Source organism: Cynocephalus volans, chromosome 1 (genome assembly GCF_027409185.1).
Source record: "Cynocephalus volans isolate mCynVol1 chromosome 1, mCynVol1.pri, whole genome shotgun sequence".
Classification (NCBI taxonomy): domain Eukaryota; kingdom Metazoa; phylum Chordata; class Mammalia; order Dermoptera; family Cynocephalidae; genus Cynocephalus; species Cynocephalus volans.
The window spans coordinates 188528836-188817193 of record NC_084460.1 but is presented as its reverse complement, the minus strand read 5'-3'; the positions used below and the strand labels follow the sequence as shown (position 1 = coordinate 188817193).

The window sequence follows — 288358 nt, the reverse complement described above, 5'->3', positions numbered from 1 at the left end:
TGCAGTTCTAGCAGGATGTTGTATTGTCTGACATCTTTTGAAAATCTGCGTCATAAGTGACACCCTTTAAGAACCATTCTGAACATTTTTTTCATTTAACTTTGTTTTCAACATTTTTCATTATTCATTCATTTTCAGCATCTGCAAGGCACTCAGCACACACACACACACACGTAAAGTATATGTGATAAAAGTATATGTAACAGTGTAATATGTACTGTACCTTAAGTTCTTCTTCCCTTTCTCTTGTTAATGAACGTTATGAACGTTCATATTGCTCTGTTTTTTCCCTTCCTTCCTTCCTTCTTTTCTTTCTTTTTTGCTGTTACAATGATGCTGATCATACCTTTTCCCATGTTTCCTTCTGCCCAAATGTAAACATTTATCTGGGGTAGATACCAGACCTGGAGCCAGCACAATTCCTGGATCATAAGTCTGTGTAGCTTCAACCTCACCCAACTCTGCTCACCTTTTCTCCAAATTCTTGCACAGTTGCGTTCCCATTTCTAAGAGCTCCTGTTCGATCTGAGAAATTAGAGTGGTGGGAAGCCACCCTCATCACAAGCATCGCCCCAGGCCCAGCATGCCCACCTGTTTCTCATAAACAACCCACCCACAGAGGACTCTGTCTGGGCCCCTCCCTGGGTCCCACCCATTAGAGCCTTCCTGGAGACCCCCGCTCAGCTCAGGATTGGCAGCCCCAAAGGGAGGGGGCTGGGCCTGGTGAAGAGGGAGGAGGAATGGGTGGCCCTGTTCTGCCCTGGCTCCTCTCCAAGACTGGCTTCTGGGACTGCTGTGCTAGGTCTCCTAAGAAAAGAAAGTGCCTGTCCTGGGCCAGCATGCATTTCTCCAGATGTAGAGGATTCATAAAGCCAATGTACTTCACAGGGCCTGGTTTTCCAAAGCCTCGCAGTTTCAAATATTGACCTTGCAAAGGACAGGAAAATTTCCTCAGGCCATAAAGTCTCTGGTGTAAGATAAAGAATTCTAACACAGCAAGGTTGCTAGCTCAAAGACAGACTAGTTACTGATTGTTATGTAAAGATACTGGGAGATGCTGCAAGAAAGAATACTTGCTAAGATCAAACTGTTGGTGGTGGATCACTTAATTGCCTTAATGGAATGTCATCTGATTTGCCTTTACTGAATGTCACCAGCTTCTATTGTTAAACTTGTAAAAACTTTAACCCCACCTATGTCTCTTACTGTAATTTCCTGGGCTAAAGAATAAATGCAGGAAGAGAACCCCAATTTGGGGTTAATTTCCCAAGGAAGGGGTGCCTTGCTCTTGAGGTTTCTGGGGGAGATTAACCACTTTGGGGTCTCTCGCTGCTCAGAAGAGATGGGCTTTGAGTAATCCTTCATGGCTCCGTCACCCAGGGGAAGAGGGGTGACAAATCCATGGGGGGCAAAGCAACATCCAGAGCCTAATCTCTTGCTGAAGAAAAAACATTTCTCCCACCATTCATTCATTCATTCATTCATTCATTCAATTACTCCACAGCTACTTATCGATGCCTACTGAAGGTGCTGTTGTAGGGGGCTGTGCTGCCTCAGTGCACGAAGTACACAAAGACCCTGACCCTGACCTTCCAGTCTGCCGGAGATGTAAGGAGACTAGTTCAGACATCAGCAGGTAATGAGAGCCCTGAAAAAGGAGAACCTAGAGCAGGGGGAGGGGGGGGAGGGAGGAATGCTGGTGCTGGAGGTCATCCTTTCAAATACAACAGTCAAGGAGACCTCACTGGGAAAGCATGCAGAGGAGCTGGCGGGGAGGGAGTGAGCCCCGCAGACACGGGGCAGAGTGACCACGCTCGCTCCGTCAGTTGTCAGTGTCTGCTCTTGAGTATGATTTCATTCTTAAAAGGACTCCGCTGTAAAGAAAAAAGAAAAGAAAAGAAAAAAGATAAGCAAATATGCCCGTGCAGTTCCTTCGATTAGGGTGTTGAGCACTTGCCAAGTTTTCAATGTCAATGCCGACTGTGAGGGGAGCACCCTCTGGACAGGGCCAGGTTTCCTTGGTGAAGAGCCTCAGGGTGCTTTGCTCACATACGAATTGCCATGGAGATGTCTAACAAGACAGAACTCATGGAGAGAAGATGCAGTTTAAGGGTTCAAGTCACTAGGGGGAGAGGGCAGGAAGGGAGCAGGCCTGGTATTTCCCGACTCATCTTGGCCAGCCACAGCTGCTCCACCAACCCCTGCCCGAGACTTGGGTTCTCAAAGTGCTTGACAATCACTGACATGCCCATTTTGGAAGGACAAGGCCAGGTGGATGGGCCTCACTGACGCCTTCTCCTTCCCCCTGAATCACCGTGATGGGTACCCTGTGAGCGTCCCTTGCTATGAATCACTCCTGCAGTAGTGTAGTGTTTACACTGGCAGGAGGACCTCATGTCAGAGGACACTCCCATGGGATAAGAGAAGGACATTCTGAAACTCAAATCCCTCAAGCAAGTTGACTACACAACTCAGCCTCTTTCTCTATCAGCAGACTTGTCAATTTAGCTTAACCATGTTTAGGACCTTCTAATCAGTGGGGATTACTTGGAGCGGAGGACTGAGGGACCCTCCTTAGGCAAACATTACCTAACACTCTTTAAGCAAATAGAACCTGTGGTATAAAACCAAGGGCTCAGACAGACTCTCATCCCTGGCTTGTGGTCTCCTTTGGAGCAGAGAGGAGGTAACGACCACCATGGAACACCAGGTGATCTGCACTTTGCTCACGGTCTTCATGCTGGTGCTCAGCACGCTGGCCGAAGACCAGACAGGTAAGGCAGCCTTCTTCCTGCTTCCTGTTAGGGTGCAGCCAGGTAGAGGTTACCCTCTACTTGGAGCCTTTGGTATACAATATAGTCATCCCTCAGTATGCACGGAGACTGGTTCCAGGATCTCCTGAGGGTACCAAAACCTGCAGATGCTCAAGTCCCTGATATAAAACGGTGTGTCATTTGCATATAACCTATGCACATCCTCCTGTAGACATTAAACCATCTCTAGATCACTTATAATACCTAATATAATGCAAATGCTGTGTAAGCAGTTGTATACCATACTGTTTAGGGAATAATGTCAAGAAGAAAAGTCTATGCATGTTCAGTACAGATGCAACTTTTTTTCTGAATATTTTTGATTGGTGCTTGGTTGGATCCATGGATGTGGAAGCTTCTGATACAGAGGGCCAACTGCACTTTAGAGCACCTATTTTGTGCCAGGGACTGTCTGGGCCCTTAAAAATGTATCCCATTTTACACAAAAGGCAAAAGCAGATGGATCAGGGTGGCAGAGCCCTTGAAGACCTTGAGAACTGCCATGAGAAAGCAGCGGTCGGTCACTGTCTTACGGTATCGACACTAGAATGTTATGTTGCTCTTAAGTGTCATAGTTCAAAGAGGAATTTTTGATGTGGGGTGTAAGAATAGCATTTCCAAATGTCCAAGCCCCTGAGCCCCATGGACTCCCCTGGGCTGCCCTGGGAACTCCTAGGTTCTCCTGGGCCCCTCTTTGGCTCTCCTGGGTCCTCCTAGACCCTCTTGCCCCCCACCCCGGCTCCCCTGGGCTACGTGCTCCAGTTGAGACAAAACCTACTCTCCCACTGGTGCGCGTCCATCAACACCTATCCCCAGTGTCACCCAAACGGCTTGGCAGGCCCAGGTCCTTCTAAAGACTCGAGGAGGGAGGGCAGTGTTGCCTCCTTTGAACCTGTGTCCATCTCCACTTCTCTGTCTGCCAAATGGGAACAGAAACCTGCCTGAGAGGGCTGTCAAGAAAACGAAGTGTGACAGTGTTTGTGAAATGTACTTTGCCAGCTATAAAGTGCTGCATAAATGTTATTATTGTTGGACAGTCTCAAGGTGGGGGGATAGAATAATTAGAATAATGGCTTTCCTAAGGTTTTCAAATCAAGCATTTGCAGAGGTTTGAGAAGGGAGCTAAGAGGTGGTTTCCATACACCTGTGGGCACCTTCCACCTGCCTCGTGGTGAGCGCGGGGTGTGGGGATGGATGGGGGAAGCAGGTTTGGACAGCAGGAAGGCAGAAGGCCTCTGGGAATAGCTTATCCACACCTGTGGCAGGGGGCAGAGGGCTTTGAAACCTGAGAGGGGAAATGGCTTTGGTGTGGAGGATGAAAGGCGTGGTCCCCCCCACAACCCCTCCCCAGGCCCGGCTGCTTCTCCCTTTCCCCACTCCAGTCCTTGGCCCTGTCCACTGTGCTGTCGAGCTCAAGGCGGTCGTGGCAGCCTGCCCCCACCTCTCCCTCTCTCCCTCCCCCCACGTTCCAGGACCCTGGCCCTCTAGTTCAAAGCTCAGTGCTTCTTTTGGGGTTTCACAGGGTCAATGATCCTGTTAAGACAGAAAGTTGGAGAACTGTGGTTACACATGTATCCCATGAATGGGACCATTTCCATTTACTTCCATTATGTGACAGTCAGTGAGTGGGCAGGACGGGCCCACAGTGCACAGAAATCCTACTTATGAACACCAGCCAGGAGGGAGAAAGTTACCCAGCAACCTGCCCCTCACCATGGGGTGCTGACTCTCCCTGTTGTGGGGAGGGAGAGGAGAGAAGAGCTCTGGCACCCAGCTTTTACACATGCCAGCCCTTAGGACCCCCATGACAGTCCTGTGGGTGGGCAACGACAACCTCCTCTTCATGTTGGGAGCCAGACCCTGGGAAGCTGATCCCCCAGAGGCCTCCCAGCCAGTGGAGATGGATCCAGACTTTTCTTGCAAAGCCAGCAAATCTTTCTTCAAAGAAAGCTGGAAGCAATCTCCAGAAATAAGAGTCCTCCTGGACTCCCCGTGGGGACGTCCTCATGAGTACTTTGGAGTCACTATGGCCCAACTGTGTCCTCCTCTCCTATGCCCAAGACAGAGACAGGGACAGGGAAGGCATTCTAGTCTCTTCTATTATCTGCCGCATCCTGTCTGCCACCAGATCCTAATGGGTGTGCCTCTTAGACCTCGAGTTCAGACCCTGAAGAGCTGTCATCTGGATCACGTGATTCTGCAGGCTGGACCCTGTCTCCTCCATGTGTCTCCCCATTGGACAGATTTCATCACTGCCCTGTTTCAAGCTGCTTAGTGGCTCCCTTTGCTTTCAGGCTGAGTCCATCCACCCTGGCCCTCAGTCTGCCTCTTCCCAGACCACCCCAGCCCACCCTCCCCGCCTCACCTGCAAATGGGCTTACACCTCTCTGAGCACACCTTGGTCTCTCTTCACAGCCTGAGTGTGCTGCTCCATCTGCTTGGAACACCCACTGCCTTTCCCTCACCTGGCGAGCCTCCTCCAGTGATCCCTCCTGCTTTGTTCAGCCTGTCATTGGCCCCTCCTGGGGTTGTCCTCAGCACACAGGGGTGACCGCACTGTGTTGCCTTGTATGTTTTCCTGGCTTTCTCCTCCATTAGACTGTTAGCCTCTTAACAACAGCTTCTCTGTTCTTAATTTCTGGGTTCTCCCACCTGGCACGTGCCTGGCTTTTGCTGTGCCAGCTCCTGTTTCCAGCACACACAAAGGATGCTCAATACATATTTACTTACCAAGTGAATACAGTTTAATCACCATTTGTTGAAATTAATGAGTGAATGAGGAAGTTACCTGGGTAGGTGCCCCTTGCACGTTCCACGAGTGTAACTGCTTCCGCGTGAGGACATGTGGCCGTGTCCCTGTGGGCACCTCTGCAGCTGCCTCACCTGGAGGCAGTTCTGATTTCGTGGGAGAAGGAAGCCGGACGTGATGCTGTCAGTGACACTGAGGGTGCGGCCCCAACCTACCTCTGCTTCTTGACCCTTTGCTTTTAGAGTTGTGTGACGTATCCCCTGGGGAAAGAGTCAACTGCGGCTACCCTGGTGTCACAGCCTCGGACTGTGAAAAGAAAGGCTGCTGTTTTGACGACACTGTCTCTGGGTACCCGTGGTGCTTCTATAACACCAAAAGCACTTCAGAAGGTACGTCTGGTTCACATCCCTGCAGGGTCTGAAGATTTAGAATTAGTGAGAAACCCCAGCAGGGTTGCAGGGGCCCTGGCAGGCATCTCCAGCTGTGCTTTTACCCAGAATAATGGCCACAGGTGACCGCGGAGTGGTGCAGCCAAAGTCAGGCCGAGTTCACGTCCAGAGGGCAGAAAGACAGGGCTGAAAGTCCGGTTGGCGAGAGACCTGCCGTGTTCCTGGCTTCTTGTCACACCTCTGACCGAGCCTGCGAGGAGCGTCCCCCGCAGCGCTCTCTGAATCGCTTGGGGCAGAAGTGCAGGGAATGATGGTTAAGCTGGGAAGATGGTTTGTGTTTTCTAAAGGATTTTGCTGTTGGTGATTTTAAGTAAAAATTTTGTGGAATTGTTTAAAAGTGAAAGAAAGTAATCGTTCTAATGCCTCTCTTCTCGTCCCCCCGTCCCCCACTTTAGAGGAGTGCCTGCTTTAGAAGATCTCCCCTTGGGGATCTGCTGGCGTCGTGACTTGGCGTTGTCCCCGCACAGTGGCCCTGGAACCCAGCCACCTCGACACCCTCCTGTGTCTGTGCCCCGGCTCACAGCATAGGTGGACTGCCCTGACTTTTAGTTCTCACAATTGGCCTAAAATTAAAAGAGATGAATGGCACAGTGCGCTTCTCATTCTTCTAAAAGTGTAAACTATTTTCCTTTCTTCGGAAGCAAAGTGCCGTATTTCCACGTCTGGTTTCTCTCCGTGGATGACACATTAGCTAGTACCGTGCGAGGTGCACGCGAGCAGGTGGGCAAGAGAGTGGGGCAGCGTGCTGCGCAGGCGCGGTGGGTGTCTGCGCACCAGGACGCCGGACTTCGGGCTCAGTCTGGAGACGGCAAAGTCCTCAAGAAGCAAGTGTAAGCCACACCCTGTCAAGTCACAAAAGCAGGCACCAACCTAGCATTCTTTAAATATTCATTGTGGATGTCTCAGCTACCAAGAAATAAAAATTACCTTCAATTCCTCTACTTCCCCAAATGGAAACTGGCTTAGGGGATGACACCCACAGCAACATGTCTGAAAGTGTTAATAATAAAAAGGGCAGAGGAGCACGAGCTGACATCCTGAGGACCCCCGCCCCCCCACACACATGCCACCTGAGATCTGAATGAATTGGAAAACAGAACCAAAGGGATGGGATACAGAAGCCAAATCAACCTCATTACCACTGGCCCCCACAGCGCCTTAGCAAGGATCGCCCGCTCCAGGCAGCTCAGCTGAGCAAGCCAGCTGCGCCGCCCCCCCCCCTCCCCGTTCCCTCCCGTTAGACCCTCCAGGCACCCTTGTGCTGGGCACAACCTGCACAATTGTACAAGGGCCCTAGGAGCACTGGGGAACTCCCGCTTTCTGTGGCCAGTGGATTCCCAACAGGTGCTGAGCTGTGTGGGACCAGTTCTTTCCAAATTAACTAGTCAGGTAAATCCTTCCCCAAACCCTTGGCCACCAGGATGAGAGAATAGAGAGGCAGGAGTTGCTCCACCCATAAAGAGAAATATCAGGAGTGGGAAGCCCATGCCTCGCTCCTTGGTAGCACATATGTCGCGTCTTACATGCGTAATAACTCCTCTTATCTCTCCAATGTGCAGAGAAACTTCAGCTTCACTTTTTGTTTATAGCGTATCTGATCTTACAATCTCTGTCTGCTACTTAGAGATGAAAATAGATTAGCTTTAGTTAGTCTGACTCTTTTAATTTTTTTTTTTTTTTTTTTTTTTTAAAGATGACCGGTAAGGGGATCTCAACCCTTGGCTTGGTGTTCTCAGTACCACGCTCAGCCAGTGAGCTAACCGGCCATCCCTATGTGGGATCCGAACCCGTGGCCTTGGTGTTATCAGCACCGCACTCTCCCGAGTGAGCCACAGGCCGGCCCTAGTCTGACTCTTTTAAAATTCGCAATAATTCACACAGCTTCTGTAGGTCATAGTTCTCGGGGGATAAATCACTCAGCCTCTCTTACCTCACGCCCCACACCACTCCCTGCTCCTCCCTGGATCAGGTGCCATGAGGAGTCCTGGGGTCTGCACCATGCCCCATGGACTTTTGCCAGCCACCCGTGGAGTGGCAGCTCAGGGTTCCCTGGAGTCCTGCTGGGTACCCAGTGCCTTCCTCTCCCCACAGTTCTCTGGTGTCAGAAAGGTAGGCTTTCTTCCATGACATTTCATGGCAGGCCTGTTTCCTGGGTACCACCGTCCATTCCATCCCTAACTTCTGCTACACAGAACAGGGAAAAAAGAACTCACTTTCCAAGTTCTCTTTCAGCTAGAGGTGGCCCATGAGACATAAGGGAGCATCTACTTGAAGGCTTTGGGGAGACTTTTCTTCCTTGATAAAAGAAGAGTGCCTCTGGCTGCTGTGGCCAGCCTGCAGCCTGCCTTTGGATGCTGTGCTACGAGGGTGCAACATGCTGCTTCAGGCAGCCATTCTGTAATAATGAGGCAAAGCCCGAGAGCTGGAGCCTTGACATCCCTGAGCTGCTGATTTGAACCCACCACCACCCACCTCCAGACTTCGTGTAGGTAAACCCAAGTGTCCTATGGGTTAAACCACAACTTGTTGGGTTTCTGTTACTGAGCAATACATCACCAAGGCCCATGTCTTCCCTCTACCACAGAGCAGTGAGCCTGTGGCCCAGCACCATGGGAGGGGCCTCTTCTCTCACCTGAGGTAAAGTTCCTTAGGGTGAGTCCTCCAGGCTAGGCCCTGGACCTGTTAAAAGAATTTAGGCAGTCTGTTCTCTCTATCACATCTCATGGTTAGCACTAATTTCTCACTGAAGTCAGCAAGTCCCATCACTCCCAGGTTCTCAGCAGTAAACCTCAGGCTTGGCATCAGGAGTGAATTTCTGCAGAGGAGGTGACCTGGGGAGAAGTCGAAGGTGTCACTTTACGCCTGCTGAACCACCTCCATGACAATGGGTGTCTCATCTGCAGCCTATGCGCACTTCGCAGGGGAAGAAGATAGCACTGAGAAATGTTTAACCTGCCCTAGTGAGCAGACACAGGGCGGATCGTCACAGCACACTCATGAATCAGAGTTGCTCCCAGAATCGAGGTTCTCTAATAATTTCAAGGACTTGGACAATTAAGAGGCTCAAGCAAAGCAGAGAGCACTGTCTGGACATCAAGGGCAACCCCCACGCTTTCCTTCCTGTGTCACATTTTCCTTCCTATGTAAGCCCCCAAAATGCACCTGAGGTCTCTGATGAGGTTCACACAGCAGAGGTTTAATTGTGAAACATCTCCCTTTCATCAGCCTGAGAGATGTGTGTTTTAAGTGACATTTTCCAGGGAACCGTGACACATGGATTCAGGCTCCTTTGGCCAGGAGCATCCTGTGGGGTGCCCACCAGAGGATGTGCCTTTGTGCTGGCAGATGCCATCAGACTGTGGCCCCAGGCCAGGTGACAAGGGGATCAATTAGGTAGGTTGCTCACCTTCCTTTGGTTTCCCAGAGTTCCTTCCCAGTGAGGGGAGGAATGGGGGAAGTTCAGCGGCTCCAACTCCTCTCTCCCAGCATCACCTCCTCTGGGTACCCGACTGCAAGACACAGGATCTGTGGCTCCCCACCCGCACGTGAGGTCTCCTCGCACTCACCAGATCAAAGGAGAGGGCTGGGGACTGCAGCAGGTGCATCCCTGTCCCTGCCACAGCCCAGAAGAGACCACAGCCTTCGCCCATCATGGCCAGAGGAGGGTTACAAAGGACGACTTTGTGAAGGTGTGGCCTTTCGATGTCTGCCACACTGTCCTTCTGGAAAGTCACAAAATCCATAATGATTCCAACAGTGGGACACAACAGATGAGAGCACGCAGAGAACTGTGCCAGTGGCAGCGTGGCCGAGGCTCTGAGGAGGATGCTGGGATGATGGCTGCCCTGGCCTCCTCCTTGAACTGTCCTGGAACGTCCCCAGTGCCATCTGCAGCTGCCTGAGTCTTTGGCAAGTATGTGGGGAGCTGCTGAGTTCTGCATGCGATAAAAATGGAGGCAGCATAGGGGCAGGTGCCACCTCCTTCTTGTCTGCAGGCCAAGGGGGTGAGATGAGAGGTGGGGGTGGAGGACAGTGAAAGGCCCCCAAAAAGTAGAATGGTATCTTCCCCCAGCCCAGGGACACGAAGAAGTCATCGTCACCAGTGCCAGCATTTCAGGGCAGAGGTGGAAGCTCAAGCTCTGGGACTTCTAGAATTCTCTGCGGGGTGAGAGCTGTTACTGAGAAAGAGGTAGGTGTGTGCCCTCTGTCTTGAGAACAGGCTGGTGGAAGTCAGGGTGTGATGCGTGTCTGCACGTGAAAGAAAGCATGCATGGGTGTGTGGGGTGAGGGGGACAGAAGAGAAGCAGACAGGTGAGAAGCAGCCGTGCACACCTGACCTGTTCAACCTCCACTGAGCGCAAACCTTCCCCACCTGCGGCCCCCAGATGCCCCTTGGCAGTGACTGCCTGCTGCTGGGGAGGGCTGCAGGTCCCTGGGGCACACCTCTGTGGGTTTGGGCTTTGCAGGACACCATAATGAGGGGCTGTGTCCCTGTACCTCTCCCACACCGCTCTGCAGTACTGAATCCTGGGGCCAAGGAGCCAGGGCGAGGAGCCGCGCTGTGGTGTCCGGGCACTGGGGCTCCCCCTCTGGGCCTCCAAGGCTGGCAGTGCCTGGGCTGCGCAGTGGGAAAGGCTGGCGGTGGAGACAAAGTGCCTTGATGAGAGCAGCCCTGCCAATGAGGCACCCGCAAGCAGCCCAGAGTTCGGGCCATATGTCGCACGCCAGCAGACGGAGCTCTCGTGGGCCTGTCTCCCCGCCCCGGACCCTGTGGCACAGCTATGGCCATCCCAGTCCACACAGCAGCGGCTGCCTGTCCAGGGAGGCAAAACCATGCTCCAACCTGCATGCTTGTGGACACTGCTTGGTAGTGAGGGCTTCCTATATTCCATTTTTATCTTTAGAAGCAGCTCTACTTCAGAACAGCTCAGTGGAGTTGTGTGTCAGTTTACACTTTTCTTGATTTTACCAGACATGAAGCTAAAATGCGAATCTGACCAGTTCCCAACCACTGACAAAGCTGTCCCTAACATCCTACACCCTATCCTGTTCCCAACGGCCGGAAACCATTGACCCATGGAACTTTCTATGTCCTTGAAGCTCTTCAGACAAAAGTTCAGGTCTCTCATGGGGAGAGATTCGCCTTTTGCGGGGAATTTGGAGATATTCTAGGTACATGACAGGGTGTGGGAGAGGTCGTGTCTGCTGAGCCCTGACGTGACTCGGAGTGTGGAATAGAGGAGCCACGAAGGAGCAGTTTGCCATGAGGCCTGAGCAGCCACAAGGAGAGTGGGGCAGAGGAGCAGAGAGGTGGCGAGGAGGTCCAGACCCCCCAGGTGAGGCTGAGGCCACCCTGGGTTCCAGTGACACTCCAATGCCATGTGATGCCTCCTCCCCTTCCTCATCTTGATTGGCCTATTGGTCTGCCAGGGCTGCCATCACGAAATACCACAGATGGGCAGCTTAAACAGCAGACATTTATTTCCATGCAGTCCTGGAGGCTGGAAGTACAAGGTCAATGTGGGGCAGGGCTGGCTCCTCCCGATGCCTCTCTCCTTGGCTGCAGATGGCGTCTTCTCTGTGTCCTCACTGGGTCGTCTGTGTGTGTGTGTCTGTGTCCTAATCTCCTCTTCTTATAAGGACACTGTCAGAGTGGATTAGGACCCCACCCTACATCCCCACTTTACCTTCATCACCTCTGTAAAGACCCTATCTTCACATGATACGGTCACATACTGAGGCAGTGGGGTTAGGACTTCCACATAGGAATCCGAGAGGGACACCATTCAGCCCACGACAGCTGGTATCTGTCACTTGCAACCAAGGAGCCCTGATCTATGCAGATCATCAAAGGATGGTGTCATGACTGTTTGCTGTTATTTGAAACCAGTCAATTCTGCTATAGATGGTAAGAAAAAAAGTGGATTTTGTGAAACTACAGATGTGTTAAATAGAGAGCTGGCAACCAGGTAGCTTGTGAGATGTAAGTGACCCTTGTAAGGCACGTTAAATGTGCTGGACACAAAGTGAGTTGGTAATGTGTAAGATCTATTATATAATAAAACAGACAGAACCCACGAAAACGTTATTAGACAGAAAAGGAGGGAAAGGCCCAGTCACAAGAAACAATTGTGCACCTCTATGCTGACAGCTCTGTCATCGCTAAATCATCCCGACATCGCTGACCCCCATCATAGTTCAGCTTGGGCCCCATGTGTGCTTAGCCCCAGAAAAGAAGAGTGAAAGCAGGGCTGCTCTGTGGGCTGTGCTGGCTGCCACTGCGGTCAGGAGGACCTTCCCGAGTCTCCCCGATAAAGCCAGGGCGTGTGTGGCCCCAAGTACCTCCTGTCTACTGCCCTTGGCTTGAACCCCAGTTCTGGTCCTTGTCTACAGCAGCACTGGTGGGGAAGGCAGAGAGACGGGCAGGACATGTGAACAGTCACAGCCCAGGACTCAGGCGTGTGGTCCTTCAGCCCACTGGTGCCCTCTCTGGAGTATTAACCGACTGCTCCTCTTTCACTCATTTCCACCATCTGCTGTGGGGTGATTTAATAAACTGCATGGTTCGAACACCTTAGTTGGGTCTGTGAGCCTTTCTGTTCTGCAGCTGGTCACGTACTTCGAAGCTACCATTGCTTCTAGATAATTCCTTACACAACAGCATCCTGTTCAAAGAATGTTGAACTAAGGACCAGACCTAGAACTAATTCTTAAAGCCAAGTTGTGGCTTAAGATCATGTTTGTAGGGCCACTGGGAAAGAGGGTGTTAGTTTAAGAACACTCCCTTGCCTTTGTGAGTATGGAGAGGGGCAGTTTGCTGGAATATTTAATACTTGTGAGACTGATAGGAAACACCAGCTAATAAGAAAGACATACACCTGACAAATTCTAGTACATGTAACTTACTGGAAGGTATCAGTGGCTATTAGGAAGGCAGAGCTGGGTGACTTAAAGATCCAAGCAGAGAGAAGTCTGGTTAGAAACACAAGAATAAATAGTACTATTTTAAAGGTATTTCTTAATTGTTCTTCTCAATTCTTAACATTGCCCTGAGCTGGACATTCCTAGCAAACATTAAACTGGGTAAAACCATACCCACCTACATATGTATGTGCCATGATGGGGCAGAGTGAACCTAATAGGTGGAGAACATCTGCTCTAAAGGCAAACATTGGAAGGATTTTCTGTATTTACTCTGATCTAGTTCATCAGTGTTAAGAACTGGGAAGGGCTGACTGACGAGTTAGCATGTCACAGTTTCACACGTGATGGCTGGGGACAGGGGACTCCTGGTTCAGAGATAAAGGGCTTTATTACTCATGGCACAGCCAGCAGCATGAACAGCAAAATGCACGTGGAGGATCCCTCTGTCCTAGGTCCTCCTAGTGTGACAGGGATGGGCTCAGATGGATGCTTGAGCAAACATGGGTTGTGTTATAGAAAAGAAATCCTGACCTTAGGGGCCCAAGTCTTTCATAAGAGGTGGTAAGCTTACCTGTCCTTTGCTCCAGAGGGAGACATCTCTATCTGCCAAGGTTGTTAGTTGTACAAACATCCTTGAAAAGATAGTCTGGAAGAAAGACCTGTTCTGATTGCCTCCTAAACATCTCCTTGGTGAGGGAGGGATTTCCACCTAGGGTTATGGGATGGCTGAGCACACCACACCCGACACTGGACTAATGAGAACACCACTTTACGAGTCTCGTATTCTCACAGTGCAGGAAAGGAGGGCACACACACTGCGTGGGGCCTTGTGGGGCCGCACTCAGGAGCAGTGAACAAGTGAACGCTGTGGGACACAGGCTGGGTAGGTCACAAGGAGAGGCGCCAGTAGTTCCTGCAGGGGTGGCACTGACTTAAGTAATCCTGCAGGTTGGCAGGGAACTGAAATCCAGTTCTCATGGATAAGCATGCACTGAGCCAGGTCCCTTGATAAGGAGGGGCATTTGGCTGGGGAACCTCATCCACAGGAGTGGAAGGGGGTGGGGAACTCGGGGTTAGGCCATTCGAGGCCCTCTCAATTCCACCAGCTGTCCAGGCAGCACTTACTATTGAGCCTTAATTTTAGGTCTTACACCACAAGGACAATTAGTTCTTCGTTCACAAGATATGCAGAAATGCGAGAAACTCACGGAGCACTGTCTCCCAACAACCGGCATGTTAAATATATCATTTTCAAAACCAGATTACAGTGGGGGGAAATGCACTGACTTATTTCTATAACATTTCATTTATAAATGAAATGAAAAACAAAAAGATTTCCCACTATCTTTATTTTTTAAATTAATTTATGACAGTTTAAGACTATAATACAGGAGCAGGCAGATTTTCCAAAGGGCTAGGTAGTAAATATTTTAGATTTTGTGGGCCATACAATCTTTGTCACAATTGAAGAACTCTGCCATTGTTGCCTGAAAGTAGACATAGACAATAAATAAATGAATGAGCATAGCTGTTTCAATAAAGCTTTATTTAAAAACAGGCATTTGGCTCATGAGTCATAGTTTCCCACTCCTACTGTAATACATTATTTTACCTTTGTTGCCAAACTCAGGTCCAGCTGTCCACCCCCTTGAGAAGGAAAGAAAAAGACTCAGAAGTCAATGGTTGGTGCTTAGAAAAGTGGATGTATTCAGCTGAAGGAGAGGGTAGGCGATCTCATCTCTCTCGTAAACCTGAGGGAGAATGGCCAGGCTGAAGCCATCTCAAACACCGGGGTTTACTGAGGGGTTTTTAAAGAAGGGGATGAGGGAATGGAACATGGGAAATGAAAAGCAGGAGGGAGGGGAACATGAGCTACAAGGGCTCTGTGTCTATGAGTCAGGTACAAGGTCTCGCCAAAGCCTCTTCTGGTTTCTGCTCCTGTCCTTATCTGAGGGTCTGGGTAGTATGTGCAAGTCTGCAGCTTCAGGCTGGCTGGAAAACAACTTTATATTCATGTAAATAATGTTATCTTGCTCCATAACCAAGGTTCAAAATATTAGATAACCACGGGAAAAGCGGGAACTCAGAGAAATGCATGCCAAGAAAAAAAGTGTCTTTAAAAATTCTTTTAGAGCCCATATGGTTTTAGGTCCCAACATGGCTTCAGTCCTCCTCACTCCAGCACCTTCACATGTGGTAACCTAAATGGTTTAAATATAATTAAGTTTTAACATTGGCTAAAACATGGCTTGTCTCAGCATGGCATCCATCAAACAAACAAAATCCATTCAGACACCAAAGAGACATTTAAAAGTAATTGAAATCTTGACTAAAGTTTCTCGAAGTGCAACGAGGAATTACATTGCACATGTTAAAAATGGGTTGAAATTTATGTCCATCCAATTACATCCCCCAAATACAACTCACTCATCAGGACATCTCTAATTTTATTCCCTCCCAAACTCTGTATCAAAATTCTCACTGGCACTGGTTCATCTGTTTCTTCTGATAGCTTTGGTCAAGTTCTTTATCACATACATAAATTTAGTCCTAGGTTTTAAAAAATTTTTAATGTTTGTGTAGATTTCTAAATTGATCAGCACAACAAAATTCCAGGAGCCTGGAATGCTGGGAAGGAGAAGTGAATTTGCATGTTGTTCAGCCTCTTCCCTTCTACATTTAGGGACACTGACCATGTAAATTTTGGTAATGATACTTTCCCCCTGATAATTGTTTAAAAATGGGATGTAACTACATTAGCTTGTAGGAGGTGAATGAAGTGGTGGAGAGCATCTGCTCAGTTCTCACTCCACCTCTCCTTCTGCAAACGAGTTTTCACTGAGGGCAGAGGAGGCTCGCCTTACTTATTTACATACCTCCACATCATCCATGTCTAGATTTTCTTTTATGAATTTCAACAGGTGATTTGGGTAATGGGCAACACTTGGGGGCAAATTCCTATTCCCCAAACTCCTGGAGTATCAGCTATCCATTCTCCACTCAGCTCCCCCTTGTTAAGTAAGCCTACTATGGGTTCTGGGGAATCACGACGATGGAGGCATAAATTTGGCTCTGGGTCTCCCCTACATTTGCTTGGCATGTCATATGGGCAACTACTTCACCTATCGAGATCATAAAACAGGGCTGATAGTTTTAGTTCCTTCTTTGGATTATAGTAAGGATTAAATGAGATTTAGCATTAAAATCCTTAAACTATTGCCCAGTACAAGCAAGCCTGTAGTAAGTGTTAGCTGTTATATTTAGTACAATTAATGAAGGAACCAGAAAAGTAAAAATTCACTAACAGTGTGGGTGTGGCTAAGTATTATGATTCAGGTGGACAAATGGTGCTGTGTGGAAAAGGGGAAAGGAAACATCTGGAGAATTCTTGCCCTGTGTTAAAGGGTGGCTGTAACTTCAACCTGAAAAACTTCCTTTTAAGTTCCTTGGAGAACTTTCATCCAGTTTGCAAGTGACTGCTACTCTAAGCTTTTGTTTAAGAAAGTATTTTGCCTTCATTCTGAAGGATATTTTTACAGAGTGTACAATTCTGACTTTCACCCAGCACTTTAAGTAAGTTTTTCCATTGCCTTTTGGTTTGCATTGTTTCAGATAAGTCAGCTATTATTCTCATCATGTTACCCTTTATGTAGTATGCTTTTCTCCAGCTGCTTTAAAATATTTTTAATCAGTGATTTTCAGCAACTGATCACACTGTACCTTGATGATTTTCTGTGCACTTACCTTTCTTGAAGTTCTTTGAACTTCTAAGATTTGTGGGTTTATACTCTTCATCAAGTTTCCAAAAAAAAAAAAAAAAAATCTGATCATTATTTCTTCAAATACTTTTTCTCTCCTGTCCTACCAGTACACCAATTACCTGTATGTTAGACTACTTGACACTGTCTCACAGTTCACTGAAATTGTTTGCCTGCTCCCCACCCTGCCAGCCCTTTTTCTCTCTATGCTTTAGTTTGGATAGCTTATACTGCACTGGCATCACAGAAACTGGCCATTTCTTCTGCAATATTTAATATTCAGTATCTAAAGCCATACAGTGAATTTTTCATCTCACATAGTGCATTTTTTATTTCTAGAATTTCCTCTTGGTTCATTTTCAGTTTCCATTTTCCAATTGAGATTCCTCTTTTTTTGTTCCTTCCTTATATTATGTTTTTCTTTAAATCTTCTAACATTCTTTGCTATTTCTGAGTAGTCTCTATTCACTGTATTTTTCTAATGGCCATTGGTCATGTTTTCCTGCTTCTTCTCATGTCTGGTGACTTTTGATTTTGTGTTAGACTTTATGAATGCTATGTTGTGTATCTGGATTTTGTTGTCTACCTTAGTAAAGTGTTGAGCTTTGTTCTGTCAGGCAGTGTTATTTGGTGAATTCTGTCCCCCAAATTCATATGTTGAAGCTCTAACCTCCAATACACCCAAATGTGACTGTATTTGGAGTCATGGTCTTAAAGGGAAAATTAAGTTAAAATGAGGCTGTTAGGATGAGCCCTAATACAATCTGAGTGTTGTCCTTATAAAAAGAGAGCACAGAGGAAAGACATGAGAAGACACAGTGAGAAGGTGGCCATCTGCAAGGAAAGAGAAATAAAACCTGCCAGCACCTTGATCTTGAACTTCCAACTTTCAGAACTGTGAGAAAATACATTCTGTTGTTTAAGCCACCCAGTTTGTGGCATTTTGTTATGTCAGCCCTAGCAAACTAATGCGGATAGTTAATTTACTTACAGGTTGACTCTTTCTAGAATTGCTCAACGCCTTTGCTAGAAGGGGTCTAGAGTGCTTTTGCTCTAGAACAGATCAGGCCTACTCTTGTGGCACGCCTTCTGCGTGTCTACTGAGTGCTGGAGGTGGTCAACAAGTTCTCCCCCTCTGACTGCTCACAACTCCAATGACTCAGGCAACTAGCTGTGCTAGCTGTTCAGCTGAATCTCTCCAGTAGTTGTTCTCTCTTCAATAGCCTTTTTACCTGGAGCTCCCTTTTCTTTCCCTGAAAATCCAACTGTCTCAGGAGCTTCCGATTCCCATCCCAGTCTCCTCAGCTCTGGGAGACTGCTGTACTGTTTGGTCTTGCCCTCTCTGTGCTGCAGTGTGGAGAGAGTCTCCAGGCAGAAAACAAGGGTGATCGTGGCACTTACCTCCCTGTTTTTCTTCCTGTTGTTCAACATCTGTAAAGTTATTTCAGATCGTTTTGGAGTTCCTTGTGGTAGGAGGGCTAGCCTGGTATCTGCTAGTCCATAGTCAGAAGCAGAAGTCCACATGGGTGATATTTGAGGGAGCTCCCATTTGTCCACTCCCTCTTCTGTGTGAACTGATAGACAGTATCACCCCCAAAGCGTGCAGAACAGAAGGGAGACTGGGTGGAGAGAACTGATACAAAGAACTGCATCACCACTGAGTGCCCAGATAGGCCTGTGGTCATACATTTATGGTGGCAACTGCTGATGGCATGCAGCAGGCAAGTTTGGCAGACATGTGGGCACAGGGACGGTAAACTGGTGAAGTGCCCCTGGTGCACTAGGACAGTTGGGAGGAGCATGGGCCAAGTGGGCATCACAGAAATCCAGGGTGGAGAAGCAGAAGGGAGAAAAGAGAAACAGGACAGTGCTCACAGAGGGAAAGCAGAGGGATTAAGGGATAAGAGGGCTTTAGGATTTAGAGAACAGGTATGGTGGGAATAACAGAGATAATGTTAGGAGCTTGGGACATCCGGAACAAAAAGGATATTTGCATCTTGTCTTTCAGAGATGGAGCTCAATCAAGCTCGCTGGGTCTACTAAAGACCCTGAGTATGGTCACAAGCAGGGACAGCAGAAGCAGAGTGGTGATGAAAGTTCCTAGAGATGAGGAAGGAAATACAAATCTGAGCAACTGTGAATTTCATGAGATGGCCACTGGAATGCTGAAGCCACCCAGGATGTCGCCAAGTCTTGGCGTGACAAGGAACACAGTGAACTCAGTGCTAAAATCCAAAAGAAAGGAGACAGGTCAAAAGTCAGTAGATGACAGTAGGCGGGGCACTGGAAGTGGTGCAGTTCAAACCCTGCATTTACAAGAAGCATGGTTTTGCATGAGGGGGCAGACTTGGGGCTCAAGGCCAATGTTTAGCTCCTCAGCCTGAGCCCATATAATGCAAGCATGGCTACGAAGGACAGTTGTAGAGGTTGTGTGGTGTGCACAGCTCACATTCAAGAAGGGCACCCCTCATACTGCAGACATGGCATCTATTACGATTTCCCAACAGGTGGCAGTAACTTGTCTTGAAGAAAAAGTGTCCTCTTCTGACTTGCACAAAAGCACTATGTGGGTGGTGAGTGCCCTGGGTGGGGCCTGAGCACATCCACCAGAGACGGATGTGGGAGAAGCATCTCTGGGGAGACCCAGGCTTTTGCTAGGGCCAGGAGAGAGGATGGGGCTGAGGTGGATTCTTTGGCATGGAGCAGGTGGATTCGTGGTAATCCTGGAAGGGCTGGGATGGGATGGCAGGAAGTTGGGTCAAGAGGGAGGATGCAGGGAGGAGAGTGGGGTTGAGGGTATGGGAGAGAATGGAGGACTCAGGACACTTGTGTCTTGGTGGTGACTTAGGGGATAGGGTTATGGGATGGGAAAGTGATCTTGTGCTGCTGAGTGGGTGAACAGTGAAGGTTGGGTCTGGAAGGGCTTGAGCTGGATCCAGCAGAGCCCTGGAGGATGGAGGCTGTTCTCTAGACCCAGAGGATGTGCTCGCTCCTGGACCAGGGTTTCTGGGTTCTGTGCATCTCTGGGTTGCTGACTGCCTGATCCCTCAATTTCTCCAGTGGTGAGAAACGTCAGATTTCCCTCTGTCCTTCTCCACCACATACACCCTCCTGCAGTGGCTTCCATCCTCCTGCAGTTGGGGTGCCAGGGAGCTGGGCAAAGAGGAGCTTCCATCCTGAGCAGAGGAGGCTCAGGAGAGGAGCTAGAAGGGCTGCTGGAGCCATGGATCTGCTTCAGGAATAAGCAGTGTCTCAGGGCATGAAACCCAGAGTGGGAGGCAGCCTCAGAGGCTGGTCAAACCAAGTCCGACTGAACTGAATCACAAGGGACTGAGAGTGTCTACAGAGTTTGCATCTCAAGATAGCCACAACTGTCATCAAGTAGTAACAGTGTACTGATCTCCTGTAAGGGCTGCAACAACATCTGCTCCAGCAGGTAGACTGTTCTTCACCCTTTAGGTTGTACTGCCCGTGGTTGCTTGAGCCTCATGCCTGCCTCAGGAAGCGGGCAAGGAAGGCATGACTGTTCTCCATCAGGAAACTGTGGCCAGACACCCACAAGAACTTGAGTCCATCCCCTGTCCATCTTCCCATACTTCAGCAAAGATGAAAGTGGAGGGGATCAAAATTGCCACCCCAGAATATGTCACTTTGGTTTTGAGCTGAAGGCAGTTAAAAAAGCATCAAATGCAGAAAGAGCTGTTTGCCCCGAACCCGTCCCATCTGCCTCAAAGCAGGACATAAATTTTCCTTTGTGAAGATGTTCCCCATCCCTTCTCCTCTGTACCACGAGCAGAACAACCCTTACTACTGGAGACAGAATGTCAGCACCAAGATGGGTGTGTGCAAATGAACTTTATTAAGATAACCCCATCTCCTATTAGTTTCCTCATACACTTACTTCCCATAATTCATCACCTAGAAGTAGAAACTCCTTTTCCTTTGTCTTATCACTTCTCAGTGATCTATTGCCTTTTGTTAAAATGATACTTACGCCCCCAGGTCTAACCACTTCTTTGGGTCTTTATTTCTTTTCTATGATGGCTTCTGTGCACATAAAAACTAAAATATTAACATCAATCTGTATTCCTTTTCTCCTGTAAAGCTGCCTTTTATCAGTTTAATTTGCAGACCCCAGTAGCAGAACATAAGAGCATAGAGGAAAACTGTTTTTCCTCCCCTACAAAGGTGAAGGGTCTAGGTCATGACCACTGTGCCTTGGGTCTTTGAGCAGCTGCCATCCAGAAGACAAGCACTGGGGACTCTTCTACACAGAGACTGTCTAGGCTGTCTTCCACCACACATGCTCTGAGTTTCCAGACTGTCTGGCCCTGCCCTGATGCCCTGGAGAAAGGCATGTTCTTGTTCCCTCTCTATTCATCTTCCTCTTTGTATAGAGCATATAAAATGGAAGCGCTTAAGCTAAGAAACAAAATAGAGTTGGTCATGTTAAGGAAACTGAAATTAGTAGTAAACAGCTTGCTTCGAACCAAGCTGATAAGCAGGCACTCTAAGACGTCAGCCAACAGACACGTGGCATGGATAAACCAGACAGATGGTATGGATAGAAGGTGTTAAAAGGGCACAAAAACCCAAGGCTTTGCTCAGTTGAATGTGGATTGTCTGGCCAAGAGCTACTCTTGTTCTCGAGTGTCTCACATTGGCACCTGCCACTAAAGGCTCTGCCCAAACTACCCTCAAACTGAGACTTCCTTGCATTGGACATCTGCCTGGACCGACTGACCTCTCTATGCATCAACTGGTTGGTTAACCCAGACTCTCGCTGTCTATCTCCCTCTATAACCCTCACTTAATTGTACTGCTATCAGTATCCTGAATAATAAGCAATGCAGGGGTGTACAGCTTGAGCCTGGGTGTTTGTGGCTCTGACTACCAAGTGAACTGGTTAGTGCCTAGGGAACTGCAGCTTATGGGAATGCCATAGTAGCCTGTGGCTGATATTAATGATCCTTGCATTAATAACAGCCTGACACTGTGGAAAGACAAACACATCCGGCCTTGGTTCCTTGCGACCTCCATCCGCTCATGACAACCAGTGTATCAGAATGCAGGGTTTCAGCCAAACTTTCTCAAAATTCTAAATTGATTGGCAAGACTTCAGCCACAACCCTCTCGAAATCCCAAAGGGGATAAACTTGCTTCGCCTTAAAAACCTGGCTCCCCGAAGGGAACTCTGACCAACGGGGTGGATGTACCTGTGTAGTGCAGATCAAAGGCTGCTAAGGTTCTGGGTGAAACCAGACTTGGAAGCTGACAGGTTTCAAAAACTACTCTGGGTAGGACCACGAGAAATGAGAGTGGTTATCAAAACAAATGTGTAATTTGGTGCAGAGAAAAGAGCACAAACCACAGCATTCACTTACCTCAGATGGTCATTTAGGTGGGAAGTAAAAATTTACGTTGTAAAACAATTATACAGGATAGCTACCATAATAACACAATGTGAGATCTAGGACAAAAAAATTAAACAGGCATGCCAAAGGGCAAGACAACAGGATACAGTGCTTAGTGTAGGGGACCCCTGGTATCCCGCAGAATTGGAGGTCAGGAGAAGACTCGCTGTACAATCTCCTGAAGATGTACAGTCAGATCTGAGGGATCCAAAAAATGTACCACCTCTAATACACAGGGCTGCAAAGAAGGAGATTCCTGCACTCCTAATACAGAGCCTCTCGCAAATAGACAAGGACCAACAAAAAGGCAAGATGCCAGCATCGGAAATCATTAGGAAAGCAAAGTCCAACCCAGAAGTAAGATTTGCAAAAATGATGATGAAGATGTGCCCCTGGAGCCAAGGGATCCCCATCTCAAGGATCCAGATTGCAATAATCCCAGTGGGGGGGGGGTTATTCGACAAGACCCGTAATAACCAGGGAAAGGGTTATCTACTATAACCATGGACAAGGTAGACCACAAGAAATTAATGAAGACAGGGATTACATGAGGGCAGAATTACAAAAATTAAGAACAGATTTTTGCCAAAGACAGCTAAGACAGATAACAGACGCAGAATAGCTCCTACAGTTATGGGATAATGGAGCAAATACTACAGCACTATCAAGAGATGAAATGTGCCAGCTATCATCACTGGCAGAAAACCATCATTAAACCACAAAATACCAGAAGTGACACAAATTCACCCCAATAGGATACTATCCCTATGGTACTGGATTGCCATTGCCTGGAGGGCAGTACACCCGTATTTAGACCCCACTAAATTTGGAGATGGGCTAAAATGGAATGACTTAGCCTAGGCACAAAAACATGTTAGAAAACTGGCCATTTTAAGTCAAGTTTATGTTGGAATTAACCAATACACCAAGCCTTTTGAAATCCCAGCTACTAATGAGATAAAAAGAGCTTCAATGCTTGGAGCACCATCACACTTAGAAATGCCACGCATGAACACCCTGGCAGGACAGAGAAACATGCAGGAGTGGCAAAAGTACTCAAATTATCAGCTGAATTAACAGACACACATCAATTAACATACACGAGGAGACCTAGAACACAAACACAAAGATGGAAACCTATTAGGAGACTTTTTCAAAACATGAGACCAGAAGGACAAAAGGGATATACTTAAAACACAACATTCAGACACCAACAAGGGCAAAGGTCACAGAACTTTCAAGGCCAAAGTCCCTCTGGGAGACTCAACCCAAATAGGAAACCTAATCAGCAAAATCAAGACAATCAAAATTGGAGAACAAACCAAAGGAACCCTAACTGGAGACCAAATCAGAACAAAAAACCCTATAGAAATAATTATAGAAACAACTGAAAGAAGCAGGAAAATTTACGTGGGATTTTTTCTCAAAAAACTAGAAACTCCCTGGGCAAGAAGAAGAATCATTCAATCCAGGGATAACAGACCATACATACAATTGACAATAGAAATAAATAGATTAATGTGCACACACACATTCCTACTGGTCACAGGATCACAAGTAAGCCTATTGAAACACATCACACCACCATATAAAAATGCACCTATACATATAGAAGGATTAGGAGGGAAACGTATAGAAGCACATCCTGTTAAGGCTTCAATACTCTGCTGTAACAATGAACCTATTACATGCTCTCTCTACTGTGCCCCAGAATTGGAAAACATAGGAATGTTTTATAATCTGATACCTAAATTATTAAATATCTGGTGGTCATACAAAAATTAAAAACATGCATCACACTAACTTAGCACAGGTGAAAATGAAACCCATCGCACCTTGCCTTCCCCAATGCAAACAACTTATGCCAGGCAACACCCCTTAAAAGGGAGACATAAGGAAATAACACCGAATTTTGGAGCTTTAAAGGTAGCTATAATCACAATAGGTACCTCAAGTAATTTTAACAGTCTGGTTTGGCCAGTTTTAAAACCTAATGGGAGTACAGATTAACTGCGAACTACTGAAACTTAAATAAGGTCTCTCCCAAAATGCCTGGAGCATTGCCAGATGCTGAGGAAGTAATTAACAAAATTACTAATATCACGGGAAATATCATGTAACCACAGATATGTCAGACATGTCTGTTGCAGTTCCCATCAATAAGCAAAGTCAAGAATTTACAACACTTACATGGGAAGGAAACAATATCAATCTAAAAGATTGCCACAGTGTTATCTAAATAGCCCAGTAATAGCACACTCAGTAGTTTCCTCACATACAGATCAATCAAAATATACATTGCTAATTATATCTTACATAGACAGCATAATAATGATAAATAATAATGAACATAAACTACGAGAGGAAAAGACAAAATTACTAGAACATCTAAGATCGTTAGGATGGACCACTAATATAAATAAAACCACAAGACCAGATACTCATTATAAATTTCTGGGAGTTCAATGGTCATCAGAAGGAAGAAAGATGCCACAGACAGTAGTAGATAAAAATGAAAGCCTTAAAGGAACCCACAAATAAACAAGAAGCACAGAGATACGTAGGACTTTTTGGATATTGGAGACAACATATACTGTACCTAAATATTATGCTCAAACCAATATATAAAATCACAAGACTTCACATGGGGGGACAAACAAAAAACAGGCATTTGAAACACTAAAAGACTAAAGACAACTTTCCAAACATTACATTACCCCTCCTCCATAGCCTAATTAGGGTTGGATATACTAATGTCTGAGGATTATGGCACCTGGCCATTATGGACCAAAGAACAAGACACCAAAAATTTTCTTTCTGTAGCATTTTGGACAACCAAATTTCCACACACAGAAAACAAATACAGTCCTTTAGAAAAGTATATCTGGCTAATATATGAAGCATTAAAAAATACTGAATCTCTGGCAACAATAAAATCATAATTCGATGTCACATGCCTATCCTTCATTGGATCAAACTGAGTCCTGACGAACTGAGAGGTCTCCAAATTGATCCAAAACTAATAACCTGGAAATGGTATATCCAGGGAAGAGAGACAGCTTTTAAGGGTCAACCAGGTCTCCTCACAGAGGAAATACGTAAGACAGAAATAGACTTGCCGGAATTTATTCTGAGGGCAGGGACAATCCATGCCAATATAGGGAAGAGGGGCCCAGCCTGGTGTAATGTCTGGCCCAATACCTGGTTTACAGATGAATCAGCCTCCGTGACCCAAGAGCTAACACAATGGACAGCAGCAGCAGCTTTGAGACCCCAGGACAAACAGATCTTGAAGGAAACAAGTAAATCAAAATCAACACAACATGCTGAATTAACTGCAGTATTACTGACAGTCAGACAGTCAGTTAAAGAAGGACATAAAAAGATATATATACGTACAGGTTTATGGGTAGTAGCCAATGGAATAGCCATATGGTCCCATAAATGGAAACAGAATGATTTCAAAATTAATGGAAAAGACATTTGGTCCAAGGAATATTGGATGGAACTATCTTCTGAAATGATCTATCTTCTGAAATCAAAATATATGTAACACACATATCAGCACACCAAAAAGATAATTCTGAAACAACTAAATACAATTATCAGGTAGATGCACTTACTAGAAACATTACAATTAATACCAAGGGAATCCTAACATTAAAACTGAAAAGACAACCAAATAACTAATGGAGACATGAGGAAATCTAAAAAAGAATGGGAAATACCACAAGCACCCCTAATAACATTAATTAAGGACAAAGACACATATAAGATAAAACAAACACAAGCTGTATATATATCAAATCGCATACTACAAATACATAAACAAAAAGGACATGTAGGTACACATGCACTATACAAACGGCTTACAGATAGAAAAAAAAAAACAGCATCAAATCAAACAGGCTCTTAGAGGATGTGAACAATGCAAGGTAAATTTAGATAAAATGCAGATTTACCAAACCAATAGACACATATAAACCATCAACATTTAACTTTATAATACAAATCGATTTCACAAGATCATTGAACCATGCATATGCACAGATATATGCAGTCACAAGGGTAGATATTGACACAGCATAGGAAATGCATTAGCAGCAACACATCCCTCTGCAAAATTTACCATAACAGCATTAGAAAATTGGAACGCACACTATGGACCTCTGAAAATAATAAAAAATGATCAAGGCACTCATTTTATATCTGGGACAGTACAAAACCTAGCCAATCACTGGGACATTCAATGGAATTTTAATTTACCTTATAATCCCACAGCTGCAGGACATATAGAAAGATTTAATGGCCTACTTAGAATGAAGGACTGTGGAAAGAATGAGCACATAGCAACAAGCTCTAAACTTGGCATGCTTTAATTTAAATCCACGAGAAAGACTACACAATGCGAGTCCACATTCACACCTAAACAATCCTACTACAGATACAGAACATGAAATACAGCCTGATAAAAATTTCATATAAAGTGGATGCCTGGCTTAACACCACCACCATCTCCCAACAAGAAATTGTTGCCAGCAGACACAGAAATACATATGGGACTACTGGAAACAGGGGACAACTCCAACTACACAAAATCAAAAACTTCTCCCCTGCTTAACAACAGAGACAGCTCCACTAATGTACTATCAATTCTAATCTACTTAGTACTATTTACATACTCTCTAATTTACTCTACAGCAATTTTTGACACACGATCTCAAAAATTTTACTTTCACCCATCATTCTACGTGCAAATTTACTGTTTTTCTCCACGCTCACTCCCTGCATGTTACATCTACTCATCGCACAGAGGAGCAGATGTGGCTGTGCACCACTACAGATTGTGACAGGGTCATCACCCTTCTCGTGCACCTTGTGACTGGTTACTCACTGCTTTGTTGTGTGGCTACTATCTTTTTTGCAACACTAGACACTGCGTTTCTAACAGCAATAACACATCACACAAGTGTAGATTAACAAACTACACTGTTTGCTTACCACATACCTTTTTTGGTTAATTAGCCCCGCAGACACAATTCACACAGCACTGATGGACTACCCTGTCTCCTTCCTCACCCACTTCATTATCACTGAGAACACCTTCCACAACCGCATAGGAAGAAACACCAGCGTGGGACTGCCAACCCTCACCATCAAGTCCAATTTCACTCGATGAAGCATTTTCGGACAATGACTATATACAACAGGTAGGACCAGACTGGTACTACCAACCAGACCTGGTGGTGACACCCCATAAACTCCAGACCACTCCTGTACCACACTCTGAAATAACTGCAGCATTAGGTACTTTACAAGGATTATTTGAAAATATACCATCTGATGCTTGCATTCCATTAGCTTGGATGTTTATTTACTATTTGCAATGCTTAGTTATCCTTTTGCAAACTAGGGAACATCACTCATACTACATTTTATCCCTGAAAAACTTACCAACTCCACACAGATGGGCAACCCCACTCTCTGAAGCCTTGCTACTTTACAGCCGATGAGATTAATAGTGATAATGACCAAATCAACATACTCCATTGTTCTAATTTTTCTTTCAACTTTCACATAATTTTATACTCTCATATGATTACCTCAAGTAATTATTTCCTAACTCTCCCAGATGATAATTTCACACCTCTTCCATCTAATCCATCAACTATTATCAAAATACCAGAACCTGTAACACCAACGCAACCAATGTGGACAGGAAAAACAGCGCCAACAATTCATTGTTTAGCATTACATATTCCAACATACCAAATATGGAATAATATATCATTATTCGACCAATTACTGGAAAACTTAAGACAATTCAAGAGTACTTACGGCATTCATAAGACCTTTCTGCTCATACACCGTAGATCCTAAACAATGCCTAAAATCCTTTGATCTCCACATACAAACTATGCATTTTTGGAGACAATTTACACATAAACCTAAACATACATTACAAGATTGCATATATAACATGAGCAAATGTGACAAACCCAAACTCTGAACATTTAACCAAGCTCTTAATAAGATATCTAATCAATGGACAGTTCATACTATCAACTATAGACCACTCAGAGAACCAGTAACTCAAAGAAATGACCTCTAATGATTCTCCATTGTATAACCTATCCTTAACCATCATTCCTAGTATAGAACCATACATAGGAGACACAAATCCAACATGCTTAATTACCAACACATACAAATCCTTTGTTGATCACTGGTATGAATTCTGGTATCAACCAGGAATGTGAAAAGATAATGAATACGGAGAATATAAAAATGATAAATATAAAGATGATGAATATGAACAGGATATTATGATCGCGAAATGCCACTAACCTCATTCATATACCCATATTTTAATCCACATATGAAAAAGGTACCAACGCCATTAGGATAACCTAAAGAATATGACATAATAACACAAGAAAGGGGAAAAACATACTATAATTACTACCTAATTAGCTTTCCAAATTTTCCTTTCTTTGGCAATTTTTGCATGAACCCATCTTGCATCTTGACTGATTATCATGCAAAAGATTATAGGTACTTCACAGGACCTAATTTCTATAGAGAAACAGACAAAGCACTTTCAGTAGCAGAACTTGATTAGAAATACAGACTACATCCTGCGCATTCTTTTTACCAGACCCAGATTATCATTTTTTCCATCAACCACTTACAGAACACCTTGCTAATATCCAGGACACAATCAAAAAAGCATGTCCCGAATATAGTCTAACTTATTTCCAAGGACATCAACTAAATGCCACTGATAACAAAGTTATAAATTACTTACACTACATTAAAACTACACTTTTTTTTCAGCCAAACTAGTACTAATCTGCTTCAACCTCAATTTAACAACAACACTTCAAAATTATTTTTACACCATCCCATACAATAATCAGCCATACCCACACTGATTCTTTACAAAATCATCAACAAACACAGGGCTCAAACAACAACCATCAGGTTATAAAAACAAAACTGCCCTAAACTATACTGCTGTATGGAAAGCACCATTTTTAGCTAGTAAAACTGACAATGGAAAAATAATCCTATCACCAACATCGTGGGGAGTGGGGGGTAAAGGTGGTACAATAGGATACACAGTGACCTTACTTATGGATTCTTCCTGCATGGAAAACTTAAGCAGATGCATCATTATAAATGATAATTCCACCTCTTGGCAGAATGTATCTTCCTTTGGCACTTGGTTCCCTATAATTACTACTAATGCAACAACTTACAAAATCCCAGCTAAATTTACAAATTGCTGGAAATGTGAAACTATTAACACCATATGGTGGCAAGGTACATCCCTTTTAAAAAAACTACTTAGGACAAACTCAACAGGCCAAACAGGGAAGACTAACTTTTATGCAAACACAGTACTGACACGTATAACCTTTGCTTTCCAGCTCATCCTTAGCACTTAAACCATATACACCTACACTGAAAACAGTACTAATGAACCACACTCTATTTACCAATAACACATTTAAAAAATGCATCAATTTTTAACTGCTACACAGACAAAAACATCAGATACACACATAACAAAGTCATTTTTCCAATGTGTCCACTAGAAATACAAGATGATGTATCATTTTATTACAATACAATTTAAATCATTACTATGGTGGCAACACCTAAGAACACAAATTAACAAGGATGAGGTGCACCAAATTGATCCTGGCATGGAAAACTACTTCTCTACCATGCTACCACCCCTCCAAGCAGCATGGGCACTAGTAACCCTGTCTGCATAAACAACATCCAATCTATAAAAATATAACTAGATTAGACTTGTCTTTGCCAATATGTGTGGCCAAGGACATCTCATTTAAAGATTGTTCCATTAAACCATGGAACCCAGGACCACGTATAATAGACAGAGGCTGCTGGAATGAAACATATTGTGTGAGGACACACCACTGGAAACCACAATAGACACATGGAATTATTAAACCACCACCTCAAATCTTACAAACTAACCTCTTTGAACCAATACTTACTAACCCCTTAAGACTTATCTATAAACCTACAAGAAGAGTTAAAAGTGCTCTTCAATAAAAATCAATTTAAAGTCACATACATACAACCAGATTGCAAAATATTGACCCATGGTGGATATGACACTCTGCAACCTTTACCCCAAGTACCCCCACTTGACAAATATCATCTTAGGAAACCATTACACTTACTAGCAGCACTAAGAATAATATCAAATCTTGTTATATCAGGAGTCCAAGAAGCTGAAATATGAAGGTCAAAACAGATCTTTTTGACTTTAAACATAAACTTAACACATACATATCTACTATTACATCATCACTGTCACAAATTTCAGGAGCACTTAAACAGTCTCTGATGACACAGGTGAATGATTTCCACAAATACCAATAAGAATTTGATTACAACATAAATAATAAGGTTGATATCCTAAAATCTAATTTATTCACTCTTAGAAATTATGTTATTTAAACACAACTACAGTCACAATGTGACAGATTACAAACCCTCTTAACCAAAACATGAAATGACATCAGGAACTCAATCACGATGGGAAAACTGTACAAAACACAATGGGACAAACAAGCATTATCACAAACTGACAAGACACTCTGGATGCTCAGCTGCCAGAGAATGTGAACTAAACCTAATCAAAGTTCATGAAGGAAGCTCTCTGTCAGTATATGATACTATTTCCATACCTCAAACTAACCCACAACACACCATGGCAGTCACAGCCATGGACAAACCATTGTTTATCGATGGATATTACCTACCAAAGCACCTAGTCTTTCAATGGTCTCCCACTATTTACACTTTCCAGGATGTGCCACCAAAATTAGAATACATTCCTATTTCCATTGCAAACATTACAAATTTTATCACTGATTTAGGCCACTTTAACTGGATAATATATTCTACTAGTCAAACACTAATTACATATTATAATCATACTGAAGGTTATAATAACAACTTCACTATATATAAAGAATGTGTCAAATTAACACCATCAATATTACTGTTGGACAAACACACAAACTCTCTACATGCATAGAAGAAATCACCTACAGAGATTTTCCATTATTATGGCATTCCAACATTAAAAACATTCCTTGGGTAGACACACACAAACTTGAAAAGCACATACAAGTAAACCTTAAAAAACTGGACAATGCACGTGATAAGTTCCCTAAGGAATTAACACACTTATGACACACAATTGAGGCAATTAAAAATGCAGTAGCAATATTAAACACAACAAAATAGTACCTGAACAGGACCTAAATGGGTTATACCAAAGATGTTCACTTACCCAACTAAAAAAAGACTTCTAGCCACACAACTTGTGAAGGCTCATGGTCAGATTGATAAGTGAAAAGTGAGAAGAAATCACAACAATGATGTGAGTTCCAGAAGTAAAACCTGTGATATCTGTGTGTACAGATGTACAGTGGGAGGCCAGAAAGAAGGGAATTCACATTTGCTGATTCTACTATGAGCAAACAAGATGTTTTTTCCCCCACCCCTACGAAACAGGATACAAGGCGACTAAGGTTGGTAGAACTCTAACTTCAAGATGAGTGTACATATGGTTATACATAGGTAAGTCATAAGTAACAATAAAAGCATGGACAGCTAGCTAGTTAAGGAGATAATTACACAGATAAGGAGCTAGCTAAACAATGCGTCAAGACTACATGGCTGCTGATGTGCAACATATTTCTACAAATTCACATATAAAATGTGTCTAAAGTATTGAGTTACTTTTAGTGTGTGTAAACTTTGGCACTTGGTATCAACTAAGAATATTACCTAAGATTTTAGCACAGACATTTAAAATACCCAATCTTCAGTCTTCACCTCTAATAATACACTTTCTTTTTAGCCTACAGTTTTCTCTCAACACCACAGTGACAAAAATTTCTCCTTAGAATAACAGTTGATATGTCCATGTGCTATGGGCTTGACCACAGTCAACTCTCAGGTGAGAGGGAAAGGAGGGACCCTGAGATTTCCTTGGCAGCTTCCTGGTCTACCTTTGTGCAGACACCTCTGGAGACAGACTTCAACTAGTGAAGGGAGGCAACTGGGAAGCAGGAAGCCCAGAGGCATTCTCCAGAGAAGTCCAAGGGAAAGGGAGAAGAGATGAATTACGGCAGGCAGTCTGCATGCCTTCCCATGACTCACCACTGTCCTCTCCTGGACTACACACTCTGCTGTGTGACAGCAATAGAGGTGTCTGGAAAAGCCGATGCTGCGTGTGAGGCGACTGCTCCCTCTGAGCTTCCTCTTCCTCACCATCTGACTTTCTTAGGAGGCGGATAATGAGTGCTTACGAGGCTCACACTCATTGCTCGCCACAAATTAATATGAATGTTCTTTCACTGCACAAATACTTTTTTGGCTTCTGCCAAATAAAAGGTCCTGCCATAGGGTATACAAACATGAACCGTGCGTGGTTCCAGCCCTTAGAGCTTACAGGGTAGTAAACCTGGGTGTGTGGCATTGTCACAAATCACTGCAATACCAGGCAGACACGTTACTGTATTCAGAAACACTGCAGAAAATCAGAGGAGGAAAGGGGGAAGAATCTATGAAGACTCTGTAGAGCAGATGGCATCTGATCTGCACCTGCAAGGTGGAAGAGAGCATTCCAGGTAGAAGGAAGAACATGAGCACAACTTAGGTGTAACAAATTACAACAATGTGTCACAAAAATGAGAAGTCCAACTGGGTAGGAGCAGAAAGGGCAGTACAAAATAAAGCTGCAAGGGCTAGTAAATAGTTTGTATATATCTAATCCTTTGTATATATCTAATCCAGTGCAGTAGAAAGGGCACTGGGCCAGAAGTCAGAAGACCTTGGGTCTCCTCCTGGTTTTCCCACTATCTAGCTGTAACCATCAATAAGTCACTTTCTATAACCTGTCACTGTCCTCATCTGACAAGTTTCCAGCTCTTACTGATTTGAACTCTATCTAGAAGAGTTTACAGAGCCAATCTTTTCCACAGATGCCAGTGACAAGCAAAAAGAGCAGGTTTTATTATTCTCACTTCCCCAACGGTCCAAAGCTTTTCAGCCATATTACCTGAAATCTGTCCCATCACTGAGGGCTTCATCCTTTATAACCATGAGGTTTTCGGACTTAACAATCACCTTTGCCACTTTCTTTTTTGTTGGACCATCTGCTGGGCCCCTATGATCACTGCAGCCTCTCTTCCTCTTTCCTTGTGAGACTTGTGAGAAACAGCTTTTCTTTGTGGGTTTCTCATCTTCCAAGACATCTAGGTAACCACATGGAACAAGAAGTGAGAGCTAAGAAAGGTGAAGGCAGTATAGCTTATGGGCAGGGTCATGAAAAGGCTCTGTACCATCTCTCCAAATCACATCTCCATCACCTGTCCACCATCACGTGTCTGGTCACCAACCAGCTCTCAGCCTCTCCTCACCTGCAGCCTAGCCTCTGTTCACAGTAAAAACCATCCTCTTTTATCAGCATTTTATTCTCCTTCTACAGAGACCACTATACAACTCAAACAAAATCTAACTTCTGGATCTTAAATTTCAGCTACTAATCTCTAGCAAGGAAAATATCTGAATCCATCCATTCATTACTACCTACCAAGACTAATGATTTGTTTTAGGGATAATCCACTCCTCTTAAGTGAAATGTGTTGAGGTTGTAAACATGTCCTATTTTTACTACAACCTTATCTCTACTAATAGATGTTACTGCCATCTCGCGAGACCAAACTTGGCTTGAAACAAATAGTGCAATTAAAACCTTTCCAATCTAACCCAAATGGCACTTGTATGCCAACCCACCTTAGCAAACTTTAATGCTGGAATAAGAACGAGTTGAGTGTCTTTTATCCAAAATGCTTGGGACCAGAAGTATTTCAAATTTGGGATTTTTTGCAGACTTTGGAATATCGGCAAATACATACCAGTTTAGCATCCATAATCCAAAAATTGGAAATGTTCCAATGAGCACTTCCTGTAAGCATCATGTCAGTTTCAGATTTTGAAGCATTTTTTATTTTTGGACTAGGGATGCTCAACCTGTAGTAATTCAAAATATCTTTATTTTCTTAAAATTGTTGTTTTCTGTTAAAGGGAAATTCAAAAAATGGATATGCTGTTGGCTTTAGCTAAATTAGGGCATGTGAAAGTATGGTCTGTTTGTTTACATATAAATATTAATAAATTAACTTTAATAGTTTATAAATAATATAGAAATGAAAAATATTTTCCTGTTTTACAAATATATGCACACAAATAATCTTGAAACTGAAATAAATCTTCCTTTGCCTTTCCATGATTCTGCTTCAATTAATTTTGGAAAATAAATATACTCTAGTTTTTAATGAGGTTCCAAGGGGCTGCAGTATTAACCTAAAATATCAAATTAATTAATTCCTTTCATTTATGGTTTGTGCTTCTGACCCTTGGGACAGGTATTTATAATAAATCCCCAATAATGTATTTTTGCATGGGAGAACAAAGACTCCCTTCTGACTTAAATGAAATAATAACTTAATTCAAATAAAGTTCACATCACAGGGGCCTTTGTTTTAATGCTAGACAAATCACTGATTTAGTCCTGTGTCTTGAAAATGTTTTATAAAAGAAGGAATGTAAGCATTCCCATGTTCTAAACATTTTAATGAAAACATAAACAAAAAATAAAGAAACATTTTGGAAAACAGAATCTCAAAATTAGTTATTTCAAATCTGGAAACAGATTTCTTATTCCAAGGCCAGAGACCGCTTAAAGGCTGATGACTAGATAGTTTGAGTAGGGTGCCCTTAAAATCAGCATTTTTGGAACTTACTTACAATGGTCTTTCGTCCTCTATTCATGAGCAAAGACCCTAAATGCTTCATTTTAACTAATCTAATAACTCAGGTGAGAGGATGCTTCAGAGGCACCACCAAACTTACTTGGTTGGTCAGAGGCACAACTGTTGTCTGTGTTTTGAAGAGAGAAGTATAGGAGTTAAAAGAAAAAAAAGGAAAACAAAAAACTGAATCAAAAAGATGTTCATAGTATCCAAAATTTTTTTTTAATCTCAATGTCTAACCATGAGATTATCATTATGTAAATTATGGCACAGTCAAACAATGAAATATAATTCAGTAATCCTTTAAGACAAAGAAAAAGGATACATGATATGATATGTTAGGCATGCAAAGTTGTTTTTATAGTATGCTTTCTGCTATGCAAGAAAGACACAGACCAGAAGGAAACAGACTACTAGTTAGTGGTGGTTATTTCTGGATGGTAGAAACATGGTTGACTTTTTTCTTTATTCTTCTCTCTCTCTTTTTTTTTTTTTTTTTTTTTTTTTTTGGTCTCTAATCATTTAGAGACTATTTTCCAGGATTCTCCAAGATCTAGAGCTACCTAACATGCCTAACCAGTCTCCTTGAGTTCAGCGTTATTACTTCAGTAGGGCAGGAATGACCATTGTGGCTGCTTGGCCATCTATTAAGATTTAAATAAGAACACCTGCATAAACCTTCCAGCGACCTTTCACAGCACTTGGGAGAAAATTCAAACTCCTTAGCTTGGTCTCCAAGTTAAGTGTCCTGCCCACTTCTCTCACCTTAATTCCTCTCACTCGCCCCCTCACTCATTGTTTCCAGACAACTGGCCAACTTCATTCCCTCCTAAGGGTCTTTTTTTTCCTTTCTGGCATCTGGCCAGTACAAAGATCCAAGCCCCCTCAGAGTCTTTAAACCTACTGTTCCCTCTGCCTAGAACTCTTTCCCCCCAGGACTTCCTATGAATGGCTCAAAATTACATTCGGTAATTGTCTCAAAATGTCACCTCCTTACCTCCCCTGTTCAGCCACCTTCCCTGACCACTCTGGTTCTGACTGAACTGCCTCTTCCCCACTCCCACAGCAGTTTTACTGCAGCAATCTGTTTTACTTTCTTCATAGCTCTTATCACCACCTGATTTTTTTTTAAAGTAGTTATTGTCTATCCTACCTACCCTCTCCAAAGATTATAAGCATCATGAGAGCAGTGACCTCACCTGTCTTGTTCATTACTATAATCCCCATACCTAGAATAGTGCCTGGAAATAGTAGGTTCTCAATAAATAGCTGCCGAAAGAATCAATGAATTACACCTACTGAAGGCACTAACACAGAGAAGAAATGTGAAGAAGCCAGAGGTGCCCTAATAGCAACAAGGAAATAATATGGAAGACTATTTTCGTGTTCCTGACTATTGAAAGCAGCCAAGTATCAAACTTCATTTATATGCACAGGGGTGCTATTAAAACCTACACTATTACACTGTTAGAAACCACACTCATAGTCACTAAATAAGTGTCACCTGCAGCCCAATCCGCAATTGCTAAGTCTATGCTCCTCCACCGAACCACAAACGACTCTTCAGATCCCAGGAGCTGCCTTGGGCACTCACTGCTAGCTCCTCTGGCTGGCAGAGTGTGAGTAAAGTATGCGTGCATTCTTACCTATGTTTAAGCTGAATGATGTGAGCTAAGCACACCGATTACCTAGCATGGGACCATGCCAAGGTTTATATGCCATCTCACTGAAAACTCACAACCCCCTGCAAGGTAGTATGTAATTTCGTAGACAAGGGTCAGAGGGGCTAAATGATTTATCCAAAATAATTTACCCAAGAGGTATAACTACTAAGTAGTTACATAAGTGTTAATATAATTAACAGTTGGTGCTATACCAAGCTAGCACCCAGGTGAAATGTTGACCTAATGCTACTCAGGCAGGCAGCATTTCCATCAGATTAACACCTTTAATTTTGAATTGCCACATATCCAGAATACAGTCTGACTAGAATATTAACGCCCTTTCATAACCCCTTGCTGAAACAGTACCTATCCTTAAAGTCAAACATCAAACAACGCCTTCAAAGAGCATTTTCCAATCTCTCCAGGCAAACCAGATTATTCCTTTGGAAGCCACAACACACTCTGCCTTGGATATATTCCATGTGCAAATGTCATGTCAACACTACTCTAAGATCCCCCAAGATATTTCTATCTCCCATGTCACCTAGCTCATTGTGTACAGCACACAGCAAACACTCAAAAAATGTGCGATGAATACACAACTAAATGAATAAAATGTAACTCATAATATTAAGCGTGATGTAAATCGCCTCCTAGGTTTAGGAATTATTACCATTTGGTTATTTTCTAATAGCGATGAACTTATAATTGTACAGAATCACAGACTCTAACACCATAGGAGGCCTTGCTGGTTACCTACTCTAATCTTCCACCCAGTTATTTTAGGAGACCCAGAAATCCCTTCTACAGCATGCATTTGGCAATTACTTAAAATATTTATTGAGCACTTAGTATATGCAGGGTAAGGCAAGTGGGAAGATAGGACAGAGCAAAAAACAAGACATGCTTTAATGAAGCTTAAATTCTAGATAGCCGATCAAAAACTAACAAAATTATTACAAATTGTGAAAAAGGCTGGGAGGGCAATAACAGGAATACTACGACAGAGCATCTGGGAAGCCTGCCTTAGATAGGATGCTCAAGGAGTATCTGACTGGAGACCTGAAGTAAAGAAGAAATCCGTCTCGGCAAGAGCCACGGAAGAACATTCTAAGCAAAAGGATCATCAAAAGCAAAGGCTCAAGATGAGCAATAACCTGCCATATCTGAGGAACAGAAAGGAGGACAATAAGGAGGGGTATACGGCCATGAAAAGAGTGGGAGAAGACAATGGGAGAGGGGGCAGCTGCATGCAGCCAAATCACGTAGGGGCATGTTGGCCGTGGTAAGGAAGTTGGATTTTACGCTAAGATCAATGGGAAGCCACGGAGGTTCTGAAGTAGGAGGCTGGCATGATTTTTTTAAAGATCATCTGGGCTGCTGGATGGAAAACTATTTCAGAGGAATGAGGGGAAGTGAGTAAGGAAGAGACTGCAGTCATTCAACTGGAAGGTGGCTGGGATTGGGGCGGTGGCCACGGAACTAAAGAGAAGTGGACAGATTTGAGATACAGTTCTGCGGGCTGAACTGACTAGACTTGCGGATGGACTGGATGTGTGCGTGCGAGAAAAAAGTGGGGTTCTGAAAGGGTCATGTATTGAGATGGCAAAAAACGGGGAAAGGACAGGTTTAAAGAGAAAATCAAGAACTTCGCTCGGCCCATGACAAATACAAGTAGCCTGTGAGATACCCACGTGGGGAAGTCACACTGGATCCCAGTCTGAAGTTACTACTCAGGCAGTCAGCACACCGCAGCTCTCTACGCCCTGGTCCGTCTTCTGGAGATACACAGTAACCGCAAAGCCTTTTCCCCGTCCAGCCTCAGCATCTCCCAGGAGGCTGAGCTTTATTCTCCGGGCGACAGGGAAGAGGACAGACGCCACGCAGGGGACCTGGAGGTCGGGCTGGACTCCCGGGGAACCGCTCAGGGCGCCTCGCTCCCGGCCTGGAGGACAAGGGCGCAGGCACGTCGGAGAGGACCGAGGCAGCGACCCACCGGCCTGCCGCCCTCGGGCCCCGCAACGCCGCCTCCTCCACCCCTCATCCACGTCCAGCCTCCAGGCCCTAACCCCGGCTCCTCCGCCCTCCCGCAACGAATCCCCGCCCCGCCCCGCTCCGCTCCGCCCCGCTCTCGCCCACCTCCTTCTGCTCACGCCGGGCCGTGCTCTTGCACCCCGCCTTCCGGCCGCGCGGTTCGCGTCCCCGCCGCGCGATAGGCCAGCGAGAGTCTCTTCGCGAATGACGCAGCCGGCCGGCTGCCGGAAATTGCCCAAGCGCGGGCCCCACACCCACACACGCGCCGCGGCCACGCCCCGTCGTCGTGGCTAAGCCCCGCCCCCAGACGAAGCTCCGCCCAGCCCCAAATGGCGTCGTTAACTACAAGAAGCAAAAAGCAAAACAGATTTCTTTCCACTTCCGGCGCGTTGCATCCTCACGTTTCCGGCACTCGGAGGCGCTCGCGTGTTCTCGCGAGAGGCGGGAAAAGGCGCGGAGTTTGAACCATGGCGGACGACGTGGATCTGGTGAGTCCTCTGAAGGTTTCCCTCCGGAGCGGCTGCCCCCTCCCAGCCCTGGCCCCGCTCTGCTTCACGTGCAAGGGCTACTTTCTCCGAGCTACCTGCTTCCTCGTTCCGGGTCTCCGAAGTCGAATCTGCCCCTTCCTTCGATAACTGCGTCCCTCCGAGTTTTGCCGCAGGCCCTGAGACCTTTTCCTGTTCCAAGCCCGCCAACTAGTTATCAAGCTCGTCGCTTTTATTTTCTTGTGTCTGAGGAATGAGAATAATTGTCTCTGCCTGCCTTACGGGGCTGTCGGGATTCCAGTAGAAAACGTGGTGATAAAGTTAAGGCGTCATCTTTATTGCTGAGCGCAACAATTACTCATTCAGCAAATACGTAGTGCTTTGTGGGGTTAGACACCGTCCTAAGCACCCGGGACACTGGCGTTGGACACAACCAATCCTGTCCTCACTCGGAGCTTATATTCTGGTGGAGGACAGATAGAGGGAGATACAATAATGTGAGATATATAGGAACTGTGATGGAAACAAGCAAGGAACTGGTGTACAGACTAACGAATGGTCCTACAAGCTTTTCCCCAGCTCTTTCCACTTCCTCAGATGTCTTTGTGGATCAAGCCACAACTTCAGCTTTCTGCTGAGATCTCACCTCATCAAAGGGGACTTCTCTGGCCACCTGCATAAAAATAGCACTTCCCCCACTCTGCTTACCCTGTTTTATTTTTCTTCATAGCATGTTATTTTTTTCATATTAAATGTACACTGCTTTGTTTAGTGGGACAGGATAAAAAGGGTGGATACAGGCATCCCACATTGAGGCTTAAGGAGCGATAGGCCGTCATGTGTGTATTCAATTATGTGTTTATATACCTCAACACTAGAGAGTGGGGACTGTGACTTCTGTATCGTTGTAATCTGGTGGTTGGTGATCTGGTCCTTAACAAACACCTGTTGAACTGTGTTCAGTGGGGAGGCAGCAGTTGAGGGAGGTCAGGGTTTTTTTTTTTTTTTTCTTCTCGTCTATCCTTTTGAGCCTATGACAGTCACCTTTCTCCACTGGCCTCATGTGCTCACTTTGAACAATCTCACAGACTCTATCGCCACTACCCTTCCTTCCAGGTGGATGACCCCAAGTCATCTTAGTCCTGACCTCTGAAGCCTATGTTTCCAACAATTCTTTAATGGTAATAATGGGAAGTATTTATTTCCTGTTTACCAGGTACTATGTTAAATACATGAGCTCATTTAGTCCTCACAAAAACCCTGAAGGAAGGCTGTGGCTTTCCCATTTTACAAATGAGGAATTGAGAATTAGAGATGCTGTGATTTTTAATTTCAGTTCATGAGTGTCATTTGAGAACCGAGAGTTGAACCCAGACTGCCTGACTCCAAAGCTGGTGCTTTCAACCAGTATTCTCTATGCCTTACTAAATATATTCATCTTATTGTCCATTTGGTACCCTATATTCAACCTACTCTGTGCCGAACTTATACTCTTGCCTTAAGCCTTTACCGCTGCTTAGCATTCTGACTAGTGTGTGGTAGGCATCAAGTGAATGATTTTCAAATGATGAAATGATATTTGAGGTAAGGCTAAATTCTGAGACTGACTCTCTGTACCCTGAAATTGGGTCTGGTAGTTTGAATTTTGAGGGAAGGAAGTACAGTCATGATTTTTTTGTTGTATAACTCTTTCCTATGTATATATGTTTTAGTCCTCATTTGTATAGCACTTACTACATGAGAGACACTATTCTAAGGCTTCATGTATGTCATTTAAGCTCACGATAACAAAATTAGGTAAACACTATTGTTATCTCCATTTTACAAATTACCCAGGCATAGACAGGGTAAGTAACCTGTCCATGGTCACACAACATAGCAGTGATTTGAAGACTGCACTATTTCTAGTACTGCAGTACTAAGCCTATTTTATCAACAACAAACTAACAACACCGTAGAGGAGCCCCTGGATCTCATAAGGTTCAGCCTGGATGAGCGAATTTATGTGAAAATGAGAAATGACTGAGAGCTTCAAGGCAGATTACATGTAAGTAAATTTATCAAAGTACCTTGAAATTGGATTGTTGCCTTGCCATGCCTTACTAACCCCACTCCCCTTGAAATGTAAAAACTGTCCAGTGTGAAAGAGTATTTTGCAATGTGGAAGAGAGGGAGGTGGAAAGTCACTCATATTTCTACAAGTCAAATACAGCTGTTCTATTCATATGTATGACGTTTTTTCTTGTAACAGAAATGGTGTGTTTATTATAGAACATTTTCATTCCCTTAATTTTTCCCTTCTATTTATAAATAACATTTGTTTGTCCTTCTTACTTAAATGATTTTTATTACTGACATTTATGTAAATATGTGTTTTGTTATGAAAAAAATTAAGCAGCACAGAAAAAAATGGTGAAATCCCTTGTCCTCTATTGGCAATAACTTAAAAATTGGGTTTATCATCTTGCATGTCTTTTCTGTATATTTACACATATATACTTGTATGTGTCCATATGCATACTTTTTGCATTACGTACATCACTTCTACATAAAATAAGTGGGATCTTGCTGTACACGTTTTTCAGCACCTTTCTTTTTCACTTAATCTTTCTTGGAAATCATTGATCATGAGTGCATATAATTCTTTATTATTTTTAATGACTACACAGGATTCTGTATATGATAGTAGTGATATTTAGATTGTTTTTCATTTCTTGCTGTTATAAACAATGTGCATTAAGCATTTTTATATGTATATAAAATATACATATTAAAAACATATTTTCTTTGTGTATATCTGCAAATATTTCTGTTGAATTGTTCCCTTGAAGTGGTCGTATTTGTTCATAATTAGTATACTGAAAGTTTTTCCTCTCCTTGATGACTTGTTACTTTCCTAAGTGTGTTGTTTTTATTACTGTCACTCTACCCTAAAGTGGTTTAAAATAGCTGACATTTGTTGAACATTAGTTATATGCCAGGCACTATTATTCTACTTGTTTTGTATATAGCATCTCATTTGATCTTTGTAACAACCCTGTGAGGGGAAGTACTAATTGTCTCCACTGGCAGTTGAGGAAGCTCAGGCTCAGAAAGGTGAAGTTACCTGCTCAAGGTATAACCAGTATAGCAAGAGCCAGAATATGAATCTAGGTAGTCTAGCTTCAGCCCCGCTCTTTGTACTATGGTTCCACCTTCCCTAAAACCTAAAGATAAAGAACCTCTGGGCTTGGGGAAGGAATTAGGGACCTAGGGAGATAGTAGTCTTAATCTACAGCTAGCCTTAAGGGAAGAGGAACTCCAGGAAATGGAAAAGTGGCAACTTTGAGAAGAAAAATAGAATTGAGCTTAATTACGTGGGTCTGTGGCGCATGGAGAGACACCCCAGGACAGACGTGTTATCCTTAACACTTGGAGGCTTCTTCGGTTCCTTGTTAGACTCGATTGCCTCTGTACTTAACGGCCCCAACTTTCTGTTTGTTTCTTTTCTGCCCCTCAGCCATATGTTTTTGCTCTTGTTAGTGTGCTCTGCTAGCAGTTCCCCGCATGGCCAGTAGGCTACTTTTATTTGACATGAACAGACAAATCATTTAACACTGTTATAAGTAAACGTAAGTGGGTTCTGAACAAGACCCCAGAATGTTCACCTTTTGGTAAAATGCATGAACTTTGGAGTTTGGATTGAATATCTTAGTTGTAAAGTTCATTGATTGAGCTCACAGGTCCCAAACATGTTGAAATTCTGGATGGGTGGGTTGTTGCTCTACTTACTTTACCTTTGTGGTGTTTAGTCTACAGTGTGCCTTTGAAAGACCACAGTTCCGTCATCTTAGCAGTTCAGCAAAGGATTTTATCTGTTTACTGTATCTTTCTTGTCACACTGTTACAGGTGGAATTGAAAAAAGTTTACTAAGTGACTTCTAATTTTGCTATTTTCATAATTAAATATCATAAATGATGTGACTGCCTTAGATAACAAGTGTGGATACTTAAAAAAATAATTTGAAGTTATTTAAAATAAATTCGTTTTTGGCCAGATAAACATTTTATATTTTTATCGAGACAATTAAGTCATCATTGGAAATGATTTGTGAAGAAACAGTATATTAGTTCAACAGGATTACTTTTTATTTGCATGTAAAAGCTTGTGTTATAAGTATCCAGTGTGTTATTTGTGATGGAGCCATTTGGTCAGTCTTGTTCATTGTTTCTTAATTTGATTATTCTATTTCTCAGTCCATCGACCTCCCACTTCAGGCTTATGATCAGCATTTAAATGTGATATTGGGAGATGTGGAAGAAACAGTAACCACTGTGGAAATGGATGAAGAGATGTGTGAGGAGACACACGCAGCTCTATTCCTCACTCTGAAAACTCCAGTTGTTCTCAGCATGCAGCACCTTAACATGTGTAGAAAGCCTGTCATGTTCTGACACCAACTTGTGGACTCAGTAGAATATAGCAGTTAAAAGCAAAGGCTCTGGTCTCAGACAGACATGGGTTCCAGTACTGGCCTGGCCACTTCCTACCTAGGCTACCTTGGGAAAGGACATTGACTTTGCAGACTTGATTACCTCATCGGTCAGCAAGAATACTATCACTTACCTGTCAGGATTGCCAGATTCAATGAGATATGACAATGGAAGATGCCTGTGTAAGCTTGTGTATAGCAGTAGTACTGGACAATGTTCTTTCACTTTATGTAGATTTGGTATATTAGAAACTAAGAAATGTTTAAAATATTTTTGAATCCATTAAAAAAAACCTATCACTTGTTAACATAAGTAACATTTTTATGAACAATAACTGCATTTTCTAAAACAAAATTTTAGTGAGAAGTGTCTTTTGTCCTACATTTTTGTAAATCTCTTTAATGCCGGACTTAATTGAGGACAGCTAGATTCTCACATCTTTTTTTCTGCATTTAGTACGTTGTGATATGTTGTTGTAGTTGAAGAAAATCTGACCACACAGGTAGGTGGTTGAAAAAGGGAATAGTATGTTTTGTGAATATTCCCCTTTGTTACTTCATCTAAACTTGACAAGTGGTAGTTTCTTAAAGGTTAGTTGAACTGTAGAATCTGAAACTGTATCAGTGATCTTTTCACATTCTTGTTATGTGAAAATATGTTGATCTGCCTTGTACTTCAAATGGATCTTTTACTTGTGTATGATTTGGTAACATCAAGCACTGGTCATGTGGAAAATATTAGTTCACTTAATTATGCAGATCTTCCAGATACTGACACATTTCATTGTTCAATATTTTGAAAATCCATTTGTTAATATCACCAATGATCTCATCAAAAAAATCTTTTAAGTATTGGGAAGCCGGTTTCTGACCCTGCTGTGGGTTCATATTTCAGGGCTGCCTGGGTTCAAATCTTAACTCCCTTGCTTATCAGCACTATAGTTGGACCAAATTACCTAGCCTGTCTGCAACTAAGTTTCCTCGTCTGTAAAAGGGATAATAATAGGACCCACTTCATGGGCTGTCGAGGATTCGTTTGGAGATTACATGAAAAGCCTTCAGATTAGTGACAGGCACATAGTAACAGTGCAATTGTTAGCCTTTGTTGGTTTTTGTAGTTCTGCTTTATCCTGGCTTTCCTCCTCTGTCTGGCCCTCCTGTCAGACCTTCATTAGTGTTCTTTCTTTATCCCTTTAAGTTCCCTCCTCTATGTGCATTTTTCCCTTCAGAGATATCATTGAGTAACTATCGTTTTTTTTTTTTTCAACATGGACACAATCATAATATACCAGTTCTGAGATGCATCTTTTTTTGTTACGTTTTAGCATCTTAAAAATCTGGTTGCATTTTACAGATGATATGATAAAGAATTGTTTTGTGGTGTAATTGGCAGCATTTTCCATTTTTTAGTACAACCGAATCTGCTTTTCTCATGTGTCTTATTACACCACGGAGATAGACTTTTCATAAACAATTGAGTTCTGCTTGTGACAAAGGACTCTTCACCTGTGGTGTCCATTCTCATGGATGGGTGGGGGCGGGCACTGCTGCTCATTGCAGCTGTGCAGTGAGCTGACAGTGTGATTCGCCTCTCATCCCTATTTGTCTGCACAGGGCAGGGTTCCTCCTGAAGCTGCTGAAAGTGCTGTGTGTCTGTGCACATGCATTCTCTGGGTGGAGTGCCTGTAACAAAGTCTCAGAGTGATCCCCAACCTCTGTAAGGAGAAACTGCTTCCTACAAAGGCTGGCTGCCGCTGTGGGGACTATTTAGCTACTTTATACTGTGTGTTCAGTATACGTGGTCTTTCTTCCAGAGTTGTAGCTTCAGAAGAGTATGCAAAATTGGTTTAGTGAATGAGATGTTTTTTATATTGACATGATTTATTGGGTAAAATATTAAAAATGAAATCTTTGGATGATTGAAAATACTTTCCTCATGTCAACTATAAAGAAAAAACATGTCTTCTCTGGAAAGTGTAGTATGCCATTTCCATATAGAAGGTCTGTTTTCTTAAAGAAGCAACCTTATCCTGTAGGATTTTAGACTTATATGGTAGTTTCTCATTTTAGTGTGAAAATGTATATTAACTATAGACTTAGAAAGGAAAGATAGTAATATTATGGGGAGTATATATAATCAACTTAATTCAGCATCATAGAAAACAAACGACTTCAGTCTCCTGTATGCTCTTGTTATTTCTGTCCAATATAGGGAAACGAGACTGAATGGTTCCTCACCTTGGCCCATGTATTTTTTGTTGTCTCTTCCCTCTATTAAAATAACTAAGGAACTATCAGCATTATCAGAACTGTCGGGGACCCACAGACCATAAGTTTTTTGTGGGGGGTTTCCCCATAGCTTACATAATTGACTTCTGAATAATTAACTTGACTACTGATTTGTTATTGGGAAGGTGGAAAGCAGTCAGTCTTACTCTTCTGGCTCTTGGTCTACCATAATTGGAGTGTCTGTTTTGTAGGCTGCTAAAGATCTGTATTGTTTGGCCCAAGCCTGCTTTTTCAACCATTTATCATGTTTACCATCTTCCTCCACCTCACGTTTGGCTCAAGGCAGTTTCTCTTGGGGATGTTGTGCCCTTTTGTAACTGAGCCATCCTGTTCCCTCTGCTCGCAGCACCCTCCCTCACCTGCAGACCTTTGCCTGTAGGACTTGTGGAGAGTATCAGATGTCTGTCTCTCTTTAGACCAGCACTGTCCAGTGGAACTGTGTGCAGTAATAAAAATGTTCTGTATATGAACTGTCAAATACAGTAGCCATGAGCCACATGTGGCTATTTAGCACTTGAATGTGTGCTAGTGTGAACTGAATATTTAATTTTATTTAATTTTAATTTAACTGGAAACCTGTGACTAGTAACTGTCATATTGAACAGAGCAGCTGTAGACTAATTTCCCTTACACAGAACTAATTCTGTCTTTTTGATCCTGTACTATTTATCACTGTATAATACTTAACATATATCTATTTCTTTCTTTTTTTTTTTTTTACTTATTTTTTATTTTTTTAAAAGATGACCGGTAAGGGGATCTTAACCCTTGACTTGGTGTTGTCAGCACCACACTCAGCCAGTGAGCGAACCGGCCATCCGTATATGGTATCCGAACCCGGGGCCTTGGTGTTATCAGCACCGCACTCTCCCGAGTGAGCCACGGGCCAGCCCTATCTATTTCTTTCTTACCCACTTTAAATTACTTCCATTTTAATTTGGCTTTTTGAGTAGATAATAGATTCACACAGTTTTGTTTTGTTTTCTTTTGTTTTTGGCTGCTGGCCGGTAAGGGGATCTAAACCCTCAACAACAGTGTTCAAACCAACTGAGCTAACTGGCCAGCCCAGATTTACAGTTTTAGAAATCACGAAGTAGAAAAAGGAATATAGTAAAAAGTCTGCCACCCCCACCCTCAGAGGAAATCACTTTTGGATTTCCTTCTGCTTGAATTTCCAGCAAAGCTTCTGCAGATGTGAGTGTTAGGATGTTTTCCAGATTTTCAGGTCTATTAAAGCATGGTCTGTTGTAGAAACGACCTCAGTGTCCATCAGAAGGGGAATAACTGCGTGGATTCTGGATCATTCCAATGGTGGAGTCCTACCCAGCTGTTCAAGCAAGAATGGGGCACTGCAGCTTCTGGTCTGGAGCACTGGCTGCAATTCAGGGCGAGGGAAGGAATGTGAGGGCAAGGGGAAGGGGATGGGTGGACAGACTGCTCTCTGGTTGTCAACTCGGGGTGTGCTTGGTGTGCTGTGGGTTGAATATTTGTCCCCTCCAAACTCATGTGGAAGCTGGATCCCCAGAATGGCATTGTTGAGAGGAGGTGGCCTTTAAGAGGTGATTGGATCATGAGGACTGTGCCCTTGTGCATGGATTAATTCATTTATGGAGTAATGGGTTAATAATGGTTTAGTGGGTTGTCATGAGTATGGACTGTGGCTTTATAAGGAGAGCAAGTGAGCATGTGAAAACGCTCTTTCCCCTGCTTGCCATGTGACACCCTGTGTCACCACGTGACTCTATAGAGTCCCTGCCTAGAAGGCCCTCACCAGATGTGCCCCCAGACTTTGGACTTTCTAGCCTCCAAAACTGTAAGAAATCAATTTTCATTTTTTAAAATAAATTGCCCAGTTTCAGGTATTCCATTTTTGGCAACAGAAAACAGATTAATACAGGGTGAGTTGGGGCAAGGTTATTGACATTTACGTCATTTATTATACCTGGTGTGTAGAATATTTGTAATTTTAAAATTCTAATGAAGATGATTTTGGAGTGAGTGGAGACGGGTGGGGGTTGGGGGAGGGTGGTGGATAGGCTGGGGCACAGGATAGCATCTAGGGATGGCGAGACCTGGGCGGGGACAAGGGGTGGGCAGTGTGGGGCAGGCAGTGAGCGCAGAGTCTGCTGCTCACCTGCAGCAGTTATGATGCAGGTTTGCTGGGCCAGGTCTCCACTCAGTGGTGTTTCTGGCTGTCTTGTTCCTACCAGCATGCCTTCCTGCACATCTACAAAGATAACCTAGTCCTCTCTAACAGGGCTGCACCCCAGGAGATGTTCTCCAAGTGACACCTGCACTTAGGCCTCAGCAAGGACACAATAGGGCCCCCAAAGCTGACTCCTGGAGATGTTTGCGCATCCTCTTACCACTTAGCAAAGTGTCAAGGAGGAGAAGTTTTCACTGGTCATGAGGGACCAACTCCCCCTGCCCCCAGGCCAGTTCCTGTGACCAAATGGAATCCCCTCTTTGCTCTCAGTCCCTGAGTCTTCCCAAGGAGGGAAGTGTGATGGAGTGGTCGACAGTCCCCACTCCCCAGCTGGACTGTCAAGCTCTGAATTCTGCCTCCACCTCCCACCAGCTCTGTGGCCTTAGGCACGTTGTCTCATCTCTCTGCACCTTGGTTTCCTCATCTGTGAAATGGGACTGGTGGTGGTGGCTCTCCAGCTCTGAGGGTGATGGTTAAGTTAGCTGACATGTCAAGGCTTTTGACAGTGTGCTGCTATGTTCATGCTCAATAAATGCTGCAGCTGGAGGCATCGTTGATATGCTCTTATTTTTCTCCCCAACTCATCTACACCGTTGTAACACCTAACCAGGGAAATGCTCCACTAAGAGCGAGGTGTGTAAGAAGGAGAAGAGACCCGGATGCTCTGCCAGACCTGGCAAAAAGGAGAGAGAAATGGAAATCTGAAAATAATGAGGCTTTATTTGATTTATGTCACATTTTCATAAATGGCATCTAATTTCAGAAAACAAAGTTCAAGTCTGCATGTATGTACAAATCTAAGGAGATAACTCTACAGGAATACACAACACAGGTCCATGTTCTGTAAGGTGGAGTTAGAAAGCTCACATCCTAGGGTCTGTTTGGTTTCAATGCTCCCATGAAGTGAAACAGCCAAGGAAACACCTACCCAAAAGAGCCGATGTTATTTTTGAATACATATGTATATGTACATGTATATATGTTGCATTTATCTATAAAAGTGCAAACTTGTCACAGCGTGAACAGTATTTCTTAAAGTAACATGGCTAAATCAATGTAAAGTTATCCATACAGCATTATAAAAAACAGGCTATGTAATTACATAGTAGATATACAGATATATGCAACATTTGCACGCTGATTAAAAAGTTACTTGCATTGACTTTTGCTTTGGAAGGAATAAGAAAAGGAAAAGTTAAATAGTTCCTCATCAAAGAAAAGGTGACAATTCACAACAGATCTGGCTGTGATCAGGTACTGCAGCAGTATGTCTACAAAGGAACACAATAAATAAAAACTAGGGTAAGGGGGTCAGCTACTCATACTAACTTTTTAAAGATACATGTTTAATTGAAAAACTGATCCCCATTCACTTTTTCCAGGAGAGAGCATAAAACTATAAAATGGAGACCCAGTGTGTGTGTGGTGGTCTATTTTATTAGCATAAAATAGTATGAGAGGACATTTTGCTATACTTTTTAATTAGCTAAAAACTTAACAAGGAGATATTTATGATTACACTTGGGAGGCCTGTGTTCCAAAGGTCAAGGAAAAAAGGCCCCCAAGGTGCACAATGACAGAAATGTAAAAACTGTAAAGGTATAAAAAGAATTAGCTACCATGGTCACTAAATATTTTCAGGAAAACCAAACTGTGCTACCATTCAGCTTAGGTGGCATCTTGGGGTCTCCAGGAGCTCATGAGTATAGGGCTCTCAACCTTAAACCGAGGTGCTTCATGATTCCCCAACCTTTCTCTTCAAGGCCTGAAACATTCCAACCAGTAGGAGAGGGTACACTCAGCATCCCCCTCCGAGGTGAGATAGCTTTGGTAACTTCCCAGAAATGGGTGAGCCTGCTATTCCCAGCACACTTCCATCTGGCAAACGGTGTTTTCTAGGAGCTCCCCGGGCCCACTGTGCACACACAGGGCTCTGCTAGGAGGAAGGAGCTGGTGCCAGGCCAGCGCCTCAGGGTGGGCATGCCATCTGGGCAGGTGCTGGTGTAGGGGCTTCATGAAGTCTCCTTCAAGGAAGACTCGTCTGGGCTGCGTGAGAACTGGCTGCCAAGCAGGGCATCGGGAGGGTCCCACTGCACGCTCAGACACTGGCCAGTGAGCCTTGGCATCTCTGCACAGCCTACCTGCCATCCTGGTGACAGCCACACTGGCTGCAGGGGATGACAGGTGCTTACGTGTTTCCAGAGATCAGCTCTCGTGAGAACTGGCTGCCAGGCAGGGCATCGGGAGGGTCCCACTGCACGCTCAGACACTGGCCAGTGAGCCTTGGCATCTCTGCACAGCCTACCTGCCATCCTGGTGACAGCCACACTGGCTGCAGGGGATGACAGGTGCTTACGTGTTTCCAGAGATCAGCTCTCATAATAACACAAGTGAACATAAAGTAAGTACCATTTCTAGCTGCATACAGTATCAGGGCTGCGTTTAAATTCATATGCAAGGTATAGGCCAGAGACACCCCATGTGATCAGCCGGATTCAGTGCAGGTGCATGACAGGGTGGTACCGTTCTAGTAAGAGGAAACCTTGGCTGAATGTAATAATTGTGAGTTTTGTTATTTTTTATGTGGCTTGGTGGCTCATGCCTTTCCCAAGATATCAGGGGCTGAAAGACTGTCCCCTAAACCACAAACCCCAGTGAAAGAAACCCACATGTGCCTGTGGCCATTCCCAGACTTGGATTTGAAGAGCAGGTGGCAGTCAGGGTGGCCCCCGGGAAAGGGGAGCTCAACCTCACAGCTATGGAAGAAGCCCCCAAGCTGGCTGTGCCCTCATGAGTGGGCCCACACCCAGCTGGCAGTGCTTGTAACAAAACAAGAGTGTATTTGTGCTTCCGGTCTGTCCTCTCCAGCCTTGCAGTGATCACTCTTCATGGAAAAGCTCCAGCACTGGGCCCTGTCAGTGGCCATCCTTTTCCCAGTTGGAATGCAGCAGCCAGTGTGCATGGATTGTTTTCTCTTTTTTGATGCTAGGAGCTATTTCTGAGGGCGGGGGGCATCGAGGTCGCTAACCCTGGCCCGTGCTCCAATGCATCAGGCATGTAAACCTCATGCACAGGAGGTGTCTCTGGCTTGGGTGCACTGGGGCTGGCCACACAATGTCTGTTTGGGTATGATTCCTAGCGGGCATGTTCACAGATAACAAAAAAAAAAAAAAAAAAAGAGCTAAGGCTAAACCCTTCTGTTTCCTCAAAGACAGGAGAAAGAAATGGGAAAGGATATAGAACAGTTACCAGAAAACTCAGGCTAACACGGCAGTGGGATGAGGATGTGTGGGCCATCTTTACATTTTCTTCCTGCCCAGGAGACATGGATTTTAAGTACAGCCTGAACTGAGCTTGCAAGAGTGAAAACTAGACTGTGCAGTAGCGGTGCTGGGTCCCTGCTTCTGGTCCCAGGGAGGTTCCCAAAGAAGGGCAGCCCCAAATGTGGCCATCAGCAGCTCCTGTCTTTGCAGCGGGCGAGAAGAATCTCCCTGATGGAAGACACCAGGCACAGTGGCCCAGGAGCAACACAACCTCACTGTAAGTTGGTCCTGGGGGGTGGCAGTCTAGAGAGGCAGGGGACACAGAGCACCCCTGTGGGCCAGGTGAGCAAAGTGAGCTCATGTGCACACCTGGGCACCCTCCTCTCCCTGTCATGGGGACTGCAGGGGCCATCTGTGTGTCCACCCTGTGACCTTGCCCAGCCGGTTCTCTGCTCTGTATCCCAGAGGTGGGAGGGGAGCCAGTTTGAAAGCGCAGCCATTAGCACTGCTGCTCCCTTGGGAGTCTTTGCTCCGAGGGTGGTTACCAGGCTAAGCTTGAGGAGCCGGCAAGCTAATGCAGCATGTACACCAAGCTCCCTCTAGGTTCTCCTCACGTCAGCTTTGAGAGCCAAACCTCGTGAGGGGCTGCATTCCTCACTAGCAGCTGCCTCTACAGAGTCTGTGCCTGAGAAGTGGATTTCCTGCAAAACTAGAGCAAAGAGCAGAGACTTCCCTCTGCTAGGGCCACCGCCCAAGAGCCTGTGTGGATGGAGACATCACAGGTGTGGAGAGGACTGAGTGGAAGGTTCGACTTTGCCTGCTGCATGTGGGGCCGCAGTGACCTTCACATAAGAATTGCTACGAGCCTCACCTGGGCACTTTATGAGGTCGTGGCCAACATTAACAAGGCAAGAGGATACGGGGTTAAGAGTCTGGGATAATGCAGGAAAATCACAAAACTTTAAGACAATTCAATGTAAAACACGAATGTCATGGAGAGAAAGGTGACTATTTATAGCCGAGTGTCAGAACAGAACACTAAGTAATAAATCAGAACTCTTATAAGATGTACAATAAATGTATTCCAAATACAATCTAAAAATCAATTTGACTTAGTAAAATTCAGGCAAATCACTTGAAGCATTTGACACTCAGCACAAATAAAGTTTTATATAAAATATTTTATTAGCAGTCTTGATTTCTTAAAAGTATCTAACTTTATATTCATACACTCTGCACCTCCCCCCTACCCCATTCGGCTGTTTTGTTTTATTGTTTGCTGCCATCTAATTTAGCTGGCATTTGACCAAAGCCTAATGGGTTTTGAATGCACATTTACCATCCACATGTGGGCATGGGGCGGGAGCATTTTTCCTTTCCTTCTTGGAGTAAAGGACGATTGAGGATTTAGAGGCTGGTATTCTGGTGAGATAAAGGACATACCACAGAATAATACTATTTGACACACACCTGGAGCAAGTCCACACATATGCGTGTGTGTGTCTCTATACGCACATACACACGCACATCTACACACGCCAGCCCCTCTGGAGCTCGGGCCAGTCCACAGCTGTGCTGCACCAGGAAGCCAGGACCAGGCGAGGGCAGAGGACAGCTCTCTCAGCTGAGACGAGGGTGAGATCCCCTGGCTGACAGTGAGCACCGCCCCTCATGGGCACTCAGGCATTCAGGATGTAACTCAACAAGCAGCCACTCAGCTGGTATCACACTTCACATCTCCCAATGTTTGTACATGACAAGCAGGAGGCAGCACAGCAAAGCAAAAAAAAGTAAATTTGGAGTTGCAACTGGGCTTGAATGCCACTCTGCTCCCTCCTGGCCCTGGGACCCTGGACATTGCCAAGCCTCTCCTGGCCTCAGCATGCCACTGCTACGTCTGCAAGGTGAACAGAGTGAAGCAAAGCGGCCTTGGGACCCTCCCGCCCTGGAGGGCAGGCCCATGCCTGGGTCCCCACTCCACCCCGAGCCCAGTGCTGGGGACAGCACCAGGCATGCGCAATGGTCAGTAAGGGTTTGGTGGGTGAGTGAACAGGAATTGGTAAGGCATCCGCACAGTGCCTGGAACAACGCTCAGCCCACAGAATGTCTTTCCCTTGTCATGGAAGCAACCAAAGGTGATGTCCGCCACGTGGATATAGGCAGTCCCTGACCTCAGGTTGGGGAAAGTGACCTTTTTGTGCATCTCTAAGTTGAGTTTTTACCCAAAAGCTTTATGTCCCATTTCCTGGTCCTGAATTTGCCTCCCCCAAGGTGATGTATTCAGATTCTAGCATCTACTGTGAAAAATGTTCACATGGTCGCTCCCCTTCCTGGGGACAGCCTCCACTTCACCCATGCAGGAACTTTTGGAGAATTTAATTCAGTAGTTGATATTCAGCGAGAGTAGAAGAAAAGGAGGCACAGAATGTTTTGCATGTGGACAGAGGTGAGGGGCTCCCTAGAAGGGTTGCTTATTAGCAAGGCCAGAAGTCAGCAGGGCTCCCCTTTCTCTCCTGACAATTTTCACTAAAAAGTGATATTCTTTGGGCTTCTATTTCACCTCTACTAATAACTAGGGAGACTGGGTATCTTTTATCAAGGTTCAATCCTTCCTTCTAAGAGGAAGAATCTCAATTAGAGATGAAAGGAATATTTAGGTCATTACATTCAGAAATAAATTAGATTTGGGGAGTTGCTCTGATGTAAATCTCAGTGTACAAAAGAGCACATCATCCTGTACCTTTTAATCACGTCTATTTAGAAAAATAAATCAGTTGCTTGGATGTTATCTTAAGTCATTAGAATAAAGTATTTTACCAAACTACCCTAACACAAAAAGCAGGAGGAAAAGATCTAGAAATCCAGACAACAGCATTGGGATCCATGCTGCTAAAGATTAGGGCAAGAATGCCCAGCACAGGGGCAGGAGCTGTTCCGCCAGGAGGCAGGCAGGGACAGCCTAGGGCTGGTGCACCCACCTAGCACGGCTGAGGCTCTTCCTCAAGCCTGCAGGAGTGGGTGAGCAGAGCTCTCCTGTGGTGGTGGCTTTCACAACACTCACTTAACTCTAGTTAGCATCCTTTAAGAAAATAACCCTGTCTTATCTTGCCCATACATTCCCTTCTAAGAGCCTGGCAGCCCTATGTCCCCCAAGATCTGCCCCTTGGAAGGATCCCAATCAGTCCCTCATCTAGTAAGAGTTAAATTCAATCTGTTAACTGGAAAATGGAAATACAGGAGTATAAACTCCTAGAGAAATAATTCCTTAAGAGGGCTTAGGTGCCTGGAAACCAGATTTTAAATCTAGAGGAATGTCACTGTTTCCTTCTGAAACTGTGAGACACAATATTGTGGTCTCAGCGAATGACATGAAGCTGCCTATGGAGGAGGGATGGTTGGCCCTACATAGCTCAGTTCCTGTCATGCACGTCCTTACTGGGGTCACGGACCCACGGCACATCCACAATGGGTTCTTTCAATATTGACCTCACCTAAATGTAATTCTGAGGCACCATCAAGGACTTTTTCCTCTTTCCAATTCTGTATTCACCAGGCTATTCCTACGTAGGTCTTCCCTATGTGGGATGTCTTACAGGCAGATCTGTCTTGAAGTTAAATGAAGACTTTTTATGAAGGTTAAATTCGACCCTGGTTAAAAACTTAATCTGTAAGGCAATGCTGTATTTCTATAGAACAAGCAAAACAAAATTACATCTTAATGTATACCTCAATTGTATTTACTAAAACAGATCAAGGAGTGAAAAAGGAATCTTTAAGTATTTGCAAACTAAATCCATGTATAAGTAAAATTTAGACCCTTTTATTCTCTTAAAGTAGGAAATAAGAGTTTTGAGGACACAATGGAGGAATCGCAGAACCATTTACCGCTAAAAATGGCCCTGAGCATGGTCTAGTGCAAATATTTACAGATGGGGAAACTGTGCCTCAGAGAGGCTGCCCACAAAAATGCAGTCTTTCATTAGGAGACCCTGACTCTAGGACAACAGTACTCTAGAAGAAAGCAACTGTATTTTTGTAAGGATGGCCTTTGGCCAGAATCACCTTCCACTCTTGTAGTCAAGCTGCTTCTGAGAGCTAACAGGCACTCAGGCAGCCCCATGATGAATTCAGAGGCCGTTTAACCTATGGATATGCCCACTGTTTTGGCCCTAGAGGGATTTTACTTATGCGATTACATCACAGGAAAAAAGTGTTTCTAATATGCAAAGTCTACACAGGCCCAACATCAAGATGTCATAAAAACCCAGCTTGGGAGGTGAAATCACCCAAACTCTAAATGCATCGTTTGATCAAGTCACACATGCCTCTGCCGCACTAAAAGTCTCTGCCCATTTCAGGCACAGTTCCTGGGTTCTAAGGACATCTCGTGGGCATCTTCCCCTCCTGCATAAGCAGCTCATCATCGGCTGCTCCTGCAGACCCAGCCCTCGAGGGTCACACCTGCAGTTTCCCTAAGCCCAGATTCTCAGGGTCGGTGGAGGTAGTTGGCGTGATACATGAGGAAGGAGAAGCTGTTTTCAAATATCAACAGGGTTGATGTAGAAATTTTTTAGACAAACTTAAGGTAGTCAGAAAGGAAGAAACAAACAATATATTTTGTTTAAAATAATAGGCATGTGGGAAAGAAAAGACTTTGAAAGTTGGCCACATTTGTCTTACAACTTTTTTGTATAACTTTAAAAATTTTCTGCATGGCTTAGTGAAGACAGGGTCAAAGTCCTCTCTCAACCTGGAACCTGCCCTTGAATCTCAAACGATCTGTTTGTAAATGAGACCAGCTCGGTGATTAGGTTCATAAACCCATTATGTTTCTAAACAAAGTATATTATTTATCCTGGATAATTCTTCAACAAGTACTAAAAACATACAATTTCTTAAAATGAATGAAATTATCGATTTTTGGCTTGGAAAATAACTTCTCATTGGAAAAGACACAAACCTTAGAAAGATGAAACTATGAAAAACAACAGTCGTAAAATGGAACCACTGCATGCCTGGACTTTCTCCCCCAAGACATCTAACTGCACAGTGATCAACTGAGAAGTTGCACGTGATTCCCGTCCAGGACTAGAGTGTTATCAAGTCACAAGAAGGAATTTTACCGAGTAAGCCTCTTGTTGCCAGCTATGTTGCAGTTTTAAATTCTGCTCCAGCTGTGGTATTTTAAATTCTGCATGTAAAAAACACTTTCTACATCTTCCTAGTTAAAGCTAGAAAGGGTAATGAAGAGAAGACCCAACCCAGCTGGGCAGAGAAGTTGATGCTAGACACCCACGAACCACACGTGGTTCTCGGGGTTGGGTCAGAATAGTCTCTGTGTCATCAGGCACAGGCTCGCACCTGCCATTCTGGAAGTGCCCTTGGCCATGATGTGTAAGTTTCCTCTCTCTTAGAATTCGGGTATTTTACCTCTCTGCCCGGATTTTGTACCTCAGGACAAAATAGGCAACGAGGCGCAGGGAGATGAAGAAAATCCCAAGAACGATAAAGTCCAAGTAGAGCTTGGCATTTTCCACATCCAGCTCTCGCAGGATGGCCTCCGACTTCTGAAAGTGGCACGTCTCATCGATGTCGCAGTGCAGGTCTTCTCGATCTAAGCCGTAGATGGAGAGGATGACCCCTTCGAACCCATACCTGGGGGGAAAGCACCTGGAGTGAGTGAGGGAGAACCCTTGCCCGACCATGCCACATGCTGGGGGGCAGTATTGTTCCTCTCCCTCCCTGTGGGCTGTGTTCACCAAAATACTTCCCAACCTCTACCATCTTCCTAAGATGAGCATATTCAGCACCTCGGCTGAGAGTTTTTCCCCATCTTCTTTCTTCCAGAACCCCAGCAGAAAACCAAATTGCAAAAATGCTAGGTATTCATTGAGTGGTGAAATGAACTGAAAACCGATTACTTCCAATGCTCCCTGCTTCTTAACAGTTAGCTACAATAGTGGGTTTGATAGCCTTGCAAGGACTTTGGAGCACTTATATAAAACATTCTTGTACCCTTGATCATTCTGTTCCAGCCCTACATTGTCAGAAAAAAAAAAACAAAAACAAAACACTAATTTGGGGAAGAAAGACATGGGTTTCTGATTTCTTGGGGTTGGAGAGCACACAACTGTTGAAACTCTGTACAAGTGCTTTGTTTCGATGTTGTTTTCCTGAACAGTATACCTGGGTCTGAATTAACATTCTAGAAAATAAGAGCTTGTTCCCAACTTCAGATCTTTGTGTCACATGGGACCACTGCAGCTGGGGCAAAGGGTGGGTGACACACTAAAGAGAGGCACTGCCTACTGACGGGCCAGTGTGCCCCAAGACCACTCAGCAGAGAGGCAACAGCTGATCGCCCGCAGGTCTGAGGCACTAGAATATTCTTCTTCAAAGATACTGGGATGTTTAAAAGATGACTTGTTTTCCACTGGATTTCTTACTAAGGTTTCACAGACAATCGGTATCTTATAGCAAGAACTGTTCATTTCAGAGAGGAATGAAGTTCCGAAAAGATGGAAATGCTCCCAGCTAAGGCAGCTTTTGTCAGAAACACCCAGAATGTGAGGGTACCAAAGGCGTCCTCAGGGTACAAATTGCTAATATTTATTTTGTCCTTGGTGTGTGTGTGTGTGTGTGTGTGTGTGCGTGTGTGTGTGTGTGTTGGCGAGGGGTGAGGGGCACACCAAACCAGTAAAAAATAAAAGGCATCAGTTCCCTGAAATTGATGATCCACACTTAGCCGACATCCTAGAGGTGGCTTTTGTGAGCAGTTAGCAACAGCGCTTTCCCTCCGTCACCATGAAGTTCCTGAGCGACAAAAGCTCTGCTGGTTCCCCTCACGCTACCTGACATAGGAGATGTAGGACATCCACTGCAGGTACGTCGGGATTGTGTCAAAGCTGACAAAGAATCCTGAGAAGAGGAGGACGGGGATGGCGGTCACGGGGCCCACGAACGTCGCCACCTAGGGGTGGGCAGGGCACAGAGAGAACTTAATGGTGGGGCAGGTGGGAAGTCCGGCTTGCCTTTCTGCGCGGGTGGCTTCCAGAGGCCATTTTCTGTGTTTCTGGACAATCACCATCAGCTAGAAAAGTGAGGCCTCCAAAGGGTTGACAAAGGCTCAGGGTGGTAGCTGGGAACATTCCGTTTGCAGAGCCAGCAGCCTGGTCTGCTGCAGGGGGAGGGCGAAAGAGAGTAGAGCTTCCCCCAGGCACAGTGGCAGGGTGTCTTCAGGATGGGGATGCTCAACGAGGCAGAGGGGACAGCTTTCCCTGGGAACTGACCATGTAGTGGCATCCCCACACCTGATGCCCCCAGAGCCAGACTGACAGGACCCCTGCGGGTACCCGCTAGCACACACCCTTCTCAACAGCTGTGCCCTGAGTGGCTATGGAGAGAGCCCCACACATGGGCACGTGGAGGGCAGGTGTGGGGTGGGCAGTGAGTGAGGAATCAATGCCCTCTCCACATGCACAGGGGGAGTGTCTCCTGTGTCACCTGCACTAGGGGGTGTGTGGGCCCAAGATCAACTAAAAACAAAACAGCACTGAGACTCTTGATTCAAAGTACAAAAATCCAGTGAGGGCATTGTGTGTGCGGGTGTGTGTGTGTGTGTGTGTGTGTGTGTGTGTTTGTGTGTGTAGTGTCTGCGTGGTGTGTGTAGTGTCTTCATGTGTCTGTGTATATGCGTGTGTGACTGGTGTGTGTAGTGTGTTGTGTCTGTGTGCTTGTGTGATGGTGTGTGTTGTCTGTGTAGTGTCTGTGTATGTGTGTAGTGTGTTGATGTGTCTGTGTGGTGTGGCATGTGTTGATGTGTCTGTGCTGTGCGTGTGTGTATGGGTACATGTGGCGTGTGTTGATGTGTGTGCGTGTGTGAGGTGCAGGCTTGTAAGCAGGGGTACTGCAGCCTGTGCTCTGGTCAGATAACCCAGTGGGAGGCTGACAACTTGGGGTGTGGGGGCAAGTGTCTGAGCGGGTGAGGTGGGGGTTGACCTTGGGGGATGTGGGTCACTGTGAAAACGAGGAAGTTCAGCGGGAGCCATGCACTCATGTGTCTAGGGTAGGGGCAGGGGCAGAGGGCCGGGTGGGGGCAGGCTAGGCTACAGGTGGGGCTGTGTCCTGGGTGGAGGTGAGAGGTTGGACCCTGGCAAGAAATGCCTGTGCCAGTTCGGCAGCAGACATCTGTGCTAGGACGCAGAGGGATGGACAGAAAGCCAGTGGACATCAGTGTGAGGGGTGTGCTGGGCCGGGTGTGTCAGGGCTGCAGGACAGCTATGACTGGGACTTGTTAGGCTGGGAAGGGAATGCCACACCTACGCCAGCACGTGTGCTCAAAGGAAGCCTCCTTAGGTAGTGCCCAGGGCACTGCAGCACCCTTTGGTGGTGATAGCGGCATCTGACCACTTAGAAGGGCTGCTGAGCCTGCTCTGCTGGAGTTGCATTCTGGACCCCACCAGGGGCCAGCAGATGGGTGGGTGCTGGGGGGTGGGGGGCAGTGGCCGTTCTTCCCCGGACCCTTTGTGGGCTGGCCCGGCCCCGCACCTTCCCTGCAGAGTCATGGGTCATCCTGAAAATGGGTGCCATGGCTACTCCTGTCCCCAGGTGGGGGAGCTGAGTCCCTGGGGCTGATCAGCTGGTGGGAGGTGGACCCTGGAGAAGGAAATGGGTGAGGCAGCAGCCGGTGTGGGACCCCCAGGAAAACGTAAGCCACCTGAGAGTTTTGCTTTTTAAGGATGGAGTTGGCCTGAGCCCCTGAAGCCACTGAGGTGGAGAAGCTGCAGATGCATGTGGTGTTGTGGGTGGGGGCAGGGGTGGGCCCAGGCGACTGGCCTGAGAAGTGATGAGGAAGAAGAAGATGGAGAGGCTCGGGGGCGGGTGGGGGACAGGTGAGTGAAGTAGAGGAGGGTGTCTAAGGATGGCCGAGTGAATCCATAGAGACAATAATAGGTAGGTGTTGAGAGCTTGACCTCTGAGCAAGCTGTGTGACCATGACAAGTCACTGTGCCTCTCTGGGCCTCAGTCTCCCCACCTGTAACGGGGCTAGCACAGCACCTAACTAGATGAGCTAGTACTTGGAAAGCACTGAGAGAGTGCCTGGCACGCGTAAGCACAGGATGGGGATGCCGGTCTTGGTCACAACTCCTTGTAAGATGGCCAATCCTGACTACCCAGGAAAATGTGATCCTTCCCATGGGAATGACCTTGTGATGCCCATCTAGGAAGCTCAGGGCAGAATTAGGAGGAGGGGTCTTAAGGAGGAGGGGTAGCACTGAGTCCTACCAGAAACAGCCTGGGCCTCGTGAGACCAAGGTGTTGAAGGGAAGCCCAGCCCGCAGGGTTGCCGTGGCTGATACCTGCAGGGATGTGGAGGCGGCTCCGATCAGCAGGCCCAGAGACTGGGCCACCAGAGAGGTCATGGTGCCCAGTGCGGCAAACAGGACAAACCGCACGGCGTCAGATGGCTGCGATGTCATCCAGTACACAATGCTGCAGTAGGCCACCGGGAACATGATCTGGAGATACAGAGTCCATCACCATGGAGCCTGGCCAGGTCACAGAAGCCATCGGGCAAGCCTCAGATTCTGGCAGCCTGCCCTTCACCCACAGCACCAGCTGGAACTCATTAAGTCAGGGAATGTCACCCTGCCTCATTCCCCACAAGCCTCCTCACCCTGTTTTGTAGGGTGCAAAGGAGAATTCTTGTCCCCTCTTCAAATTATGCCCCCTTTGCTCCCCACCTGAAACGGCACGTCAGCCATGGTCTTTGCTAGGTAGTAGGCCTTCAGGCTGTACCAGTAATTCAGGTGTTCCCGAAGAAATACTCCCATCTCCAGGGGAACTAGGAGACAGAAGAATGGGAAAAAGGGTCAAGAGGACATAGCTGGCCAGCCAAGTATTCGAGTAGGTGACCTTGTGCTGAGCTGTTCAGCACAAGATGTGGCCTGTACCACACTGGCCTTTAGATTCTTAGAGTGCTGAGGGTTTGAACAAAAAGATGAGTTGCTTTACTAGCCTGGAGAAGCTGCCACCATTTTTATAACCTGAAGAATCATGGAGCGAGGCTGGTGGAGAGCATCTACTTTAGTGATTAAGGATTCACTGCCAGCCTTATTCTTGTTTGCCTCTTCTGAAACCCTATAACACTGTGATCTCTTCCCATAGGCAGACAACTCAGGGAGGAGGTACTGCAGGTAGGTGATGTTTTCTGGTGCTCTGGTGAAGCAACAGCTTTGTACACTGTCAACCCAAAGTGACTGGGGCAGCCTATTTGTGAACAAACTAGAATTGCATGGAAATCTGTCTAGAAGAGCTTATCTACTCCTAGAGTTGGCCGTACCAGGGCCATCTTAACTGAACTATGTAACACTAAAGTAGTAGACTTTGAGGGTTCCTGAGGATAAACCTTTGAGGAATGTCCCACCCGTCAGCCTTGCACCATGCTTAAAAGTCTTCCAGCAGTGAATCACTCTTTTGGTTTAAATGTTGTACTTTCTTATCTAACAGCAAATAGAATAAAACCTGCATCCTTCAACACAGAAGATGGTATTTATAAAAACAAGACATCACAGATAATGGGGACAGAGGGGTGTGGTCAGTCACTCACATGTAAGGACGGTGGGCATGAGGGCCGCGAACATGAGGAACAGCATGGAGAAGAAAAGGAAGCCGGAGTTGCTCAAGACCTTCTTGGCTTCGTTCCCAATCCCCAGGTAGAGCAGGCCAATGAGGAGACCGATCCCAATGTGCGAGGTGATCCGCAGGTGTGTCAGGACCTGGGGGCAGACACGGTTCTCACCCTGTGCACTGGAAGTTCTGGGGTGGGGTCGCCAAAGAACAATGAGGCTAAGGCCTTCAGCAGCATCAGCCCCTTAATTCTGTAGTAGCAGATATTAGGCTTCATCCTTCCTTCTCCACCAGAAGATCAAGCCCAAACCTAAACCAACTCAGATACACACACATATGCGTGCATGCACATACGTGTGCATGCATGCAGCAGGCTTTTGTTTCTGTTAAAACAGAAGTAGTTACTACCCTTTGTTAAATCCTCTTCAATGGCAAACAAAGGAAGTCTGCCTTCAGAAGAGAGAAAAGTACAAATGGTGGTGGGAGGGGGACAAAGGGTGGATCTGTCACGGGCCCACACTCAAAAAGCTCTGGCACGGGTTGTTCAAGCCCCTCTGTCTTTCAAATTAGTCTCAGAAGCTGTGCTGAGCACTCGTCCCTGCCTGGGCAGGGGGCCAGATTGTCCACTTAAGTGGCAGGCGCCTTATGGTTCCCATGTACTTACCACCTCCTTCCCTGGAAGGGATTGCTCAATGCACCCACTCATGACCTACAGCCTTCCTGCGGGGGGAGCAAACTTGCCCATGTCCCTGATGTTAGACTTGGCCTCATTACTTGCTTGGCCAATGTAATGTGGGAACAAGTGACAGTCTGCCAGCTCTAAGCAGAACTTTTAAGGCTGCCATTTGGTTTCCCTCTTGCACTTTCTGTTGGTGGTGTCCCAGAAAGCCACATCCAGCAGCGGCTGTCCTCAGTCTGGGCCCAGGATGAGGTGGCACATGGGGTGGAGCCACAACCCAGCCCACAGCTTCAAACACATAACATGAAAAAGGCACCAACGGTGGTCGGTGTGCACACTAGCATTGGGGACTGTTTGTTACTGCAGCATAACAGGGAAAGCTGACTAATGCACGGGGAGGAAAAACAATCTGGAAGTTCTGTTAGGAGGTGTGAATGGGGAAAATGACCCGATGGTGTCCTGGGCTGTGAGAGAATGCTTGAGACACCCTTACCGAATCCCTCATGATGCTGAGAAAGGTCCTTTTGAAGAGGATGCAGAACTGAGTGAGGCAGCTGGCAGAGAAGCTGTGACAGCCTTCCATGGATGCCGAGTCCTGAGGACACACCGACAAGGGAGCCATGAGCCCCGCCAGCTGGCTCCTTCCTGCTCAGAAGGTGCTCACGTGGCAGGAGTGGCAGACATGTGCTCCCAGGCCCGGGCTGTGCATTCCCTTTCCCAGACCCTTTAATCATCCTGCCTGCTTTACCTCTTCTGAGGGCCGGTGCCAAAGAAAGGGGTTCACTTCAGCATCACCTCCCAGCTCTCTCTTGTAGTCAGAGTCGCACATGCCCTCCCGAACCGCTCTCACCAGGCGCCCGTTCTGGTCACCATACTCACCAGATGCGACCTCCATAACTGCAAGGGACACAGAAGGAGGGGTCAGTCCAGGCTCTAGAAGAGATGCACCAAGTGCTCAGGTGGACCATAGGTCTCCTTTATTTGCAACGGCAAAGTCGTTATTCAAGTAGGAAAGTTTCTAAATGATTACATAGATGCTGCCTGGTGATGATAATGGTATGGTGTCAGAATCATTTGTCAATCTACAAATGGGGATTCGGCTCTCAAACCCCCAACAAGGCCATGTACCATGTCAGGAGACTGGAAATGCAAGTGCCTATGTAGTGTCAGACAGGCTGAGCAGCATTTACTCACACGCCCCCAGCGGCTCAGCCTTCTGGTGCTTACGGAGCTCACGGCGGGCCAGCATGCGAGCAGAGTGGGGGAGATGAGTGGAACGATGTAGGTCCCTCACAGGACAGCCTGCAGCTTGGGGGGTGTGATGAGAGCTGTGTCAGCTCAAAAGACCACAGAGAAGGGGTGCCTGGCCACCTGGGGACTCTGAGGTCCCAGGACCATCAGCCGCACTTCTCATCCTGTGAGCGTCTCCTCCACTGGCCTTCGTCACTTGCTCCCCTGTCCCTCCTGGACGCAAGCGGTCCCTCCTCCCCTCCACCTCCAGACCTGTTCATTCGGGGCCGCCTCTGCTGCTGGCTGGCTGGCTCCACACTCACACAGTGACTGTTGCTCCTTCCTGTCCACCAACCTTCTGCTTCTCCCATCTGCCCTCGCCTTCCCTGGGCTACACCCCGCCCCCCACCTCAATAACTTTCTTGCTGATGTCCAAAGATCCCTGGTCCTTGAGTCTTTTCTGCTCTTCCCTCTAGCAAAATCAGCCATCTGCTTTCCCCAAGCTGGTACCAGGGCAGCCAAACACTCCTGGATAAAGCCATAAACCAGGACTGGACCCACCAGAATGTCACTGTCAATAGCTGCACATGCCCCCCGGGCACTGCAGACGAGGTCCCGAGCTGCCCCGTCCAGATGACAGCAAGGGAATAGAGCCTCCAGGAGGGGTACCTCGTCCCTGCAGGACTTCTGTACACTCCCAGGTGTTCGGCTCTTCACCTTCCTGCCTGTCCTTCCTTCTATGTTCTCACCTCACTCCCTGCTTAGCAGCACCTGCCACTGGCCTCCTCTCTCCTGAATGAATATGCCATCACAAACTGGGTCCTCCCCATGTCTTCTCTCAAACCAAGCCCCCCTCACCCCTCGCCATCTTCCCATCCCTGCATTCTCTCTTCTCACAGCCTACTGCGTGTGAGTGCAGAGCATTTCCCAGGAGCCATGTCCTGTAGAGCACAATTTGGGAACTGATGTTGTAGAAAATATGCAGTCCTTGGAAGTGCGTGATCAGATGTTTTAAAGAAAAGCAATCGAGTGAGAAAACTGATGGCTGGAAGACCAGGAGGAGGGATGTCCACCTGGAAACCCTGGACAGGGCCTCAGGTAGAAAAGGGTCTTTGCAGATGGAATTAGTTATGGATCTTGGGATGAATTTATCCTGAATGAGGATGTCCTTATCAGAAGAGAGGATATGGAGACACAGAGGAGACGGCCATGTGAAGACAGGGGCAGAAACTGGCTAGCCAGATATTTTTATCTGGAGGAAAGGAAAACTCTTTTTCTGTCCTTTAAAAGTCCCAACACAGGATGGCACTTGAGCCCTTCAGGGAATATTCATGAGATTGTCCTCCTGGCTGGGCAAGCCTCCACTTACCAAAATCCGCTGGGTTGTGGTAGGTTGGGCAGTTCAGACCTAAGCCCCTTAAATATGGCACAAGATTGGAGACTTTTCCCCGGTACACACATTGTCCTTGACTGAGGACATAGAGCTGGAAAAAAGTAAGGAAAGGAAAAGCATCACCCCTGTCTTCCTCCGTAAAGCACTGGCAGTCTAGTCAGTCAGTCGTCAATCAACCATCTAACCCGTCTCCTCTCATGAGAGCTTTATATTACTCCCTGAGGACCCTGTTAAAGTTCAAGGGGAAAGCTATGGTAAGTTCAGGAAGACAGAATATCATATGGCTGGGGTCATCGTATTATATTACTTGCTTTTTTTCCATGCTAACCACTTGCTCAGAAAAAATTTTGGAGCTATTTACATTTCATCCCTTTAGGGCTTATAAAACAGATGATATTGCACAAATACCATAACCTACCACTTAATTCTATAAACAGGTGTTTTCCCATTTTAGCAGGGGAGGTAACGGAGTCTCACGGTGTTAGTACCTTGACGGGGTCCCATGACCAGCCACAGCAGCAGAGACAGGAGGCCCCTCAGCGGCACATGGTACCCAAAGTCTCATAAACACAGCACTCAAAATCTCTTGGAAATGAGGACAACCCACGAATGCACTAACCAAAGGTGGGGAGTACCCGGGGTTTGACCGGGCAGTCCTGGGTGGGAGGGGCATGGGGCCTGCGTACCTGGTCGAACAGCTCGAAGAGCTTGGCGCTGGGCTGGTGGATGGTGCAGATGATGGACCTGCCTCCTTGGGCCAGCCCTTTCATCAGGGAGACCACCTGGAAGCAGGAGGCGCTGTCCAGGCCACTGCAAGTCAAGGGGCACCGTAAGACGCCTGTGAGCTGCAGGGACAAGCTCACTGCCCGAGGTCCTGGGGCACCAGGATGTCAGTGCCCCACCATGGTGTTGCAACAGAGCCCCGCAGCTGAAGCTGCCCCTGCCTCAAGGCCAGGCTCTGTGCTACCTCTTTGTTTTAACTGCTCAGTGCTGGAGCACACAGTGGGGACCGTGTCTGTCACCTTTTATTTCTGACTATAACGGAGGAACCCCAGACAGTCCTGATGAAAAGACCTTGGACGGAGAGTGTGGGGGGTCCTGCCCGTCTTGGCAGGAGACTACTTCAGAATTGTCTAGGCAGTTCTGTTCCTTCTATGTGAGCAGCATGGCCTGGTGGTCAGCAGTCACATTCCCTACCCTTTGTCCCATCTGGGGGTGTCAGCAGCCCAGGCCGGGGCTTTACTCCATCAGGCGTTTTGCTGAACACGTCTTGGTGCCTCTCGCGGGATGCAGAGTCCTGAGGCTCACTGCAGGCTCTTGACCATGTCCAGCAGCGTCCTGGGGCGACCTCGCCTCTCTGCTCTCCTTCTCTAACACCCCAGCCCTGCTCCTGCTTCCATCCCCTTGACTCTGCTGTGCTAGGGCAAGGGAGGAGCATATGCCAGGCAGAGCCCTGGAACTCACTCCCATGGCAGTCAGCCTGCAAGATGTGGTTTTAAGGGTCCATGGTGGTCACTTTCTAAAATATCTTTATAGAGGCTCCTTGAGGACCACCCGCTGTGGACTGGGTGCTATGCTGGACTGTAGTGAATGAACTGCCACAGACTGCTGCCTTGTTTAGCTGGACTCTGGAGGGGTGAGCAAGCAGTAGGCGTGAGGCAACATCACATCGGTCAGAAGTTGTTTCAGAAGCAGCCCCACAGGTTGCAGCTTGCTCATCTTGTGTGGGTGACTGAGCTGGTGAGCTTGACACACTGCTGTGGGTGCCAGAGCCCGGGTTCCACAGCAGCGCTTCCCAGTGGGGTGCTGAACATGATGGGCACCCCCAGGAAAGGGTCTGAGTCTCCTATGGGCTTCTCTGCACCTTTAATGTGCTAATGCGTGCGGGTTTTCTGAACACGTCTGACCACAGGCTCTTTCTCAAAGGTGTCTAACACAAGGGCCTTCAGAGCGGCTGTGCCACGGGCATGTTTTGCACGGGAGAGACATGCACCATGAAGGGACATTTCCCCCAAACCATATCCCCATGTTACCCCAAGCCCCATAGGCCTGAGCATGTGGGCATCTCTGAGTGAGTAAAGGAGGGAGGAGGGAGGTCAGCCCCTCTGCCCGTGATCCCAAAAAGAGGGAGGAAAAGTTGCATGAGCAGAGCCCACACTGGCACCCCCCAAGAATGTTGGGGCCACCTGTGAGAACTGCCTAGTGGGGGTGGGGGGTAGGGTCAGCTCTTCCCTGCCTCCCCCACCTCCAGCCCAGTTGCTTTGCAGCTCCTGATTTACCTGGTGGGTTCATCGAAGAACATGACCGGAGGGTTGTTCACCAGCTCCAGCGCGATGGCCAGGCGCTTCCGCTGGCCGCCCGACAGGCTTCCCGTCCGCGTATTGGCACAGGACAGCAAGCCCAGTGCCATCAGGATCTCCTTGACCTGGGAGACAGCAGAACCAGAGCTCCTGTTAGGAACTGCCTGCCAAACCTCACCACCTAGACCAGGGCCCACGTGAGAAGACCTGCCAGCTTCCCCCACCTCCATCCTGCTGGACACACAGAGGGGCTGCAAATCGGGGCCCACCCCAGATGCCCAATGCCAAACAGGAAAGGCGCCGCTTCCAAGGCAGCCGTCTTGATTTGGGCCAGGGAGGCAGTGCTGCCCAGGGGCAGAGGACTGAGGGGTTGAGTCCCCTTTCTGCCTCTGGCTGGTGACCTGTGCATGTTCCCTCCCTTCTAAGCCTAGCCCAATGTGTGATACAGGGGAGTGTCAATAAATATTTGCTGAATGGGTGGGTTAATGGACACCTAGGTGGACAGACGATCAGGTCTCTGACCGGCACAAAGGTGAGGGTCCCTGGGCCATGAAGTGCAGTAGGGAATGCACAGTGCTTGGCGTGACACTGGGCATGCAGCAGGCATTTAATCCGGGGCAGCTATCACCAACACGGGCCTTACCGTGGATACAAGGCACATAGCCCTGCAAGCCCGGCCACTCAGAAAGGGGATGCAGCACTTCCGCACTTGCACAGAGGTTGGACTTGAAAACAAGTCTCTGAGTGGCAATAAGGTAACAAAGCAGAACTGCAGTGTCTGATTAGAGCAGTTGCCACTCCCACAGCGGCCACACCAGTGCCTCAAGGAAGCGGGCTGTACCCCAAATATAAACAGTTCCTGTGCATGGAGCCTTCCTGTCTGCCCTGGATTGTCAATCCAGCGCAGACGCAGGGAACAGAAAGGTCAGCGGACTCTGGCGCCGGCTCCGTATCGGCTCCAGCCCCAGCGATTGGTCCACCCCAGAGTCTTCTCAGAAGCAGGCCCACAGGAAGACGGAGGCCGGCCAGCTGCTGCCCTCCCTGCCTCCCAGCCAGGGTGGCCTCTGGGGGCAGCCCGCCGCAGATCTCCCTCCGGAATTGGCCCAGCCATTGTCCCAGCCCTGGCAGGGCAGCCTTGTGGCAGCTGGCTCCTGTTGGCCGTAGTGAGTTGACCCTGGTCCAGCATCTTCTCTGGGGAGATGAGGTCATCCCAAAGGAGGAGGAACGCACAAGGAGGAAAATTTCCGCTCTGAGCTTTTGAGTTACTTATGCACAGTCAGTACAAAGTACAGCTTCAGTGACAGGAAGAACCAGGGAGCTGCTGCTGGATAGGCCAGAGCAGGTGGCTGCATGGGTTGAACAGGCCTGGGTCCAGTCCTGCTCTACCTATCCTTGCAAACAATGCCCTCAGCCCAGCTCCACCACCTCCTCCAGAAGGTCTGGCCTCTGAGGGGTACCAGCCCCGGAAGACCTGCATGAGGTTTGTCTGGAAAAGGCCGGCAAGGCAGGGTGGAGCTGGGGAGGGCTCTCTTCCCAGTGGGCTTTCCCTCCCGTGCAGACAGTGTCAGCTGGCTCTCCCAGGATGAGGCTCCCAGGTCTCCTAGCACCACTGGCCAATGCTGGTTGTTCCAGGCTCACTTTGGGGGTGCTCCACAAGCACGGTGTATCTCCTCTTCCCCAACGACCTTCACAGAGGGGGTGCTGGAAGTGGAGGCCAAATGTGGTGCCCCCTTGGCCTGCCCACCCCTGCCTCCACCACCACGAGGCCAGCTCATGTTCTCCAGCCTTCTCTTGGAAGCGACATATGCAGGTTGGTTTTGTTTTAAAAACTAGTCCACAAGAACAAACAATGGGCTCACTTATTCATGTATTTTCCTAAACAAAGCTCCCAAGACCATGTGTACCTGCAGTCCTCCTTGGCCTCGCACGCTCACTGGCCATGGGCAGGGCTCTCCTGAAGAGGAGGCCTCGCTGGAGGGCTCTCCAGGGCTGAGGCTGCTTTTCTGGGAAACGAGGAAGGCCGAGAACACATTCCACTCCATGCTAGAACATTCCATCCCATTGTTTGTTTCCAGGAGCTATAAACAACTTTGACCGGTACATGTGGAGGGTTGATGGAAATGAGCCAGGACATGACATGGCTGCTGTTTTGTGCTCGAAACGATCTTGCTGGCAGGTCCCTGGGGGGCTGCGGAACACAAGGGTGGGTCCGTGCTGGGGCCCCAGTGAGAAACACGTGCAGGACTGCCCACCACCTCTGCTCCCGTGGGGGTGGCTCCTCTCATTGTTCACCCAGCAGCATGAGGAGAGCTCTCGCTCCCCAGGGATGATGTAGCCCGGAGCAGCAGGGACCCTCAGTGCGACGATGTCTTTGCTTTCATAAGCACAGCCGAGAACAGCATGAGGCTGCCTTCTGGTCAGTGTCTCAGGCCAGGCCCCTGTAGGACATGGGCCTGTGAGTACTGTCTGCCAAGGGCCCCCAGAAGTGCCTCCATTTGCCACCAAGATGCTGTCTCACTCCGGACCCTTCCACTCCAGCAGGTACAGCAGGTTCCCGAGGCCCTCCCTTGAGACCCTGACACAGCCATCGGGATGAGGGGCTAGAAGCCAAACTCTGAAGATGCAACACTTACTGTTGCAGACAGCTGGCACGGGAGGAGAAGGGCCAGCCCCAGCTGCTGTGCTCCTCAGTGCAGCAAGTCTGCTGAAGCACCTGCTTGCTGCCCAGCCCTCTGCAAAAGCTGCTGTCCTAGCTCCAGGGAAAGGTGGGCCGAGGCAGCCCGTGCTTCAGAGAATGATCCACACCCCCTTTGTGGGTCACGCAGGCTCTGTGAAACTCAAAGACCTCAAAGATGTCATCCATTCCATCTGAGACTGCTGTAAAAGGCAGATGGAACCTGGCTCAAGGTCACCCAGCAGGTCCTAGGAGCCCGAGGTTGAAGGGGCTCCTCTGGGTGCTCAGTCCTCCTTCTCTATAGGACCCTCTCTGTGTTAGAAAAACCCTCCAACCTCCCTGTCTGCTGTCCCCATGATGTGCGACTCCTGAGAAGATTTTTCTCCACTGTCAGCCCTGTCCAAAGGCCTTGGGTTGGGGTCTGACAGACAGAATCCCCTCTCTGCAGCTGCTCCTCCATGCCAGGGACCAGCTGACATTTCTCCCATCCCCTTGGAGTCCTGCAGCCTGTTCCTTGGCTCGGGAGCAAATGTCGGAAGGGGTCTGCGGACCCTGATGGGGGCTGAATCAGAGATTGCACTGTGCTTCCAACACCCTGTGCAATGTGGAAGCTGGAGGATGGGAGTGTCGAGGCATCAGAAGTGGTCCCGGGCGTCATGGAGGGGCAGCTCCTTGATTCTTTGCTTCGTGGAGAGCCCTCTCAGCTCTTGCCAGGACCACCCCCCTGCCACTGGTCCTGTGGCTGAGGGCTTTCCTCCTCACCAGTGACCAGGGCGGAGAGACACTTCATTTTTCTCCCTGTTCTACCATGTGCCTATAACCAAGTTATCTAACCTGTTGTGTTAGTCAGTTCAGTCTACCATAACAAAGTACCCAAACTGGGGTCTTGAGCAACAGAAATCACTGTCTCGGAATTCTGGAGGCTGGAAGTCTGAGATCTAGGTGTCAGCAGGCTGGTTCCTCCTGAGGCTTCTCTCCTTGGCTTGCAAGTGGCGTCTTCTCCCTGTGTCCTCACGTGGTCATCCCTCTGTGTGTCTATGTCCTAATCTCTTTTTTTATAAGGACACCAGTCAGATTGGATTAAGGACCACCTTAGTGACCTCATTTTAATTTAATTACTTCTTTAAAGACCCCCATCTCCAAATGTAGTCAATTCTGAGGTCCTGAGGGGATCAGCCCAAGATACTGGTCTTCCATAACTTGGTGTAATCGACACGGTCAGGTGCGGATGCAGAAGGCAGGGGAGATGCTGTACGGGGGATGAGGGGGGGAGGAATGTCTGTTTGTCTAAGGGACTCTGTTCAGAAAAGCTCAGTGACCAGACAGCTCTGCTTCCAACCTGTACAAGAGTCACAAGCCCGGTCAGTCCTTTTGCCTCCATAAAGGGACAGAAACACACGTGGTTTTCACATTTTCCACATCTTCTCTATCTTGGGTTCCTTTAATCCATTTTACTCCTTTCGATGTAAAGAGTTCCACATGAAACATTTTCTGTAGCAACAAGGAATTGTTGTATTTCTCCTAGAAATCAGGTTCTGTCCACCTGCACTATGCGTGTTAACACCCTCTCCTCACCATTCCAGGTGGCAGGGGCTGAATCCCAAGAGTTCTGGAGCATGCAGTGCAGAGAGGAAGGAGCCTAAGTTTATCCAACACTTTTTTCCATGCCAAAGTGGTTTAAATTTACTCAATGTTAACTACTATGTGTGGCAGGAGGGGGAAGTGATGTAAGCAGCTTGCTGTTAATGCTGCCTCTGTATGTTCAGCTGTGTGCTGTTAATTATTCCATTTCACACCAAAGCATGAAGGGCTGCATCGTGCCGCTGGCACTAACCCTGCAAATCCCACGCTACCGGCTGCTGGACTGAGGTCCTGCCAGGCGTTAGAGGACAAAGGTAATGTCATACAAGTAGGATTTCACCAAGTTCTGTGTTACACTGAAGATCCCACCAGCCCTTGCTGTAGTGTGAAGAGGAGTCGAGAGTCCCTTGGACAATGTGTGGACATAGACCAGTCCCTCTCCCTATTGCGGCTTTCTGGTGCTCCAGCTGGCTCTACTCACCTGCTCCCTGGGGGCTTAGGGAACCAAAAAAAGGGGTAAAAGGGATTGGAAAGCATTAGTTCTCCTGGAAACGTGTTTATTTTCTTTTTTTTTAAAGACTGGTTAATAACAGGAAAGGACCAAACTTCTTGCAAGTGTGTGGGTGAAGAGTGGTTATTTTTAAACGAGTGACTGTCTTCATTGTTACTCTTCTATAAAAACAATTGAATTAATATGAAGTGCATTAAACACTAAAGGGGTGGAGCACATGGTCTAGCCACATGGTCCACGTTCTCTGGCCACCTGAGCACTAAGGCCACTGTCTTGCTGCATCCCTGCCACTTTAGTGCAGCCACTCCTGGGTCAGACTCAGCCGTGCCTCTTGCCCCAGAGCCGTCTGTCTTGGACCTGAGCTGCTGCAGGCCATGGTATACCCTGAGATGTCACCTTGCCTCCCAGGAGACCAGGTGAAACAGACCAGCAAATAGAAGCCAGCACCAAAGAGCCCCCCATACACATTTCCCACATGAACGTCCTGCACACTCTGGACCACTGAGCCCAGAGCAACATACTTACCATCTCCCGCCTGCCTTCATCCTTCTCCTGGAGCTTCAGATGTGCAGACACCTGCAGGGACAGGGATGACAGTGTGGAGGCAGAACGGGCGGCTGTTGGCTGGGGCAGCCTCGCACAGCCACACTGCGAGCCCAGAGCTACCCAACCACTGCGGAAAACCCAAGGAGGTTTTGGGTTCCCACTTCCCGTGGTTTAATCAAGGTAGGGTCATAGGAGAGCACACTGTCTGGGATGCACCCTGTTGTCTCAGTCCAGTTCTCTGATACACCCGTGAGAGAAGTTAGATGTGGGCAATTTAGAGAAGAAGAAACCCCAGGCATCAGAGGCTTGAAGACCTGGGCTGCAACCAGCAGTGGATATTTAGAAATTCCACAAGTCACTTGTCAAACCACTGATAGCTGGAAATTGTCCACAGTGGGAATATTTACACCACTTAAATTGGCAAGTGCTATTTGTTGGGATACTGTTCTTTGTTGTGATTTTGTTTCATTTTTTGAGGTCCCATTTACCAGCACACCACTGGTCCCCTGACCCTGCTTAGTAAAACCCTGTGTAGAAATCACCATACTCCATGTCAGCCTTGGCTCTGCTCTACGAACTGCTGTGGCCTTGGGCAAACAAGGAGCCTCAGTTTCCTCATGGGCATGAGAGTGAGGTTAAAACCCACCACCTCATCGCCAGTGAAGTTACTGTGAGGATCAGATGGGAGATGGAGGAACAGGGAAAGTGGCAAGAGTCCTGGGCCCCAGAGCCAGATAGGGCCAGGCCCATGTCCCCCTGGCAGAGCCTGCTGCTTTCTATGTGACACTGAGGGTCACTTCTTGGTCTGCCTGGTGGTCGTGAGGGCCAGAAGCAGCATATAACAAAGCACAGCTATGTCTAATATGTGACCGGGACTCAGCAGCCTGTGTCACTCCTATGTGTGAGACAGGACCTTGAGTGGTAAAAGGTGTGACAGCCTTGAGCTGGAAGTATTTCTCAGAGGTTTTGTGAACTCTCAAAATCAATATCTAAAATTGAATTGAATTCTGAAAATGGATGTATGTCAGAGCAGAGTCTGATGACAAGGTTGGGAGAGAGCAGAGACAACCCCAGGAGTCACCCATCGTGTCTGCAAGAGAAGGCAGTGAAAAGGCTAGGAAGTCAAAGCGAAAGCTCTCAAATGAGTCACCACATGTTCACTCAGTGACTCTCTGAGAAGGTGAGCTCAGGTCACCCCAGCTGCACTAGCCATCCAAGAATCAGTAGGTTGTGTGTAGAGCTTGCGCTTACTGAACACATGGGACGTGGGCATGAGTGTAATGAAAAGCATCATGGGGCTGCCTTGTTTGTTTGCAGACTCCCTGCAAGTCCTCTGTGCCCATCAGAACATTCATGTGGAGTCCAATAAACATCAGGGCTCCCCAGTGCACAGCTGCTGGGGTAGGCTGAGCCTGTGGAGAGGTGTCCCCTCACCTGCAGGACACTCAGTGCCAGGGAAGATGAAAGAGAACAACCTCACAGGGCCCTCTCTTTCTGTTCCCACGAGGCAGGTTAGGGGGCAGGACACGTCTGATTCTTCACCTGCTTCTCTCTGCTGAGCTAAGAAGGCCAGGGAACGGCCCTCCACATAACACGCGTGGCTGCCTCTCTCTGACGCCGTGGAGGAAGCTCTGCCTGATCCAAGCCAGGCGTGCAGGGCAAGACCTCTCCAGGTGGGAAACCACGGCAAATGCCCCATCTGCTAACCAAAGCGCAGAGCAGACAGGCTGAGAATGGCCCCAAAGGTGCCAGGAGAGGCACAGGGGCCAGGAATTCTTTTATGCAGAGGATGAAGAGAAAGCAGAAAAACAGCCCCGACACAAGCAAGCCATGAGGGCAACCAGAGCTGCGGGCTGACTTTCAAACCTCCTCATGGAGGCATTCTAGTGGCTTCCACTGCCCATAACTAGGTCAGTGTGGTCTCAGTCCCTGTGGGTTGGGCTTCCTTAAAAATGGCCCTGGAAGCCCAGAGTCAGGCACTTGGCTGGGTCGTGGTGTGTTCAAAGAGCGCAGCCAGGCTGTTCCGGAAACCCACTGTATAGGACACCACCTGGATGCTTCTGTGACCACAAGAGGAGGAGGTATTTTTAAACTCCAAAGTACTGGACTTATCCACAGAGGACTTCAGTGAAGACACTGTGGGAGGACTTATTAGGAGTGAAAAGAAACTGACCGAGTTGTAATAACTGCAGGAATTGACTGAGCACCGACTCTATGCCGGGATTCTTCCCTGCCTTCCCGGCATCATCCCATCCATTATTCAGACCAACCCTGCACGGTCTTGCAGATGAGGAAACTGAGGCTGTGGAGGTCAAGCAACTGCATAGCAAGGATATCGAGCTTGGCAATTAACGGTGACCCTCTGCAGTCAGAGAGGTCAGCCTCCGAGTCCCCACGTGGCAGTCAGCAGCCGTGAGACCCTGGGCTCCCTGTTCAACCCTCCGAGGCCAAGCCTCACATCTGCTTCCCTGAGATTATGTATCTGGTGACTGTGCAGAGCTGCATGCACGCAGGGCCCAGGACTCAGCAGGTGCTTGTTTCATTCCCCCACCTGGCAGGCAGGTGAATCGGAGATGAGACCCTTGGGGCCCTAACCAAGACACCCAGTGAGCTGGGACTTGGCCAAAGACACAGGAAGACTCGAGGGTGGCCGATGGAAGGAAAGTCTCAGCCCACGGGAAATAGGATTGTGGTTGCCCTGAAATGATCACCCACGTTGGTTGAGTAATAACCTTCTCAGACCACGACATTGACAGACAAGGTCCATTAGAACTCGTGGTCTTGGGGGGTTGTGTTATGAAGCTGTCCTGACAGCAAGCCTGGCGTTGGCACTGGAACCCCACTGGGGGGCGGGGGGGCTCACCATCATGGCCTCGTGCACGGTGAGGTGTGGCAGCAGCATGTCATCCTGCATGATGTAGCAGGACACCTTCCGGAAGCAGCGCAGGTCCCGGGGTAGGCCGTTGATGAGGACTGCCCCTTTCATTCCGGTCTCCCTGCAAGACCAAGGAGAGAGGAAGCCTTCACCCCCTCTTCTGCTCCTCACCTCCGAAGCCTGGGGAGGGGGTGCCCCAGACGAGGGCCTCCCTCCCTGCATCTTCCCAGCTTTCTGTATCCTCTCACCTGTATCCGGCCAAAATGTTCATGAGCGTGGACTTCCCAGCCCCAGAAGGACCCATGATGGCCACCAGCTCTCCACTGTTGAACTTCCCAGAAATTCCTTTCAGAAGGGTCTTGTATCCTGCAAAAAGCAGATCATATTCATTTTCCAGCTGTCACAGGGTTCATTTTGTTTTACCCCTGATGTATGTGGTGTATGCAAACACACAGGTACACTTGGCTACATTTGTCATGCCGTAGTATAAAATGCCGCATTCTAGCAAGAAAGTGGACCTTGTGTCTTTTTTATGCCCTTGCCTACTTCCTCAATCACATTTCACAGGCGATAATCCTGATCATGGTTACCAGTACAAATGTAACACTTTTTAGAGCGTACCACGCGCTTTCCCGTACATTATCTAGTCTGCCAGGAATCTACCACTCCCACTTCAGGAGGAGGAAGCCATGTCCGGTGGGCCTGGAGACCTGCCCAGGCCCTGCAGCCGGTGTGAGCAGAGCCTGGCAGGGTTGTCCCACCAGCCCCGTGCTCCTCCACATGCTGCCACATGCATGCCTGTGTTAATTAAATAATCCACTTAGCATTTCATTTACACATGATTTATTTATACTTAATGTATTTATGTAAATGTAAATTATTTATAAACAATTTATTTATAAGTAATTACTTTATAATTAAACAATCAATACATTATTAATTGCTTAATTAATAATTAAAGGAGGTTACCATTTTGCAGTTACATCAAATTGCTTTGGAATCTCTGCCAAGTCTCTCCATCTGAGAGCTTTGTTTTGGGAAAAAGCTATACATCCCAAGCAAAGCCACATTAATTTTTTTTTCCAAGAAGACTGTTTAAATGTGCTATAAAGAATAAAATAAAAGTGTCCTATAAAAGAATAAAATAAAATGTGCGATAAAAGAATAAAACTGGATTCATAGATGAAGACTCCCAGTTCAGAGACATGTCTCAATGTAGTATCAGATCAGAATGCACTCTAACATTGTCAAGAATCATGTGAACACAATTTAAGCTCCCACACATAACAATGAAAGGGACCTAGGAAGACAGGGGCATGTGGGGTACTTGGCCCAGCCCCGTGTTTTAGGTTTTCTCCGCAGTCACTGGCTGGACACCCAGAACTGCATGTTTGCGAAAGCCCCAGTCCTGGGGGGATTTCTCCCTGCCGTCTTCCTGCGTCTCACAGAGGGGGTGCCTGAACATTCCGGCCTGTCACCAGGAACCACCTTAATTTGGATGGGGAGTCCCTGAGGCCTTGTTTAAGGGAGGTGGAGAGAAGCGGAGACAGGTCAGGAAGCTTGTGGCCTGTGGTTCTGCTCATTACAGACAGCAGAGTGGCTGTCACCCTAGGGGGGCCAAGAAAGCCATCCAGTGGGAAAAAGGGGGCAAAGGAACAGAGGGATGGGGTTGGAAGAGCAGTACAGAGTTTCAGATGAACCCAGCTGCTGGCACTGGGGTGAGGACAGGCTAGCAAACTTGCAGCACACAGAACAGCCTACATGCTCAGCCGCGGCTGCTCCTCACGGGACCACAGACAGAGGAGCTGGGGACAGCAGAGGCCCTCCCTCTGCCGGGCCATGCTCCCAGTGAGGTGGGCTCCTCATATGGAGCTCTGTGGCTTGGGGTCAGGCCCTCTGGGGGGCCAGGCTCTCTGGGGAGCCACGCCCCCAGGGACCTGCATGACATCGCCAAGGGAGTGCTAAGTACTGGCACTAGCTCATTACCGCCTCTTGTCTATTCTGGTAGGCATGCGGGTTACTCCTGACCAAACCCTCCCTTAAGCTGTTTTCTCTCAGGGTTCTGAGCTGGTCCCCAACTGGTCCCCCATAAGCTAGAAGCTGCCAGAGGATGCAGATGGGTCACCAAGATGATCACTGGCAATTTGGAACCCAAGCTACCCTGACTGGGGTTCTGAAAAGGGCCTTTTCCCTCAGTCCCGGGCAGCTCCATTGTCTTGCTTGGGCACAGCCTCAGGGCTCCCTGCTTTGACAGTGCCTTGGGCTGGCCCTTGGAGTTGTGGTCCACACTGGGGCACCAGAAGACAGTGCTGGACAGAGGACACTCACACAAGCTATGATGCCCACCGCCAGGATCCCAGGCACAGGCAGGGAGTGCAGGCTGGGAGCCCACAGCTCTTCTATGGAGTATGCAGGGAAGGGGGTGTGGCCCTGCGTTTAGAACCAGCAAACTGGCATTGTGGATCTGACCCCTGTGCTAAACTGACGACCCTCACCTTGCCAGGCTGACAGCTGGCTTCTAGGGGGACAGCAAGTGCCTGTGTCTGTGGCTGCAAAGGGTCCTCTCTGTGTGGGCCCTGGTGGGCTCCAGCAGCAGAGAATACAAGAAACCAGCTTGGGGCTGCACTGCTCTAATGTTAGAAACATGTTTTTCTTTGGAAAACAAAAACAAGCATGCACTTGGGAATGAAATAGCAATGGGAACCAAAGTCCAGTAAAGCTCCATCTGTCCTACTCTGGTAAGGGGACAGCCAGGGCCCGCACCAGCGAAGACCTACACATTGAAATGCAGCATGAGGTGGAGGAACCCAGGAACCACCAGGTGGAGGTGTCCCACTGTAGATGGGTTTGTGAGTATCCAGCACACATCTCATGTTGATGTGATGAAATCAGCCTTCGCCGCAGAGCTCTGCATTTGGTTCCCCTTACAGAAATGTAAAACGAGGATGTTTCAGTGAACAAGACTAAAGCATGTTGGAACTTAAAACCACATGGGCTTTAGGAAAAATTTAAAAGACACAGGTTTTTTTCTTAGCATGCATTTCTCTGACTTCCCTTTTTTTCCATGGTTATTTGATATTTGAGCCTTGGTTATTGGTCGAGGTGACATTATTTACATAAATGTAAAGTTGTTTTCTAGTTAGCCTGGAGTTGCAAACTTGTCATAAGACGCACACTACCCAGACCCTGGGAAACCAAGGAAGACATCAATAAAGCTATGCTGATTCCACCCCAAAGCAAATCAGAATCCTGCGGGACCCTAAGATAATGTCAAGGACAGAACAGAAGCCAGACGGATCCTTGAGGAGAATTTGCACATGGCCCCTTACACACCCCCCTCCCTCCTGCTTTTTATTTCCCATGTTCCAATCCCTCTTCCCCTTCTTTAAAAAAACCCTGGGTAAATCTGAGTCTCTGAGATGGCTTTGTCTGGCAATTCTCCTTCAGGTTTACTGGGAGGATGGGTCAGGCCAACACCGCTCCTCAGGTTATTCCTAAATGGAGCTGACTTCATGTTCCACCAACCATTTGGCTTTAGGGTTTGTTTTTTGTTTGGGGACAGGCAGCTGGATTTGGATTTGGTAACAGATTTTGGGAGCCTCAGCCAGGAGCTGAATGCCCTACTGTAACAGAGATAGGACCATCTCAATCCCAACACCCCACCCTGCTTTCCTGCCTGGAAGTCCTGCTCAGCCCAGTTCCTGGCGTAATGTGCATGCTGCCTGCCTCCCTGACCTGGCCCACTCTTGTCACACGGGCAGGCAGGTGCACATCCCATGCTGCTCTTCTGGTTGGAATGGTGAGTGTCCAGAAGACAAGTACAAAAGTCACCCTAGAGACAGGGCCACAGAGTACCACCAGCCCCAGGAGGGTGCCAAGTTCAGCCTTTAAAGCAGCCAGAGCAGAACCTGGACCAGAACACAGACAGAACCCAAAGACAGAACCCAGACTAGAACCCAGAGACAGAACCAGACCTGAACCCAGACAGAACCCAGGCCAGAACACAGACAGAACCCAGACTAGAACCCATAGACAGAACCCAGACTAGAACCCAGACAGAGCTGACAGAACCCAAGCCAGAACCCAGATCAGAACTGAGACAGAACCCAGACCAGAACCCGGACAGAACCCAGATCAGAACCCAGATCAGAACTGAGATGAGAAGTCAGATAGAACCCAGACAGAACCTAGACCAGAACTCAGAACAGAATCCAGACCAGAATACAGATGAAAACCCAGACAGAACCCAGAGAGAACCTAGACAGAACTCAGACCAGAACCCAAACAGAACCCAGTGGAGCCCAGACCAGCACCCAGACAGAACCAAGACCAGAACTGAGACCAGAACATAGACAAGACCCAGGCCAGAATCCAGGGAAGAACAGATAGAACCCAGACCAGAACTCAGAACCTAGACCAGAACCCAGACAGAACCTGGAGCAGAACCCAGAGGGGAACCCAGAGCCCAGGCCAGAACCCAGACAGAAACTGGAGCAGAACCCAGACCATAACTCAGACCAGAATCCAGATCAGAGCCCAGACAGAAAACGTGGATGAACACCCCAGACCAGAATCTATGAGAGAGCCAAGCCGGGACGGGTGAGGAGGTGAGATCTGCTCTTCATTTATGTTTAATCACTGCCTGTTCCCCATCCCTGCACTAACCCAAAGTCTTTATCAATTGCGATGTTTTCTCTGAGCATTGCCTGCTAAGAAGACATGACGTAGCTTAATACCTTCTTAGGCGACATAAACCCATGGTCAATTAGTCAAGAGCAAAAAAGCCCTAAGTCAAGTTAGGCCCCTCTGAGAAATGGAGGAAAGCAGGAGGAGGGGGCATCCAGAACCAGAGGAGAGAGTGGGGTCTCAGAGGAGTCTGGGTGCCAGACCCCAGCTCAGGAATGAACTCCCTGAGCTGCACGGCAGGTTACATTTCTTCATGGGGTCCTAACACCAATATCTACAATAAGAGGGAACTGTGCAAGATGATTTCTAGCATCCTCTTTATTTCCCTAGGAAGTAAACAAGCACCCAACGAGGCTATGAAAATCCTTATTTCTTTATACAACATATGGGGGATTTGGCAGTGGGTGCACTGTAGTGCCCAGGGGTGTCAACATCACACAGTGGGGAGGGGCAGACAAAGATGAGAGAATGATACAAGTAGCCCGGGAGGGGCAGCGATAGGTCTGTCCTGGCCACAGACATCAGTGACCAGAGAAGAGTCAGGGCTCCTGGAGCCTCCGTGGCAGCCTCAGGGTCCACAGCCGCCCTTTCATGGCAGTTCCCTGTGGTCACCCATACTCGGGAGGACTGGGAGTCAGAGCATGCTGGTCCTTTGGAGCTTACTCACTATAAAAGTACCAGGGGCAGAATTTTTTTAAATTTTATTTTTAAAATTTATTTTAATCTCATAGATGCCTTCTAGGCTGTTGAACAGAACAGAATGAAATATTGACCTACCTCTCCAAGGCATTTAACAGGGCATACTTTTTAAGACAAACTACTGGCCTATTAGAATTACATTGTACAGATAAAATACTGTCTTTTCTAACTTTCTTTCTCTGCAGCCAATAATAGCCGGTCATGGTCAATTGCAGAATTCAGTGTAGCAGCACACATCAGGGAGGGTTAAAAGTCTGTGTGCAGGCAGTGTGCAGTTCTCTGAGCTAAAGGACAGCTGAAAGCCCACCCACTACAGATCACAGGAAACACACCTTCCCACCCCGCCTGACCCCCTTTTCTCTTTTCCTGGCTAGCATCATCTGAAAAGCAGGAACCTCACATCTCCATGTCTGAACATTCAGTCTGGCCCAGTGTAGACACTCAGTAAGTGTTGCTGGGTGTTTAAAAACCACGCAGATAAAGACATTTGGTGACACTTAGCATTAGGTGAAAACTAAAGGCTTCCCTTAGTTATGCCTTCAGTATGAGCTACTTTTAGAACGTTAGCGATTCAGAGAGAGCCTGTCTAGACTTCCTGAATTTCAGTGACCATGAGAAAAAAAGGAGACAGCGTTAGAGCAGGACTGCTTCTCCTAAAGGCCACGCAGCCAGCCCAAAGCTGAGTGCCTGACACAAGCCCAGGCACGTGACAACTGCCCCAACACGCATCCTATCTTGCTTCCCAGCTCTATCATTGCTCCTGGAGGTCCCGAGAACATTAGCTCCCTGAAAAGGTGACCAGGACTGACTTCTCAGTCCCCATGTCTGTGTGCCTGAACAGTGCCTGCACATGAGGCTACTGAGAAGAAGTGTTCATGGAGCTACTGAGCATAAGTGGGCTCTTCGCACAGTGAATCCAGAGTGACAGCCACCATCCTGGACCTCACCATTTGCCTTGGCGCCACTTCATAAACCATTCCTCCTAACAGGACAGACCTCTGGGGCGTGAGCCAGCAGGTAACGCCTAGGAACCCCTGCAGGCCCAGCCGCCTGGACGTCCCTGAGCTCTGACTGCAGGATCCACTTTCTTTGGTGTGTCACGTTTTTAGAGGGGCTGCTGGTGTCTCTCTGTTTTGTGTTATGGGAGCATGAGCCCATCCCCAAGTGCATGGCACAGTCACCAGTAAACCCTTAGTTAATGGCAATCAAAACCTGCATGTCATAGCTATTTCAGAGTAATTACTTTTGGGGGCAAATTTTACTGAAGTATATAGCACATATGTAGAAAAGGGCACAGATCATAAATGTACAGCTTGATACATCTCTACAGACAGCACACTTGGCTTGCAGCCTCCAGATCAACACACGGGACATGACTAGCTCTGAGAAGTCCTTCATGCCCCCTGCCTGTCACTTCAGGGTAATTGCTTTCATTTCCTATTGTTGTTATGTTTATTTTCTTCTATAATTTAGATTATTTATTTTCTCTAGTGTTTTTAAAAACATTTTTATTTTTGAAATTTATAATCATATAATTATGGGGCTCACAGTGATGTTATGATATACGCACACAGTGTGGAATTGCCTTTGAATCTTAAGGAGAACCCCAGGGGTGCTGATCTTTAGACAGAGCAATTCATTTTATCCCAAAGAAAAAAAGATAGTTTGCTCCCTTGGAAGCAAGACAAAACTCTTATGCTCATGGGAAAATCACAGAACCCTCGTGAGGTGGGAAATTGCTCCCCAATAATCCCATGAGCCCCTGTTTGCCGCTGTTGACCCCAACTGGGTCAGGCCACACCCCTCACCATACAGCAGTTCCTGGGATGAGCTGATTCCTGACCAGCGTGTATTTCAGGAAACCAGCTGTTTACATTTCCTGTGGTAGCTCACAGTGCTTCACAAAGAGAAAACCCACAGGTGTAACCTCTGGCTGGGGGGGGGGGGGGGGGGTAGTTTTTCTCATTTTGCAGACATATGCCCTCGAAGGAGAAGGCCTGGTGAGTCCGCCCAGCCCTTGGGGCAGCAGCCCAATGTTCTGGGAATCTTCAGTACAGGGCTCATGATCACTCCGGCTGCGCATGGCACCAGCTTTGCTTGTAACATTCCATTCATGCCTCACAACAAGCAGAATACTGTGTTCTTCATATTTTGCAGATATATAAGGGCTCAGAGAGGGTTAATAGCCTGCCCAAGGCCACACAGCAGGTCAGCAGCCAAGCTAAGTTTCCAACCACTTTGGCCAAACCTGGAGGCAGCTCTTGCATCTGGGACCACGAGTGACTTTGCCCAGCAGAACAGGTCTTGGGTTGGGGCAGCCAGCTTCCCCTCGTCCCTCCCTCCTCCTATGAGTGGGCATGTTCCCCCTGAATTAATATGGTCATCTCAATCCAGGAATGTGCATTTCGTCTGCTGTTGCATGAAATACTTAGTAGAGGATGGGAAGAAATTACACACCCTTCTCCCCATGAACAAGGAATACCCTAGGTCACCACAGGCCAAGGTCGCTGCCTGGGCATGGGCAGGGCAGTTCCCAGGCTGATGCAGTGGGACTTTCTGAAATCTAAGGCTGTAAAAATCTCTGTGTCCATCTGAAGAGCTCTTCACTCATCCAGCTGACCCTTATCTTTGATTTCTTTTTCATTCCACAAAACACCCTAGATTAAAAAAAAAAAATCTTGCCAGGGAGTGGGAAGTCTTCTGTCCTGTAGGGAGGACCCAAGCCGTGTTTACATTAAGGTCCCCTTTCTGCATCTGCTGGGAAATTTGCATCCCCAACCCAACAGATGCTCCCTATAGCTACTTGGGATAGAAACTTCTGCCACCTGCCTCCACAGGCTGCCCAATAACAAAGCAACCTGAGTGGATGGGTTTCCAAGCAGCCCACAGTCAGCGTCCATGGGATTGGGGGTCTGCTCACTGAGCCCTGGGAACCATTAGCCCCGCAGCCCAGTTACCTGCTGAAAATAACAAGCAAGTGACTCACTCAGGATTAATTTAACAAGCTGCAGTTTTGGGAGGGGCACCTGTTTCTGGAGAGACCCTGGTGGCTCGATCACTGGGCTTCCTGTCCCCACCACACTGACAGAGGCATGCTGTGTAACCGCGCTGAGCTGGGCCAGCTGCAGTGGGCGCCCTCAGAGAAGCAGGGACTTGTTCCCTGTTTGTCCAAATGTCACATGCCACACCAATAGCTCAGGGTCCGACCTCTCCAGGAATTAAGTGTGCCGTGAAAATACCTGCAGTGGACAGCAGGGACAACACGGCGCCTGTGTTCACAAAGCCCAGCAGGCGGCAGCTGCAGGTGACTTCACCACCCCATGTTGTTTACTTCCCGACGGCATGCCGAGGCTTCTGGCCACACGGAGTGTTCCTCCAAGCCCCACGGTGAGGAGGTGTCTCGGCACAAATGGAGGTCCCCGAGGCACAGAAGCCCAGGTCTCCAGCGGTGAGAGCGTGAGGGGGCGGCCGGGTCTCCTCACAGGCACCTGCGGACCCTGCGCCCACGGGCAGCAAATGCGAGGTGAGGCTTCAAACCCTGCCCTTTCCTTTTCTCACCGGGACACATTCTGTCCCAGAGGAGACGATCAGACACACTGCACCGTCCCCGCCTGCTCTGTCCGGTCACTCCACAGCCAGCAGGTCCATTTTCCAACCACAAAAATCAACACTGTCATCACCCTGAGCACCAGGACGTGTGAAGTCCCCTTTCGGATGCCTCCCTGCTTAGAGAACATGCAGCCACGGTGACTCCAGTGAGCCGCCTGGGGTGGGCCACGGTGGGCTCTGCCCGCGAGAGCTCCCCTCCTCTTGTTGGGGATGAGAGAGGGCGGAAGACACCGGGACAGAGAGCACAGCCGAGGGAAGAGCCCGCAGCACACGTGGGACACAGCGAGGGGAGACTTTCCGGAGCTTTTCCAGTTTCTGGGCTGTCTCTAGCTTTTTTCTTCCTGCTGCTGGATGTCTTCCTCTCCTCGGCTCCTTGGCAGAAGCTGGGGTGGGGCTGAGTGCGGGAACTGAGAGGGGATGAGGCTCTGTCCTGCTTCCTGCCTCATCTCCAGCGCTGCCAGCGGGTGTGCGTGTGTGTGTGTGTATGTGGAGGGGGTAGGACCCTCCCGGGCACCCCAGGTGTTTGACTGCCTAAGGATGCCACTCACGCTTGCAAAGGCCACGCTGTCCTCCTTGCAGAGAACACAGTTTTAGATTATTTTGGTGAGCTCTTTTGAAAATATTTTCAAATGCCAAAGAATCAAAACAAAACCGCTCAGAGGTGCTCTGGAAAGCAGGCGCAGTTCTCCCGGTGCAGCCACACAGTCCACATCTCACAGGGACCAGCCCCGGCAGGTGCAGGGATGCGACGCTCCCAGCACCTCAGGCCCTGGGAGAGGGGCCGGGCCCCAGCTCCTCCACCGTTAAGCCAGGTCCCAGAAATGCTCCGCACCCGTCTCTCTATCCTGCCTGCAGGGGCGGGGTAAGCTTCTGCTCTAAATGTCTTTAAGCCCCTGTCACCAGCTTTACCCATAAGGAAACACAGAGCATCCTCTCCTTCCTCCATGGATCATCAGGGAAATCTTCAACCTTTTGCCCTTCCTGCCCTGTGGGCTGCTCCATCAAGGGGAGGAGGCACCTGCGAATGAGAAGACACCCCAACTCCTCCTCTTCCAGGCCCGTGACCTCTGGTGAGCACATGTCCGTGGGCCCTGCTCTCGGTACCGCTGCTCACCCACACTGCTCATCAGGTGCACGTGTGTCAAGACGACCACCAGCTCCACAAAAGCTTTGCACATGATTCACCTCGAGGTCCCAGGGCCAGCACAGTGCCAGGGAGCCCCCAGTATACGCCCCTTGAAAGGACAGCTGGACGTGGTGACAGTGACAAGGCTCGAGTCCTCTAGGACGGTGTCGACACACTTTTTGTAAAGGCCTGGATCATAAATGACAGTCGTGCTTCACTTAATGATGGGGATACATTCTGAGAAATGCACCATCGTTGGGATATTTTGTCATTGTGCAAACACCGTAGAGGGCACTTGCACACACCTAGATGGCACAGCCCACTGCATACCCAGGCTGTATGGTACAGCCTTATAATCTCACAGGACCTACGTCATATGTGTGGTCTGAAAGTGACTGAAACATCATTATCCAGTGTAGGACTGTATTTCAGGCTTTGCGGACATACTGTCAACAATCACTCAACTCTGCTGTTTTGTACCAAAACAGCCATATATAAATACATGGGTGTGGTTATGTTGCAATAAAACTTTATTTACAAAACCAGGCAGAAGGCAGATTTGGTCCCCAGCTGTAGATTGCTGACCACTGCTCCAAATCTGTGGAGCTGGGTTTGGTCCAACAGCAGCAACACCAGAGAACACAAATGCTGCCACGTAATAGCTCTCAGGTAGGGCATTTGCACGGTTGAAGAAAAGCCAGACATGGATGGGGACGTGCCACTTCTGTGGGGAACGGGATTTGAGAAGAGGAGGTCTGAGCAGGTCTAAGAGAAAGGTAAACTGGAATCTTCACCCAGAAGCAAGGAGGAACATGACACAGCCTCAAGGAGCTCTGAACTTGAATGGTTCAGAATTCTCCAGAATTCTGGAATGACCTATGCAACCTCCCTTGCATGACAAGCAACAACCAGCTGCTGTATCAGCTGATAGGAAAGCTGTACAATCGCTGTTCTTCCTGTCATGCCTGGACTTGCCACTGTGCCAAGCCACCACCCCCAGAGCCAGCTGCAGGGGCAACCCTCATCTGAAGTCCCCAGGGCAGCTGCCAGCAGGTGCCCTGCTCTCCTGGGAGCCAGAGGAAAGGCAGACCTCGGGACCGTTCCCTAGTAGTTCTCTAGTAGAATGTTCTAGCCCATGTCTCCAAAACTCAACCAGGTACACCAGGAACATGTTCAAGGCACGCCCCCCCACCCCAACTGCAAATCTCAGGGTGGGTTTCAGGCTTTGAATGTTGGCGACTCAGGGTGAGGAAAACTCTGGGTGGAAGAAGGAATGGATTGAGGGATGGAGAAAAGGATAGAGGGAGAGATGGATGGAGAGAGAGATGCAGAGATGGGTGGGGGGATGGATGGAGAGATGGGTGGAAGGATGGACAGAGGATTGGATGGAGGGATGGCTGGAGAAACTCCTCATATGTTGGCAGAATAATGCTCCCCTGCCCCCAGTCCCTGGAAACTGTAAGTATATTACCTTACATGGCAAAAGGGACCTTGCAGATGGAATTAAATTAAGGATCTTGAGATGGGGAGATTGTCTTCTATCACCCAGGTGGGCCCAATGTCATCACAAAGGTCTCTATAAGGGAGAGAGGGAGGCAGGAGGGTCAACAGCAGAAGGACATATGACGGTGAAGCAGAGGTCAGAGACAGAGAGACTGGAAGATGCTGCACTGCTGGTTTTGAAGGTGGAGGAAGTGGCCACCAGCCAGGGAAAGCAGGGGCTTCTAGAAGCTGGAAAAGGCAAGGAAACTGATTCTTTCCTGAAGCCTCTAGAAGGAACACAGCCCTGCTAACACCTTAATTTTAGACTTCTGACCTCCAGAACTGTAAGATAACAAATGTGTGTTGTTTTAAGTCACCAAGTTTGTAGTGATTTGTTATGGCAGCAACAATAAACTCATACACTCACCCTCACCTGCGCACACCTGTTCATGCCCTGCCCGGCCTCCCGGCTATTCTATGAGGGACAATGCTGCCCTTCTTCCTATGGCAACGTTAGGTAAAGCTGTCCTCTTAACCAGCAACCTTACACGAGGGGCAAGTCTGATGAGACAGTCCACGGGTCTGAGAAGGAAGCCCCATGTTGTTCTAGAAGAGATGAAAGCTGCCGTCCTGCAGCCCTGCCAGGAGTCCTTCTTCAACTCAGTGTCACTCTCAGACTTTTTCGTGTAGTCCAGTGGGCAAAAAGCCTGATAGAACATGTCCCCAGTATAGACTTTTCATAATGAGGTTAAGGTCTGCACTCTTAAACATGAAAAGAAAAATGACTGGCCTTGGAGTTTCCATGGGGGACCTATGGAGTAGAAAGAGCAAGACAGAGAGGCTCTAAGGCAGTGTGGGACCTCTTCCAGACATGCTCCTGACTAGGGAGCAGCCATGAACAGGCTATCTAGTTTCCTGGGCCTCAGTTTCCCCATCATTAAAGAAGCCACCTCTCCAAAGTCCTTTCCAGCACTAGAATTCACTAGGCGTGAGTCACATGTGGCTTGAATTTCTTTCGACAACCCAGTGGTAGCTGAGGTTAATGCTTGGGTTCCTACTGAAATGTCCAAGGCGGTCCTAACATGAGGGCTGGAGATGGGATTCTGTGGGCATATTCAATGCTCATGGCAATTGTTAACTTTATTGCAACCAGACTCAAGTTTATCACTGCACAGAGCTTGGCACAGACTTCCTCTCAATCTGAGCAGATCTTTCATTTCCCATTTCACATAGATGTTTTCCAGTTGGTTCTAGACAATGACCACTGAAGAGAAACGTGTTCCAAGCACATCATATGAAACAGCAGGTGATAAACACAGAGCACAGGCAATGTTTAAGTGGACATGCATCAGTTTTTGTTAAGTGATAAATTTTGCACAGCGTGTTCACAGAATTCTAAAGCTAGGCATATTCTAGCTCTGCCAGGCAAGGCTCTACCAAACCCCACAGCATCGTGCCCAGGCCCACATACATCAGGGACCCTCCATCTCCCTTTGTTTTCTTTGCTGCAAGGTGGAATTATAGCCAGATGTTCTGACGCTACTGGTGAAAATTAATGCCGATGTCATGGGATGGGAAAATTACAGCAATGGAAAGATTGATCTGGATAGCATAGAGATATATTCCAGATCATTCTCAAAAAAAGGAACGGCTAATCAGTTGAGTGATGGAAAAGAGAAGGAAGGTGGGGGCGGGGTGGGGAGGAGGCAGCTGCATCTGGAGGGGATGCTTTGGTGGCTCCAGTAAGGCCAAGTTGTGTTTGGTCATTCACGTCACCACCCAGCATGTGAATGTCTCCTGTGCATGCCGGTGCTGTCCGTTTGCAACCAGCTCTTTCATGAGACCGCCTGCCACATGCAGCACTCCAGGTTTCTGAAGCTCCGCACTCTTCTGAGAACACCTTCGCGAGCACAGTGGCTGGTGCTTCACTTTCGTGGTGCTGGGCAACGTCTCTGAACTGTGTATATGGCTCAGAGGCCAGTTTACTCACATCCAAAAGCATGGGACTTTTTTTTCTACTAATTTAAACACATTCTTATTTCTGGAATACTGTATCCACTGTGGGAGGCTGTGAGCCCTCACGGGAACGTTGCCAGAGTGAGGGGGTTGGCCAAAGCCTGGACGTCTCAACACTGTCCACTCTCAGGGTCACTACCATGCCCTTCCCAGCCACTTCAGCAACGTGCTTAAGATGCAGTGTTTGGGAGGCGGGTGGACAGCCCTCCACATATCCATGCCCCGCAATGAGCAAGCTCCAAGCACACCCCCTTCTAATGCTGTGCTCATAGTACCCAGGGCCCCACCTCTGTAATGACAGCACCAGCCCACATCAGGTCGATGCTGTATGTGAAATAACTCTATGCAGGCTCCAGCCCGGTTGGGCTCACACCATTCCCTGCACACTGGAACCTCCTGGGGGCTTTAAGAAGCCATTCTGCTGGAATCTGTCTGGGGCCTGGCCCCGGTGACTCCAAATCCCGGCTCTGGGATGCAGCCTCTAGTCAGCAGTGCGACCTTGGGTGAAGTTCTTCAGATTTCTAAACTCATTTTCCCCACGTGGTAATGGGCATGAAAAAGGTACTTAACCTTAAGGGTTTTGCCTTGAAGGCAAAACAAGATCATGTGTTTGAAGTGCTTCTTGTGGAGCCCAGAACGTGGAAGTGTTTAATAAATGGCGGTTGCTGGAGCTGCAATTAGAGACAAAACATTACCCTAAAGGGCATGCTGGAAAGTGCAAGCCATGGGACAGTGATGGCAAAGGTCTCTCTTCATTCCAGGAGTGACAGCTGGATGGATGCAGCAGTGTAAATCAGGAACCCTGTCTGCGTCCTGGTGTACCTGGAAGGCTGGAGCTCCCACCAAGGAGCATTGATGTGAGGTTTAACATCTCGGATCTAGTTATTAAGCTTGTGATCATTTTCAAAGAGCCGAGCCCATTCCTGGAACGCTCCCAAATTCCTCCAAATACTGCTTGTGCAAAGAAGCTGTCGGTCTCTGAGGGATGAATAGGGCTGCCTGGGAACCCTGTCCCAAGCACTCCTGAGGGCTGACCCGCGCCTGTTGTAACCATGAGAACTGCTGTCCCTCCATGGGTCAGTGTCCCAGAGAACGTGACAGGATATTAACTGTGACACTATTTCATGCAGGTCCCCTGGAACCACAGCTACCTGTAGCCAGTGCTCCTGGGCCAGGGCACTCAGAGCCACTCTGATGCTGACACAGAAACCCTTGGGGTCTCTGGATGCTCTGGTGGGAAAGTGTGAGTGGGGCCAGGTGCAGACACCACAGTCCAGCCAAGAGGACGTGGTACAGGCAAACCAGCCTCTCCAGACCACCACTCTCACAGCCCCAGCAGACAGCGCCCACCCTCTGTGGACTCATGGGCAGCAGCTGGAAAACCCACCCCCCGGCAGGAGGGAAGCAGGTAAACCACCCGTTACTACATTAGCATCTTTCTGTGTGGGAAGCCTTTTGGGACTAAGCCCTCTGCATAGGTAATTTAATCTGCTTTAATGATCACAGTAGCCCTAACAGGGAGCTAACATCACGTCCAGGTTTCAGAGGATGGGGAGAGGCTTGGGAAGACCAAGGGGCTCGCCCAGGGTCCCACAGAATATCCACATTTGGATCTAAGCCAGGGCCACCTGACTCCCAATGGCTCCTCCCCAGTGGATAGCACTCCTCCAGGAGGCCGACAGCTAACGGACGGGGCCACCAGGCTCCAGCCAGCTCACCTTGGGGGAGGCAGAAAGATGGGCTAAAAAACAAAGTGGGCACCTGCCAAATAACAGAAGTTCCCAAACACTGAACTGTAAATCTTACCCCCAAATTCTCTGTGGAATCAGTCAGGGCATAAACTCATCAGTTGAGAAGGAAAGGATTCAGAATGCCGTTTCTGTCACCCTGAGGGGCAGGAGTCGTGAGAACCAGGATGGATGTTAGATGAAAGTAGGGCCACTTCCTCCCTAAACAGGTGAGGGGTGGCAGCCTGGAGTAAAGAGAAAAACAGCCCAAATAAAACAAATGGAGACAATGGGTACAGTCTCTGGGCATCGTGCTATGATTTCTACAAAAACACTCCAGCCCCAAGTGGGTAAGAGAAGAGCTCATGGATTACATTCTATCTGGCATTCCAGCTTCCTGTGCCCTTTTGTTGTCATTTACAACTGAAAGAGCCCTCAGGCCCTTCAGGCAGTGAGTCTGCCGTGTGCACACATGCATGCCACGTGCACAGAACCACACATGCACACACATACCATGTGCACAGAATCACAAGTGTGCACACACACACCATGTGCACAGAATCACAAGCATGCACAAGCACGCCATGTACACACACCACGTACACACACATACACCATGTACACATGCACACACCATGTGCTCACATGCACGCACACACACCATGTGCACACAATCACATGCACGCACACACATCATGTAAAATCACATGTACGCACAAGCACACCATGTACACACACCCCATGCACACACAGCCGCACCCACACACCATGGCTCCAGGCTGGCTAGCTCATCAGAACACTGGCAGTGGAGGCCCTGCCCTGGTGCAGGTACTGAAATATAGCTGGAAGTCATTTACATCTGCCTGTCAGGCAGGAAGCCTTTTCTATCCCTGCGCTATTTTTATACTTCTAAAAGCAGAACTGGTCTTTTTCACAAGCTTCTAAACCTGGCTAGAACAGTTAAGAAAAAAATTCTTCCAATTATTTAAATTATGCCAACAGTACCAAGAAGGTTGCCAAATAATCTCCACATATCACATCAACCTCAGTCTGAAGACTACACAGCATTACCCGTTTCTTCACCCAAAACCATGATTTTGCTCAGGATACTGGCATTTATACTGCACTCGTCCCCTGCCCCTGTCTCCATCTGTCAGCCCAGAGCTGAGGGGGCTCCTGGTTGGAACAAACTGTCTTGTGTCCCTTCTTCCTCCCTGCCCAAGAGTAACCTCAAGGCAAAAAGGACAAAGTCCATGTTCCTGTGACATCCAGTGGCATCTTTCTTCCAGCCTACCTGCTTCCTCCCCCTAATGCCCAAGGGCCTTCTAATCAGCTGCCATCCCCTGACCAAGCCACTGTCTTCCGGTTTTTTGCACCTGCTGAAATAGGAAGGGAGCCTTTAGGCTGACAACAGTAACAGGAGTGAGGTCCAGGAAGTTGGGCTTGATAACCTCAAAGTTGACCTGGGACTACACAGGAGGGCTTCTGGGTCACAGTGAGCAGGCACTGCTTGTGAAATGAAGACTTCACCCTGTCTGCCCCTTCATGGAGTGCTGGGGGCAGGAGGTCCATCCGGCTCCAGGAGAACAGCTGAATTCATTTCTCAGCCCGTGAAAATCTCTTCCTGGGTTTCTAATGGGTGCTCTGTTCCAGTAGCCAGTGGGATTACAGACAGAAGGGCCAGCTTTCTAGTGGGTCCTCCAGGCTCTGCTCTAATGCACCTAAAATGGTCACCTGACCACAGCTCAGGAGGGCCCACATTCTTTCTCCTTAGAGCTTCTTTCTGACTCTCCACCCTGGTCCAGTAGTTCCTCAGGTCAGCATGTCCTGCCTGTCCATCCATCCGTCCACCTCCCCCACCCCCGCCCCAGTCCCTTTCCTGCCGGCCTCCTCTTCAGTCTACTGCATTTGCTTCTGCGCCTAACTCTGAGCAGAAGCAGCTCTCGCAGCCATAAATATTGTGCATTTCTCCCTAATACAAACCAAAGGGGCTCCTTTAATGGAGAGTTTCAGGGAGAACAAGAAACTGTGCAGCAGAACATGCATTATTCCTGCCTTGCTGAGTTGAGCCCGAGTGGTCCCCGCTTACTCCCCACCCCTCCACGGTGGCTGGGAGGATGCTCTCCCCATGGAACTGGCTCCACCCTGGTCTTTGGTCTGTCCTTGGCACCTGCCTCTCCTGCTGGGGGGACTCTCCCCTGCATCAGGGCTGGACAGATGCAACCCCAGCCTCACCAACTGCTGCAAGGCTGGCATCTGGATTTTACACCTCACCTGCTGCCTCCTGAAGCTCCACTATGTCCATCCCTGAATGCTAATGTGGTACCGGGTGAGCCATGATTTGGAAGGTGGGCGGCTCCTGCCAGGTACTCTGCAGAACATGGGGCAGAAGCTGCTGGTGCAAATCTTCTTCTTGTTTGCACTGCCACCCCAAGCAGTGGCTCCCCAGGCACTGGAGCCTCACTGACCCCAACACCACCTGGCCTGGGCGACATTGGGGAGGAGGGATCCCCTCTGATGGCTTCTCTAAACCCGTGGCCAAATGTAAAAATCCAGTGGCAGGCCCTCAAAATGCCAAATCCAAGTGGTGGCTGCCCAGGAGGCAGGGGGAAGGGTGAGAGAGGGAGGGTGACCTCCAACCTGCAGTTGCCAGACCAGGAAGGTGCTCTTGTTCTTCCAGGCACCTTTTCTGTGAGTAAAGGTTTGTCCTGGGACATGTTTCAAAGTTGAATGACATTGGAGCCACCCTCCACTAAAGAAAAATCACAGTGAAACACCAACCAGAAGCTACAGACCCTTAAGAAAAGGCACAGGGGAGACTTTCACACAGGACAATGAAAAACGTTTAGCTGAACTGCCCCCTGTGCCCGACCAGGCTCACATCATGTGCCGAACAGCTCAGCTTCTCACTCCCTTGTGCTCTCAGGCTTTGCACCTGGGTTCTGCTGGCTCGTGCTTAGTGTGTCCATACACGGACAAGGAGGAACCTCATTCAAGTGGATGAAAGCCGTGGTCACTGCTCTAATGCACTAGATTATTATGTTCCCAACCCCAAACTCAAACTGTGAAGGATGAAGGAAAACCAAGCAGAAATCCAGCACACACACAACTGCAGGTGCAGCGAGCCCTGGAGAGCTTCCAGAAGCAGGGCTCGGCTGACAACCACTGGGCCATACTGCTCTCCCTGAACATTTACATTAATGAAATTTCTCAAACAGAAAATGGCAGCCAACAGCCTGTTCTCACCTAGGGCATGGCACAGAGCTAGAAATGTCTCATCAAACACTTGCCACCATGAGTGGCCACATCCAAGAGGCATTTTGGGGATCACTTCAGAGGAAGCCACTCAGAAGACTGTCTTACCTCCACAGTTGGGACTTCCCCCAACCCAGAGTCCTGGCCAAGGTGGCTGCCAAGTTAAAGGATGCCACTGACCACCGCCCCACCTGCTTTGTGCACTTCCCTCGGTGTTCTAGATTAAAATAAAACAGTCACCTGGAGCCCAAGCATGACTCGGGAGGCCACTCATCCCCAGAATGATTCTGGCCTGGCTCCTCCAGAACCACCGAGGGCTCCAGGTGGGAGTCTGAGCATCTCTCATGCTCTCTGGAAGGGGCTCCTCATCTCCCTCCAGGACCAACTCTACATGCCTAGGCTTGGGGTTCAAGGTCTCCCTTCCACAATTGGGGACTTCCAGACCCGTTTCCCATTACTCCCTGCCTCAACTTCCCTCTCACACCAGGCCTGTCTGGTCAGGGTCTGCTCATCCTGTTCTCTTCCCATCCTTATCCTGCCCATGGTAAGGGCCTTATTCTGGGTGGTGACTCTTCACAGCAATGCAGGGTGTCACACCACGAGAGAAATGGCTGAACAAGAGACCTAACCTCCTCATTCGCCTCCTTATAAAGCCATCAGAGCCATGCCCTGACTCCATGACTGGATCAATCCATTCACCAGGACACAGTTCCCAGGATCCAATCAACTCTTAAAAGCCCCACCTTTCGAATAGTGTAATCGGATTTCCCTCCCCCTTAGCACTGTTACAATGGGGGTCAAGCTTCAGTGAGTTTGGGGGGAAAATTCAATCCACAGCACGTCTCTTCTTTTTTCTTTTTTAATTTCAAACTGCTTTATTTACAAGATGATGATGACAATGATGATGATGATGACAATGATAACAGCTAGTGCTTATATAGAGCTACATGCCTCAGGCACTCTTTGAAGCTTTCACACATGTTAACTCATGTAATCCTCACCACTTAACTCATGTAATTCTCAGCACAACCCTATGAGGTGCATACTTTCATTTTACAGATGAGAAAACTGAGGCACGAAGAGCTAAAGTAACTTTCCCAAGGTACCACAACTAGGAAGTGGGAAAACCAGAACTTAAATGGAGCAGTCTGGCTCCACAGTCCATACACAGCATGATCACAAGTTGTGAGACATACGGGAGAAAAACAGAGGAGAATGCAGGAGCTCACGCCCAGCCTAGGCAGCACAACCTCAGCAAAAGTCCTGTGGCTTTCTCTCTTGATTTTATCATTTCCTTGTTTTTCTTTCTATTGTACCACATTTGTATTTATCCTTAAACAATTTTGGTAAGTTTTACAGCTTTGGGAATTCATACAGTGTCATATTGCATGTATTCCAGGAATTGTTTTTTCTCACTCAACATTTTGTGTATGAGATTCACTCTTGCTGATGTCTATAGCTGTGCTTCATTACTCCTCACGGTTTTATAACGTTCCACTGGGAGACCAGCCGGCTTGTGTACTCATTCTTTTTTCAATGAGTATGTGGGGTGTATCTGGTCTTTTTGTTATTATAAGCAGAATCACACCCATTTGTGTAGGAGCAAAAGTGCTGGATCATAGAGAGAGTGCACCTTCAGCATGGCTCAGGAAAGCCAGAGCGCTGGGAATGGCTGAGCCCTCTGCACTCCCGTTGGCGGTGTGTACGAGTTTCTCTCACTCCGTATCCTCACCAACAGTCCATATTGCCTTTCTTTTTTGAAATGTTGGTCTCTCATGCTCATCCTTTCTTTTCTTTTGTATTTGTGTCCCAAGGTTGCCACAACAAAATACCATGACGTTTGTTACTTAAAACAGTTTATTCTCCATAGTTCTGGGACCAGAGGTCCTCAATCAAGATGTCAGCAGGGCCATGCTTGCTGTGAAGGCTCCAGGGGAGGATCCCTCCTGCCTCTTCCCGCTCCTGGTGGCTCTAGGAGTTCAGTGGCCTGTGGCTACATTACTCCCCTCTCTGCCTTCATCCTCACAGTGGCCCTTCTCTGTGTCTGTGTCTGTCTCCTCCTCTTTTCTCCTGTAAGAACTTGTTCTTGTATTTCAAGTCCACCCTAATCCAGGATGATCCCATCTCAAGATCCTTAACTTAATCACACCTATCTGCAAAGACCCTGTTGCCCAATAACATCACATTGACAGGTTCTGGGGGTTGGGATATGAACATACGATTCTGGGGGGTCACCATTCAATTTTCTACAACATTGTCACATTCTAGTCCAAGATCTTCACCCAAACTGTTGCAGAACACTTTTTAATGGCCTGCAGTCTCCCTCCTCCATGGCGCCCCGCAGACACTGGTTAAGCAGCTCCCCTGGAAGTCTGTCTCCACCACTGCCATCACGCACTCTCCCAGGCCCTAAGTTCTAAACACACGCCCCTGCCCCTCCACTGCTGCAATCACGCCCGTCCTTCTCAGCTGCCCCAAGTCCTGAGCCATCCTGTGGCCTTTCCCAAAGCCCGTGACTTCTCCACAGAAATTCTTCTCCCCTCCAGTTCCTAGACCTGTCCTAGAGAACCCCCGTCCCACAGTCAGGGCTCCTGTGTCCCTGTGGGAATTATAAACTCACCCTGGGTCATGTTTTGTTCCCTTTTTCCTTCCCAAGACGTGGCAAAAACACTTTGCTTGTAACAGATAATAAAAGTTGTTAAATGAGGAAAAGGTTTCCCACAGTACAAGGATTTTGTCCCCACAATAAAAATAGAAAAAAATGTCAGATATTTTTACTGTGGAAATTTCTCAGATAGACAAAGAAGCAAACTCACCAAGAAGGAGAAAGACTTGGCTGGAAATTGCTTCTTGGAAGCTCCCAGTAGCGCCTGTTTCTTACCTGAGGTGCGCATGTCCAATCTGCAGCAGAGCAAGGTGTCCCTAGTATAGTTTAAACATCATGGTCAAATTTTGCAGTCTTTTGGCTTTATTTTAATTGAAAGGTTTTTTGCCTTTTGTTGACTTAAAATCTGGTTACATGAGACTTTTGTACTGATGGTAGAATCAAAGATATATCACCTTTTCGCTCAGAATAAAATAAATATATGCATATAATATGCACGTTTAGATGTGTTAGTGACAGGATTTAATCTCAAAAACTAGTTAACCTTAAACCAAAAATCTCAACCTGGGCCATGGACTATATGAATCTTTAAGGTCTCATAATGCTCTCATAATAAATATAATGCATATATCTATGCACTTATATACATAAGCATAAGTACATGCACCATACACCATTATATCTTGAAATTATACTTCTTACTTTCTGCAAGGCAAAATCATGAAGAAATTAAAAAGCTCATAGAATTATGTTTTATTCCTTTACATCAGCAAGGAAGAGCTGAGACTGAGAATCCCTTTCTCTTAGCCATTGAAGCAAAGTAGCTCTGTTTATTGTTTTTGCACATGGACTAAGATTACTTTATGAAAATATTTATTAACAGGTAAATTATTAGGACAGTTTTATTGTTTTGTTAGTACCTCAAAGAGGTTAAAAAAAAAAGTCTCAACATAATTCCTTTTCAAAGCTATTTTATATCCACTGACTATTTTTCCCCTTAGGAGACTGCTTCATACACACATACATCCTCACATTTATTTCTTTGAAGTGTGTGGATGGGAAATTCGGTCACTGCCATTCCACGAGTCCACAAGCTGGCATCAGCAACTTAAACGTGTGTCATGGACATTGGAGTGATTGGTGAAGTGCCCTCCCTCTCCTTTCCTCAGCTCACCACCTCCCCCTGCCCCGAGCTGCTCCATCCCCCAGCAGTGTCCCCTGCCTGTCTCAGCCCACATTCTGAAGGAGAAGAGGAGCAGGCGGCATGGCCTTGTGCTGCCCAGTCCAGTCGGCACTTTCCCTGCCTGTGCCCCGTCCACTTCTTCATCAGAGCACCTCAAAGGCACTTAGTTGAGGAGATGATTTCCAAAAAGGGTGGGCCTCAGGAATTGATAAGGGACACGCTTGCATTGCTCAGCTCCCCATCAAGGGTTTGGCCAGTGGACCTGGTCTCACCCCAGCCTCCAGCAGCTCTCTCCCCTCTGCTCAGATGCATGCCCCAAGTGCGTGTCCAGCCTCCCCGCCTCTCCATGCCCCCCTCATACTAATGGGAGTCTGGCTCCAGTCTTGTTTCTGCTTTGCCATCTGTTCTGTCTTCCTGTCCCCATGGTTGGCCAACGTGGCCACCTTTTCTGCACTGGATTGCAGGATATGTGGCAAGACCCATCTCACAAATGAAAGGACCCCATTCCCCAGGAAAGCTTCACCCAGGCAGCGTCATGAAGCAGCATGGGGTTTAGATATTCTGTTTCCTAATTTTGAAATTCTTTTATCTGGACTGAAGGCCAAAAGTCAACTGGAGAAGAATGCAGTTTTCTGGTTCCTTAGTAATTTTTATAATTAAAAAACCCCAACCCAACAAGCCTCCTTATAAATCAGACTTATATTCAAGTCAATGGAAAGGCTCCATTTTCTGGGTAATCCCCGTTTTCTTTGGTTCTTTTCAAAAGTCCTCTGATCCAGAAGTTTCCTTCATCCTACTCATTCCCTGGCACAAAGTGAGGCATCACATTCACGAGAGGAAGTCCAGAGGTAGCTCCAGGAGACAGCAGGTCTAGCAGATACAGCTCTTTACTCCAGATGCTTAGCTCCTATGACTGGGCCTGAGTTCCATGGGACACCTGGGGGCAAAGTTGGGCCAATCATTGGGGGTGCTGGATGCTGCCAGACACAGAGTCGTTTTACTCAGAGATCACACTCAGCAAGTGTGGAGCTCACAGATGGCATTTACACTTCTAGTTTGACTCGCCTCCTCCGCATGTGGCTCCAGCCAAGTCAACAACCCTCTCTAAACCTCAAGTTCCACCAGCAAGCTTGGGATTTTATCTGACTACAGTTGCTCTGTACATGGATGTGTGCCCCCTGGTAAAGGTCACTTTACAGCTCTGAGTGGGTGTTTTCCAAGCTTTTTGTGGCAGGGAAATGGATATCATGTAAACAGCCCCTAACCTCCAGCAGCTGCGGCAAGAAGCCCTCACATCACGTTATACTTGGCCACATCCATGGTCCAAGTATAACTTTTAAAATTTATGAATTATGATCCTTGCAACTTAGAATCTGCCACTATTTAGATGAAAAGCTCAAATTCTTTACCAAAAAAAGAGTGGGGATTGCAAAGTAAGACAACACCGTAAATTAGACAAGGAAATGCAGTGTGTGAGAAAACACACTTTTGAAGTCTTTTATTCACACTAAGTTATTGGCAAAGCAATGGCTGTGTTAACTGCCCATGTTTCTCATCTAGTCCCTGGAAGTGGTGCAGAGGATTGCCTGACCTTATTCTGTTATGATCAAGTTTTAATTAATACTGAGAGAAAGGCTCAGTTAGGTTCTTGTCAGAACCTGGCGCTGGGAGGTGACAAGAGAAGCTCAGGGTCTGGAAGCCCGTCCTGAACACCGCGAGCCCCTGGGTTCGCTCCCTGGATGCTCTCTCCACCCCTCGCCAACCTCCGGCTCCAGCTTCTGCAAATAATTCTATTGCTTGCAGTGACGTCTTAGCAGAAGAGAGCACTTTTTCTTTTAGCAAAGATAAGGGGGGAAAGAAAATCACCAGGTTAGAACTCTACTTCTCCTGTCTTCTCTCCCGCCCAGTGTCTGGACAGTGGCCCAGGAATCCTGTAACAGAGATATCTCCATTCACACATAATCCTCTATCACAGCCCCTCAGCAACTAGCTCTCTCCAGATTTTACAAAGGAATTGGCCAGTGGACGAATCAGATGGCAATGGAGATCACGACAGCCTCATGTGCAGGCTTGAACAGGTTTTACACATAAGCAGTAAGAAACTTTATCTCCTTTATCCCACCCAGGCAATATTGCAAACCAGCACACACGTACACACACGCACACAGGGGTATTAAATACGGCTCTGTGGATCAGATAAAAATAAAAGCTGCACCCTCTTAAATAATATCAATATCAGTTGCTGAATCCAGGCATTTCTGCCCCATGATCCAGCATCCAGAAGCCTTCTGTCTCCATGTAGATGCCCTGGGAGACAGTGAGCTTTCACTCAGTTCCCCACAGAGGAAGGGGTCCACAGTCTCCCCAACTTCACAGTGGGGTTTGGGAGACTGCTGAGCCCTCCTGTCCACACACAGCATCTGTCCGCACTTTTGTCCGATCATCCAAGTCCATAGAAAGGGCTGATTCTGGAGCCCTGGATGCTGCTGAGCTGCTGAGACCACTTGCACCTTTAGAGAGTGGGCCCTGCCCCCTGCCCCTCACTCCTCCTGCCTCCAGTGGAGTGTGGACAAGGCCACTTCCTTCTCCAGCTTTTAAAGGGTCAAGTGCAGCTCCCAAGTGGCTGTCCACTCCTTTTTGCTCTGATTCAGCGATTCTCAAAGTGGGGTCCCTGGACCAGCAGCACCAGCATCACCTGCCCCAGACCTCAGAGCCTCTGGGATAGGGCCCAGCCACCTGTGTGTTCACAAGCCCTCAGGGTCACTCTGGGGCTAGCTAGGGGTTGGGACGACTGTGACACTTGTCTCATTTCACCTCAGCTTCTGGAGGCATGAAAAACAAAATAGCACACCAACGCAAAGGGTCACTGCCCACTCCACTGCCAGCTCAAAGGGCTGTGGGCACGGCATGGGGCAACAACAGCAGAACTGGAGCAGGACAAATGAGTCCTTGAAGGGCACATCCTCCCTCAGCTGAGTCCCTCCACTCCTCTCCCCGCGTCCCCTCTCTCCTTAGCTCCACTGTGTGGCTCTGTATGCACACACCTGTGCTCTTAGCGCCGCTCCCACACACCCTCTGCCCCTCTTATTGTGCAGTTTTGTGTTGTTTTTTTAAACTGATGTCTCCTAATGGAAACTCAGAAAGTCAAAATTTAGTAGTAAGAACTGCACATGCTTTGATAATTTGCTTTGAATAAAATGCACTAGAGTCCACCTGGACACTGGCCCCACATGACTCACAAACAATCTCATTCTTCTGTGCTTTCAATGGCAGGTGTATTTGTAAAACAAGTAACCAAAAACACCATGGGGCATTCTTAATACAATGGAATTTCTTAGGAAACTGTATAAAATTATAAATACCTGGCAGATTCTTAAACTCCCCACACAAACACACTCTGATGCGTTTATGATGAGCGCACTCCCTGGAGATTGACCTACTCCTATGCCATGACTGCAGACCACCGGGCCACAGTGGCCATTCCAGACCTTGGTGCCTCCTGAATTCCCTCCTAACTGCCCACCTGTACCCTCAGCTGTGGGTGACACTGGTGGGCACACCTGCTGCCCATGAGCATGAGTGGCCTGCGCTGCTCTCACCGTTCACTCTCCCTGCAGATGGGCTGCGGGCTGAACTGGGGCCAGGCTGCGAGACCCAGCTGGCGGCCTGCACCACTGGACACCTTCCAAGCTCATTGCTTTTTCTGCAACAACAATGCTTCGTTCTCATTGAAAATAACTTTTTAAGACACAAGTGTGAAGGCATAAACATTGTAGTGTTTTGAGTTCACTGAAAATGGCCGTGGCCCTAGGCAGTCACTGGCTGTGTCACATGACCGTGAAGGGCAAACAAGGAAACTGGGAGTCTATTGGGCTGAGCTTGGTCCTGAGGTCTGCCTGTTGCTGGCAGGAACTCTGAACTCATTGCCTACATTTCTCCACACCATGTTTTCCTCATTGGTTATGTGGAAATGGTGCCTCCCACAGCTGCTGGGGGCGAGGCTGCACCACCTTCAGTCTGCCACCCACTCTCCTCCCCTACCGATCCCAGGATGCCACACAGCCCAAGAGGAGTACACACAGGCTCCTTGGGTCCCAGCACAGGGGGTGGAATGATGTCGCACTCCCTTTTGTGGCTCAGATTTGAGGGGTGAGACACTGGAAGCCTGGCAATTACCAGACACCCTACAATGACCAAAGAGGAGCCTTCCAGAACTCAGGCCCTATGCCCAGCTCCCTAGTCTGAAAATGCCACATACCAGAGGCTCATGAACTTCTGCCCATGGCGGCTACACCATGGGGTGAACAGCAGGTTGGCCGGGCATCAGGCCTGGAGGATCTTCTGCTCCAACTCTGGAAGCCGTCTGTAGGACCACGTGTTACCCAAAGACATGCAAAGGTGAGACACAGCCTGGTGGGGCATTAGTCCAGGGGTGTAGAGGTAGATGCCTGAGTCACCTCCCAGCTCTGGGTTCTGACACTTTCAGCCCTGTGACCTTGTGCAAGTCCCATACAACTCCCATGCCCTCCCATCCCCTCTCTCACAGGGCAGGTGAGGCTCACAGGAGCATGCATATGTGAGGCACTGAAAACAGTGCCCGAAGCCTAGGAATGATCAGGAAGTCAACATTGACTATAGATTGTGAACTAGAGCTTCCTCTTTCATTTCCAAAGCCCAAGATTTTGTGCCAAACTTAATTTTAGAATAATAACTAAAAGGCTTTAATACACCTTATTGATTCTAGGCTATTATTATTTTATTATATCACATATTATATTCATAAGAATCGTAGCTACTGTTTATTAAACACTACAGGTCAGGCACAATGTCAAAGATATGAAGTTACTTGATCCAATAACATGGGGATTGTTATTATTAATACTCCCCTTTTACAGGGAGGTTAAGTAACTCAGCACTTGCCTAGCCTGTAAGTGGCAGAGCTGGTTTTGAACCCAGACTCTCACCCTGGAGTCCACATTCCCAATCGCTACACTATACTGCCCTCTCCTCTACAGAGTACATCTTGCTAAAAGGTGCTAGACCTCAAATCACTTTATTAAAAGAAATAGAAAGAAATAAAATGTTAACTAAGCCGCAAGTATAGTTCGATTCATTTTAACCTCCTTCTTGTTACATATTAACTTATAGTTATTGAAAACAATAGTAAATGCATTTTTTACAAAACTACAACATTACGGGGTCTACATTAAATATTTGCAAATCCAAGAACAATGTTCACACACTGTTGATGCAGCTGCCTCCTCTTCTCGGGTGGCGGAGATCACACACCACCAACACCTGCGCTGCCACCGGTTCCGCCACAGGTGCCAGTCAGAGAGGGCCACAACACCCTTCACTTTGTCATGAAAATCAGCCACAAGACCAAAACACACAGGACCAGATAAAATCTCACAGCCTCCTAAGATAACCTACATTAACCTCTCTCGTGAGCCAAATTCTGAAGTGTAATGTTGCTTGTGGAGCTTCGTTTCAATGGTGGAAATTTCCATCCAGTAACTCACAAATGGAGATGCATAAATACCAATAGTCTCAAAGACGCAAACCTCATTCTCCAGTGATCTAAAAGTTCTGGAAAGTCCTCCCAGAAATAATAAGACTGTTATCTGTCTTGTACATGTAAGTGCGCACCTCTTAAATAAGAGGCATTTATTTACATTTCTGAAAGGTTAGGGTTACCTAGTCCTAATATTAGCCATGAGTAAGAAACCAGGGGAAGTCTTAGAAAAGGAACAATATAAAAATTCTCTCAGAGAACAACTCCAGGAAGCACGTAAACTGTCTTACTCTGGGAGAGCAGAGAGCTCAGGGCGGGGAGACTAGAAAGCCTGCGCTCTGCGTGAGCGAGGGCACCGTGTCACAAGATCAGTTACGTCTCTGCTCCCAGCCACAGCCTCCTCACCCCTCACAAGAGTATGGTAAGAAAACCTTCCCACATGGTTGCTGGGAAGACAGAGTAAGTTACTGCACATGAGCTAATAAATACCAAGCTAATAAAATAACAACAACAATTATTATTATTATTATGACAAGGAGGAGTAAAATCCTTAATGAAGTCAAGAACACAAAACCTAATCCTTCAGCAAAATTTGACCTCCACCACTGAAATGCATCGAGCTCTACTGTGTGCAATTCTCCAGCATAAGTGATGATCTCAGCCATCCCCCACTTCAACCCTCTTAGATTGGCACTCTATCAGCCCCATTCTGCAGATGCAGAAACCGAGACCCAAGGTCACATGGTTAATAAGGGGTGGAGCCAAGATTCAAGAACTGCCTGACCCAGAATCCAGGCTCTTCCCATCACCCAGTACCCATCCACTTGTCCATGATGCTGTACGTGTGGCCAGTGGCTGGGCTGACCCAAGGAAATGGCATCCAAGAAACCACCTCCATGATGGTTAGTCAGAGATGGCTTGCAGGTTTGTCACAGCAAGGGAAGACCGAAACATCCCGTCTCCTCGAGACCCTTGTTTTTCCCCCTCTACTTCTGCTGAGCTCTCTCTGGGGGTAAAGGTATACACTCTTCTACTGTGATTTAGGCTTTTGCTATTTCATTCACTCATTTGCATGCTGACTATGAGCCAGGAGCTGGGCTGGGCAGGGGGGATGCAGGGATAACTGACACAGTCCATCATCAGAGCTCAGAAGAAAAGCAAACATCACATGCTGAGCACTGAGCACTGTCATCGTAGGGGCAGGGGTGCACAAAGGTACCCAGGAAGGGCCGTCCTGGCCATGGAGGTAAGGGTGAAGGAAGGAAGGCTTCCAGTTTGGGGAGGTAAGGTGGGTTCTTGGCAGAGGACAAAGAGAACACAAATGCTTGAATGAGAAGACCCCTTTTGAACAGGGAGTTCAGCCTGGCTGGGCCCTGGGAAGTGGCTGCAGAGAAACCAGGGTGGAAGACAGAATAGAAGGGCAAAGGAGAGCCCTTCTGGCCAGACTCAGCACTTTGAAATTTATGTTACAGGGACTTATCCAATTCAGAAATGAAGGTATGGTTCTCAAGAAGCAAAGAACACTCCTAGGAAGAAAGTGACAGATGATAATAATCATCTCCATGTCTAAGCCAGATGAAAATTAGAGAGAGGTTGCAGGGTTTGGCCCAGGGCACATGGCACACTTATGACAACTTAAGGGAAGAGGACTGTAAGCACATGGCCAGACAGCTCCCTGCTCCTACCCTTTAGGACCCAGCATTTCTGGACAAACTCATATGCAGGTCTTTAGAAACAGGAAACCCGCAAGCTTCCATTGCAGTTTTTAATGGGATCTCTGATAAAATATGAATCTAAATGTAAGATCCCTTTCCACCAGACTTTTGTGTAGAATGTTTTCATGTTAGCAATATGCATTGTTATTGTTTTTAGTAACGTGACATCATAGTTGTCATAAAAGTATACTTTCTCCTTGTTGCCAAGGTTTTCATCTGCCTCACTGACAAACCCTCAGGAAAAGATAAGAGGGGACTTACTGCATAATAGCTGCCCAGCACCATCTCTGGTTACCTGTATTCCACCATCAGCTTAGTGAGTTTAGACTTGAGGACTATAACCTCTATGTAGCCTTACAAAATGCCAACTCTACAATCAGAAAATAAAATAAGCAAGCCAGCAAGGAAAACTCAAGACCATGAGAAAAACTGTTCGCCCAGCTTGGTTCTTCTTGTCTTGTTCAGGAACTCAAACGGTTGAGCAAAGCATATGATGATGGTGTTTAATATTTCACAACACACTCAAATTAAGCCCAAAGGAACCAGTCCAGCCGGGTGTCTAGAGAAGGCCCTGGTCCCCAGGGATGACAAAGCGTGGCACCAACGATTCCACCAAGGCGGTGCCGGGACTTCCAGATGTCCACATGGAGCACACTGGCAGAAACCAGGTTCGTTATCACATCTATAGGTTCACACAAAAACGTGCAATAGATGCTATGGGAAACACACCTTAGATTTCAGCTGTTATTTTTCCTCCCCTCATCCAACATGCCCAAGATGGAAGTGACTCAGCAGGGAGCAGGAAGCTGAGACCTCGCAGCCTGACCCTCCAGATTCCTGCTGGCTTAACGCATACACTGCTTCAGATTCCTAAGGGGAATTCCAAGGTCCCCCAAAAAACGCGCTGGCATTTTTCAGTGCTGACAACAGAGAAGGCCCCATGGCTGGTTGCTTCCCGCCCAACCTGCTCCCCCAAACCCCAGGAGGCCCTGCCTCTGATGGCTTCATCACGTACTGTCAACTTAAGACAAGAACGTGTTATAATGAATCAGAAATCAACAGCCCCCTAGAAAAACTGTGCGACCTGAAGTGATGACGCTCTCATCGACCTTAAGTAGTCTGGAAAATTCCCGAAGTCTCCCCGCTGTGATGGAAGTTACAAAGATACGGACACTACACAGAACTAAGCCACCTTCCTGAGCACGGTCACTCTAAATACGTGTGCAATTTACGTTTTGGCGAACCCCCCGTTAAGCTTACACAGAAAGCAAGCCCGGACATCAAAACCACCATCAGGTAACACACATCTCCCTGCACCAGATCCATGTGTGTGGCGTCTTCCCACAGGGAGGCCTGGGTGTTCACTGGACGTGGGGTGGAGAACGGGGCACGCACGGAGCAGTGGGATGTGCACGCCCCGGTGATACCACACACAGGGGCGGCCCCCCGTCCGGGACTGAAGAGGCCGCAGCACACCGACGAGGGCCTCTGCCTCCCCGCTCAGCAACAGGCGCAGCCAATCGCGCCGCGCCCTGCCCGCCGCCGCGCAGCCGCCGCCGAGGTTACTCGCGAGCGTTGACCAGGAGTAACCCCGGCGCGGGCGGCGGCGGCGGCGGACGGGCGGGCACTGCGCATGCGCGGCGGCGCGTACCTGCGCGTGTGAGGGAACCCAGGCCGTGCTGTGTTTTCTTCCAGCCGTTCAGAATTTAGAATTCCCAAGGGCGACGAAAATCCTCCAGGCAGCCTCCACCAAGCCTGCCGCCAGGTCTACATCTGAGCAAAAGGAAATTACGCCGGAGCAGGTGTGTCCTGGCTGCCTGGTGGGGGATGGCGCAAACGTCACCCTGGGCCCCTAAGCCTGCAGGGTCGGCACCTGCACCAGCCAGAGAAAGGATCTGTTTCACTCAACATCAGCTGGCCAGAGCCTCACCTTCCAAGGGCGTGCAGGTGACAATCGGCCAGAATGAATTAATCCCTTGGAACGAAGGCCAGCGTAGAGGACCGGTGGCCTGATAACCCTGTCCTGGGGGACGAGGGCAAACAGAGGTGCCCAGCGCAGCCCCCAGCCAGGTGGGGGGAGTTCTGGACTCAAGGCAGAGGCCAAAGCTTCCCCTCTGCCTGTGAAAAAATTCCCAGGAACCCCCTCCTGCAGGTGGAGGTGGACAAGCCTTTTGTGGCACCTCACCTGTCACCAGGGCCTGGGGTTTGTTTATCATGGGCAAGGGAAACTTAACAACTCATTTTATGTGGATCTGAGAAATTACAAACATAGATGAATTGTCAGTGGAGTGTTTGAGAGGCAGGGAGTTAAGACTTAAGGTTTAAGTCTGAATCCTAGATAGCCCCTTACCTGCCAGTGGTCCTGGGCATGTCCATCTTCCTCCCTGTAAACCTCCTTTCCTCCCAGATAAGATAGCCATACTGATATACCTTCTGATGGGTCTTAATGAGACAATATGCTAAATAAAGGTCTTAATGAGACAACATGCTAAATAAAGCAAACAGCATTTGCTAATAAACATCAGTTATTTTTAATTAAAAACTATACAAAAAAAAAAAAAAAACAGTGGGAGGGGAGAAATAACAACTGAGAAATCCCATAAAACTCCGGCCAAAAGGTTCATTCTCAACATAGGCAGTTGGGGTATCGGGGTGAGGGACTTTTTTGGTCGGAGTGCACCAGGTTGCCTTATGACAGTAAAAGAAACAGAAAAAAAGTGACTCATTCTGCTCTGCCATTAAGCTCTACCCTTATCAGCTTACAGAGAGCAAGAACCTTCCAGCTGGGGTGCCTGCTCACTGCCTTGCCTGCCCCCAGATGCCACTGTGATGCCCACCTCCCAAAGCCAGACTGACCTCACTTCCTCCAGCGGCCACATACTTCTTATTTCCTCTTTTCAAGGGTGGCTCTGGATTTTGATGCTCTTGGGTATTCTTTTGTACTTGGTTAGGCTTTTGCCCCCAATTTGTGAGCTCATCTCAAGACCAAGGTTACTTGTTCTGCAGAGTTCCCAAAAGCAGAACTTGGACCAACTAATGAACATGACTCGAATCCAGATTTCAGCCCAACAGACAGAAGCATTTTCTAAGAATGACGATTGAGCAAACATGGCCTTGCTGCCTGGGAGGTGTGTCAGTTCCTGGTTGCTGGAGGTGCTCAGACAGAGGCTGAATGTCTGTGTCGGGGATGGAGCAAGAGGCTTGCTCCATGGGGTGAGAGGTCAGACTGGGGCAGCTCCAAGGCCCTTTTGGCTGTAAGATTCAGACTCTAAATGTAGGTCTCAGTTGGACATAATCACAGCCCTGAAATCACTCTGGCATGTCTTACTTTTGACACTGAGTGCCATCTACCCCACAGAGCACAAAGGTGACTAACAACACACAGCTGACTAAGTGGGAAAGGAAACTCTGGCTGCTGGTCACCCTGGACCCTTGCAGCGCCGTCCTTGACTCTTCCTGTTGCCTTTTCTCATGACACAAGCAAAAGCTCTCGGCACTAAATGTCTTTTATTTGAGGGTGCGCTTTCCTACACAGGTTTTGGAATGTCATCAGCTTGAGTTTGATAGAGGATGCACCTCCACTACAAACTCCTAGTTTGTACAGCTTGGTCTTTCTAAATATATTTAATCTGACCCATGTGGTTACCTTTGTTCCTTAAATAAGCTAATCTGTTGATTCTAGAACTGCACTCAAAAAGAGCAGGTATATGGTTACTAAACATTTTTTTCCCTGCCAATTTATAAACAAAAGAAATGGTTTCATGTTCAGCAAAATGTCACCTTTGGTTATTTCTTGGACTTGGTGGATTAGGTTCTGGTTTACAGGGAAGACTTCAGTTTGAGAATGTGAAGTTTTCAAGATACCAGCCTACTTGAGGTATTAACAGAAGGCAGGAGGGCACCCACCATGCAGGTGACAGTCAGCATGGCAAGAATGTCTTCAAAAAGGTAAACAGTAACACAAACTCCCCCACTGAGCAGAGCACAGTCCTGCAAAGTCACAATGAAGAGACCAGATGGCTCCAGAACAGGGGCACACTGGGAAAGTATTGGCATGTCCAAATAAAGAAACTGCCAATCAGATGGTGGCAAAGGAGAAGAGAAGACCCCAAGGCCAATGTGGGCAGGGCCACCTAAGCTGTGTCTAGGGCAGCTATGGAGCCTGAGGATGCCATGCCTTGTAAGCATGAACCTCAGGTTCCCCATTCCAGCTGATGATGGCTTGGCTTCCCAGGCAGCATGCTCGAAGGGAGAGGAGGTGCGGGCTGTGCTGGCTAGAGAAGAGAAGCATCTAGACCCTTTGGATGTTAAGGTTCTCCTTTTGAAATGGCAAACCCCTCTGGTTTACACAGTCACTGTATGTTCAGCTCACACAAGTCTGCTGTGAGAGTCAGCCATTCTCAACATTTTTTCAAAACCTCTTTTGGAGCCTGTGAAGCAGAGGTCCAGAACTATGCAGACCTCATCACCAAAGGGTGCTGCCCTTCAGGGGCCTGAGTGTGTGGCCTGACCTTCTGCCACTGGGAGCCACCAGGTACTGAGAACCTAAGAACTGGCCCCTGTGGGGAAGAGATGAGCTCTACAGTCCTCTGAGTTCACCAGGGCGACCTAGGGCCACCTGCCTCCTCATGTGAATGCCCCAGCTTCAAGCAAGGAGTCCTTGCAAGCAGACTGGGGCCACCACACTACACTAAAAGATTAGCTACTGCCTCAAATAAAGACAAAGGCAGGGTATTAAAAGCAATTTCCTTCTGGACAAGAAGAAAGCCTGCCCTAACATATGGTACCCAAAAAGCACAGAGTCATTCATTCATGTAAGAGGACTGTGAATCCCCCTTCAAACCTGAGCAGCTGCCATGCTGAAAACCCTCAGCTGGTCTCAGAATCTCTGCAATCTTCCTTTGACTGGGCTTCCCTCGCCATCTCTATTCTAGTGTTGGATCAAGTCACCCACAACTTGGTTGGAATCCAGTCTTCCCTTAATGGAATTCCTGAAAGGGATTTATTAATGACACATTCCACTCATTTTAGCCAGCCTGTCATTACAGGCCTTGTAAATAGCTTTGGAAATTAAGAGAAAGCAAACTTTAATTTGAGAAGGGTGTTCAAACACATTTTTATAGCTTAGAAGCAAACCAATACAGATAATCTGACTTGGAGCTGCCCGGAATGTTTAACTCCTTCCTGGTGTTGGCAAGGATGAGGCTGGAGGATTGGGTTTCAAAGTAGGAGATGACTCTCCAGTTCATCAGAGTGCTACCATGTCAAGACAGCGGCCTGACTGAAGAACAGTAAAGAAGACTTGCTAAAGCCCCAGGTATGATTGCTCTTTTTCTCAGCCTGAACTTCATCACGAGGTAATCATGGGAAGTATATTTAATTTCTAAGAATCGTCTCGCCTGTTCGAGAGAAACACACGATGCACGTCAGCCCCCTCACTGATGACAAGACAGATGAGTGAGAGCCTCTCCAAAGGAATGCAGACTTCCTTTCTTCACCCTTGTGAGCGGCCAAAGGTAACTGACATCCAAGCAGGCCAAGTGAAAGGAAAATAAGCCTGATTAACAGTCAAGGCAATCCCTAACTGTTTCACAAATGCAGAGGCACTTCCACGCCGCAGTGGTCCAGTGGTGTGCCCATCTCAGAGCTAAGGGCTTACGAGGTTCTTGTTGGTCTGAAAATCCCACAGACCTGATTTCAAGTCCCATCTTCTCTACTATGATGACCTTGGGTTTGTCTCTAAACCTCATATCACAGTTTTCCACAGGGATAGTGGGCAGAATCCCTCCTGAATCAGCAGTGTGAGCTGAGTGGACTGAGGAACTGCTCTAATTTAGTCATTTACACATGGAAACTGCTCAGATCTCCTGGGGGTTGGGGGACAGGCTGCAGAGTACTCCAAACACTCCATTTGTTAATTGTGGCTAATCATATCCTAATAAAAATGAGAGCCCTGTGTGAATGGGCTCTGGAGCTATTTACCTCCTCATCATCATCTTCACTAAGAAGAATTTCATTATGTGGATTCTCTTCTCAACAGGGGTCCTAAATGTCATCAATATAGTGTCTACCTTGCAGGAAGCACAGGCTGCTTTCAAAAGAGTCACATTTAGGGGTGAGGGAGACCAGCTAAACCAGGTTGTTCTGATACATCCCCTGACACCACAGTTTGTGTGACAGCACCAAAGTCAATTTTGTTCCAAATCATTTGTCCCATCGACTCATGCTACAGCAGTGAATTCCTCAAGGGAGAGTAATTACCGTATCAGAAGCTGGTGAAGTTATCCTTGGGGTGTGCTTTTTTCTCCTGAGAATAGCTCCTTTCACATTATGTTCTCTACTAGGAATCTATTATATGATCTCGTTTTTTCTCCAAAGACATCATTAGTCATATGGTGAAAGTGTAACTACAATTGAAAGTACAAGATTCTTTGTTAAGTGCCACATTAGATGCTTGGTGATCATCAAACTCAAACATTTTGAAGAATCAGTGCTTGGCATCTTCTTCTTAAAAATTTTGCTGTTCATTCCCTGATCACCTTTCTTCTAAAGATGAAGTCCTCTTTTCTCTGTCTTCTTTCTTTAAAATAATTATGCAGGAGTTTATAATGTTATTCTGGTCACAATGCCCAGCTTTGCTACAGCATTCTGGGTCAAGTTTGTGTTGCAGCACTGTGTTCTGGGAGAAATTGAGCGAGAAAAAGTCTTTCCTGGAATCTACTGGAGTGGCCCAGTGTCTGCAATGGAAAGAAACTGGTACTGGGAATCAGAACAGCTGGATCCCAGCTCTGGCTCTGACCTTGAGCAAATCTCTTCTGTTCCAGCCTCTTGTTCCCCTCACAATCCTATGAAGCAGTTGGACTGGGTGCTCCCAAAAGCCCTTCACCTCTTACATTCAGTGATGCCTCCCCCCAAGTAATGCCATGACATCCAACCCCTGAGTGATTGTCACAAGTAGCTCAACACTTCAAGTTGAATTTTAAATAGTTGAAAACAATCAACTTGATACAGACTGCAAAACTAATACTGTGAAATCAAAGAGAAATAGCTCCTGCCTGAAGGTCACATTTGGTGTCACACAGAGATGATGTCAAACACAAAATTGCCACAGTAAGAAAGAGAAATTCAGACAGTAGCTGGGATGTGACTTCTCATCCTAACCTAATCATTGCTGGGGACTGAGATCATCACCAGCATTGCAGGGACAAAAACCAGAAAGGGAAGAACCCATGTGGAAGGGCAGAGGAGACAGACGTCAAGGACAGGAAGGAGCAGAAGCAGACAGAGGGGTGAACCTCATGGGAGAGGTACAGTGGACTGCTCGTGTACCAGGCCCTGGAGTGCCTCCTGGGTGGCCCTGATGCCTGAGTCCAGGTTTAATGTATTTTATTGTACATCCCAGGGAGTGACTCTGAGTTGGGGAAATACAGTTTCCAAGTTCAGAGTCAGTGGACACAACACTCAGGAGTGTGCTGGTGAGGAGACAGCAGTGAGAAGGACTTCTACCATGATCTCCCTTCAGTGGGGAAAGCTCCGGGTTTCCCTGGCTGTGGCCTCCAGCCTAATGGGGCAATCACACCACCTATAGCGGGGCACCCTGTGGGCCCCTGAGCCTCCAGAAGAGCCCTGCTTCCCTGCTGGCTACATGGACGCTGGCACCCCAGAAGACCCCACACTAGGCAAGGCACGGCCACCATGTTGGACTGTGTGGAGTTAGAAATTTCCACCCTGGTCCTGGGCCTGGCCCTCACTAGCTCAGGAGCACGGGCAGGTCCCCTAACCACTGTTAACCTCAGCTTCCCCTCTATTCAATGAGAAGATGGACAAGTGTTTTCCTCTCTAAGTTTATGGTGGACTGATAAACCCATCTGGATTCTGAATTGCAGGAACCAGAAACAAAAGGAGGGATGAGGCACCCAGGGGAGGAAGGAAAGGGGGAGTGGGGAGAGACACAGGTGCTGAATGCCAGGTGGAGGAGGAAGCCAGGTGGAGGAGGAAGCCAGGTGGCAGAATCACACCTCACCAGCTGAGAAACCAGCAACTCAGATGCACCAGACCGATCATGTCTGTCCTCCGCATCTCTGACTCATGGGCAGTCCCTCAGGGCCCATTTCCGACTCCTCCCTGCCTGAGTCCACACAGGTTACTGCAGGTCAAGTGTCTGTCTAGAGGCTGGCTGGGCTGAGCTTCCCAGGGGGCCACGGAGAATGGACAGTTGTGGTTCCTCCCTCACCAAGAGGCCATCACCTGCTGGCTAACTTTGACGAGTTAAAGTTTTCCCACTTAGAGAAAAGTTTTCCCGTTTTCACACTTAGAGAATAGAGGGTTGACCAGCCCCACTCCTGGCTAGGGATGGTATTATTACCTTGCCAATGCTGGCCAAGTGACTGCACATGCCAGGCTCTCTATGTTGTATTTCAAACCAAGATGCTGCCTCAGTTTTCAAATGTCTTCATTCTGCAACCCATCTTCATGGTACAGGATACCCATCCCCGCATCTCCAACTACTGTGACTACATTTCTAAGGCCACACGTTACAGATGAACAGAAATCACCCTACATTGCTCTCAGGTTTGTCACAATTTGTCTCTACAGACAGTGAGGCCAAAGCATGGCAAGGCCCTCCTGGGTTCCTGGTGCATTTTTCTGTAAAATCTCTCTTCAAGTTGAGAAGGAAAAAAGTATAACCCTGTGCTGAAATTATAGCAGGCTCCAAAGAATGGGTCCAAACTTGAGCCTGCCACAGAATTTCTTTCTTAACAAAACAGGCTGGCATACTCTGAAAATGTAAGTATCAGATAACAGTGCTATACAATCCGCCATCAAGAAGGTGCAGGATCTGTTCCTGGTGGTGCAAATACAGACAGAATCATCCAACAACTATTGAGCTCAGAGGTCCTAAGGACCAGTCTATCGAGGTTCTAAGATCGTGATTACAACAAAATCCACACTTCCCGCACCAACTGTCTCAAAGGCTTATCTTCAACAGGGTAGAAACACAGAATGAAGATGATAGGGAAAAGAAGAAATAAAAATAAAAAATAAAGTGAGTGAATCTTCATTGGTCTTCTTCAAAAGGAAAGAAGGGTTGCATATAGATTTTAGCTGAGAGTTCTAAAAAAATTATAATATTCCTGTGGTACCTGAGTTAATTTCATTGTACCAAATTCCTTGCAGATTTTCAAGTTGCTTTCAATGATTCAGTAGAAATGAAGGACTGTTGTTTCTTGGTAATGTCTGAGATGCCCCCTCCCCATTAGCTCCCCCCACCCACTTGAAAGACAGACCCACTTAAGAATGGGGGATGGAGCCTAGAGCAGAGGGACGTGAAGAATAAGCTCCATAAGAAGAAACAGATCAGGCTGGACAAAGAAACACCAACCCTGGGGGAATGAGCTCTGCACACTTTGAAAACCTAGAGCTAGGAAAGGTTGCTGAGAAAACTCAAAATATCAGTCATCAGCTTCATTCAACATGCAAGAATCCGGTTGCAAACTCTTGCACTGTGTGGCTCTCCTGAGTTCCATTCTTTCTGTTTCTTCTATTTTTATTTATATGGCTCATTTAACAATAGTTTATTTTTCTTTACATCCCACGAACATCACCCACCAAAGAGTCCTTTCAAGAACCTTAAATGAAAATGATTGATTTCCAGAGAGATCACTCTGGGTCACTAGCTACTTTTTAACACTTCAAACTTGGGAGGTGGTGCCTGTCTTCCATTATTCTCTGAATGGTTGAAAAATAGCTCCATCTGGAAAGAGTACCATAAACAGCACCTGCAAAAGAGGACCCTCCAAACAAACGACAGAAGCAAGCACACAGTGACACCGGCCACTCTTTGTGATGTTCTTTGTAATGAGAACACAGAATTTTAGAGCCACCATAAACTTTGAGTCACCCGTTCATTTTTACAGGTGAGGAAAAAGTCAGGCACAGCTCAATTAAATTACCTGGCCATGGCAGCGACAGTGCTGGGAAGAGACTCTCAGCCTCCCGACTTCCAAACCCAGATTTCCCCAAACAACTTGTTGGCTCCTCCTGGCTTACTGAACAAAGCGGAGTCCCTACCTTTCTTCCTCCACCAGGGTCCTTCGGGAACAGAGTAGGAAAGGTCCTTGAATTCGATGTTCACGGCTGCCCTCCGAGGCAGGGAGGAAAAGCGCTGGGCCTCGGTGAGGCCGTTTTCCACCTTTTTCAGGTGTCCATTCAGCAGGTCTGTCTCCGTGGCATCTGTGGTGCCGGAGACCACCTCGTCCACCGAGACGCACACCGACTTGGGCTCCATCATCGCTGCTGAGTAACTGCTGGCGTTCTAGAAGAACGGGAGGAAGCAATGAGCCATGTGATAAGCTGCATCAAGAGGACAGGCATCATGAGTTTCGGTGTCAGGCTCAGGTCATTGATGATGACAGCAATGCTGCTTCAACTGCAGGGACACCTTTGGCACTACAGGAAAGGGGCTCACCTGCAGGAATCTGTCATCTCTCACCATCACTTTTTCTTCTATTCAAAAATGTTTAAGATAAAATGTTAAACTGATCTACATGTCCTACTTTGGACATAAAACTTAGTCACAAAACTAAAATCAGTGAATCACTTGCCTTCAAAAAGAAAACACCTGCCACCATAAAAAATTATCTATTTACAGACCACTCATAAAAAATAAAACCTCAGAAAGGACACATGAGGCTCCTAAGAAATGTATTACTGAAAAAATTTTACTTAAAATGAGCTATTATAGTGCCTTCCTAGTGTAATCTCGTAACATTTTCCAAGAGCAATAACACCACTTAAGCTGCTGCGTTTTGGATGGGTTGGCATTTGCATTTTACTTTTAAAGTTTCCAAAGAACTTACAATTCTACTCTCTCACTGTATCTTCATAATAGCACCGAAAAGTTGGAAGGGTTAAAATTTTTCTCTATTATACAGATGAGGAAACTGAGCCACAGACAATTTGGGGAGCTGGCTCCAAGCCCCACAGTTGAGTGAGGAGCAGAAGTGCTCCCAGATTTGAGTCATCAGAAGAGCAGCCAGGCGTCCTTTCCCTGCAGCACAAGAGACCCTGATGTTCTGCAGCTGCACTGGCTTTTAAAGCTCCCACTGGGAGTCAGATAAATGTAATAGATGCGCCAAGAACCCAAAGTATTTATGCAAAGAAAGGAATATCCTTTTCTAAGGGCTTGGCAACCCTGTGCCAATCAATAAGCTTCAGGTACCTCCAAAACACAGAAGAACCCTGGTGTGAACAGATATCGTGCTGTGCTTTTTCTAGCTGTTTCCTGAATCTAAAGGGACCGTCCCACGGTGCCAAAAGCATGGGCAATGCCCCGCTGTACTGCTGACAGTAGACTGCCCTGATGGGACAGCCCATCGCTCACTCTCTGGGGTAGTTTGGGCCCTTGCAACTGCCATGGGATGGGGAGACACCACCATGCTGTTACCGTTCTAAAGCAGAAACATGTCGTGTTGTCCTTTCTCCATGGGTCTGTTAACTCTTTCTCTAGAGTTGCTTGCTACTTATTATTTTTATTTCTTATCAAAAAAACAGAACAAAACCAGAGAGTGGATTGTCCATAAAAATTTCCACAAACCGCAGCACCTCAAGTAGTCAACCCCAAGAATCCCCCTCTCCCCCCAGAATTTCACCCAGTATTAAGCATGGTGGTTTCGAAAATTTAAAACACAAATAGGATGAAGAGAGGGTGGGCATGGGGATTCTGGTTCTCTTGCTGATTCAAAATGTAGCTTTGCTGTTTAAGAAAAAGACCTGAAACACACACACACACACACACCCCACACCTCACACACACGTACCACACACACACCTCACACACAGCACACCTCACACACAGACACTCCCCTCCCAGCCATCTCCCACCTCCGAAAGCCTTAGGCAGGTCAGAACTTAGCTCACTGACTGTCACATCGTGTGGACAGAAATCAAGCTGCAGAGTAAAACCCTGACAAAAGTGAGGTTGGTTTGCTGCTGCATCAAGCACGTGAAATGTTTCAAATGCCAACTTCAGTAGGTTTACACATTCCAGAACAGTTAGAGAAGGTTTGTTTGTTTGACAGAAGACTCCTTGGAGCCCCGGAGCAATCAGGAAACGGGGACCCCAGGCGCAGCCACAGCATGCAGCATCTGCATTCCGCCTGGTCCGCACAGGCTGGGCCTGTTGAGGGATAACATCCTCTTGGCAAGAACGTGAAGTTCAGCCCCAGCACCAGGGCAACAGGGAAGGCACTGGAGCCCCACCTTGCCTGCTTACCCTGCCCCTTGGGGACACATGCTGCCGTGACAGGTTATAACCCACGCTGATTCCAAGGAGCCCTGGAAACACAGAATGCTGGCTCTGCGGAATGTCAAGGGAGCAATGGGGCAAGACAACCTGCTCTGGGCCTGGTCCCCAAAGTCCACCTCACCTCCATGTGGCCACAAACATGGTAATGTGCTGGTTCCACCCACACCCTGCTGGCCAACATGGGCTCTGACCCCAGGGTCCCTAAGGCTAAGTATTCAGTTGAGGGTGAAGGGTGGGGAATGATTTGGCAACTCCTCTCCAGTGTGGGCCTCCTGGACCTCCACCCCTAGGACTCCAGCTCCCCAGGCACCCACCACCCTGGTATCCGCCCCGTGAGGGGCACAGGGAGCAGTACTTCTTTCCTTGTTGGTGAAACCCACACTAACAGTGATGAACCCTCATTACTCCAGCCATCGATTGACTGTGGCAGATCTCAGACCTCAAAGCCATGTCGTGATGAGGGTCTGCCTTCCCCACTTAACTCTAAGACCACCTAGTCACTCACTCACTTGACCAATTGAACACCAGATAAAGCCCTGGGGTCAGCAGTCAGCCAGACAGACATGACCTCTGTTCTCAGCAAGCTCAGGTTCAAGATCAGCCCCCAGGCAATAAAATGGCAAGGCAGAGGCATGCAAATACTCAGAGATTGCAGAAACTTCAAGTGCAATGCAGACCCTGAGGCAGGGGCACTCAGGACAGTCTTTCTGTGGAAATAAAATCTTAGCTGAGATTAGCAAGGAGCCATGGGGGCAGTCGGGAGGGGGGTGATGCTGGTGTATGGTGTTCCCTGTGAGGGAACAGTGTGTGCAAAGCCTCAGCAGCAAGAGATAGGGGAACATTCTGAGACCTGCAAGAAATTTAGGGGCTGGAGCATGGACCTGGGCTAGTGGAGGGCAGGAGGGCTAGGGGCTCTGAAAGAGACAAAGAGGGTCCAGCAAGTGCTGTCAAGGGTCCTGCACTTTATCTAGAGGTCTCTGGAGAGCCATGTAGGGACCTAAAGCTGGAGTAACAGGATCAGAACTGCAGAATTGCAGGCTGTCTCCTGCAGCGTGGGACAGGTGGGGTGAGGGTGGCCTTAATCAGTTGGTGGTAGAGGGGATGGAGATAGGTGACAGGCGCATAGGACAAAGCTGTGTGACTACACTGATTTAGGAGAAAGAGAGAAAGAAACCAGAGTCAAGGACTTAGAATTTAAAGTATTAAATAATAATGCCTCATGCACGCTTGGAAGTGATTACAAACTACAGTGACTATTGATTCAGTAATCACACTGTACTCATTAAACTCCAGTCTGCATAGATTATGCCTGTTATTATCTCCACAACTCTAACAGTGGGAGGGGCACCATCTCCATTTTGGGGGAGGGATCAAAAGCACTGACTTTTGACTGACCTGCCCAAGACCCCACGGTTAGCCAGTGGCCAGATCAGGGTCCAGCTCTGTGGGGCTTCCACATCTGAGCTCAGTTCTCCCACCAGTGCTCTTCACACACTGGAAGGTTGGTTGGCTTTCTACGGGCAGGTTGGGAGTGCTTCTGGATCCTCCCAACCCTTGTCCATTATAGGAAAATCCACAACCAACCGAGGAAATCATGCAACCCCATCCCCAAATGAACCAACATCAAAGCAGAGCATATGATTACCGCCTTTTCTCCATGGGGCTCCAATGCCTCACCCAATTAATAAAATCACGGAAACTGTATGATGCGAGGCAGTAGCCTGTCACTTCAAAATAGACCAGCTCTCTAGAAACACATCCTCAGATGAGAGCTGCGACAATGTAGGTTACAGCTAGCTTTCCCTTAGCCTCCTGAGCTCATTAGAAATAAAACAAATACATCTTCCCTCCTCATTTTTTCCTTTCACCGTTCTGTTTCCATTTCTTACTGAAGCATTGTCTTTGACCTCCCCACTTCACACACAATTTGTGCCGCATAATACATTGTAAATGATAGTAAGTTCATTCATGGATGCTGAATGCTGAGGAGACCCTATTTGGATCGTTCCTGGCTGCCGTTCATGAGAATATTTTCCTGGGCGCTGAGCAGAGCGGCCGTGATTTCAGTTTGGATGCTGGGTGGATAGAGATGCCTGTTTAGCTGGGGATGGTCTCCGACAGTCAGTAAGCCACCCCCAGGCCACTGCGAGACTGGTTCACTCCATGTACACCAGGGACACAGTCAGCGATAGAAACTTTTCCTCCCAGCATTATGGGGAAGGGAGGAAGAGAGGAGCCACTGGCACTCGGCATGTGACAGGCAGCTCTCTCATTTCTTTTTGGTCCATTGCTGCCAGCCTTGGTGCCCACCTGGACAGTGGCCTCCCTGGTATCCTGGGCATATCGGAGGAGAATGTATTGACCCATAATCCTCAAGGCAACTGCCCACAGGAAAATAAACCAAAATCCGTAACTAGATCATCACTCCCTTAACTAAGTGAGAAGGGCAGATGGCACTTGAGTGGTCCCTCAGAATGCCCAAAGAGCTCCACACACCCCCAGCCCACTGGAAACACATGACTGCCCCTGCCTGTGCCCACCCCTGCCTGTGCCTGCCGAGCTCAGGGACCCCAGTGCCACCCCATGGGTGTTTTGCTCTTCCTCCAAGGAACCTTCTCCAGCCTCACAGTTCACGTGGCCAGGCTGGGCTGGACCCAGAGTAGGGAGGTGGTGGGAAAGCAGAGCTCAGGACCCTGGGTATCTCTCAAGGGCTTTTTGTTTATGACTTAGAGTTCTGTTTTGCTTTATTTGAAATTTTTGTTTGTTTCTTTTAAACGTATAGCTCCAGTATTTCCAGGTCATCCAAGTACAAACCAGGCCTGACCCTGCTTAGCTTCCAAGATCAGATAAGATAGGGCTCATTACAGTGGTACGGCCATAGACAGAATTTTTAAAATAAAAAGAGCACAGGGTTTTCAGCAAGGAAAATGATTTTCAAACAAAACGATGTTACCTAAAAGAAATGAGCCCAGCCATTAGCGTCTTCATGTGAAAACAAAACACTTGACCTCTTGGGCTGTATCAAACCATAACGTAACATAAAAAAAAAATAAAAAACCTTGGCATGAAAACATCTCTATCTTAAAACATTCTGATTCATTATTTTTCCACATGTACAAGCTCTAAAAGGACTTCAAGAGTTACCCAGGGGAGGTTTTGGTGATGGGGAGCATTAATCAGCTACAATGTATATCAAAAAAATAAATAAATAAAATAAAATAAAATAAAATAAAAAAAAAAAAAAGAGTTACCCAGCATCTAAAAGATCTGAAACTTTCTCTACATGCAACTAACATCAATAATCTTAATTTTCCATTGTCAACATAATTTAGGAATTCCAAGTAGACGAACTAGTGCAAAAGAATTTTCAAGTGTCACCCAAACATTTAACCAGATAAAAGCAAATGTCACTAGGAGGCAAGTGGCTTTTCTGCTTTTGTTTCTTGTTTTTTCTTTTTCCCGTGGCTTCTTATATGTGAGAAGGGGATAGTGAAGGCACCCAGAGACGGACCTGGGCTGTGGGTCTCCCAGCACTGGCTGCGGCCCCATTCTATCGGTTTGCACAAAATCATTATATAACGAGCTGGCGAGGCTCGGTATGTGCTACAGTAACCTGTTTGGAATCACAGGATGCAGTTGTCAGAGCAGAGCATGCGCAGAAAACGGGCTACATTTTTTTTTTTCTTGAGCTACAGGCAAGAGGTAACTGTCGGTCAAATCCTGCTGAGCCCTGCTGACTTCAAATACAGGATGCTAAAAATGAAATAAAGGGGAGGGGCGGGTGAAAACCCTGTGCGAGCTGTACACCGTGGGCTCCCAGCCTATGGGAAGTAATAGCAAGACAGCAACCACACAGACAGACGATAGCAGGAGGATGACACGGGCTGGAATACGGAATACTTTCTATTTGTACTTTAGATGGCCTGAAATCCGGTCCTAAGTACCTAACTGCAATGTTGGTGTGCCAGGCATAGAAACGAAAGGCTCTGCGGGGGGAGTGGCAGGGCTGGTGGTCAGTTTGTTGTTGTTTGTTTCCTGATGTGAGTAAAACAGCAAGGGGGGATTCTCGACCACCCCCGGGAATAGCACTTGCGGTGACTGTCTAGCGATGGATTCGCGGCACCCGCGCATCCCGCTCCGGAGCTGGTACCCTCTGGAGAAGTGAGATGCGCGCGTCGGTCCCACCCGGGTCAGGGCGGCCGGCAGGTAACCAGCCACGCGCCTCGTCTGTCTCCCCGGGGACTCCGCCGCCCCCTTCTGAGTAGGTTGGGGAGAGGCTGTCCCCGGGGAACACAGGGCGGCGCAGGCTCTCGGGGAGTAGCTCCCTCTTTTGTTCCGCCAGACAGCGCCCGGTGCTCGGGGATGGGGGTTGGGGAAGGGGTCTCCATAAGTCCCTGCTCCCCAAACCCTGGCCGCGCGCGCCCGCAGAGGGATGCACCCTGCCTTCCCTCAGGCCCAAGATGCGGCCCTTCTCCAGCGCTCCCCTCACCCGGAGGTGGACGAGGTCAAGGCCATCTGTCCATCCGTGAGGCTGCTCGCTGCCTCCCTCTCCATCCCGGCCCCTCCGCCTTCCCCGCGTCCTCGGCCGGTCCAAGGAGCATCCCGAGGCTCCAGGTGGCCAGGGCAGGGGGCGATGGGAACCGCCCGGGCACCTCTCCGGGGGCGCTCTGGGTCAGCGCCCAGAGGACGCGCCCCCCGCGAACGTTGTCAGGGCGAGCGTGCGGGTCTTTGTGTGTTTCCTGCTCGTCTTGAAAATAAAACCAAAACCGGCGGGCGAAGGATGCGCTCACTCACCATGGCGGTGCCGACCGAGAAAGCGGCCATCAGACAGGCCATGCCCCGGGGGGCGGCGGCGGCGGGGACCGGGCTGCGGGGACCGGGATGCGCTCGCTCCTGGCTCTGCCACTGCGCTCCGCGCCGGCTCGGGCTCAGGCTCGGGCCCGGGCTCCGGCTCCTGCTCCGGCTCCGGCGCGCCCCGCCCCGTCCCGCGCGCGCGATTGGCCGGCGCCGAGAGGGCGGGCCGGCCGGCAGGTGCAGGCGCTCTTGCTTTGCTCCTGCGGGACACGCTGGCCCTGCTCCCCGACCTGGGGGTTCCGCCAATCGCGGCCCGCCCCGGCTGCCTGGGCCCTGCAGGTGCCATGGAGGCTCCCCAGCCCGCAGCCCCCGGCTGCGGAACCGGCGGGGGCTGGGCCAGCGCGGCCCTGGGAGAGACCGCAGGGGCGCCCGACAGACAGCAGTGTCCTCCGGTTCAGAGAACTGCTACTGCCAAACCTGAGAGAGGCTGGACGGAAGGGGACAGAAGGGCGTCCAGGGAGGCAGGGTGAGGGGCAGGGGGCTTTTTCTTTTTGTGGGGTGGGGGAGGGGCAGTTCGTCGGTACTGGGAACTGAGCTCTTTGACCTTGGTATTCCAAGGCTGCACTCTAACCACCTGAGCTAACCAGCCTTGACCCAACCTCCCTTTATTTTTTTCGTTATTGGGCACTTCTTGAGGACTAAAGAAGAATTGAGCGCTCCGAGGCCCCGAGGCCCCCCACTGCAGCTCGGGATGTGGGTGACCCCTCCACACACACGTATTGAGGCGGCACATGTGCGCCCGCTGCAGTGCTGAGTGCTGGGTGATAAAGGAGTTGCAGGGTGAAGGTGCCCGGGCTTTGGTCCTCTCCACCTCCACTTACCCCAACAGGAAGAGCAAAGGCTCATTTCTGCAGGGGGCGGGGGGGTGTCTCCAGTGCCTGGCCCATGGTTGTGTTCATGTAGCTGCATAAGGAGTGACAGTTGGGGCACCCTCTTGTTTGGCCCCAGACTGGAATATCAGGTGGCCTGGCGTCTGTTAAAGCCCTTATTCTATATAAGTGGGGCCATTTCCTGGTAGGCATGGTGACAAGGCATTCTTTAGTCCCAATCTCAGAGGCCAGTGCTTTTGTTCAGATGTTTACATGTTGGGACCAAAATCAGGAATGCCTTTCTTCTCACCTCCACCACACCCGGGTCACCCTCCCAACCACGCCTTGGATGAGCCCCGCCTCTGTCTTCTCCTCACCTGGAAAGGCGGCATGGCTTTCCATGCCAGGCAGGGGGGTGTCACGACCACAGGTGTGATGACCGTAACCAAATTCTTCCCCTCAAATCAAAGGTGGAAAAAGAGGGATGGTTGTGAGTTTAAAGGGAAGAGGGCCCTGGGCTTTTGTGTGAATAGTTTCGCTGCAAGAGTCGGTACAATAGCTCTGCTTCATGCTTGCCGGAGATGAAGGATATCTGCTGTGTTTCCAGATGCTGCTATCCAGATGCCAGAGCCAGGAAGCTGTGCAGTCCATAAGCATACTGAACAGAGAGGCTGACAAAGCTCGAGTGCTCTGGAAAGAGGATTCAAATCCACAAACCTCCCAGGAGAGTTTAAGCCTAAAGGCAGAGAGAAAGGCATCCCTGGTGACCTGGGCTGGTGTGCAGCTGGGAGCCCACCGCTTGGTCCGGGCCATAAACAGGAGAGAAGACACAGAACGCAGATGAGGAGGGAGGTCCGTGTGGACAGGGCGAGTGCCTGCAGTGGTAGGCGTCTATTTTCTGTCCAATATCCATTCTCCTCATTCCCAGGAATGTGTTCAGGGTTTCCTTCCGGAAATTCCTCCTCCCCCTGCCTCCCTCCAAGTTTTCTGTGCTGAGATTTGTGCAGGATTGACCAGCCTTTATCTCAACGGTAGGCCAATTGACTTCAGGTAACAAGTGGCTCCATCCAGCCTGGAAACAGTGGTTGGTCAGGAACCAGAGGACAGTGTGTGGAGCATGAGGAGGACGCCAGGTAGGGGAGACAGCAAGGTGCTGGGTCCTTGCTGGTATGGCTTGACCTGCTGGCTGTTCTGCTGCAGGACACTGAAAGAGCGCTCACTTACCCATCTGTGCCCTAGGTAATAATGATCTTGACCGCGTGGAAAATAATGCATGCCATGCACTTTCCACCTCTCATGGCACAGAGCAAGCGTCCAACGCTGTCCTCACTGATGTTATCCCTCTCCAGTGGTAGAGTAGACACATCTGTGACATTAGTGTCAGGACTCTTGGTCATAAGTGACAGAAACCCACCTCTGACCGGCTTAAGCAAGAGGGACGCATTGTCTTAGCTGAAAGAAAGGTTCGGGGTGCACTGGTTTCAGGCCTTGCTGGGTCTTTGGCCCCTGGTCTCCCGCTCCCTCCAGCTCTGCCTTCTGCATGCCACTCCCCCTCAGGCGGACACCTCCACACAGCCCCCAGCAGTTCCAGGCTTGCCCCAGTCAACTGGTGGCTGGTCCCTATGCCTGGAGGGAGCATTAGCTTCCAGGATATGAATTTTGGGGGGACACCAACATTCAGACAATAGCAGAGAGAGAAAGAAAGGAAGAAAGGAAAGAAGGAGGGGAGAAAGACCTTACAATGTGGGAATAGGTGCAGAGGAAAGCTGTGCTGTGGCCTTCAGGAGAAAAGGTGGAAAGTGGGGCAGACACACAGTCCAGAAAGGGCAGCAGCATCAGGCGGGCACAGCAAATGGGAACTCTCTGGAAGTTGGTTCATTTTAGAGAAACAGATGTTTAATCTCCAGGGATTGTGTCCTATTTTGCTGGTGCTCTTGACTTCAGTGGTCCTCTGTCTCCAACTGTCCAGATGTGCCCACACCCCCACTGCATCCTCTAGGGGACCAGCCCAGCTCCAGAGAGGAGCCCCCTTTCCCCAGCACAGACTGCGAGGAGGTCGGCACAAGGCAGGGTCTGTGAGATGGGGAAGACCATCTGCACAGGGTGGAGGGAGGAACAGGGGAAATGCCAGAAGGCTGGGACGGAAAGATAAGAGTGAGGGATGTTTTCAGGGAAAGAAAATGCAAGTAAATATTTCATCAGCTAGGTTAGAAGAGGCAAGTTGGGAATCATAAACAAATTGCTTGTTTTCTTCCTCTAGCATGGAACACAGAGTGGCTGGGAAAGACCTAGGAGACAATTCCTTCAAAGGAAGAAAGAGGAATAACATCTGGCTACGAGATGACCTTCACAGGTGAAGATTAGGACAGAAGTCACAGTACAGATACCGGAAAATTACTGGAGGCCTCGTCCCCACATGTAGCTAAAGCCTCCCATCACCTCATCAAATGTCCCCGCCAGGAAATCACTGGCCTGTGGGCCACTGTGCACTCCACGTTTCCTCCGAAGAATGTCTCCCTCCTTCCACATAGCCAACCCTAGAACACAGCCCACCCAGAGCTGTCAGAACACGCCATCACTCTGGCCACTGCTGATGTCGGAAAAGACAAGCCAACCCAGTGAAGCTTGTTGGGGTGGGCCTGGGCCCCAAGAGGGCGGTTTCTCTCCCTTTTGGAGCTGACAAGCCATGTGCAGTGGCCGTCTTTCTTGCTATGAGGAGAGTGTCTACCTAAGAATGAATTGAATACTCCCAGGGAAGCAGAGCAGTAACAAAGCCCTTTCTTCTCCTGAGCTTCAAGACCCCACATTCCTGAGTTCAAATCTGTTGTTGGCCCTTCCCAAGAGGCTGGGCTGCACTGCAGTGGTCAGCACTGGGCTCTGGAGCAAGAGGGCCACTCCTTGAACAAGCACGTACCTCTCCATGCCCCTGTGGCCTCAGCTGTAAAGTGGGCTGGTGGTTGTGTCAACCTCGGGAGATTGTTTTGAGGATGAGAGTCAGTATTTGGAAAGCCTGTCTGGCATGTAGAGTGCATCTTATAAATGTTGGTCATCATCAGTATTTTTATTCCCTGTATGGGCTCCAGTACTCTCCCTTCTGACCTTGAACTAGCATGAAATAGGTTACAGTCCTGTGCAGCCTAAAAAGTCCTGATTAGGACCATCACAGTCTAACAAAGGAGTTAAAAGTCAGAAGCCCAAAGGCAGGTTATGAGGAAATCCTTGGAAGGAGTTTCCAGATCATTCTGGAACCCTGATTGCCACAGCCCCTGCCTCTCCCAGCACGTGTTCATCTCCCCAGAGCAGTGATAAATCCTATATCTCTCTAACATTTCGTTGTCACCGACAACATTCTCCATGTGGCACCCAGCCAGAGGAGGTGTTTAATAAAACCATGACTTCTGTTGGAACAACCTATAACGCTCTGGAAAGTGCTGAAATGTGCATTATTGCATTTTACCCTCAGAACACCCCTGCGGGGTAGGAGGGCAGGTGCCATCACTGGAACACGCTTGAATTTTACTCCTCAGCACCAGGTGCAGGGCAGGCCACATTCTGTTATTTCTATCAGTCTATCTGCTGGCAGCTCCTCCATGCCATGCCTAGCTCTGGCTCAGATCAACTCTCCGTGGCACCAAAGACTGCAGCTCAAGTCTGCAGTGTACTCAGCACCCTGATCAGCTGAGCAGAAGTCCTCTTTCCTCCCTGGGTCACCTGAGCTTTCCTGGAATCTGCAAACCCCACACCTCCCCTCCCCCAGCTTTGGGAAATTATTCTGGAACCTCCTGCTTCCCTCCTCCTGAATCCCAGCTCTCCATCCCCTCCCCTCCAGGAAGACCTGGGGCGATCACCTTCTTGAGCAGAAGCTTTTGAAAACAAAAGTCTGGAGATTATCTTCTGCACGCCTGGAGACTTCTGCCTAGGGCCCTGCAACTCAAAAGTCCCCAAGGCAAGAGAAAAACAACTTCAAAACGAAACGAAACAACCAAAAAAAAACCCTACTTGGTTGCCTTTTAAAGGGAAGTCAAGACAGCTAAAGCAGGGAAAATTAGTATTATAAATTATCTCAATAAATTATTCTGCCACATGGGAATGAGGAAATGGAGGCCCCATGAGGTTTGTGACATGCCTAGGGCTGCAGTGCCCAGGCGGGACCCAGGTCTCCTGACTCCTAGCTGAGCAGCTTCTTCACTTTCCCATAGGTGTCACATATTTGTTAAGTGAGTAGGCCAAACCTATTTCGAATGAGGGGAGAGATCTACAAGAAGCCCAAGTTCAATCTGTTAAAAGTCACAGGACAGGCTTGCAGGAAGATGAGGAAACATGCTTTTCCCTATTCCTCCCTCCAACTACAACTAAAAACCCTGGACATTGTACAAGACAAATGTAAGGAAGCTCTGAAATATGGGGAGGAGAAGGCAAACTGGCTAGGGACCTTGGAACCCAAGGAACCACACTGTGGTGAGGTCCCTGGCTTTTCTTTTTGCATCATATATCCCAGGCTGCAAGTTGAAGAAGAACCTGGAGTTGCCAGTGAGCACAGACACAACAGGAACAGCAGCCTATTCTCTCCAGCTAAAAAGATAGGAAAGGAACAACCTAGACAGTTAGGAAATGTTTAGACAATAACCTCTCTGCTCCAGCCAAACACCATAGAATAAACTGGGGCCCAACCCCCACCCTTGCCAGCAAAGAAGGAGTAGAAAGCCTGAACTGCATCCTTCTCAAGCTGTAATGAGGCACAGAAACCACTGCCCCCCACCCAGTCCCCTAGCCATAATAGTGTCAGAGGAGTCCAAAGAGAGTCTAGACTTCTACCCCACTGTGCAGTAATGAGATGCCCCTGCCCCACTTCAGTGAGGTGGCAACAAAAGAAACCCCACAGAGTCAGGACTTTCACCACCCCCCAGTGGTGACAAGGACACTCCCCAACCCTGTGGTGTCATGGACACCATGTGGGGCACAGTAATGAGGTTTCCTACCTCTCCCAGCTGTGGAGGTATCACTGGGGAGTCAAAACTCCAACCCCCACCCAGCAGTAACAAGGAGCCACTCCTTTGGGTGTCAACAATGGCTGAGTGGGGAACCTGGACTTTTACCTTCACCTGGCAGTAAAGAGGCAGTCAGAGGAAGTCAGAGGAAGCCAGTAGAACAGAAAGTTCAAATACAATCTAGATTCTCATAACACAATGCCCTAGACATCTAGGAATCAATTGAAAATCAATCCTTATACCAAGAACCAAAAAAACTCAGTCCAAACAAAAAAGTAAAAGAAAAAAATGTATGCCAATCAATGAATGTCAACACTGAGATGATAGGGATGTTAGGATTATCTGACAAAGATTTGAAAGCATCCATCATAAAAATGCTTTATGAACACACTTGAAAAAAATGAAAAAGTAGAAAGTCTCAGCAAAGAAATAGAAGACAGAAGAACAAAATGGAAATTTTAGAACTGAAAAATAAAATAACCAAAATAAAAAACCCAGCAGATGGGCTCAACACCAGATAGAAGAGACACAGGAAAGAATCAGTAAACGAGAAGATAGAACAATAGAAATTACCCAGTGATGGCGTTTAGATGTGTTGTCCCCTCCAAAACTCATGTGGAAATTTGATCTCCAATGTGGCAGTGTTGGAAACTGATTGAGTCATGGGGGTGGATCCCTCATGAATGGATTAATGCTCTCCCTGGGGGAGGGGGAATTAATGAGTGAGTTCTGGCTGGATTAGTTCCTGTGAGAGCTTGTTGTTTATAGGACCCTGGCACCTCCTCTCTGTCTCTCTTGCTTCTTCTCACCATGTGATCTGCTTGTACCCACCGGCTGCCTGCCACTTTCCACCATGAGTTGAAGCAGCCTGAGGCCCATGCCAGATACAACCATCCCAGAATCGTAAGCCAAATAAACCCCTTTTCTTTATAAATTACTCAGTCTCAGGTATTCTGTTATAGCAACACAAAACGGACTAAAACAGAAAATTGGTACCAGAGAAGTGGGGTGTTGCTTATAACAGACACTTGAAAATGTGGATATGGCTTTGGAACTGGGTACTGAGAAAGGTTGGAGGAGTTTGGAGGACTTAGAAGAAGGGAAAAAGACGAGGGAAGTTTGGAATGTCTTAGAGACTTATGTGGTGGTGAGCAGAATGCTGATAGAAGTGTGGACAGTAAAGGCCATGCGGATGATGAGGTCTCAGTTAGAAATGAGGAACTTATTGGGAATTGGACAAAAGATAACCCTTGCTACACCACAGCAAGGAACCTGGCTGCACTGTTTCCATGCCCTTGGACTTTGTTGGAAGTTGGAACTTAAGAGTTGTGAACCAGAGCATTTGGCCAAAGAAATTTTTAAGCAGCAAAGCATTAAGTAAGCCGCACGGTTGCTTTTAAGAGCCTGCTCTGAGTTATGGCAGCAAAATCATGATGTAAAGCCAGAATTTAAAAGGGAAGCAGAGTGTAAAGATTTGAAAAATTTGCAGCCTGGCCATGTGGTATAGAAGCAGAGAGACAGTGAACAATGCAAGGGTGAAGCAGATAAACTGGTTGCTAAAGACATTATCTTGGCATTGAGGCAGCCAGATGCTAATAGTGGAGAAAATGAGAGGAAAGCCCTGCAGGCATTTCAGAAGTCTGGAATGGTGCCCCACCCATTACAGACCCTGAGGCCTAGAAAGACTGAGTTATTCTGAAGGACAGACCTAGCACACAGCTGCCATCAGGATCCTGCTCCCTGTATCCCAGCTGCTCTGGTGGGAGTGGCCCCAAGTGTGGTTCATGCAGCAGCCCTGGAGAGTAGAGGCCTGAAACCTTGGTGGCATCCACGTTGTGTTAAGTATGCAGGCCGGCAGGATGTGAGAGCAGTGGAGGCAAGGCAGCCTCCACCCAGATTCCAAAGGATGTATGGAAAAGCCTAGGGGCCCAGGCAGAGACCTGCTGCAGGGGCAGAGCCACTGCAGAGGACGTCTACTAGAGCAATGCCAAGCAGGAAAGTGGGGTCAGAGCCCCCACAGAGAGCCCCCACCAGAGAAATGTCTAGTACAGCCAATGTAGCAGGTCTGCCACCAGGACCCCAGAACTCCAGGACCACTGGTAACATGCAACACAGGCCTGGAAAAGCCACAGGCACCAGTGTGGCCCACTGGGCTGTGCCTGGCAGAGCTGTGGGAGCAAGGCTGCCTGATGCTTTGGGAGCCCAGATGCCCAATAGTGCCCAGGATGAAGGACTTGGAGTCAAAGAACATTATTTTGGAGCTTTAAGATGTAATGTCTGCCCTGCTGGGGTTTGGTCTTGTTTGGGGCTTGTTTTTCCTTTCTTCTGGCCTATTCCTCCCTTTTCAAAGGGGTATGTATACCCAATGTCTGTTCCACCATTGTATCTTGGCAGTAGATAAATTTGGTTTTGACTTTTACAGGTTCATAGCTGGAAGAACTTTTGCTTTTGGTCTCAGAGGAGACTTTGAACTTTGGGCTTTTAAGTTGGTGCTAGAACAAGCTAAGACTTTTGGGACTGCTGAGATGGAATGATTGTATTTTGTATGTGAGGGGGACATGAGTTTTGGGGGACCAGTGGCAGAATGATGGAGTTTGGATGTGTTGTCCCCTCCAAAATTCATGTGGAAATTTGATCTCCAATGCAGCAGTGTTGGAAACTGATTGAGTCATGGGGGTGGATCCCTCATGAATGGATTAATGCTCTCCCTTGGGGAGGAGGGGTAGTGAGTGAGTTCTTGCTCTATTAGTTCCCGCAAGAGCTTGTTGTTTATAGGACCCTGGCACCTCCTCTCTGTCTCTCTTGCTTCCTCTCACCATGTGATCTGCTCATACCCACCAGCAGCCTGCCACTTTCTGCCATGAGTAGAAGCAGCCTGAGGCCCATGCTAGATACAACCATCCCAGAATCGTAAGCTAAATAAACCTCTTTTCTTTATAAATTACCCAATTTCAGGTATTCTGTTATAGCAACACAAAATGGACTAAAACACCCAGTCTGAAAAACAGAGAGAAAATAGACTGAACAAAAAATGAACAGAGCCTGAGGGACATGTGAGACTGTAACAAAAAATCTAAAGGACACTCTAACAATCCCAGATGTGCTGCTGGGTGGTTGAAAAAATAATAGAAGAAATAATGGCTGAAAACTTCTCAAATTTGGCAAAAGACATAATCCTATGGATTCAAGAAGCTGAGTAAACTCCCAACAGGATAAACCCAAATAAATCTACACCAAGACACATCATAGTCAAACTTCTGAAAACTGAAGACGCAGAACAAATCTTGAAGGTGGTAAGAGAGAAACAACACCTTAAGTATAGGGAAAAACAATTCAAATGACAGCGCATTTCTCATCAGAATCAATAGAAGCCAGAAGGAAATTGGCACACCATTTTTTATTTCCTGAAAGGGAAAAAACAAAACAAAACAAAAACCATGTCAACCCAGAGTCCTATATCAAGCAAAAATATCCAGGAATAAAAGGAAAATAAAGACATTATGAGACAAAAAAATAAATAATAAAAATAAAAATAAAAATAAGGAAAATTGTCACCAGTCAATATAACCTAAAATAATAGCAAAAGGAATTTCTTCAATCATAAAAAAGATAAAAGAATGAAACTTTGAAAATTAAGGAAGATAGAACAAAAAAAGCAAAAATATGAGTAAATAAAATAGACTTTCCTACTGCTCTTGAGTTCTCTAACTTGTGTTTGATGATTAAGGCAAAAATTACAACACTGTCTGGTGTGGTTCTAAATGTATGTAAATATTTAACACAATTATATTATAAACAAAGGAAGGTAAGGGGACATAAAAGGAGAAAAGTTTTGTACACTTCCCTCAAACTGGTAAAATGATGATGCCATTAGACTGTGACAAGTTATGCACATATAATTTAACACCTAGAGAAATTATTTTAAAAACTATATGGAGGGAAACATTCAAAAACAATATAGATAAGTTTAAATAAAATTATAAAAAATGTTCAATTAATTCCCAAGAAAGCATGGGGAAAAAAAGAGAGAAGTGATAAACATAGAACATACAGAAAACAAAACAAAACAAAATGCATACGTAAGCCCCAATATGTCAATACTTAATATTGAATGTAAGTGATCTAACCACAGCATTTAAAAAATAGAGATTGGAAAAGTGGTTTAAACAACCTAACTGAACTATATGCTATCTATAAGAAATTCATTTCAAATATAATGATATAGGCAGCTTGAAAGTAAAAGGATGGAAATACTATATCATGAAAATATTAATCAAAAGCATGAGTAGCTATATTAATACCAGATAAAGGAGACTTTATCACAAAGAAAATTACCAGAAACAGAGAGGACTATTACATAATGATAAAAGGCTTAATCCACCAAGAAGACATAGCAATACTAAATATGTATGAACCAAAAAATACAGCTGCAAAATAAGTGAAGCAAAAACTGATAGAACTGAAAGAAGAAATAAACTCATAGTTGTATACTTCAACACCTCTTTCTCAAGAATTGCTAGAACAACTAAATCAAAAATCAGCAAGGATATAGGAGAATTCAGTAACAATATTAACCAACAGGATCTAATCCATATTTATAACACACTCCAGCCAACAATAGCAGAATACATGTTCCATGTAACATATACCAAGATAGAATGTAGAACATATTCTGTGCCTTAAGCAAACCTCAACATATTTAAAATAATTGAAATCATACAGACTGTGTTCTCTGATTGCGGTGGCATCAAACTATAAATCAATAACAGAAAGATATAAGAAAAACTTCCAAGCATTTGAAATTTAAACAACACAGTTTTAAATAATCCATAAGCCAAAGAAAGAATCTCAAGGGTAATAAAACTACACTAAACTGAATGAAAATGAAAATACAACATATTGAAATTTGCAGGACACAGATAAAATAGTGAAGAGAGGGAAATTTATAGCACTAAATTCATACACATTGGAAATGAGGAAAAGTCTCAAGTCAATAATCTAAACTATTGTAGAAAAAGAAGAGCAAAGTAAAACAAAAGAAAGCAAATAATAAACATAAGAGCAGAAATCAAAGAAACACAAAGCTGTTTCTTAGAAACAATCAGTACAATTGACAAACCTCTAGTAAGACTGGCAAAGGAAAAAGAGAGAAGACGTAAATTACTAATATTAGGAATGGAGCATGGGATATCACTACAGATCCCACAAACAACCAAAGGACACTAAAGAAAGACTACAAACAGTTCTACACACATAAATTTGACAACTTAGATAAATGAATCAATTTCCCAAATAACACGAACTACAACTCACTGAATATAAATAGGCTATTTGCATAGCCCACCCTATAACTATTAGTGATATTAAAGTCATGCTTTTATAATTAAAAAAAAAAAAACTCCCCAGGTCAAGATGGTTTCACTGGAGAATTTTACCAAATGTTTAAAGAAGTGACACCAATTTTATACAATCTCCTCCAGAAAACAGAAGAGAAAGTAACACTTACCAATTCATTTTACTTAGCTAGTATTTCTCTGATACCAAAATCAAAGTATAAAAAAGAATACTACAGACTGCTATCCCTCATAAATATAAATGCAGAAGACCTTAACAAAATACTAGTAAATTATACTTGAAAAATTATACACCATATCCAAGCTGGGTTTATTCCAAGATGCAAGGCTTGTTCAGTATTTGAAAGTCAATCAATGCAGTATGTCATATTAACAGACTAAGAAAGAAAAACTACATGATCATGCTAATTGATACAGAAAAATCATGACAAAATTCTACACCTATTCATGATAAAAACACTCAGAAAATAGGAATAGAAAAGAAATTCCTCAATTTGATAAAGAGCATCTATAATAAATCTATAGCTAACAGAACAATTAATGATGAACAGCTGAGTGTTTTCCCTTAAGATCAAGAATAATTGAAGAATGTTTTCTTTCATCACTATTATTCAACAAAGTGCTGGAAATTCTAATCAGTGTAGTAAAACAAAAAAAGGAAATAAGTGGCATACAGGTTGGGAAGGAAAAAATAAAACTGTCCCTATTTTCAAACGACATGCTTGTCTACCTAGGAAATACCAAAGAATCTACAAAATTACTCCTGGAAAATAAGTGAGTTCAGCAAGGTTGCAAGATACAAGATAAACATACAAAAATAAAATTTATTTCTATGTTCTAGCAATGAACACATGGACAGTGAAATTAAAAGCACTATACCATTTACAATTGTTCAAACAAAAAGAAACAGCGTGAACCTTGTATATTAAAAACTACAAAACAATGATAGAAGAAACTAAAGATCTAAATAGATAAATAAAGACATACCATGTTCATGGATTGGAAAACTTAACATAGTAAAGATTTCAACTTTTCCCACATTGATATGCGCAGTTAATGCAATTCCTGTTAAAAACCCAACAAGATATTTGTAGACATAAACAAGATTAGTCTAAAATTTAAGGAAAGGCAAAGCAATTAGAATAATTAAATTTTTTTGAAAAAAAAGGCATAACAGACTATTTGGTATTGGCAAAAGGATAGACACAAACATCAGTGGAACAGAAAAGAATATCCAGAATTATACCCGTATACACATGTCCAACTGCTTTTTGACAAAGGTACAAAAGCAAATCACCAGAGAAAGAATAGCTTTTTCAACAAATGCTGCTAAAGCAATTAAATATTCATAGTCATAAAAAAAAAGAAAAAAGAAAAGAAATATCTGGACTTAATTCATAAGAATTATGAATTTTTGTGCCTTACACAAAAATTAACTCAAAATGGATCATGGACTTAAAACAACAAATCTTTTAGGAAAAAAAATTAGAAGTAAATCTTAGGATCTTGGGTCAGACAAAGAGTTCTTAAACTCGACACCAAAACATCGTCCATAAACTGAAAAATTGATAAGTTGCACTACATCAAAATGAAAAATGTTGACTCTGACAAAGACCCTGCTAAGAAGATGAAAAGAGAAGTTAGAGTCTGGGGGAAAATATCTGCAAAACCTCAAATCTAACAAAGGATTAGAATCTAGAATTTATGAAGAATTCTCAAAATTCAATTGTGAAAAAAAGTCAAACAATTCAATTAGAAAATGGGCAAAAGACATGAACAGACATTTAACTGAAGATATACATACACATAGCAAATAAGCACATTTGACATCATTAGCCATTAGTGAAATGCAAATAAAAACCATAATGAGCTAACACTAGACACCTATCAGGATGCTAAAATAAAAAATAGTGACAACGCCAAGGGTAACACCACCAAATGTGAGGCTGCAGGGAAACCGGATCACTCATACATTGGTGGTGGGATGTAAAAGGCACAGCCCCTCTGGAAAACAGCATGGCACTTTCTTAAAAACTGAAGACGCAATTAGCATTCAACCTAGCAAGTGCACCCATGAGCATTTTTTTCCAAAGAAACGAAAACTTACACCCACACAAAAACGTGTACACAAATGTTTAAGGCAGATTTGTTTGTAATATCCCCAAACTAGGAACAACCTAGATGTTCTTCAATGGAGAATAGTTAAACTGTGTCCATCCATGGCATGGAATACTACTCAGCAATAAAAAGGAGTGAACTATTGATACATGCAACATCTGGATGAATCTCCATAGGATTTTCCTGGAAAAAGCCAGGCCCAAAGAATATATGCTGTATGATTCCATTTATGTAACATTCTTGAAACAACAAAATTACACAAATGGGGAATAGGTTAGTGATCGCTGGGGTTAAGGAGGGGATGGAGGTAGAAGGGAAGAGGGCACAGTTATAAACGGGCAACATCAGAAATCCTTGTGGGGATGAAATGTTCTGTATCTTAACTGTTGTCAAGGTCAATATCCTGGTTGTGACATTGTACTATGTTGTGCAAGATGTTACCATTGGGAAAAACTGGGTAAAGGATACATGGGCTCTCTTAGTGTTCTTCCTCAAAACTGCATATGAATCTACAATTATCTCAGAATAAATAGTTTAATTTTCAAAGTCACAATATAGTCCTGAGTGAGACCACTCTGGATGTGGTGGCCTCAGGCCAAACTTGTGGCAGATAGTAGACGTGACGTAGAGGGTGGGGAGCAGGGAAGTGAGTGGAGGAGCTCAGGAGAACAGAGAGAGGACAGGCACAGTCTCCCAGGACCAGAGCAACTGGGCTGCAGAGCAAGGGGGCCTTTGTGACCATCCCTTGTCAACAGCTAGCTTGATAAGGGGAGGACAGGACCCCCATTAGGTAAGAGGACAGATGGTGGCCCCAATACCAACATAGGGGAACTCAGAGTCAAGTTAGGATGCTCTGCCTTCTTCCTAGGAATGTGGGGAGGGGGGGCAGTAGGGGCTGTCTCACCAGCTGTCTGCGATACTGGGCCAGTTTTTATCATCTCAGAGCCTCAGTCTCCATCAGTAAAACAGGAATAAAGCGAGTACAACTGTAACTGTTGAATAAGATGGGGGTAACTAAGGAGCCTGGGAGCCAAGAAGAGGGAGGAGAGGAGGGGGCTGGTCTGCATCTAACAGGAGGTCATGACCCTCCTTCTACCTGCTCATCTCTCCCCAGATGGTCTGTCTCTTATTTGCTTCCTGTGTTGAACCGTTGTGCAGGACGTTCTGCAAGGAAAACGAGTGGATAAATGCACAAAGGAACTCCTAGGTCTAATTTTCAACCTCAGTTTTCTAGTATTTCAGTATTGAGTATTAAGGCATTGAACTTTTCACTAACACTCAACCCATCTGAATTTACACATTCACTATCAGTTTCCCTTACAAGTCTCTGGAAATGGCCCAGGCAGGGGAGCCAGAATGGTCTATGGTGGAACCTTGGCTCCGGGACTCAGGGGACCACCAGTGGGGGAACAGTCCTGCCCATGTGGAGTCTGCATTGTAGAGGGGGGTGCTGGTGGTAGCTCAATCCATGGAACGCTGAGCTGCACAGATGACAGAGGCACAGCATGGGGATGAGGCAGCTTGGAGGACACAACTACAGAAATCAAGCCCCTAGGTTGGGGTACCTGAAGAGTTGACCCCAAAGGGCAGGAGTGCTGAGGGCAGGAGACCCACATCCCCAGCCTGCCCCTGGCTGGCTCTCCCCCAAACTACACAACAAGAGTTCCCCTGGCCTAAGCCAAGAACCATCTCTAGCCTGTGTTGGGCTCACAGAACACCCTAGAACATACCCAGTCTATAGAAGAGCCTTGGCTTCCAAATCCTCCCCTGTCACTCTCTGTTCTCCTCATGAGCTGTCTTTTTTCTCCAAGGTGACATCAGTCTCTATTGATATGTAGGTTTTCTGTTTCCCAAACAGGACCACACTTGAGGGCAGGGCTTCCTCTGTGTGGTCCGCCCTGCATTCCCAGCACCAAGGACAGCTCCAGTCGGAGGAGGCGGTCCCACAGCGTCTGCTGAGCTGCAGGCTCAGGCTCAGGTCTGGGGAGACGAAGTTCAGGGTGGCAAAGCTCTACACTCGAGTAGAAGAAAATCGGCCAAACAGAGTTCACCTAGACTAATTCAGGGCAGGTCACCCAGAATCAAGGAAGATTCCAGGTCAAAGTGTTGAAAGTCAAACCACCAAACTGCAAGGCAGACTGTATTAATGACGACCACACTCGTCAGATTTCTTCTTTGCTGACTGGGAGTCGAGGCCAGGAAGCCATGGGGTGTCCCCAGAGGTTTCTGTGCAAACATTCAGACACCTGTTTCTTGGGACCGTCCTGGGATGGGGAAATCTAAGATGACAGGCCAGCCTCACCCCGCTGGGGCAGGCTCACTGCAGACGCAGATCTGAGTTGATTCACAGCCCAGCTGCAGGCCCACCTGGACGTCTGACCCACCTGTACCCATCTTCACCTGGCACCAAGTGCAGGATCCTTGCTCCAGAGAACAATCCTCATGGTGCCTCCTCCCCTCTCATTTTCTGGGCTGTGACTCATTCTCACTGTATACCCCAAATCTAGCAGATGCCTTCCTCCTGGCAGGTCTCCAATATTTGTTGACTGACTGATTTAAGTGAGAGATCCTTACATCAGTTTACACCACAAATGATTATTTACTGCCTAAACTAGGAAACATTTTCCTTGATCTACATGCAGTTAGTTACACTTACTCTGTACCTTTACATTTATTTATTTTACTAAAAAGTCTTATGTTGTGACTCACTCACAAACTTAGATATAAACATTTCCCAAGAAGTCTTTCTGCTGCCAAACAAAGCTCTCTGCAGTGAAGTATATTTATTTTTGCAATTAATAAAGGAAGAAGACTCTTCTTTAGGTGAGTCTTCATCACTGCAGACATGTACCCCCCGCCCAAGCAAAAACAATGATTCAGTTTCTGTTTTATGATACGAGGAGAATTGCTTTAAAGTATACATGATGCAATCCTATGTGTGATAACATTGCTGAATGTAATTAGTACTGCAGAAAGCAGGAAGCGAGTGAGGTTACTAAAGGACAGTTCTGTTCCCTTCCAGGTTACTGGGCATAAAACAGTACCCATAAAAACAGAGTGACCCTAGTATGAAAATCCACCTATCTCCTACTTTTCGGCAGATTATGGGTTTTACCTTTGTGGACATGGTAAAATTTATTTTTTATAACATACATTGAAAACAATTACAGCAAACACTGAAATTCATCAGGGTCTAGGGGATAAAAGTTAAGGATAAATCGAGTTTTGCCCAGTGGAAGCTCTAGAGTAACTTAAATGACATCCTATCGTGATAGCTCTGGCCAATGATTATTGCTGCAAAGCGGAGAAAAGTGAGCTGGGGAAGCCTCGGAGACCTCAGCCCTCGAAGGGAGCTTAGCAGTCACTTGGTGACAAGGACAAATGGCCGTGGAGCCTGTATTAGGTGCCTGGCACTGTGCTAAGAACTTTATATCAGTTAACTCACTTAATCGTTGTCATGACTCTGAACCAGACACTGTTGTTATCCACAATGGGAAAGTAAGGCACAGAAAGGTTATTTCACCTGCCCAAGATGACACAGCAAGAAAGTACCCAATCTCAGATTCAAAACAGGCAGCTCGGGCTCCAGAGACTGCAGTTATTTTCATTCTGGTGAGGAGGATGTTTTTCTTTTCTTTTTAAAAAGTAAATTGCACAAATCTTAGTGTAAAGCTTCTGAATTTTACATCTGTACACCTGTATTTTCACTACCCAGATCCTGATATAGAACGTTTGCATCATGTGAAAATGTTCCTTGTTCTGCATCCTGATCAATTCCTATCTCTAGAGGTCAACACTGCTCTGGCTTCGATCACCATAGATTAGTTTTGCTTATTCCTGATTGTCATGTAATTGGGATACAGTGTTACTACTCTGTGTCTGGCTTCTTTCACTCACGCTTTTGGGGTCCATCCACATTGCTGTGTGTATCCGTAGCTCATTCTTTTGTACCACAGTGTATTTTTTCATTCTCCTATTTATGGTCTTTTGAGTTGTTCCCAGTTTTGAGCTACCATGAATAAAGTTGCTATCAGCATTCTTGTACATGTCTCTTGGCGGACATCCACATGTAGTTCTCTTGCGTACACATCCAGCAATGCAATTGGCAGGTTATGAGATAAGAATATGTTTAACTTTAGTAGATATGACTAACAGGTTTTCCAAATTGTACCACTTTCAGTCCCACCAGCAATGTGTGAGCTCCTGTTGCTCCACGTCCTGGACAGCACTTTGCCCTGCTGATTTTTTAAAAATGTAGCCATTCTGATATGCGTGTGGTGATTGCAGCATCAGGGTTTTAATGGGCCTTTTTGTACCGGCTGATGATGTGTCTCTTCAATTTCTCCCCATTTCTAAATTGTATTGTTTTGTTTTTAGCGTTAGTTTGTATGGTTGCTCCATGTATTTTGATATTTATCCTCTGTCACATAGATGCATTGTAAATATGTTTTTCCAGTCTGTAGCTTGCCATGAAGTTTCTTAATGGAGCGTGTGTGTGTATGTGTATGTTTGATAACATATGTTTTTAGTTTCAATGAGATTGAATTAATCAATATTTTATTTTATGGTTAGTGTTTTGGGGTTTTCTTGTGTGTGTGTGTGTGTGTGTACAAGGGTACTTCAAAAATTTCATAGAAAGATTCATAGTCTTTCAATTTTATTTTTCCACAAACTTTTTGAAGTAACCCCCGACGTCTTTAAGAAATCTCTGCCTGCCACAAAAATATGAAAATGTTTTCATATGTTTTTTCTAGAAGCATCATTGTTTTTGTTTTCACATTTGAGTTTATGGTCCATCTTGGATTAATTTCTGTGTATGCTGAAATGTTCATTTTTCCATATACTTCTTCAGTTGCTCCAGCACAATTCATTGAAAACACTGTCCTTTCTTCATTAAATTGCATTGGCTCTTTGATACTACGAAGGGGCCGTACATGGGAGGAAGGTATATTTTTGGACTATCCAGTCTTCTCCACTGGTCTGTTTGCCTGTCTTTATACCAATCCCACGCCATCTTAATCACAGTCATTTTTAAGTCTTGAAATGGGACAGTGTAAGTTCGCCAGCTTTGCCTTTCTTCAAGGTTCTATTGGCTGTTCTGGATCACGTATGCCTACATACATTTTAGAATCGCCTTGTCAACTGTCCTCAAAGATGGGGAGGGAGAGAAAGAAGAAAACAAATCTTTTGGGGGTTTGACTTGGAATTGCATTGAATCTATAGATTAATTTGAGGAGAAATGACATCTTAACAACATTAAATATCCTAATCCATGAATATGGAACATCTCTCCATTTGTCTGTCCTTAACTTCTCTCAGCCAATATTATAAAGTTTTTAGTGCAGAGTTCTTGTCCGTCTTTAGTCAGACTTATTCTTAAGTATTTTATATGTTTTATTTTCTTGTAAATGATATACTTTAATCTCACAGCCCAATTGTTTGTTGCTAGTATATAGATGTGGAATTGATTTTTGTACGTTGACTTGTATCCTGCAGCCGTGCTAATCTTTATTATTTCCTTTCTTCTGCTTGCTTTGGGTTTAGTTTGTTATTTTTTTTAATATAAGAACTTACAACTATAAGTTTCCCTCCAGGCTCTGCTTTCACTGCATCTCACATGTTTTGGTGTGATGCGGCTCATTTTCATTCATCTTAAAGTGTTTTCTAATTTCTCTTGTAATTTCTTCTTTGAACTATTGACTATCTAAGACAGCATTGTTTAATTTCCACATGTGAATGAACTGCCTTAAATTGCTTATTAATGATAATAGTTAACTTATAGACTTGTTTGTAGGCAGTTTGATTATGATGGGCCTAAGTATGATTTTTTAAGTTATGCATCCTGCTTGGATTGAGTTTCTTGAATCTGTGGGTTGCTGTCTTTTGTAAGATTTAGAAAATATTTGGCTACTGTTTCTTCGAATATTGCTTCTCTCTCTCCCTCTCTCCCCTTCCCCCGCCCTCCCCCTCCCTCCATGTCTCTCTCTATCCCTGTCCCCTCTCTTTTTCCAGAACTGTGGTCACACCTGTGTTGATGTTGATCCCGTCCTACACATCTTACACTTTGCTCTGTTTTTACCATTTTTTTCTCTCTCTGATTCATTTTGGACATTTTCTACTGATCTGCCTTGAGCTTGTGAACCTTGTGTTCTGCTGTGTCCACCTGCTGTTAGAGCTGTCTGAATCACCCTCATGTATTCGTTTGCTCTTCTAGAATGTCCATTTGATAAATTTTTGCAGATTCCAGTTCTCCATTAAAATGCTTCCTCTTTGCACCTCGTTTGTCTATCTTTTACTCTATTTTAAACATGCTTTTCATAGCTGTTTTGAAGTCCTCAGCTGCCAAGTCCACTCCCCGGACCCTTCTCTGAAGCTTGGCCTCCAGACACTCAGCCATTTTCACAGGGGTCTGAACTTAGACCTCTCGCCCACAGCTGCCCTCCTCTCCCCTGCAGCTGGTTGCTGTTTGGGTTGGTTTGGTCTGCCACGTGGGCATCATTTCTTAGAGTTTTATTACTACATTTCCAGGAACCAGGTCAGTAGATGAATGTTGCAACCCATCTTCAATAATAACACCAGTGCAGTAACCCAGATTGTGGTGAGGTCACTGTCCTGTGACTGCAAGCCAGGGGTATCTTCCCTTTCCCACAAACAGCTGGGGAACGTGTCTTGGGCAACACCAGCTCTATACAGAAAAGATATTTTTACCATTTTCTTACTTTCCCATCCACGTGGAAGATTGCCATCTCACCCAATTACAATCCACAATTTGAGTAAAATGCTCTCTATTTTTAAAAAATGACCTCAAATGACCTTAATGGCAATTTAATTAAAATAGCATGTTGTGCTTGTCACTGACTCTATTGCCTTAAAAATGAAGGTAAAGCCATCGTGCGCAACACTGTGTGCAACACTGCGTTTATAAAGATAAACAAACACTGACGTCAGCTGAGATTCTGCGTTGTAGGTGTTAATACCCACTCACTGGGGTTTTTCTGCTTCAATTGAGGGAGGGTCTCAAGGGATTCTGGAAGGGTTTGCGGTTAGCTACAGGCAAGCCCCTATGTGTGCAGCTGCGGTTCATGTGACGAACACCTCGGAGGACGAACTTGGAGCTCTGCATCAGCGTAACACACTGCACTACCTGTAGTTGGACGCCGTGTCAACACTTTACTATTTCAGCTACATCAAGCTTCTGCTCTTAGACATGATGGAGCTGCTGCATGGGCTGTCAGATGGCAGCATGTAGAAAGGGGACCAGAAGGGGAAACGAAGCTGGCCAGGGCATTAGCCCCAGAACAGGGGCTGTGAGCACTGAGCTGAGGGGCCCTGTGGATGTGAGAGTGGCCTGGGGTCTACTTGGTGATGCTCTGTGTCCCTGCCGCCTCTGCCCATCCCCCACCATCCTGATACCTCCCCCTCCCCCCTGGCTGTAGACCAGCACTCACCCTGTCCCCACGCTGCCCTTGGTGTGCCTCCACCTTGGACATGCTGGGTTCCTCAGGTGAGAAGTTGTGCTCACTGGACACCAGAGGAGAGCAGGACACCCCCTTGAAGGTGCAGGCATAGGTCAAGCTCATCATCTGGGTGTGTGCCCACATCCCTGTGGCTCTGGACCCTTGCCCAGCCCATGGCCTTGCCTCTCTGGGCTGGGGCAGCTGCCAGTGCCAATGAGCATCTTCAATGGCAGAGGACAGTGTGGAGCAACCTGGGGGTGACCCAGGCCAACCAGCCTGATTCACTGTCTTCGGGCACTCGTGGATTCACCACTGAGAGAGGTGGAGACTTGTGCCCCTCTCTGCTCCTGCTGCTTCCCTCTCCTGTGCGGTAGCTGAGTGTGGGGACGGGAACATTCTGGACAGTCCCAGGATGACAAAAACTTGGGGAGCACGGAGAGCTCGCCTCCCTTCCCCTTGGCTTCACTGTCTCAGGTATCAGTGACGCTGGATCGGTGCTTCCAGTCCCAGGGCTACTGTGCCCATCTTCCTAGACCCGTGTCCTGGCCTCACTGCAATGACCCACCCCAGGATGGTCTCCAGTCCCTGGAGTCCCTGCTCCCTGCTCTTTCTTGAAGACCTCACTCCACACCCTTCCTTCTGCCCTATAGCAAAAGCTAAGGCCTGAGAGCCCCAGAGATTCTGCTGGGGGGTGGTGGGTGCCAGGCACATTCCCAGGTGATTCAAATACACATCCCAAAGGACTGGGCATTTTTAACCTGCTTCTCAGGCCTAGGTACCCATAGCACTCCTATGTTCTTTCTGAATTACAGAGTCATCATAAACACCTTCCAGCCTGAGTGCAATGGCTCCTGCCCTGTCTGTCCTTGGTACCAAGCCCTCCAGCCCCCACCTCCCATAATGACCAGGCTTCCCTGACCCTTGCACTGGTGACTGGACACAATGCCATATGTAGGCAGTACTAAAGCCAGGCTGCCCCATACAGTCACCTGGGAGAGGGGCTGTTAAAATACCATGATGCTGCATATCACCCAGACCCATAAGTCAGGAGCTTTGGGTGTGAGATCCAGGAAGAGGGAACTTGAATGGGAAACCGTGGCTCAGGCGACACCTTGGTGTGGGTTCTGAGCCATTGGAGGTGGCCGGGGCTGAGGGCCTGTGTGCCCCACCCATCTCTCTCACAACCCTACCCCCCACGCCCCCAGTAGTGCGGCACTCCTGCTGGAAGTGGCTGTCCTTCTTTCCTAACTTGGTCTGTTGGTCAATCTGTTGGGCTTCCAGGGTCCTTGGTGCCTGTCCTGCAGCTGTGCAGTTGAACATTCCAGAAGGCGTTCTTTATACCCCAAAGGCTAAATGGGCTTGAGAAGAACCACAGGCACCAAAACAAACAAAGCAGCCGCACCTGGCAGGTGGGCTCTGGGTCGAGGACCGCAGGTGAGCCACTTACCTATGGAGCCTTCATGCCCCACATGCCCTCGGCCATGCTGGGAAGGGCAGGGGCTGTGTCTTCCGGGGTGTTCCTTCCACCCCTGCTGTGGGACTTCCTCTGGTCACCCACCCTCTCACTGCCTCTCTGGTGTCCTTGCACTCAGTCATTCTCTCCCCTCCTCTCAGCACCTGCTCTTGGCATCTGAGTCGAACTGTTTGGCCCTCCCCTCTCAGGGGCATTGGCACTCACGCTGTGCGGCACGTTACAGAACCATGGCTTGCCACTTCAAGGCATTTTAGCACCGGAAGCAGCAAGGGAGGCTATCTAATGCAAGGGAGAGGGCAGTCGGCCACTTTGCTGACTTGTCAGCTATGAGTCCTGGAACAAACATGGTCCTCTCAATACAAAGAGCTCAATGAATAAAGAATCACAGAGTTAATGACTATTAGAGTTTTCAGCACAAAAAGACGGCATTCTTCAAAATAGCCTCTTTCAAATCTCTGGGTTGTTTTTTCTAGTTTTCCTGGAGTCTAAACCCTGGAATATTCTGGGCAGGAGCCAGAAAGGAGGCCCAGAGGAGAGCAGGATAATTATGAATGCCTTTTGGAGGACAAGGCTGGGCTGAAGCTGGCAGAGAGAGAGCTTGCGGTCTGGGGATTTTACTTTTTTCTTAGTAAAATTAAGGAGAGACTTGAAGAAGGATCCTGCCAGGAGTTCAGGAAACCTATACCTGCTTGACCCACCTGTTCTTTTTAATTCACAAAGAAAGAGCTCCCCTGATCTTTGACTCTGGCCCACCTCAAGAAAGAGAAATTGGGAAAGCACTATCAAAAGAGAGGGAAGGGGGTTGGAAATAGGAATATAAACTAGGGGAGCTGGCCTTGATGGGAGGAGGCAGACAGGGCGGTGGGGAATGTGGAGGGCAGGGCACAAGTCGCTGCAGGGGTCACAGGTGGGGGGGAGGGGAAGCCAGGGAAGGAGGGAAATGCAGAGGCCTGGCTTTGCCGATCTGTGATTTGCCGGGTGCTCTGGACTTCTGCGTTCTGTCCTTTGGAAGACCTGCCCAGACAAGTCTGATTTAGTGAGTGATGTGTGGACCATGCCTGGTCTGACTGTGTCTCAGTTTCACTGGACACTTTGGGTGAATTTGGCTGCATTAACAACGTCCTGCTTTAGATATAGCAGAAGCCCCACGGGAGCTGAGGATCAGGAAGAACGGGCCTCCCTCGTCAGTCCGTGCATAAGCTTTGCAGGAATCAGGGGAAGCCTGCTTTCTGGCGCTGCTGTTTCCTCTGTCCTGGAATGTTGACAAATTTCTCAGCTCCAATGGCTGAAAAGTTCTAGGATCTACACTGCTGTCAGTGGTGAGATGTTAATTGAACATCTTCCATGGAGAAGCAACCGCTGGGTGAAGCCTGCCAGCTCAGATAAGTGTGGACTACAACAGAAGATAAAATAACGACCATCACAACCAAAATGTGGGAAGCTGGCCAGAGCACTTTGCTCCCCAACACACAGAGAGGGGCCCTGAGAGGTTCACGACTGACAGAGGCTGGTTCTTATGCCCACCCTCTCTGTGAAATAATTTCAGGACGTGGAAAATTGAAAACCACACAATCACATGTAACTCACACAGGTGGGACTGAATGCATGTGTACAATAGGCTGCTGTTTGTTGGCTAAATCTTAGATCGGCTCACCAGACAGTCCAGGTCTTGCTCTCATGGCTGGGACTGTCCCAGTGGCTGCGGCAGTGAAAGGCCATTTGAGCAACACAGGAGTGAGAGGAAAGACAGAAGCAAACCTGGCCAATGGCTGCCCCGGGCCAGAGGACTCAAAGGCAGTGGTCAGGTGCCAGGGTCTACATGGATATCCCCCACCCAATGTGCTGTGAACCCTCCACAGTCACCGCCACACATTTTCGGTGGCTGTCACTGTCAGGTCTCCGGGTGATGATAAGGGTCCAGGGATGGAAAGCGGAGTCGAGTGGAGTGAGTTGCACCAGGAGGAGCTTGTGGATGGGGCCATGGAAAGATCCTTTGACTCCAGGACCCATGGGAGCCATGACCACTGAGTATATAAGAAAGCTCTGTCAGGGCGGTGAGAAGCTCTACACCAACAGAGCAGGGCAGAGCCAGCAGGGACTAAACAGTGCAATTCAATTCCAGCCTCTCGGTCTCCTAGGAGACCCCGGAGCAGATGTCTGTAAACTGAAATCTTTAAAAGTTAGACAGGGGACTCTGAGCGAAAACGTGCCCTGGTATCAAGGCATCAATGTCCAGAGGTGTTGCCTTTTGTAATCATAGAAATCCTAATGTAAAAACTTTGGGTATTAGGATCTCTTAGCAAAGTCCTGACTGAGCCCTGGAGAAAGCACATTTAAGTTGTCTTGAAGGAGCGCTCAGGTCCTCATCAGTGCCTGTGGCTTGGGCGGTGGCGCCAGCAGCTCCCCTGATCCGCAGCATATCCGGCGTGTTGGCAGTCCCCAGGATGGGCGTGCCAGTGCTTTCGTGGCTTATTGTTTAGAATTTAGAATGGATTTTCCCATCGATGCAGGGGTTACGTTCCCAGGCCAGTCCATAAAGGCCTGTTTTTGTTTCATTTGTGGACAGATTGTATCACTGTAATTCTTCATGCTACTAAAGTATGGAACTCAGTGTAGGGAGCTCTACAACGCCACGTTTGTCAGAAAATATCCCAGATTCAGCCTCCAGGCTCCTGGAGGTAGGGTATAGGCTCAGTCCCAACCCCCCTCACGCAAGATCTCTGGCAACCCAAGCACAATCTTCAGTGACGCAGACTCTGGGGAGTCCACATAGGTCCAGGCGGGGTTTAGCACACTGGCCAGTGTGGCCCAGCAGCACCTGGAGGGTGGCTCAGAGCTACTGTGGCAACCCTGGGGGCCGAGGCGGGAAGAGTCAAGTCCCAGGCCAGGCAGCCTTGCATAGATAGAGGATGCTGGTTAGTACAGCAGTTTCTGAAGGTGAGATGTGAGCGCTGTGCTGGGTTCCAAACCCTGCACAGCAAGGGCAGGTGAAGTTGAACACAGACAGGGCCCCTGTGAGCACAGAGGTCTAACCTGGACAAGGAACAGGCAGTTAGGGTCCATCCTGCACACCCAGTCGGATTAATCAGTAGGGCCACGGGAAGAAGCAGGGACAGTGCCCTGGGTATTTGCCAGCCCTGGCCACATCTCCCTCAGGAAAGTCAGTACCTGCCATATTTTTTGGACTCCCCATGGACAGTTATGCTGTTATGTATGTGCAAGAAGATACTTGGATCATTTTCAGAAATCCATTATAGCATCATTACTTGTCAAAGATTCTACAACTGAGCCCATAAATCTAAAAACGTTCTATACCAAATGATGTCTATGCAGTGTCAGGGAAAAAATAAGGTGGTCATTTTCTGGGGAGAAGGTTTTGCTTTTCTGTGTATAAACTTAAAGTGTAGTCTGGATAGCTGAAATCATCAGGGTTGAAGAGTAGTGTTTCTTACTTCAGTATCCAGAAAAACTTAGCCACTTGGTACATTTATAGCCACTGCGTATTGCACCTGGATATTTACTGTAGTTTCATCTCACTATACATCATGTCACTTTAAAGGTGTATAGATATTAATATACTTTGGGAAATGAAATATTTTATTGATTGATTTACAATATAATTTAAAAGATGCGTTGTCTCTAAAATGTTACAATTCTATTGTTGTCATTTAAAAATGTTTTTATCTACAACTGCCCTCTAAAACTTCAGGTGACACTGTGTCTGGGGACTCTTCCTTAAGTAGTTCTTGAGGTGCGAACAGATGCCTGAAGGTCTCAAATGGAGTTTACTGGGAGCCCTGGGATAGCAGAGGCTCCTTGGGTGATTTTAATATTCACAATACCCCATGGTGTGAGTTCAGTCATGGCATAGCTCAGCTCAGTGCTGAGACGGGACTGTTGACTGGAAGCCTCCTCGGGGCGCATGACCACAGAGCCACGTGCACTGGGCCCGGAGTGCAGGGGCCGAGGGGCTGGCTCCTGACCCTGCAGATGTCAGCTCTCCACTGAAATTCACTGCAAAGTTTTCATGCTTTTAAAATAATAATGATATCTTTTTAGTAATTTCAATGAACTAAACACATGATTCAAACACATTTAGATCTTTTTGAATGAATGAAGGAGTGAAAGAATGAGAGATGAACCCATGGATGGAGAGAGAGAGATTTTTATATGAGTGAATGCCTAGTCCAGGGCCCTTCTTGTGGGTTTTATCCTACTACCCTTCTTGGGTTTCAATTCCAGCCTGCAGCGAAAGCTCCTCCTGGTTGTAGGTGTGCTCAACATCTGAGAGCCACCTTCTTAAAGCCTGGCTGCCTGGTTGTCAGGGCCTCGGCTATGTGGTTGGAAATACCATTTTCTCATTGGAGCCTGTGGTTGCTAACACTCCCTGCAGCCCTTCCTTACTTGCAGAGGAGAGAAAGTCGTGAGGCCCCTACATCCTCGAAAATGTATGAATTAGACTCAGAGAGTGCTCAACCAGGAAAACAAATGGGCCCTGGCAGGCCCAGCCATCCTCTGGCTCATCACTGGCCTCCGAGAGTTAAGTAAAATGCACATTTGGACTCTGGCTGGATGCTCAGGCTGGCTTGTTTAAAATCACCAATCTATTAGTAAACTAGACTTTAATATTTCACTCCTTCTCCCAAGCAGAACATAAAAATTCCATTATTATGAAAACTCATGAAAACGATAATTACCTTTTACCAAAGGGCCTTACACCATGCTGGGCACTTGACCCCCAGGACAACCCAGAGCTGTGGGATTATTTAGGGTGACCCACTGTCCTGGTTTTCCCAGGACTGGATGAGGAGGAAAGAGGAATTCCTGGGATGTAGGACTATTAGTGCTAGAACTGGGACAAGTTGGTCACCCAACATTATCCCCATTTTACAGATGAGGCAACAGAGGAGTCCATAGCCTGTCCTGGCAAGTGGGGCAGCTGCATCCTGACCCCGGACGTTCTGAGTCAGGCCTGTGCTCTTGGCCTCTCCACCATGGGCTGCCTCCTGTGTATTCTTATTTACACAGAACTGTCAAAACATCTTTCTTAAGGTCCAGATACAAGATTTCCAAGCCTTATGCTAATCCTGAAGATGTAAGAAGCAGACATGAGCTGCACCGTGCAGCCCTCCAACAGGCCACGCTCTTCTCTCTGCTAGGGCATCCACAGCCCCTGTCAGCTGTCCCCATCGAGGGACACCTCCCAACCTCACTCTGGCTCTGACTCCCCACACCATGCCTCCTTTCAAGAGGCTGGCTCTGACCCTGGTCAAGCCCCGACAGCTTCCTCTGCACCAGGGCACTCTCCCCCTACGTACCTCACTCAGCCCACCCAACAATATTAGGACCAAATTGTTCAGAAAGCAAATGGAAGAGGAAGATCTCTTTTTGAAAATAAGATAAATTATGCATGCTTATAACAAAATAAAGACATATGAAAAAATGCTTACTCCTGCCGTGGGTTTGGATCCTATATAGGAATGGCCGGTGCACTCACTGGCTGAGTGCCGGTCACGAAAAAGACAAAAAAAAAAAAAAATGCTTATAGCCTTCCCAACATACATACGAGATACTAGTGTTAAAAGTTTGGAGTATATCTGCTAAGAACTATTGTGTTCCCCTAAAATCCATATACTGAAGCTCTAATCACCAAAATGATGGTATTTAGAGGTGGGGGTATTAGGAGGTGATTAGGTCATGAGGATGGGGCCCTCATGTTAGGATTAGCACCCTTATGCAAAGTGGAAGAGACACCAAAGAGCTTGCACTCTCTTTCTCTGTCTCTGTCTTTCTGCCATGTGAAGATAACAGTAAGAAGACTGCGTGGGTAAACCAGGAAGATGGCCTTATCAAAACCCAACCCTGCTGGCACCATGATTTCAGATTTCCCAGCCTCCAGAACTATGAGAAATAAATGTCTCTTTATAAACCACCTAGTCTGTGGTACATTGCTGTAGCACCTGAGCTGACTAAGACAGAAATTGGTACTGAGAACTGGGGGTGCTGCTCTAACAAATACCTAAAATTATGGGAGCAGCTTTGGAACTGGGTAATGAATAGAGTCTGGAAGAGTTTTAAGGTTTATGTTAAAAAAAAAAAAAAGGTTGAGACTGCCATGAAGAAACTGCTAAAGGCAATTTTGGTGAGGGCTCAGAAAGGAAGGAGGAGAGCTTGAGAGAAAGCTTCCATCTTCTTAGAAAACACAAAGAATCTCGAACAGAATATTGGTAGAAATATGGATAGTGAAGGCTGTTTTGGAGAGGTTTCAGGAAGAAATGAGAAACATGCTATTGGACAATAGAGAAAAGGTAATCCTTGTTATAAAGCAGCAAAGAAATTGGCTGAATTGTGTTTGTGTTCTAGTGTTTTGTTGAAGGCAGAACTTTTAAGCAATGAAATTGGATAGTTAGCTGAGATTTCTTTTTAAAAATTTTATTTATTTACTTATTATTTATTTACTGAAAGATAACTGATTGTACATATCTGTGGGGTACAGCATTGAATATTCATACCTGTGTGCAATATGTGATGTTCAAATCAGGATAATTAGTATATAAAACATTACACAATGTATTCATTTTTTGTGACCCTTTACTAATTTCTCACCAACCCCTTACCCCCTCCCCCTTTCCCACCTCTGGGGACCTGAGTTGAATTCTCTTCTTTTGAAAGTTCAATGAATTATTGTGAATGTTGTTATCTTTCTTATTTTTTAATTTTTTTTAACTTCCACTTATGAGTGAGGACATGCAGTGTTTCTCTTTCCATGCCTGGCTTATTTCACTCAATATAATTTTCTCTAAGTTCATCCATGTTGCTGCAAATGGCAGGATTTCATTCTTTTTTGTGGCAGAGTAGTATTCCATTGTGTAAATATACCATGTTTTCCTTATCCAGTCATGCATCGATGGACATTTAGCTTGTTCCTACTCCTGGCTATTGTAAATAGAGCTGCAGTAAACATGGGAGTGCAGGTATCTCTTTGATGTGATGATTTCTATTCTTTTGAGTATACCCAGCAGTGGGATTGCTGGACTGTATGGCAGTTCTATCTGTAGTTGTTTGAGAAACCACCATATTGTTTTCCATAATGGCTGTACTAATTTATAGTCCCACCAACAGTGTAGGAGAGTTCCCCTTTCCCTGCATCCTTGCCAGCATTTGTTATTCTCTGTCTTTTGATAATAGCCAGTCTAACTGGGGTGAGATGATATCTCAATAAGATTTTGATTTGCATTTTCCTGATGCTCAGTGATATTGAGCATTATTTTCATGTGTTTGTTGTATATCTTCCTTGGAGAAATGCCTGTTGATCTCCTTTGCCCATTATTTAATTGGGTTACTTGTTTTTTACTATTAGGTTGTTTGAATTCCTTGCATATTCTGGATATTAATCCCTTGTCAGATGCATAGTTTGCAAATATTTTCTCCCATTCTGTAGGTTGTCTTTTTGCTCTGTTAATCATTTCTTTTGCTACACAGAAGCTTTTTAGTTTGATATAATTTTTGAGTCTTATTCATAAAGTCTTTGCTCAGTCCTACTTCCTAAAGTGTTTCCCCTATATTTTCTTTTAGGAATTTTATAGTTTCAAGTCTTATACTTAAGTCTTTAATCCATTTTGAGTTGATTTTGGTATATGGTGAGAGGTACAGATCTAGATTCATTCTTTTACATACAGATGTTCAGTTTTCCCAGCATCATTTATTGAAGAGGCAGTCTTTCCCCCAGTATATGTTCTTGTTGCCTTTCTCAAAGATCAGTTGGCTGTAAGTATGTGGGTTGATTTCTGGGTTCTCTATTCTGTACCAGTGGTCTGAATGTCTATTTTTATGCCAGTACCATGTTATTTTGGTTACAATAGCTTTGTAGTATAATTTGAAGTCAGGTAGTGTTATGCCTCCACCTTTACTTTTTTGTTTAAGATTGCTTTGGCTATTCAGGGTCTTTTGTTGTTCCATATGAATGTTAGGACTTTTTTTCTATTTCTGTGAAGAATGTCATTGGTATTTTGATGGGGATTGCATTAAATCTGTAGATTGCTTTGGGTAGCATGGACATTTTCAGAATGTTAATTCTTCCAATCCAAGAGCACGGAATGTCTTTCCATCTTTTTGTGTCCTCTTTAATTTCTTTCAGCTGTGATTTGTTTTTCTTGTTGTAGAGATCTTTCACCTCCTTGGTTACATTGATACTTAGGTACTTTGTTTTTTGTGTGAGTACTGTAAATGGGCTTGCTTTCTTTTTCTGCTAGTTTGTTAGTGGAGTATAAAAATGCTACTGATTTTTGTGTGTTGATTTTGTATCCTACAACTTTACTAAAATCATTTATCAACACTAAGAATTTTTGGTAGAGTCTTTAGTTTTTTTTATATATCAGATCATGTCATCTGCAAACAGGGACAGTTCAGATTTGTCTTTTCCAATCTAGATGTGCATTATTTCTTTCTCTTGCCTGATTGCTCTGGCTAGTACTTCTAATACTATATTAAACAGGATTAGTGAGAGAGGGCATCCTTGACTTGTTCCTGTTCTTAAGGGAAAAGCTTTTAGCTTTTCCTTCTTCAGGATGATGTTGGCAGTGGGTTTCCCATATATGGCTTTTGTTGTGCTGAGATACTTTCCTTCTATACCTAATTTGCTGAATGTTTTTTATCATGAAAGGATGGTGAATTTTGTCATGCTTTTTCTGCATCTACTTAAGATGATCATATGCTCTTTGTTCTTGATTTTGTTGATGTGCTGCATCACATTTATTGACTTGCATATGTTGTATCATCCCTGTATCCCTGGAATGAATCCCACTTGATAATGGTGTATAGTTTTTTTCATGTGTTGCTGTATTCTGTTTGCTAATATTTTGTTGAGGATTTTTGCATCTATTTTCATTAGAGATATTGCCCTGTAGTTTTCTTTTTTTGCTATATCTTTGTCTGGCTTTGGTATCAGGGTGATGCTGGCTTTATAGAATGAGTTTGGGAGAATGGCATCTGTTTCAATTTTTTGGAATAGTTTGAAGAGAATTAGTATTAATTCCTCTTTAAAAGTTTGGTAGAATTCAGCAGTAAAGCCATCTGGTCCTGGGCTTTTCTTTGTTGGGAGACTGCTGATTACTGTTGTTGCTTGTTATTTTCCTGTTCAAATTTTCTATTTCTTCTTGGTTCAGTCTTGTTAGTTTGTACATGTCGAGAAATTTATCCATTTCCTTAAGGTTTTCAAATTTGTTGGTGTATAGTTGTATATAATAGTCTCTAATGATTCTTTGTATTTCTGTGGTATCAGCTGTAATGTCTGTTTTCATTTCTTATTTTTATTATTTGGGTTTTCTCTCTTCTTTTTTTAAGCTAGTCTTGCTAATGCTTTGTTTATTTTGTTTATCTTCTCAAAAAGTCAAATTTTTGTTTCATTGATCTTTTGTATTGTTTTGGAGGTCTCTATTTCATTTATTCCACTCTGATCTTAATTATTTCTTTCTGTTTACTACTTTTGGGATTGGATTGTTCTTGTTTTTCTAATTCTTTGAGGTGTAGCATTAGGCTGTTTAATTGAAATCTTTCTATTCTTTTGATGCAAGCATTTATTGCAATAAACTTCCCTCTTGGTAGTGCTTTTGCAGTATCCTACAAGTTTTGCTATGATGTATTTTATTTTCATTAGTTTTAAGAAGCTTTTTGATTTCCTGTTTAATTTCTTCTTGGGCCCATAGGTTGTTTGGGAACATGTTGCTTAATTTCCATGTATTTGTATAGTTTCCAGAGTTTTGCTTGTTATTGATTTTCAGTTTTAATCTGTTGTGGTCTAAAAAGATGCCTAAAATGATTTCATTTTTAAAAAATTTGTTGAGACTTGACTTGTGACTTAATATGTGGTCTATCCTGGAGAATGTTCCATGTGCTGATGAGAAGAATGCAAATTCTGTAGTTAATAGATGAAATGTTCTATAGATGTCTGCCAGGTCCAGTTGGTCTAAAGTGTAGTTTAAATCCTGTGTTTCCCTATTGATGCATTGCTTGGATGATCTATTCAATGCAGAGAAAGGAGTGTTCATGTCTCTAACTATCATTGTATTAGAGTCTATCTCTTTCTTTAGGTCTAATAGTGTTTGCTTTATATATCTGGGTGCTCCAGTATTGGGTGCATATATATTCATAATTGTTATGTCTTCTTGCTAGATAGATCCCTTATCATTATATAACGTTCTTCTTTGTCTCTTTTTATGGTTTTTGGTTTAAAATCTATTTTATCAGATATAAGAATGCTTGGTTTTGCTTTCCATTTGTGTAGTATATCTTTTTCCATCCCTTCACTATTAGTCTGTGTGTATCTTTACAGGTGAGTTGAGTCTCTTAAAAATAGCATATCATTGGGTCTAGATTTTTAATCCAATCAGTCAGTCATGTCTTTTGAGTGGGAAATTTAATCAGTTTACATTTAGGGTTGTTATTGAAAAATATTGTCTTACTCCTGCCATTTTACATATTTTGCTTGGATCTTTTTAACATCTTTTGCTCCTTTCTTCCTCTTTTATTGTTTGTCTTTGGTGTTTGTTATTTCTTTGAAGTGGTAAGTGATAGTTTCTTTCTCTTTCTTATTTACATTTTTGTTCTACCAGTGCGTTTTGTCCTTTCTTGTATATTCATGGTAGTGATTACATTTTTCAGATTCTAGATGCAAGACTCCCTTGAGGATTTCTTAAAGGGTTGACTGTGTGGTGGTGAACTCCCACAATTTTGTTTGTTTGGAAAATACACTATTTCTCCCTCATTTCTGAAAGATAGCTTTGCTGAGTATAGTATTTTTGGCTGGTACATTTTTTTTCTTTTAGTGTTTTGAATATATCATCCCATTCTCTTCAGGCTTGTATTCTGTTGAGAAATTTGCTGTTAGTCTGATGGGGACTCCTATGTAGGTGACTTGATGCTTTTCTTTTGCCATTTTTAAGATTCTCCCTTTGTTTTTGAACTTTGCTAGTTTGACTATAATGTGTCTTGGAGAGGACCTTTTTGGATTGAATCTATTTGGGGATCTTTGAGCCTCCTGGATATGAAGGTCCATGTCTCTCCCTATACCTGGGAAGTTTTCCATTATTTTCCATTGAATATGTTTTCGATGCTTTTTCCTTTCTAGTTGAGGAGATTTATAAGCAAAGTGTTGAAGGAGTGGCTTGGTTCCTCCTGACTGCTTAGTGAAATGCAAAAAGAGATTAATGAATTGAAGAAGAAATTGTTAAGCAATAGGGAACCCAACTTAAAGATTTGGAAAATTCTCAGCTTACTCATATTGCAAAAAATAAGAAAGCATATTCAGAAGAGAACATTAAATGTGTAACATCAAAACTGTGAGAAATAAACTTTTGCTGTTTAAGACACTCAGTCTACTGTATTTTGTTATAGAAGCCCCAGCAGTTTAAAACAACATCCTTCCATAACTTTCTCTTCCATCATAAACTCTTTTGTGTGTGTATATGTGCATGTAATTTATATATGGTAGTTTATTTTCTGTTAAATTGATATGGATTGTTCTAGCCACATTACCTTTTCCATAATATGAGAGCATTCCATGGTACTATATCGAGATCATACCCATTCTTTTACTAGCCAAATCATCTTCCATTGAATCGTAAGTGCCATAGTTTATCCAGCTATTGCCCGATGCATGAATGTGAAATTTGCTGCCAATTTTTTTTTCTGCTGATACAGGCCACCCTAACTTTCTCTTTTTTCTTTGTGTTCTGCAAATGGTCAATAATATCGTATTCTTTCTCTGTTATCCATGGTTTTTCCTTAAGTTGCAGTTTGTTTCTACAAAATCCACAGTTTTTGCTTTATATCAGTTTTTCCTCTTATATTTGAAACAGTTTGGGTTTATTTGTTTTTGAATGACCACTTTGTTCATCCCCAGTTTACCTAAGATACTGAGATACATTCTAATAAAGAGCAGTTTCATATATTGCTAAGTAACTATTTCAACTGAGATAATAGGATGGGTATGGCCTCATCAACCTGGAAAGCCAAAAAACCATCGGTGAAGCAGAGGTATGCTGTTCAAGGTTTAACAATTGGCTGCTGGGATAAAAAAAAATCCCTGACTTGTGGAGCTTGCCAATTTCCATGGTATAAATACTCCCAATTTCAAGCTACCAGCATAATTTCAATGAATACAACATTAGCAAGAGGTGCAGTAGCTTACCATCACAGAGTATTTCCACCACACAGATACAATTGGCATCAGTAACCCCACGAACAAAAGTCATAGTGAAATGTGATAAAATAATTAGGAAGTGATAAGGTTTAAGTATTTATGTCTTTGGTTTTAAAAGTGATTTATTCTGAACAGTGAGTGGGTTTTGCAACTGGCTCTTGCTGGCTGTGGAAGGCAGCTCTGGCACCACTGGAACTGAGTCTGCAGCAGCTCAGTTGTGGGCCTTGACCTCCTCCTCCTCTCCTGCTCACCATCAGCCACACATGCACCAGTGAAACAGGAGGTTTGTCAGGACAATGAAACAGTCTGCCAGAGGAATTCTTTATTTCAGAGTTCAGAAATTGCTATGGTTTTAAAAAAACATTTCCCCAATTCTAACCAGTAAGGTTTTAAAAAAATACAAGGCCCAGTTTTCCAGTGGGCCCCTGTTATGTTAACTCAGGGAGCTCCTCCTCACTTTTCTAGACACACACACCCCCCCGACATACACAGTATGCATGCACACACACATCACACACACAACACAACACAACACACCATGCACACATATCACACAAGCCCACACAGTACACACACAGCACACACATCACACATACACCACCACACACACCATATGCACAACAAAACCACACATTGCATATACACCACACAACATATACACCATACGTACCACACAACAAAACCAATACATCACATATACACCATGCACACACACATAGCACACACAGTACACACAACTACCATACACACCACACATATCACACACACATTACACACATCAAACACACACCACACATGACCCACATACACACCACACAACTCACCACAGAGCACTCTCAATACTCCACATACACACCATGGACACACACACAACACAGCATACACACACTGTACACAACACACAACACAGCCAATATACCACATACACACCATACACACACATGCACCACACACAGCACACACATACACGGCATACACAAATCACATATATACCACCACACACACCATGCAACATACCCAACACACCACATACACACCATGCACACACACGTACCGCACACATATCTTTACCTTTTCTAATAAACCATTTGCTTTGAATAGCTTATTTTCTAAGCAGTTTCATAATAGTTTCTATAAGTTTTTACAGTTGTCTGCCTTACTCGTGACTGTTTTGAAGCCTGCTCTTAAGGCCATGAGGTTGCACAACAGAATGAAGAGAGCTCTAAAAGTTGGCTGGCAGACCTGGATTCTAGCCTTGTCTTTTGGCTAACCACCACATGATTGTGGACAAGTGCCTCATTTCTCTGGATTGCTTCAGTTAAAAGGCAGATTGGGATTTCCAGGCAAGATAGTGCAGGGACAACATGCTGTCCCAAACGTAAAGTCTGGAAAGAGAAACCCGTAGCCAAAGTTGGGCTGAAGCTCTTGCAGGCTATGTGTGTCACAGAAGTACAGAGCCATGGACCACTGGGCCTGGGGCTGGATGCAGGTGCTGAAAGTCAGGACTGAGATGGGGACAGAGCCAGCATCCTTGCCTAGAGCAGGGGAGGGGTCAGACCACTGTGCTGGGGAAAGCCACTGAGGAGAACCTGCTGCTGACTACTCCGCTGGGCAGGGCTTTTTGGATGAGGACACTGTGGGCCTTGGGAGGTGGTGGATGTCACAAATGGCAGCCCTGTTGGCACTGCTGAACAAGTGCCAGCCACAGAACTACTAATCAATGTGGTGGGGACAGGGGAACAGAGAAAGAAACAGAAAACAAAAACTCTCACCCAGGGCCGACCGCGCAGCGCACTCGGGAGAGTGCGGCGCTGGGAGCGTAGCCGCGCTCCCGCCGCGCAGGTTCAGATCCTACATAGGGATGGCCGGTGCGCTCACTGGCTGAGTGTGGTGTGGGCAACACCAAGCCAAGGGTTGCGATCACCTTACCGGTCACAAAAAGGACAAAAAAAAAAAAAAAAAAAAAAAAAACCTCTCACCCAATATGAGCATGCAAACCACACTTCTAAACACATGAAGAAATCCAATGCCCAGATGGCCAGCCAACAACACCAACATCTGGAACATGCATTCCTTTCCAATAAAGTTAACTTTATAGGACATTCTGACAGAAATAAATGAAAAAAAAAATCACTTTAAAAAAGAGAAAGAAATTCTTAAATAAACAACAACAACACAAAGATACTAAAAAGGACTGGTTAGAAATCTTGGAAATGAAGAACAGGATTACAAAAAATTTTAATCATTTATACCTGGCAGAAAGATAAAAAGAAGGAATTAATCTAAATGAAAGTAGAAATTATTGAGTTAGAAATCAGATCACATGAATGAATGAATGAATGGTCTGGTTCTTTGAAAAACATCTCCAGAAAAGAAAAATCAAGACCAACCTGGTTATTTAAAAACAGCAAGAGATAAAAATAGGTGAAGGGTATGCCAAGGGTACATAGTGGTTTATTGTACTATTCTCTCTACTTCTATGTTTGAAATGCTTATATTAAAAATTTAAAAGAGAGAGAAATAACAGGAAAATATTATATCAGACAAAATAAATTTAAGACAAAAATATTAACAGTAAATGAAGAGTGTCAGTATGCAGTGATAAGGGTTTGGTTCACCAGGACAGTAAAACATGTAAGCTCTCTAGGCAAAAGGATACCTTTCCCCAGCCTATTCTTATTGTTAGCAGCTTTTCCTGGAGGTGTCAATAGCCAAGTACTTCTGGCCTGCCCTGCCTCCTGTAGTTCCAGAAAAGCCTGAAGACACAGAAATGCAGATACCAGTAGTTGGAAGTTGGGCAGAACATCCCAAAATGATAGGGCCCCTAAGGACATGGGTGGGCACTAACAGCAACCGTGACCTGAGAGAGGACCCGTATTCTTCAGGGACACAGAACATTTACAAAAATTTACCTAAATCTGGAACATGGAGCAAGTCTTAAATAATTTCATTAATATCACATTCTTTGTTCATAATTTGGTTTCATTAATATCACATTCTTTGTTCATAATTAAGTGAATAATTAACCACAAAAGATAACTCAGGAGAGGGGGCCTATGTCTGGGAATTGATAAATACACTCTATCTCATGGGTCAAAAAAGAAACCATATTGAAATTAGAAACTATTTTCATATTTTGGCCATATTAAAACAATCTTAAATCTTGAAAGATGTATATAAAATGTTTCTTAAAGAGATATTTAAACCCCTAAAAGCTTATATTAGAAAAGAGAAGAAGTTGGGCCAACCCCATGGCTCACTTGGGAGAGTGCGGCGCTGGGAGCACAGCGGCCGTGGGTTCGGGTCCTATATAGGGGTGGCCGGTGTGCTCACTGGCTGAGCGCAGTGTGGGCGACACCAAGCCAATGGTTACGATCCCCTTACTGGTCACCAAAAAAAAAAAAAAAAAGAGAGAGAGAAGAGGCTAAAAAAATAAAGAATTAAGCTCCCAATGTTAGAAGTTAGAAAAAGAACAACCAAATAAGCATGACGAAAAGAGAAGGAAATAATAAGTGCATAGCAGACACTGATAAGCTGGAAAGCAAACCTGCGCCAAACGCCTTGTGCCACTCGGCTTTCGTCTTGTTCCAGCTGTGGCCTCGCCCACAGTCGTGTGTGGGCTCTGTCCCTTGCAGCTGGTGGGACTCTCCTCATTCCCCGGACAGAGAAGTCTGAGAGAACTATGCGTCCTCCTCAACAGGTCCCAGCAGCGTCAGGCACCAGCTGCTCAGAGCAGTGGCCGGCATCTTAGCATCCAAGAAATAGACAATGTACATTCTTTTAAGTGCTCTTGGAACCAGGTTAAATAACTGCAAATGAAGTTAAAAAAAAAAAAAAAAAAGGAAAGAAAAAAATGTTTTAGCAGATTTTAAAAATTGCCGTCATCCAGAGCTTTCTCAGACCTCAGTGCCATGAAGTTAGAAATCAACAATCCAAATGTTTCAAAAGTATGTTCAGAAAATGAAATTCCTCTCCTTAATGACTCTTGGGTTAGGAAATAACAACAGAAATGATAAGAGATCCCAGCTCCACCTGAATGGATGGCTGCCGAGAACACATGATTTTGTCACAGCTGAATATAAACTCTAGAAGCAATTAAAAAATATACCAACAAACTCATGAGGGGGTTCTCTGTAAAAACTAATAAAATCGACAAACCTCTAGCCAGAATGATACAGAAGGGCGAGGGGAGAAAGAAGGAGGGAGAAGAGGGGAGACAGAACAAGTTATGTCTAATGAGAATGAAAAGGAGATTTAATTGCCATGAAAATTGAATCACATTGAAGAGATGCTATGAATAACTTTATCCAATAAATCTGAAAACAGCAACGGAATGAATAGTCTTTAGAAAAGTGAAGTGAAATTCACCAAAACTGAATCAAGAAGAAATCAAAAGTCTGAATAAACCTGTAACTGTTACGTAAATTGAATGGTGGTCAAATTCTCCCACCTCCTTAGAGGTTCCACACAGATTTTCAGATTAGTTTTATCAAATGTTCAAAAAATAGGCAATATTCATCACATACAAATTGTTTCAAAGAACAGCAATGTTTTTAAGATGAGAGTATAAGTTTGATATATCAAACTAGGGAGATAATACGTACAACTCAACAGCAAAGGTCCAATGCCTCGACTCCCACATAGCAATAATAAAAGACAATCTGATATTTAAAATGTGCAAAGTATGTAAATAGGAAATTCACAGAAGAAACTCAAACATTCAATAAATACATGACAAATGTTCAAATTGTCAGTAAACATGAAACTAAAAACTAAAACAATGATAAACCAGCTCACACCATTCACATGCCCGTATATTTCAGGCATGTCAATAAGAAGCGTACCCAAGCATATAGGTCAACAAGGCGTCTAGCACACTCTCAGTAGGGGCACAGAATGGTGCAACCACTTTGGAGGGCATGTTGGCATCATTTAGTGAATTTGAGAGTCCTTTGTAATCTGGACCTTTTAAAGGTAAAGGAAAGGAGGAAGGCAGTTGAGGTTATAAGGTCAGTACCTGGCAGTGCCCCCAGCTCCACCCAGGGCTCTGCTCTGATGACTATGCAACACTGCCTTTCAAAATAAGGGGATTAATCATGTGAGGTGATCAATTTCTAATAGCATTTGGACATTTTAACAATCCAGATTTTTTTCACTCTACTGATTTTTTCATAACAACAAAAAAAACCTTCCAAGTGTGTAATCCAAATAAAAATCTATCCATCAGCTGTCAGCTCCTTGACTGTGTCGCTATAAGGAATGTCAAAATGGCGAGTAGAGAAAAAAACCAGTGGGTGTATTTTTAGCTTTCATGTTAACACAAAGTATTCTGTGCAATCACGTGAGAATACTTCCAAGAACGTCTTAACCACTTGAAAATGGCCTGCCTTCTAAAAAGAAACCAAGTGTATTTTGCTGGAGGAAATCCATGTTTCTAAGAAGTTGAATTGGATCTTTCCATCATGTAAGAGACCAAATCATATAAGAGACTGCTTCTGGAATCACTCCTCACCAATCACACACGTGTATGTTATAGTGCTCCTAAGAGTCAGGATTTTTAGCTGGAAGGAACGTAGGGATCATCATGCCCAGCCTGTTTATTTTACAAATAGAGAAAATCATCTGGCATTTCTCCTTTGCACTGTGAGTTCTTAGACATTGATGGTACTGTCTCCCCAGCTACCTTGTGATCTTACTCAACTTTGGGGAGGCATGTCATTGTCTCTGGGAGGGAAGGCTCCAGTAATTCTGAGCTCTTCCAGGAGATACAGTGGTACTTCGGTGTTGGGGGTTGTATGTTCAGATCTTAAATGTTGAGGTATGCACCACTTGGAGCTTCCAGAAAGAAAGATGGAAGCAGCTCTAGTGCCCCTTTGCTGTGACTAGGTGATAGTCAGAAAACGTCCAAAGGGCTCTGGGGGCCCAGGGGGTATAAGATTAGGCTGATGGTGAGAGCTAGGAGCTTATGATCTGTGAGGTCCATGCACAGAGCCAGGAGTAGAAAATAGAAAAAAATCCCCACACATTTGCAAATGTTGGAATAGGTTTTGAGTTCATTTAAAAGCATTTATTGAGCACCTGCTATGATGTAAGTCCTCACGCAAGGCAGGCACCGTGAGGAGTCCAAATATGTGAAAAACTTGGTCCCTGACCTCAAGTTTTACAGGGTGCTTAACAGTGCTAAGTTCCATGCACCTGCCCTCACATACTCAAACATACAAGCATGTATGCCTGCTCACGCATCCAAAACATTACAAACATTTAAGCAGCATTTTGTCAAGTGTCAATGTTTTGTAGAAGCCCAAAGGAGAAAGAGCTTTCTGTGAGATGGACCAGCAGGATGGCTTCTAGAAGGAAGAGGAAAGTGTGTCAGGTATGTATTGCAGTAAAATTCCTTGCACACCCACAGTGTGCAGGGAATAAACCTCTGGGTAGTATGGCCACATGCCCAAGGACAGGGTTCCTAACTTCAAAGATCTAGGCAGTTTGTCCCTGCTTCAAAAAGCCAACTACAAAACTGTGGTTTGAGTTCTGATCAAGATGGAGGAATAGACGGTCCCCAGCGTCACTCTCTCCCACAAATCAACGAATTTACACCTATAAAAATGTAAGATCAGCCAAGCTGGGGCTGCTAGAGCTCAGGGGAAGAGGAGGAGAGACCTATGGAACTCATGAAGGCGGGAGAAACTACGATGAGAGAAAGAAAAAGCTACTCTGAGCATTTTGGGCTACGGCCACTTTAATGCTGGAACAAATGGAGCAGGAGCCGGCAGAAGCCGCAGCTATGCCCTTTAGATGGAGTTACTCAGAGGCAGAAAGGGAGAAGAGGACTTTGCTCGCCCCCAGGGCAGCAAGACCACTAATAGGGTTCTCATGGACCCATGCAGGAGCAAGGAGCCAGAACAGCTGAAAAAGAGGAGCCATTCAGAGGCCGGTGAGTCATTGCAAAGGACCGGCTCAGGGCCCAACCCATGGGAAGTGTTTGTAGCACAGGCGGTGGGGGAGACAGGCCCACCAGGAGAACACTGGGACACAGTAAGGACAGCCGATCCGCCCCAATCAGCACAGGACCACTCGGAGGAGAATGATCAGGAATGCAGAATTGCATGGGGTGCAGTTTGATGAAAAAAACTCAGGTCCAGATCAGAGTTCCTATACAACCCAGGTGCACTGAGTATCCGGAGAGCCGGAAGTACCTGTAAGGTGAACCATTGAACCCTGAGCTGCACAAAAAGCCTTCCCCAGGGAAACAGCAGCAAAGTAGCAATTTACCTCAACCACACAGCTCAAGTACTGGTTCCCACAGGAAGCTCCCCCATGTTAGAAACAAGCAAAGGACAAAAACTTAGTTCCGGCCCAGGCACACCACAAATGCCTTGGGGCCCACAAGGGGACATGAAGCATGCAGCCAGGGACAAGACCCCCACCCAAAACCACTCACACTGCCAGCACCTCAGGGGCCCGCCCAGGAACCCAAGGATTGGAGCTGCAGACCGGACCCCACTCCCACATCCAGGCACACCACCAATGCTTCAGGGCCTGCCCAGGGGCCCAGGGCTAGTGGCCAGGGACTGGACCCCTTTCCCACAACCAGGCACACCATGACAGAACCTCAGGGCCCCACCCAGGGGCCCAAGGCATGAAGAAGGGGACCCGATCCCCCTCCCACAACCAGGTACACCTCGCCAGTTCCTCAGGGCCTGCCCAGGGACCCAGGGCATGGAGAAGGGGACTGGACCCCCCCTCCCACAACCAGGCACACTGCGCCAGTGCCTCGGGTCCCACACAGGGACCCAGGGTAAGGAGCTGGGGATTGGACTCTCTCCACAACCAGGCACACTGCCAGTACCAAGGAGATGCCAAAAACATCTCCTCCATGTGGGTGGTCCACCACAGCTACCACGATAACTATGGCTGCCGTGAAGGCAGCTAGATGCCACAACCACCATGCAGATGGTCTGCCAGCCACTGGAGTGTGTTGACACAAGGAGAGTCACCAGCAGAGATAAAGAAAGGAGGAGGATGTCTCTCTCCACCAAGCCCATTTCAGAGTGACGAAAGAGGCATCTGCTCTATGATAGTATTGGGGAACCTGATCACACCTCTCAGCATTGGACAGATCATTTGGGCAGCAAATCCAGAGTAACCATTATTCTTTCAGAGGGAGAGAAGAAATCTAGGGTGATTAGAGGGGGGTGGGGGGAGGGAAAGGGGGATGGGGAAGGATTGGACAAGGGGCATAAAGAATAATTATGATTTCTAACAATATATATGCTAGTAATATTGATTTGATCAACATATCTCAAAGTTGAACCCCCAAAATATGTATAATCAATTTTGATTCAATAAAAATAAAAAGTAAAACAAAAACAAAAACAAAAAAACTGTGGTTTGAGGTCATTTCTAGTTAAAAAAAAAAAAAAAAAAAAAGACCCATCAAATTAAAATGCCCAAATGGCAGCTAAGAGAAGACATGAGGAGCCAAGAAGCTGAGAAGTTGTGAGAGGGTATTGGGGGATGGGGTCGGGGAGATTTCTGCAGCAGCAAACAAGGGCTTCAGCACTTGTTAGAAAATAGTTCAACAGTTTTAAGATCATTGCCAGGAAGAGCAGGGACATCCATGGATTTCCCCTGCAGAAGGCATTCCTGGCAGGTTGAAGGTCAGTCTGTTAAGGAATTAAAATAGCCAGGGGCAGGAGTGGAGAAGTACAAATTGCGAAGACATTCCAGTGTTAAAAGCCAGCCACTTAGAGGCGTTGAGGGATGACTTTGCTAAATCTCTCAGACTATGTGAAACCCAGGTTGAAGTGTAGAACAAATGGGCTATCTATGAAGAAATGAAGCCAGACCGAAAGTTAAATACAATCAGAGCACTAGCAACAAAGACAGCAGGCAACAAGGTTTTAAAATAAAACACAGTGTGTAGTTGCACATTTATGTGCTGAGATCCAGCCTCATTCCAGAAAGGATTAGGGTGTTATCATATGTGCTACCCAAAGGCCTATCAACATTAAGGTAATTTAAGAGCGGAACTAAGCACCAGAAAACAGGATCTGGCTCTGGTGGGTTTTGTGTGTCCAGCACTCTTTCCTGCCTTTTTGAAGTTAGCCATCCTCTTTTTCCTGGGAGGATCCTTTCCCTGTGGCCCAGGTAGGGCTGACCTCTTGCCAACCATGTGGTCCAGCCCTGACCCATCACAGCGCCCCACCTCCCACCACAGCCTAGGGTTAGGCCTGCTCACATGACTCCACCTGGGCCAATCAGAGTCCCTCCTGAGCCTCTGGAGCTGGAGTCAGTGGGAAAAGATGTCCCCCTCCGTCGATGTGGTCAGCGTAGGAGGGGTGCCTCCTTTCTAGCCTGGCCCTGAGAGCACCTTTGAGAGACAGGAGGACAGCAAAGGGAGGGGAGAAGACGGAGGATGTCATTAGCACCCTGCCAGGGGCCACCGTGTGCACCCTAAACTTTCCATTCATAGGAGCCAGTGAGCTCTCTGTTTGGCTTGGGCTAGTTTGAGGTGTCTCAGTTCAGAGTCCTGACTAATACAGTATTTTCTTACCCTGGGGTTTTAAATGTCATTTTAAAGAAACTTCAGCTAATATTTCCCAAAAATAGAAGTAGAACTAGTTGTTAATTCTGGCCACTGAGAGAGGAATGATGTACATTTTAGAGGTACAGATAAACCTTTGGGTTTATATATTATATCCCCGTGTGCGCTCTCTCTCTCTCTGTCACACACACACACACACACACACACACACACACACACACGCAGATACTTTAGTGTTATGAGATAAAATCGATTTTCCAGGTGCTAGAATGTCATTAGAGACTCCAGAGTGGTAATTTGCTAAATAGTACCTGATCTTTTTGGAAGAGTTAATGGAACTTCTAAAACAATACCTGGCTCACTTTCTTGGAGTAGTTTTGAATTGATTGAGTCAGGCTTCATGAATACTTCCAGAAAACTCTGAGCTCTAGGGGTGATTGCCTTTATATACAAAAAGGAGACACTGGTGTTGGAGTGAGCAGAACTGAAGCTATGTGGGGAACTAAAACTGCACCAAAATGACAGTTTTTTCTTGGCACGCATTTCTCTGAGGTTCCTCTTTTTTCCATGGTTATTTGATATTTTGAACTTTGGTTATGGAGCAAGATGGGATTATTTACATAAATGTAAAGTGGTTTTCCAGTCAGCATGGAGCTTCGGACTTGTCATAAGACACACACTACCCAGACCCTGGGAAACCAAGGAAGACATCAATAAAGCTGTGCTGATTCCACCCCGAAGCAAATCAGAATCCAGTGGGACCCTAAGATAACATCAAGGACAGAACAGAAGCCAAAGGGATCCGTGGTGAGAATTTGCATTTGGCCCCTTACACATCCCCCTCCCTCCTGCTTTTCATTTCCCATGTTCCAATCCCTCTTCTCCCTCTTTAAAATCCCCTCGGTAATCTGAGACTCTGAGGTTGCTATAGCTGGCCATTCCCTTCAGATTTACTGGGAGAATGGGTCAGCCCAACATCTCTCCTCAGGTTTTTCCTGAATGAAGCTGACCTCCCATTCCACCAACCATTTGGCTTCTGGGTTTGTTCTCTGTTTGGGGACAGGGAGCCACACTTGGGTTCAGCAACAGATTTTGGGAGCCTCAGTCAGGAGGTGAGTGCCCTTGGTAACACTGACGCTATCTACTGTGGTTGGGTTCTTAGGCAGTTGATGAAGTTTGGATGTGTTGTCCCCTCCAAAACTTATGTGGGAATTTGATCTCCAATGAAGCAGTGTTGGAAACTGTTTGAATCATGGGGGCAGATCCCTCATGAATGGATTAATGCTCTCCCTGAGGAAGGAGGGGTAGTGAATGAGTTCTTGCTCTATTAGTGCCCATGAGAGCTGGTTGTTTAAAGGACGCTGACACCTCCTCTCTCTCTCTCTTGCTTCCTCTCACCATGTGATCTGCTTGTACCTGCCAGCTGCCTGCTGCTTTTCCACCATAAGTAGAAGCAGCCTGAGGCCCATGCCAGATGGAGCTGTCCCAGAATCGTAAGCCAAATAAACCTCTTTCCTTTGTAAATTACCCAGTCTCAGGTAATTCTGTTACAGCAACAGAAAATGGACTAATACAGAAAATTGGTACCAGGAGTGGGGTGTTGCTATACAGATACCTGAAAATGTGGATGCATCTTTGGAGCTGGGTAATGGGCAAAGGTTGGAGGAGTTTGGAGGACTTAGAAGATAACAGAAAGATGAGGGAAAATTTGGAATGTCTTAGAGACGTATGTGGTGGCAAGCAGAATGCTGATAGAAATGGGGACAGTAAAGGCCATGCAGATGATGAGGTCTCATAGAAATGAGGAACTTATTGGGAATTGGACAAAAAATAACCCTTGCTACACCATAGCAAGGAATTTGGCTTCATTGTGTCCACGCCCTTGGACTTTGTGGAAGGTGGGATTGAAGAGTTGTGAACCAGAGCATTTGGCAGAAGAAATTTCTAAGCAGCAAAGCATTAAGGACACTGCATGGCTACTTCTAACAGCCTACTCTGAGTTATGGCAGCAAAGGCATGACATAAAGCCAGAATTTAAAAGGGAAGCAGAGTGTAAAGTTTTGGAATATTTGCAGCCTGGCTATGCAGTAGAGAAGCGGAGAGCAGGAGAAAAACACAGGGGTGAAGCAGACAAACTGGTTGCTAAAGACATTATCTTGGCAGTGAGGCAGTCAGATGCTAAGAACCAGGACAATGGAAAAAATGCCCTAAAGGCATTTGAGAAGTCTGGAAGGGTGCCCCAACCATCACAGACCTTGAGGCCTAGGAGGACTGAGTTATCCTGGAGGACAGACTTGGGGCGCAGCTGCCCTTGGGATCCTGCTCCCTGCATCCCAGCTGCTCTGGCTGGACCTGCCCTGCAGCAGCCCTGGAGAGTAGAGGCCCAAAACCTCAATGATGTCCATGTTGCGTTAAGTCTGCAGGCCGACAGGACATGAGAGCAGTGGATGCATGGCAGCCTCCATCAAGATTTCAGAGGATGTATGGAAAAGCCTGGGGGCCCAGGCAGAGACCTGCCACAAGGGTGGAGCCACTGCAGAGGACATCTACTAGACCAATGCCAAGCAGGAAAGTGGGGTCAGTGCCGCCACAGAGAGCCCCCACCAGGGGAATGTCTAGTAGAGCCAATGCAGCAGGGCTGCCGCCAGGACCCTAGAACTTCAGAGCCACTGGTAATGTGCAATGCAGGCCTGGAAAAGCTACAGGCACCAGCACGGCCCACTGTGCTGTGCCTGGCAGAGCTGTGGGAACAAGGCTGCCTGATGCTTTGGGCGCCCAGATGCCCAATTGTGCCCAGGATGCAGGACTTGGAGTCAAAGAACATTATTTTGGAGCTTTAAGAAATAATGTCTGCCCTGCTGGGTTTCAGACTTGTTTGGGGCCTGTTTCTCCTTTCTTCTGTTCTACTCCTCTCTTTCAGAATGGAAATGTATACCCAATGTCTGTTCCACCAATGTATCTCGGCAGTAGATAAATTTGGTTTTGTTTTTCAGGTTCACAGCTGGAAGGACTTATGCTTTCGGTCTCAGATGAGACTTTGGACTTTGGACTTTGAAGGTGGTGCTGGAGCAAGCTAAGACTTTTGGGACTGTTGGGATAGAATGATTGTATTTTGTATTTGAGAGGGACATGAGTTCTGGGGGGCCAGGGGCAGAATAATGACGTTTGGATGTGTCATCCCCTCCAAAATTCATGTGGAAATTTTATCTCCAATGTGGCAGTGTTGGAAACTGATTGAGTCATGGGGATGGATCCATCATGAAAGGATTAATGCTCTCCCTGGGGGAGGAGGGGTAGTGAGTGAGTTCTCGCTCTATTAGTTCCCGTGAGACCTGATTGTTTAAAGGACCCTGGCACCTCCTCTTTCTCTCTTGCTCCTCTCGCCATGTGATCTGCTTGTACCTGCTGCTGACTGCCGCTTTTCTGCCATGAGTAGAAGCAGCCTGAGGCCCATGCCAGATGCAGTTGTCCCAGAATCGTAAACCAAATAAACCTCTGTTCTTTATAAATTACCCAGTCTCAGGTAATTCTGTTATAGCAACACAAAATGGACTAATACAGCAGTGATCTGAAATGTTCTTCTGGAATAGACATGCAGCCTCTTCTCCTGGATGGGCCACATGGGGTGTTTCCTGAGGAACAAGTTCTCCCAGACTCCCCTTGGAGGATCTCATGGACTCCCTGCATCTCCCACCATGGTCTCCTCACCCTACTGCCACATCAGCAGCTCTCTGTACTGGCTGGGCCCCAACGGACCCAGGACATGATTTTTATTGAGTTCTGGGCTGCTTCACGTTCAGGCTCAGAGAGGTTTCAAGGCCCCTGGTCACCAACTCAGCTGGCCACTGCTTCTGCTCCTGGCCAGGCCTTGCCCAGGTGCCCAGAAGGGCCAGCCACTTCCCAAAGTAGCTTTTCTTTTCCCCACCCCCACCACAGCTCTGTGGAATGGTGGCCCAGCAGGTCACGGAGGGGTGATGCTCTGAGAATATGGGCATAACAGAGATGACACTGGCCTAGGAGTTAGAAGACCCCTCATTGACGTCAGCTCTGCCATGTGGGGCTGTGGGACCTTGGGAAAGTCGTTGAACCTCTCTGGGCCACAACTTTCCCATGTTTAAATGAAGGAAAGGATTGGCTGAGGTCACTGGTTTTCAAATGTCCATCACCCAGGGCTCAGTAGGGGCGACGGGACTTGAGGGGAGAGTGCAGCCCCCACTACTCTGCATCCGGCAGCTTGTCCCTCACTGAAATCACTGGCTGGTGGCTGCCTTGGCTGCAAAGAAGGTTTGAAAACCTCCACAGTGCATTACTCTCAAAGCCTTTCCACTCCTGTGATGCAGTGAACGGCTTATCCACACATGCGGGGGAGAGACAGAAGTAAATCTGGAGGGACATGGTGATCACCAGGCAGCTGCTCTCTGGCGTCTGTGGGCCTGTAATGAACTCCATCGGCATTCTGCCACAGTGATGGGAGGCGTAACCTACCTTGCCCCATCCTAAGTGCTTAGTAAATAAGTGCTAAATAAATAAAATGTGAAACAGGAAGGTTGTTGAACTTAATTTTAATTTTACATTTGGAAAAATATTCTTTAGCTTTTGAAAAGATTTTATGTATGCCTTAAAGATTCCTCTTTGAAATAAGTTCTCTCTGTAATAGAAGACTAAAACTAGCTGAAAGGGGGGAAATATTATTCTTGGTTTTTATTTATTTATGTAGAAACTTTTACTAAAGCACATTGTGAACATTTTTCTAATCATCCCAACATTTCAAGGATTAGAAAATTAGAGAAAGGTCAGCAAAGCAGGCTAAAAGCCACAATGCTGCAATTGTTCTGAATTCAAAATGCTAGAAGGCAAATATTTCCACACCCTCATTTTTAGAAGAGCCGAGAACACTGTTGCATGTTGTGAGCAGTTTTAACTTTTCCTGCTCCACTCACTTGCTTCAGAAAGCACTCAATATAACTCTGAAGCATTAGGCATGAAATTTCCCCATTCTGTACAATTAACACCATCCACATCATTAAGCACTCAATGCTGTAGTTCAGTTGCAGAGTTCTTTGCATTTGATGAAGCTGCCAAGCTGCCTCAGTTTCCTCAATGAGCCTAAGCACGGGGCTTTGGGCCACTTCCAGGTCAGCTAGAATACGGATCCAGAAGTTACCCATTCTCGACTCTCGGACCCTGTTCACACACAAACACATCCAAGGCCTCCAGATGCAGCCATGCACCCAACAGGACCACACCAGCAGCTCCTTGAAGGTGGCCAATGTCAGAGTCCACCCCAAGTCCTGACTGATGACTTTTAAGTCAGGTCTCTTATAAGTATACTTTGGTGGTCCATGGTCTGCCCTTCCTGCTTGCCAAATTTTGAATGAGAGTTTGATGGTGAGAGGCAAGGGCAGAGGGAATAAAGTGTCCGTAAAAGTCATCGAGAGTAGTGTGTGTGCCTGGTGCTGTCTGCCAAGCAGATCTCACTCTGTGTTTAGGTTTGTCTTTCTGCAGTGTCATGGCTCCTCTGTCCAGTCCTCAGTCAGCTGGACAGTCAGGAAATCGTGATGGAACAACACTGGTTGAATTCCTGCCAACCCCGAGCATTGTGCTGAGGTTACGAGATGAATAGATATTGTTTCTGCTCTCAAGGACCTTATTGTCTCACATAGGAGAAAGACAAATAAATAATAACAGTATAAAAAAACTCTGCAATCGCAGTACAAATGGTATGCTCTGGAAGGAAGAGGAAGAAGCAGTGCATTTGCTAGGTCATTTTGGCATTTATGTTTGTAATATTTGCATTTAAAAAATTATTTTTTCTTTAAATCATGATCTTTAAAGATTTGCTTAAAAAAATGGTGGCCACGTATTATGGGATGCCTAATGTGTAAAAGTGGAATATTTGAGAACGGGAGTACAAAAGAAGCGCTGGGGGAAATGGAAGTAGACCATTACAACGTAAGGTTCTTGTTCTACATTGGCAAAGAGGTGTAACATTATTTAAAGGTAGACTGAGTCAGGTTAAAGATGCCATAGCGTGTAATACTGAAAAACAGGAGCAACTCCTAAGTAACAAAATAAAGAAGTACTGCTAATAAGTAGATAGTGAAGATAAAATAGAATACTAAAAACTACTCAATTTAAATTGTATGCTATGTATATTTTACCACAATAAAAATTACTCAGTACCTGATTGATCAAAATAATGGAGAAAAAGAGGGAAAAAGAACAAATAAATGATGGGACAAAGGGGAAAATGGCAAGACAGTAGATTTAAACCCAATCATACCCCAAATTATCTCAAATATAAATTGGCTAAGCATGCTAACCAAAAGGCAGATATTGTCAAACTAGACAAAAAAGCAGGCCCCAAATTTATGCTTTCTACAAGAAACCTACCTTAAATGTAATGACACAGATAGATTAAAGTTACCAGAACAAGCAAAGATACACTATGCACATACTAGGCATGAAGTTAGCTAGAGTAGCTATATTAGGATCAGGCAAACTAGACTTCAGAACAAGGAATCTTACAAAGGATAGAGAGGAACATTTCAAAGTGACAAAGAAATAAGTTTATCACGAGGATAGAACAATCCTGAATGTGTATGTATCTAATTATGGAGCTCCAAAAATACGTAAAGGAAGAGATGACAGATTTGAAAGGAGAAACAGACAAGTCAACAACTAGAGTTGGCTATTTCAAATGTTCCTCTCTCTGTAATTGATAGAATGAGAAGAAAGAAAATTAGTAAGAGTGTTGCTTTGCCCCCCATGGATTTGTCACACCCCTTCCCCTGGGTGACAGAGCCACAAAGGATTACTCAAAGCCCATCTCTTTTGAGCAGTGAGAAGCCCCGAAGTGGTTAATCTCCTGGAACCCTCAAGAGAGAGGCATTCCTTCCTTGGGAAATTCACCCCAAATTGGAGTTCCCTTCCTGCATCTATTTTCCAGACCAGAAAGTTACAGGAAGAGAACATAGGTGGGGTTATAGTTTAACAATATAGACTGGTAACCTTCAGTGAAACAAGCCAGATGACATTCCAGTAAGACAATTAAGTGGTCCTATCAACTAAAGCTTGATCTTAGCAAACATTCCTTCTTACAGCAATTTCTCAGTATCTTTACATAACAATCAGTAACTAGTCTGTCCTTGAGCCAGCAACCTTGCTGTGCCACAAATCTTTATCTTACACCAGAGACTTTATAGCCTGAGGAAAATTTCTAGTCCTCCGCAAGGCCAATATTTGAAACTGCAAGGCTTTGGAAAACCAGGCCCTGTGAAGTACCTTTGCTTTAAGAATCCTCTACATAAGAGTGTCTCCCTTATTCAGGAACAAAGTGTTAACCACTGTTAACCACCTTGCCTAATTTACAATTATATGCACTGTACCCAACCACTGCAAAATACACATTCTCTTCAAGTACATGTTGAATATTCACCAAGATAGACCATATCCTAGGCCATAAAACAAGTCATAATAAATGTAACATGGTTCAAATTCTGTGATTGTCTGTCCTTTGATCTTAAAACAATTAAACTAGATATCAGTAACAAAGGTATGTGGAAAATCTCCCAAATGTTTGGAAGTCAAATAACATGCTTCTAAAAAACCCATAGGACAAAGGAGTCACAAAGGAAATTAGAAAATATTTTGAAATGAATGAAAATTAAATGACAACATATCAAAATTTCTGGGATACAACTAACATAGTGCTTAAAAGAAAATGTATAGCTTTAAATGCTTACATGAGAAAAGAATAGAGACCTCAAATCAGTGATCTGTTTGCAACTCAAGAACTCAAAAAAGAACAGCAAATGGAACCCAAATTAAGAAGAAAGAAGGAAATAACACAGATAAGGGTAAAAATCAATAAAACAGAAGGTAGAAAAAGAATAGAAAAATTGATGAAAGCAAAACCAAGTTCCTAGAAGAGATCAATGCAATTGATAAATCTCTAGGCAGAAAAAATAAGAAATTTTATAAAAAGAGAAAAGACATAAATCACCAATATCAGGAATTATAAAGAAGATATCACCATACATACTATAAACTTTGAGAGAACAATGAAGACATATAATGAACAACTTTATTTCAGTAAATTCAACGAGTTACTTGAAATAAAAAACCAATTCTTGAAAAACACAAACTACGATAGCTCACTCAAGAAAAATAAATAACCTGAATATTCCCTTATCTATTAAAGAAATTAACTCATAGTTAAAAACCTTCCTCAAAGAAAACTCTAGTCCCAGATGGCTTCAATGAGAAATTCTACTAAGCGTTTTAGGAAGAAATTACATCAATTCTGTAAAACTTTTCCCAAATAATCCTAGCATTTTTTTTTCGTAGAAATTGATAAACTGATTCTAAAATTTAATATGGAAATGCAACAGACTTAGAACAGCAAAAAAGCTTTTTGAAAATGAACAAAATTAGAAGTCTTACACTACTTAAATTTAAGACTCATAAAGCTACAGTGACCAGGATGTTGCTGGATGGATGTAAACACAGACATAAAGATCCATGGGACAGAATGGAGAGTACAGAAAAATAACTTCACAATACATGGCCAATTGATTTTTGACAAAGATACCAAAGTAGCCTAATGAGGGAAGGGACAGTCTTTCCAACAAATGGCACTGGAAAAACAGGGGGTCCATACAAGAAAAAGAAAACAAACCTCAAACCTTTCCTCACATCATATTAATCAAACATGTAAATTATACCTCAATAAAGGTAAGATTTTAAAAAGAACTGCTCATTTCTAACAATTACATTAGAATCAAGAAATGTCCACAATGTTGATTCTTAGTCTTATACTCATCTGTGAGCAAATACACAAACCTTGATACACAAATGTTCATGGGGCAAAAACCCATTTAATTTTTTACTTCACAGAGGAAGACATATGATATCCAAAATGCACATGAAAAAATCCTTGACATCATTAGTAATTAGGAAAATACAAATAAGCCCCAATGAAACATCACAACAGAATGGCTGAAATTAAAAAGAACGGCAATACCAATTGTCGGTGAAGACAGGGTACAACTGGAGCTCTCCCACGCTGGGTGGTGCAATGGCACAGACACCTTGGAAAACTGTCCGATGGCTTAGTCTCATAAAACTAAACACGCACCCACCTCATGAGCCAACCTCCCACTCTTAAGATTTACCAAGACAAGTCAGAGCGTCATAAGGATGGTAGGAGAAACAGTCACTTCAGCCCAAATAGCTGAATGCTGGAATCAGCTTGGGTGTCCATCCCCAGGGGAATGAATAAACAGATCATGGTGTAGTCATGCAAGGGAACACCATTCATCAAAACACAGGTCTCACCACCATCGCATGCCGCAGGTCCTCAGAACATCAGGCCAAGCGAAGGAGATCTTGCACAAAGGAGCACATACTGAGCAAGTCCATGGATTAGAAGGTCTAGAACCAAAAAAAAAAAACAGAACTGGAATGCCTCAGTATATCCACAGTGTCTGGGAAGGGTCACCAGGGGACCTTATGACCTCATGGTAGAGTGATACTAATGTTCTAGAGAACACGTAGACCATGATAGAGGTTTGGATTAGACCTAAAAGTTACGTAATTTGCTGTTTGTAAATTTCACCTAAAAAAAGAACTATAAACTAGTACTGAACTCTAATTAATGACATGCACGCTAAAGCACTTGTGAGTGAAGTGTATTGATGTCTACAACTTACTTTAAAGTGCATCCGAAAAACGGGTGGCTGAATAGATGGATAGAGGGATGCAGAGATGTGTCATAAGGCAATTGTAGAAAAAGGTTAATTTTAGAATCTAGGGTGGGGTTGGTAAATTTTTCTGTAAAGGAACAAGAACACATTTCACACTTTGTGGGCCCTATGGTTTCTGTCACAATCACGTGACTCTTCCATTGCGAGAAACCAGCCCCAGTCAATACGTGGTGAATGAGCGTGCCTGTGATCCAATACGAGAGTATGCATGGATGCTGAAATTGAAATTTCATATAATTTTCATTTGTCACAAAATATTTTTCTTCTTCTGATTGTTTTTCAACCATTTAAAAACATAAACACTGTTCTTAGCCTGCAGGCCATGCAAAAACGAGTGACTAGGGGGTGGTTAAGCAGGTGTTCATTATACAGTTCTTTCAGCTTTTCTGTGTATTTAAGGCTTTTTCATAGGAAAATACAAAAAGAAGTTAACGAATGAACCACAAGTTATTTTCTCAAAAGTCTCCTATTAGTATTGTGATTCTGTACCTATCTCATTGTAACACCTGTAATTTTTACCCCATGCATGTTGAACCACACGTTTTGCACATAAATATTCACAGCTGAGACATATTTGTTGTGAGTTGCATTCTTTATTTCTCTAAAGAACGCTTCTTGGTCTTGCTTGCATGCTTTCCTACCTAGGCTGAGCTTACCAGACACTGATGAACCAAGCTTTGTCTCTGCGGGGGCAGCCAGGTCCTCTCATTTTTCAGTCACAGCGGTTTAGGAGCATCTCCTGGACAGGCTCAGGACTGGGTTTTCAGTAGTTCAGTTGATCTCACTCACATGAACTGACTGGCATGTGTTCGATCTTAGTTCTCTCATGTGTGCGTATGCTAGGCTTTCTCCTTTCATAATAAAAAGATACAACATCAGTGCAGAGCTTCCTACAAGTATGATTTGCAGGGGAATTCCTCATTCGGTCCCACATCCTCCACTTCTCCATGTGTGTGCCTCTCTGTGTGCCTGTCTGTGTGAGTCTGTGTGTCTGTGTTGTCTGTGTCTATGTGTGTGTCTGTGTTGTCTGTGTCTATGTGTGTCGGTGTGCATGTGTGTCTGTATGTGTCTGTGTGTCCGTCTGTGTCCGTGTGTATCTTTGTGTGTCCATCTGTGTCTGTGTGTCTGTCTCTGCATCTGTGTGTGTGCCTGTGTGTCTGTGTCTGTTTCTTTGTGTCTGTGTGTCCATCTGTGTCTGTGTGCATCTGTGTGTACCTGTCTATGTGTGTGATGAGTGTGTAACCAGCTGAGGTAAGATAAAGCAACACTCGAGGTGGCCCTTGTCCTTGTCTATGGGCCGCTGCCACCTCCAGCCCATCACTTCTCTGACTGGAGGCTGTATAAACTTTGTTACAGAGTTGCTGACAAATCTGGAGATATTCCCAGCTGGAGCTGCTCCACCAACAGCTCTTGCCCCTGGCCTACGGTTCTGAATTTCTTCACATTGTGGGTCTGTGTGGCTACAGGAATCTCGCAACATACAGAAGGAGATGTGAGGAAGGGACACTGGTGAATCCCGCAGCCACTGGAGTGTGGGTGGTACGGACAGAGACGAGCTGGTGCTGTCCTGCCGTGGCTCCCTGTCTGCCCCAGGCCACCAGCCTTTCCAGAGAGTGTTCAGTGGCTGGAAGTAACTGCAGATCCGGAGCGCTGAGAGTTGCTGAAGGCGCACCTGATGTGATGCTCGGCTCTGTTGCTGCCACCAACCGGCCCTCTGTGTCCAGGCAGAACACTGGGAAGCGGCCTTCGGGGAGCCTCAGTGGCCCTCAGGGATCCTTGGGTGGCCCTTCACCCTGCCCTTTCTTTCACTTGCAGGAAGAACAAACAGGTGACAAGTGCATTCTGTCCCCAGCTGTTTCCACTGATCCAAAACTCCAAGTGAAAGGCGAGGGGGCCTCCCTGGCCAGGGTGCTACCACCAGGTGGGGCAGGGATTGCAGAAGAGCCCCCACCCCACAGCCACCAGGCTCTGTGGGGAGTGGGTAGGAGCACAGAGGGTGTTACAGGCCACTCCGTGCCCTGCGGGGACTGCAGCTTCTCATCAGGTGAAGCACCTGCAAGTGTCCCTAAATATTTTAAGGTTGTGGTCAGGAAATATTCTGTGGTGGCTTCAGGGCCTGAGAACTACAGCTGTCCTGGCACTGACACTTACCAGGCATGAAGACCTCAGTCTCCCATCTAGAAAACAGGTGTAATCCTGAGAGTGCCACACAGGCTTGTTTGTTGACTGCCATTGGAAGGCACCAGTCAGCGCTGCTGTTGTCACTGTGACACGATGTGGCATCTCTGGCCTCTCCTCCATCCTCCCACCATGATCCCTAACACGGAGCTGTGTGAGCAGCGCAGAGCATGGGCCTGGCCTGCCTGCTGTCAGCACCTCCCACTACCAGTGCCAGCCGTGGTTGTGGGGGTGAGGCAGGCCAGAGAGAGAGATGGCCTCCCATCTGGGCTGACTGTGCCATGGGCTCCCCAGGGGCTGTCTCCCAATTAACTGCCTCACTGTCTATCCTCCGAGCACACCAGACAGCAGGATCTTGGCTCCCGGGGTTCCCCTGGGAGAAAGCTAATCTGCCCTAAGTCCTGCTTCCCCGTCCCTGGTGGAGCTGCAGAGAGAAAATTTGTCAGGGATGTCGGACTGCTGCTTTGAAGCAGGAGGCGTGTGGGGGACCCTCCCCCCAGGCACAGGGGCTGAGATGCGGCATTCCCCAGTGCCCCCCACTCATGTGCCCAGAAGGCCCCGTCTGTCTGCTGGGACCCTCCTCAGAAGCTTGTGTTCTTCAGCACTTTCTCTTCCCTCTTCTGTTCCCTGCTGTGTCCTGGCAGAGACTTAACGGCTTCACCCAGCCAAGAGCAATTCCAGCCCCTTCCATGAATCTTCTACCCATTCCAAGGAGTGACATTTAGTCACAGTTACTGTGGAGGAATTGTGCTAGATTCCAGGGCACAAAAAGAAAAATGTGCAACCCTGCCAGCGAGGCAGCCTCAGCTGGTGGTGAAGACAGGGATTCCCATGGCGTGTGACTGGGGATGCCGGGGGGCCACGGGAGGCCACCAGCCCAACCTGAGGGCCAGGAGTCTCCTGTGCGACATGCCCCCTGAACTGTGTCTGGACAGGGGTAGGTGGGGTGGGGTCATCCCACACTGGGCAGAGAACGTGGGTCCAGCAGGAGGAGGCAGTTGTGTGTTGGTTAAATGTGTAACAACCGGCTCTCTGCAGCAAAGATGCACTCATGTGCACATCCATATGTATAGCAGTTTAGTCTCCACTTTACTGATGTAAAGGAGGCACACGATTTACAAATAATAACAAAATATACATTCCTTTTAATCGTAAATTCCAATGGAATCAATAGCCAATTGATTCACACAGAATGCTCTCATTGATTTTTCCAAACAGTTGCATTTGTAGCCAACCTGTAGTTGAAATTCAACTATGAGTTGACAATTTTTTTGTGCTATTCACAACATAAGAGTTATAAGGTGTAAGAAAAATGAAAACAAATGGTCAGATTCCCTCAGCTGTTCAGAATCTTGCCTAGCATGACTTAGCATGTCTGTTGTACATATGTTAATTGCGCCTGTGCACTCAGGTGTTCCCTGGCTATCTGACTTAAGGATAAAGGACAAATGGCTCTGACCCACTGAGCCCCTGGGATTCCCCCAGGAGGCCACCAGGGGGCTGCTGTTGCTGCTGTTGCTGTGGAGGTTGGAGACTGGAGACTGGAGGCTAGGGGCTGAGCTTGCATCCGAATAAAGCATGTCAACCTTGTCAGCGGCTCCCAGGATCTTTTTCCAATTACCTATCTTGCAACCTGCATATGAGGGGTCTGTGACCCAGCCCGACACAAGGAGAGCACACTTTTAGGTTATTCTGCATTAACCTAATATTTTCACCATCACTTTCTTATGTCTAGACAATCAATAAAACAGTAGATCAAGCCCAGATTTGCAGCACATGCTGATTTCTGTGGTGTAAATACTCCTACAACGGCCATTTCAAGCTGCCCACACAATGTATCCAAATGCAGAATTGAGAAGAGATGCCCAACAGAAAATTGCAGGGATTCCTGCCTCACAGAGGCCTCGGAGGTTAGCAGTGTGGGAGCACAGGTGACAGTAAAACAATTAGAAAGGGAGGGGTTTGACTATTTGTTACCTTTGTTTTAATATAACATTAATTGTACATACCTATACATTTTTAATAACAGCTGTTTAACACCAGGCTCTCAGCAGCCTGTACCAGTGGCCTGGCACACCCCGCAGGCAGGGACTGGACCTCGGCGGGACCACCAGCCCAAGTCACAGAGCAAAGGCTACAGACAGCACAGATATGTAGCATGTCCCCAGCTGAAACCCTTCCCACGTCCTAATCCTGAAACCTGTGAGTGTTATCTTACAGGACAAGGGAAGGGAGGCAGCAGCGAAATGAAAGTTGTTAATCAACTGACCTTAAAATGGAGAGATTATTCTGGATTATCCTGGTGGGCCCGAAGTAATCACTAGGACTCTTAAATGTGGAAGAGAGAGGCAGGAGAGCAGCGCCGAGGGATGAGATGAAAGAAGATCGACCCACCGCTGCTGGACGGAGGAGGGCACCAGAGGCTGGAAGAGGCATGAATGACTCTCCCCTGAGCTTGCAGGAGGCGCCAGGCCTGCACACACTGTGACCTCAGCCCAGACAGACCTATGTTGGACGTCTAGTCTCCAGAAGTTTAAGAGAACAAATTTTCATTGTTTAAACCACTAAGCTTATGGTCCCTGGCTACGGCGGCCGGAGGGAATAGTACATGGCCCTCCACATTTACACGCCTATCCTTTCACCACTATGAGTGGGCCCTATGGGTGACACTGGGGGAACAGGGCCAACCCTGCCCCACATGGATTGATCCCGGGGCCTCAGGCAGTTCCTCAGCTCACTACTGGGGAGTAGCAACGGCAGTGTTGACCTCCTCTGACTGTCATGAGGATTAACTAGACCATAAGCATGAAGGGCTCGACACGGGGTGGAGGTCCTGTGAAGCCCCCAGGGCTGAGAGCTGTGATGACCATCGCTGCTGCAGGAGGTTGAATTCTTATGAAGTCAGTCTCTCTGGGAAGACTGGGCTCCCTTTCTCTAGAAGCAGAGTGATTGAAAACCAGCCATACCCCCAGGACGAGGGCCCCTGCGCGTTGTTCCCGGCAGATGCTGCCGCAAGATCCGCTTAGTTCCTGCGGCGTCCTGGCCCCAGCCCAGCAGGTCTGTGGTGATTTTGGCTGCCTTAGTCCTTCAGTGACTTGGGAGAAAGCCATCTCTGGGCATTGTTCCCTTCAAACAGATCAGCAGAGCAGAAAATGCCCCTTTTCTCGGTCACTGTTGACCGCTGCATCAGGAAACCCCATCCTGAGGTTCCAACTGTGCACGGTGCACATTCTAGGAGTAGCCCCCAGGTACCTGCCCCCGTCTTGCTGCGCTCTCCCCTGAAAGAAGGTGGGAGGTGGGGCAGGTGGGACGGCTGTAAGGGCCCAGAGGCAGAGGCCAGGAGGTAGATGAACAGACATCATCATCACAAGGTCACCTACTAAGAGAAGAAGGGATAAGATCAGACAACAAGGTGACTGATTTGAGGGAAAAAATCCCTCACCCCCACCCCCACACACCCACACCCCACCTCAACAGACTTCCTGCTGAGTCCTCGAACCCCAGTCCTTCCACCTCAAAGGCACGGATCTCACAGTCTGAAAAATTCCAGACTAGACTTGCTGCCAGCAGGGAAAACCGTGGGCAAAGTGGGAGCTGTGGTGCCACCTTGGGCGGCTCAGGCTCTCCTTTCTTCCTGTGCTCCTGGCAGATCCAGGTGGGTGGGAAGGACAAGCCCAGGGACCCTGTATGTGAGGAGCTGGGGGCTGCCTCTCCCAAGCCAGCAGGTGGGGGAATGGCTTTTTCCCTGGGGGAGGATTGGGCCTTAGTGAGAACAGGGATGCTTGATTTGGAGAGGCCACCTGGACAGTTCCTATGCATAAGTTGGAACCTGGTGACCTGTGGGCTGCACAGTGAATGTCTGCGCTGCTGGATTGTATTGAGTTTAGGGACAGGGTTTGAGTGTGTTCATGGGATCTCAGGCACAGTGCCCTGTCACCAAAACTGCAGGGACACCTGCGGCTCCCGTTACTGCAATCCTGTTGAGGGCACAGAAGCCCCCTGCAGAAAAGAGAAGCACCTCCTTGTTCTGCCACCCACAGAGAAGGTAGCCACAGCATGTGGTGGGATTCTAATTACAAGGTGGCCAGGGAGAGAAGCCTAAGCTACCATTTCTCTAAGTGCCCTGAATGCATGTGGGATGTTGCGGGACAGTGAGCCCAGGTCAGAATTCGGCAGGGAAGACCTGGCCAAGCAGAAGGGCCGTTAGCAGGGCTGGGCCCATGCTGACACTTGACAAGCTCTGGGCCAGGGCAGGGGCCTCTGGCTGCCCCGCTTGGAGCGCCTGATGTCGCCAGCCTCCCTCAGCCCCGTATTCCTGCCGCTCCCTGGCAGTCACCTACCCTGACCAAAACTTTGGTTCCCTGCCTCCCTCCTCCTCCCTACTCCATAAGCTCTTTGGGGACAGGACTATTTGTCTCGTTCCCCTTTATCTTCCCCAGAAGGTCTGTCTTTGCTTTGGGCATACCAGGTGCTCAATAAACACATCAGACAGCAGCTCTACAGTTCACTCCACAATGCCCTATAAAGGCAGGTCCCGAGGAACCAGACCGTGGCGCCCGCGACCTCTGATTCTCACCCTTTGTGGCACTTACAATCCATACCCATTGTAAGTCACAAGAGCAGTGAGGATCCACCTCGGGGTGTGAAATCTGCAAAGATTCCCATCTGCTTGAAGCACGGTGGGGGAGGGTTGCCTGCCTTACAATTCCCCCAAACACTTGTAAGAAACAAGGGTGAAAAATGAGGGCTACCTTGAGTTTATTGAATCCGAAACACTGCGTGTGGGCCTCAGAATCTGTAGGACAAATGCTCCACTCCCAGGTGGTTCTCATGCTTGTGAAGGTTTGGGAAGACCCTCTCAGAACAAGTGTGTGACGTGGGTCAAAGTCCTGCTTATAGTGTCCCTGCATCTTCATACATATTGTCCCACTCTGCAGATGAGCCAGCCTGGGCTGGCCACTCACCTGAGGAGCCAGGTCCAATGCAGCCTGAGCTGTCCACTCTATCCCCGCAGAAGCAGGAAAGGCTCTTCCCACCCCATCTCCAGGAAAGCAGAGCTCCCTGCACTGAGGTCAAGCTCACAGTTTCCTGGAGGCAGTCAGAATGATTCTTGGACCGTGGAAGGGGATACCAGTCATCTGGGATTTCTCTTCAGGCCTCCCCCAGGCCCAGCCTCATTCCAGCCCCCAACAACCACCAGGGGTCCCCAGCAGTAATGCCCAGGCGGTCCACCCCCAAGAGCACCTGACAAGCTGCTCCCTCTGGCTCGGACCCCATGGGTGCTGGCCTCCCAACCCCCAGCCTCTTGCTTCTTCCTCCATCTGTTCATTGGGGGACATAGAACATTCTGGACTCCATTCAGTGAGGATCGCGACACCACAGGAAGGAGACTGTGAGAACTTGCTGCTTGCTTTTCTAAAAGTCCAGAATAATTTCCACGAAACATTTCTTCTAATTCTGCCAACCGCAACTCCAGCTGAGATCACAGAGACCACGTGAACATGTGCAGACTCCCACTGAACCACGGGACCAGCCGTTGGCTGGGCCCTGACGCCTGTCTCCCAGGGGGCTGGGGTCTCTCCTGCCTACGGTAAGAAGTGCGTTTCCCAGCCTCTTCTGTGGAATTTCCTTGTCTGTGGCTTCTCTGCCCAGCTTTTGCTTAAGGCACTCCCTACACATGTCCTGTGATGGGAAGAAAAGTTTTAAGATTCAACACCTGCGTCTTAATAGAGACGTGGCGCCCCAGCCCAGACATTCTTCAGAGCTGCCCCCCTACACCTTGCTCTTACCTAAACTTGCACAGATATAAGGGGATGGGATCGATGAATAACTTTTACAGCTGCTGTAAATGCAGCTCTCGAGCTTGTGGAGATGCTGTCCGTGATCTGGGGTAATTTTCCATTGAAATTCTCTCACCTTGAGTTCCTTGGGGTTTTGCTGCGGTTATTCTCTCGTTCTCTCTGTCTCTCTTTTCTTTAATCATAAAATCCACAGAGAGAAGATTAGAGTTTGCTGGTGAACTTTGCAATACTTGGGCTTCCTGACACCAACTTTGCAAAACAGAAACCCGGACAGATCCTCGGTCTGGCCTTGAGGGAGAAGGTCCGGGCTGTGTCATGCCCAGAACTCCTGCCCAGTGTCCTAGTTAATTAAAGGCCCTGTCCAGGGAGCCACGCATGGCCTTGGGGACCAGTCTGGGCACCAGCAACTACAACTCTTTGTTGCTGGGGCTTCAAAGGCGGACAGACACCTGCAGGAAGACCAGCAATTCTGGCCACCGGAGTGTGAAGGTTTCAACCTGATCTATTCTGCCATTAATCAAACTCCTGGATAAACATGTAGATGGACCCCTGCGTCTGCCTGGGGTCATTTCTGCCCAGGGCTGGAATGCTGCTGTCCTCGTGATTACTAATGTGTTTATTTTTGCTGGTCTGACAGTCATTTCAGCTACTCTAAGAAGAATATTTATAAACACTTTCAGATATGTGTAAAATACGTTGCAGCCAAAAATGACTGCAGGAAGATCCCTCCCAGCTGCGCACTCTTGCTGTCCTCCAGCAGGCTCTTGTGGTGTTTACACAGCTGAAGTCAAGGGAATCCTGAGCAGAGGTCCCCGCGGACTCTTAGCTCAGCTCTGCCTGGGCATCTGGGTCGGGGTGACTTCCGGGCCTCGAAAGCAAATCAGAGCTGGAGAAAGGGTGGGGGCTGGCCTCCAGGCAGCCAGGACATGTCTTCACAAGACTTCAGTACTCAGGGGAACATTCTTTCCCTGGGTACAGGCCCCCTTAAACCTAGACCAAATGTGCTCTGTTCAGTAAGGGTTAACTCAGCAGGGTTGGGGTGTCCAAACTCTGCACATGTCAAAGGACTGGCTCTTGCTGGATCCTGGAAGATGACCCTTGGAATATCCCACCTGATATTACTGTCTTTGTATGCCTGGGGCCTGGGGCCCTGCCAGACAGTTTGCCCCAACAACGGGATTTATGGTGAAGACCTGGTTTTGTTTGCCCAAGGCTTTGGGACATGCTGTATCACTTTGACCTCTGCGGGCTGGGGGCTTCCTGCCTATGTGACTGACCCCCAATAAAAGCCCTGGACACCAAGGTGCAGGTGGGCTTCCCTGCTGCTGGGGAATCAGGCACTGTCTGACCACTCCACTGGCAGAATAGCTGGAAGGCCGACCTGATCTCTCCCAGCCCTGCCGTGTGCGCTTCTTTTACTTGCCAATTTCAATCTGCATCCTTTGCTGTAATAAACTGCAACCTGTGTTCTGCGAATCTTTCTAGAAAATCATCACACCTGATGGTGGTCTTGGAGACTCCCCAGCACATCTTCCCCTCTCTCACCCAATTGCCCATGACTGGAGCCTGCACTGGAACAGGATGAAGATGATCCCTGCTCCTTTATGACAGAAAGGGGAGGATCGGGGAATGATGTACGTGAACCAGAGACAGGGCCCAGATGTGGAGTCCTGTGTTAGGTGACTCTTCTAAAGGTCTCATCAGAGGCATAATAGAATCATCTGGAAGGTCTGCCATCCCAGGTCTCAAATCCAGACTGGAATCTCTCACACTTTGAGAGGGTAGTGCCCTTCTTGCTGCAGAAAGCTGTTTCTGTAGTGGAGAAAGCTCTTTTAACCCAGGAAGGTTTATCACCGCTTGCAGATGATGGAATAAATTTAGCATCTTATTAGTACTTTCCCGTTGAGTTCTGGAATCATCTGCATACGTGTTTTGACGTGTTGCAATGTTTAAGAGAATGAGGCCCAGTGGAGACCCCCATGGCACAGCTTTTCTAGTTTATTCCCACAGAATAGCTATTCTAGTTCAAAACGTGCTATTCCTTATCGACCAGTAATGCTCACTGGAAAGGTGTGAAGGAAATAAACCAAATACGTAAATAGAATCGGAACACCTAGGAGCACTTGGGAGACACTTGGGAGACTTTGTGTCTATGGAGGCATCCCCGGCTTTACCAGAGACTTTTCAAGTACTTGAGTCAGGCAGCTGAAGTGCCGTAAGAAGAAAATCAAATCAATTAAATTTGTAAATTCAGTTCAAAATGTCTAATTAGCAGGACTGGTTGTTTACGAGGGTTGTCGTCACTTCAGTTGGTCAGACAATCAAAAGTCCCTCTGAAAGTGATTGCTAAAAGTTTCCAAATGTATGCAGATAAATTAAATTTCTAAGTCAAACTTAAGGAAAACTAATTTTTAAAAAATTAACCTCAATAAATTATATGAAGATACTGCAAAAATTCGTGGAATTATGTAATTGAAAGATAATAGAATCTTTCCATGAACTTTTTGAAGTACCTTGTATATTAAATTTTCAAGTAGCCATGAGGGTGTTTTCTGTACACAATAGCCTCCTGGAAAAACAAAGCCCCTGACAGGGCACCAGTCAGTACCGGGCAGGTGGCCAGAGCTGGGACGCCACAGAACCAAAGGCCAAGGAAATGCCCAGGAACTAGGGCTGGACTGTGGAAAGGTCTGAGATGGCAACCTTGGTCCTGAGGCTACCTCTGCTCCTGCCACCATCTCCTGAAGCTTGCAGGGCATCACCGTCATTTCCACACCCTGGCAACTGCCCAGCACCTGTGTCCTTCCGGCAAGAAGTTAGAAATCAGTGAGAGCTCTGTGACCTGCAGCTCCAAGGAGGACCCAAAAGAATCTGCCAGCATAGCGGCCAACCGCTCTGGTAAAACGAACAAGCCGCTGAGTTCTTGGGAGAATGCGGCGGAGTCCTGTCTGCTTTCACAGGGTACAAGCCAGCCCTTGTGAAACCAAAGAAGTAAATGTGCCTTCCAGGGAGAGAGAGAGAGAGAGAGAGAGAGAGAGCCCCGCACGGGTCCCAGTGGAGCTGGCTTCGTGTTAGAGCAGCCCAGCTGCTGCAGAGGACCGAGGGGCTTATGTTAGAAATTGGACGCAGTCCCAGGAACACCGTGCCTCAGGCTGCTGGGGTAGGGAAGGTCAGTGGGGGGAAGCCAGATCACTGTGACCCCACTTCAGCAAGAGAGGAAAGAAGCAGAGAGAGGACTGTCCTGGGGAAGAGCTGGCCTGTCCCAAGTAAGGCCAAGGGGGTTGGGCAAGCACAGGTGGCCAGGGCCCTCCCAGAGGCAGCTCCAGAACAAAGCCTGGGGGACAATGGGAGCCAGAGCCAATGCCAGCATCCAGTGATGCTGGCTCTGCAGTGAGTGTGAACAGAATGTGTCTCCTCCATCTCTAGCCAAGGCTCCCAGTGCAGCAAGGGAACGGGTGGTCACCAGAAGACGAAGTCCCAGCAGGAATGGCCTCAGGTGGCCCATTCAAAGAGAGTCCCTGGGATTGCTATTGGGTTCATCTCCCTGTCCCAGCCTCTGATGGGTCATGCCAGGAGGTTACCTCTCCCCACCCCACCTTGGCTCCACCCTGGTGGTGGGGGGAGGGTCCAGGAACAAGGGCAGGCAGGGAGCTAACCTTTAACAAGCCCACCTGGGGGGCCAGACATTGTGCTTGCCCTGTGACATGTCTTCAGTGTTATCAGCCACTGCCCTGAGAAGCCAAAACTTCTCTTTACAGGGAAGGAAAGTGAAGGTACAGGCACAGCATGGCCAGGGCTGCCACGTAGAAAACGCTGGGAAACCATGTCATACAAGGGTGTGGCCTTGCTTAGCCCAGAATTTCCCACCCAGTAGCATCCATTGGACTCATACTTTTCAAGGCACACTTTGGGCAGTGGTGCGATGGCCATGGCCATGGCCAGATGGGGTGCACGTCCAGCTCCTGCGCTCACTGTTTAATCCCACAAAAAGTTACTGGAGTCTCAGGGCCTCTGCTTTCCTCCTATGAGCGGGATGCCAGCACTTACCTCCCAAGGTGGTCTCATGGAGAATGGGCAGTGGGTGTCCAGCTCTCAGGCCTTGGGGACTCACAGTGAGCATTCCGCAAGCATCTTCATCCCCTTCAAAGATGAGTGTCAGAGCCCACCCTGAAGAGTGAGTGCCTTTCTCAGCATCTCTCCGCTACCAAGAGCAGAACTCAAAAGAGAACTCAAGTAGGACAGCCCCCAGACGACCCCCCAGCCCCTGTCCCCACTTCCACCCTGGGGAGGGCTTCCAAGTGGGGTTGGAGCCCTTCCTGCAGAAACAACCCAATCAGAGAGGGTCGCTCGCCCACCAAACACAGTCTCAAAGAATCACGTGATGAGTCTACACCTTTCTTTCCCCAGGTCCCAGAAAATGTCCTGGGTTGAGCTGGGCTGGAGCTGGAGTGAGGGCAGAGAAACAAACCTTGATGCAAACTTGCTCACAATAAGCTCCTGGCCTTTCCTCTTTGCTGGGTGCAGGCTTGGGGGGATGGTTCTGGAACGTGGTGCCTGGTCTCTTTCATTTGTGTGTCAGTTTTCCATGGCCTCTGATGGGCTGAAGCTGACCAACATAATAGCAGCCCCTGGATAGAGCAAATGGCTCAGAGGTAGGCTGGGGCCCAGGCCTTAGCCCGGCAGCACCTGGCATCCTCCTGGCCAGAATGACAGGCTCAGGGTGGGGGACATCACCTAGGATGTTTCAGTCAAAAGATAACCCCAGCCTTTTTGATCAGTAGTTGGGGGAAGACATGTTCTGTCCTCAGCTGGATACAAATGAATGAGCGTTTAGTCCTGACTACTGTTAACAGCTATTTGGAGACTAAGAGGAAGCTTTAGGTTGAACTAAAACCTTGGAAGGCAGAGCAAAAGACAGACAAAACCTGGATCCTTGAGAGCTGCAGGAGTGAGCCTTGCCTGAGGCCCACCCTGCTCACTTGCAAAAGGCCACAGATTGTCTTCATCCTTAAAGCCTATTGTGCCTGGTGTTTCCATTACCTGTGGCCTGAAGCTCCCCAACCGACAAGGTGAGGAGACTGAGGCTCAGAGAGATCAGGTGACATGCCCCATGTGGCAGAACTGAGATTTGACCCCCAAACTCTCAGACTACAAAGCCTATGCCCTCATCTTAACACCACCCTGATGCCAGCATCCCATGTGGCCTTGTGGGATGCAAACTCTAGCTGTTCTGGGGGCTGAGGAACTTCCAGGTGAAGCCTTTACTGTCAGTTGCTTTCTTTCCATCAGGATTGACTGTGTGCAGGACCTTGCAAAGCAAGGATCTGCAGTATCTGATGAGGAGAATGATCTGTGCCCCCCACCAGGGCTCAGCAGTCCTGTGGAGGGCCACCTCTGGGACCTGTGGCCTCCCTTCAGTGTGGACACATGGCCCGTCCCCCTTCAGGTGTCTGCCCCATGCCTCCCTCACCCGACCGTGGCTTCACTGGCACTTGGACCCAGGATGACTCAGGATTGTGTCCAGGCCAGAACCCCATCTGCCTGCCCCTGTTCCCTTCCCAAGTGGGTCACAATAGCCAGTCCTGCTCTGATCTATGAACCCGTGGCTGCTGCCTCTACCCTTCAGTCCTCACCTGGGTGAAACCATCCCACTGCCTTATTTCAAAGAAGTTCTGTTTCACATACAGACCCTCCTCTGGTGTGGGATCGTGCCTCGGAGAGTCAGCCTTGAAACCCCTGGCTTACAGGCTCTCCTGCCCCGTCTCCAGGAACAGGCTCCACCTATGTGTGCCACAGTGGGGCCCTCATGGCACCCATGCACCAACCATCCAACATCTGCCACCCAGGTGTGTGAGCCCAGACAGGGCAAGAGGCCGAGCCCTGGGTCACACAGAAGCTGGTGGCATCAGGGGGTGGCAGACCCATCAAGCCTCGTCTGCTGAGTGATGACTTTCATGCCGCAGTTTGAAACCTGCCAAGAGATGAATGCCAGGCCTCTCCATCCCCACCCCATGCGGGAGCCTGGGGACCTCGCAGGGGCTGTGCATGTGCAGGGAGGCATGAGCGCCCAGCATAGGTAACAAGTTTGGCAGCACCGAGAGTGGAGCCTGGAGCCTGGGATCACTGCACTGCCGGGAGGCAGCCTCTGGCTGTCTGTGGGCACCCCACCCCTGCAAATCCCCAGCAGTGTTTGTTTCTTCACCTTAAATGCTGCGTGCTGGGCCCTTGGTGGGCGGTGTCTTTGATCCTTACAGCAACCTGCCACATGGCCTGTTTTGCAGAACATGGCACCTCCGGACAGGTGAGGAGGCTCACCCACTCACCCACTCACCCAGCTCCTACTGCAGCCTCTTCCCCAGGAAGGACGGGGCTTGGTGAGGGGAAGGGTGTGGGAGCAATCAACAAAAATGTAACACGCTCCTCCCAGGTACAGGACAGACTCAGACTGAAGGGGGTTTTAACCACCTGGTCATGGAGGAAGGCAGGAGTGGGAAGCCTCTGTCCAGTCCCCCTTGTTTAATATTTCACAACAAGCATTATCTGCCTGAATATTCACTTCTGGTTTTGTTGTTTATTTGGCTACCTTAGTGGATTCTGTCCCCTCCAAAATAGACAGGGTGTTGCCCAGCATTGGGAGACTTTATCTGAGCAGCGCCTGCATCCCTCCCACAGACACGAGGTGCTCTCCTGAGCTGCAAGTGTTTCACTGGGCATTGCAAGGGCAGAGAGAAGGCATTGCCCTGTCTTGGGAGATCCTCGTGGGAGAGCAGACGTCCATTCTGCATGGCCCACACAGACGCCGTCCATCCCTCATGACTAAATAACTCATTGTTATGAAGACGACACCCAGTCCCACCCTGAGGGCCAGCGTCACTTTCTCAGCGGTCCACAGGGTCTGCAGGGCACCACCCAGTATGCGTCCCGGGATGCTGCAAGCCTGAGGAACAATTCAGATTCACTTCTGCTCACAGACAAGAGGGTCGGGGGAAAGACAACAAACAGGAGAAGCCAGGGCTGTGGTTGCAGCAGAAACAAAAGCATCTTACAGCTCCCGACGTGGACCCTGGCTTATCGCACCATCTAGTGGCTGTCATGGAGAGATGCGGCCCTGGCCAGAGGGTGTGCAGAAAGCCCTGGTGATTTCCCACCTCCATCAGACCCTCCATGGCAGAGTGAGTTGCAGTCTGGGATTCTGGGCCAAAAATATTGGGGCCCCAGGTGGTGTCTGAACATGAGAACCATCAGGGACCCTGAACGCCAGCGGGCTGAGCCCACGAGCCTTGGGGAGCTTGGAGCTGTCTCTTCACATCTCAGAGTTACTCTGAGTTTCCAGGTCCGCAAAAGCCCTCCTTCCCATTCCTGCAGGAGGCAGAAGGTAGTGTGGACTTTATGAGCAGATGGATTTGGTTTAAATTCTAGCTGCTCTACTTGCCAGCTGTTTGACTTTGAAAAAGTTGCATAATGTCTTTATGGTCTCCATCTCTCAAAGTGAAAATAATCACACCTGGAAGACAGAATGAAGACTGAATAAGAAAGTATCTGCAAAGTATGTGTGTGGCTCTCACACAGTCTTCTCTCTTTCACAGACAGGAGCACTGAGGGCCAACCCATTTGTGAAGCAATCTTCTGGGGAGGCTCCAAAGCTCCTATGTCTGGCCTTACAGGTTGAGGACTGCACAACCCTAGGGGTGACATCTGCATTGGAGAGCAGTGAGCAACCTCCACAGGCGCCCAGCGGGCCACACTGGGTCTCTCCCTTCTTTATGTTTCAATATGCTTTGGATTTAGTTCCTTGAGCCATGCCAGAAGAAAGAGCCTGGGATTGGAAGACTTAAGCTTCTGAGAATATTCCTACACAGCAGCAGTCATGCAGTGGCATCTCAAAGCCCTTGTATTGAAGAAACGTGCACATCCACATGCACACATGAATTTTTCTGGATTCCCCCTCCCAATGCCTCCCAAGCCTTCCCTGGATTTACCGCATGTAATATTCACAGCGTTTTTTCTTCACATGGGTTGTGAATACTTGAAGGCAGGGACTCTACTTCCTTCTTCTTGTCTTCCTAAAGTCAGTATAAGAACTGGGACTCAATAAACATTCCATGGTTGGGTGGGTGGGTGGATGGTTGAATGGGTGGGTGGGTGGGTAAATGAATGGGTAAACAAATGGATGGATGGATGAAGGATGGATGAATGGATGGATAAATGGATGGATGAGTGGATGAATGAAGGATGGATGGGTGAAGGAAGGATGGATGGGTGGATGAGTGGGTGGATAGATGGATGGTTGAATGGATAAATGGATGGGTGGGTGGATGGTTAGATGGGTGGATGGATAAATGAATAGTTGGATGGATGGATGGATGGATGGATGGATGGATGGATGGATGGATGGATGGATGGTGGATGAGTGGATGGATGGATGGATGGATGGATGGATGGATGGATGGATGGATGGATGGATGGGTGGATGGGTGGATGGATGGATGGATGGATGGACGGATGGATGGACAGTTGAGTGGATGGGTGGGTGGGTGGGTGGATAGTTAGGTGGGTAGATGGATGGACCAGGTCAGGGACATCTCACAGCACACATGCGCTCATCCCTCTTAAAACATACCATGGCTCCCATCACCTATTGATTTGAGTGTCTCCCTCCCCCACAAGACCATGTGCTCCATGAGAGCAGGGCTTGGTCTGCTTCTCTCACCATTTTTTCCAGAGCATTGAGTTCAGGACCTGGTACACTGTGAGTGCTCAGGAAGTATTTGTCAAAGAAGAGACTAGAGATACCAAGTTTTCATGATCACAGAAAACGAATGGACACAGCAGGCTTATTGAGATTACGTGAAAACTGTAGATGAAATCTGAAAGATGGAATTTTAAATACATGTAGAGTACTTTATCTAAAATCCAAAGAGCAACACAATCATGGGGCTCAACACCTGGATTTATTGAATATTTCATGCTCTTTTTCAAGAAAGGCAAGTGAAAAGACTGAGCAGACATCGGGACAGATGAGTGTGAGTCAGGGAGAACCAGAGATGCTTTCCTGGTCTCCCCAGAGTGGCTGGTACAGCGCCGGCCCCCATGGGTGCTCGTGAGGGTGTGATAGGACCTCAACCAAACACAGCACCCAGCACAGCCAGTCATGTTTCAGCATCACGTGCAATTTATTGTACTTGCTTGAAATCAGTTATCCACAAATATTACGCATTGTGATTCTTTACTAACTCTGAAAGCATCCAATAAATCAAAACACTCCTTTTCCCCAAAATGTTTCCTATAAAGGACAGTTAATTACATTCAACCCAATTAATCTCACGAATTAAAAACTAGAACCATGTCATAATTCCATCAAAGGTCATCAAAGGAAAATACTATACTTTCAGGTATTAGCTACCTAATATAATTCTAATGTATTTCAAATAAAGTAAAAAGCAGTATCTCTTAAAGTGTAAGGGAGACAATTATAGACTGAAATACTTAGATTTTTGATGCGTTTCCTTGTTAATTCATTTTGTGACCTGAAGTATACAAACCACACATTCCTTCTCTGGTTTCTCACTGCGTAATGGTAAATGGCACCTCCCCCAGTAGTAGGATTATATGGACAAATGGCTGTAAAGGTACTTGGAAAAATATAAAATAGTGATGTGTATGTATCATGTTATTTCTACTTAGAAAAATTTTCATTTTAGTAGGGTGCCTTTTGAGTTACTGTGATGTAAATAAAAATATTCTGGTATGTAGGAGAAAAGTTAAAGAGCATATACATTTGCTAAATACAACATTAGCAATATAGTTATAAGACTGGTCTATTTCTAAATAAGAGCTTCAAAAGCACTGTCAAGTATCTTTGAAAATGTGAACTATTATGTAATTGACAGAGTATGTTGGGTAATGGCTGTCAGTGGTGAACAAGCCCCGAAAGTCACATGGATCGGTCTGGATGGTCATGGGTTGGGAGGTCTGGGGTTGTGGAGGTGGCCTGGGTGATGAGTTTGAGGATCTGTCTGGAGCTCCAGGAACCCCCAGCTCCCTGCCCCACTCTCCAACAGCCTATCATCTGCCTGTGTGTGATGCTTGTCCTGGGGTAGGCGGAGCCTGTTGTCATCATCTCTGGGGCTCATCCAAGTACTGGCACGCATGGAAGAGACTCTTGCTAATGCTCAATGAATGAAGACCAAGCTGGACTCATGGTGACCTGTGTGGAGAAGGAAGTCACGTGGGTCAGTCTGCATGCAGGAAAGAAAATACAGAAAACTCCCTGAGGTGTGGGCAGTGGGGAGTACAATCAACCTGAGAACGTGACCTCCACGCTTACTGGACAGTGACAGTTCATGCCCCAAATAAAAGGGCAGCCACTCCCAGATGCAGAGAGGAACAGGATCCCCATGGTTGGGGCCTGTCTCAGGTAAGCGAAGCTCCCGCCACGTCTGCAGGTGGCTGTGACTGGGGCTGACATCTGAGCCGGACGGCCACACCTGGGGTCTCTGCACCTGTGCTCTGTCTGCAGAGACCCCATCGCAATGTTGGTCTCATCTCTGGGCGGGGCTGCACTGAGTGCAGCCTGGCAAGGGGGAGGTTGGCTGGTTGGTTGATGTTTTTCAAAAAGCAGATTTTTGCAGAAACTTCAGGACTAGTTATATTGGTTTTTCACTTCACTTTAGAAGCCCAGGGAGAATAAGAAAAGATGAGAGGCTGGTTTTTACCTCGGATGTTTTAGTTTCAAGGAAGGGGGAAGGAACATCTAGCAGGACCTTGGACCAACCCGTCAGATTTCCTTAGAAATGTAGTGGGACAAGCATTGGCCTCCTGGTTGGGATTCACATTATTTTAAATATTAAGTAAAATTCACTGAAACACCCTAGTAACTCTATCCAGTGATGATAGATGATTGGCCTCTAGCCCTGTCTGGGCTGTCAGGGTTTTGAGACCCCCAAATAACGTGCATGTCAGTTACCAGGAGTCCTTGGGGGAAGGCAGGGCTCATGCAGTGTTCCCCTCACCTCTGCAGGGTCAACCCCATGAGCAAGTGGACTTTCCTCTGATGAAAGCGCCCAGCGAGGGCAGTGTGGAGGTCACCTTTCGGAGACGTGTGTTGTAGTCTGGGCTCTGCTGTGTGACCTGGGATGATTCACTTGAGTTCTCTGGGCCCAATTCCCTCATTTTAAGGATGGGCTAGTGTCTAACACATCTTGCTGAATTATTTCAAAGATCTGTTATCTCAAGAGAGTAAAGCGCTAAGCACAGGGAAGACAGCCTTGGCTGGGTGTACCTCGGGTCATCGTAGGTCACTGCAGGGCAGGTCGGTATTGACAATATCTCAGAAGGGGGATGGGATGGAACAGGGTCAGTGAGAAGGGTCTTCATGACCCAGACGTCGTGGACCCCAATCCAGAGACCGAAGGGAACTGAGCTGAGGAAGGTTATTATTAGAGTGGAAGGTTGAACTGAAACTTTACTGCTGTCTCCACCCCACCCCCCATTTGGGACTCTCAGAGGTGGCTGAGAACACGGACCCAGACTGAACAGTGTGTGCCTCTCTGGGTCATTCAGGGGTTCTGGGGGTGACTCTTTCCTCCTGGCCACAATAGCTGCTTCCTCTACCATGGGATGCCTGGTGCCCCACAGCAAGAATTGTCCCCTTGCAAAACTATTAAGATATAAATTCTCTGGGTCTCTGAGGGACGGGAAGGCCAAGGGGTGTCATTCTAAGTGCCCATCAGTCATGTGCACACGAGTATAAGAAAGACTGTAGCACAGTTGACAAGAGAATGGACCCAGGGCCAGGCTCTGGATCCAAATCCCAGGTCTACCAGTTCCTAGTTACGAGACCACGGACACTCATCCCTCTCTCTGCCCAGATCCCCGTCTGTAACACAGGGACAATAATCCTAACACAACCTCCTGGGCCATTGAGAAAATTAAGGAGCTAATGTACGCACAATGCTAATGATGCCCAATGTGCCCATGTGGTCAACACTCTCCTTCTGAGCGTGCTAATATTAGTAGAAACACAATTTCTTCCCCAGAACCTGCATTGAGTGAGTAGAGACACCCCGATGAAGCAATGGGGTGAGGGGATGGGAGAAAGCAGCCCAAGTCTGGGCACACGTGGGTGGAAAAGCCCAGCAGAGTCAGGCTCAGTCTCCCAAGGGCTTTGCTGGTGCTGCTTGAATGGACCCCCTCCCCTGATGACCCCTACTTGAAGACATCTAGAATATTCTTTTGGGGTCAATGCTCAGAGGGTGGACAGTGGTGAAGGGTCCGGGGATGAAAAGAGATGCCAGGAGAGACATACCACCATGTTTGTCAAATTTGATGGGAAATCCACCTGCTTTCCCATCATGAGGGAGCTGGGTTCCAAGTGCTAATGAAAAGAAAACGTGCTTCAGGGCAGATAAAAATTTCTCCCAATTTGCAACCTCCACAGCTAACAGGATATGAAAAGAAAGGACTGGCTGTGGGAAGGGAGCCAGGAAGTTGTTCATCTCAGGCCAGAACAGTGAGGCCAGTGTGGCAGGACCGGGCCTCTGGGTGGATGAGTCCCTCTAGGTGGTCCCAGCTCAGAGTCCATCCCAGGCGCTCGGTCACCTTCCTGAGCACGCAGCACCTCCAAGAGTATCTGGAGGCACCGATCACACGATGCTGCCAAACGTGGCCCATGAAATGCCAGTCTTGGTGTTTCCCACTAAAGGTTCACACTAACAATTCTGCACCCCAAAATGTATGTCATTCACTTGTGGGAAACTGTGTTCAGAATCTCCCAGTAAAAAAGGTCTGTGTGACAGATCAAAAAAGCATCTTCACACTCAAAGGTCCAAACACTTGCACCATCCATGCTGGCAAGGTCAGTGTGGTGAGTGGTAGACCCATCACAGCACCCGTGACACGGGTGCCGACCCAGCGAGCAAAAACCTCTCGGGTCACACGGCCAAGAACCAGCATCAGACTGTCCCTCATGCACGCACGCCAGGCACCATGGAAGGGCCTCTGGTGCATTTCCTTGTTAGATTCCCACACCCATCTATGCAGGTGAGACTGTTATTGCACACTTTCTTTCACAAATGAGGACTCCGAGGAACTGACTCAGTGGCAGCCTGGGGATCTGAGGCAGGCGGGGGCCTGCTCTCAGCCCCGCGGTGCTGCCTCTGGTCCATGGGCCAGCAGTGGCATAAACTGGTGGATTGCTACCATCGAGCTGCTAATCGTCCACTTCCCCCTCTCTGTCCACTCCTTCCTGCTGTCTCAGGAGGGGGATGCATCTCCAACAGGGTCCACAAAATGCTAACATGTATGAATCTGCCCTTTGCCACAGCCCACCACTCACCCACCTTCCAGCAGCCGGCACATCCTGTTCCTGGAATGCCCGGTAGCTGACGTCGTCAGACTGGATTTTGAAATTGTATTTTCCATTCATTCTCTGGTAGCGCAGGATGAGAAGCGTGGCTGTCCCCACCACTGCGGCGGAGACGGCCACAATGGTGGGGATGATGTAGCTGACTCCAAGGCCAGGTCCTGCATCTGCACGTGCACCTGCAGGGGACGAGACAGGCACATGGGGAGAGGTCAGCCCAAACCAGGAGTAGCCGTGCCCATGAACTGGGCCATCTGTGCTCACTGCTTCCAAACTCTATATCTGGATTTGACTGACCTGAAGCAACATGAAAGTGTGTGCCATACACCTGTGGGTGACCAGAGATGACAAGGCAGGCGTGCACAGCCCAGGAGAGCACAGCAATAAAGACAGCTCAGCCTGCCCAGTGTCCTGGGATGAGCTTTGGCCAAGAGGGTGGATCGTGTGGGAGCAATGGGTCCTCCTCGGTAGAGTGGGAGAGCCCAGCCACATTCCTGCATGGAGACCTGGGCTGGGCCTGCACACAACCACATGGAGGAGTGATAAAAACACAGGAGAGGGTAGACCCCAAAGAGATGAAAACAGGTACTCAGATAGTTACCTGTACACAAATGTTCATAGCTTCATTATTCACAACAGCTAAAAGGTGGAAACAACTCAAACATCCGTCACAGATGAATGGATACACAAGTTGTGGTCTAGCCATACTGTGGAATATTATGCAGCTATAAAGAGGAATCAAGCCCTTATACATGCTACAGCATGGACACATCTTGGAAACATCACTGAGTGAAAGAAGCCAGTCACAAAGGGCCACACATAATATGACCCTGTTTATATGAATTACGCAGAATAGGTAAAATCAGAGATAGAAAGCAGATTGGTGGTTTCCAGGGACTGCAAGAAGGGGGAAGGGGAGTGACCACTAATGGGTACAAAGTTGTTTCTGGGTGATGAAAGTGTTTTGAAACTATATAGAGGTGGTGGACATACAACATTGTCAATGTGCTAAATGCTACCGAACGGTCTACTTTAACATGGTTAACTTGTACACGGATGCTCACAGTGCCATTACCCACAACATGTTATATTATGTGAATTTCACCTCAATTAAAAAAAAATGGGCTGGCTGGTTAGCTCACGTGGGAGAGCATGATGCTGATAACACCAAGGTCAAGGGTTTGGATCCCCATACCAGCTGGCTGGAAAGAAAGAAGGAAAGAAAAGAACACTTGAGAAAACCTCACTGCCTGGGAAAGATGGAAGCCACCAGCCAGCCCTCTGGCCTGACCGCTATTGCTCCAGGGGAGAGGCTTGACCACCTGCCATGACGGAGGCCCCTGCCCCATGGAGCAGGCCGTAAGGGAGTCAATAGCAGGGTCACCGCCACATCCCACATGTTCTTCCCCCTCTATCTCCCTCCATCGCAAGGGTCCACCTCTGGCATACTGGGAAGGTCTGGTTAGGAAACAGCCTTCCTGGGTGCCCAGAGCCACTTGAGACCTTATCCCTTCCTGTGCTGATTGCTGGGCAGTCTGCCCAAAGTGGACACTGCTCTGGGTCTCCCAGAACACAGTACAGAGCAGTGAGCTGAGGGTTCCCTCCAGGGTGCCTGCATGGCGAGCCGGCTAGAACCAGACAATGCCCTCCTCCAGAAATAGGCATGCATCGGGACAGGGAACGAGCCCCAGCTGGGGCAGCTGTCACCTTCCGAGGAACCCGGGACACTCAGACCCTGTATGGTCAGCTTCCCTGGAAAACTCCTGTCCCTAAATCCAGCCTCTACAGGAGGAGGGCACCATCGTGGGTGGCCTTCATTTTCCTCCCAGGCCTTGAGTGAGGGGCTGTCTTGCCTGGCCCCAGAGAAAAATAAATACCTATTCGGTTGCCGCCTCTCCAGCTGGGTTTCTGTTACCTGCAGCTGAATGTTCCCAACTGACCCACTAAATTAGGGCTACTCAGAGTGGGGTCCACAGGCCAACTGAGTGGTTGCCATTGTCCAGGGATGGTTACCATTCCACAGTGAGATAAGTTAGAGATGGAGAGCAGGCACTCAGAGTTGTTTATTGAAATTTGGCACGTGCCATCAGTGATGTGTCCTGTTGAACAGAATATCCACCTGCTCAGGCGAGGCTCCACTCATGTGGCACGAGCTGTGTGTGGGTCACGCACAGTCAGGCCACGTGTCAGCTCATTATGCAGGGGAAACTGGAATGATTGCAAAGACAGTGAACTGTTACTGCTTTAGTAAAAAGGGACATAACCCCAGTGAGGGAAATATATAAGGCACCTTCTAGCACATGCATAGCCACGTGTAGTGAAAACAGTCCCTGCCCTGCAGTCTGGTTCTAGCTCAGCTGCTATCTGGCCATCCCCCACCTCCTCACTTCTGAGTGGCTTAGTAATTGTTCTGGACCCTTCCTGCTAGAACACCTGCACATTACATGGGCATTAGCCTCAAACTTTCTCTACCTCTTTGCACAGTGGCCATCTAGTAAAGCAATGGCCATGTTTTCCAGAAGCTAAACGCAGAACATAGGGTGCTGCTGTACTACTCGCGGGCAGCACACATTCAGGGAAGATCCCAGTTGGATTCTTCCTTAAGTTTCCAGTACACAGTGTTATGTGTTGAACTGTGTTTCCCACAAAAGATATTGAACTCCCAATCCCTGGTACTACAGAATGTGACCTTCTTTGGAAATAGGGTCACCATAGGTGTAATCAGTTAAAATGAGGTCCTACTGAAGTAGGACAGGCCCCTAACCCAATATGACTAGTGTCCTCATAAGAAGAAGACTCTGTATACACAAAGGCTCACAAGGACGAGGCCATGTGAAGACAGAGACGGAGACTGGGGTGATGCAGCCACAAGCCAGGGAATGACAAAGATTGGCCACCACCCACAGGAGCTGGAGGAAGCAAGGGAGGTGCTCCCCTGCAGGGCCCTGCCAACACCTCGATTCCAGACTTCTGCCCCTAGAACTATGAGAGGATAGATAACTTTTTCTCATTTTCAGCCACCCAGTTTGTGCTACTTTGTACGGCAGCCCCAGGCCCCTCACACATGGTGTGAGTCTGGGCAGACTGAATCCTCGAAGTGCAGTCAGCCCCTTGGGAACCAGCCATGTGAGCTTACATGCCTTCCCTAAAACCTCCCCATTGTTCTCATTTCTGCCCTGGGGCAGAGCTGGTGGTGACAGCAGGGGCACAGTGAGGGTGCCTGGAGGCAGGTGACAGAGCGAGATACTGAAGGAGCTTGTCTGCCAGCCTCTTCTCACCCCTGCAGGCTGCAGCGTGTCTCTGTTAAAATACACTGTTAACTACAGTAAAGTCCTCACCAACTGGAAGATCCCATCTGTCTAAGTGATTCTTCTATATATTTCTATCACAGTTATGGACCAAACAAAAGCCAATAGTGCAATGATAAAGAAGGTTCTTGAGCATGACCATTTATACCCTTATTACATCTAGTGTTCTCTGCATTGGTTTTGCTAGTGGAGCGCTCTGCCACTTACAGATGATAACAACTAACACTCATTTAGTAATTTCTATCGGACAAGCATTATATGAAGTAGGAATTATTATTATCCCCATTCCACAGGTAAGAAAATGAGGCATAAGATAATATATAGCATGCCCAAAGTCAAAAAATTAAATATCACAGACAGATTTTTAATCTAGGGAGAGTAGTTTCAGCCTCACAAAGGATTCTCATTTACTGTAACCCCATTAATGGGACACTCACAACAACCTTATGAGGTAGGCAGGGCAGTTGTTATAACTCCCAAGTTACAAAGAAAAAGCAGAATGCCTGACACAGGGTAGATGGAAGAAGTAATGAATCAGTGGATGGATGGATAAATGGATGGATCAATAATGGATGAATGGATGGATGGATAGGTGGATGGATAGATGTATGGATGGATGAAGGGATGATTGATGGATGGATGGATGGATGGATGATGGATGAGATTCAGAAGATTTAGTAATTTTCCAAAGACCGCACAGATTATAAATGTCAGAGCCTGTAATCAAACCTGGGTCTTCTAACTCCAAGTCCAGTGCTTTTCACACTCTAATTATGACATTTCCCATAATATGAATGAATGAAAGTGGTTAATTTCTATTAATGAGAACACATTTCACACATATGCTCTTTCTTATTGTGGTCCTAGGCTGACTAGTTCTCCTTGGCAATTTAAAAAAATGAAGAGTGTGGATAAAGCACATCGTCCCATCTTCTGAGCAAAACAGCTTTCTCCTGTGCATGTACACGTACATACACGTGCTCATACACACACACAGAATTTGACACTACCTGTTTATAAATTGAGTTCTTTCCTCTTAACAACCCACTTGATGTGTTTATCCAGTGACAGAAGTCTTCACTGGCTTCGGAATTACGCAGCTCAAAACGTTGCACCACTATTCAATCTTGTGTGCTACCTCTCAGGTGTCTTTTCATCTGTAGCATGAGGATAAGAGTGGATCCTCCTTGGCAGGGCTGCTGAGAGGAGCCCATTGCATTCCACACATGAAGAACTTGGCACCATGCTGACACATGGAGGCTCTCAATGAATATGAGCTATTATTAATTCTACTATTACGAGTCTTCTAGTAAAGTCTTAAGAGTTCTGCATTTCAGGGTAGTCGCTGTTTGGTTTACGAGCTGGTGAAATAGAATTGGTTGTGTCTTTCCTTAGTTGTCTAAATCAAGCCATCAACTCACCTTCAGACCGGATGAGGGGTCCCCACGACATCTGATGTGTGGCAGCGGTTTCACTACTTCTCGGCAGCCGAAAGTCATCGCAATTCTGTTTTTGTTTTTTTTTTTTTAAAGAGAGACACCTCAAGTTAGTTGAACAATGTTTACGGGAAATTAGCTCACTATCAGGGATGATCATCCAATTCACATGATGCTATCCTTCTGGAGCTGTCAAGTCACAAAATGGACAAGTTTAGACAGGGGTGCAGGAGCCCTGGAGAGGCCTGGGCCGCAGGGGCTGAAGGGAGCGGGGCACGCGAGAGTGGTGGGATGGAGAAAGCCTACAACCTGCCTTTGGTCAGTAGCGCTGGCTCCTTGGGTCCCTCAGGGATAGTGACTCAGTGGCAGCTCCAAGTCCCCTTAGCATTCTCCAAAAGCTATGTGGCTATCTGCTTCTTCACACCTTTGCTTTACAACAAAGGCTGCCTGGCTCAGTGACATTGTGGAATCTCTCACTACAGGAAAAGTGCATGGAGAGATTTGTATTATCTTTTACTTCTATTTTTCCACGAACTTTTTGAAGTCCCCTCGTACACCTATAATGGGTTGCATTGTGTCCTCCAAAAAGATATTGAAGTCCCAACCCCCAATACCTGCAAATGTAACCTTATTTGGAAATAGGGTGCTTGCAGATGATCGTTAGATGATCTCATTAGGGTGGGCTCTAATGCAATAGGTCTGGTATCTTATGAAAAGGGGAAGTTTGCACACAGACACAGATATGTGCAGGGGGAAGGCAACAGGAAGACAGAGAGAACGCTGTCTGCAGGCCAAGGAATACCTGAGGCCACCAGAAGCTGGGGAGAGGCCTGAGACGGATCCTTCCCTCACAGCCTCAGAAGGAGCCAGCCCACTCCAACCATCCAGAACTGTGAGATGACACATTTCTGTTGTTCAAGCCGCCAGGTTTGTGGTACCTTGTTATGGCAGCCCTAGAAAACTAACACCATGCCCATCCTAAAGGAGGCAGGAGAAAAACACGTCAAGCTCATTGCAAAGAATCTGGGCACTGGCGCTCCCTGCAGGGCCAAGCTGTGTGGTGGCTGCTGACACTTATTTCTGGGGCTCTGGTGCAGCCAGGTGCAGCAGGCTGTCACAAGGAGTGGTCTGGTCCTTGTGGCCCACTGCTCAGGAGGATATGCTGTTTGAGAAAAAACGACATTAGCAAAACTGGCCGTCACCATGTTTCTTCTTGTATCCACGTCCTGCTGTCACTCAGAGGCAGATCACCTAGGAAAACTGCAGAGTTCTGTGCACCCTGTCAGATGAGCTCAGGAGCCAGCAGGTCTCCCAAAGGAGAGACACACATTCAGTCAGTGAATGAAGGGCCAGCAGAGCTCGCTAAGCTTTCCTGTGCTCAGAGAGCAGGTAACAACACGTGAGGTCACTGTACACGTTTGCCTGTGGTAGAAAGAATGGCTCTCAAACCTCAGGATTGCCGAGCATGCTTCACATCCAGAGGACTGAGGAAAAAGAAGGCAAAGTTATTTATAACCCCTGCGTGAATGTTGAACACAGGGAAGGAGGAAACCTTATGAAATAAATATCACAGCAGCTCACATTTAGTAGTGTTCTGTCGATGTTGCTAAAAATATTAAGTTAAAATAACATTTTTACTCCTAAATATTCAATAAACCATCTTGATAGAATCACTACGGTGTCATGACCAGGTAGTGCTGGTGTGACAGCCGGTGGAATGGTGTGGCCTCGGGGACCTAGTTTAGCCACCGACAAATCTGAAATGCCCCACCCGCTCATACTGGTCCTCTGCCCAGGGCTGTCTGCTACCGCAAGCTCATTTCAGATGCCAGCTCTGTGGGGCCCAGCGCCTCCGCCCAGAAGCTGGCTCAGAGACACCGGAGCCCTGACTTTTACCAGCAGAGTGACTGTCCTCATCACAGTGAGGAACGTGAATCCACCCACAGTTTAGAAAACCAAAACACTTACTATTTTGCATGTGGTTCCGGGGGACTCCATGCAAATGCGAAGTCTGCAGTGCAGGTAGACTATGGAGTTGTTGATGAAGGAGAAGATTTTCAGTTTAAACTGGGCCTTGTTGGAGTCACCGTTCTCAATCACGTGGGTATACGTGTTGGGAACAGGGCAGCTGAGGAGGAGGAGACGGGGATCGTGACCACTTGGTTATACGCTGGCCCTGTTCTCAGGTGGTCACCTACAACTGCATCTGACCACACACAAAGCACCCCCAGGCTCTGTGGATCTGAGGACCAGCTTCCTCTCCAATTCCCAAAAGTGCAGATCTGTTAGCCTGAGCAGCCAGCACCATGGGTGAGATGGTGGTGCAGCACCTCCCAGACCCCCTACCTGTTGTTAATGAACCCAAAGGTGACCGGGTCCCTGGCATTGCTCGACGGAGTCGCCCAGCACTCGGTCAGGACCACCTTGAGGTTGCTATTCTGCCTGTAAAGCCCCACTTCGATCTTGACGTCATCGCTGGCAGACACAGTGTAATTTTGAGGTATCGGAGAATCTCCAATAAATAACTGCATCTCGGTGACAAAATTTCCAGCACCATGGAGATCCTCGATGATGGTGTAAACCCTGCAAGAGAGAGCAGCTTTCAGGAGGCTCATTTTTATGACCTTGTTCTTGTGCCACCCCCAAAAGCAACTCCAGAGAACTGTGGAAATCCGCAGAAACCACCCGAATGCGAGCAAGTGGTGGCTGTGTACTCAGAGCTGGCGTGGCAGGGGTGGCCTCCCGCAGTGGGCCAGCAGAGGCTCACAGGCAGGTGGGGAGGGAAGCTTCACGGCAGAAAGGGGAAGGTCTGGTGGGCCCTGGTGGAGGGGCCGGGTGGGGAGCTGCAAGCGGGAACTACACGCAGCCCTCCTGGGCGACTGGCCAGGGTGTGTACTGGCTGTGTCTGGTTAACCCTGAATCAGAAGTGGGAATGATGATTAGGGAAGCCAGCAATTGCTCATCAAGTCCCAGTCACTGTCTCTAAGAAGGAACCTCAAAGGCTGAAACCCTATAGAACCCGCAAAGTGGAGGTGCTCGGGAGAAGATGGGGTGTGGAGAGCCGGGGGTGTTTCTCCGCTCACCCCCACTCTGGGGTGTAGCCTGAGGACGTCAGGAGGTCGTTCCGGAAGGCACAGTAGATGGGGCTCAGGATCTTCAGGTGGTGGATGACACCCTCTGGGGACAGGTCGTTCCGCAGCGTGGTCCTCACCACCGTATTCGTCAGGTTCTGAGCACAAATAGGGCTGTTAGAGAGCCCCAGGCCCCCAAACCCGTCCAGGGACCACGGCACTGGGTGGTGGTGGGGTTGGGACAGTTCTTTGTTAAAGCTTATCCCCAAAAGTGTAAAAACCCTGACAGTTTTCCCCTAGCATAAATTGCCAAAGACAGCCTGCAATTTTGGCTTCTGCTTCCAGTTCATTTCTTGTCTCCCAAAAGGAGGCAGCACTTGCTAAATGTACCTATACGTGTGGGGGAGAATCTTAGCTTTCGACAAATGTCCACAACCATCAGAAGCTCCTGTGGATTCCAGGGCATGGATGGCTCATAAGAGACAAATTTCCCTTTTCTTTCAAAATGCCCCAGACCCTGTCGAACTAGGTGTTTGGAGAGAGCTAGCGATGTCTGCAGCCTCCACCCCGGACCCTACTGCTGTAGGGGGCTGGGAATAGCCTGGGGTGTGCATGGCAGTTTGAATGCCGTGGCAGAAGCTGCCCTCATTTTTAGCATCTTAACCTGTGCTCTACAGACCTGTGGGGGTGTGTGTTAGCGGGGCCGTGCACTAGCGGGGCCCTGAGTGCAAGCCCCCCCTCTAACTCAGCAGACTCTGTGGCTTACAACTGAGGTTGCTGAGAATCTGCAGGGGCTGCCTGCCCACTGACAGCAGCACACTCCCTCTCAAAATAGCCCTCGGGCTAAAATTGTCTCCCACCTCCCTGTGAGAGTGCTAAGAATCTTGAAGAAGGTGAAACAAAACCTGCATGGTTATTTTAAGTTGTGGGAGTTTGAGGAGTTGGAGTAGGGATGAAGAAAGCTTTGTGGTCCCCGAAAACCTCAGTGCAGGTTGCTCCTTCAACCCAGGGGACCTGGCTGAGGATTCCCTAGGAAAGTGGGGTCCCACTGGATCCACACACACCCACACTCCGCTACGGCCTGGGACACAACCACCCCACCCCCAGTCCTGGCTGCCTGTCCCCAGGCCAGCTCCACACCCCCAAGTTGTCTTTTGTGTCCCTCCCCAGCCTCTGGGGTCCTCCTGCCTCCACACCCTGGGGGTGGGCTTCCTACTCAGCCCCGAGATCCAAATCAAGCCCCCTCCTCAGGATGCCTGCCCCACTGCCACCCTGTCAACCCTCCAGGCTCCTCCTGGTGCCATGGCTCTTAGATTCACCTGACAGCTCTGCCCTAGCCCCATGCACGAGGCCCACCTGCACCTTTGAGCCTTCATGCCCAGGGCTCCAACCAGAAGCATCTGAAAAGGTCCCTCACCAGTCTTGTGCCCCTCAAGCCACAGAGACAGGGCTGGTTCACAGAGGCAAGGCAACCTTGACCTCGACCTCCCTGGAGTTGCTGAGCCTCCAGGTCTCAGCCACTAAATGTGGATACTAACATGTGGCCCCAGGGGTGTTTGGGACTCAGTGTCACCGTGCACGCAGACCACCCAGCCCACGCAGGCCTGGGGGAGGCTTAGGGAATGTCCCCCTTCCCCACTGCTTGTTCCAGAGAGCAAGGCCTGAACTGCTCGTGAGGCCCTTAGGAACAGAAGGCCAGGCCCCTGAGTTCCTACCCAGCTGACAGAAGTCACTGTCTCCATCTAACTTCCCTGGTGAGAACAACCTTCTGCATCCGACTCCTTGGCTGGGAGCTGCTCCCCTGCTGAGCCCCTTCCTCTGGTCCCACCTTTAACACCAGACCCCATATCGCCCTCAACACCCAGTAAATCCGCCCTTCCATGAACACCCAGGAAAACCCCACTTTCCCTAACTGGACTTCCCTCTGTCCTAGGAGTCTGTCACCCATCAAAGACCTTGGAATAAAGAGAGTTCTTGATAAGACCACAATCCCTCTGATAGGGTGGCTCTAATGCCACCCCACTTCCCACCAACCCCCACACAAACCCATACACACGCTCACACACGTACTCATACTCATCAACACATTCACACATGCCCACACTTATACACACACACACATATTCAACATGGCCACATACACACATTCTCACATTCACACACATCCATAAACGCATTCAAACATGACACTCACGTGATACACACGTACATACTCATTCACGTGTTGACACGCATGCACTCACACATTCACACAGTACAAACACACCCACACATACACGGGTGCACATTCACATATGCAGACCCACACGTTCACACACATGCACGCCCACACTCACTCTCACACACACAGACATGTTCAGACACACGCATACTCACTTGCACTCATAATCACACATGACTGCTGGGCTTTCCTGTCTCTTTTCCTGCCCTCCTCCACCCTCCTGCCTGTGCAGGGAGGATTTTATAAACCCCTACTGTGAGGCGCACCCCAGGCCCTTTGCCCCAGCATCACTGCAGGGCGGGGCCACAGCTCCCTCTCGACTCCAGGCTGCAGCCTGTTTCCCAGCTGGGATCTCAGCTCATCCTGACCCCCTTTGCTGGGTTCCCTGCTTAAAGTCAGAGACCTCAGGTTACGGGGTCTTGCCTGGTCCCCATATAGAGTTCTAGACAGCTCAGAGCCCCTGGGCCTGAGTGCACAGCCCGAGCCTGGCCTGCCCAGGGCTTACGCTTTGCAGGACAGTTCCACACTCGCTCCAGCTGGCCATCAGGAGCACATGTGTCCTGTTGCTGTCGCTGACGTTGCAGGAGGGGTGTCCCAGGTACAGGGAGGACTCGGGGATGGATTCCTGCTGCAGGAAGTGCTTCTGGATGGTGATGGCTACCTTCTCTATCTCACAGAGCACCTGGACAGCTCCAGTCAGGTTCAGCCGCTGGGACAGGCCCTGGGGGACAGTGCTGGTGCCTGGCATGAGGGTAGCCCTGGCTCCTGCTGGGGTGGGGAGCCACTCTGTGCCGGGAGCCCCAGTCGCTTTACCAGGAGAGTCACCTGCAAAGCATGAGGAGACACAGGCAAAGGGTGGAACTGTTTTTCTGGGCTGGCACAGAGAAGTAGGTGTGAATAGCAGCAGGGCTGTTCTGTGCCCTGCAGCAGCCACACCTGGGGACTGCACACTGGAGCCACAACCACACACATGTATATGTTGCACGTTTCCACCAGAGCAGGCAGCTGGGCTTGTGGTGGGCTCCCGGTGGGGATCTGATGCTGGGGGTGTGCCGAGCCTGTGAACATGGGACAAGTCATCTGCCCAGAAGCCCTGAGTCTGACCTCTAAAATGAAGTAGTGATGATTCTGGTTCCCAGGGTGCTCCCTCCCTGGCCTACATGGAAACAGACCCCAGACGTGGCTCAGCAGGCTCCCTGCACCCTCCTCCCACGGCTGGCTTGGGCAAGGCTCACTCAGCACTCTGCAACCTCCCTCAGCTCTCCTGGATCTCTGGAATAAAGTCCAAACCACTCCTCACTCCTTCTTAGCCTTCTCCAGGGCCTCCCCCACCTCCCTGGACAGCCTGCATCCCGCTCTCTGCCATCCATCTCCTGCGGGCTCAACATTTCAGCCAGCCCAGACAGTGTGCATGGACCGTGCCCACCTTCAACAGCTCCGTTCTCATGCTGCACCCACCCACCTACACTCTGCCCTCCCCACTGGGTGCCGCCTTAGCTATGAGTTAAGACCAGTTCCAAGACACCTCCTCCAGGAAGCCCTCCGTGACCATGCTCACTGGACTGACACAGCCTAGCCTCCTCTGTGCGTCCTGCTTCTCCCTGAAGCAGAGCATGTTCCGCACTCCCCATGGTACTGTGTTCACTCATATAAATGACTGTCTCCCTTCACTGGACTGCAGGATGGCAGGGGTCATCTTAGGGTCAATGCTAAATCCACTAAGGCTCCTTTTAACAGGAAAAGTGCTGAGCAGAAAGAGTGGCCAAGCAGAAATATCTCCCATGTGTTGCTTGTCACATGTGCTGAGCGTCTCACAGGATTGTCTTTAGCACATGAGCACTCATCATGGACACAAGAACCAGCCCTTGGAGATATAAGTCACCACCCAGAAGCCCGGACACGTGTGAAAGAATGAGAAAGGACATGCACACCTGTGAGTACACACACGTGCATACACACACAAGCACACATGTGCACACACCACACACACAGGAAACTTGCCCAGGGCATGAAAATATGCTGACCTCATTTGGACAAGAAGCCCTTTGTGACTGAATGTCCTTAAAAGAACGGATTATGGGACAGTATTCTGGGAAAAGGATCGTGAGCATGTTACCATCACAGGGTCTTCCAGAATATTCTACATTGTAGTCCGGGGCTCCTCCCTCACAGCTGCAGGTGAAAGACCCCAGGGTGTTTCTGCAGGACGTCCCCGGCACACAGTCATCCTCCTGTCTTTCACACTCATCGTAATCTGCAGGACACGTAGAACACAAAACAGAAATGTCAGGGGGTCTGAGGGCTGTGGGTGGGGGCACTATCAGGCTGCTGTGCACACTGCCTGTGGGGAAAGGGCGTCTCAGGAAGCGACTGAAACTGCCCATAGAGCCCAGGCCACAGTGGAGACTGTGGGTTCTGAACCATTCAGGGTGCTTTCTGCTGGGGTTGGGTGGGAGCCCATGGGGACGTCTGCAGAGGCTGTTCTGGAAGGAGGCATCTGGTCCCAGGGCTGGGAGGGAGCGCTGGGCAGAGCAGAGTCATCCCTTCCGTCCCCTGGAGCAGCCAGGAGATGAGCAGACCCTCACTTTCACCCCGGGTCCAGGCCGAGGGACCCAGGCCGCAAGACCACGCCAGGCAGAAGGCTGTTGCCCCCACCTGCTGTTACCTTATGCTCAGTTACTACGTGGGTGACAAACAGCGATGCAGGTGATTATGGAAGACGGGCACACACCAGAACAGCACAGCCAAGAGCACACAATGCCCCTGCTGGCATGGCGACGTGTCACCTCCTGCTGTTTAACACACAGACTGCACCCTGTCTTGCTTCCCCTTCCCCACGTCACCAACACCTTCCACCTCAACCAACCTTGTCTTTGCAACTGCACAACAGCCACGGCATGGACAGACCATAATTTACTGTCTTCCCTATTATGGGAAGATTGGTTATTGCCAATTCTTTTGCTTTTACAGTAACACTGAAGATGAATATCTTTGTATATGAACTATGATGCAGGCTGAGATCTACTTCTTTAGGATAAAGTCCCAGAAGTGATATTCCAAAGTCGAAGTGAATGAATATGTGCAAAGCTCTGGATATTTATTGCCAAAATTGATTCCCAGGAAGTGTGAGCAGCTTCTGTTCCCACCAGCAATCCACACAAGCACCTGCTTTACTGCATTCCCATCAGTATTAGTGTTACCATTAACAAAACCATCTTCCCGCAATTTCATGGGCAGAAAGAGCAACTCATTTTAACGGGAATGTGTTTGATTATCACATCATTGTTAGTCATTTGTGTTTTTTCCTTTATTTATTATCTATTTGGGTCTTTTGTGGATTTATCTATCAGGTTCTTAGTATTTGTCATCTATTTGTATGATCTCCTTCTATATTTAGGATTTTAATTCATCAAATTATTGAAAGTATTTTTTGGTTTGCTCCTTGCTTTATAGTGGTGTCTTTATTTTGTTTGACATAAAACATTTATATTTTTATGTGGTCAAGTATTTCAGACTTTTTCTCTGAAAATCTGATTTTCCTCGGGAAATCCTTCCCATTCCAAAAATTAGAAAATATTAATCTTCAGTGTTAAAAGTCTTAATTTTTTCATTCATGTAACTCGACTTTTATTTTCAAATATGATATGAGAAAAGAATCTAGATTTCCTTTTTCTCCCTGCCTTTTTGCCAATTATTTTTACTAGGATCTCCTTGGAGACTGTGCTTGGGAGGAGGTCTGGCTGCAGAGAGGGACGCATCTGTCCTCAGCCCATTGAAACAGGCAGCAGATGCAGTCCCCCAAAACAGAGCAGCATCCCTGGGAATCTCTGCAGGTTCACCTGAAGATGTTTTCAACCCTTAAACTTAAATTTAAAAAACAACAACAACATAGTAGCAATAAGAGAGGTGAGGAGGGTCCTGTCTAGTTCACATTTTCATCTCATTCCGTGGTAAGCCCACATGAGGGGGCACATGGGGACACATCTTTCAAAACCAAAGGGCAGTAGCCAGAGTCTTGCTGCCTCTCATTCCAGAATGCGGGCAAGGTCTCCATCGGGCCAAACGCCACCTACCCCGAATGAAGGTGTCGCCTCTGACCACCTCCAGCAGAGAAGCCTTCTGCAAGGACACAAGGAACGCCGCGGACACCTCCCTGACGTTCACGTCTGCAACTATCAGCAGGTCAAACTCCACCAGGACACTGCCGTTGGTGATCCTGGTGACTTCCATCCTGATCCCGCCAGCATCCATGTGGCCAAGCAGGCTGGCCGGCAAGGAGTCCCGCACCTGTGCAGGAACAGACTCTGTGAGAAGAGCTACCACCGAGAGGAAATGGAACGTTGGTCCTCAGGGTGGCTCCCCCTGGGATTCTGCCCAGCAGCGGGGCTGGCCTGTGGTGAAAAGGTAAAAGCCACAGATCAGTCCCGGGCCCTTTCCTGTCTGCCGTGTCCCTGAGCCCAGCACAAACTTTGGGAGTGTCTGTGATACTGAGAAGAGCTCGTGTTCCCCATCACCAGCAAAGAGTTACAGACAAATGTTTGCAGGTTGAGCATGGGGCAAGGTGCACAGGCAGGGACCCCACCCACACGGGGCGTATGACTTACTGGGGGCTCAAGAGGGCATTTAGAATCTGCTACCCTTAGCTCAGAGCTATGAAGGGCAGGGGGCCGAGTGAGCAACCCGTTGCTTTTTTCTAGAACTACCCTTTTGCTCCTGATACTGCAGAACATTTCCCCTTCGTTCTTCCTCCCCACCTGTCCCCAAGCTGCTTCCCATGAGCATTTTCAACATCCCTATTAGGACAGGGTGGTTCCTGGCTCAGAAAGACACATGATCTTACAATGAGCTTTAATAGTCCATATAATGCAAATGTCCTACAGAAAAGTACATCGCCAGGACTTGTCCTCACTGAGAAAACCATGAGATGCGGTGGCTCAGGCACAGGCTCATGGATTCACTTCCTGGTCTCTGGACCACCCCAGGTGAACAAATCCATTGTCACCCATCATAGGCTGTAGACCCAGAGAGAGACCCCCCAGCTGCCCCTTAGACAGCTGCTGTCATTACAATCCTAACAATTAGCTCTCCTCTCTTTCTGTCTTTTTCTATTTCACTTTCTGTCTCTCTCTCTCTCTCTCTCTCTGTATCTCTATCTCTCTCTGTATGTATCTTTCTCTCCTCATTTCTCTCTCTTTCCCCTGCCCCCCAACACACGCACCCTGAGAGGGGTCTGTCACAGTCTTGAATTAATACCACTCTTAGTTGCATTTCAAATCAGTCTCAAAGCAAAGTTCCATGCCCCTTGCTAGGAGATGGCAAAGAACCAGGTGCCACCTCCCCAAATGTGTCTTAACATCCTATGTTTGTAATAGCTGCACAAGTATTTGCTATCCTGAGATTCTAGACAAACAAAAAACAACCATCCCCAAAAGCAGACAAAGGAAGGAATGCTTTGAAGAGGGTCGATTAGTTGAGAAACCTGGGGTGGAAATCGAGCTGCCTCACTGGATCAGTAGAGCTCTGTGAAGTGATTCTAGGGTTTGTTGCTTAACATTATGTGCAACTGTCATATAATATAAAGGAGACGGTGACACACATCGAATCATCAACAGCTCTCGAATCCACATGCAGAGCCAGGAGCTGGGAATCCCAGAATAAATAGGGCAGGGTCCCAGATCCCAAGGAACTCCACTGGGACAGCTCCTGGAGGTAGCAAGATCCACTCAACAGTGAGTAATGCCCATGGGGTGGGACAGGATCATGTTATCACACCTGCCAGTAGGTGGTGCTGCCAAACCCTCTCTAGTCTGTATCTTAAAACTCAAACTCCCAGACTAAGGAAAAGCTAAATTGTGAGATTTCCACTGTGCAAAGGAGATCACTAGATTATAAATACATTTTCTGTATCTCAAAAAGCAATCTAACCTCCATCAAAAAGAGTATTGAGATTGCCACTCTTACTAAATTGTAGCAGTACACCATCCCGAAGAATGCTAAGGGGTGGTGGGAAGGATGCCTGAGAGAGGAGGAAAAGGAATTTTTTTAAAGCAGATCAAAGAAGCATTATTCATGATAGACAAAACATGGAAGCAACTCATGTCCATCAATGAATGAATGAATGAACAAAATGTGGTGTACCCATGCAGAGGATTATTACCTAGCCATAAAAAAAGAATGAAACACTGATACATGTTACAGCATGGATAAAACTTGGAAACGTTAGCTTAAGTGAAAGAAGTCAGTCACAAAAGGTCACATATTTGTGATCCAATTTCTATAAAATATCCAGAACAGGCAAATCTGTACAGACAAAAAGCAGATTAGTGGTTGCCATTGGCTGGGCGAAGGGGTAAAGAGGAAATGACTTTTAATGTGTGCAGGGTTTCTTTTTGGGGTGGTGAGAATGTTCTGGAATCAGATGCGGGTGTGGTTGCACAATTCTGCAAAATAGTTTAGACCACCAAATTGAACACTTTAAAAGTGAGGATTTTATGGTATGTGAAATAGATCTCAATTTTTTTTTTAAACAGGGGAGGAGTTTGCTCCACAGGGTCCCAAAATTGCTGCGGGGGTTTCACTGGACAGGAAACAGTGTGAAGCAGGAATGCTGAGAGGAGAAGCATCTCCTGACCACTGACGTGTCTGTGCCACACAGACCTGGGGACAACGTGAGCCCTGCCAGAGCTTGCAGTCGCGGTTTCCTTCAGAAATGAGGAGTCCACAGGATGTTCAAGTCTAATTCCTGGTTGGATGAGACTAGAGTTCTACCCACCCTACATCCTTTGCCTTCTGATTTCACCAGCTTACCATCCTGAAGAACAGTTCCAGGAAATCTCGATACTCTTCGCTGCTCTTGCTGCGGAAGGACTCTGCATACCTGACATTGGCTATTCTGACTTGCCCGCTGAGTTTCCGGGCCGCTGCAGGATAATCAACACGTTTAGAACAGCAATGCATTAGGTGACAGACTCTCATCTCAATGTTAATAACCGTATTTTCATGTTGCCCAGGAAGAACATCAAACCAGGGCTGACTTGTACTCTAGAAAAAAGGGACAGTGCCCGGTGCTCACAGACACAGCCCCCCCAGAGTCCAGAGGACATGGGACAAGCCTGAGCACAGAGGAAAGACCTTCCGGACACCCCAGACCAGCTCAGCCCCTGCAACGCTCTCCTTCCAATGCAGCCTCCCTCCCTGGCTGCCACCACCCACGCTAGGTGTTCAGGAAATTTACCAGCAAGCCCGGACAACTTTAAGAGTGAAATGAAGCGCCATTAAATAATTCTGCCAGGGCTGCAGGTGTGAACCGGGCTGTCCCAGCAAACCAGACACAGGGCCGCCTTGCCATGCCTCTGCTCAGAGCCATGCCAGGACAGGGTCCCCAGAGAACTTGTCTGCAGTCACCTCTCTTTTCTCCCCTCCAGCCCCGCCTCTCTGAGGTCCCAGGGCAGTGCCTGCTTTCACATCGATCTGTTCCATCTGAATCTCTTCTCTCTGCTTAGGGCTCTGGGAGTACATGGCTCAGGCATGTGGTCCAGGAAGATGGCCGGCCACATCCTGGTTTCAGGCATGACAGCCAGCTCCGTTCTCAGTCAGTTCTTCACCAGATACTTGTGAAGCACCTGCCACATGCCAGGGACGTTCTGGTCAGTGAAGAAGATGGAGAAGGTTCTCCTCTTTAGGGTCTTAGGGTCCATCCTCTGAGAGCTTCTCACTCAGTCTTAAGACAAACCACATAGCTGCCTCGCTACACATTTCTGAATGAACCCCAAGCCCCACATCCTTGGGGTCACTGCTGTTGCTGCACCTGAGGACCATCGGTCCAGAGTCACAACAGTCGCTCATGCAGCCTGATCTACAAGCTGTCAGAAGCAGGACAGGTGCACAGGGGGGAGGGCAGAGGGGACCCATCCTCAGGCAGGGGGTCCCACGTGCAGCTCCTCCCTTCCAGAGTGGGAGTCCTTGAGAGGCCCAGCTCCAGCTCTCCACCTCTGGGGTCACCCTGCCTATCTGTCCAGCCAACACCAACCTCACTCTTCTCCAGCTGGCCGTGAACTTGCATGGTTAGCATCATCACACACAGTCTTGTTCTCTAATTTCCCAGTCCAAGGCTAATCAGTACTTAAATATGTAGATAAAAGTTCTAAGCCTTCCTTACTGCACCCCAACAGGTCATCTCAAGCATCCCTCAAGGAATGTGTACCCCACCTTGAAGACCACCACTATCCATGTTTGGGAAACTACCCAGGATTTGAGGACTAACCTGCAACATCAGACATGCCCTTGGCTATTCAGGTAAGGTATACATGTAAGAAAATATACAGATGGCAGGTGCTAATGAGGAGAAAAGAGGAATATTATCTAAATATATGTAATTATTGGTAAGGATCATCTCTCACTTATTGGAGTCCACGTTTCATGTGTCATGGGTCAATTCTATTACAACTCCTTCACCTTGTGGACCCAAGCTCTGGTGGACCATTGGCAGATCATCCATCTGACTGTCCACCTGTCTCTTGCTGTCCTTCCAGAAAGCCAAGTTCATGGAGAACGAAGGGGGCAGAGGGAATGGAGCTCAGCAGAAGAGCACCATGCACATTTTCCGTGCCACGTATTCACAAGGACATGGCTGAGCCAGCATATGCAACCTCTGCAGGCAATGCTGCCTCTGCCCACAGTCCGCTTAAGTCCTTTTGGTGGAATGAGCCACCTCATGTCTGGCCAACCCATACCTGCCAAGCATGAAATGACCCAGACATTCCTGTGCTGAGAACAAAAAACCCAGTAGCCTGCAGACAGACCCAGCTCTTTTAAAGCTTAACCCACCAAAAACCTTTTTCATACCTTTTCATTCCCCCTTTAGGAACAAGAGGCAACACATGTTTCTGAAACCCATTACCTGTCCTCACTTTCAGGTGTGCGTGGGCTCCCTCTTTCCCGCAAGCTTTGGCCACTATCTCAACCAGGTGCAAGACTCCAGGCTCCAGCCCCGACAGCATCACGCTCGTGTCCTGGGTCTCCAGGCCCATGGCAGGGCCACGCGCAGAATTCAGGGTGAGCCTGAAAGTGGGGCGCAGGGTGAGACCCGCCACCCACGCCATGTGGAAGCCGGTGCCACTCACATTGGAGACTGTGATCCTCTCGATGGGGACGGGAACTGGGAAGTGAAATATAAATGCTGGAATTAAAATCAATCAAGCTGTTCTGAGGAGAAAGGAAAAGAACAGCCTCGCCCGCTGCCGAAAATAAAGTACACCTCAGTGGGGACGTGACAGGTTCATAGTGATGCCAGCCATGGTAAGTCCTGTGATATCCCCTCCCTGCATCAGCACACACAAGTAGGGTCCTGGGCTTCTTAGGATAGCACCTACCCGTCGGGATGATACAGAGTGGTTCTGGTCTGGTTTTGTTTCAGAGGATGGTTCAGACACACCCCGAGGTCCCTGGACTTCCCAAAATGAAGCTTCTGGGCACTCCCAGAGGGACTGTCCACCCCCTAGCCCCTGGGTGGATTGATCAAGGGGTCAACATGACATTCTGGCTAGAAAGCCATTCCTACTGGGAGACCCCAGGTCCCTCGACAGTGCTGGCTTGTGGGGGCATAAGAGTCTAGTCTTGGAAACTGTGAGCCAATTACCAGAGGAAAGGCACTGACAGAGCTCACATCTAGCAATTAGTGCAACTTGGGTGAAATTCAGGGTTGGGTTAGTTCTGCCCATTCACAACAAGGATGCCAGCATGGCCTCTGTGAGGCTCTCACTGCCCAGGGCCGTTTCTTGCATAGAGCTGTCCTGAATCTCCTGAGGTGTCACTCAGGGGCTTGGTGATGGCTACGCCCTCTCCATGAAACGTGGAAAAGCTGGAGGCACAGTATGGCTAGGGGGTGCAGAACAGTTGGGGGTGCAGGACAGCTGGGGCACAGAACACCTGGGGGTGCAGAACTACTGGGGGTGCAGGACAGCTGGGGCACAGAACACCTGGGGGTGCAGAACTGCTGGGGGTGCAGGACAACTGGGGAGTGCAGAACAGCTAGGTGTGCAGAACACCTGGAGGCACAGTACAGCTGGGGGTGCAGAACAGCTGGGACTGCAGGACAGCTGGCATGTGCAGGACAGCTGGGGGTGCAGAACAGCCGGGATTGCAGGACAGCTGGCATGTGCAGGACAGTTAGGGATGCAGAACTTCTGGGGGGATGCAGAATACTTGGGGGGTGCAGGACAGATGGGGTGCAGGACAGCCGAAGGGTGGAGAACAGCTGGGGGTGCAGGACAGCTGGCATGTGCAGAACAGCTGAAGGTGCAGAACTGCTGGGGGTACAGAAATTCTGGGGGGGATGCAGAACACCTGGGGGTAAAGGACAAATAGGGTGCAGGACAGTTGGGGGTGCAGCAGGACCGGGGGTACAACAGGGCTGGGAAGATGCAGCTTGGCTTGGGGATGCAGAGTTGTTGTGGGGGTGACAGAACACTGCTTGGGCACAGTGCTTCTGGAGGTGCAGGACTGCTGGAGTACCCAACACTGTGGGGGCATTGCTCCATGCCTAATGCGACACATGGACCCCAAAGTCTTCTCCAAAGCTGACTTCTGCCCCAGCCGCTGCAAACAAGGAGGCTTAGAAGGTGGGAGGAGAGGGCTGGACATGCACGAGGGGCCAAATCCTCTTCCTAACCAGAGCAGCCGCCAGTGACCTGTCCTAGTGCACAAGGAGAGAAAGTCCACTTGGGCGTTTCCAACAGGCTCTGACTGACAGCTGCGTGTCTTTGCCCTTGCAGCCCGCCCAGGCCGTGTGGTTCCCATCAGGGCCCCATCCCCCCGACACACCATTCAACATACTCACCACAGGTGGGGGTCATCAGAGATGTGGAGGTGGGGGTCATTGGCAGGTCCAGGGAGCGGGAGGGCCCAGGGTCCTCATTCCACAGCTGCGTGGGGTCCAGAGGCATTTCCTGCGTGGGGAGGCTGGCGTGCCACACAATGTGGCCCATGGGGCCCTCAGCAGGGGCAGGCTGAGAGAGTGGCTCTGTGGTGGAGTTTCTCAGTGACTGTCCAGGGGGGGCCAGCAGGCTGTCTGTGACCCCTGGAGGGGAGCTGTGGGTTGACCTGGGAGCCCGGGGGGAGGAGGCGGTGCTGGCCAGCCCGCTGGTGGTCCCCCGGCCAGTCCCCAGGCCTGAGATGGTGCTGGGTGCCTCCTCCTCCACACCTTGCCCTGTGCTGTTCCTGTCGTGCCCAACCATGCCACTGCCCCCTCTCCTGGGCGGCGACCCTGGGGACCAGGCCTGGCCTGCTGCTGGAGAGCTCCATGGATGCCCGGGGCTGGGTGACAAGGTGGGGGTCTCTGTTCTGAGAGCTGGGACCGTTGCCCCTGTTGCCACAGACAGCACATCTCCCGTGGGACTCACCATGTTGCCTGCCAAGATACATCACTGTTAGATGGGACATCTGAGTAGAGCCCACCAGATCCCACCCCCGAGCAGAGCCCTCCTGGAGGACAACAGTGTCCAGCAGGCTGCTCCTGCTTCCCCTGGGGGACCCCAGCGGGACACAGGCTTCTCAGTCTGCATTTACGAGGTTCCGTGGGGCCCGTGCCTGTAGGCTCCCCATGCTCAGGAGGCACGCGAGCCCCAGCACTTGATCAGTGAGAAGGCTGAGACCTGAGAGTGGGGAGTCTGCCCAGGTGACTGCAGACCTGGGACTTGAATGCAGGGCTTGGTTCTCACAGGCCTCAGATTAATCTGTCAGGGCTTTGGGAAAACAGGACAATTTTCCCCAAATGTGTGCTCAGTGTGGGACTCCAGGCAGTTGCCCTCATCAGCTTGCTGCATGATAGGTGAGTAAGAAAAAAACAGAAGGCAGGCTGTGGGGATGCCGGGAAGCAGAGTGGGACACGCAGTGTCTACGGAATGCTTACTCCCCCCAGGGAGTAATTCTCCATGGCCCCTTCCAGCTGGAGAAGGCTTCACCAGGGACAAGGCAGGTGGCCAAGCACCTCTTATGCCCACACTGCATCCAGGGCAAGCATTGCTAATCAATTGCAGCATTTAAGTCTACATGGGGCCTCCTCCTGCTTTGCGACTCATCTCTCTGGGCAGCCCTGACCCATCAATCAGAACTGGCTCCCCCAAACCCTCGGGGGCAGAAATGTGGCAGGACTGGGGTTCAGAAGGCCCCCATCAGGCCCTTCTCCAGCTCACCTGGGCTTCCACACCCTCTTGGACTTGAGGCCACCTGGGGAGGTATCCGCCCTCCCAGGGCCACATCATGACTTTTGTGGGCCTTCGTGGACCCCCATGTCCCTCCACAAGAACATTTATGAAAAACTGTATTTTACAACTGCACTGGGATAGAGATGAATAGAATCCAGGCTGGATTCATTGTTAAATATATTTACTATTGTTATATTAATTTCTTTCCTCTGATTTTAAATGAAATTAAAACATATCAGTGGGCCTGTAACATTATTGTGGGTCCTCAGCACGATGCCTGATGGAGATGTTGGCCCTGCCCCACCCCCAGGTCCCCAGGGAGGGGGCCTGTCCCAGAGCTGGGCAGGGACACACACCCTCACAGGCCCGGCCCGCCCGGGAGGGGTTGGTGTCCCTGGCTGTGCGGCACTGGCAGGTGTAGGAGCCCTCGAGGTTGATGCAGCGGGCGGCTGGGGAGCAGTCGTGCTCTGAGCTGTCCACACACTCATCCCAGTCTGCAGGGCAGGGGGAGAAGAAACAGAGCCAAAGAGAGAAAATGGCCAGAGACTGGTCAGAAAAGAGAGAGGCACTGGAACCGACCTCTTAACAGTGAACGGCTGAGAGCAGACAGCCCTTCTGGGGAACAGGCGGGGAGTTGGTAAAAACATCGTGGCAGTCAGCACCCCAGGAGGAGGTCTGCCGAGACCCCTCCCTGGAAGCCTGGCCTTGAACTGAGGCCTGCCTGTGCCGACCTTCACCGTCGGTTGGCTTACTGCGGGCAAAGACTAGGGAATGTGGGCTCCTTAGGGACGTGTTAGCACCCGTAGGTGTGAATATATTCCTTTCTTGTTTACTCTTTGTTCCCACACCCAAAAAGTTGAGATGCTTTCTCTTGTCTTTGATATGCTAACATGCCCTAATATTTAGTGTTTCAACCAAGAAATAGAAAAATAACTGAGCCAGGAAGGGTCCAGTTAAGTATACCATGAACATTCTGTGCCATTTAGAGCATCCAGGTGTTTCAACAGGTGTAAGAACATCCCGTGAGCACCTCCTCCCTATACTCCAGAGACCCCACATGGTGTCATGTCTCTGGGAAGCCCTGGCCCTTCTGATGTGGGCAAGGAAGAGTGTTAGGTGAGTCCCCCTCCTGTCATTCCCCAAAATCCCCAGACCTTGTTTGTCCTAACATCACTCCCTCCCCACCTGTGCCCAAACAAGGCCCACATTTGCCTGTCAGCGGTCAGCCAGGACTAGCATTGGGCCAAACTGTGACACAGAATTCATGGGGACCACGGTTCCCTTCTCTCTCTCCTGCCTCCTGCTCTCCCCATGTCTGGACTCCCTGGTGACCACCACCCCATCCCTGCTCCAAGAAGAACATGATGCATTTTGACATAAGACTAAACAGTGAGCATGAATGAAATCTTAGGGAATAAATATCTCAAGCTGCATCTCAGGCCAGAGCAGCTGTAGTCCAGGGCAGTTTTCCCACAGCCCTACAATCCATCCTTCAGCCCAGACCCTGCTCTGCCCCACCCTGCAGGAAAGCCTCTGGGCGCAGGACTGAGACATTGCCTGGGGTCGTGCTTGCAGACTGGGGAGGGCTCTGAATGGAGCCTCCTCTTCTAGAGGGGTCAGCTGGGGAGCAGGCTGAGAAGGGTGTGTCTCCTGAGGTGAGCAGGCTAACTGAGGTCAGGGAGAGTCCCTTCTGCACGTGTGTTTCTGGAGCTGCAGCTGGAGGTGCCCAGGCACATGCCCACCGACACCCATTGCGTCACAGGAGCTGCAACTTGGTGGGGGTTTAAACCAAGATAAGGGACTCATTGCATTTTGTGCAAAGAGAAGCCTGTAGCTGAGCACTCACAGGCTCCTGTTGTGGTTTTTCCACTCTTGCTTCACATGGTCTTCACAGAAGCAGCTTCCCCTGGAGACGACAGGCTATCTGCTGCTGCAAGTTACACCCCCGCTTCTGCGTGGCCCTGGGGCTGCTTTGTCATCAGGGCACTGCTGGCACCATCTGCACATCTTCCTGGGGTGCTACCCACCCTCCAGCCTGCAGGCATCTGTCCTGGGGTGCTCAAGGTCAGCCAGATTCCAGGTTGGCCAGGCAATGGCCACGGAGGAGAGCGGGGACTCCAGTCAAGACGTCGGCTCAAACCACCGCACACCTGGTGTCTATTTTTAGTGCGTGGTGATTCATGCAGCCTGCGCCCACCTGGCAGACAGCACATGGGCAAGCTCAGGGAAGACCAGACAGTTTCATTTAGTCTTGTACTAAACCTGCAGACCAGCGGTTCTCCAGTTCAGAGGAAGAGGCAGGTAGGCAAGCAGTAAGAGCCGCAGATGGCCTTTACACCCTCCTGGACCAGCCAGACGAGGCTGAGGGTGGAGCAGGAGCCCAACACAGGGGTGGCACTCTGCTCCTGCTGGCCCTGCTGTGGGGCAAGGGTGGGACCCACCTATTGGAGGAGTGGGGACAGCTGCCACAGAGCCATGATGCCCTGGCACAGGTGCCCCTCTTGAGCTGGCCCCACCAAGAACAACTTGGGAAGAGTCCAAGAACAGGTGCAGGCCCCAGGCCTCCTGGGCCACCCCGTCCCAGCAAAGGGCAGGCTGCTCAGCAGGCCACAGCTGTCTTTCAGGGCCGGGGGTTCCCTTCAGAGGTGAAGCCTGGTCTAGAGCTCAGGGACTGTCCTGGTGTTTTTGTCAGATTCACACTCGGGAGAAAGGTGGGCGTGGAGGAGCTGGTTCTCACACCACTGTACACAGAAGCTGCACAAAAGCCAGCACCATTGAGTCCAAGGACAGGTGTTAGCCCGGCTGGCAGGAGAGGCGTGGACAGAGGCAGTACCGGGCCACGTGCCCTCTGCTCATGTCCCTCCTCCATGGCTGCAGAGGGGATGGAAGGGGACCATGTGGCCGTGATGCTGTTGGGAGCAGGTGGCTGTTTAGAAGCTTCCGGTAGGTCAGTTTGACTTTCCCTAACCCCCAGGGGGAGGGTGGCTGCCCAGCAGTGTGATTCCAGGGCACCAGAAACCCAAGAGGCCCTCCACACGGAGTGACACCGTGCGTTGGCAGAGTCTCGCTCCTGTGGGTGGTGTCTGTATAGAACATTAAAACACAGGGGTCCACGTCAATGCATCATAGAAGCCCAGGTGATCATCTTCACTTTAGAGCAAATGACTACGAGGATCTCTCCTGAGAGCAGATTTTAAGAATGGAGAGGGGCAGGGGCCATGCTGTTGGGAGCAGGAGATTAAAAGGGAGGGATGTAAGGAGGAGGGAGAGGAGCCCCCGTGAGGAAGAAGGACCAGTGGGGGCTCAGGGGGCACCAAGGGAGCACACTGGATGCATACTCATTCTAGATAAGGAAGTTAATCCTAGAGGAGAGTTAACCCTGCTGTTGGAGGTCATAGCAGATGTGCCAGGTGTAGTACTAAACCCCGCACATGCACGTCCCCTGATGCACTCAACCGCCCCAAGGGGTGGGATATTACTGTCATCTCCCCATTTCACAGATGAGCACATGGAGGACGGTGAGGTGAAGTCATTTGTGTAGGGTCCCGCAGCGAGGAAGAGTCAGAGCTGGGATTCCAACACACTCTGTCTCACTGCGGAGCCTGCGCACTCACCACCTCGTCCTGCTTCCTCCTATGGGGATAGTGTGAGCCGGAGGAGCCACCACCATGAGTGTGTGGCCCATAAGATCAAAGTGCTGCTTACCCTCTGGATTTCTGCAGGCATGGGCATGCCCTCCTGGAGGAAGACTGTGGACACATGGCTGCCCAGTGACTGGCCCAGGAAGCCACAGTCCCCAGGATGGATGAGCCAAAGGGCAAACGTGAAGTTGTGACGAGGTGGCTCCCATGCAGCCCCCGTCAGCCACGGTGGTCAAGGTTGGGACGTGTTGACCCCTGGGCAGTGACTTCAAAAAGACCCAGGAATGCTTGATTATGCCAACAATCGTATCTCTGTGTGAGCCACCGAGCTAGGAAGTTTTCTTCTTCCAAGGAGCTCTTTCTGTGTACAGCTTGTTGGTTTTGTGCAGAATGACCTTGAATGAGCTTCTCCTGCAGGTCCTCACCCTGAAGGTGAGGAGAATGTCCCCTCCCAAACTGGGCTCAGGCCTCCCACTGCCTCCCTGGTGGGGGCCTGTGTCCAGTGGGTGTCCCACCGACTCTTGTATCTGGAGAAGTTGGCAGTAACTAGGTCAGAAGACTCTGTCCAGGACAGGGCCACCTCCCCTGCCAAAAACAGCCCGAGGCTGCTTCGTGGCTGGGCCGAAGAGTCAGCTCCCTGGCACGGGCCATCTCCGTGTGGCAGCACTCGTGCTCAGCAGCGCCCAGTGAATGGCCCACCGCTTGTCGGAAACTCAGCCGGGCAGGAGCCTGCTCGAGGTGCTTGACAACTTCTGAGGGGCTCTGGAACTTGGCGGGGAATGGGACTGGTGGGAATGCTTCGTCAAGGACCCCAGAATGATAAAAGTCCACGGCTCCTCCTCTTCTGTATGAGTTTCCTGCGGCTGCTGTAACCAGGTACCACACACTGGGGGGATTGAAACAACAGAAGAGTGTCCCTTCATGGTCCTGCGAGCCAGAAGTCTGCAATTGAGGTGTCAGCAGGTCCATGTAGGCTCTAGGAGAAAACCTTCTTGCCTCCTTCGGCTTCTGGAAGCTCCAGGTGCTCCTCGGTCCATGTCCGCATCACTCCAGTCTCTGTCTTCAGGTGGCTTTTCCTCTGTGTCTCTGTTTCTTCTCCTTTTATGTCTCTTATAATGACATTTGTGATTGGATTTAGGGACCACCCTGATCCAGGATGATCTCATCTTGAGACCCTTACCTCAATTACATCCACAAAGACACTTATTCTAAATAAGTCCACATTATGAGGTTCCAGGTGGACATATCTTTTTGGAGGGCAACCATTCAACCCACTACATGCTTCCTGCTCAAGGTCCTCCTTTGACAAAGTTCTGGAACAGTCTAAGCCCTGGTCTGTAGGGGGAAGGGGAAAGGAGGCCAGGAAGTGTCCAGGAAGGGTTTGGCTGGCTCCACCTGGTTTGGTCTCAGGTAGGTACTGGGGGCACACACCAAGGTCCCCACCTGTGGGGCCCCCAGCTCTGTTAGCCCTTAGGGTGACCCCTCCACTGAGGAGACATTACCCCCCACCCCCAGCCTTCCCTGCCCTCCCGGGTGAGGAAGTTTGGGACAGTGAGCCAGACCATGTCTGAGCTCAAAAGAGGTGACGGAGCTCACTCTCAGACCCAGTGCCAGTGGGTGATCGCCAGAGGGACTTGTGTTCTACAGGGAGAACCCAAAGCTGAGGCCACTGCTGGGGAGACCGTGTGCCCTCACGTCAGGAGGGACTTGGTCCCTGCACTGGAACAGCAGAGCCATTCTTACCATCCGAGCACTCTCTGTGTCTCTCTATGTTCCTCTGTGTCTCTCTGTCTCTTTCTCTCTATGTCTCTACCTCTGTGTGTGTCTCTTGGTCTCTCTATATCTCTGTCTCTGTGTGTCTCTGTCTCTCACTCTCTGTCTCTGTGTGTCTCTGTCTCTCACTCTCTGTCTCTGTGTGTCTCTGTCTCTCGCTCTCTGTCTCTGTGTGTCTCTGTCTCTCGCTCTCTGTCTCTGTGTGTCTCTGTCTCTCGCTCTCTGTCTCTGTGTGTCTCTGTCTCTCGCTCTCTGTCTCTGTGTGTCTCTGTCTCTCGCTCTCTGTCTCTGTGTGTCTCTGTCTCTCGCTCTCTGTCTCTGTGTGTCTCTGTCTCTCGCTCTCTGTCTCTGTGTGTCTCTGTCTCTCGCTCTCTGTCTCTGTGTGTCTCTGTCTCTCGCTCTCTGTCTCTGTGTGTCTCTGTCTTTCTGTCTATGTCTCTATGTCTCTGTCTCTGAGTGTTTCTCTCTATGTCTTTGTGTTTCTGTCTCTCTATGTCTCTGTCTCTCCTGATTCTACGACCTCTGGCTTCAAGGCAACACCAAGTAAAATGAAACACCATATGGGCTGATGAAATAGACCCACAGTGAACAGGTGCACAGCTGTCCAGCAGTGCTGGGGGCCCTGACCACCAGACACAGTGCGCCCTCGTCCCCTTCTCTGCACGGACCCTCCAGCCCTGTTGCACTCAGTGTTCTGGCCTGTGACAGCCGAGAGGCATCGTCCAGAGGGGACTGGCCCAGCCCTGACTCTCTGGGTCCCTTCTCCCGTTGGGAACAAGGACGGGAGTGTCGCAGGTGGGCTTGGGGTTTCCGGCGGAGGAACGCAGATTGAGGATTTGTATTTCGTTTACCTACCTTTTGGAATAAAAGAAAGACTGACTCAAAATAAAGCTCGTACCTCGCACCAGCGTCCTCTGCTGGTCAATCTGGAACACTGTGCTGGCCCACAGAGGCCTGAGCATGGGGGACAGCGTGGAGACCCCCACGGGAATCTCAGGGTCCTGCACCGTAAGCCTGAGCCTCACGACCACGCTTCCCGCCTGGAGAGACACGATCTGCAGCCTCAGCTTCCCACCTCGGTACAAGTTCAACACCGCTGGGGGAAAGGAGTTCTCAACCTGGCCGAGGAGAGGAGACAGCCACTCAGACAGGCAGGTATTTCCACAGCATCTCAAAACCATGAAGCAGGGCCCAGTGAGCACAGAAACCACTTCTCCCGCTTAGGATCCAGAGGCGGCACCCAGCAACCAGCCATGCAGGGCAGCAGAGATGCCCCCCTGGCTCCTGGCACCCCATAGGGCTTTCCCTGAGATCTCCGGGTCTGCCTAGTCAATGCAATAACCCACAGTGACCACGACAACCACACTCCCAGTCCTGCAGCATCAGATGAACAGTCCTCTCTGAAAACTGGTGTGGAGGGATTTTGTGTGTGTGTGTAAGAGAGACGGAAACTGCTGGATCCACTGACAGAGGAGACCACCAAGGAACAACCCCCACAGCTATTTGCAGTTGCTCTTCCCTTACTGGGCTGTATCCCCAGAAGCCACACAGGCTTAGCCAGGTGCTCAGGGTTGCCTGTGCCAGGCAAGACGCCAGCCTTGCCCCCCGTACTCCTGCCATTCTGTTCCTGCACATGCAAGTGAGTGAACGTGGGAAAGGGGATTCTCTAAGGACACTGAAAAACTGACTCCCCCTGCAGGGGAACATGGGAGACACCCTCCGCGGGCCTCGCACTTCTACACACCTCTCAAGTAGAGATGCTAAGTGCCCTTGTGCCTCAGACTAGCTGTCCAAGGATGTTGTATAATGAACAGCCTTGGGAGACAGGGACAGTGGTTCTTCCACAGAAAATGGCAGGTTTGTTTGTTGTCCAATATAACAAAGATAATGTCTCCTTCTGGAGCAAGGTTGCTTGCAATCCATTATAAAAGATTTGGGTTCCCTAGCTGTGACAAGGACCCGTGCTGAGAGCATCAGCCACCTCCTCATCACCTGTGTGGAATTTGGGGGCACCAACATGAAGGTCATGCCACCTGCTGTGCTGCGAGCGATCGAGTCCTTTGTCTCTGACCCAGGAGTCTTGTGTCCCTTGCCAGCGCCATGAAACTCTGGTAGGCTAACTCACTACTTTGCAAGGAGGGCAAAATCTCAGGCCCTTCATAATTCTGGCACTTTAGGAAGCTGCTTTTTTCTCCATTTCACCAGCTGTGGATAGATAATATTTTCCACTGGCTTGGCTCTCCCAGGCTGTGTGCCGATGTCCCCCTTCAGCCACAGGAACAGAGTGATGTCCTAATCATTGGTAAATGAAGCTAAACCAGAGCAGGAAGACAGATCCCCACGATGCCTCAGACAGAAGTTTCAACAGACAACCCAGCTGTACAATCAAGTGGCATAGGCCATTTGAATAAAGGCATATATTTCCAAGATGGATTGGCCCAATAGTTAGGTTAAGAACCCAACGGGGGGGGGGCGATTTTGAGTAATTACTATGCAATTTGGGTTTGGCCTCCCCAGAAGCTGTAATAACATGTAACTTTGCCACGGTCACAGAAGAGGAGCTGGCAGGTATTTTTTGTGTCTGGTGTCCTTGCTCAGAACACCCAGGAAAGGTCACTGTGCCTGCGTTTTGGCTTTACCTCACGAAGCAGTTGTCTAGAGAAGTCCTGGTACTCCACGCTGCTGTGGTTGAGTAACTTCTCTGTCAGGCTGCGGTTTAGGATCCTTATTATGACTTCAAATACCCGGGCATCTGAGACAGGCAATGACACAAATTAGCTGAAACCCTGTGGTCAAAAGTCACATGCTTTCCTGTTAATGTTTTCCATAAAGCCTATTCTTTGCGGGGGAAATTTTTTTAAAAAGGGATTGAGGCATGAAAAAAGGGATGGAGGTTCCCCAACTGGGGGAAATCAATGTAAGGAATGTTTTTACCTCTATGCTGGAGTGAAACTATGGACATAAATACACAATTTTATGTCAGGGCAGGGACATCGAGGAAGGAGGCACAGCATCCCACAGTCCACACCAGCAGGAACTGGGACTCAGCCAGTGCGCATTGGGTACTCGGGCCCCTCCAACAACTCTCCCCTGTGGGGCAGGGGCTGCTTTCCTCTGCACTATTCACAACCACAGGGCCAGCTGGGTCCTCATGCTGGGGCCCCAGTCGGCACCGCAACATTAGGGTGACCACCTGGTCTCGATTTGCCCAGGACTTTATGGATTTTGGCCCTAAAGGTCCCACCTCTCAAGAACGCATTCTGTCCCTGGCAAACTGGCAGGGTTGCTCTCCTACGAGGAGACTGCCTTTTTTTGGACATAAGTGAAGCTGGAAAAAAGACCCATGATGGGACGTGGGAATGTATATCCCTTTCGTTATCGAGAATAAAACCAACATGCACAGCCCAGCAGCCACAGGTGTCGGAAGCAGGTGCTGCTACAGCTCTGTGCATTTCTCCAGTGATCTAACAGCCTCTCCCAGCTGTGCCCCACCCCCGGGCCCCCCTGGCTCTCCACCCGAGGAGTCATCATAAACTTTATCACCTGTACACGCCAGAACTTAAGGTCACAGAAATGCCACCAACATTGTGTATTGTATATTTCCAGGTGTGGCCCCTCTGATTCTCCAGTCTGAGTAAAAGGGACCAGCTGCCTGTGTGGCCCATGATTCTAAGACTCCAACATCAGCCTTGTTCCTGCCCATACCACGAGCCTTGCGGACAGTTAGATCCACCAGTGCCCTGGGGATCTGATTCCCTGGGGAGCTCTGGACACAAGCTGCTTCCATAACATCTACCACTTCCCAGCATCTTAGGCTCACAACAAAGTTGAATTAGGTAAAGCCTTTAAAGCAAATTGAGCTTCTTAAAAAAGGCCTCTATGAGCAAAAGGTAATTTTATATTATGGAGAAGGAAAGAAAATCAAGGCTGGGGAGTGCTATAGGCTGGTAATGCCAGAGTATTCTAGAAACTTCTGAATTATCTATCCCAGGTGTGGGAATGAAGGTATTTTTCTGAGGGTGCAGGGTTAGTGGGTTGGGAGCAGAGCTGCAAATTCCTATCACATGTCCCAGTAGGAATGCATTTCTCATGGGGGGTGGGGGGAAGTAACCACCACTCTGGCCTCAGTTTCCTCAAAGGGAAAAGAATTCTCCTCCACTCCATCCTTGGAGTACTTGGAAAATGAAATGAGAAGGTGAGGTGGCGTCTGCTCAGAAATTGGAAGCCTCAGGCAAAGTTAAAGGCTTGCGTTTTGTGCAACTAGGGTCCTGGGGCCCTCTGGGTGCCCGTTCTGGATGCGCTGACGACGTAGCACAGGGTCTGCCCCAGCTCAGTTCATAGAGGGTGTGGGGCCAAGTCATCAGAGGGCTGCCTGTTCCCTCATTCATTCACCACCCACAGCACTGCCATTGGTGCTGATCTCTGTGTGAGACAGGCCCGTAGGGTCTTTAGGCAGCAGTTTCTGGGCTCTGCCGAGGCCCCAAGCCTGACCCCCGGCCTGAGGCTCCTACCTGCTCTTGATCAAGACCTGCACATCGGGGACCACAGACCAGAATGTCCTGGAGCCCCCTTGCCCCGTACCCCCACATTCACACCCCACGGCCACAGAGGCCAGGCTGGGGGAGAACTTCCACCACCTGCTCCTAGTGGCTGAGTGCACGCCACCTGAGACCACTTGGGACCATCTGGGACCAGGTGAGGGGAGGGCGGGTCACGACTCTGCCAGATGGGTCCCACCAGCTGTCTTCCCAACCAGCACTAGAGTTTCGAATTCATGCATGTGCTGTGTTTGTTTAGGGAAGAAAGTCTCCTCCTGGCACAGGTACGGCAGGCATCCGTTAGCCTTTCACATGTGTTCCGTGGGACATGAGGCATGTTTCTGCTTCGTGAAGATGTTAGTGTGGGGCTGAGCTCTGCTGTGGAAGCTACACAGACAGCCCTGTGGGGCTGAGTGTGGCAAAGGTCTTTAAACGTTGCTGTCGTCATCTGCCCTACCATGCCTTCACTTCACTCCATGTGATGGGTCTGTAAGTGTTTCAACCCACAGAAAGATGGGTCCCCCAGAGAGCGAGCCCCGAGCAGGGTGAGATACAGGGAAGCAAGGAGCAGAGAAGGTGCGTGCAGCTGGTGCCACACCTGCCCAGAGGGACAGAGGAAGCCAGGGCTGGATCAATGGCTTTGGGGCTCTGATTATAGGAAGGATGATGTGAAACACTGGGGCCCATAGAACGGGGACAGGAAGACACACTCACAAGGCAATGTGGGTTTCCGACCGGTGACCTTACCGGTTTTGACGGTCAGTGCAGCGGAGACGTTGACCCCGCACCCCTGGTAGCTGGTCCTCACTCTGTACATGACCCCGGCCTCCAGCCCAGCCACCTCCAGGGCCAGGCTCTGGGTCCTGGCACTCCTGAGCAGCTTCTCGCCCCTGTACACCTGGACGTGGAAAGTGCGGTTCTGGATGGAGTGTAAGCTCCAGGACACTTGGAAACTGCTGCTGGTAACATTGAGGGCCACGAAGTCACCAATTGGAGGACAATCTGTAAAAGCACAGAGCGAGGGAGGTGCAGACATGGGAGGGGCTGTGTTATTTTCTGAAGTTGGTCACATGGCTGCATCTTAATTTAGTTCTCGCCTGTTTATTGGTCAAGTTAATCAACACAGGGCCACGCTTGCTTCTTCAGCAATTGTGAACTAAACCCATTCATTCAAAAAAGAGGTATCAACCCTCTCTTTCTCGAAACTTCTGAGTAATTTGGAAGGTAGTTTAGGATTGCATGAAGGTGATGGGGGTATTTGAGATGAAATAAGGAGAAAGCAGAAGGAAATCTGAGGTTGAAATCTCAGCCCCTCTGTCTCTGAGCCAGGTTAGAGGGGCGGCAGATCCAAGTGTGCCATGGTCTACACCATGAATAACACTGCATTGTGTGGCTTTTTTTCTGGTCCAGAATCTGTGGTCATCAAAGTCAGGACACTCTCTGGGGACTGTGGTCAGTTCCTCATACAGGAGATGTCAAGAGCTACGGCCATGGCAGCATGATGTTTCTGTGCTGCCTCTATAAATGCTGCCTCGGCACATGCTCAGAGGCCACGGCCCCTCTGACTCATGACAGGCACTAGATCATCTGCACAACGACGTCCGCCCTTGTCGTTGAAACATGACCCCATCGGGAGGCAGGACTCAGGAAGCAGACTGAGCTTCCTTTATAACCCTTTACACCTTCCTATTGAAATCCATGTTTTACAGAGCCAAACTCTGACGTACCAACCCACAGGTAGTCTAATACTCAAATAGAATGACGGCTCTTTTTGGGGTGAAAAAGTTCTGGCTGTATAGCAGGCATCTGGGTGGTATGAATTACATAAAAAGTAGGTAGCCCTCAAGCCAGGTGCCAGAATTTTTACATCAGAATTTCAGTTCTACATAGAAAAACAAGCAATGAGGTACTTTCAAAAAACAAAAACTCTTGCAAAACCATAGTAATAATAAAGAATTAAAAATCATGTGGTTTCCCAAAGCCCTTTATGCAGGGATTTATAGGATATACGCTTTCTAGTAGCAATAAAAAATTCTGTCTTTCCAGATACATGTGTGTGCTTCTCTTCAGTAAGAAATAAGACAGCAATACAACCCAACTCATTTCTCTTTTTGCCTTGGCTACCAGGAGTCTCAGCATCAAGTCTGGCACCCAGTCACAGTACTGTGACATAGCCCTGTGGTCTCCTCCTTAGCTGCCTTTTGTGAATCACAGTGCCCTGCGGATGTGGCTCCCCCACTGTGGGCCCTTGTGGATCTACCTCAAAGTAGGTGGGTATAATTATGGGAAGCCCAGGCCACCCTCCCTGCCTGGCTCGGATGGGATCAGTGACATCCAGCTGAATTCTTCCTACAACACTTCTAGAATGAGGCAGTGAAGTATACTTTGAAGAAGACACATGGGGTTTTTTTGCTGAATTTCCCAATATTTTTCTGTGTTTGTTGTATGAATAGTCATGGACAGAGCTGCTCATTCTTTATGACACTTTCCTTTGCGGCAAGAAAAACAGAACATGTTTGAGTTGAGGGGTGGCCCACAGCTCAATCCCTGAGTTTCACCCCCAATTACACAGTCACTGGAACCCTGAAGTCAAAGAGTCTCCCCACCACCCGGCCCTCTCACAACCATGTAGTTTTTAGTCTGTTTCCAGGAACACATCTCACTGAAACAGTAAGGAGCACTGCAATTCCTTTCTAAAAATCTGCTAACAGTGCTGACTTCTATTTTGTGCAGCCAAGACACATAACATAACACAAAGTCTTTTTTTATCCACATCATCTTCACATGGGTACAGGACTGTATGACAGTACAACCCCAGTAAATAAGAAAGTGGGGGGCAGAGGGTTGGTCTGGCAGCCTGAGCAGCAGCCCCCAAGCCACATGCAGGGCTACACCAAGTTCTCAGAGACACAGCAACAGCTGATACTTTTTTAGTACTGCTAAGAATATCATGTACCAGATACGATATCCCGCTGAATCCTTACAACAATCCTGAATAACAGGTTCTTCTATGATCCCCATTCTACAGAGGACAAAACAGAGGCCCAGAAAGGTCAAGTCGATGGTAAATGGCAAAGCTGTCTAATAGCGAATGACAAGTTCACTTCTGGTTCTCCTCAGCTTACAGCCCACCACCACTCATAGGCTACAAAATGACCTTTAAACACACCAGATCCTGATCCCTGGAACCTGTGAATGTGACCTTGATTGGAAAAAGCGTCTTTGCAGTTATGATTAAATTAAGGCTGTTGAGATGGCTTACCAAGGTTGACCCTAAATGCAGTCACAGGGGATGATAAGAGAGAGTGGGGTAGGTGTGCACGCACAGAGAAGATGATGTGAGGGCAGAACTGAGAGAACTGAAGGTGTTGGCCTAGAGGATTGGAGCGACCCAGACACAAGCCGAGGAGGGCGGACAGCCCCTGGAAGCTGGCAGAGGCAAGAAGAGGATGTCCCCGAAGCCTCCGGAGGTTATGCAACCCTGCTGCACACCTCGACGTGGGCCACATGATACTGATGTCATACTTGTGGCCTCCAGAGCTCTGACGGAATACATTTCTGTTCTTTAAGCCACCAAGTTTGTGGTACTTTGTCACAGTGGCCACAGGACACTCATACACCTCCGAACTCTTCTTTAGCTAATTTTGAAGGCAGCTGTCCCACAGCTTGATGGCGTAGCTTGTTGGAGAGTTCTTCTTTGTGCTGCTGTAAAATGGGCCAACTTCCAGTATACGGAGGCTAATGCCTCTTCAGTAGGGCAGACCTTGAGACATTTTAAAACTAGAAATACTCCTCCTGCACCTTACACTGCTGTTTTCCAGAGAAAGCCCCTGCAGCCTGGTTTTTAGCTCCTTGTTAGCCAGGACACCAACCTAAGGTTGCCCTTTAGCTTTTCAGAGTCGCTCTTCATGTGTGGCCCTAGAAAATAGCACTCAGCTCATGACTCTGTATGTGACCCAGGGGCAGTGGCAATGTGGATATCTAAAACTCAGGCATGGAAGGCCTTGCTCCCTGGCCGTCCCCATCAACATGAGTCCAGGACTTGACATTCACCAGTGAAGCACGTCAGATGCTCCATGTCTGTGAGTCTGGGCCCTTTTTCCTCCTAGCAGCCCTGACCCATCTCCAGGTGGGCAGGAAAGGATGCTGGGGATGCCACCTTCCCCACCATCTCTTTGTGTCAGACCTCATTCCTCTTTTCCCCCAGGCCTGCCAGCATGACACCTGAGCCTTGCGAAGGTAGTATCGCTGAGGATTCGAGCCAGGATTCTCAGAGCTCGATTGTTGGCAATCTGAGTAGAGAGGAGAGTATCGATCGGCTCAGGTGAACGTGGGTTGCTATTCTTGCCAGCCCTGGATGCCTCTGTGGCTGGCACCTCTGCCCCACCAGCCAACAGTTCAGAAAACGTTTCTTTATGGATCTGAGTTGTTCTTAGGTCCCAGCTGAGAAGGGAGATCCTGCCAGAGGCAGGTGGAATGACCTTGAATACAGTTCTATTCCTTCCTAAAAGCAGAACACGCTCCTGAAACATTAAGTGTGAACCGTAAAATATTTCTTATGGTTTTTGGTTTGTGCAAGAATCCAGATGTCCTGTGTGTCTTTAAGTGGGTGACTAATTTCTTAAGAAAAGAATCTGAAATTTGTGCAGTATTTTCCAAGGCCTCATACCTCTAAGCTATTCCAGTGGATTGCTCATTTATATTAGCTTCTAAATTTAAAACACATGCCGTTTCCCTTAGCAATAAGCAATTGGAATTCACTCTCAATTTTCGGTCTGGGAACACTGGATTTGCCTGTTCTGTCTTATTGGAAGTAAAGTCAGGAACATGCAGCTTCTTTCCCTATCTGTGTTTAGCGGTTGATCGAGCGGCCTTGTACCTTGAAGGAATTTTGCAGTTCGTTATGCTGGGTAGCACATCAGAGTTTGGCTGACAACTTTGCTAACTGTTAACATAGTCTAATACATTTCAGATTACTGACTACAGTAAAAATAACTGTATTCCCACCTTGTATTCTCACTAAAGGGATGGGATTGTCACCCTGGAGGCCACAGACCAGGGAATCTATAGATGCTCTGCAGGGGGCTCTGTGCAAAGCTTCGAGGGTACATCTGTGCATTGAGGGAGGTGTTCAGTTCTAATCAGATGCTCAAGATGATGAGCTGCCATGGTAGAGGAGTGTTTTGTTGCTAGAGCTGGGATGATGGCTGCTTTTTTAAAAAAACAGACAAACAAACAAACAATACTTGGAGACCCTAGGAATGGCCACCACTCAAACTTCCCTTTTCATTCCTTGATCCAACAAATAATTGTTGAATACCTACTATTTGCCAAGTATAAGGGACCCATTTGCCAGTGAACAGGGGACAAGGCCCCTTCCCCTGAGCTTCATTCTGGTAGCAGGTAGAATATTCCAGTGGGAGAGGACTGACCCTGGACCCCTGCATGTCACTGATAGGCTCTGGGAACCAGCCCACTCCTTCCTCGCAGGACAGTGAGAAGAGTCAGTAAATAAGAACCGTAGACTCATTTTCCAGTCAGGTTCTGGAAGAGCAAAGAAAATAGTTGCCCTATCCTCATACTCTCCTCAACTCAATCGTGCCCTGCTGGAGGGAGGAAATGGCATAGCCACGGGGCGTGGTGGCTCCAAAACAGAGACTAGATAACCCTCAGTCTCAGGGATGCCCTCTGGCCAAAATGTTCCTGGGGAAGATGGCCTCAGGATGATGGTGACAGGGAATGATTAACCACCTGCCTTGTGTTGGTCTGTATAGAACCAGCTTTGGGAACTTGTGCAAGAGAGTGACCTTCTTTTGTCTCAATTTCCTCTTCTGAACAATGAGTTTAATAAGAGTAGTTGCCTCCTGGGGTCATTCCAAGAACGAAGTGAGGTGATACCTGTAACGCACCCAGACCAGAGCCCAGAGTTGTTGGGTGCCAAGCCACCCCCAGCCGTGTTATTATAATGAACAAAAGGAGAGTCTTCTCTGTTACAGCCCTGTCCTTTAAGAGGGAAAAGAACATGCAAATTAAATGATTAATTAACTCATACTGACCATGACGATATTCTCTATAACCATACCAGGATGTTGAAGTTCTAGTTTTCACGGAGGAATGTTGGGAGCAACCTGTCCGCCCCATGAAAGAACTGGCTAAGAGTATTCTATCATTGCTGGAGAATACCACTTCTATTCAACCACAGAAATTACATTATGAAGACCAGGTTGCTTCCTGGAAACTTTATGATATAATGGTAAGTGAGGAAAGCAGGACACAAAATTACATGTACAGCAGGATTTAAATAAAGTAAAAACCCGCATTAAATAAAATAAAAACTTGGAAAGGAACAAGGAAAAAGGCAATTGGATGGGGCACCAAGACTAGGGGTGACTTGTTCCTCCACTATTGTTGGACTGTTGTGAAAGTAATAAATCAAATTTCAGAAGGTCAAAAGAGAAGGGCTCAGTGGCATGATGGCCAAATATAACAAGCCAAATATAACAAGTCGTGTCTGCCATCGAGACTGAAATATTTGAGAGGAGGTACCATGTTGGTCCAAGTCCTACCCTACATGATCCAGCAACTGTGAAGTGGAGGAATGGCCTTTCCATTTCTTGCTGGTTGTTGGGAAAACTGTCATCTCTGTGAGTCTGGTCTGGACCCCGTGGCCTCCTTTCCTGCCAGCCCCCGCCTGTGGTTGGCGCCAGTTGTGCCCATGCCTTGGTGGCAGCCTGTGTGCCTACTGTTCCTGCCTGGGAGGCCTCTCATCTGCCCAGCAAATGTACCTGCTCTCCAGGCCCCCGTCCTGACCCCCGTCCCACCACCTGCTCCCGGGGACACTGTCTGCACTGCTGTGTCTTCCTGCTTCCTGCCTAGCCCCATGTCAGTTAAAACTGGGACCAGCTGCTACATATAACAGAAAACCCAAAGAATGGGGCTAAACCCCTTCAGGTGTCTCCCTCGTACAGAGAATGTCATGGTCCCCTCTCCCATCCCACCTCAGGCCCAGGCTCCTCCACTGTCTCTGCTCCTTCTCAAGGTCACCACATGTCCAGGTGGCCATGGGGACTCGGCCATCACTTTCCCATCCTGGCATGTTCTCAGCAGGGCCCTGACCCTTCAGTGGCCTTCCTGAACCCCACAGAACACTTCACTGTATCTCACAGCCAGAGCAGAGTCACAGGGCTGCCCCACTGGTGAGGGAGGGAGGGAAACACACTCTGAGCCCAGCTTAAGCTCTGGAGTAGAGAAAGCTGTGTTTTGTGTGGCCCTTTTCCACACAAAACGCAAGGGGCATCCTGTCGCTGAGAAAGGAGATCATTGATGTGGGGTCTCTGACATGACCCCACTGCTCTATTCCCCACCCAGCTCCTGGCCTGCATATGAGACAAAGATTCCAGTGCAGGCAGCTAATCTGGGAAATCCAGGCAGTCAGGGGGTCCCCGGGGGAGGGAGGATGGCCAGCAAAGGGTGTGCTGCTGAGGAGAGCCAGTGAAGGGGACATAGCACAGGACACCCCCGGGACGCAATCTGAACACTCCAGCCCACGGGACTCGGTTCTGGGACAATTAACAAGGCAAAAAGAGAGGTGGAAGGAAACCTCTACATCAAAAAGCAAAATGACTTGGCCAGGTAGCTCAGAGTGCGGTTGGTTACAGCGAGGAGCGAGGTGACCTTAACACGAAGGTCGAGGGTTTGGATCTCCGTGCAGGCCAGCCACCAAATACGTAGTTACGTAAGTAAATAGTAAAACAACTTTTAAAATGTCATAACTAAAGAAAACATAGGGGAAACACTTCAGGAAATAGGACTGGGCACAGACTTCATGAATACGACCCCAAAAGCACGGGCAACCAAAGGAAAAATAAACAAATGGGATTATATCAAACTAAAAAGCTTCTGCACAGCAAAAGAAACAATTAAAAGAGTTAAAAGACAACCAACAGAGTGGGAGAAAATATTTGCAAAATATACATCTGACAAAGGATTAATATCCAGAATATATAAGGAACTCAAACAACTTTACAAGAAGAAAACAAGCAACCCAATTAAAAAATGGGCAAAAGAGCTAAGTAGGCATTTCTCTAAGGAAGATATCCAAATGGCCAACAGACATATGAAAAGATGCTCAACATCACTCAGCATCCGGGAAATGCAAATCAAAACCACATTGAGATACCATCTAACCCCAGTTAGGATGGCTAAAATCCAAAAGACTATGAACGATAAATGCTGGCGAGGCTGCGGAGAAAAAGGAACTCTCATACATTGTTGGTGGGACTGCAAAATGGTGCAGCCTCTATGGAAAATGGTATGGAGGTTCCTTAAACAATTGCAAATAGATCTACCATACGACCCAGCCATCCCACTGCTGGGAATATACCCAGAGGAATGGAAATCATCAAGTCGAAGGTATACCTGTTCCCCAATGTTCATCGCAGCACTCTTTACAATAGCCAAGAGTTGGAACCAGCCCAAATGCCCATCATCAGATGAGTGGATACGGAAAATGTGGTACATCTACACAATGGAATACTACTCAGCTATAAAAACGAATGAAATACTGCCATTTGCAACAACATGGATGGACCTTGAGAGAATTATATTAAGTGAAACAAGTCAGGCACAGAAAGAGAAATACCACATGTTCTCACTTATTGGAGGGAGCTAAAAATTAATATATAAATTCACACACACACACATACACACACACACACACAAACCGGGGGGGGGGGGAAGAAGATATAACAACAACAATTATTTGAAGTTGATACAACAAGCAAACAGAAAGGACATTGTTGGGGGGGAGGGGGGAGGGAGAAGGGAGGGAGGTTTTGGTGATGGGGAGCATTAATCAGCTACAATGTATATCGACAAAATAAAATTTAAAAAAAAAAAAAAAAAAAAAAAATGTCATAACTAACGGGTGGACCCAATTAAATTCCAGTTCAAACAAGCTGTTAAAAAAGGATGGCAATGATGATGCCATGAGACGTGTGGACAGCCTGGATATTTGATGACGTCAGGGAATCGCTGTTTAGGGTTTGTAAGGGGTGATGGCGGTGTGATGCGTTTGTGCCTTGCTTTGTTTTCTAGTATTTCTCATCTCCTAGAGATACACTCTGACACAGTCACAGTGAGGTGACACATGAAGGGGTTTCCATGTCACGTGGGGTGGGGGATGGACAGGGTTGGGGCCAGGGTTGGAGCGAGATGGCCCGAGAGAGTGGCCGCTCCTGTGCACTGCGCTCTTCCCTCTGAGCTCGTGAATGTTCACAATTTTCCACGGTGGAAAGCTGCAACCTTCTGGCCTTCCCGCGGCCTGCACACTGTGGCCCTGCCTGGGCACTGCCGGTCTTCGTCCTCTCCCATTGCGGCTCCAGCAACACCAGCCCCCTGTCCTGGCCATGCCCAGCTCCACTTCTGAGGCCTTGAACTGGATCCTTGGGTTATTTTTCTGTCGCTACAGAAACGAATGACCACAGACTTCTGTGGCTTAGAGCAACGCACATTTATCCTTTTACAGCTGTGGAGGTCAGAGTCTGGGGTCCAGGTGCAGGCAGGGCTGGTTCCTCCTGCAGTCCCAGGGGGGACATGTTTCCTGCCTCTTCCGGCTCCTAGAGGTGCCCATCACTGGGCTCATCCACCGTCAAAGCCAGCAGCACGCGTCCTGTCTCTTTCCTGCCTCCGCTTCCACCCTCCTGTCTTCTCTCTGACTCCGATCCTCCCGCCTCCCTCTTACGAGGACGCCGGGATCACATAGGGCCCACCTGGATTATCCAGGATGATTCCCATCTCAGGGCCCTTAGCTTCATCCCACCTGCAAAGCCCCTTCTGCATCAGATAACACACTCACAGGTCCTGAGATGAGGACGGGGGTATCTTTGGGGCCATCTTTCAGCCCAGCACACTCCTGCTCCTCCCTTGATTGCTGGTCCCCCAGACAGCTCCAGCTCACCCTTCACTTACCTCCAGCCTCTGCCCTAAGCCCTCCCCATCTGAGGGGCCTGGCCAGCCACTGTGCTGAAGACATGACCCCATCCCTCTCCTACATCTCTCTTCGTGGCCTCATCACCAGCACCTCGTTCACACTTCATGTTTGTCCCCTCTTTGTGGTCTTCCCTCACTGAGATATATGCTCCATGGTGCAGGTGCACTTGGACATGGAAGAACTCAGTTAGATCGGCACCTGGTGCGTCACAGGCACTCCATCAAAAGTGTCACCTGAGTGAGTTAACGAATGCCAGCTGGCCCTCACCTCCTAGAAGGTCACCAGCTCATCTGTAAGCAGAGGTCTCCGTGGGTGCATCCCTGCTCTCAGTGGCCAGGCAGTGCCTGGCTCCTGGCCAGCCAAGTGGCCTCCCCTGTGGCCCAAGCCACATGCAGGCCACTGGAGCAGCTGGGGGACCATCACCCCTGCTAGGGAACACCCGCGGGGGGACAGGAGAGGAGGAGCCAAGGGGGGCTTTCTCTCCTGTAGGCTTGAGGTGGGCTCAGAGCTGCAGGATGAACCAGACTCTCTGGTCAGCACACAATGTGCTCCAGACCACCTGTCTGTAAGCAGCCCCGCCCGAGAGCCCACGCCCCCTCCCCATCCTGCTTTGGTTCTTGGAGCCTCTTACAGTAAAACTTCCACAAAGGATGACCTCCGTTCTTCTCTCCATCTCCTCTCCTCCAGCTGTCTCCTTAATCCATGCCAAACACACTTCCTCCTCTACCACTCTCCCAGGAAGCCTCCACAGACCCCCAGAGCCTCACTGGTCACTTCCTGTACTCCTGTCGCCTGTGCTTGTCCCTGCACAGCTCCTGTGCAGCTCACACTCGGCCCTACTGAGACTGCTTCTCCATCGATCTTCACGCGGCCCTTCCTGCTGCTTTCCCGCCTCTCCTCCATCCTGGCCTCTAACGACTCCTCCGCCCCAGGCCCGGGGCCCCCTCCCTCCCTCTACCACACCTGCAGTTTAAATGCCACCCCCGGGTTTTCACACGAATCCCAGCCCCCGCCTCCGAGCTCCAGCATCCAATGCCCAACTCCATCAACATCCTGCATCTTTACACAGTGTCAACTCCATCTCAGGTTTAACAACTATTGTCAAAAATGATACTAATAACAATCCAAGTCTTCCCCGTCTCCTCCAACAGAACCACCATCTATTCAAGAGTTTGACTAAGATGGCTGGATTCTGCCTTATTTCCCTCTTCTGCTCCTGCAGCTAAGTCCCCAAGGTTCTGTCTCTAAAGTGTTGTTTGAATCCACCCCTCTCCACCACCTGTTACCACCCTAGACTCCTGCACTGTTTATCATCATCACAGTGCTTTCCTAAATTCCAAATTACACAGTTATTTCTTGCTATATGCTCCTTGGTGGCAGAAGCCAATCGCATATACCAGCACCCTGCTCACCCGGGCATGCTTCCCCCACCCCACTCCTCAGTGGAACAGAGCAGGCATCCCTCCTCGGCACTTCCACGGACCCAGCATGTTCTTTTCCTGGTGAGATCACCTGTCCAATGCCAGGGACAGCCTCAGCTTATCCCTGTGGTCCCAGAGTAAACATTCCTCAAGCCCCTTTCACTCTCCAACGTATCTCCATTTAAACAACCAATTATACGGGCAAAGACTATGACCCATTCACATGTGTCATGAATGCAAGAATGGCCTGCCGTGAGATCAAGAATGCTTGAAAGACCTGGGCAACGATCCTATGCCCATGAGCTGGCATTGCCTCCCGGCAAGAGGAGAGAAGTCTCTGTGGACTGTGAGCCTTGTGGTCTTAGAGGTCCCCTAAGGCTATTCTCATGCCACCTGGGAGAGCCAAGCTTTACCTTCACACAAGTGGTTCAGCCTCTGGGGACCCGAGGCCTGCGATGGCTGGTGACAGACACACTGGTAGGAGCCCTCTGTGTTCACACACAGTTCCCTTCCTGAGCAGGTGTTGAGTGTGTCATAGAAACACTCATTCACATCTGTTGGAAAGAAGAGGCGAGAACATTTTTCAGAGTCACAACTGCCCTGGCGTTCTGCTCCACCTCCATGCACGTATCCTTCGTGGATCACCCCTGTGGTCCTGGGGGGTGACCACGTCATAGCCCCATGTGGCCCTGGTCCTCTGCACAGCCACTCATAGCCAGGCAGGGATGTGCCCATCCCCAAGCAGCCCCACCTGCTCCTGGGTGGCTGCTGCAGCCTGAACAGATCACTGAGGGCTCGACTGAACTGGGAAAGAAAACCAGAGCCACCCTGCAGCCCCAAGGCTGGCCAGGCACTCACAGCTGGCCCATTATTCTCCCATCAGACAGAAGCAGCCTCCAGAGCACCACCCTCAGACAGGGCCACTTCACAATCATATCTAAGCACAAACAGGGATAAGCTCACGTGTCACCCGCAAGTTACCAACTCCCTTCTCTTGGCCAAAGGGAGTGAGTATTATTTCCCTACCAAGTGTAGCTTATCTTCATGCAATTTTCCCCTCCCTGTAGATAAGATTTATTGAGATGCCAAATCCAGAATCCCTCCCACTTTCTTAACAGCATTCAATCTAGAACAAAACCCCACTTCTTTAGACCCTCCCCAACTTCCCACTCAAAAGCACATGTTATTACAGTTTCTTTCTAGCACCCTGTGCTGAGACGCCCCACGGTTCCCACGGTATGGATTCTCTCTTGCTGTCTCAAGGGGAAAACCCACCTTGTTCACCTACAGGTATGTTCCTGCAGCCTCCAGCTGGAGGACGTGCTCAGAACAGACAGGCATGCACCTCAGTTACCGACACTGCAACCACCTAACTTGGCTGTCAAGAACACTGTGGGTTTGGAAGGAAGACAAATGCAACCACCAGAGCTGTCATTGGGCCCCAGACCCTGGCATCATCAGATGTGAACCTCAGTGTCACAGAAGAAGCATTGCCAACAGAGCAGCCACCTGCCACAGAGCCTGGCAGCAGCAACCGTGGCTGGCTTGCTGCCTGTTGGGGGAAGAAAGTTTTAAAGGAAGCCAGTCATGTGTTCCCATGAGTCTATGGCTGCTCTCACGCTGCAACAGCACCACGGAAGAGTTGAGACCGAGGCCACGTGGCCCACAAAGCCAAAATTATGCACTACCTGGCCCTTTTCAGAAGTCTGCCAACCCCTGACACAGACAAGAAACAAGCAAAAACAGATTATTTCTCTCAGAAACAAGGCCACCTCTATGTGCGTTACCAAGTACAAACCCAGCTTTGTACAAATTGTGCTGAAAGAGTCATCTCGGGATGAGGAAGTCTGGCAAGGGTGGGAAAGAGGTGGCAGGGAAATTCAGGGACTCAAGGAAGGGAAGAAACAAGGTGTTCCTGTGTTGCCCTGGGATTTGCCCTCCAGTGCCAACCCTGCAAGAAGGGAGGCAGGCACGAGGGCAGAGGAGGAATGGAGAGGAGGAGAGCAGAGAGGGGCGTTGGAGCAACACGAGTTCTGAGTCTGTCCTTGGGAGCTTGGAGATCAAACTTGGTTTGGTTCAGAAGGAGCTCGTGTTGCAGCAGATCATGCCATGCCTGAGGGATCCACACACCTGAACAGGTCGCCCCTCCGTCCTTGACATAGTAAACCTCCTTTAGAGCGTGAGGGACTGGCTCTAGCCCAAGAATCCACCTAGCACCTAGGCTGTTCAGGCCTCCTATGTAGCCTCCCCCAAAGGGAGGACAGAGGGGAACACAACCTTGCACCTTGACGCTGACCACTTCATAGACACGCTTCGTGATGTCAGCCAGCACAGCAGAGACGTTGGCCACTGGCAGCAGCTGTGGCAGGCCCAGCAACAGCTGCGACACCGTGGTGGAGGTGTCCCCCCTGGTCGAGTGCAGGTGGTGGATAGCCGAGTCCAGCGGCTGCAAGGCACTGGTGACCTGTGAAACCAGAATCAGCATCGCACTGTGGGAGGGCATCCCATCAGACAGACGAGACTGAGGTCCGGAGAAGCTCGAGTCAATTGTACACACACACATGCACACACACACACCATGCTGCTCTAAAGAAAAGAACCTCTACACTATTTTTACAGGTTGAGCACACCAAATAGAAAAATCCAAGATTCAAAACGCTCCAAAATCCAAAACTTTTTGAGAGCCAACATGATGCTCAAAGGAAACTCACTGGGGCATTTCAGAGTTTGGATTTTCAGATTAAGGATGCTCAACTGGTATGTATTCTGCAAATATTCTAAATAAAAAAAAAAAAAAAAAAACCCAAACCCAAAACACTTCTGGTCCCAAGCATTTTGAATAAGGGGTACTCAACTATAGATCTGTGAGCATCCCAATGAAAGCTCTGCAAGCCAGAATTATAAATAATTTTGCAACACTGGTTGCCATGGGTTGAATTGTGCCCACAAAATTCATATGTTGAAATCCTAACCTTTAGTACCTCAAAATGTGACCTTATTGGTGATAGGGTCGTTACAGAGGCAGTCAAGTTAAGATAGGGTCATTAGGGTGGACGTGATCCAACATGACTGGTGTCCTTATAAAAAGGGGAAGTTTGGACACAGACACGGACATGCGCAGAGGGAAGATGCCATCTGCAAGTCACGGAGAGAGGCCTGGAGCACTCCCTGCTCTTAGTAAGAACCAACCCTGCTGACACCTTGGAACTGCAACAGAATAAATTTCTTTTGTTTAAGTCCCCCAGTTGGTGGTGCTTTGTTATGGCAGCCACAAGAAACTCCTAGAGCAGTCACCCCCAGGACCCCTCTTTTTTTCCACCCTTGCCAAAACCAAGGGTCTCTTGGAGCTGATGACAGAGAGAACTAGAGGTCAAAAGCCATGGTCTTATCTTGTACACATCTGGGGCTTTTTTTTTTTTTTTTTTTTTAAGCTTAATGATCCCTTTCTCATTTCCTATAAATTCTTTTTATTTCAGCCTAGTAGCTTGAAATTTCAACCTTTGTGAAGCCAGGCAAATCTGCAACTGCCCAACCAGGCCTGTGTCAACAGAACAGATGTTGCCAGCAAACCCCAAGTCTCCATTGGGAACCAAAAGGAGGCTTGGAGAGAGTGAAGTCCTTCTTGGCAAATGTGAAACCCCTTCCCAGGAGGAGGTGCAGTTAGTAATTTAGAGGCAGAATAGAGAACGAGCCCTGGCCTCATGGAACGCCTCATTCAGAGCAGAAACAAGCATGGAGCCCGCGCAGGGCAGGCGGCTCCCCAGGGGAGGCAATGTTAGCCCTGCCCGTACGAGCAGACAGCAGGCAGCACACGCAGCGTTTGCAACAGCGATGACCGTGACGCCTCGGAGCCCACGCGCACCAGGAGCCTCTTCATGCTCTTACCTGTACTGAGTATTGAGCCCTCACGACTGCTGTCTCACGCAGGACTACGGCTATTTCTGTTTAATGGAGGGTGTATCTAAGATACAGAGAGGTTGGAAACTTGCCCAAAGTCACACAGCTGATGAGTGGCTACACTGGAATATTAACCCCGGCAGTGTGGGTAAGGAGAAACAGAAATCACTCCCCGCTGGGTCGCACACACCTCTCAAGCACTTATGCCGGACAGAGGCCCAGATAAGGCGAGTGTGTTCACCACAGGTTCTGGGCTGCCCACCAGCCAGTCTAAAGACTAAGGAGAGACCCAGCTCTGGGTCTGACACCGTGACACCCAGGCACACATGGGACACACCACTGGGATCTGAAGGGCAGGCAGGACCAGATACATGAGGAGCAGAATGGATGTGTGGGGCCTCTGGCTCAACATTCTTAAGCATTTCAAGGAGACGGCAGGGCATGTGCCAAGCTCAGGACCCTTCTGAGGGGCCCTGTCCACAGCTGGCCCCGAGGTCAACCACCGCTCAGGGAAGGCCCCATTGGGTGACGCAGTGCCCTGCCCACACTGGGGCTCCCAAGATCGAGGGAGACACTGATGCTCCGGAGAATGTGAGCTACCAATTGTGGTTCCCAACCAGGGGGGTTGCCCCAGGGGACAGGGGAAGTGTCTGGAGACATTTCTGGTTGTTGCCATGGGGCGATGCTCCTGGCTTCTGTGTGTGGAGGCCAGGGCTGCTGCTGACCAACCATCCTGCAGCACCCCACAGAGAGCACTCGTGCCCAAAGCGACGATGGTGCTGGTAGAGAGCCCTGGTCTACAAGTTCCCATCTCAGCGCACTGCAGGATGCTGCAGAACTCCATAAAGCGGGGCCAGAATTTCAGGGATTTGGGAATGAGATTCGTGGGGGCAGAGCTTCGGGGCTCAGGCCGATTTTACTGGGACACCCTTGTGTTTCGTGTTGTATACCACAAGGTAGGACTTACAAAGTTATGTAGCAAAACCCATCCAAGAAAATGCCTTGAATTGTGTACATTCTAGTGCATTTAAATTATTCCTCAAATCTGGCTCAGTCAGTCATTTTGGGGCCACTCGGGAATGTCCCTTCCCGACCCCCCATTCCCTTCCTTGCCCTCACCCCCGGGGCTACCTGCTGTGGAGAGAAGCATGCCATGTACTCCCTGACCTTCCCACCTACCAAGGAGTACAGCAGGCGCATGTGATCCAGGAGCCTGGGGTCCACCTGCTCGAGCTCCTGGAAGTCCATCTTCACCAGCATGGTCACATTGTACCAGAAGCTCACCAGGTTCCTCTCAGAAGCTGCACGGGGGCAAATACCAAGGAGTTACAGGCCCCAGGACAGGGTGGGACCACCAGAGGCCAGCAGGGCAGAGAGGAGAATTGGAGGCCTGGAAGGCAATTACCTCTTGCATAAAGACACCTACAAGGGGACAGGTAGGAATCCCCACTTCCTGCCCTTCCCTCCCCTCCCTCCTGAAGACCATGAAGACCACTGGCCCGGCTGGCAGCAGGCCAGCACGGTCGGAAGGCTGGGCCCACAGCCCTGCGCCTTCCCTTGAAGAGCTGGATGCACTCAGGGTGTAAAGATGTCCTGTAGTCCTCAGTGTAGTACATGATATTGATAAACAAAATTCTTATGCACTATGCCATTATTCTATTTACACCACTAATGTTGAACAGTATGATATATAATAGTATACAGTAGTATATGATACACATGACATGGTACATACTACATAATATATTATTGCATGTAATGTGCACTTTATAATACTATATATAACATATTATGTGACAGGTCTTTAAAAGGATCATGGAAACATTCGTATTGTCTTACAATTCCATTTTTCCATGAACTTCTTGAAGTACCCTTGTATATAATATATATAACAGTGTACATGCTACGTCACACATTGGATATGATGTACACTATGTAATACTATATATAACATATATGTACTATAATGCATAGTTTAGTAGCATAGTTAATATATAGTACTATAATATAGCAGCACTTGATATTGATATTACCTTATTACTATGTACTATACTAACAGAATATATATAGTAGTATTAGTGTGTGTGCATATATCTCTCTCCCTAGCTCTGAACCTCAGGTGACCATTCTCCTGGGTGCAGGCCCAGTCAAGAGAGAACTTTCCAGACAGGCAGGTGGCCCACAGCGTCCTGTGGTGGGTGCTAGGGAGCACGGCAGGCCCCTGCAATGGCTCATGAGCGGCCAGCCTCACACCTCCCTCCATGAGACGCTTTAGCTCCCCGCTCATCCACCAGAGTGCCTAGGGCTTCCCCAGAAACACTGGGGAGACTTAGGTCTCTGCTCTACGAGGAATATTTTCTCACTTCAGGGCATCCGAGAGGACCGTTGGCTCTTCTCCCCTGAGATTTCAGTGACCAGATGTTGACAGAAATGGCCTAAGAGCAGACTCTGCTTATGCACACAGTGGCAGCTCCTGGTGAAATCGGGCTGCTGCTTCTAGAAACCCACCCTTCCCATACTTTCACCCAGATTGGAGCCTCACTGGAGACCTCACTTTGCTGCAGGTCTCCTCTGTGGCCCTACCTTGGGGCATGGGGGCCACACAGTGGCGGCCCCCTGACCAGGGGCAGCACTTCTGAAGTCCAGGACAGTCGGTGTCCAAGCCACACAGGGAGGTGGACGGTGCGGGCCCCACCATCGGGCAGACCCCAGGTCTCGATGCAAATTCCCCAGACCGATTCAGAGCTGGGGAAAAATGATACAATTATTGATGTTGAAAATTAAAAAACAAAAATCTTTGATGAGCTGAAGAGGCACTGCACCTGCACCCTTGCTGGCACTGGGCTCTGCCTGTGGTTCCTAGAGTGCCAGTGGGGCCTGCTCAGACCTGGGCAGCCACCCACCCCCTTGGAGGTCCTGGGCTTCCCCTCTTCCTCTGGGCCTCAGAAGTCCAGGTGCAGGGGGCTCCACCACACCCTGAGAGGTCCCCTTGCTCCTCAAGTCCTAATAGCTTACTCATTCATACAGTTATTTGATATTTATTGAGCACCTACTATGTTCCGGCCACAATGCTAGGTGCCCAGGACCCAGCAGTGGGCTGAGGACAAAGTCCCTGTCTTCAGGAAGCCTATGTTCCAGTGGGGGTCAAGCATGCACATCGGTCAGGTGGGATGTGAGCAGCGGGGAACAGAGCAGGCCAGGGGGCGGGTGGTCAGGGAAGGCCGCTGTGAGAAGTGCATATGCCTGGGCCGCAGGAAGCTCACAGCAGCCCCGATGCCTACCAGGCAGAGTGTGCACTGCAGCCCTTCAAAGGAGCCTGAGGAGCCAGGGGGGCAGGAGGAGCAGAGTCAGGAGCCCGGGGGGCAGGAGGAGACACTTCCTGTGCAAGGTGAGGGCCCTGGGGGCTTGGGGAGTTCAGTGGTGATGGTGACACTGTTGCTGCCCCCAGACCCCAGATTATTCTCACCAGCTCTGTGTCCCCATCTCCTGTGGCCTTCAGGTTGCCCTTGGGGCTGGAGCTGCCCACCATGTGAAAAGCCCAGGAGCCTAGAGTTTCACAAGCCCCCCCTCCCACCTGTAGCGAATGTCATGAAATTGCCCTCCGGCTCCACTGCATCCCCTCTGCTGTGCTGCTTCCTGGAGGCACCAGACAAGCACCAAGTCTGGTTTGCGTGGCAGTGTAGAGCTCTGACTGCTGGGGAACAGCCTGCGGAGGTGGAGGGTAGGGGAGACTGTGATGCCCCAGGCGAGATATGGCGGAGGCTGGACCAGGGTGACGGTGTGTGGAGGCAGCGAGAAGGTTAGCCGCTGGGTGTGGTAGGTGGAGGTGCCCATAGGATATGCTCAAGGACGGGATGAGAGTGTCAGAGAAGAAGCTACAGGAAGACTCCGAGGCTTCCAGCCTGGGCATCTGCTGGACTCCACTCCCAAGCCTGGGAAAGCGGTCATGAAAGGGTCGGGTGGACCAGGGGTCTGCTGTGCACACGTGAAGTCTGACGTGTCTGCTGGGCACCCACACCAAGATGCACGGCAGCGTGGCATCCCCCCACAGTCAACTCATGCTGAGGTCAGTCGGCCCAGGGCCCGGGTGCACTGTGTTCTGCGTGAGCCCACCACCCGGCCCAACTCCATGCAGATGATGGACAGAGAAGTGTGGGCAAGCTGCCAAGGGAGGAGAAGATGGTGAGGGGCATGGGCCAGGGATGGCTGCAGTCACCACAGGAGACATGGGGTCCTGGTGACCAGAACCTCAGCTGGGGGCCAGGGGAAGCCATCGTGGGCTTTTCAGAAAAACGGCTTTTAGAGCTCTTAGACAGAGCTGAACTATCTGAGAATCCCCAGGACCCAAAGGGCAACTGGCCAAGAGTCAAGGGCACTGGGGTCTAGGGTGCAAGAAACGCACAAGAGAAGGAGGCGAGAAGAAGCTGAACCAGGGAGACGTGACGGGAACGCGAGTCCATGCAGCCAGAGACACCGCGGGCAGAGCCGGGACAGCCTGCCAGTGCACCCACACCAAGAAGGTGGTGCTGGGCTCAAGACAGGAGAGGGCCTCGTTCCCCCAGGATGAAGGGAAGCTGAGAAGACGTGAGCTCAGAGAAGCTGAGGCAGCAGGGAAGGAAGCGGAAGGAAGGTCCTGGGAATCCCACCGAGCTCTGCAGCCTCAGCCCAGCCACCCTGAGGGTGGGCAACCTGCCACCTCAGTGCTCCTTAAGCCCATCAGGCTCAAGCCCAGCTTAAGTGTCTGAAGATGACCCACAGGACATCTAGAAGCTTAGTTCCAGGCCCCTCAAACTCCAGGACAGGGGCCAGCTGATAATCAAGCTCTGGAACCTCCCCACAAAGATGGGAGAAGTGGCCGCGCCCTTCAGGAGGACTGGTGGGAACAGCCAGTGGCGGGGGCGCCGCCACGAGGGCTACAGTCCCGGGGACTCTTGGGTCCCCTGGGTTCTCTTCAGAATGCCCCACAACCCCAAAAAGAAGGTGTGGCCTTTGCTTCTGTTGGCAACACATCACCAAGGCAGCTGCCTCAGTCAGGGCAGAGAAGGGGCAGCCTGAACTGCAGAACTCAGGAGCATCTGGGCACCCATCCTGCAGTTGCCTCATTCTGTTGATGTTCACATTTGGTGACGTTTACATTTGGTGACGTTCTCCTTTCCACATTGTCCCCTGCACACCCTTGATGATCTCATTGCCCAGGTGGCTATAACAATGTCTCCAGGTCCCAGAGAAGTGGCAATGCAGGGAATTGCTCTGGGGCATGAAACTGGATGTATGGAGCAGCCTGAGAGAACAGCGCAGGGACAGAAATGGGGCCCTGAGATTATAAGAGCCCAGAGGTCTTTGCTTCATGTCCCATTGTCAAACCAATGGCCTCGAGGCTAAGCAGAGATGAGGACTACATGCAAGGAAGGATCCTGGGTCAGAACAAAGTCTTTAGGGGAACAAACAGTGAGTAGTGTAGACTTGATTAATGGTAATGCCCCAGCATTGGTTCCAAGATTGGGACTAATGCACCCTAGTGGTGCCAGATGCCAACATTGGAGGAAACTGGGTGGGGGTGGTATATGGGAACTATCTGCATGAGCTTTGCAATTTTCTGTAAATCCAAAACTGTTCTAAACTAAACAGTTCATTTAAATAAAAAGAAAATAGAGGCCAACCCCGTCCCCCCAAAATTTGGCTTCCAAATCGGGCTGCTTAATCATAGCAGAAGTGTCTTTGAGTGGATCTTCATCTTAATTTGGATGCTGCTGGGAATCTCCCTCCGTCCCTTGGAGCTGGCTCGCTTACTGAGTGCCCAGAGAGAACAGTCAACAATCCCACTGCAGTAGGAAGATAAAAGTTTCCTCCTCCTTCCCTAATTCAAGGCAAACAATGAGCCAGAACTGCCCAGTGCCTGGCAACCCTGTTAGTCACGGCTCATTGAGATGGTAGTAGAGATTTCTGTTTCAGCAGCTGCGTCCCAGGCTCCCAGGGCTGAAGAATCAGATCAGCCGAGGAATAGCCCCTCTCTTCTGCCTCTGTCCTTGGTATCCCTCGGCCTGGTCAGGACAGGAGGTTCTCACCAAAGGGCCCCTGGTCCTCAGCCTGCAGGAGAGGGAAGTTTGTGGGGAGTTTCCTGGTCCAGTGGGGCCCTGGGATTGCCCAACAAGGGAGAGTTTGCCAAGGCATTGAGCCTGTGCAAAAGGCTGTGCAGAACCGGGTGTCACTGGAGTTTAGAAGCATCGCCTAAGATGCCTGGGTCCACTTTTCAGAATTTTACTGGGTACATAATCCAGCTTGTGCATAGCAGTGTTTCTATTGTATGATGTTCATCACAAAATTATTTATAATAATGCATAATTAGAAACAACTAAAAGAAGTGGTAGGAAAGATTGCTCAATAAATGCTGAGACATCCATATGAGGTAATGTCATGTGGCCATTAAATCAGGCAATGGAACAATATTTATTGACATGAAAGATGTTCTGGATAGATTGCTCAGTGGCTAAAGTGTGCTACAAAAAGTCTTGGACAGGGTGGCCTTCCTCTTGTAAAATGTCTGCCCTGGATAAAGACTAGAAGAAAATGTCAACAGTGGTTATTGTTGGGTGGCGGTCTTTTGGGTAATTTCCCTCTGTTCTTTTCTGTGTTTCCACATTTTCTATATGACTCATGTATTCATGTTTGTAGTTATTTAAAATACATATTTAAATAAAATAATGTATGACATATCATCTCATTCCAAATCCTGGACTTAGAGAGCTGGAAAAGTTGTCTAGACTGAAAGTCATATCACATGTGCGCTCTCAGCTCTCTTCCCTTTTTTGGATAACTGGCTGCTGAGTGGGAGGAGGAAGGGATGAGGCTGGCATCCTGCTGCTGCCTGGGGACTGAGACTCTGCAGCTCGGACCAGCAGGTGGCCCAGACGCAAGTCACCCCACATCGGGGCACCCGAGGCCTGGCCACAGCAGGAGGGGAATCTCCTACCCTCCTCACCGGGTCCAACTTTGTCCCTGGCTCGTGCTGTACAAACCAGGGCTGCAGTTCTCAGCTGGTCATTTGCCGACTCACTTCTAGCTGCAAGCAGCCAACCTGTCATTGGCATCTCTGAACTTTCACTAAAAGAGCAGGCTTTGATCAAAAGAGCCAGGTGAGTGTAGAGGAGCTCTGCTGCCAGCATCTGGGCAATAAATACCCCCACCATAGGTAATAGTAAGCCACCAGCTTGACTCCACTGAACATGGAGTCAGGAAGGGATAGAAGCCACCATCAGCCCTTGCTGCAGGCAGGAGCCGCTGTGGCTCTGTGGGGTGTGTGGTGCACCAGGCCCTGGACCCCGCAGGGACCTTCCTCCAAAGTGTTCCTTCTTCCACTGTGGCCATGGCCATCGTCCTCAAGTGCCACATGCTCCCCTACACTAAGCTACTGCTTGGTGAACTGGAAAAAAATCTGACTGGGGGTTAGAAAGCCCCCGGCCCAAGTCACCAGTCTGCCTCTCACTGGCTGCACGACCTTGGCAAAGTCACTGGGCTGCCTCAGACTCTGTCCCCAGCCCTGCAGGTGCTCCTGTCCTTCAGTGACCAAGGGAGCAAAGAGCCTCCTGCCCCGGCCTGTGATGAAGCACGCACTCAGCCACAGCCCACTTTCTCTCCTCTTCTTTCCTCTGTCTTTCTGGACTCCTGCCCCTCTTCTCCCCTCTGCCGTTGAGTGTCCCTCCTAAGACCTGAGGGGACCGTGTGCTGTCCCACCCCAACTCAGCACCTCTGAAGGGCCTCGGCCTCAGGACAGACCCCTTCTCCTCACTCCCAGCATCCCCCACCCTCCTACATCGGCCGCGCCATCACTGTGGCTCCCAGAGCATCCCGCCGTTCTTGCCCACAGGACTCCCTCACTAGAACCTTCCTGCTCTCTCCTCACCCTGGTGAGTTTCTAATCAAAGGTGCTGATGCTCCAAAAGTGGGGCTTTGGTCCCCCAACAGGCATTTCCTGGTGGCTGTTTGTTGAGGGGAAAGATGAGGGGCAGGTGGGGGGAGGGGCCGCCTGCCATCCCTGACTTCTCTGCTGGGGATTGGCTTGTGCACCCCAGCAGGGCGGCAGCGGGCTAGGCAGGAAGGGCCATACATCAGCCTCCTCCTGCCCTTCGGCCCTGTGACCTCACCAGTCCTGACGATAGCCCTCAGGTGGGAAGGAGTGTGGCCCTCACAGGTAAGATGGGGTGGGGCGGGGCAGCAGCGGATTCCACAGCTGGATTCTGTCTTTGAGGCCTACATGCTCGATGCTCCCAGGAAGGGAGGCACCTCCCAGGGTGGGGCAGCAGCACCTGCGGCTCAGCTGCCAGCCTGTTTGTAGACAGGGAGTGCAGAAGGGGCAGTGTCAGGACAGGAGGTGTCCTTAGACCCGGCATCTGGGCAGGATGGCCAGGAGACAGCTCTCTCTACTGGTGCCCCTCTAGGGAGACAATGGAAAGATGAGACGGCCACACTGGGCCTGCGCTCAGCAGCTCCCTCCGGGTTCTACTGGTGGTGGTGGCACTGGTGATGTTGGCATTCTTTTACCCCTCTTGAAAGAGGTGCATGCCTCTTAAATGGCTGAGCCCAGGCCCTCTGAATGGGCAGTGGGAAAGCGCCAGCCACCCTCTCCTCTGGGAAATCGCACTGGAAGCCTAAGAGAGGCCACTGTCATGACGGTTCAGCATGCCACAAAAACTCGCCTTCTGCAGGTCTGCACTGACCCCAGACTCCGCAACCTGACGCTTTGGTCTGGGGAGCAAGCAGACACCCTGGTTTGGGGAGTCCACACCCAGTCCTGCTGTGTCCCAGCCTCAGGACACAGGGAGGGCTCATGCAGGACCCTCTCATGATATCCTGAGCCAGTTATTCCTGCACTCTGGAGGCAGCACCCTGCACGTTTTGGGGGGGCCAGCTGATACCTCCCTGAAGCCACCCTCTCACATCCCCCCTCAATGGGGACAGGAGGCAGGACTTTCTGACTGTACAGAAACTCATTTTAGATCTGATGTTGACTCAAAATTAGCAATCACCACCCACATGCACACCCACGTGCACATACATCCCCTCCCTGGAAGAGGTCATCCGCAAAGACTGCTTCCTGTCAGGAGGCCAGCCTGCCCCGCCCCACCAGCTCAGACTGTGGCCAGGGCAGCCACAAAGTTACCCTGGTAACATGCCCCAAGCGGCAGTGGCTGTGGCTTTCCACCTGCACCTGCACCAGGGGAGCAAGAGGACTAGGGGCCCTGGGCAATTAGGGTGGGAGGCTGGGGCTTGGGGAGCTTTAAAAAAATCCTGGTTCCCAAGCTATGCCCCAAACCGATTCTGTCATAATCTCTCAGGGTGGGCCCAGGCATCTGCGTTTTAAAAGCCACCCAGGGGCCTTCTATGTACGTGAGGCCCCCAGGCCAGCAGCATCAGCATCACCGGGGAGTTTGTCAGAAAGATAGTCTGTTCACCCTGACATGCTGAGTCAGAAATCTGGGGCTGGGGCCAGCAACAAGCCCTCCAGGTGATCCTGATGCATGATCAAGGGTGAGGAGCAGAGTTCTAGAAAGATCCAGTAAGCTCAGTGCTAATGGGCGGGAACAGTGACTACCCCACCAGGAGCCCCACTGGGGGCCCCATCCCGCCGCCCTAGACTCACGCAGGACGCAGTAGAGGCCAAGCTGCTCGTAGCCCTCACAGCAGTCGGTCACGTTCCTGGACTCGGGGACCTCCACCACCAGGTACTGGGTCCGGTAAATGATCTTAGGGCACTGCCTCCGTGGGATCCAGCCACCGCATGAAGCGTAGGTCATGTGGGACGTCCGAATGGCCTCCAGTTTCTGGACATTTTGGGTCACGTGGTAGTTGCACAGCTGGTAGCTCAACAAGGACAGGCCTTTTTCTAACAGGGAGGCAAGCGAGGAGGGAGTTGAGGAACCGAAGGAAGAAAACCACAAGGGTCAAATCCATACGGGTGGCTCTCTGAGAGCCGCCCCTCTGCAGGAGCAAGTGATATGAGGTCTCCCACACTTGGACAGGCCTCTCAGAATCTTCCCAGCAGCCCCTTCCACAGGGCCTTTGCCTCCACGTGCACTGAGCAAGTCATTGCCTTAGCTCACACTTGAAGGAATGAAGCATAAACGTGGAGCTACATGTGAGGACATTCTCTTCTGCAGACTGAGAAGATGCTGCCGTGGGCCTGACTCACACTTCCTGCGGCCCCGGGATCTGACAACATACTGCAGGAAGAGCATGGAGTTGGAATGAACAATCAGGTGCTCGGGTCCCTGTGTTTGGCTCTGTATTTTCTGATTCCACAGGTTGTAGCATTTCATATGCTTCTCTTGGTCTGCATGAGCCTCAGGTTCACCGCAGAAGAAACGAATCTACAATTCCCCAGCAAATCCCTACTGAAGGCTCACTGCGGGCCGGGAGATGATGACAGCAGCTTTTATGGAATGAGGTGGAAGATAAATAAGCAAATGTTTAAATCACATGTGAGAAGTTCACAGACATAAAGGTCAGTTTGACTGTGACCATTGTCACCGGGAGAAGGAGGGCAGGCACCCCTGCTGCAGCAGGAGCATCAAGTGTGCCTTACCACGTTCTGTGCATCTGCCACCTGGAGCCTGGTGCGCAAATGCCATAGCCCCTCTTCAGCTTGGCCACTCGTTCTCGAGACCCCTAGCACTGTTACATTTCCCAACCCTGTGCCTCTTTTTCATGGCCTGTCCCCATGTGCTGCCTGGGGCTTCCCATCTCCCCAGGGAGCCTCTGTCAACTCATGCAATGGGGACTGCTATGGGTTGAGTTGTGTTCCTCCAAAAACCCATGTGTTGAAGTCCTGACCCCCATTAACTCAGAATGTGACCTTATTTGGAGATAGGGTCTTACAAAGATTATCACATTAAAGTGATGTTGTTAGGGTGGGCCCTAATATAATATGACTGGTGTCCTTATAAAATAGAGAAATTTGGAGACAGATGTGAACATAGGCAGAAGAACGCCATGTGAAGATGAAGGCAGAGATCAAGGTGATTCTTCTACAAACCACAGAACACCAAAGATTGCCAGCAACCACCAGAAGCTATTGGCACGGAACAATACACCCCCACAGCCTCAGAGGGAACCAGCCCTGCCATCACCTTGATCTTAGACTGAGCCTCCAGAACTGTGAGAAAACACAGTTTTCTGCTGTTCAAGCTACCCAATCTTTGTTTCTTTGTTGCAGCAGCCCTAGCAAACTAATACAGGGATTGTGGGGTGTCCATTCTCACTCCCCCTTAGCACCTAACGTGAGCTCTTGGCATATGTGGGTGGGCTCAGTGTAAGACGAATAGATGGCTTGAACATATCTGCATTTTCAGATACTCAGCTTCTGCACTCTAAGCCTGACTAGACTGTACAGCCAATAGGTAGGGGCTCCATATTATGGTTTATTTCCCTCAAAGAGTAGCTGAATTCCGGGGAGGAACTCAGAGAGGGGAGCAGAAATGATCATGGTAATAGCAGCTGTCCTCATCCCATACTCAGGGACAGCACATTTGGAGAGTCCGTCCCTGGGCCGCACAGCAACCCACAAGTGTGCAGAAAGTGAGAGACAGGGGGCTTGTTCCTCCCCCCAGAAGGGCAGAGCCAGTCCTCAGGCTCAGGCGAGTCCCCTCAGAAGCAACCATGACCCAAGCATCACCCTCCCTTGGGGCTGGCTTCATTCCTGTCACCCCTGTGGGACCAGCAGGGCTTCTGGGGATGGGGACAACCTGCTGTTCGTCTTCACCAAAGGTGCAGTTACAGTAAGCTCTGGGTGGGGAGGGGAGGTCTCACTGTGTGAACGGGGCAGGAGGAATCAGCATCTGGGATCAGGGGAGCTTGTCCAAGAGCCTAGGAGTGACTGAGACAAAGCCCGAGGACTTCCTGCATCAAGAATTTAGCTAGGTAGATCTAGATTTTGTTTTTCATCTTAACCTAAGATGAGATGTCAACTATGCTAATAAAGGTAACAGTTCCTGGTCTCCAGAGAGCCACTGGGCTCCATGTGATCATTGCAAGTTTCCAGCTGATCCTCAGCAGAGCCCTCCTACACACACACACACACACACACACGCACACACACGCACACGCACGCTCACATACATTCTCATTTCCTGTGAAATCTGGGGGATGTTTTCCCCATTTTGTTTTTTACATTCTACCGGAGGCCACTTTGTCATCTCCAAGCCTGGCTTCCTGGCAGGGCCCAGAGTAGAAAGCTTTTAGCAGATCCTGCCATTCAACAAGTCCTTTCCAGAGCCATCAGAGCAGGAGTTGGGGGGCCTGGATTCCAGTCTCAGAGGTGGAAAAGCTTGTCCTGCCCTCGTGGGCCCCAGTCTTTCGTTTATGATAGCTATGCCCTTCAGTTGTAGAGGGATTGAGTGAAACCAGAAGGGGAATTCAGTACAGATGGGCTCTTGTAGCTAGGAGAGAGCACAAGGAGATTCTGTCCCCATTTTCCCATCTGTACAACAAAGAGGTTCACGAACTATCCTCCCCGAGCTCCTCTAGCTTCCCGACATCCCCATTCATTCTGTGACTGAGCTGCGTGGGTCACGCATTATTCATTCCAATGGAAAAATCAAGTTAGAAAATCACAATGGAACCAAAATCCTGCTTTGGGGAGAAAAAAACTTTTAAATAGTACAAAAGTGAAGTCAATTTTAGAAACAGAATGGATCTCTTTAATTTCCCAACTGAATAAGACTGATTTTAAGAGGAAAAATAATGTAAAAGGTTTGCAATCTCAATTCCCCACAATCTGGAGTTTTGGATACCCACTGTTTTTTTTTTAACAGCTGCTTTGCTAACCAGGTGTCTTGTACAGTTTGGACAGGGCCTTAGTCAGCCCCTCACTCTTGGTGGTAATTCTGCCCTTGAGAGCAGTGTGGCCTCAAACAAGTCCCTAACAGGCTGGGTCTCCCCTTCCTTATCTGTATGTGAGGACTTGAATACACCAAGGTCCAGTGACCTTTATTCTGCATCTCTAGAGCTCACTGTTTTCACCTGCATCACCTGCAGAAATGCCGAGTTTCAGGCCCCACCCAGACCTGTTGGCTCAGAATCTGCATTTCCAACCCGTTGACCCCCAGACGATTCAGAGCACACTTCTAGAAGCCCCCCTTCTAAAAGCCCACTGGGTGCTCCTGCCTGCTGCCAGGGCCTGCTGCTGCACGTGGTTACAAGAAGACTTAGACAGCAAGGAACAGATGCTGCCTCTCACAGCTGGTCTCAGCAGGGTGCTGTCTTCACAAAACCCACTTCCAGGGAGCCCCCTCCTCGAGAATCACCTGTGCTGAGTCCAGACCCCTCACCTGTGAAGCTGCTGGCCTGGCTTGGGCCCACAGCACTGGCCAGAGCCAGCAGGGCCAGGCCCAGGGTCCTCAGCATCCTCCGGCGGTGGTGGCGTGGGGCTCTGGGCCTCCACCGCAGCCGTCTGGGGCTCTCCTGAGCAGGTGCACGAAGGGGCCCAAGCTGCTGGGGCTCAGATAAAGGGAACTTCTGTGCCCTGTGCCACTGGTGGTGGCAATGGCTTCAGAGGGAGTGCGCACTGGAAGCGGTCCCTTATGCCTGCTCATTAACGCCTCCCACCACCACAGCCGTTTCCCTCGGGACACCTGCGTGTTACAGCCCATTCTTGCTCCAAGCAGATGGCATCTGTTAGGAAAGGTGAGTAAGCAATAGCCCAGGCTGCATCACTGGGTCCCATCTCGTTGTTACACAGAAAACACATTTCAGACCCAAATCAGACTCCCTCCATCAAGCAGTGTTCTCTTACCCTATTGTTCCAAACTGGCAGAGCAAAAAAGCATCAAATCAAAGTGGCACATCAGATTCAGAAAAGCATCCTTCACATGATTCAACAATACAGTTCAAAAGTCACAAAAATGTTCATTTGCCTTGACCCAGGACTCTCCTCTTGGGGACTGGACTGAGGGCAATGAAGCTGTTTTCACAGAGATGCTTATTACTAACGTGATTTAAAATGGAAAAGTGTGTAATTGAACAACCACAGGAGAAGGAGAAAGCAAATTATTATAGAACATCTGGATATAATATCACCCAGACGTTGAAATGCTCACCGTGAATATGTTTTAACAGGAAAAAATAAAAAATATTTACAATGTGAAGTCAAAACAGCAACTCATATAATACCATCCCCAGAAAGATGACGACTCTCTAAGGTTATATAAAAGTGGACAAAGTTCAGAGAGAGCCATGAGAAGAAGAGGAACATTTGAGGGTGACCTAATTATTGGTGATTTATATTTTATTTTAGTAGTCATCATGTTATATGTGAAATGAATTTTTAAATTTTATATCAAATCCTGTGTAGTTCACAACACCTTTGTGCTGTGCTGCTGACTGCTTTTCACTGCTCGGTGTTGAAAGCAAAGCACAATTTTTAACATTAGATAAAGAAAATCTCATCAGTTTTACTGAGCAAACTTTCAGATAGGTTCACAAAGATCCGTCTTGGCTGTATGGTTCAGAAGCATAATTCCCTTGTGTTCTAAGTACAAAACAGTTCTTTCAGAAGGGACCTGCTAGCCTAACTCCAGCATCAACGTTACTACATCTTTTATTCTCTGTAGATTAATCACTAAGATGATTAACCGGTGTGTGTATGGTTAATGACTAAATGACAGATACCATGACAAGAATACCAAAAAAAAGCTGGAAATAATCACACTGTTGACGAGCTCAGCACAACGGTTTTCCTTGGAAGACAGCACCCTTTATAGAAAACCAAAGCTTTGTGCAGGATTGACTCATAAACTGCTGTAATAGAGGTAAAAAAAAAAAAAAAAAAAAAAAAGTTTTAATAAGACAAGAATAAATTTTAAAACTATAATATAACATTAAAGAAAATAAAATTTGATCAGCACTAAAAGAATAAATAAAATGTTATACTGTAAGTAAACATAGACATTTTAAAAAGCAAGATTAATCTGCATTATTTTATGTATCATCTCTCAGAACTCTTGCTGCTGTAATGTATAAACCTTTCTATAATATGTGAAGGTGAAGTCAGGGATATATTACAGTTCAAGACTCAAAATTGGCCCTGTGGACCATTTTCTCTCACCTTAACAACCACCCTATGAAGTAGGCCCATTATCCCCATTATGCAGATAAGGAAACATGTTCAGAAAGTACACATAGCCAGGAAGTGGGAGATTAGACCCAAGCCTATCCAATCCAGAAGCCTGCCCCACTGCCTGTCTGCTCACGATTCAGAGAGAGCCAGCCACAGACCCCAGGAGAGGGGATCAAGTCAAGACCTGTTACCAGCTGAGGGCCTCATGCTCATTTGGAATTGTCCATAAAATGTCATTATAACATGACTTCTCTTTATGTTAAACTTGTATGATTAAAGACAGACCTCAAAATTAACAGTCTCTTTCTATGTCAGTCTCTCCTTCAACCTCCTTTTCATACAGGCACAACAGAAAGCATGTGTGTGCATGCGTGTGTGTGTTTATTTAATCCACAGTGAGGCATTTTTCTCCAGTTATTACTTATGCATATTTTTCGGCATGACGACCATAGGGATTTTCCACGTTTGCCTTTTCCATGTAAACACTCTGAGCAGAAAATAACCACACACTGTAACCCAACAGAGAGAGAATTCTCCAGTCCTTGGTGCCCAGCACTGCCAGGATGTGTCCCGCCACTGGGGGTCCATCAGACAGCCTGTGGGTGGAAAGCCCAGCACCTGCCTGACACAGTCTCCAAGGACTGGAGAGCTGGGGGAAGCTGCCAGAGTGCAATGCTGGATTTAAGGATACCCATACACATACACGCAACCCCCCACAGGAGCACACAAGTGTGAACATACCGACACATGCTCACACTCACACAGTACACGCTCAGGCACACTCACAAGTTCACACACAAACTGACACATGTTCACACTCACATATAGTTACACTTATGCCCATACTCAAACTCACAAGTCACTTGCACGTTTAGACTCACATATACATACACACATCCAGACACTCACATGCACATGTACATGCATACACACGCAGACACACATCAACACTCTCAGACACGTTCACACTCACACTCATATATGCACACTCATCCACATTCACTCACATATGCACACGTGCTCATACTCAGACACACTCGCTCACACATTCACACTCACACAAACTGGCACACACTCAGACACACACACAAACACATGCATTGAGGACATGTGGGGAGGGGATGAGGGAGAGGGAGAGGGACTGAACCACGCTTCCAGACTCAAGCGCTGGTGCCTGCACTGGCTGCTGCCCTCTGCTTCTCCACCTGTGTGGGGAGGGGATGAATGCCGGGACCTCCCTGGGCAGGGCCTTTCTCATCTCAGGGCCAACTTCTGTGATCCTGTGTGTATCAGCTCTAAGCTCACAGGGTGGCAACCAATTTCACTACAAAGTTACAAGTCGGTCATTCCCCTACAGCACCCACCCTGAGCACTGTCCTGGGACATGGCAATTGTGCCCTAGGGGCAGAAAGCCACATGGGGCTCCCGACACTGGGCTAGGGCAGGTAGCAAGCGAGGCCTCATAACTGCTCGCGGCCTCTTCTGGAACCCTCCCAGCATGCAGCTGCGGCAGCAACTGGCAGATGGGGGCCAGGGGGTCTCTCCTGCTTACCTGGTCTGAGGTTGGGGGGATGAGGGGCTTGGGAGTAGAGATGGACAAGAAACATCATGGGTGGCAGAAACACACATCTGAGGGCACCATCTTGGTGGGCATGGGGCCTCCCGGTGACAGGTCCACTCTGGTGTCCTGGCTTTGAGGGCATGTGGGAACTGGGGGCTTGGGACTGGGACCCCATCAGGCATCTCGGGTGTCTGGCATCGTGCTCGTTTATCACCCATTGCTGGGGAAGATGTAGGAGGTGGGGTGGGGAGAAGCCCTCATCTCTAAGGGGTCAGCTCGGTCGGGTTTATCCTCAGGGGAAGATAGTTGTGCTGGAGACCATAGAGAGAAGATCCATAAAACTGAAAAAATATTGGATTTGGAGGAGACCTGAAGTAATCTAGTCCAGCTTCCAACCCAATCCAGGCAGTTCTCTGACAGCTCAGTTATTTACAGCTGGTGTTTCTCTGAGTGTGGGTGAGGACCCCTGCATGGGGAAGGAACTTAATGAAGAGGTGGGTTCCAGCCTTGCCCCTGACCTACTCAGGGGGTTGGGGTGGGCCGTAGGTGTTCAGTCACTCAGGTGCACACAGAAGCTTAAACTGTGGCTTGATCCTTCTAAACTCCAGTGGACGCACTCCTGGGTAAGCAGCCCCTTCTGTTGGGTGGATTCGCCTGAAAATTCCTTCCGATGGGCAATCACAATTGGCCTCCCTGCTGGAATTATTGCCCGAGGGTCCTGGTCCTCTCCTCTACTCCAGCTTTTCTGGAGAGTTCTCAGTAGAGAACTCTTAGTAGTTCTCAGTTCCTTTTTTCTTTTGTCTCCACCCATCTCTCTTTCTCTCTCTCTCTCTCACACACTCACAGGTGCATGCACACACACACACTTTCTGCCTTTGTCTTTTTCTCTTTCATGTGTATCTGCATTTATCTCAGGCCCCAGGAAGCACAGTGGATAGGTTGCTTCCTTGTGTTGAAGTCAGAGCAGGTGGACAGTGAAAGGAAGCAGGAAACTTTCTGAAGAGGCGCCCTGAGCAGTCAGAGGTGCGTCTGTAACCACAACAGGGAGATGCTGGAGGCTGCGGGGCCCAGGCCTCCCTTAGTCCAAGGATACGTCCAAGCCTGGAAAGGCGGGGGACACTCATGTTCTGGTTGTTTTCAGGCCCTGTGTCACTCAGTGGAGTTTGGATAAGCCCTGGATTAGGAGCCGACCTCCAGGCGATCTTAGTTTTGCCAACAGGTGGACGGGTTACCATGGGTTACACTTAACCTCTCTGAGCCTCAGTTTCCCAGAAAACTACAGAAATGGAACAATTATGCCTTCTTCAGTAGTGTTTTAATGCCTCCTGATTTTATGAAAATCAAACAAAATAACATATGAAAAAGCCTTCTAGAATTATAGAGCATATTAAGGTGTGCATCTTTTATTGTCATTAAATGTAGGTAAGACACTATTGGGGAAGTAGAATTAAAAACAAAACTTGCTCCCAACCCAGAAAACCTCTCCACAAAGGCAGAAGAGAAAGAAAACAGTTTTATTGGTAAATAAACACAGAACGAGGAGTGTTGCGCTTCACAGGCAATCAAAGGCAGAAATCTCACCCTTTTATACAGCCAAGCATTCAGGATAAGCTTTAGAATCTACTAATAAGAACATAAATACTACAATCAGGAAAGATATTGGCCTAATAGATAATTTATGAAGAAGAACCAGTGGCTCTTAGAGCAGCTAATACAAGTACAGAAACAAAAAACACAAGTACAGACCAAAGCATTCAGGATAAGCTTTAGAATCTACTAATAAGAACATAAATACTACAATCAGGAAAGATATTGGCCTAATAGATAATTTATGAAGAAGAACCAGTGGCTCTTAGAGCAGCTAATACAAGTACAGAAACAAAAGTGCATCCGCATGAAGGTGCACAGTCTGAGGCGCACGTCCCAACTTCTCAAGGGGGCGCCGGCCTGTCTGCATGAGTGGGGCAGTCCTCAGCCATCTGGACTTCAGGGTCTTGCTCCCATATGATGGGAAGATGACAGGCATGGCCCCCTGCCAGCACCAACATTTCATGACCGGGTCATCTCTCTCAGCACAGGTGGGGATATGGTATTTCTAGAATCATCAGGGCTGTTCTATATCCAATAATGGATATTATTGTGCGGATTTGAAATAATGAAGCAAGATCAGTATAATCTGAACTACCCTGTACTTGCCATCTGCCAAAAAAAAAAAAAAGTAAGAGTAAAGGGCTGGCCTGTTAGCTCAGTTGGTTAAAGCGTGTGCTGATAACACCAAGGTCCAGGGTTCAATCCCTGCACTGGCCAGCCACCAAATATATATGAATGTGCATATAATCTAAACTAAAACACAATGATTGATTGCAAGAATTAGTGTATCTTGTTACATATTAGAAACCTTTCTGCTAAAGTATGCCAAATAAGTTACATTAGAGCAGAACAGCTCCTTCCAGGGCATCCCCCACATCATGGGTCAGCTTCCCCAGCACAGTCCCTCCCGGGAAACACCAAGACCCTGGGCAGGGGGTCTTCCCCTGGGCACTGGGGGTGGAGTTAAAGGCAAACCTCAAAACTATCACTAACTTGAGTCAGACTTTTGTTTTTGAGAGGAGGGAACATTTGCACACCCTCATCCCCGAGGACCTTAGAAATTAAAAACAGAAGATAATTGATTCAATAAGTACAATAAATGATTTTTAAATTTTCAGACATGTACTATACTCATCAGGGTTCTCCAGAGAAACAGAGAACTTATAAAAGACATTTATTATGAGAAATTGGCTCATGCAATCATGGAGGCTGACAAGTCCTGAGATCTGCACGGTGAGGGGCGAGCCGAGCCAGCAGAGGCAAGGTGCAGCTCCAGTCCGAAGGCCAGCAGGCTTACGACTCCGGAAGAGCCAGGGTTTCAGTTAGGGTCTAAGGGCAGGAAAAAGTCCGTGTTCCAGTTGGAAGGCCAGCGGGCAGGAGGAAATCTCTTGGGGTGGGGAGGGTCAACTTTTTCTTCTTTTCAGGATTTTAGCTGGTTGGACGAGGCCCACCCATATTGAGGAGAGCAATCTGCTTTGCTCAATCTACCTATTTAAATATTAAACTCATCTAAAAACACCCTCACACAAATGCCCAGGATAATGTTGGACCAAATATCTGGGTACCCTGTGGCCCAGCCACCTTGACACATAAATTTAACCCCGCCACCGCACCAAATTGTAGGGGTCCTCCCATCCCACCAGCTTCTCTCTGAAGCTGGAAGTCCTTACCCTGGAGCTGCTCACAGCCCAGCTCAAGCACTGGGATCACTGTTCTCTAAGTTACATCTGATGTCCTTGTGGGACCAACATGCTGCTGACCCAAGGACTCAAACTGGAGAACGGGAGGAGAGGTGTGCAAGGCCACACACATTTGTAACCAACTCCGTGTGGCAAGATCTATTGGAGCTGCCCTTCTCGGAGTAGGGGCAGTTGGTCTGGGATGTAGGAATTACACAGGAAGGCATGGGATGAGGATGGGCCTGGGGGGTTGCCTCTCTCTCCACCCCACCCCAACATGTACATCTCAGGGGAAAAAAGAAAAGAAGGAGGGAGAGAGGAAGATCAGCCACGTCACTGCCTGTCCAGTGAGGAGCAGAAGCAGCCTCCGAGTGCACAGGACACACTGTCTTCTCAAGCCCTAAGTCAGATCATGCTTGGCAGCCCTGTCCCTGCTGCTTGCGTGGCTATAGTTGCCCAGGGGGGTAGGGAGGGTGGGGCCCAGGGAAGAGGACGTAGGAGAGGGTGGGCAGGAAGGGGGGTAGAGAAGAGCATGGATTGGGGGAGGGGTGGGCTTCCACAGCAGCCTCCCAGTCGGTCAGCAGGAACCCTGTCCTGGGAGCCACGGGCCTTCAGTTCTTTCATGATAAACCTGCAGAGCACTCTCGTGTGTTCATTCCTCCCATTCACAGGTCCCCGGTGTGACAGCTTGCATCCTTCCTCACCCTCCTCGGGAGCTGGTCCCTTAGCTACAGAGTGGGGGCTCATCACTGGCCAGGCTGTACAGTCTGTGTGACAGCTGCCCTGGACCGTGCCCTCCAGCTGCTGGTAAGGACCCTGAGGCTACCCCCAGGCCCATGCAGAGGGGGTACAGGAGAAGGGGTCCAGGAATTCAGGGAGCCCAGGGGCACAGGGGAAAGAGCGGCCTGGAGAGCAGGAGTCCCCATGCCTGTGGGGAGGCCGTGTGCACGGGTGGTTTCTGAAACGTCTTCCTGCTTTAATTACAGCTTTGAGACACAGGTGGCCCACGCACCCTCTAATTTGGGCAAAGCTGCTGCTGGGGCAGAGGGGAGGGGTGAGCAAGTGGCCAGGTGGGGGTGATGTTCACAGTGGCTCCTGAGTGCCCCAACCCTGGAGTCTTAGAGGTAGAGGTACCTCCAGGGGGTGGCCGGTGGTGTCAAAGGTCCTAGTTTGCCTGGTACCAAGGCTTTCTCAGGACAAAAGGTCTTCCCCACCAACACCAGAAAAGTCCCATGAAAACCAAGATGGGTTGGTCCCTACTGAGAAACTCTTTAAGAAATGTCAATGCTTGGTCCCCAGCCCCAGGAAAGTGGCTTAGAATCTCTGGGGAGGCCTCTGGGGGGACTCCAAGAGGCAGCAGGGTTGACAGCCCCTGACCCTCCAAACGTTTTCCAGTGAGGAAATGGAAGTGAGGTGCACCTGGCCAAGGTTACCCCATGTATTGGGTTGAATGGTTTCTCTGCAAAAGATCTGTGCAAGCCCTAACCCCTGGTACCTGTGAATGTGACCTTATTTGGAAATAGGATCCTTGCAGACGCAATTGATGTAAGGATCTTGGGATGAGATCTCCTGGATTTAGGGTAGAGCTCAGATCCAATGACTGGTGTCCTAGTAAGAGAAACGAGGAAGAAGAGACTGGGGACATGCCAAGGCAAAGGCTGTCATGGTTCTTTGTCATAGCAGGCACAGGAGACACACACCAAGACACACACCATGCTGACCAGAGGTGCAGGCTCAGTCACCTTTGTGAGCCTGCAGCCAGCTCTTTTTCAGTCCTCTGCCCCGTCTTACCTCTTCTCCATCCCCTCAGTACCCATCTTCTCCACCCCCTTAGTATCTGGGGTGAACAAGGAGAGATGCTCAATACACATGGGATGAGCAGGCTGACGCATGCACTGGGACATGTACCTGAAATAACATGGCCATGTGCCTGTGCCTTTGGGTTTGGGGGGATTCTCAAGGCTTGCAGAGCCCAAGAATATCTCAAATGTCTCCAAAGTTATTGATCAGATGTCTCGAGCTTCCCAGCCCAGTTCTTTCTCTGCCAGCACACTCTTGAGGTCCCTCCCTTTGGTCTGATATGTCTATAACACTTTCATCCCACTAAGAGGGTATTGGCCCCTGTCCTGGCCCGCAGGAGTGGCGTCGGGGTCCTGAGGTGTCAGCTCTGCCACGTGTGGCTTGGTTTCCATGCAGGGCGCTCAGCTGGCCCTGGCATTGGGCATGTGCGCCCGCCCAACTTCCTTGCAGTCCTCCCCACTTGGTTTAGAAATGCTCTCCATTCTCTGTGTCTTGGGAGGTCAGCAGCCAGTGGTGTTCAGGGAGCGTTATTTTGTCCTGAGGCCTTTAGCCCGTTGGATGGCCCAGGGTTCGGGCGGCAGCCCTGGCAGGGTAGGGAGGAAACATGCCAGGACTTGGCACTGTGTGCACCCAGAGCCCCCAGACCTGGTCCTCTGCCCCTGCTGTTGTGGCCTTACACGAGCAAACCGCCATTCATGGTGCTGACATCGGTGTGGGTGATGGTGACTGTGGCCGCCACTGGAACTTTCAGTCCTGCGAATTTTTGGAGTTGGAGATGAGCTCAGAGCCACTGGGGAGAGGGAGATAGCCCCCGAGGTGGAAGCCAGCGCCAGTGTCGCCAGTGTGTTGTGCACAATCTGGCCCCGTGGACACACAAGGAAAACTGGCCAGAGAGAGCCAGGCAGACACGAGCAGTTCTCAGGCAAGTGCCGGGCTGGCTGGGGACACTGGGGATCGTGGTGCAGGAGAAAGCCTCGAGCCTGTGACCTGTGGCTGCTTCTCATGGCGAGAGGAACACCCTCTCTGGGGCATGCCCAGCCCGGCTGGATTCAACTTCTGACACCACTCAGAAGACAGGCAGGAAACGGGAAGTGAGAGCCTGGGGATGGGAGGCGGTGGCACAGAAGGTTCATGTGTGAGAAGAGTCGAACACGCAGGAAAGGAGAGGGGAAAGATAAGGCGTCAGCACGTTGGACCTTCCTCAGGAGGCCGATTCTCTTCACTTTCGACCGTGCCCTGCCCATACATGTCTTAACTCCACACCCAGTCACTGTGCCTTCGTGTGCCACCACGGGGGACTCGGCACTGGACGGGTCGCCCAGTCCCAGAAAGACATAAAGTCTGTTGTGGGTTAAGTTGTGTCCCTCCAAAAGTTATATTGAAACCCTAACCCTCCATACCTATTAATTGACCTTCCTTAGAAATAGGGTCTTTGCAGGTGTAATTAGATTAAGAGGAGGTCAAATTGGAGTAGGGTGGGCCTTAAATCCAACATGACTGGTGTCTTTGGGCTGGCTGGTTAGCTCAGTTGGTTACAGCCTGGTGTTGTAACTCTGAGGTCAAAGGTTCAGATCCCTGCACTGGTCAGCTGCCAAAAAAACCTCCAAAAACAAAACTAACCAATATAGGGCCGGCCCGTGGCTCACTCGGTAGAGTGCGGTGCTGATAACACCAAGGCCACGGGTTCGGATCCTATATAGGGATGGCCGGTTTGCTCACTGGCTGAGCATGGTGCTGACAACACCAAGCCAAGGGTTGAGATCCCCTTACCGGTCATCTTTTTTAAAAAAAAAAAAAAAAAAAAAAAAAAAAAACTAACCAATATGACATATCTTTATAAGAGGAGAGAAATTTTGACAGAGACAAGAATGCCATGTGACAGCAGAGGCAGAGATGAGAATGACACAGCTTCAAGCCAGGGGTGCCAAGGGTCTGCAGCAACCGCAGCAGCTGGCGGAGGCAGGGGAGGGGTCTACCTGGGGCCACGGAGGAACACGGGTGAACAAATATCTGTTATTTAAGTTCCTCGGTTTGTGGTTCTTTGTTACGGCAGCCCTAGCAAACTCACACAGAATCCAGTGGGAAGACTGACATGAAACTTAATTTCACTAATTATGCCCAGACAACCGGTCCATGGTATGAAAGCTGAGACCTGAGGGAGGGGGGTCAGCAGGGCGGGGACTTGGCTCTTGCAGGGACTGGAAGAGGAGGCAGGGATGCCAGGGCTCAGAGCATGAGATGCAACCCCACCTATCACGCCATATGCTCAGCCCCTGGGCACACAGGGAAAGCGGCCCAATCACCCTCAGTCCCTGTGTGAAAGGAGCCAACCCTTGTGGGACATGGGGACTGAGGCCTCCACATCACTCGGGGCCGCATCAGAAGAGGTCCACTTAGATTTCAGCGGGAGGAATTCAGGTCAGATAATGAGGACTGTTAAGCCCTGGAATGCCTTGTACAGCGGCTATGATGAGGACAAGCTGGCGTCGGATGCACTTGCGGGGGCAGGTAGGGCTCCCCCATCCATCCCCACCTGGGTCCCTCCAGCCTCTGAGCCTGAGATGTCAGCTCCTGAGCTGGCGGGGGAGATGTTCCTCCACAGGGGACAGAGAAGGAACTCAGCCCCAAGGAGCAAGGGTATGGCCAGCAGAACACAGAGGGATCAGGATCCACTGCTGCCTGGGAAGATGAGGAGGAGGAAGGCTGTGTGGGCCTTTGGACCTCATGGATCTGGGCCTCATCTGGATCACCATTTACTTTGAGTGGCCTCTAGAAGCACCTGGTCTGGGTCCTCATCTGCAAACAGGGAACAGTAATGCTCACTCCCAGGCGGCATTATACACAGCCCACTCAAAGACCCCAGGACACAATTGGTGCTTCCGAGAGGTGGGTTTCCTGCCTCCTCCTTAGAAAGACAAAGTGCAAGAGTGACCATGAGATGACCTAGGTGCTGACCTCATGATCTCATGCAACTGTCCAAGCATGGGGCCTGTCAGCCAAGTGGACTCCTTGCTATTGGTCATCTCTTGGGACAGATAGGCAGGCAGTGAGGGCCTGGCCTAGAGGTCGACCCATGCTGGACCCCGACAAGAGCCTGCCAGTGCTGGAGGAGCTGTCCCCACACGTGATGTAGGCAGGGGATGCTCAGCCTGGGCCAGGTCAGTGCTTCCAAGGGGGTCCAGCAGTGGCCGGCCAGGGCTGAGGCAAGCAGGTGACAGTGTAGGCCAGAACAGTGGGGGTTACAGGCACAGGGAGGCCACAGACAGGGAGTCAGGGTAGGGGTCCGGCAGCTGGCTTCAGGGAGGCCTCTGGCGATAGCAGAGCTGACCCAGACCCTGGAGCTGCTGACGCTGGAAGGGAGAGTGAACATGGACAGAGGCAGAGCTGTAACAGAGGAGCTGGATCCAAGGTTCACATCTGCCTGGGGTCAGAGGCCAAGGTCAGGCACTACATTGCAGCCCTGGCTGGAGGGCCAACACTCAGGAAGGACAGAAACCAGGGCCATCCAGTCAGGGTCAGACAACACGGGGAACAATATGTATCCAATCAAATACCAATTCCTCCTCTGTGCCTCCTGTCCTCATCCCACCCCTATCTCTCTCCCCAACACCCAAAGTTCTTCCCTGGTACCTCTGTGAGGTCGCCAGTCCTTCATCTTTTACAGCAATGTGAGTGAAAGTCTCCTCTCCCCTGAAAGATGACTGGAACCACACTGTCTCCTGGTGCCCAGCCATGTCTGGCACACAGCAGGTAAGTGCTCATGGAACGAATGGTCTAGGGTCAGTCCTCACGCACATTAGGGGATCACCAGAGACAAGCACACAGAAGAGGGTTCCCCACGGCTGATCTTCTCCCATCCTCTTCCCATGTTAGGAGAATAGAAGGTCTAACAGAATCACAGCCTTCCTTCCCAGAATAAACACGACCATCTGGAGAATGCTTCGTTATGATGCTTAAGGCTCAGACTCGTGTGTGTCCTTGCCATGGAGATCACAAATGGGAAAGTTACTGTTTCAGCAGCTTTCTTCACCTACTTCCTGATGAGGACTCCAGGAGGAAGAGGAAGTCATTCCCAGCAGAGAAACTGATGCCCCGTGGTGCCTGTGGCCTTGGAAATATATTTAAATGTCATGTTATTATATTTCTATGGGTCAAAAATGTCCCCTTACAGTTCATGTATTGGAAACTTGACCCCTATTATAACAGTGCTAAGAGGGTGCAAAATCCAGTGAGGGCATTTGAAAGGTGTGGCCTTTGAGAGGTGATTAGGTTGTGAGGACTGTGTCCACCTGAATGGGTTGATCTGTTCATGGAGTGATGTGTGTGGTTCTGAGGGCTTCAAAGGAAGAGCAGGGGGGAGGTCAGCACTCTTGCTCTCTCTCACTCAGCCCATTCCTGCTGTGTGACACTCATGTCACCACAGAACTCTGCAGAGGTCCCACCGAGAAGGCCCTCACCAGATGTGCTTCCTGGTCTGTGGACTTCCCAGCCACAAACACTGTAAGAAATAAATTTCATTTCTTTGCAAATTACCCAGTTTCAGGTATTCTATTAGAAGCAACAGAAAAGTACTCATACATATATGTTTAAAATTTTTATAGGGGTGGCTGTTCCCTCTAAAGCTGACCATTTTACAAGTCATTGACCAAGAAAAGACTCTTGCTATTATGCCGTAAAGACCAAGGGTGACTCAGAAGCTGGCTTTTCCCTCATCTTTCCGACTGCTCTGATTTTCCGTCAGGGACTGAGACAGCCAGGACATGGGGCTGGCACTACAGGGAGCTCTCTCTGGCAGGTAAGAAGACCCAGTGGGAAATCCTGGCAAGGAATTTAAACATCTCACACCAGCAAAATGTAATGCAGAAATGTCTGCCGGAAACCCTGCCTTTGGGCGGGAAGATGACTCTCTGGAGGCTGGAAGGCAAGGTGGCCACAGTCACCCCAAGGGTTTGGTTATAGGTTCTTCTAACTTGGAACTTCCTTCCTCATGAGTAACTTCTTTTCCATTTTCCAAAGGCTAGGAAGTTTTTGTTAAGAAATACATTTGAAATGATGTTAGGAAAAACATACCCTTTCCAAAAACCTCAAAGTCTGTGAAGAAAGTCTCTCAGCGTTCAGCTCTGAGTGGCTTTTTTGGGGCAGGGAGGGTTGGGTCCCCAATGCTGGCATTTTCATGGTGAGTGAGTGAGTGTTTACTAAGCAGTGGCAAGTGGTTTGAGGCTTGTATAAATAAAAGATAGAGAGAAAGCCCAAATGGAAGACTGGCTTGGAATGTCTCACTGGCTGGGAGGCCGTGGAGAACATTTTTCCATCCCAGAAGGAAAACGATAAGGCAGCGTTTCCAGCTGGACTTCCAGGGAGTCTGCTGCGTTAGCTAGGGAGAAATAGACGGTGTGCTTGAGGTCTGGGGGACTGCCTTGTGCAGCATCTCGGCCGAGTGATGGAAAAGAAAAACAGCTAGCTGTGGGGGGAGGGGGGACCTAAGAAGAAAGAGATAGCAAACAGGGGTGGCAGTTGTGGTGGGTCTAACAGTGTCCCCTCAGAATCTGTGTCCACCCAGAATCTAGGATATGGCCTTATTTGGGAAGAGGGCCTTTGCAGGTGCAATTAAGGTAGGGATGGAGATGAGAGCGTCCTGGAGCAGGTGGACCCCGAATCCAGTGAGAGGAGCCTTACGAGAGGCAGAAAAGGACCCACAGAGCAGGCAGAGATTGGGCCATGCAGCTCCAAGCCCAAGAACGCCGAGGTTGCTGGTGACAACAGCAGCTGGAAGAGGCAGGAAGGAGTCTTCCTTAGAGCCTCCACAGGCCAGGCACAAGATCATCCGCAGGCTAAGAATGACATCTGTCCGCTATGAAAGGTGACGCCTCCGGATGCTAGAATGAGTACAAAGTTTTTAAGTGATTTGCCCTCAAGATTGCCCAAGCTATTTTGAGAAAATTAGGTGAGGACGCTGTGGAGCAAGCCGGTGGTGGGAGCAGAGGTTGGAGTCAGGTATTCCGAAATCCTGACTTGCCTTCCATGCTGACAACCAGCCTTCTGTCTCAGCCTCACTTTCCCTTGCTCTGTTGGTCAGAAGGAAGGGCGGCACTTGACCAGTGAGTGCGGGGGAAAGGCAGCGTGGTGGGGGAAGAGGACCAAAGGAGCCTGGCCTGGTCTGGCTGTGCCATGCCCCAAAGAGGCTCGGACCAGTCAATTAACCATGCCGGACCCTGATGTCTGTCCTGTTGAGGGAGAGGCTCAGCCACACCCTCTAGTGCCTTTCAGACTGAAACTAGTGATGCAGGACACAGAGTAATACCAAATTCTCCTCTTGTCAGTTTATATAAAGTAGAAATAAAATGGCCTTTTGGTTACCCAATTTGTCCTCTTGGAAATACCCTTTCTTAGAAGAAAGGAAAGGAAGGGAGGAGAAAGGGAGGAAAATCTCAAAGAGAGGTGGGCGGCTCCTGAGGTCAGGGCCGTCTTTTCACACTTTCCTTCTGTTGTCATGGAGCCCCCTGTGGCCTTTCATCGTGAGTCCAGCCCCAGCCATGGACCCGCAAACGTTTCTCAGCCTCGTGGGTCTTGGTGTTGCAGCGGAGAATGCCTGTGACTTTGCCCTCGGGCTGGATCTCTGTCTATTGCTGCAAAACCTCCAGAATGAGACCCTCTTACCACCCGCAACCCAAAACCCCTGTGACTTAGGTGAGGGGAGGAAGGGGCGGGCCCCTCCCTGCTGCACCTGGCCCACCCGGCCCTGCATTCACCACTCACAGAAAGTCCCGTGTGCTGGGGCCCTGACCGGATTTCTTGCTCCAGTGACATTTTGGGGTTGTGCTTGCACTATGATGGGCACCCTCTGCCCACGAGCAGATGGGCAGAGACCCCAGGGGCTGTGAAGTAGGCACTAAAGCTTCACTCTACTGTTTCTTGGGAGGGGGACGGTTCTCCCTCATCTTCCTCCTTCCTTTTCTGAGGTTTCCGGTTGCCCAGACTCACGACCCCACCCCTCATCATTTGCTCCACCCCAGAGCCAGACTGTGCACATGTGCACCTGGCATGGGGTAGGGGCACGGCAGGCCTTGGTCCCCCTTCTGGGCCTGTCACGCCGTCGGCTCTACCCCAGGACACCCCACCTATACTCTCCTGCACTCCAGCCAGCACCAGCTGAATCGCGGATGCTCCTGGGTTATCAGCTGCAGCACCGACACCAACATAGGAAGAGAAAGCAGCGACGGGCCACGGATGTGCTACAGCAGGGAGGGGCCGGTGTAGCGGGCTGTGCCCACCCTTGGGAAGAGCTCACCCAGGAAGACTGAAGGCAGGCAGGAGGGCCGGCTGCAAGGGCCTAAAGATCTGTCGTGGAGAAGCAGCACAGACTTACTTGGTAGAGATCTGAAAATAGAACAAGGGACAGTGGCTGGAAGTTCTCCCGGGTGGGCTTCTGCTTGGTACAGGAAGAAGTTTCTCACTGCTGGCTCTAGGCAGCAACAGCTTCTCAAGCAGACCCAGGGCCTATGCGAGGGGCCAAGTTTGTAGCACCGTGGAGGGAGGCCCTGCGCTGTGGGGACAAGCTGAGGCCTTGCTGGGTAGACCCGGAGAAGTCCCTGAAGATAGCAGTGAATTCATACATGGAAGGGAAGCTTTGGGGACAGAGAACAGCCATAGAAGAACACTCTTAACTTGGATCACTTCAGAACATTCAAAGGCCAAATCTGTCCTCATGAAGCTGCTCCTGCTGTAGGAAGGGAGGAGTTGGTGAGGACTCAGAGCCAGCTCTGGGAAAGATGCTGGGCCCACTTGCATCAAGGGAGCCAGGTGCTGAGATGCTCCCTGACCCTGCACGCACAGCGCCCTCGGTCTGGAGGCCCCTTGGCCCAGAGCTGTAAAACATGTGGGAGGGGTCCAGGACTGACTAAAAGCAGGGGAGGTCTCTGTCCAAGCTCCAAGGGTCTTCTGCCTGCACATCTGCTGCACCATGGGTGAGAGTGGCCATTGCTTGGAGGTTTTCTAAGGACTGAGTGAGAGACAGAGGCAGGATATTTTCTATGAAAGCCTCTGACATCTGAGGAAGTATCAGAATAATGGCCAGTGGAGCCCTGTGGTCCCAGGGAGAAGCCCAGGCTCTGAATCCGCTCGGCTCAGTCCTTTGCTTGGCTGCTTATCACCTCTGTGACATAGAGCCACAAAGCTGCCTGGGCCTCAGCTTCCTTATCTGTCAATGGAGACTCGATGAACTAGGTAAAGAGAAGCCATTAGGAGGCACTGAGCCCTTTAGCTCTGGTCTTCACATCCCCAGGGCAAGACTTCCTCCTGAGAGAACTGAGCCAAAGACAAACTCATTCATACCAAGACGTGGACAACTGACCCATGATCCTTCCCTGGAACATAGGGACAGATGACAGGAAAAATTCCTGGAGCCCGGAGCAACAGTAAAAGTACCAGCAAGGGGGACTCAGCAACCTCAAAAATAAATTTTAGGCTCTACACCATTTTTGGAGAACTGGCTCTGGGTTTATTGATTTGGATAAATTTTAACAGATCTCCAAAGATGGATGGAAACAAAACAGAAGATGATGTTGGATTTTTTGAAAGGTTATTGACGTTGTCTTCCAGAACAGCTAACGTTTTTTAAAAACAAAAAATACTGATGTGTGAGAACCAAAAGAATCTGTTCCAACTGGGTCAGCTCATCTGTAGTGCCTTGGGAAATCTGGGATAAGTCAGTAATCACATCCACCTGTCCTAGAAAATGTTAGCATAAGACTATTTTACTTAGAAGAAGCCATGATCTCATCAGAAAGCCATAGAATAACCTAGAATATTTCTTATTACCCTTACCCTAGATCCCTGCATGTAGGATGTGACCTAGCAACAATTCCAAATCTATACATCCTGTACAACCAATAGAAAGCCTGAGGAGGTAATTAGACAGGGCTGTCCTCTCTCTCTATCTCTCCTTTGACCCTTCCCCCTTCTTGTGATCATATAATGCTAAGCTCTGCTGGTCCTCTTTGGAACACATTTCTCAGAGTGACCTGGTCTATGCATCTCCCTGGTTGCAATCATACTGGCTCAGTGGAATCTTACACATTTGTCACTTTGTGATGCTTTAAACGCAGCATGCCCTACTGATGGATGGGGGTGAACAGGTGGGTAGAGCTTCCATAAAGCAAGCACAGCCAGTGTTAGTCCTAGTTAGAACCCAGGACGTCTACTTTACAATTTGTCCAACTTTTCCACGTGCTTGAAAATGTTCAAAATACAAAGTATACAGTAAAAAGTGGGCTCCTGGGAAGTGCCTCTGCTCCTTGGTCAATGGCAAGGAGGCCTTAGCATACAGAACAAGCACTCTGCAGCTTGCCAAAGGCTTTCTCTTTCCTCCCTGTGCACAGCTTTATCATTTTTACTGGGCACCTGTTAAGATCCGAGCACATGCTGGTGCTCAGTGCTTTCACATGCTTGGCTTCAAGAAATCCTCAGAGTGACCCCCTGGGCTGAGAGAAAAGGCACTAGCCTCCTCTCCTGATAGGCTGGGACACAAGCCCACTCACCTGACTCCAGCCACTGCCCTTCCTCAACAAGGACTCGGGGCTTTGAAGGAAATATAGGCTCGGGGGTGTCATTTTGGAACCTGTCCATCTGTTAATCAGCAAAGGACCAGAGCAGGACCACACCCGGAAGGTCAGTGCAAATGCAACATTCCCTAAGTGCAGGACCCTGAGGCCGCTCGCTGCAGCTGCTGGGGAGCGCTGGCCGGTAAACTCGCTCTCCAGAGCCCTCAGGCAGCCCCCGTAACCAGACAGTGCATGGTGACCTCTGCCCTGGTGACCTCTAGGGTGTGACCTCTAGAACAGCCTGGCTCACTGGGTCACCCTGGACAAGTTTCCCGCACACTCTGCCCTTCATCTTCCTCACCTGCAAGTGAGGACCAGGGTTCGAGAAATGCTCATTTTTATATCACTATCAAAGCACGCTCAGGAAGGCTAGACCACCTCCAAAGCCTCACGCGGAAAAACCAAATGTGTGACCCAAGCCAGGTTTAGTTCCTTTTTAAGACTCTCCTATTACCGCATAAAGCATCCTGGACATTTTGCTGTTAGGTAAAAAGTGTAATGAACATTAAAACTTTTTTTACATAAAAGGCAGGCTAAAAACGTGTTTCAATTTTGCTGTGGTCCTCAGCCCACTGGAGAAGCTCACCGGCTGAAGACACAGGAGGCAGGAGCTCTAGCCTGGAGCTGGCTCAGGATGCTGTGGTCCAGATCCTGCTGCTGGCTTGGACTGAAGAGTGTGGCCAAGTGCAATCACACCATTGCCTCTCACTCCCCTTATCTGCACCGCACCAACCCTCAGAGAGATAATGTCACCAGGACGAGGAATTATTATCCAGTTATGGAAAGACAGGCTGATCAAGTTGAAACCTAGCAACTTACAGTTTTAACTTCGCCAGAGAAGTTTTCGTTCCTTCAGAGTTAGGGCAAACTTTGTAACTAAGTTTATGGTCAAAGAGCATGGCCAGAAATCTTCCTTTTAACACAAGAGCAGCATTTAAACCAGTTTCAAGACCGGAGAACCAGGTGCTGCCTTCTAAATAAAACAGACTAAGGTCAGACCAGGGTCTGGACGATGTGGTCTCAGAAACTGCAACATGAAAAACAGGAAACTGCAACATGAAAACAGGTCGCTACATTTACCTGCTCCCCAGAGGTCAGCCATGTGGGGAGATTTGCTGACTAATGGAAAGATTTGTGGATTCCAAGCCTTTACATAAAAGGAACTTTTATGCCATTGGTTCTAGTTTTATACTGTTACTAAAGAAAGTGAAAATTGTCCCTCCCTTCAATATGATCGTGATCATGACAACTAAATGCAACATGTGATCTGGGACAGAATCCTGCACTGGGTAAAAGTAGTTGTAAAGGGCATCATATTTGAATATGGGCGATGGATGAGAGAAACAGATGTAGCAATATAAGAGGATGCCCGTGTTCTTAGAAATACACACCAAAGTACCTAGGGGGGAGAGACCTGACATCTGCAACCTCTTTCCAGATAGTCATCCCGCCAACTTATATATATGTACATATGTACATACACAAACACACACGAAAAGATCTGTACATGGACAGAGATGATACTATGTATGTAAGAAAATATATACACATGGAGATTATATATATATATATATATATAAAAGAAAAGACATATGCGTAGAGATTATACTAGAGAGAGAGAGAATTTAAGCAAATGGGACAAAATGCTAATAACAGATAAATAGGTTGAAGGGTATGAGAATTTCTTTGCCCAATTCTTGCAACTTTTTTCTAAGGCTAAAATTATATATCAAAGTAAAAAACTTGTAAATCCTTATGATGGCAATGTGCTGCCTTAATCTCAGTTGAGCTGGCCTGAGGAGGCCTGGAGTGCAGCCGGAGAAACAGAGGCAGCAGTTGGGAGGTGCCCCGGGTCCTGCGTCTGCTGGCAAAGAGTCCCCACAGCTGGAGCAGCTGCCCTGCCTTCCGTTCCATGGGTGTGCATGGTTTCAAGATGCTGCCAGCCATACTCACAGGGAACGCGGGTCCAGGGGCTGGGGGAAATCCTGTTGCATGTCCTCTCCCCCATCCCCTCTCAGAGCTCTCAGGCCTAGCCTTGCCTCCCAGCTTATGCAGGCTCCTCTGTGATGGGGGCACCCAGTCCCAGGTCAGCAAAATGCTCAGGGAGAGGCCCAGCCCTGGACCATGCAAATAGCAACTCACATTAGGAGTCGAACACCCAGACTAACCGGTCACCTGGTTCTGAGCCTGGGACAGTCTGACTCCCCCAAAGCCACAGTCGGTCCCCTAGATTGCACAGCTGGTTCCCTGGAGCCTGTTCTAGGCCCCCTCAATTCCTCCTCCTCTGAGCCTTCTGCACTCCTTCTCTCAGCTTGCTAGCAGGACTTAAGAGTGAGGGAAACAGGCATGAGGCTCACCTCTAAACACGGGCACCCCTCACTTCCTGGGCAGTCTGACCCAGCATCACCACTGATCAGGTCCTCTTATTCCACAGTTCTACCCAATTTCCACTCTATTCATTCAAGACACATTGGCTGGAAACTTGCCACATGCCAGCACTGTCCTGGGTGTGGAGGACAGTGGTGACAGTTCATTTAGGACTCCTGGGTCTCCAGGAAGCCGGATTGACTGGTTTGGTTCTCCAGGGCTCAGCCTCACATTTAGATCCATCACCAACCTGCCTTGGATATCCCAGCAGGTGAGCAGCCACTTGCAGGCCCCACAAGGTCTCTTTACAAACCCCCAGCCCACTCAGCCCCCACCCCACCCTTGCTCTTCCCTCCCGAGCTGGACCCTGGTGTTCTCCACACCCAGCACAGAGCTCCTCATTCTGCTGAGTCTCAGTTCTCTCCATGGCTCTCTCTCCCTAGATCTGACAATCTCCTATTCACGCCTTCATAGGTGATGGTTATGTCAGTCTTTCCTTAGCTTCTCACAAATATGAGCTCATTATAATCCACGTTCATGCCATTACCTTGGCCGGAGAGCCTGAAACTATGTGCTCACCTATAATAATTGCGGAGAAGTATTCCGCAGCACCCAGAGCAGGCACAGGACAGTGATAAGGAGAAAGCAGCATCAGCAAGCCAGTTCCAGCTGCCTCCTGGAGTCAATGGAGGCTGAGGGCCCCCGGACCAGTGACGCAAGCATCACCTGGGAGTCTGTGAGTCATGCTGACTCCTGGGCCCCATCCCAGATTTACTGAATCTGAATTCTCAGTTTTGCAAGATCTCCAGGTGACTCCTATGCCCATTAATGTTCGAGAAAAATTGGTCTAGGATATGCTTGCTAAGGAAAAAAGAAAAGGAAAAAAAAGACAAAAGTTCTAAGCAAGGATGTTAAGGTACCGAATGCAAACTCTACTACCTTCAGCTCTACTTGTCCATGACCTGTTACGTGCAGCCACAGCCACTATGTCCATCACAGAAGACGTCAGTGCCCCCAGCAAGTTGTCAGAGCAACCTGCTCATTGTTACTGTGGAAGAAAGAAAACAGACTGTTTTCCTAAACCCCATCTACCTGTGCACTTTTACAGCTCCCATTACCCTGTACCTTAGCCTTCTAATAGTTCAGCACCTTGTAGGCTAAAAAGTTTCAGCACGTGAGCAGTACAAGAGCAATCATCCAGCCGGGATGGCAGATCTGCCACCAAGGGGCCCTTGGCGGCAGCCAGCCAGTGACCTCACACCTGGCCTTCATCTCAGCTTTGTGGTAATGACCTAAATAAAGCTGGAGTGAGGTACTTCCTGCCGAGCATCTCCAAGACAGGACACATTACTCAGAAAGTAAAGTGCCATGGTGATGACTGCAGAATCTTAAAATAAATTCCATTTGCCAAAATAAACTTCCCAAGGTCTAATATTATAGCTTGAGATTGCTTCACGCACCCTCTCGGTTCTCAGATGTACAAGTAGTGTCTTTCCGATAGGCAGAGATGGTGAGAATCTCTCCCTTGGTGTAGAAACCACCCCGCTGCACGATCACACTGGACTTAGCTCAGCGAAGCCACCCAGTTCCCTGACTGTCATGGGAACCAATGGCTCCCCAGCTGTCTGCACTAGAGATGCTTAAACCCACTTTTGGTTTCCCAGAATTCTTCTTTCCCCAGCACAGCCTCTGGGAAAACAAATACTTTGTTCCACTGAGAGAGGTTTTGAATATATACTGCCATTAAAGATTCCATCATGCTTCAAATAAATGTGGAAGAGCCCATTGCCAATGTTTAAAACCTGACCTGTTGTTTAAAAACAAATTTTAAAGACTATGATTCCCCAACCCCCAACCTTGGCCTGAATCTGTTGAAATGGCCTGTCCTATTCCTTTGCATTTAGACACACAGAGGACAGATAAGCTTCACTGAAGATGGTCTCTACCTGCAGAGAAGCTGCTGCCGGAGAAGCAGGTGTTTTTTCCTGCATGGTCTGTCTTGTCTCTGGAAGGGGACGTGGGGTGGATGCTGAGGAGAGATGTGGAATAACTACGTTGGCTTGCTGTACTTAGTTTTAGGAAACGGGCAGTCAGATACTCATAACGTACCACTCTCAGACTTGCTGGGCAGCAGCTCCATGTGGCTTAAGCAAAGGTGGATGCAGAGATTGCATCGTGTAAGTAAAAGGGCTCCTATAGCTTCTGGAAGCCACCTGCCAGGTCTGATGTCAGTGATAATGGAGCCACCTGCGAGCTCTTTGGGAAACAAGGGCAGGGATGGGTCATATTACCTACATATGATCAAGTTCTCCACAGAAAGCAAATTCCTCTAATTCTACTTGATATGTTTTAGCTTGTATACCAATTAGCTTCCTACTTTCTCTGTGGAAAGGGCTGTTTCTGATCCCAAAGGACACCAGTGGTTGGTGCATGTGCTTGGTCATAAGGCTGTTAGTGGTGGCTCCCTGCTCTGCTTTTCCAGCCAGCCTCCCCTATACACCTTCCCCAGTGGGGGCCACCTGGCCTAAGTCAGACATAGTTAGACACGTCGAGCCGTGGGGTGGGGGCACATTCCCCACACTTCATTATTTCTCCTGCGCTGTACTCTCCACCACTGATTCTAATACTCGAGAAGAGCCAGCAGCATTCGAATTCCATTTTCAACTCAAAACACAGCTGATCGTGAACTCTGTCTGTCCTTCCATCTCTTCAGGCCTGTGCTGATATGAGGTGCCTCGGACTGCCTCTTGCTCCCTGATGGACACCAGGACATGTTGGCCAACTGCAGGGGACCACAGGGATTTGGTTGCTCTAGAGAAGATGGGGAGGGAAGGGGAATTTCACAAGATGGGCTTCTAGTGGATGGGGGGGGGAAGAGAAGCAAAACCATGGGGTTTGTGGCTCTTGAAAGTCTTAAGGTGGGAATGCCACACGTGCCCCCCACCGAGGACTCTCCCTCAGGTGGGGAGAGCCAAAAGGGGCTGAATGTGGTTAGCACGGGTCTGGCTCCCCCGTCCTAGGGCCTGGAGGACGCAGGTGGTCGAGATGAGGGTCCAGTTCTAGTGCATGTTTCCTGCACTCTAGCCACAGCCACCTCCTGCTGCCCCATCCCAGCTGGCTCTGCACCCACAAACCCTGAAATGGGCAAGGCTGAGACTTCGGAGGCCTGGGGAGGCATGTAGAGGAGAGAGGTCACACAGCTCAGCTCCCCCTCCTCTGGCAGCCCCCACTGATGGAGATGGGCAAGAACCACATAGAACTGAAGGAGCACATTGGGGGTGCTGAGACAGCTCATGAGGACAAACAAAAGCCAGTGGTTCAGCCAGAGGAGGGTTCAGCTGAGGTGTGTTTACGTAGATTTGAGGCCTTGCAACCAATAGATCCCCTTAGAGTTAGAAAGAGGGAAATAAGAAAATATCACCATCTTGTGCAATGGATCATCAGCACAGGAGATCGAATTCTTTCTTCTCCCTCCCACCAGACCCAAGAAGTGGCCCACCCAGGCTGCAGATGTAACAGGCAGGTAGAATCCTCACGATAAGGGAACTTCAGGGCTCCAGCTGCTGCAGGGATACCTCCAATGCTGGGACCATCAGCTCCCACAGAAGACTATTCCAGGGGTCGAAGCCACAGCCAACAGGAAGGGGGCATAAGGGTGGGTATGGGGGTGCACCAACGAGGAGCCAGAAGACTCCCCAGCTGAGGCCGGCTGGGTGGTGGGGAGAACGGAACTGGCTACATAGGTGGGCTGGAAGTCCAATGCCAGAAGGACTGAGTTATACAGGATATTTTGAGGCCTTTGAAGAAATGCCAGTGGAGTCCCAAGGTTACCTGTGGCCCTTGGTCATCTGACAAGTGATGCCCTGGCTCTCAGGGACTGGACAAGAACTCACAGAGGGAGCTGCTGTAGCTGGGCCTGTGTGGCTGCCTTCCTGTGTACCACAATGGTCCGCAGAAGAGCCATTGCCACCAAACTCAGCCAGACCTGTTGCAAGGCTCGGAAGGTCCGATGGGTCCCAGCTTTGTCATTTACTTGCTGGCTGGCTGCACTTAACTTCTCCGAGCCTCGGCTCCCTCTTGGGGGAAATGAGGGTAAAGAATAGCATCTAGCTCACAAGTTATTGTCAGGATCCAATGAAATCATGGACGTGAGAATCCTTTGTAAAATCTATGGAGCTTTTAGTTGTTGCTATTACCATTGTTAATGTTGTTGGAAATACTAATTAATGGTATTAAAGTAGATGCCGAGGTAACAACCCATTACCGGGAGGCCGGAACTCCATGTGCCTCCATCCCCCATGGCGGGGGTGTCCTGCACCTCACACATCCCCCACCCCCCTTTGGGCAGAGACCACTGGCCCTTGAGCAGCACACACGGTTATTACGACCCTGATGTTCTGGCTCCTTAGACCTGAGCAAATTCGGAGCACATGAGGGGAGGGATGTGTCTTGGAGAGGGCAGGGGGGTGGGACATAACAAGAGGGTAAGCAGAGGATCTGAAACATCATGCCACTTTTTAGACTCTGTAGTCCACTAGCTCCTGCCACCACCCCCAGGCAGCCCACCCAGGACTCCTAGCAAGATGAGCTCCTACCTTGTCATTGGACAGCACAGATAAGCCACCAAGGGACCAGCAGGGCCTGACCCACAACCCACAGAGCTGGCCAGACAAGCCTACATCAATCAATGACTGTAACTGACGTGACAAGGAATTCTGTCATGTTGTGTGACCGAGGCTTTGTTCTGCTCTTGGCTGCAGTGACATCACAGCCTGCAGCACTGGAGGGAAGGTTGGCTGTGACCTCTGCCTGTCCTTGGCTCTAGTTTGGGTCACAGCAAAACAACTACTTTCTTGGTTCAAAAAAAGATCTGAGGCCCGTCCCATATAGATTCCCAGCCACAGGCTGGAGAGCACAGGCTGCTTGCAGGCACCTGCTGCCTGCCACCCGCCGCTCCCAGCATTTCTTCAGGTCTCATCCTGAGGGAGAGACTAGCTGGATGGAGAGGGGGTTCGGGCGGGCAGGCGTGGGGGTCAGAGCTGACCTCAGATGCAGGCACAGACGATAGTGCCTCCACCGTGTGATTCGAAAGGGGAAGGTCCCTCTGCCCAAAATACATCCTTGCTGGTCTCCCCATCTCCTCACTCTTGATGGGACTGCCACAGCAACGGGCAGCTGCAGGGGCACTTTGTAGGGTAAATCAATTTAGACACAAGTTTTTAAATGTCAGAACAAACTAGCTCCAAATGTTTTGTTTTTATCCAAAGATCACAATAAATAAATTGGACTCTTTACAACTCAGTGAAATTTATCACAGAGTGTCACCCACCAACTCCTGTCCTCCTCGGTTGGGGCCACTCCTGAGACCTTACCTTGTGGTCCCTCACCTTGCAGTTCCTCAGCCTTCCTGAGAGCAGGACAGAGAGAGAAGTTCCTCGGGAGAGACACGGGCAGGAGCCCACTGGTGTGCACTAGAATTCCCACCAAGCAGCAGGGACCTCTGGGGGAGGGCGTCCTGGATATGGGGCTGGGTGGCGACAGCCTCCCACGGGAAGTCGATGCTCAGGTTCACCCCTGCACACCATAGAGCTCCTACGTGCGTGTGGATTTGGAGTTTGGGTGCTGCAGATAGTCACATCCAGATTCTCTGGAAAGTGCTGGCTTCTCCTATTGTAGTCCGTCTGTGCCCCACCATCACCCTGCGGTGGGAGGGGAGAACTTGCAATAGGAACACACTCCCCCCACAGCCTACTTCTTCTCTGCAACTGTTCCCCTCCTTGAAGGACCCCACAATCCACCAGTTGTTCATGCCAGGAGCTGGGGCCACCTTTGACCACCCCCATGCCCTCACCTTTCCCTTTCCATCTGTCTCCAGTCCAGGGGAGATCCCCTCCCGAATCCTTCTCTGATCCGGCCTTGTATCTCCCTCCATCACTCTGACCCAAGCTATTATCTTCCCTCCACTCCAACGTGAATATCCGCTCCATGCACCAGCCCGTCTGTTCCCGCCCAGCCCGGTGCCTGGCACAGAGCTGCTCACAGCAGTGCCCAAGTGGATCTACGAGCAAGCAGATGGATGCCATTCTTCTAAATATATCTGCCATCCACCAGCTCTCCCCTGTTGTAAACACATGCACACACGTGTTTACACACACAGACATGTTCCCCTCTCTACCACTCAACTGTCAACTCTTAGCCTAAATGTTACTTTCCCACTGATGCTTTCCCTGGCCATGAAGCCAGATGAGGTCCCAGTGTAACATCCTGGACTTTCTCATCACACCCCTCATCACTGTGGACTTAAATATTTGTATCATTTTCTGTCTCTTTCATGAAACGTGAGCTCCGTGAAGACCAGAGTAACCCCAGCATCCCAGCCACCGGCACAGCGCAGGCACTCAGCAGAATACCCGGAGAGTGGCACAAGACTATGTCAGCAGGAGGTGAGAGGTGACGCAGCTCCTCCTCTGCGCATGGGGGGCTTTGCGGGCAGCGTCCAAGTTGGGTGTTCACATGAGCGGAGAATGCAAAGCAACAGCAAGTGGGAAACAAGGACTTGGCTTTGGAGCAAGAAAGGACGGGAGCCTACTGGGCATGGCTGGAGGGAGCCTGGCTGCAGCTCTGTCACCCACTCCCAGGAAGGGAGATTTTGTCAAGCAACAGGCCCAGAACATAGATGGCAATGCTGTGCCCCAGCTAGGAAGCAGCCCACCTCCTTGTCCAGCTGCAAGTGTGCCCCAACCACACTGAACCCCATGGGGGGAGCCTCTCTGAGGCCAGAGCCGCAGGTAACCCCAGAGCAGCCTGAAACCCAGACAAGAGGCCCCAGGGCTGCCTGGAAAATTCCAAGGACAAGGCATCCAGAAGGCAGTCTGCATGGACATGGGTCACTTGACATCTGTGGGGAGGGGGCATGGGGCTGTCTCCTCCTTCCAGCAGGCCAAGGAACCCCGATGCTCTGGAATGACTCCAGAAAGGAAGCATGGGGCATCCAGAGTCTCAGGATGGGGGTGGGAGGGTCGCGCTCAAGATGGGTAATGAAGAGACTGAGAACCCATGGAAACATGTAGCCGGGCCCACCCCAGGCAGGCTGTACCACAGCCAGTCCAGGTGACCTATCCCAGCTCCAGCCTGGCCAGGGTTGGGCAAGACTGACCCTGCCACCAGAATTGGGAAACCCCTGGATCAGCTTCAACAGAAGAGTCAGAGAAGAAGCTTTGGAAAAACAGACCTGGGCCTATTGATTTTGGGGGCAGGCCAGTGTCCACTAGGACTAGTAACTTTTAGGATTTCTTACACTCCCTTTTTTGTTAAATCTTGCCTGTTCTCCTGCCTTTGCCAATAGTAAGACCCGTGTATCAGTTTCCTGCAGCTGCTGTAACAAATTTCCACAAACTCTGTGGCTTAAAACAACCCAGATTTATTACCTGCTGTAGACTAAGTGTGTCACCCCCAAATTTATAGGTTGAAATCCTGACCCCCAGGGTGATGGTAATGGGAGGTGGGGCTTTTGGGAGGTGATTAGGTCATGAGGGTGGATCCCCATTCTTCCATCTATGAACCAGAAAGCAGGTCCTCTCCAGACACCGAGTCTGCCGTCACCTTGATCTTGGACTTCCAGCCTCCAGAATGGTGAGAAATAAATTTCTGTTGATTATAAGTCACCCAGTTTATGAACACTGTTACAACAGCCCAATCAGACTAATACATTACCTTACAGTTCTCAATGTCAGAAGTCAAAAACCCAGGTGTCAGCAGGGCTGCGTTCCTTCTGGAGGCTCTGGGGGAGAACATGTTTCCTTGCCTGGGAAGGTTCTAGCATCTGCCCACATCCCTTGGCTCATGGCCCCTGCCTCCACCTTCAAGGCCAGCGGCCCAGTGTCCTGCAAGCTCTCTCTGACTCTGCTTCTATCCCCATATCTCCTTCTCTGACCCTCCTGCCTCTCTCTTTTCATTATAAGGATCCTTGTGATTGCATTTAGGACCCACCTGGATAATCCAGGAAAATCTCCCCATCTCAAGATCCTTCCCTTAATCACATCTGCAGAGTCCCTTTTGCCATGTAAGGTCACATACTGACAGGTCTGGGGACCAGGATTTAGACATCTTTTGGGAGGGGGGCATTATTCTAATACAGCCGTTAAGGATGAAAAGACAGCAGAGCACAGAAAGCAGAGGGAGCTTGAACCCAGCTCCAGGATTGGGGGTTGAGGGAGGAGAGGTGGTAGGGGATTCCAAGGGGAAGCCAGTCCTGACAGCCAGAGCTGAGCCTCGATAAGGTAACCCTGTAGGCCAGTGAGCAGGAAGGGACAACAGGCAGGGAGGTGAGCTGTAACTCCATCATCTAGCTAGCAAGTGGCCTGGGTTCTCCAGCTTGGACATAGGCAGGGCTCTGGGACACGTTCTGGAAGGCCATCTTAGCCTGCGGGGCCATCAACTTTCTGACACCATGGTGAAAATGACTTTTCATTTGCCAAGGACTTTAGAATCCTAGCAGCATCTAGAACTGTCAGGCCTGTTTCCATCTCTAAGACCCAGAGGATGTGGGTCCAGGTGGGAGAGCAAGGTGACTGCAGAGAATTGCAGTGACTGGCCGCTCTGAAGGCTGCTTCAAGAAGGTGCAGCTCGTGGGCATGTCGAGGCGGGCTCCTGAGCGACATTGGTGCTGAGACACTGTGTCTGTTTGTGCTACAGTCACACATGCTTTCAGTGGTGCAATGGTGGCTCTGCCAGGTGCATCTCGCAGACCTTTGATCTGCTCCCAGGGACTTGGGCCCCTTTCTTCTCTGCTTCCACTAGGAATGAAGAGCTGAGTAACATTCCACTGTATGAGTGGATCACATTTTGTTTTCCCATCTGTCTTAGTCTGTTTGGGCTGCTATAACAAAATACCATAGTCTAGGTGGCTTATAAACAACACAAATTTATTTCTCAGATTCTGGAGCTTGGGAAGTCCAAGATCAAGGCACTGGCAGATTGGGTGTCTGGTGAGGGCCTTTTTCTCATGGATGGTGCTTTCTGCAGTGTCCTTGCATGGCAGAGGGGCAAACAAACTCTCTGGGGCCTCTGCTATAAGGGCACTAATCCCATTCATTGGGGCTCCACCCTCATGACCTAATCACCTCCCAATACCATCACCTTGGGGGTTAGGATTTCAACACATGAATTTGGGAGATGGGTGCAAACATTTGGACATAGCACCACTCATCTGTTGATGGACATTGGGGTTGTTTCTGCCTCTTGACTATTGTGTGGTGGCTCCCATCTCTTGAACTCTGCTTCTCACAAAATAATTGTGTTTGGTTGCCATGGGGAAAGCACCCCTGCCTGACCTATAACCAGAACAAAGGTGTCACATGAGAGTGTCTCTCACTCCCTATGGAGGAGCTGCAGAGCAACCCAGTTCCCCATGAAGCACCCCAATGCTTTCATCTCTTGGAGACTGGCCAGCACCTGCTCCATGTGCGTCTGAGCACACATACGGCTGCAAGACTGGGGGAAGCCGGCCC

General features: G+C 48.3%; 2 protein-coding genes across 3 annotated transcripts; both read right to left on the bottom strand.

Moving 5' to 3' along the window:
- Positions 1-55988: 55988 nt before the first annotated feature.
- ABCG1 (ATP binding cassette subfamily G member 1) lies at positions 55989-122645 on the bottom strand. 2 transcript variants are annotated; one of them, XM_063090663.1, is made up of 15 exons: positions 122530-122645; positions 115500-115743; positions 76059-76176; positions 75799-75931; positions 72915-72965; positions 67603-67748; positions 66010-66133; positions 65300-65414; positions 63449-63597; positions 63194-63295; positions 62002-62170; positions 61136-61236; positions 60752-60910; positions 58244-58362; positions 55989-57047 (listed from the first exon to the last, which is right to left on the bottom strand). In XM_063090663.1, exons 1-15 carry the CDS (start codon positions 122569-122571, stop codon positions 56819-56821), a joined length of 2001 nt encoding a protein of 666 aa, XP_062946733.1. In that variant the 5' UTR covers positions 122572-122645; the 3' UTR covers positions 55989-56818. The 2 variants fall into 2 exon arrangements, with proteins under 2 accessions (XP_062946733.1, XP_062946743.1); XM_063090673.1 differs by lacking the exons at positions 115500-115743; positions 122530-122645 and adding an exon at positions 106689-106888.
- An 18-nt stretch (positions 122646-122663) lies between these two features.
- Positions 122664-258542, bottom strand: UMODL1 (uromodulin like 1). The gene is made up of 22 exons (XM_063083695.1): positions 258467-258542; positions 254782-255024; positions 247728-247889; positions 246324-246445; positions 243525-243711; positions 241661-241801; positions 230583-230837; positions 227937-228049; positions 226196-226415; positions 220240-220377; positions 218518-219087; positions 216580-216837; positions 214488-214600; positions 211754-211967; positions 209797-209934; positions 208186-208505; positions 205472-205617; positions 204735-204971; positions 204357-204516; positions 202374-202458; positions 197622-197823; positions 122664-123006 (listed from the first exon to the last, which is right to left on the bottom strand). Exons 1-22 carry the CDS (start codon positions 258540-258542, stop codon positions 122664-122666), a joined length of 4443 nt encoding a protein of 1480 aa, XP_062939765.1.
- Between the last annotated feature and the right edge of the window lie 29816 nt (positions 258543-288358).

Coding starts and splice junctions, on each gene's coding strand:
- UMODL1 (XM_063083695.1), bottom strand. CDS start 258,542: ATGCTGAGGACCCTGGGCCTGGCCCTGCTGGCTCTGGCCAGTGCTGTG. Junction 241,802..243,524: donor GGTCAGCGTCAAGGTGCAAG/GTTGTGTTCCCC, acceptor TCTTTCCAACAG/ATGTGAATGAGTGTTTCTAT. Junction 208,506..209,796: donor TTCTGGAAGACCCTGTGATG/GTAACATGCTCA, acceptor CATGCTTTGCAG/GTGACTCTCCTGGTAAAGCG.
- ABCG1 (XM_063090663.1), bottom strand. CDS start 122,571: ATGGCCTGTCTGATGGCCGCTTTCTCGGTCGGCACCGCCATG. Junction 65,415..66,009: donor TCTTCGAGCTGTTCGACCAG/GTACGCAGGCCC, acceptor ACTTTTTTCCAG/CTCTATGTCCTCAGTCAAGG. Junction 58,363..60,751: donor CCGCCTCCACATCCCTGCAG/GTATCAGCCACG, acceptor GCCCACCCCTAG/GTGGCGACGTTCGTGGGCCC.